Genomic DNA, 271,682 nt, shown 5'->3' with positions numbered 1-271,682 from the left:
TGGACAACAACTCAGGAATCTTTCACCATAGCTACTTCTTTGCTTTTCAGTGGGAGTCCTTGTCCCAGGACTGGGGGTGCAGTGGGAACTGGAGGAGGGGAAGGAAAGCAAGCAGGCTTAAAGCTCTCTAGCAGTGCATTGCAGACCTAACAGCTGGCTCTTCCAGTCTCAGGACTCACACCAGACCATAGGATGCAGTATAGGATGTGCACAAACACTGTCAGGAGGGAGAGATGCCAGCCCTTGGTGTAGGCTCTGCCCTAGCCTGGCTGCACAGCTCTGCTCACAATGGGGGGTGTGTATCTGCCAGGGCTTGTCACAACTCCCCCTCCTGACAAGGACTGTGAGGTCCCTCCTGCCCTTTGCTGTGGATGTGTACACACAATACAGTCTGTGAGCATCTTGTCCTCTTCCTCCCTTTGAAAGCAAAGGTCAGAGGGATCTCCACAATTTTAAAGAGAATTCAGCTTATACTTCTGAGCTCCTTACAACATGTATACCTTTCAAACCTCCTGACCACTGTGAATGCTTTCTACAGAGGCATACTGACTTCCCTGGACTCAGCTGGAGTGCCCACCTGCTCTCACTGCACTTTTGCCCTGCACAGCCCTGTGCCACCAGCTCTGCCTACAAAGCCCAGATCGGTTCCTGGTCCATAGCAAAACAGTCATACAAGTAAAACAACAATTTCCAGATAAAAAGGTAGCCCAATAGTAGCTCATGCAGTCTGTGGGTCACATCATCCCAGCAGCATGGCCCTTTCACACCCCTAGGAACCAGTGAAGCAACATTCTTGAGCAACAAAGGGAAGCATAACACAGTGGCACATAAAATGAACTTGTTAAACTTCTTCCACTGCCATATTCTTTCTGCTGGGCTCTGATTTAGCCTTATCTCCAATGCCAGTACCTTGTCTTTACCTTCATCCCCATTCATTTTTACAGTGTCATTTTCTTTTGCATGAAGCACAATTAAAGAAGCTTAGGGAAAAGAAAGATTTCCTTTGTTTTGATGCCAAAGCTAAATGTTTTTCTTTTTTTCCCTTTTCAGTTTTCTAGTCTAAACAAGAGATGACATACCTTTTGAAAAGCAGCTTTCCTGAGGTGGCTTGTGCCCTGAAAGCATACACAACTGGAAGTTCCAGTGCTCCAGAGCAGCTGGAGGTGTTTCTACTGCCCTTGGGTGGTTAGAAGAAGGGCTGGATTCCATGCTCTATGGCTTCAGTCTTCCCTAGAAATGGCAATACATGAAAGCATCAGCATCTTGCACAGCATTCCTTGACATCTCAAGAGAGTTTACTGAGATATTCAGAAAGGTGGTGCTTTGGAAAGCTGATCTCAAATCATACAGTATAGCAGTAAAGGTAAGAGATCTCTTAATACTGCAAGAAGTACAAAGCAAAGCACCAAGTTTCTCCAGGCCTTCTGAACAAACAGACCTATTTCTAAAAGTTTCTGTAGTGGCTGGTTCTCCCACCCCCATTAAGCCTGGAGAAAGGACAGCATTAAAGTGTATTTCTTTTATATGAAGCAAAACAAGGCACTGTCAGCTGCTGGAAAGCACTGAGTTCTTCAGACAGCCTTGAGATGCTTGAAGGGAGCATCTGTGAACAAATATAAAATATTTGTGATCAAACTATGAAGCCTGTTACAAAACTAGAGAGGTTTAAGTTGCACTGCCCTTCAAAGAAAGCCTCTTCTGAGCAAAATTAAGTAGCATCCCATCTAAACCATGACTGCCTGTGTCACTTTAAGCTGATGGAATCAAATACAGGAGAGAAACCATGCAGTGGGAGAGAGCCTCTGATCATTCATTTAGCCTATTGTTCTTTGGTACCTGTTAGAGCCAAAGCACTCCATCAGGCAGCCAAAGGGATGGCTGTTTCAGAAGTGTGCATAGCACTAAGGAGAGGTAGCAAAGCTATGTTGGGTAGCTCTAGTCCTCATCCAATTGAGTTCTGAAAATCTGCAAAGATGGAGCTTTCATACACTTGCTACCCTACCTGTTTAACCCACTCTACTGTCAAGTCCTTTTCTGTAGGTTGAGGAGTTTGTCTAGAATGCCACCATTACATTTTTCTCCCTAACATGATGTGTGGAGGCTCCAGACCATCAGGAAAATCTCCCAGTCACAGCACTACAAAGGGAGTCTGCACTGCAATTATGCATGGGCATGCAGGCTGCAGGGGCCCAGGGGTCTGGAGATGACGAAAAGGCAGGGGAACTGCCTGGGCCTTGGCTTTGTCTCTCAAAGCCTGTGCCCAGTGTGCTGCCAACCATGTTTGCCACACATGTTTTTATCAGCTTCTTTCCCCTCCTTTCAGACATTAGATAACGGTCTGAAAAAGCCTTCCCTCTAGAGTATCCTGCTCACTGCTGCTATGCAGATAGTCTCCTCTTCCTTAGCTTTGTCAGCCTGGGACTGTGAACAAGCCCCCTGTAAGAGCTGCAAGGAGCAATCATGCTCTTGTTCAGGTCTCCAGCTTTGTGGAGCTATGGACTGGCTTTGTGCAATGCTGAAGGCAAAAGCAGGGCATGGGTGCTGAGCAGCAGGCATGGAGTGGCACAGAGTGAGAGAGGGCCTGAGGAGAGTCCTAACGCTGAAGGAAAGGGTTGCCCCTCTTTGCCTGGTGGGCAAAATGAATCTTAATAACTTCATGTGCTTTTATAATTTCAGGTACAGGGAAATACATATTTAGAAAGTGGCAATAGGAAGAATTCAGCTAATGCCATCATATCTGCTTCCACTCTGCCTTAAAGAGTACAGGGGGCCTTGCTTTCCTCTGACAAAAGGGACTGGACTTGTATTAAGTTTATTCTCCTGGCTTTGAAAGGCTTAGTTATAGTAGGGCTGAGAGCCAAATGCAACTCTGTCTTGAGCTGTTCCTTCTCCTCCCCCACTAAAGAATGATCTTTAAGCTCTGGACCCTCATCTCCACCCAAAATGACTGCCCTGATTTATTTTATGCTTTTTTGTTGTTTCCTTTTAAATCACTCCTAAGCTAAGCTTTTGTTTGCCAAGTTTTCAGCCTGGAGCAAATTTTTGCAGTCAAATTATAACCTCCTCTGCTTCCATTTGAAAAAGAGGTGTTTTTCTGGATATGCTGCTGTCCCACCCATTACTCACCTTGCTGCTGGCAGGCAGGGGAGATGGAAATCTTTTTAAATACCAGCATCTGAAAGTTCAGCATCACAGGCATGGGCACACATCTGGTTAAAGCATTTCCTTCGTATCTTGGCTCCAAATGCTTGGCTGAGACATCTCATGGCAGTAGATGTGTCCAGGGAGCTGAGAGGGAGGGAACAAAGGACACAGAGTGGTTAGGTTTCTCAGAAAGGGAATGGCTGTGGGCTGGAATATAAAGAAATGCCAGGAGCAGAGAGTCTGCTCCCTCTGCACGTTACAGGGTTTGGCTCTCCAGGGCAGTGTGAGGCTCACCCACACTTGAGAAGGCGCCTCTAAAGCACAGGCTGCAGAAAGCAGAGACTGCTGAGGCCAGTGCCTTCCTCTGAAGGAGCAATGAGAGATGGGCTGAAAAGGTGCTGTGACCTGGAGGCTGAGGGAGACTTGCAAACTCCTTCTTCTCCTCAGGGATTTTGGTTTCACAACTAAGGACTCAGTGAAAGCCTAAAAATCCCCGCTCAGCTGCTAGCCAGTTCCCAAAGCTGATTTTGAAGCCAGAAAGGTTCTGGAGAAGATGTTTTAAAACAAGAAACTTCATCTGCCCAGCTGCCTGATTTACCAGTAGGATCTATTCCCTCTTGCTTACTCAGAGCATGCCTAAAAATGTTATCTGTGGTCTGGGATAGCGTGTGGGAGGGTGCAAGTAGGAAGGGAACAAGACATATTTGGTGGGGAATTCCCTATGGATGTGTCGGATCAGGATTTAAAGTCTTTCATGGATTATAAAGGTTTCTTGTACAGGAATTGATTCCCAAATTATTCTGCATTATGACCTTTTATTATTTTTATCATCTTATTTCCCTTCCTGCCACAAGATCAGTTAACAAGCAGGGGTTGCCTCTCTCACTCCAGGGAGGTTGCTTGCCTTTCCACCACACCCCCTCTCCTAAGGAATTGCTCCACGTTAGGAGCCACTGTAGAATGCAATGACATTTTTACAGATGTTGATGTTGGCAGCAAGTTATATGATTGCAGGGCACAGGTCTTCTAGACAGGCTATTGACAAGGGAAAAGAACAACCACAAATAAAATAACAACAAAAAGGCCAATTCTGGTATTGAGCTTCACTGCAAAGGGCAGGGCTGGACCCAGGACTAACTCTGAACTTGCTGACATCATCAGATGCATCTTAGCTTCTGAGACAGTCCAAGGGTCAGAAAACCACAAGGTAAAATGAATTTCTCTTGCTTTCTAAGAGTCAGAAACTAGAGTGGGGAGCATTAAGAGAAACCTCTTCCTGCAGGCAAGCTCTCTGCTGCATATGAACTCCCACTGTTTAGGGAGTGACAGAAGCTGAGGACAGAGGGACTTTCTGGTCTATCCATCTGCTTACCCCAGGGCAGGTCAGCTCAGTCTGCCATCCTTGACTGAAATTTTTATACTGTGTTTTAAATATTTCCTTCATAGACCCCCACAGCCATCTTTGCACTGTATTCCTGGGCTTCAGTAGATTTACTGCTATAAAGGTGGGGTTTTTTTCCTGAAAGCCTTGCTGTAGTTAAAAATACCAAAATTTTGTCCTATATGCCCTGGACATGGAGAACAAATGATACAAATTCCCCTTGTATTATCTGTATTGTCTCTCCAGCCCTTTACTGCTCCATGATGTTATCACATTTCTCCTTCTGTTCTTCTTGTTTGAGAGCCTCAGGCTCTCTCAGTTCTCCCCTTCTAAACCTCCTAGATTCTCTTCTCATATCTTCAGGCAAATGCCAAGCTTGCTGTGTGAGGGAGAATGGCACAGCCCCATACTTTGGGGCAGGGGCTGAAGTGTAGCTACATGCAAAATTGTCTGAAATAACTGAGGCAGTTTAAAAATTTCTTCTCTCCAAACACTTTGCTGCAGTACTACAGTTCACTCCTCTCCCCAGATGAGATTATCAATTAGTCTGCAGGCTGTGTTTCACATGGCCTGGAGAAAAACCCAAAATATGGAAAGCTGCTTTCAACTGTGCTATTTCCAGGGATCTGTGAGAACTTCCAAAGCTAACTTCACCTCCCAAGTCAGCTTGTCCCAGCTACCCTCTGACATGTATTTTGCAAGTGTGCTTACAGGATCACAGAATTGCTGAGACTGGGGGCAGCTCTGGGACCATCTTGTCCACCCCCTTTGCTCATGACAGGCTCAGCTACAGCGTGTTGAGAACAGTCCAGTTGGACTTTGGATTATCCCTGAGGAGGGAGACTCCACAGCCTCTCTGGCAACCAGTTCCTATGTTCAAACACCTTACAGTAGAAATCACTAAGAGTCTGTCTCTGTCCTCTTTATTCCTCCTATCAACTATTTATACACATCAGCTAATCATATCCAACTCCAAAAACCTTTTTGTCTTTTATCTCCTCTCCATGTCTTTTTCCCATTAATGCCTGCTCTGATCAGCAAAGCAGATTCCAGTTTTAGAGAGCTGCCAGGGAAACACACAGCAAACAACCACTCAGGTGTGTCCAAGTATTTGCTCCTGTTCTGATCATATCTACATGACCAAACCTTGTTGTACTTCCCAGTAACAAAAAGCAAGGATGCAGGCAGCAGAGCAATCAAAGGCAGCATTAGAAAAGAGGGATGATACTCATTTTCTGTATCCCAATTTTGACATCCATTTACAAAGACACACCCTCCTCCCACCATTTCTAGAAGCCTGCAGGATGATAAATACTTAAAAGCCCATGTGTAAGGAATCTTGTGATGCCTGTCTGAATCTGCAGGTGGTTTGAGAATTGTCACTAGCTGACATCTCAACAGAAGATAACTAAGAACCACAGTTCTGGACAGGGTGGGAAAGGGTAAAAGGGCAGCAGCCCAGGATCTTTCCCAAAATACTGTATTTCTTACCCAGCCTCCATACTACTGCCAGCTTTTCCAGGGAAGGACTATGTAGGGACAGGATGGAAAAAAACCTCCTCTGCCCCTACCTGCATGCTCAGTTCTGTGCTAAGAGCCCAAAAATTGCACTAATTTGACCTTGCCAGACCTTTCAAGGGAACAATTATGTGGGTGTCTGCCATTATGCCTTTACATTTACAGTCTGCAGCCCTTCAAGGATGCAGGCACTTGCCTGGCTTACACTGCTCACATCAACGTGATACAAATGAGCTGCAGGCAAAGCAGGGCTGGGACAGGCATCCTTTGCAAGGGTTCTTGGGGAGCAGAAAATAATCACAAACCTCTCTCTCCCCACAAGGTGAAAAGCTTTACAAACCATGGACACTCTGGACTTTCCCCTTGTCTAAAGCCTCATTTTTCCTTGGAATATTTATCTTTCCTACATTTCCCCTCAGTAATAATCTAATCAAGTAGAATTCTTCTGGTATTAATCAGATGAGCAAGGGAGCACTTTGTGGTTAATATTATCAATTGAGGATGTCAGGGAGGCTTTGACAGGATCACCCTTGGAATTTGCCATTTATTAACTAGGCCATTAGCTAAAATGGCATGGCTGGGGTGGGGCTGGTATTGCTTTGCACAAGGGAGATGTCCTGGTTGAGGGTGGGGAAGCTGAGGGTGGCGGAGTTCTGTCTCCCTCTGATTCAGAGATCTCAAACAGCTGCCCTGGCAGCCTTGAGATATCTTTCTCCATCTGTGCACCTCTCTTTGATTTCATAATCTCTTCCCATTATTGGGAAACCATCACAAATCAAGCTGGAGACTGAGCCAGGGGAGCTTGCACCACCACCTTGCGTAGGCTTGTGGTGCTGACCTGGGAGGACAGGAATGGAACCCCGCTGTTCCAGGCTGCTCTGCCAGGGGAGGAGACAGAAATGCTCCGAGCCCCGAGCCCAGGGCACCAGGAAGGAGAAGCTGGGTTTACAAACAGTCATATTAGACTTGCAGAAATAGCTGGGATACAAAGTAGGCACATGCAAAAATTTTGGGCAAGTGAGGAAAACAAATTGAAAAATTTGTTAAAAAAATTGTTTTCTCTCCTTGAAGTTTAGCACTGACAGATGAATACCCCATGGTCAGGTAATGGAAGAATACAGGCAAACACTAAACAGGAAGCAATTTTAAAAACATAGCTGCAACATTCTTTCCCTTCAAGCAGGTTTCTATCCCAGATGCCAGAAGTTCTAAGCATCATTTACTGTATGCTCCAGACAACTTCACATGGGTTATTGCTAGAGGGAGCTTTCACAAACCTCAGTCTCAAAGATCACTGCACAGAACAGAGATAGAGGCACTCAGCACTAGAATTCACTGGGCCATGATGCAAAGGGCTGAAGAGTGAAGAAAACTCCCCTAATATATCATAGGGTATGTCTTTATTCATTCCTCATTCAGGCAGGAGCAAGGAAAGAAAATAAGACCTCTATTCAGGGCCCTTTTTTTTGTAGTACACCTCAGGAAAGACAGCAGGGACTCCCTCTGACTGCTATCCCACATGATGGCATAAAAGGAGTCTCTAATCCTCAGGGGCAATTGGAACACAAAGCTCCAGAACAGAGATTCTGGGAAGAGGACAACAGGAGCTCCTCTGGACAGACACAAATCAGCACCTGAGGAGTGTGAGTGCAGCCCACACAGGGGCCAGGTTTGAAAGCTGCCTCTAAATAGCATCTCCTGCTACCCTTTAAATGGAAGCAGCCCAGTGGTGTGGCCCAGCAGGGCAATTTTTAGATTCTTATAAACCCCAGAATCACAAAGGCATTGATTTAGAGCTTGCAGCAGCTCTGGCAGTCTGTGCACTGTAGTACCTGTCACTGCATCCAGACACCCCACAGCATTTGTCATGACTCACTGGAGTAACTGGACTCAGCAAGGAGCAGAACTGGACTCCCACAGAGCATTTACACATTGTCCTTTTGGACAGAGCTTTGAATACAGAAAGACAAAAACCAGCATTGGTATCTAAATTTTGTCCTTCCTGGCCAGCTAAAGAAAGAATTAGCACCAGAATCCAAATTGTTGCAGGAATAAAAGCACATCTAATCTACGCAGTCGCCTCTTTATGATGCACACAGAGAACATATTTATGTACTTTCATTCACTCCCCCTTGAAATGTGGCAATTATGCATAGAAAGGCCTGAAAAAGGAGGGTCTTGAAGTCTCTGTACAGTTTGTAATTTATATATTTCCTAAATCACAAACCAAGATCTTGAGTTAGCCCTTTACCATTCATTCAGCACAAATAGAATTAACTGAAAATTTAACAGCTACTCCATAACTTCTCACATTGCCTATGGAAAAACCTATCAACTTATGTCTCAAAGTGCAGGTGTAAAATTCCTACTTCTCAATGTGTTCCAGCAACTGCTCTGATGAGGGAACATCCCAGAAAAAGTATTTCTTCACCAGGTACTTTGCAAAAGTATGGCTCTGAACCCAAATTCCCTATACCAAAGTAATCTTCTTCACCTTACACAGATCACTTAGTCTTCATTTAGAAATAAGGTTATGGGTTCTCCTTGAGGCAGTTTGCTCCAAAAAGGTCCACCCAAAAGATAAATGAAAAGCCAAAAAAATGTCAACAAAAAATAGAGACTGAACCTAGCAAAACTGCTGCTGATATTCAGGAGCAGAAACCACATGCCTCTTGCCTGAACAATTTCCAAACCATAAATGATGTTTAATGTGGAAAAAGTCATAAATGTACAAAAGTTACTTCTAAAACCAAAAACACAGAATTCCTTACTTATGGCTTTGATGAATGAAGTGTTTTGTATTCTGGCGTCATGCTTGGCACTCTAAAGAACTTTTCTGCTCGCTGGAAATTAATGGCACTGCATGTTGGCATGTCCACTGGCCTGCAGCAGACTGGAGAGTGCCCGGCAGGATCCCAACACAGGCTGTCTCTGTTGACTGCTCAGCAAGGTGGAGCAAGTTCTCCTTGCACCAGTCATATATCACAAAAAAGGGTTAAATAATACTGAAAAGACTTTAAATGGTTCTGTGCATTATGTTCTTCAGTGCTGTTGGCTCCTACCTGTCTTTCAGCCACTGTCCAATTCAGAAGGAAACAATGTGTGAATAAATCACGCACAAACCAGAAGCGGCTCACACAAAGCAAAGCAGATTAAGGTATTTCAAAGGACACAGGAATTAAGGAAACAGTGCTTTAGTCTCCTGTCTGGTACTGTTGATTTGCAGACATTTCCAAGTGTGTTCCAAAACTACATTTAAAATTAAGCTTTTAAAGTAAACAGTTTCCACTGGGTGCCAAGATTGCTTTAATGCCAGAACAGAAAGCTCTGTCTGACACATGCATAATTTCCCAAGCCGGAAATATAACAAAGCATTTAATACAACAGACATCATTTGATAGTCTCAGCTCAGACTCCCACCTGGCAGTGGCAGTAACCAGTCTTCCATCAACTGCATCCAAAAATGATGCTTGCCTAACTTGTTATCATGCAAAACATTAATGGGAGTATCTTCCTCTTTTGAAGTCCCTTAGAAATGGAAACATAGGCTGAAACTGCCTGGTACACAACCAGGCAGAACATCTGAGAACCCTTCCCAGGTGGAAGCAGATGGAAAAACATAGGGAAGCAGCTTTTTCTGTCCTGTGAGTCTCATCATGTACACACAGGGGATCCATGGGAGCACAAGGAAGCAGAGCCAGTAACTATTTTATGGAAGAGCCATGCTGGAAGAAGTCAGCAAGCCTGGAGCTGCCTGGTCAGCTCTCTGAAGGCAGCACATGCTGTTCTGAGAGCTATCTGCTTTCTTTTCTCCCCTACCACTGGTTACTTTTTGCATTATGCAATCCCAAACTTTAGTACAAGGATCTTATCTTCCTGGATCAGTGAGTGGCACAGGTTCTTCACTTCTTCACCTGGTATGAAAGAGAGCTATTTTAACTCCTTCACTTCCAAAAATGCACATATTTTTGGTTCTAAACACATGTATGACACCAGATCCTCAGGATAAACAACATTTGAGTGATAGTTTTCCTAGGCTTAAGTGGTCTGTTGGAAGAAAATCATAGCTGAAAATAAGTGAAAATATTTTAAAAAAACCAAAAAAGCCAACAAATCACAGTATGATTTGTTTAATGACACTTGGTGATGATCTGTAGCCTTGCCCCTACACAGAGAAAAGGCTCATTACCTACCAATGGATCTTTGTGAGCAGGTCCTGGTAGTTGTTTTCATCATTTCTAACAACCAGTGACTCAGTTTTCCTTTTCTCTTCCTGCACCTCACTGAGTGAATTAAACAGGCTGTCAGTGGCTCAAGGCCAAGTCCAGCCCTCTCTCTCTGACAGCACACTTCAATTTTGCTGTTCCAGCACTTCTTGTGGGACAGGTGCCCAGTAAGTGCTTTAGAAACCAGTGTTTACTATTCACAAGAGGAAGAATTTCAGGAAAAATACTATCCTAACATCCATGACAGGAGTTTTTTATAACCCTCTTGTTAAAGTCATGCTTTTGGTATGGCAGCCTTCTGAAATGCATCTCTTTTGGGGTTCAACCCATTCTAGAGCTGCAATTTTCTGTGTGCCTGGAGTGAACATTCCCTCAGGTCTGGTAGGATCCAGATCCATGGCAATGTTCTCCCTGGGAAGCAGTGACTAACGTGCTCCTTAAAAACAAGTTGTTAGTTCTGAAGTATGTCAGAGGAAATATATTCCTGAACCTGCCCACTGCAGCACAGCTGGTCTTTCCTTAAGGCTGCAACTGAAAAGACCCAAATCCTTTGTGTCTCAGCAGACTCTCAATTCCTGAACAGGCAACAAAATTGAGTGTCCCCCCTAACAGCTGATGAAGTTCTCTCTCTGTATTTTGCTGTCAGTGTATTTTGCTATTTGACTTCTAACAAGTTTTCTTTTCAACAGAAGCAACTTCTACATCACCTTAGAGCTCGTGCAGGTGGATCAGAGGCTGTACACACAGTGACACGTCATGCATCAATTGCAGAGGGAATTAGCTCGAGTTCCATGGGACTGATGAGGCATTTTTCAGCATTTTCAGTTTTGTTTTACTTTCTTGCTCATTATTGAATGCTGCTCCTGCTTCTTATCCATTTGCAATGCGCCTGTGTCTTTAGTGCTTCTGTATAGCCCTCAGCAACCCACATGTTGTTCCCCTGCTCCAACCTGATGCTTGGTGGAAATTCTCCTATGCTTTTCCCAAAGACTGGGGCACTTTTTGCTCTTTGCTTTTTCTCAGCTATCATATGTGTTTTCCCTCACACCTTTTAAAAATTTGCCACCAAAACAGTCCAGTGTGCAACATAACAACAATCTTTGAGCAGTCATTCCTGGAGCTGCTATGGAAACAGAAGAATTGCTGGAAAAGAGTTTTCTGGCAACTCAGGCTCCCCACCTGCAGCCTGGGGCACACCACCTGAAGCTGCTATCATAATGCCTTGTCTCCTATCTCATTAGGGCAGAAGGTAAATTGTGATTCTTTATTCCTCAGCACAGATCAGAGAAGCATCCTGAATAAATTCCCCTTTTCTCTTTTTATATGATAATTTTATTTGGAGACTGCTTCCAATCTCGGTTCAAGAAATGCTTTGGAATGAAGAATACAGTAGTATACATTATGCAAATGGATAAAGATCCTCACCACTGTAATGCTGCACCCCCGTTCTTTAAAAGTTGCTGTTAACCACTGAATGTTAACATTCTTTTTCTGCCCTAGCTGGACAACTCCATGATCAAAACTACACTCATTAAACATGTACCAAGAGACCACAAAAAGACCCCCCCTTATTTTCAGTAAATTAAACATAGTGTTAAACAGAGTGCTGCGATTGAGTCTGAGTTATCAAATGCAGAAGCTCCCAGCTTCAAACACATAGATCAAGGGACAAAAGCTATTGGTAGAGCTTTGAGTCAATGGAAACATTGGCATTATTTCTACCAGCATTGGTGAGAGCACAGACAGGTTACAATACAATAGACATTCCTGAACCCCAAATTTCCTAAAAGAAGGAAATGGTCCTTGGACCAGGCCTGAAGCTTTCCAGGGAAGAGACATAAAAGTTTGTCCTGCTGCCACACAGACTTTGTTTGGTGACTAAGTATGCCTGAGTATCTTGTTAACATGCCCTACAATCTTGAAAGCTGACCCTTTGCAATAAGAAGTGTGACAAAGAAACAAGCTCTTGAATGGGGAAAAAAGGCTCTATGCCCCAAGCACTGTAACCCGAATAAGGGCCTTTCTGAAGGAACAAAGCTGCTTGTACACAGGTGCCTGCTCCTTCAGTCAGCGGGTAAAGTGCAAGCCAGCAACACTGTTGGGAATTGGGCAGCTCCGGAGTTTGAAGCAGAGGCTGGTCTGCTTTGTCTCTCGATGTCACAACAGTTCCTGAAAATTTCAGAGTTCCAGGAGAGCTGCCCGACTTCCTCTGAGCCGCTGCCTCCAAGCTGCATTCGCAACACTGGCGGCCTGTGTATTTCAGGAATGCAAAAAACTGGCACAGTGAGGTCTATGATTCAGCCAAGATGATGTGTTGAGACATGACTGAAGTTAATTAAAAGGAGCTTAAGACAGACAGACAAAAAAAAGAGTTTGCAAGACTTCTTAAAGAGCCAATTAATTATTATTTGTGGCTGCACACGCCAGCTGGGCCACAACATGGAATCTCCCCAGCCCTTACCACTCACCTCAGAGTCTTTATACAATGCCAAAGAAAACCCATATGCAGGTCAGCCTTTGGGAGCTCTGGGCCAAACTCCCTCCTCTAAAGCTGAGCAGAACTTTACATTCAGCAGAACAGACTTGTTTACACCCACAGATATATGCTTGGTCTAAATCGTGGACACAGAGTAAGAAATGAATGATATCTTGGTTGACACGTAAAAAAGCACGGGATCTGCAGAGCAGTATGACCTAGTGCGAATTGTCTTTGTAAACATGAACTGGAAAAGGAAGGACTGGCTCCACCTGGAGTCAGGGTGGGGGAAGAAAGAATAAATGTGAATAATTTCAGCCCCTCTACTCCATGATAGTGATCATTTTCACTGCTGCACAAGGCACCCATACTTAAAGAAGCATAATTTCCCTGAACACATTTCCAGACTAGTTTCCTATAAGAAATTAATTGCCTCATTAGCAATTCCCTAAGACTCTGAATTCCTTTAAATTCCCAAAGACTAAATTCCAAGTCCCAAGTCTATGGACCTAAACCCTTCATTACTTCCCTGAGGACAGCTAAGCAATATTCACATGTGTGAGCAACCTCCTTGCTTTCAGTTCTCCGTACATTCAGCCAGCGCTGTCCCAGAGGCACGGCTGAGCAAAGACAGGAGTGGGCCTTGCCCAGCCTTGGGAACTCAGAGCCACACTCAGAGCTCCCACGGACTGAGCAGGCTGCCTGACGCACGCTGACCAAAACCTGCGCTTTCCCTGCTCAAAAGGCCAGACGGTGCTGAGGTCTGTCAATAGCTGGTGTGTGTGTTTGACAGGAGGTTACAAACTTCAGGTGGCTGCGGGTGATTGCAGCTCCGAGGCTGCCGTGTGCGTGTGACTGGCACGGCCGGGCTGCTCCCGCGGCAGGGCCGGGAGCCTCCCAGCGCTGCAGGCCCCACACCTGCTCGCACAGCCCTGCCTGCACGTAGACCTTGGCAGCCCCTGTGGCATTTGCTGGGGTGGGGGTGGGAAGACCACGGTGTCATTTACACACAGGTTGAGCAAACCAGGTGCAATCAGTTTGGGTTTGGCTGAAGAATCCTCCACCCTTCTCGAGCTATTTAACCCCTGCAGTGCCAAACCTTTATGCACGACCAGGACAATAACAGCATTAGTCTGCAGAGGAGGCATTTGTAGATCAGTCATCATTCTCATATTGCCAAAGGCAATGCAGGAGGGATAGGTCATATTGAGAGAAAGATAGCCAGCCCTCCAGCTACTGTACTCTTAAAATTATTTTAATCAAAGCAATAAATATACACAGTAAATATAAACTCAGCTGTTATCTGAAAATTGTTTCATTGTCCTGTCACCAGGCTTTGGACAAGCTAAAATGATGCATGATAACCCTTTGAACAGCACAGTATAGGGATAAATATGCTGCAGATGCAATGGGCAAGAAGGTGGCAAACAGACAGAGGCCAAGCCTTCAGGACAGGGAAGTGATGCAGCACTGCCAGCGCTGTCCTGGGACACAGCTGCACGCTCAGGCCAGGTCTGTCCCATGGTAGAGAGACAGGAGCCCTGGGATCCATGGTCTGAAAACTGCTCTCTGGAACACCCACTTTTGCCTTCACACCCATTGAGCTCTGGTTTGTGGGGTATACAGCTTGCAGCTCTCCCATACAGGAAGATTTGAGTGTGCAGTTTGTAGGGGGTGGACAATTACCAGACCCTGACATCAGGGGTTCATAAAGTCAACCAAGGGGTGTTTACTCCCAGTCTGTTATGTTCCTCAGAATTAATACCATAATAACAAAGGCTTAATTTCCCTATGGGAAATCACTGAGTGCAGATTGCTCAGTCTGTGGGGGACATGTCTGCAGAAAGGCCTGGAAGAACAGATTTTATTTGAGTTTCTGTTTCCAGGTGTTCTAAACCTTTCACAAAGGGTTGAAGAAACAGGGGAGGGTCCTGGGGGGAAAGTCCCGATTTAAAGTAGCTTAACAGCTTGCTGGATCCTCGCTGAATGCAGTTTCAAATTAGCAACTCCAGCAGGAAAAATGCTTCTCTCGACCCCTGGGGGGTCAGTGCAACACCCAAGCACTGGCACAAGGCAGAGCTCAGATTTGACACAAAGGACTGGGTTGCTCACCTCTCTCGGGGGCTGAAGCCCGGAGAAAGGGGCACTGCTTCCAGAAAGGGACAAAGCCAGCCAACCCCTCAACAAAGGACACTTTTCAGCAGCACATAAAAAGAGGATCTGGCTCTGCCCCTCCGGCCAGACCCCACCCCTCGCGGCGTGCAGGCCTTGCCCCAGCCAAATCTAATCAAGTCTGACACACAAGACAACACGGACGGACACTTGCCTTAGGCAGCCCCCTCATCTGCTCCTCACCCACACATCTCCCCCCGACGCACAGGGCGCTTCCTTGCTTGAAGAGCTGAGGCCAGCCCAGGCCCCATCCCTGCCGCCATCGCCCCCTCCGCTCGGGCAGGCACCACCCCACAGCCCCGCGCCCCCGGAGGGTGAGGTGAGCGCCTCGCAGCACCGGCCTGGTGGAGCGGCTCTGCCCATGTGTGGGGAAAGGCAGCCCCGACCCTGCTGTAGTGGGGCACGAGCATCGCCTGCTTGCAGCCACTGCTGAGGTTCCCTTTGCCTTAGAACCTCCTTAACTGCCCCCACGTACCTGGAGGAGTCTTTGCCTCCCAGCCCTTACAGCTTAAAGCACAGCTGAGTGTTGATTAAAGTACACAGGAACTGGGCCAGATCCTCAATAATACAAGTGTTCCTTCAGATAGGTGAAAAAAACTCCAAAGCTTCATAATAATGCATTTAAGCATTGCTGGGACAATCAAGTAACTGCTGAAGGTAGAAAGCAGCTCAAAGCAGCCAGACCTGTCTCCTAATAGCAGAGAAGGCTGAATATTTCCTAAAATTGTCCCTCCTGCATTATCTACACCATTCCTCAGGTCAGGACTCAGTATGCTCCAGAGTGGGCGAGAGTCTAGCAAGGAAAGCTGAATAAGCATTGCTTGAAAGGGAGGAGGCAGGAATTCACCAAAGTGAAGAGGAGGAGAGAGCAGAGGCTGTTTTTAGAAGTACTGGCACCACCTTTGTCTGCAGTGGCCAGGAAAATGGTTGGAAGCCCCATGACTTGAGCAAGAGACCCAGACCTGGGAGCCAGAAGAGGAAGGGACTTGGCAGAAATTCCCCCGCAGAGCGAGGAATCATTTATGCAGCAGAATATTCAGCTTGGCCTCACTGCAAAGAAAAGCTGCCAGATACCTGATCGTGCCACCAGTATATTAGCACTCCACTCCCCTGCTCTAATATAGTCATGAATCTTCTTCATGCACTTCTATCTTCCATTTGATCAGTTTTACACAGCTTCTCTCCAGCCCTTCTTCCTTCACTGCCCTGGGGCCATCCCAGCATTCTCCCAGAGCCATGGGTGTCCCATCCCCCTGGCTCCCAGCTACCCAGCCTCATTCCTTCCTCACTTGCCCTTTGGGCACTGTTGTCCCACCCTCTCCTTTGAGAGTCTCATAGCACATGGAAGGGTGAAAAGCACCACTCTGGCCTCCCTAGGGTTAAAGACAAAGAGGCCAAGTATCAAAGAGCCAACTCAGGGAACTTTTGGCACCTGCAGGAAGCTGAGATAACCTGGCTGATGCATTGCTAAACTCACTGCTTCAGTTTATCTTTACCCTTCTTCTCTGAACTAGCTGCATGTAGCTCACTGCATGGTGCAGTGTGGCATAAAGCCCTGGGTAGCCAGAATGTCTGCAGGAGACAGAGCAGATAGAGGAATATTCTGTCACTGCATTTATTTTCTTGCTTGCACCACAAAAAGAGAGTGAGAGGCTCAATATTAGGCAGCTGTAGCACCTGACACAGTATCACAATTAAAAATGCACCTTTCCACGGTGCAGAAAGTTGTCTGCAAGGGTTGGTGCTGCCAGCTTACACTGATGGGCAAAGTCTGAGAGGTTTACACCCATGCCAGCCAGAACTTTGAAACAGCAGTGCCACTTCAAATACATACAGACATCTAAAAGCTTCACTAGCAACTGATAGTCATGTCCTTGGTTTCTGAGCATGTTTGCCCCTTTTCTACTTTAAAAAATGAAGCAGAACAGTTTTAACTGTTAGAGACTTTTCAGGGCATAGCCATACACCAAATAATTTCCCTTTGCTATAATCCATAGAAACAAAAATGACCCTTTTAGAAAGGCTATAATCAGCTGGTTAGAATGTGCATATCTCTCTTCCCAACAAACACAGAAACATAAATCTACACTTGAGTTGTAGTCCTGTTTTAACATGTCATCTACTAAGACTGTCAATTTCTAGCTATGAAAATCTGTTGCTGGGGAAATAAAATCCTAGCTGAAAGTCTTGAGCTAAAACAATAACTATCCTGGAAACATTTGTTAATGAACAAATGACTGTGTAAAACATTGCATTGACAATTGTATTTTGTACAATTGTATTTTAATTATCCTCTGTGTTGACAAGAAACATAAACATATCCAAATCCACTTGGTCAGTGCTAAAAACTGAGACAGAAGAAAATTCACTTTGGACCTGATACTTACCACACTGGGTTTGAAGTCACACAGAACTGGTTCCAGACCTTGTGTCCAATGAATCCTGCTGCAGACAGGACCTGCATTCTTTCCCTTTTAGAATAAATGCTTGCACAGGGAAGGCCTTGTGCCCACATAGCAAAGTAGGTGACAGCAGCAGGTATGGAGGGAAGCACAGGAATGGATTTTTAATCATAGCTAAAGAGGATGACTGCTAAGCATAAAGTACAAACTTTGTTCTTGGATACTTCAAATTACAAAAAGTTTGGTCCCTGCCTAGTTTTTGCAAGTTAGCTGGATTGCCATCCTGCCTTTCTTTCCACTCACTCATTCAGGCCATGAGTTTAAGGCTCCTGAAAGGCACCAGATATTGGGGTAGGTAGGGTGTATTTGTTTGTTTGACCTCACCTTGCAAAAACAACAATAAAAGAAGGGAAAAACATTGGATGGCTTGAGATTTACTTTCCAGCAGAGTATGACTAAGGCAGGGAGGCAGCCTGGTAAATAGACTCAGGACTTTGGGGTGGGACAAAAACATACAGAGAAACTCAATAGAAAATAAACAAGATAGATAGAAGTTTCCAGTCATTAGTAGAGTGAAGAAAATGGAGACCAAACAGGTGATTGGGAGGCAGTTTTTGTGGACACAGCCTAGAAGGGAGGAGAGCCAGGAGTTTAATCTCCAGGCATCTCCAGGCACAGCCTTTTAATATGGAGCCAGCAGACTGACAGACTGAAGTAATAGGTGAGAAAAGCAAGGGCAGAGAGACAGACCAGAGAATAAAGCTCACATGGAGGTGAGTGGTCCAAATGCTGTGCTGGACCCTGTTTTGGTTAGTTGCTGTTGTGTAACTGGAGATTTCACATTGGCTTCCTGGAAGTCTATGGTATTCAGGAATCTCCCCCAGGGAACTTGCTGAATGGAAGAGCACAGTGAGCAAGGTGAGCCACAGGCAGTTAGTGGGAGGTAGAACAGAAAAGGTGTGAGGGTGAGGATGAGGAGAGAAAGTATCTAAGAAATACAAATTGATGCTGGTTTGTGGGACAGGGAAAATCCGAAGAGGAAATGATACCAGACAAAAGGAAGGTCCTAGGAGAGAACACAAGTTCTTTGAACTGAAATTCTGCTTTACTTTAAAACACACACATTGCAACAGAGATGTGCATACACACACACAAACAAGTCAAGTATCCACATGAACACAGTTGGTTCTGGATATCCCTTCTTTCTTTAATTGGTCCCAGGTGAGGCATCAACAATCACATCTGGAAATTTTTATACAAATGGCAGGAAAGCCAATGACTCGGGTCACAAATATTTCACGCTCTCTCTTTGCCAGAAACACAGGACAAATGTGGTTTACATCTGCCTCCCTATAAATACACACACACTTGCAAGATTCTCTGCTATGGCAAATACTTGTGCATGTAAAAGCAGAGCTGGTCAGTGTTCCTCCCATCCACCCAAAGGAGATTTGGTCAGAACTAAGAAACTGGATGCTGGGTGACACCTGCAGTCCAGGTCAGGCCTATTGTCAGTATCAGGATCAAGAGATGGCAAAGACATCCTTCCTTGCTGGCTGTAGAAGCAAAACACAGAATCAAATTACATGGATGAGCACTTTCAAAAGCTGCTGCAGCCCCTGCCTTCCAGACCCATACTCTCTGTGAGACCACAGTGTCAGGCACACCCAGTTTCTGTCTGATATGCAAACTCAGCTTAACTTTCAAAAGCTCACCTTTCAAGAAAAAAAAGCCACTGGGTCCTCCCTTAATCCCCTACTCTTCCTGCCTCAGGTGCCAGCTGCCACCTGAGTTTATCCACAGGGAGTCAACAAGAAACTGTAATAGTTTCTTGTCTGTGATGCACAAATTCAAGCAAAGCACTGCCTGACTTAATTAGTTCTACCCAGAGTGCACTGGTGCTGCAAAATGCTCTACAAATACAACTCATCTCAGCAGTAAGGACCAACCTCTTGGGCATCAGAGGGTGAACTCAGATCAGGTTCTAACAGTAGCACGGTTTCCTAGCAGAAGCACTGTGTTCAGCTTCTGCACAACTACTCTATGAACATTATAATTGCAAGAGATGGACACTGTGTCAACAGTTCTCAAAACTGCAGAGAAGCTGTATTTCTCTTCAGTGCTAGCTAATTCTTAGAAGAACCACAATATCTTTGCTCTTCTGAGATGTCCTGCTAGTGTAGGTGATGCTGTTGGTAGGTGGCAGTGGACACTGGATGAGGAGAGCTGAGAGGGATGCTGGGTGCAAGAGTGTGCACAGCAGGCAGAGCCGGGCAGGGACAGCTTCCACACCCCGAATGAGCCAACTCTGATCCTATCTGTGGCAGCTTTGTGTTGCTCCAGGGGTAAAGAGACTGCAGAGGTGACTTACCTAGATGTCAGAGGGAATCTCCTAATGCCACCTAAGCAATCCAAGTCCGTATTTTTTCATTCCCTCTGCCTGCCCTTGGCATAGTGGATGTTCCAGTAGTGGTTTACAGAGCTCTGCCAACTTCTGGGTAGCAGGGTATGACATGGCTCACTGCACCCCTAGAACAGCCTGGAGTCTGCAGCTCTGAACTCCAGGATGATGAAGCTGCTTCACAGACTTTGATCAAAAATAATTTTCCGCACTGAGGAGATTGCCTAAAGCTAAAGACACAACTTTACCTACCTCTGAATGTCCACTGTTAAGCTTCCCACCATCAGAATTTGTAATGGACAAGAGTCAACAGCACCCAGCTACTGTATCTCTTGGGTTTGATCTTTTCCCTTAATCTGTGGCATTTAACTAGAGCACCTGACCATATTTTCTCTCATCTAAAGCTTTAAAACAAATTGGAAAGTTCCATGTATGTTCAAGTAGAAGCTGATCACTCAAGCAGAACAGGACAGCAAGAAACACATTCTCTTAAAGTCAGTGGAATTCCAGAAGCAAAGCACTTAAAATTGACAAAACGTCATCATTTTTCATTCAATGTTTAATTAACACATTCAATTTACCTCTACTCCCACTGTTGCAAGAGAGATTAATAGCTTACTAATTTTAGGTGTTTTTTTAAGGATTAAAGAAATTTGATTAAACATTTCATCTCTTGACTGTTAGATCTTTAGAGCACTCCATCAGCCAGGCTCAAATCTGTGATGCTGCTGGTTCCTGTCTGAGCCTCACAAGTCCAGAACAGGTGCTCCCCTACCAGGTGCCTCATTTGCCTCATTCTCTTTGGACCCTTACAAGAGACACTGCTGGAAACAGAATCACTGAACTGATCAATGAGTTTGTCATGGATGGCTCACACCAATTCCTGGAGCTTTTCAGAAGCCCACACCAGGCTAGCCAGCATGGCAGGACCAAGGAAAACTGAACCAAGTAGAAGCAGCAATGTTGGGAGTCCTGGCTCCAAGTGCTGACAGACAGTGCCGTGCTCTGATTTATTCTCTGGAGCCTTTCTAAGGGCACACATTGAAATGACCTCCCCACGTGTCTCATCTGGTATGCCACAGGTGTGAGGCTGTTGCTGCTCTTAACATCTTTTAAGTGTTCCACCAGATGAAAAGATGAATTCCCTTTGTTCCTTGGAGATGGAGTTTCTTTCATTTCCTGCATAAGGATGCAGTCCACACCTCCAGTAGAGGGAACAGATGATGTAGCCTGGAGGGCAGGGGTGCATTTGCATGGGGTGGGCTATCAGGTGGGTTTGCACAATTAATCACTTGCACCCATTGGGCTGCACAGGGCTGGCAACAGCACAACTGTTCTGAGGGGTTGCTCTGTATCACAGGAGCTCCAGAGAAGAAAACCATCATTTCAAACCTTTTTGCTCTCAACCCATGGAAAGAGTCCCCTTAAAACCAAAGCTGAATGAAAGGACCATGATTTAGCTGATTTGCATATGTGATTATGTAAATCAACCCACTGCTTCTTATCCCATGGCAGCAGAGCTGCCTGCAGAAGAGCCTCCAGTGGAGAAGATTGGATTATGGAAAGGGACATATGCGTGAAAACAGGTCCTGGCTGCATATTTAGAGTTCATCAGCAGGCACGTGGAAAGAAGGGGGATTTAACCCTTCCCTGTCAGAGAGAGAGGACAGAGAAAAACAGAAAAACAGTGCAATAACCATGGAGAATGCTTAGATACAATGCAGCAGCCTTTACTGGAACATGTTTAATGAAGTATTTTGTGATCACTTGGACAGCTCTGTGCAAAAGGGTTAATGATCACAAGCCAACAGAAATCAAAATGGTGAAACAGTTCTAGCTGCAGAATCATCACAAGAAGAGCCACCTCATTCACATGTCATTGTCACCTTGTGATGTGCACAGTTCCTGCTTGTTGGTCAGCAGCATGCCCAGTACCCACCTCCTGGATGCATGTTCAGCATTCCCATGCAGCTCTCCTGTATCCCACTGCTGGCTGCACTGTCATCTGCTCCAGCCTTCAGCTGCCACCCCACAGGTGCAGCATCCAAGCCTGTGCTAGCTGCACTGCCCAGGACATGCCATGGCCCTATAACTCCTTACCCTTCATTATGGATCTGCCTGCCTGGCACCCCACTACCTCCCAGGGGTGCCCAGGGCAGTAACAAAGCAGCTTTTTATCCCTGAGAGGCTCATCAGGCTCCATCGATGGAGCAGCACTGCTGGGGTTAACACAACCCCTGTCCAGCATATCTAAGCATCTGTAGGACAGGAACAGTTTTAATCCTGTGAAGAAGCAAACAGACCAGGCCATCTCCATCTAGAGGAAACAGGAGCAGCATTCCGGGATGCACAAAAACTGCTACATAGTATTTTTCAATCTCTAAATAATCTCTTACTAGGGCTAATAGGGCATCTCTCACAGGAAAAAAAAAAAAAAAAAAAAAAAAAAAAAAAAAAAAAAAAAAAAACAAAACAAAACAAAAAAACCCAAAAACCAAACCCAAACAAACAAACAAAAAACCAAAAACCAACAACAACCAAAAAAAAAAATCATTAACAGTAACAAAATGAAAAAGAACTGGCACTTCTAAAGAACATGGCTAATATGAATCAGCCATCTTACAAGTACTAATTTTAAACTGACTACAGGAGTAAGTGACAATAACTTTAGGATTCCAAGAAATGTCCCAAAGCAAAACTAAATATGTTTCTGGATTTCTCTTTGTTCTAAAATTTAAATCAGGATTATTTGAGCCAAGAGTCACTCAGCTTTTAAAGCAAACTTTGACCAATTTAAAGTTTCTAAACCAAGGGAAATAAAGTAGATTCTTTGGAGGAATTTTGCATGCATGACACAAATTCAAAGCAAAAGGTGTTGTGTGGGGGGGAGGGTGGGTTTTGTTTTGTTAATCCCAACAAGACTGGCAAAACAAGGGGGGATTGTAGCAAAACTTTGGGTTGACCCAGACCAGTAACATCTCTTCAAGTTATTCTGTTGTTACCTACCCTGGGTCAGCCACCCTAACCCATCCTTTGTGAATATATGGGAAAGCACATACAGCAGCTGACACTGGCTAACTCTGGCTCATTTTTCTACTGTAAGCAGGACTAAGGTGAGATCAAACAGTGCTGAGTCAAACCCAGACTTTGTAAAATGGTAGAATTATGAACAGCCTTGATAGTCCCAGAGGACCCACTTCAAATATCTGCAGTTTGAAGTGTAAATGAATAAAAGAAAATTCCTTCACTTACAGGATTCCTCATTCTCCTAGCTTCCTCAGGATCATCAGATTTGATGCCCTCAAGGACAAGATCAAATTCAAGATGATGGAGCATGTGGAATGTATCTGTGCTTGAATCCTGCAGTTTAGATGTCAGCTTCCTCTTCTGTGGTGCCAGTGCCTCTGCAAATCATGCTCAGAATCAGGGAACAACCTAATGTGTGTTTGTTTTCACGATCTTCAGAATTAAGAGAGGGGATTAGCTGTGGGGTTTCTTGCATGCCAGCTGCACTGCTTTAGCCATAGCACTGTCCTGATTCTATGGTAGAAAGGATGACACCAGAGGAACAACATCCATCTAGCTCCAGCAAAAGTATTCTGGCAACTTGCAAGATAATTACTAAACTTCCACTCATTTTTGGTTTTTTCCTCACAGTGGAATTCAGGGTATGTGGTGGTTGGAGTCCAAACAGCCCTAGAGGCTTGTATGGGAGGGACTGCCAGTCATGGTCACTCCAGAGAGGAGGGAGAAGGCAACAGAAAGGAAGGAATCCAGCTGAGGGAAGGAACATGCATGCAGACAAACCCATCCCACTGAGGATTGCAAGGAGGAGCAGCATGCTGAGTTCAACACATCCTGAGGGACAGAGCTTGGAAGCAATGAGAAGGTCTCTTGGATGCAGTCAACAACAGCAGTATGAGCTGGCTGCTGGCAAGGGCTGTCGATGGCAGCGTTCACATGATGCTGCTTTTTCCCATTTTGAATGCCCCCTATCAGGCTTGTACCACTCCAAAATACCAAGACCCCATGTATGCTGAACCTCTTCTCTTCAGCCTCCTCAAGGCTGGCCATGGACCTGTGCTGTTGCCTGTATTTGGGAAGGCCTGGGAGCAGCTGCTGACAACCCCTGATCTCTGCAGTCAGGAACTGACAAAGACGTGGCAAATGTACCCTGCAGAGACAGGCTGGCACGTTTAACCTACACCAGCTGGAGAAGTGACTGCTGAATACTGGAAAGTGCTTTATCCACGGGGTTGGTCTAAGGCAGCTCTTGCCAAACTGACCAAGAGCTTTGTGCCCCAACAGCAGGGTATTCTGTACCCACAGCAGGTTAAACAGCCCGGGTCAGGGTGTGCTCTCAGTGCAGCTGCTGGAGCACTGGCAGTGCCCTGGCCCCAGCCTCAGTGCCAACATCACTGCCATGAGGCAGCAGGCCCAGCCTCAGAGGTTCACTCCAGCAATGCCTTCCCGTTCCCGGCTGGCTGTCTCCCATGTGGCGACGCATAGCACTATTCACCCGACCATTGGCCCAGCCCAGAACTGTTTTTATTAGAAAACACTAAGGCAAGCCTTTCCAAGCCTCAGAAGAATCATCTTGTAAAGATCTGGGCTTGAGATGCCAAATGATTGCTGCTTTGGCGGAGTCTGCACATTCATTTTTTATTGGTCACAAACGCTTTCCAGATGCTGGCATGCTGGCTGCAGATTGCAACTCTGGGGACTTGGCTCCCAGCCCCAGTCACTTTGTTAAACTCTTGACCTGCTGTGGGTTAAAAGAAGCAGGGAATGGGACTGAGTCACCATGAGGGCATTGCTAAGAGAGAGTGCGCACTACACAGCAGAGACCCATTTCAGCAGCTTTCTGTGCTCAGCTGGCATGGAAAACATTTAAGGTGGTCCACAGCAATCCAGTTCAGCTGCCAAAGCTGGTGAGAACTGCAGCACAGCACCAGCCTGGGCTTTAGGAGCAGGAGCAGAGAGCCTGCCCTGCAGCTGGATTTTCCACATTGCAGCCCATCCACTTTCCATCTTCTTTTCCTCTGCACAAGTGGATTTCCCATCCCTGCTGCAATACTAAAGCAATCCTCTGAGCCAGGGCCATGTGCAAGATCAGACTGAAAGCTGAAGCCAGGAAACCTTCCTTGGGTTCAGGTTTCATGACAAGCCTGAAGCTTGTTCATCAAGAAGGTTTGCAAACCAATGGGGAAAAAAAGGCTTTCTGGATTCTCAGTTGTTGGTGTCCCAAGTAAGAGGGAAAAAATAAAATAAAAAAAAGAAAGGGAGATGTGAACAAACAGAAGGAAATGCAATTTTGATGGAGCTGTTTGATATTTTTCTGAATGGAAAAAAATTCCTTTTGAAAAACATAGCTGTTACAAATCATTGGGTTTTTTCTCTCCCTCAATAGGGCAGTTAAAAAAACCCTAGTATTTTGCACTTTTGGATAGATTTCCTAACTGAAATTCTGCAGCCGATGACTTTCTTTAATCTCAGTTTTCAAGAAGAAAAACTTCTCTCAAAACCTCAATTTGAAGAGAACACTTTTAGCTGAAATGAAAATTTTGATGCTGCTTTGAAATATGCAGCCAAAAGCAGTATTTCAGAAAATGCATTTCCATTCAGAACTTCTGGACAGGAAGGAAAATAGTTCTTGATAAGATCAACTCTGGACAGGAAGGAAAACAGCTCTTGATAAGATCAACAGACCTGAGCTTTGGTGCAGTTCCCCCTTCTGCTCCTGGGGCAGGGGGTGCTCAGGGAACAGAGCCCCTGCAGAGGTCCTCTGCCCAGGACATCACCTCAAGGCTCTCATCCTGCTCTCCCACCCACTCCTTTTACAAAGTGCTGCCTAAAGCACAGCCCTGAGGAGCTCCTGGGCTCTGTGCTTGGGCAGATGATGAGCTGTGCTGGATGCCAGGCAGGACACAGACAGGATGGGAGGCTGCTGCTGGGAATGGCTGGTTACCCTTCAGCTGGGGGACACTGCCAGCAGAGCTCTGCTTGCTCCCCTCCACCCTCCAGCTGGGGATGGAGACTTTCCAAGATGCTGAGGGACATCTGGGTGAATCACACTGCTCTGGGTGTTCACTTCTAAGCTTTCTTCAGACCTTTGTGGGAGCTCAGTGTCACCCACAGGCTGTTCATTAGAGCAGGCAGGGCCACAGGGGCTTGAGCAAAAAGGAGAGAGTGAATGAGCCATTCCTTCTGCTTAAGCCTTCAACAGCCACACAGGGGAGAGGCTTCAGTGGGAGCTGGGATCTCTTTGTGCTCATCCTCCTCAAGAGAGGCCTGCCCACAGCTCTCCTGGCCACGTGTGCAAGCAATGCGTGATCCCCTCAGCAATACTTGTGCAAACAGAAAGCTCTGCAGTCCAGAGGGAGCACTGGGGGAAGGTTTTATCCAATGGATCTGGTCCAGTGATGCTAATTAAATCATCACATTAGAGCTGCGGGCTTTCTTGAGTAAGTGTTAGCACTTGAGCTGAATTGGAGCTCAGATCACAGCCAGGTGTGCTCCCTGGATCCAGAGAGCCCTGCCAATCTCATTTCACTTGTGATGCTCAGGCCAGCTCCAGCACAGTCTCCAGAGATGAATAAAACAGGGGAACAACCCAGTGTAAACCTGAAATCTTTTAGATTCAGCCAAGTGGAAATCCAGCCTGACTCCCCACCCAAAACCAAACAAGTGAGAAAAAAAGAGAAAGTTTTACATAATAATCTCTCCAATGTTACAGCAGACAGTGTTTCTCCAAGGACATTATGTAATGTCTCGTAAGGGCTTTTAGCTGAATTATCAGGTGACTTGCACAATTACTGAAGAGAAAAACAGAATCACAGGTGAGCAGTAGGTGTGAGAATACACATCTGCCTGTTATACATTAGCAGCTGGAGAAATGATTCAGATTCAATGAGATGTCACTGGAGATAGGCTCATACAGGTTCAGAGGACCTGGAGCTGTTTCAGTCTGACTTTCTGGCCCATGCCTCTCTCATCCAGCATGAGGGAGGACCTCTCCACAATCCTTTTTAGAGGCACAGACTCTCCAGGGTGATTTTGCTGCCACCTCAGATCTTCAGGCCTTTACAACAGGAATTCCTGTTCTGAGACTGACTGGTTGTGTCACAGTGACAAAAAAGAGAGCTCTTGGCAATTTCTTCTCCCACAGTCCAAGGATGGGAAGGATGAAAATATTCCAGTTTAATTCCTACTATTTAGATGCTGATGTTTACTTCCAGGCTGTTCTCTCCCTTGCCTCTTCTGCTCACTGAGAGCTGTAGGGGTACAGGAGGAAGAACATATGCAAGCAGAGCCAGTACATCAGAAAATATAACCCCTCATGCCAGCTTACTGACTTCTACCTCACAGCAAGAAGTAGGGGAAAAAAGCCCCAATAGCAAATTTGCTCCAAATCTCTCCCTTCTGAGGTTAGGAACCTTCTAATTACCAGCTAAAGTTACTACTGGCTTGATGATGCCCATCTGTTCATGTGCCAATATTGCCTTTAGTCTAAGCAGTTGTCCTCCTCCCTGGCATTTACCTCTCCTTTTTCTCCTTTTCTGTGTATTTATAGAATTTCTCTCAGCCTTCACTGCACCAGATTAAAGTTTTATTGAGGGCAGATTAATGCAATGGGTTTTACATTTGCTTTTGCCATACATTGGTCTGTATTTGTCCAGCTTCAATATTTGAATGAGGCAACTTTGTTTTCAGATCAGCATTGTCCTTTTAGCACACTGCTGAAGAGGTACCTTACAGCTTCATGAAAGCAATGAATCCTCTATTGCTGTGCAGAGTGCTTTGCAACAGAATAAATATCCACATGAAGACAAATCTACAAAGTGCTATCAACATGGTAATTATTGAAGCAAGGGGTAGATATTAGCACACTGAAGGCAAGAGAAGAATAAGGTGGATGGTACTGTCTCAGCTACCGTTGTTTGAAAAAGGCACTTGGCAGAATGAAGAATTAACTTCCAAAGAAATTGAGACATTGAGTACTGCTCTTCAGCAAGCCCCTAGGCAACAAATTGATGAACTTCTCCTACAGAAGAGGAAAAAATAAGTGTTGCCAAATTTTTAATATTTCAGTGTATTTTCTGTAGATGGTTCTAGTAATAGCAGAATAATAACGCAATTGGAGTAATAGAATTTTACCACAGGAAACATAAACCCTTAATAATCCCCCACTTGCACCATAATCAAATTGCTGGTACCATAACCTTTTGTGGTAAAACCAGACAGACCAGCAAAGGCAAATGCCTCTTGGGTGAGTACATGCCAGTCTCACATGATGTTGGGATGAGATAGGAAGGCTTTGTCCTTCTGGTTTTGTGTTCCATAATGCTTTCCAGTGTAGTAATATAGCTTACATGCATACTATCCTCTATCCTGTGAGTGCAACACAGAGATGTATATGTGATATGTGATGCATTTAAGCCAGTATGCAGCTGGTTTAAATACATCTGTGACCTGCATTCCCAGCAGAAATCGCCTTAGTTTCCATTTTCTGGCCAAATTGTTGCTAATATTTTAAAATTGCTAAAATGTCTCTAGTTTCTGCTAGAGACGTTTTAGAGAATAGATTTTGTACAGGGGTATAAACCATTCCATTGACAGCTGACAGAATTATTTCAGATTTCACTAGAACAACCAATATAAAATCTCAGCATTTTTTATCCCTCTCAAACTCTGCTGTGAAGTCTTAGTGGTTAACTAACTTTTGTATTTCATCCCCGAGGCAGCTGAATTAGTCTAGGGAGTGAATAACTGAGTTAACCCATTACACTGCGTGGCTTCCTACAGAGAGAGCAGCGCTGCACAAGAACGTTGCCTCAAATAATTGAAGGTAAGTGCAGCTCATTAGGTGGGATTCCAGGAGATATGGTCAATCACCCAGGAAGCTGTAAAACACATTAATGTCAGTTTAAAATGCATTTGGTTGTACATTGTATGAACTGCAGGACTGTTCCAGGTACCTCCGGGCTGGGGATGGGAGCGCTACCAGCGGCTCTCCCGCGCCCCCTGCCACCCGTTCCCGTTATTGCAGAGCGTTCCTGGGATTGCCGATTGCCACTGACGGGACACGGGCTGATTGCGGAGAACGTGGAATCTGTGGGAGGGGAGGATGCGTGAAAGGAGAGTCGTGAGAAGATTCCTTTGAATCGATCTGGGAAGAGCTGGTTCCAGCTCACCCTGCTCATACGCCCATCACTACTCCTGCATCAAAGAGTTGAAGTCGATCACGGTCCACTTGCAGGCCAGAAAGCTCCTTCATTTTGCTTCCATTCTGGAACCTCATCCTTGTTGTGTTCCACTTTGGAGGGGGGGAAAAGTATGACTCTATTGTTTGTGCCTGGATTTGCTCTCTAGGCTAATCCACACCTTCATGTCAACACACAGACACAACATATAGCAAGAGTAAGAGATTCATAGCTCATCTCCCTGAAATTCTCCCACTTTGAACTCTGCCAGGTATCACCATCATCTGTATTATTATTACCACAACTATCTTAGCAGGTTTGCAGGACACACCACTGCTGACTCATGGATCCAGTGGATCCCAACCCTCAGCTCTGGTGCCTCTGCACAAATGGACAGTAGCTCCCTTTAGCACCTCCCTGGAGCAGCAGAACCTTCCAGCAGGAGCTCCTTGGTGTGTGCAGCACTCTGCCTTTGGTCCAGCATCAGCACCTTGCATCTCACTGCTCACTCCTGTCCTTTGTGACTCACCATCTCTTCTTGCATTCACATCTGGTTCTTTGCAAGCATTTCATCAGGAATAAATAAATCTATATCTGCATCCATAGGCAAATACCCAAACCTGTATCTGATACTATCATGCCAACAAGGATTAAGAAAACAACGGTGGGTTTGGAGCCCCTTATGAAGAGGTGAAGATTGATGTTGATATAGACAATGTGTCATCCTGAACTGAAACGGGAACAGGCAAGAAGGAGGAGAAAGAGCCCCTACATAGATCCTGGGGGGCAGCATTTATAAAGAAATCTCAAAATTCCCCTCCAGACATCCCATTTAGGATTCCTTGGGTTATGGAGAGAGAAGGCAGCCTAGAACACCCCCATAGATTAGAGAAATAATTGAAGTATGACTAATTCCAGTCCATCATACCTCCCTACCTCTGGAAAATAAAGAATAAACACTGACTGTCAGGGAGCAGCTAGCAGCCTGGGACTGAGACTTCATCTCCAGGATGTTTCTTCTCTCATCTCTTTGCTGAGAAAGAAACAAATTTCTCTCTTAAGCATTTCTTGCTTGCTTTCTCTATCACTCCCTTCCTCTGAAAGTGTAAAATGAGTCAATTGCATAGCAAATCAAGAAAGAAAAAGATGAAACATTCATTAGAAGCTGGAGAGAGTAGCTATCTACCTTCAGTTGTGGGGATTGGCACGGATTCCTGCCCATAAAGATAAGCCTCCACAGCTGTAGTTCTGGGAGGTTAGATCTTTCTCCAAGCATGATAAGCCTCAATCCAGTGGATAGTACAAAGGGAACAGGGATTTCCCCAATACTGGTACATATTCCACCTTCAGGAAATATATAATGGATGAATTATAAACCCTTGAAATCCAGTTTTCTAGTACAAACATGGTAGATCCTTGAAACGGCTGTATTGATGTAGTAATTACACCAGACAGTGTTGTTTACTAACTGCAATAATGCACCATAATAAATTATAACCTACCTTTATATTAGAATACTCTACTATGATTACAGCTAAATAAAATATTTTGCTGAGCTAATGTAACTAATTTAGCACATATAAAAATCTTAGCCTAATTTCAGGTTTCACAATCGCAGAAGGTGCCAAACCAATTTGCAATCCACAGGCAAAACAAAAGGAACCAGCAGGTTATGCAACCAGCAGTCTTGAAAGAGGAAAAAAAAAAAAAAAAAAGATGAGCAATGGGAATGACCTAGCAGAATCTGAAGGAAAATAATGTTACAAGTGTTATAAAACAATGTGGTTGAAATGGTCACAAGAATGTTTGAATTGCCTTTCCTGTATAGGATCAGCAAACTGCACATGTGCAGTGACAAGGTCTTTGGTCACTCTTGTTTAATTCACACACACCTGAAGAACACTCTAACTAAATAAACCTCTGAGAGGGAACCTCACTGCTGTCCCTGCTGTAAGAGCAAGAACTATTGGAGCCATGCTGTGATCTGCTGTGTCCTGCAGAGAAACATTCTGGCCATTCTACACCTCCTCTAATGCCCTTTGGAGCTTTTAGGAACAGTGAGAAAACTGACAGAACCATGACAAAGCTGTTCACACCTGGATCATCACTCAGGTGCTCTGGTTAACAGTCATTGCTAGCAGTGCTTCATAACCCTCACGAGTTGTGTAGTTTTTAAACAGGTGGTAGGTGTGTTAAAGCAGGAGGATAAATTTGTATTCAGGTAGAAATGAAAACATTTCCATTTGCTCACCCTAAAGCACACGTGTGTGTACAAACACACTCATACACCCCCTCCCCCCTTTATCATAATGCTTTCCAAACACAAACTTGCTGCACAGTGCATCACAGCTTAGGGGTAACTACTCTGAATGCTTTAGGACAAGGATTGGTTTTTCCACTCTCCAGTTTAAGATTAACAATATTTTGCTCCTGCCTGATTTTGTTCAATGACAGTCAATTCTAATATTTGCAGTTAGATGTAAATCAGACTTTTTAAAATGGTGCTGAGTTCTTCTAGTTATCCAATAATTGCAGTGAGCAGGCTGGACAGGTCTTCCTGGACTTCAGAAAGAACTAAATATTCCATCTCTGAGTTCCACTCCTAACCCTTCCTTCAGCAGCCTTTTCATTTGCTTATTTCAGTGCTGGATCCACCCTATACATAAAAAGCTTAGCAAGCCATCATGCAAACCAGCAGAGGTTTTCAAAAAAAACCTTATATGCAGGCAGAGCTACAGTTAACATGGTTTGGGGTGACCCCACAAAATCAAGAGCAATGACTCTTCCTGTACCACTCCACACTGTCATAGCTGAAATGAAGACATGAACAATTTTCATCCATCCCAGCCCCACCCCATTCAGCACAGACGTATGAGAAACACCAATGGTTCGAGCCATAGGACTGAAATTGGGATGTTCATTCTCGACCTGGTGGGCACAATACACACTTAGCCTGGAATATCATAAGCACAGTTTGCCCTGAAATCACCTTGTAAGTGACCCTGCCATTGATTTCCACTCAAAGCACTGTATTACAGGTGGACCATGGGCTCTGCATCCTTCCTTTGGAGTGAGTGGAGCAAGCTAGGGTCTACCAGTGCTGAGCTTCAAGCTGCTGCAGGTATATTTCTACCATCAAAGTGGATCCTCTATCTCTGCATTACATTGCAGTCATTCTAAATTAAGAAGAGAGGAAGAAAAAAACCATGATTGGAGACTGAAGTTTTATGAAAGCTGAGATTCTCCCCTTCTGCATGATACCATCTCCCACATCAGAGGAAGCCCAATAGCCGTGGGCTTCCCATCCATCTCTGGCTCCTAAATGGCAAAGCTGCAAACAAACTCTAAATTAGGCAATGACTTCAGGTAAAAGCAGAATTACCACACACTTGTCAAGCAGCCAATTCAAAGCAGCAAGACCTGAGGAGGAGGCTGAATGTTTGATGGATTTGCTGGCTTGATTGGCTGCCACAATGCCCAAGATGACCGATGACACTTTCTTGGGCAGGAGCCATCTCCTGCAGGGCCCACACCCTGAGCAGAGGCTGCTCTCCATCACAGCAGCTGGCTCCTGCTATGGGTTTACTGGCTGGATGTTTGCTCCTTCCCAACTTCTAAAACAGGTCCTACTTGTAGGGGGGTGGTGTGGGGCTTGATGTGTCTCTGGTATTTATAATTACACATTTATTGAGCTTGTGCAATCTTAACTCCAGCTTCAGGCCAAAAGTTCATTGCTAGAGGGGTTCAATAAAGAATTTCCTCCTGAGAATGGAGAATTACATCACTTGCCAAGTGTGTCAGGCGGTTTTCCAGCCTCCTGCTGGGTCACACCCATTTTGACTACTCTAGTGGATGGATACTGTACATGCCTGGCTGCATCCCTGAACTCCATTGGATTAATTGTGTCTGTGTGCTCCACACATCGGAAAAACAAGTAAGGTTTTCATGAAGCCCTTATTATCATGGGCCTCAGGACCCTGAAAAACTGAAGCAAGTCAATGCATAAGGACCAAAATGGGTTTCCAAGCAGCAGACAGCCAACTGTTGGATATTTTGCATGTATAATCCTAAAAAATCAGACTTTTCTTTGCAAATCTCATCACAAGGCCTTGGTGATGATAATTACATATTTCTAATGGAATGCTTAATAATCTCAGGGACACATCACTTACCATGCTGGAGACAGTATCTGCATTTAAAGAGTGATGGTTCCTGCCCCAAAGACTTCAATCTCTGTTCAGCATGATGCCCTGTTTCTTTCATATTGTTCCTGTGGCATCACGACAAGCTGAATACATGATAATGTATTATCATCTTTCACTCAAGGAAACACAAATCCTGTTCCTTCCATATGCCACTAAAAGATCACTGCCTGTCTCTCCATACACAAAACACATGCCTGAAACCTCAAAGAGAAAAACCCATTTCACCTGTAATGCTCTTAGATGATATTGCACCATGCTGGCATGATGATTAACAGAATAATCCCAGTGCAAACAGATAAACCAGAACTCTTGCAGACAGCTTTAGTTTATGATGGAGTCTGATACTACTGTTGGTAGCAAACCAAGGGAGTGAGGCTAATTTTGTTGGCACTATCAAAGTTCATGTGAGTATAAAGGCTCTTCCTTAGCCTTTCTATATCAGCTCTCTTGATGGCCTTACTGCATTAAACCTTGCAATGCAATAAACAATTACTCAGATGGGAAACTGAGACAAAAGCCATATGTCTCTCAGGGGATCACATAGTGAGTGAAAAGGAAGGCATGAACACCTACCTGTTTCTAGTCTATAAACTCCATTTACTGACCACCAGCCTAAATGTTTTCCACCTCACGGGTGTATGGGCTGATTATGAGAAGCAAGTTACAAGAAGACATGGATTTTAGTAGAAGAACAGACTGGAGTGGAGGGATGAACATGATTTAATGGGTCACTTGGGGAGGAGAATTGGCAAACATAAAAACAATCCAATTCAAAGAAATTTAGCAGATGAACTAGGCCCTAATTGCAGACAGACAGCTACACTGCTGCAGATGCCAGGTGCCTTTTCTCCCAAGGAAACAGCTCAGTGCTCACAAGCCTCAGAGCTCCTGCACTCAAAAAGGAGCAAGAAACACACAAATATTATATTTGGGAATATAAAAGCAGCACAGTCTGGTGATTTCTTTTATAGCCAAGTCTGCCAGTATCCACATAACCTTCCCAGCTTAAATCCTGATGAAAGAGCACCCTCAGCTCCCACTGCCCAGAGGGAAAACTGCACATACTAAGAGCCCTGCAGTACAAGGCATATGAGTATGGGTATGTTAAGGATTACTCTGACACCAGGACCTTCTGTCAATTCAAGGATCTCGTGCAGTTTCAAAGTTCCTGGAGCCAAAAGCCCAAAATAACACAGTTTTTTCATTCCCCATGTTGCACAGCCTGGAGCCAGTCTGGTGTCTGGGATAATGGCCAGTAATGTTTCTGAATGTTTTTCAGGTCCTGACAGAGGTTTTGAGCTCAGCAGATCCTCATGACATCTTCTTGTGACTTGAGACTGGCTTACTGCAGCTGAGGCAGGCAGCAGTATCTGCCGTGTCAGCCCCTAACACAGGGCACATCAGCCATGTCAGGCACCCATCTGGTCTCCAGAAATGGTCACTGAAACGTTCTGTCAATCTTTTAAACATACTAACTGGCACAGCTTAGCTGCTGAACCCCCTGAAATCCATGGTAATGTTTTCAGAGACAGACACATATGCAAACTCAAAAACAGGGGCTGGAATGAGCCTCCAAATGTAAATCATTGTTGCTGACCAACTGTGCCAGACCACCTTAAATGGACACTGTGCCCATCTGCTCTTCCCCCCTCCTCCCCCACACCTCCTCCCTCAGGGTTGTAAACCATCCTGCAATATTTAAAGTAGCATTGTTCACCTCCCTTCTGAAGCCCCTGGACCATCTGAGCGGCTATATATTCTCTTTGTGCTGTTTGTTATTCCTGAGGACATGCACATTGCTGAACATACTAATAAAAATTTCATAAAAGAGGTTGCCAAAGGGGTGTCTATGAGGGGATTTGTAAAGCTTGCTCACACACATGCACACCCACACTCACTCGCTCTCCATTCACCATTAAGAAAGGACTGCAGCAGGCAAAAGCAAGTACCTCTGTACAACAAAAAGAAACATCTCTGCTCCTGAATGGGACCAGGCAGGCTTAGGTAACAAAGATCTATATCATGCAGTGATTCAATATAAGCAAACACAGAAGCGTGTTCCTTTGCAATCTCCAGCAACTGAAGTGAAAAGCAAGAGGAACTAGCAAGAAAATGCCTGCACAAGGCATGGCAGCATAATAGTGCTGTGTGTGCACGTTGGTGTGCTGCCCGCTCACTCATCCCCAGCTGCCTCTTGTACCTTTCTGAGCAGACTGGAAGGACAAGGAATAGCACTGACTGGAAATGTATTCCAGAAGAGTGCACTCTCCCCCCACGATGTTGTCTGCATCCCCGGACTCAGCAGAGTAGCACTGAAGCTGGTACCTGAGTCTGAGCATATACAGATTTTAATACTTTGAAGCACTGAGCAAATCCACTAGGCACAGGCTGTCCTGCCTCAAAGCTAAGCAGAATGATGTCTCATGGGGTGGAAGGCATCTAGGAAAGCTGGAAGTGCTCAGGGATGGGTTTTGGTGATTTGATTTCTTCTCCTCTTTGCATCTTTCCCTAGATGACCAAGCCTCTGCTTAGTGGACTTAATATTTCACAGCTTTCAACAGCCCTTGATTGTTTGCTCAGATTTTCTGTGCAGGGCATGGGGTTAAAACATCTCTTAAAATTCTTTGAACTGGTATGTGTGCAGTATTCATCAGATGCTCTGCTCCACTTCTGTGTTGATGGTGAAGTCATATACATTTTTATCTGAGCCGTATCTCTGTCTCCTGGACGGAAAATGCAGTATAAATCTGTGTCATTATAATCAAATACAACAAGAAAAGAAACAAAACCCCAATAACATAAACCAGTGCATGTTTTGACTGTACTAAAAAGGTAGAGCATCTATAGAATTATAAATAAATGACCTAGAGAAGTCAGGGCCCTTATTAAGGCAGACATTAAGAAATTATTACAACACAGGTTGCTGCCCTCTCAGTGACTAACAGCCCATGTGGAATTGTTATGGCAGAGCATTCAGTAACATTAGGGGTGTTTTTATTGTAACACATATTTACAGGCTTCATGATCTCTCTTGTAAATTCATATTAAGGAGATGTACGTAGTGAGCTTTCAGAGCTGGGCTTGAATATTTTGTGAGTTTTACCTTGGATGCACAGGGACAGTCTCAGAGGATGGAGAGCTTTCTTTGTAGCTGTCACAATGGGAAACACTCAGAAAGGAAAACACCCAGCAAGTATATAAGCAAGCAGCAAGTTTCAAGGAACCAACTCTCTTAACACTTAGGAAAGAGGACTTAAAGCACAAAAAGAGAGATGTCCCAGTGATGAGGCCTACTCCACTGATATACAGCTATACAGACATGGACATTTGGGTGGGCTGGTGCTCAGGTGCCTGAATCTCCAAGGATAGATATTACCTTAGGTAACACCAGGATGCTATTGCTTCAGTTTTCAACCCAAGAAGCCTCATGCAAATCTATTGCTGTACCATTGCAAGCATAAATAATTATGACAAAGCAAATAGATTCACACTGTGTGAGGTGCTTTGGCCACAATTTTACTCATGTACAAGAATATATTCACTAAGAAGAATGATTCTTTTCTAGATTAGAATCTGTATGTGCTGAATAATCCATATCCATTCATCAGCTCAGCAAGCTCCACGTGTGTAGATTTAAACACAAAATGTACAGATGTTCACTGTAATTTGCCTTGCTGAACATCATGCCTATTTCATCAATTTTGAAGGTCAAATATATTTTAATATTTTGGCAAATGCCTTTGGAACCAACTTAATTGAACACAGTTAAATTGGGCAGTAAGTTTTCCCCAAAAATGCTTACAAGAACTCGTCTGAACAATTAGCTGCAGGCTGTGATGGATGCAGCTGGAGATGTGGATCTGGGCTGGCTGTGCTGTGCCAGACCTGCGCTGGCTCTGAGCGAGATCCGTGTGGGTGCTTGCACTGCACTCCTGGCAGCACACCACACACTGGGGACAAGGAGAGCAGCACAAGGCACCAAGGCAGGGCACAGCAAAAGAAGTAAAAACTGCAGATTTTAAAAAGTGCACAAGCAAGGAAACTCAGCTATGCTCTAAACCTAATGGAAGCTCATCTACAAAACCTCTGAGGATCCCTGTCAAGAGCATCACACATGAAGGTAAATGAACTATTAGTGCTTCCAGGAAGGGAGCCAAGGACTGGGACTGGAGCTCAGTTGTTCCACTTAGAAGAAACCACCTTCATGTGAGATAGATACCTAGAAAATGTATGCTCATCTCATGGCATACATATGTAACAGTGCAGATGCTCTGCTTTGCTACACGAGTGCTCAGGCAGACACCTTTTGCATGTCAGCAGGAGCCTATGCAGCTTTTCACATGGAATGTACATCTTATTTTCACACGTCAGCTCAACAGCATGCATGAACACCAGATTGCAGGCACATGTGCGTATGCATGCGTTCTTGTGAAATACTCTGGCAAGTATGCAAGCTTTAGGAAAATGTTCTGTCAGACATTATGTTGACAGATGTAGATGCAATGCATCTTCCAGTTTACAGAAACCAATCCAGACATCATCTTTCCATACACAAAGCCAAAACTAGAGTGCTAAAATTCAGCATTGACATCATATCCAATATTTTAATTGTTATCACTTGACCCTTTGGTCCATGCTTGTTCAAGGCAGCTTCCTTTTTATTAATATCTCAGCACACTGTGTGACACAACTTGAGTGTGTCCTAATTTAATTTTAATTAGTGCAGACTTTTGCTTTCCTCACTAATGAAACAGTGCTCATTACGAAGTGTAATTGAAGACCCCTAGAGGGAGGGGTGCCTGGAGACCTCATTGTGTTGGTACCCGGCATCCTGCCCAATAAAATTCCCTTCTGAACGAAAGCAGTTTTATCATTAATTCATTCTGCAGGGGGGCTAACTCGCTGCCAGCCACTGAGCTCGTTCTGCTCTTAGGAAGAGCCCAGAGCCTGTTTGTTTTCTCCAAAGAAACAATTCCAATTTTCTAATGACTAAAACACTTACATCGTAAATCCTTCTGTCTCGTTGTTAAAAGTATCTTTGAAAAGCGGCTGGTATGAAAGTAAGCCTCTCCATTAGAAGCAGACTATTCACAAACTTTTTGTGTGTGCTTTTAATTGAGCTTGAATGATACAAATATTGAGCTGTGGTTAACTCCATTTAAAAAAAAAAGAAAAAAAAGAGAGAGAGAGAGTAAGAGAGAGAGAGGGAAACATGCTCTGTTTACAAGCACTCCAAGATGACCCGGGCAATCACAGTAAGAAGTAAATGAGCTCAGAAGAGCCGGCCAAGCAAGTGGTTAAGTGACCACCTTTGGATGCACACATGTCACAACAAAGGAGGTGCGCATGCCTGGAGTACCGCCAGACTCTCAGCTTCTTTGCTCCTCAGGTGTGAAATCATGGTAACTGCAGAGAAGAGTTCTTCAGATGACTGCACTTACATTTGTTTATGGCAGACTCAGGGCTTTTTGTAATTTTGACATTAAAAGTTTCCCCTCTCAGTTACCAGACAGAACATCGAACTGCCATTGCATTCTCTGGGTAAACACAGGATATTGACTACAGGGATTTGTTCTGAAATAATAACTGCACTTCAAATTCACCTTCTGCATCATTCCAAGCCAAGGCTGGAGCATGCCAAGCCTCTACACCAGGATAGGAGAGAGCAAACTGGGGCCTCCAAGTTTATCAGAGGTATCACCATACCAAACACTGGAATTGGTAGACTTTTTTCTGGCATCATTGAGGGTCTTGAGTCTGGGCAGTCAGCAACATGTCCTGTGAGAGCTGAGGGAGCTCTGCTAACAGACACACAAATCTGTCCAGCAAAGGGAAAGGATTAACATATGAAGGGGAAGGAGATTCAGATTAACATACAAAACTGATCTGATGTTGCACTAAAACCTTCACTTCACCAGTCTGGGATTAGGTTTTATCAAACATGCTCTGGGGTTAGAGATTTATCTAGTGTTAACCCAAACAGTATTTGTCTGAAAAAGGCACCTCCCCCAAACAGGGCATCTGAAAAATGCACAGCCTTTTTGCCAGCACAGATCATAAAAAGTTGCTGATTTTGATTTTCCTCAAAACCAGCAGCAAAAGGCATATATTTCACCTAGAGCAGTGGGGACTTAAAGGTCTTTTCCCTCTCTGGTTGTAAACAACACCATAGCTTGTATTCTAATAAATATCTGAAATGACAGCAAAGTGACCTCTTTTGGTTTCTAACCCTACAGTGCCTCTCAGAGCAAAAGCCTCCCCCTCCCAATCAAGTCTGGTGTGTACATGTAACACTCTCTGCCATCCCATTCCAGGTCAATAATTGCCAGCAAAGGGGACTGTTTTCCAAATTTGTGCTGCCCAAGTTTCTAGGCTGAGGTGCAGTTTAATATCATCAAGAACCTTGCCAGTATATAGTGTGCTCAAAATATGAAAGAAAAATTGCATGTTTACATAAATCTAGTCCACCTCCTCAACCTCAAATTAATGACTCTTCATTAACATTCCTGATATGACCTTTTATAAAGCAGCAGCAGAATTAAAAGATCCATGGACAATTGTGCATTCAGATTACTCCATTTCCTGTGTAGTTTGGAAGGTGAACCACAATTTAATTGCATCGCCTAACAGCAAAATCTCTGTGTTCCTGTGTCCATTATAATCTTAGGCTTTGGTGATAAGAAAGTTAAGGGAGACACAGGGAAGGGATTTTGCCCACTGACTCACAGCAGCCATCACCAGCACAATACCATTAGTGAAACCCAGTTCCTTTAATAATGAAGTGTCTGATAGACACCGCTGCTCTGGTTCTGCTATTAATCTTGTCCTGATGCTGTTACATTAGGGGATGTAAACTATCTTTTCTGTCTACTCATTATGGAAACTGCAATTCACATCCTCCCAGGAGTGCTCCAATTAGCCAAGCCTGCATCACGCTCAGCTTTCCATCAACTTGCTGCATTATGCTGTGCTGGAAAAGCGAACCTCCTACCACAGGCATGCACAGAAACAGCCTGCGGTAGCACATCACTGCTGACTCTTCAGATACATTCTCTCTAAAGCTGCAGGTTTTGGTCTCATCAGCAATTCCTGGATCTTTAGACAGGAAAAGCAAATCCCACAATACAGTATTTTTAAGTAGCAAAAAGACACATATGATTCTTGATCATAGCAGATCTAGCGGAGAAGGGAAAGGCTGTGTGTGATCTTAACCAAGCTACTTTTACCTATCAAGTAAGATTTTGTACTGTCCAGTACTGCTACTGAAAGAGATACTCTACAGTCTGAGTAATCCTCTCTTCCTTTCTTGGCACAGTCAATTATCAAATAGTTAACTTGTGCCTCTGTTATACTTTGGTAGGTTTTTAGTTTATCTCTTTAATTTTCCTAAATTGCACTTGTATGTACACATACCCCAGCCCTGGTTTATATGAAAGAGTGGGTTCTGAAATTAGACTTGCTTTTGCATCTTCCAGTTTAAAAGCAAACTATTTCCTCAATGTCTCCACAGTTAATGTCATTTTGGACAGCAAGTACAAAATTCTTGCGGCTGTCTTAGGTGGCATCAAGTAGAGGTTATGGATTTTGCTTCACAAGTGAGCTACCTTCTCCATGGGAACTAAAACTGCTTCACCAGAGGCTGGTTACAGCGGCAAGAAACGTCTCCACTCCTCTCTGCTCACAGCTCTTGCTCTGTTCCAAGGGTGATGCTTATCCTCTCGCCCAGACCCTGCCACTGCCTTTCTGATCTGTAAGCCTGACTGCAGCTGCTCCCTAGCTCGGTGCTGCTTGTTGAGGAGCCGGTCTGGGGACAGCAGAGGCTCCACTGCAGCTTCCAGGGGCTTACCAACAGCTACAGCAAGACATGCAAATGTAACCCACAGCTCCTGCCTGCTTTTGCTCGTTGCCATCGCTTTAAGCTGTTTGGGGGACAGCAAAATGAAGTACGTATAGTATTTAAGATTTCAATCTTCAGAATTTAGTTTCAAGCTATCCTGAAAGTAGGAAGAAGCAACTCTTCATGCAAAGCGATGCAGAGCTGTTGATTGCAGAGCCCGCAGCCGCTGGGCACGGAGCGCGGGGCTGGCTCCGTGTGAGCCGCCCTGCCCGGCTCAGCAGCGCACGCTGCAGCAGCGGGGAGGCAGAAAGGCGCTGCAGAGGGTGCTGCAGAGACCGAGCAGCTCACAGACATTACTGAACGTGCATCCTCTGGTGCACTCCAGAAAGAGCTAGAGGGTTATTTTGTTTGTTTTTCAATAAAATATCCTCCCAGCAACTTGAAATTTTTAAAGCAAGTTTTCATCCTGCTGCCACTTCATATAACCCAGCATGTAGAGCCCAGACCGGAAACACTTTTTTCGGAGAACAGTTATTGTTGGCATTTTCTAAGCTCTCAGCTTTCCTTAGTTTGTAATGCAAACTCTGCGTATGTGCATTAGCAAAATGGCACATTGCAGTGCCTGGGAGTGAACCACTGTGGAGGTGACATTGGGCAGGGGTTATGTGTGTATGGAGCAGCCAGCTGATGTGTGAATCCATTACTGTTATCAGCAATGCATTCAAATGACCTACTTTTAACACTGTCACAACTGCCCGGCAGAAGAATTCAGTTAACTGCTGGCATGCAACTCTCCCTTTGGAGTGATGGAAGACTAACACGTGCAGATACATAGCAGCTAATCCTCCTCAGCTATACCTACATTTTTCTAGGCAAAGCTAGCAAAGAAAGGTACAAAGAAGACCTTTAAAATCCTCTGAGTGCTTTTTTCCAGCATGGAGTCACCAGGTCACCACACAAGATGGTGCTGAAAAATGCAAGTGCCAGAGATCCCAGGCGCTCAGATCAGCAGAGGATGCAGAAACTCACTCAGCATCACCTAAGAGGGACAGAGAGTTTATCACTGGTCTTCTCCTTTGCTATTCATTGTGTGTTTCCATGAATGAACTTTCTGTATAAACAGCAACTGTCTTGGTTCTCAGTGAGCACAGCCTGCTGAAAAACATCCTACAGAGCTCCATTCTTACAAGGGGATGTTATTGTTCATTATATTCCTTACACATCCCTATTTGAAAGAATGAAGTTCCATTTCATCTGTAGAAATGTTTAAATGCAACCACCTGCTTTTAAGCATACCTAGCATTAGACATAATGCCAATATTGTGACTCTCCCATTTTAATTGAATCAATTAAAAAGTATTCAAAAATTTAAAGTGTTATATCATTACATTGTGTTATCTTAAAAGTGGAATAATTGCACTGACCATAGACAGTCAATAATGAAACAGTAGTCATATTAGAAGTGTGTTGCAAATGCATTAAGAATATTCTGAAAAACTATAAATCTTCAGAATTTGGCAGAGTTGAGTTTAAGAAATGAACTCAAATAAAGCACTCCCACTGATTTCAACAGCGTCAAATTTTGATCCAGATCTTATCAAGATTGGTTCCTGTACACATCACACACATCTGAGCCAGAGACACAGACAATCCTGGTCATCTTCCAGCCACATCTGAGGAAACATGACTCCTGCTTCTACAGAACAACAGGCACTCACAACAGCTTGCCTTGACTTGGTTATCTGAGTGAAAGACCTGGTTGCTACTGCTGCAGTAGGAAAGCAAACTTTGAGAATACAGTTTACTCCAAGTTTAGGAACAGCCACATAAAGGGCCTGCTTTGGAGGCTGTTTGTTATCCTGTCCTTCAGACAGCTGTTCATGAACCAAAATTTGGGAGCCTGCCTTACCATGCTGATCAGATCTGAATTAGCAACCTAAGGTTGCAAGGCCACATACAAAGGGATTTTTTCCACAAGGATTCTTAAAATTAGATCACAAGAAAAAAATGCAGCTTAGTGCTTCAAAAGCTGCAATTTGCTAAGGCCCTGAGGGTATTTTGGCAACTTCATTCAAATACTATCTACCTCTCTGTGCTGCCAAATTGGAAGATAAACTTTTTTTCCATGGGCTCCTTAATTTCAGTACAAGCTTGGTAGTAAATGTGCAGTGTGCAAAGCAGGTCAGATAGCTCAGGTTCTCCTATGAAGGAACCACTCAGGTCAGGGCTCAGAAGAAGACAGAGACTTCTGGTGATTCCATAGAGGCTACAGAGCTGGGGTATGTAGATGTCCAGAGTTCAGCATTCAGGTGTCAGGAAGCTTGGTTGCCTCTCAGAGCTCTGCTATTTCACCAGGCAGTTCTTGTCCTTTCACTAGTGCTGGTTTCAAATTCAAGAGCATTTTGTTGTGTTCTGTACAATGAAGAGCTCCCTTTATCAGAGGGATAAACAGGGGGATATGCCCTTCTACTTTACTCAGGTTTTCCACACAACCCCATTACACCTGTGATTTAGTGCTTGTTTATGGCAGGAGCTTAGGTGTTCTCTACACATCTGTTCATCGCTCTGGGACCCTGGAAATGCCCAGGAACTAAGAAAACTCTGGAAACATAATTCCTTGCTGTATGAATCTCAACTTTCACAAACTTTCCAGTTTCATGCTACTTCTCCTCAGGTTCTATTGTGAACCTCCAATTTTTGTAGGTAATTAGGATTAACATGAAATTCATTAAGACTTTCACTATAATAAATATGTAATACAGAATGGTTCTCTTTTCCTTTCCAAATCTCTCATTTGAAAATGAATCATTCAAATCCAATTTCTGCAAGCTGCATTCCAAGTTCCTCATGCCTCTAGTATTGTTATCTAATAAAACTGCATTGGTTATGCACCAAACCCAGACAGAAATATGTTAATAAATTTCACACACAAGAATTTCAGTTCTTAAATTGCCCTTTTTTGTTCCTTTTAGCTTTTATAGTGACTATAATTCACTCTACATGAAAAGAAGATTAAAATGGCCAGTTCACACAGTGGGACTTGCTCTGGCATGAGACAGCTTTGGAAATTATATGAGCACAGAGCAAGAGTCAGCTGTGAAGATAACAAAAAAGTGAGGCTGTATTAGAAATGGCTGTAGCTTCTTATTGGTAAATCCCACTCCTTTTTTCTTGATAAATGAAGGCTGCTTCTTTCTATCAAATTGTCACTGCACAACCAAACAGTGACAGAGCAGCTCTGAAGCTTCCTCTGGTTCCCCCGACTTGTCTGAAGGTTTTTTTGAAGCAAAGGGGGAGGAGATAAACATATCCAGATCTTTACATCTTCCCTAAACACGTGTGTAATGTGCAACCCCAAGACATGTGCATGCTCTCACCTAATCCACAACATCCAGAGAATGTGTTTTTATTTTCTCCACAACCTATTTTCCAAATGATGGAAAATTTAAAGTTTCTAATTTTTTCCTTTTCCTCAATGAAGGATTTTCCCTTTCTTAACCTCCTGGGAAGGCAGAGTCACAGAAACAGCAGCAGGGCACTGTAAATCTTTGAAACTAATAATTATTAAACACATAAATCTATTTAATACATAGACCTTCCAAACACACTGACTGGATAATATGAGAGAGAGAGAGATCCACATGTAGCAAAAGGGCCTTACCAGCTTTCCAGACACCAGGCTGGAACTGTATTTCTGTGACAAGGCTTCATTTGCCAGAACAGCTACTGGGCAGGAGCCTTGGGAAACCTTGAGCTTCCAGCTTTTCATTCCACACTACCAGCAGCTCAGCTGGAGTCCCTAGCAGGGAGCTGCAAGCAGAAAGTGGGAACCAAACCTCCTGAGTTGTTCCAATGACCACAGCTCCCCCTTCCCTTGCCAAGCCATGGGGCCCCTGAATGGCAATGCCATACCCAAGGCAACAGAGACACTCAGCCCAGGGCTCTACACCAACTGCCTGCTGGAAGCTTGGGTCAGATCTCTGTGATAGGAACAAATCTGTATCTCTACAAAGCAGATTTAGGTATTTTTGGATGGTTTTCTGTTCCTTTCTTTATCTGTGTTCCTTTAGAGTTTCTCCTCAATTCTGAATTCCCTTGATATATTAAGGCACATTTCTGGGATGATATACATTGCAGTATTTTAAATTACTGACATACAATGTGAACTTTGGCTCCATCTTAGCACAGACCTGTCCTGTGATTATGATTCTGAATGTAGATTCATATTTTGCATTTGAAGGCTATATCTTACTATATGCAATAAAGAGAAATGTCAAGAATGTGAGACTCTCTAAGCAGAACTGCACTTAGAAAGAAGAAAAGAAGAAAGCTACCCATGGGATTTTGGTAAATGTTGACAAAAAAAAGAAGTATAGAAATGTGACAGGGAGGTCTAGGATATCAAAATTCAAATACATTTGATGAGGAATTTGAGGACAAAACTGGACAAACCACCTTCATGGTTTCCTCTAACTCAAAGTATTCAATGATTAATGAGAATATCTTTTATTTTGGCCATTAAATAATTCTGATTTATGTATTTCTCTGCCTATCAGTCCTGTTACCTCAGCAGATGGAAACCAATCAAATGTCCCATGTTGCTCAGAATGGCAGCACTGGAGAAGCTGTAGATGGTGTGGCCTGGGCACTTGTCCTGTCTGTGATGGAAACATGCTGCACATGCTGCAACTGCTGCACTGTGAGCGTGCACATCAAACACAGTGAGTGACAGGTTGAGCAAATGGAACAATCATCTCCATATTTTGTTGTAGGATTCTTTTTCTAAGAAAATATGAAAGGGAAATGTGGTGGACAGGTCCAAGGAGATTGAATTTAATCTGCTTTTGAAGTTTTTTTGTGGATAACAAGAAAAAATGTGAAGGGGATTTTTGGATGGATCTCCTTCCATTTTGCAGGCTAATGGAATTTGCTGAAACAAGACCACCAGCTGCTTTGCTTATAATAGTTTGCACTAGATTTCAATATATTCATTTCCTTTTAATAGGTGCTGACACGAATCCATACTGAAGATGGGCCTTTTCCAGTGCTCCAGATGCAAACAACCCTTTACCCTAATGGTACTCCAAATTAGAAGTTACATTTTTCAATATGGAAAGTTTGATGAATCAAATAATTCTTCAAATCAATGACTGCTGCCTTCTAAGTGAGTATAATGAAATCTTGATTAGAATTGTGTGACCTGGAATCCTGAAGAATAAATAATGAATTTCCTGTGTAGGAAGGGCAAGATAAGAAAGATATTTGATTTTTATTTTTTTAAACCATTTCTAGTGTCTAGCTTTAAGCAAACATTTCTTGGAAGTTTGAGAATGTTCAGTTCCTTCTTTCCAAACTATCCATTACTTATCAGCTGGTTTCCTGAGAAAACAAATCTTACACAATCTTGCTGTATGTTTAAGTATGTGTTTGTCCATGTCTCCCCATTAATAATTGTGTGATTTATTAATATTTAGCATGATATCATACCCAACACTTTGTTGAGTAGTTATAAGTCATTGGCCAATGTCAACTAAATTTGACAGATATGGAGATCTCAAACATACTTACATTTGGTTTTAGCAAAAACTGGTTTTGCCAATTCTGCATAGTTTTGCACATAATTACTTAGCATTGTTCATACATTTCTCTTTTCTGATTCAAGACCATATTGTCCATGAAAATACCAAGGGATGGGTCTGTCCCCAGGCTGTTTTCCCAGTGAGCTATGAGCAAACCCCCCCAGAGTGTGTGACTGGAGCATCCAGTTTAGTTTTCATTTCTGCTACATTTCACTTGCAGCACCACAGATGCACAGAATCATTTAGGTTGGAAAAGATCTTTAAGCCCAACCATTAGCAGAGCACTGCCAAGTCCACCACTAAACCACATCCCCAAGTCCTGATCTTCAAATCTTTAAATACCTCTGGGGACGGTGATTCCACCACTGCCCTGGGAAGCCTGTTCCAGAGTATGACAACCCTTACAATAAAGAAATTTACGCTGATATCCAATCGAAACCTACCCTGGCACAACCTGAGGCCAGAACCGCGCTGTAACGGGAACAGTGGGCCCCGTGTTTCTTGCTGCGATGGGAGTGAGCCCGAACTCTCAACCCTCCGCGGGTACCTCTGAGGCTCCGGCAGCGAGGGCGCTGCAGATTCTCATTTTGCACATCGAGATGCTGCCACCCCCCGGCCAGAGAGGGCGAGCGGCGCCCGCCTGAATCGCCGACTGCCATTTGCAGGCTGGCAAAGGCTCTCCGGGCTTCTCTTCGCACACGCAGAAGATGCCTTCAGTGTACCCAAACACTTTTACCCCACTGCTGCGCCTTCTAGCGAGCACAAGGATCTTTGAATACCGGCCTTCCAACACTGTTACTTATTTATCACACAGTAAGTTCCTGCCTCCAGCTCTGTCCCTTCCATGCATCCTGGCCAGTAAAACTTCCTCTGCCATGTCACACACACATTAAATATCCATCCCTGTGATCCACACATGATCGATCTCCCCATCCCACATTACAGTCATGATTAACCTTCTCCCACTACGTCACAGATTCAATACACCTCCTTTGCCTCCTTCACTCAGACAAAATGAATCTCCTTAGTATTGTCAATAATAATTTTCTTTATATCTTGCATAACAAGGCAAGGCAATCTGACAGAGCACTCGGGCAATAATTCAATCTTAGCTTCCCACCGACATTCATTAAACTGAATATAACTTCACCAGAGCTGCCATTGAATTGTACCCTCATATCCTTGTGGGAATTGTATATTATTCCTTGGGGAATAGCAGCAACGCAGTTGAAGATGAAATAATTTGTTTTTTAAACCCCAGGACAGTATCTGATAGCACATTATTTCTTCATCTTGTTACTCACTCTGCATATCAATAATTAGTAGAAGTTATTTCCTCCATTCCCCCCACCTTTTTGTTTCATTTCATGTCTGGTAACATTAATCCACGTGAGATAAGATGCAGCAAGATTTTAATACAACTGAAATGACTGAGATCTTCACTGGAGGCAGGCAAACCCTAAGAAATTCAAATTCATTTTGGCAAACAACAAAACACTCTTCACCACTCCCTCCTGTATTTCAGCATCTGTCCTTTCCACTTGAGAACAAGCCTCCCCTGGCCCTGCTGTGCAGTTGGATGGAGCAAAGCTCAGGTGGTCTCTCTGCAAACATTGTGGCTGCTGCTCCTACTGCTGCATCTCCAGTTCAAGTTTCTCATTTGTTTTTGAAGAGAGGTCATATAATTCACCCAACCCTAATGATAAGCACAAGATTCTTCCCAGTCCATGGTGGCTCCTTATGATGGCTTTGGAAGCTATTCTGTAATGCTGCTGTGCTGGGGATGGGGAGAGTTGTGATGTGCCTCAGAGGTTGTACCAGTACACAGAGAAGAGAAAACCAAGAAATGCAACTGCAGTTTTCTTCTTGTGCTGCTTCCTCTGATCTCCCTGGCCTTTGAGGAGTTTCCTTTAGCCAGCACAGAGGACCCCATTTTCTGCAGTGGTTCTATGTTGCCTTCAACAAGATGGCCACTGGTCACAGAGCAAGTGAGAGCCACTCTGGGACATGAGAGCTGGCCTGAGCTCTGATCACAGAGCTGCCTCCCAGTCCCACCAGAGCACACAGGCTAAAGAGCCGTCAGTGCCTGTGCTGGGCCATGAGCAGCAACTGCCAGGCTCTGCCTTTCACTTCTTTTTCACGGGCTGTCTATTCCTGTCATGTTTGGGGACAGAGCCCAAACATTCTCCCCCCACGTCACTCTCCCGCTCCTGCACAAGTTGCCTGCTGTTAAACCTTATCCTGCTGAATACCATGTGTTTGATATTAATTACATGTCCGAGCCCCATGAAAGTCATTGAAATTTAATGAGATGCAGGGATGGAACCACTGAGCCAATGGCATTCATTAAGGGTTGCCATGGAGATCAGTTTGCCAGGCTTGACCCACATTAAGTGCCACTGGTCACCTCCCAAACAGACAAAAACATGAAATTAAAAAAAAATTGCAGCCAATTCCTGAGGGGTATGAGCACTATGGGGCTCTGACGGCCTTTAACCAGAGCAGCTGGGGCTCAGCTGAGTTCAGCACATGGCCCGTGGCCCTGCCAGGGAATGGGGCTCTAACAGAAGTCAGGAGGTGCTCGCTCCTGTGTGGCATCTACAGAGAGGAGAAATGACCCCACCAACCCACTGACACAAAGAGGCCAGGGAGCTCTTTCCAATTCCCTTCCACTCCTTAGAAATGGTGCAGCTGAACAGAGCTATCATTCTGTTCAGCTGCACCAAAATCTATTTTGTGCTGTTTCCAAAATGATGCTGCTCGCAGCAAATACCAGAATTGTGACTCTGAGTCTAAGGAGATGGGGTGAGAGAGTGAGAGAGCAGGAAAGGTGTGGACATGGGTGGAGAAAAGAGGTTGTAATTCAGCATGGAAACACTAAGATAGAGAAAATTTAAAATCAAAAGCTTCAATGAGAGCCAAGGATGGCCTGCACAGGGGTAGGGAAAAGCTGGTATTACATCCTGGCTCAGCCAGAGTCACTGCACAGCCTTGGCCAAATTGCTTACTTTCCATCTGCCTCATTCCCTCTCTGCAAAATCAGGGTCACAATATGCCCTTCTTCCCTACCCTGGTCTAGCGAGATAGAAACCAAATCAAAGTCCTGCCCAAGTGCTTTTCTAGAGCCTAGTGAATGGGGCAGCGTGACCTCTGACAGCTCTTTGTAGTCTCTCAGTATAAATAATAATATTAAACAGAATTCATTAACCAGCTCACCAATCTGCCTACTTTCCAGCCCACCAGTAATCTGTAAGAATCTGCCTATGATGCAGCTGCAGGAGTGGCTGGGTGGCAGTGGGGGCCCAGGGGGAGGCAAAGCCTGGCTGTGCAGAGGTACACACACAGCTCTGACACCCAGGCAGTGTCTTTATCTCCCAAGTAAACTAGGTCCCGTTACAGGGCAGACCCTTACAGCAGGAAATACAGTACAGCAGCAGCAGAGCTGCCTCTGATTTCCAAAATATTTTAATATTTTCTTTTTCATCCTCAGTCCAAGTACATACCAGCAAACACATGCAACTATTACATCCCAAGTTCTAAAAAGGAATCTACAAGAACATGATAGATTAAGCCAGGTTTCAATGAAATGAAAAGTACCTTCATCACAAAGGCAAAAATGTAAGTTACAATTTATAAGGCAACTAACCCCTAAGCTCAGAGGCCATCCTTTGAAGCACAACTCAAAAACCAGAAAGAAATTGCAACAAACTTATCTGAGTACATCTGGTTCACCTAACCCATCTGCAGCCCTGGGAAAGAACCCCATTGCCAAAAATGGCTGAAACCTTATCCCCACAGCCTACGGGGGTTCAGATAATTATATCTGACATGAAAACTTGTAGCACATACAGAAAACTGGAGGGGGAAGAAAAGGTCAACTGTATAAAGATGCAATCACTGTGGAAGGGGCCAAGTTACAGCATGGTGAGCTGTTTAAACAGCCAAGATAAATAAGATACAATTAGGGTTACATTGGCTCACCCTTTTGAGATCCCATATGTGGGTGTATGAACCTTGGAGAAAAAGGGCCAAGTTATCAGGACTTGCTGTTTATTTAACTTGGCCCATTTCAAGGCTCAGTCGGTTCTAACTTCATCCCATTTTTTGCAGCAAACATCCCATTTCCAGTATTTTTGTACTTGTAAAGTGCTTTCTGATCACATCTCTCTTCTTTTTATTGTTTTCTTTGAAAAGAGAAAAGTGCTGAGAAAGGGATGAGAAGCTGAACTCAGGGCCTCCTACACCAAAGTCAGCAAACCTTATCCCTTTGTGCCAGCCAGCCTAGGGTCTTTGGTCAAAAATGAAAGCACAAGAGTTTCCAGCATGTTTAGTTACCAACCACAGGGAGCCTGGTACAGCCTCACAAATGGAATAACACATTGAAACTAGCAAAGAAAAGTCAACTGAAAATACTTTGTAGAAGGGCCACAGAGTTGAAGCCCACTTCTGGAGGATGCAGAATTTCATGGGAACATGAAGTTGGCAATCAAAGACTGACTCCTGCAGAGTTCCTCAGACTCAAGCCTTGGGATCAGCAATCCCCAGCCTCTGCAGAGGTTTAGAGACTAATCTAGTATTTTACACAGCTACCACACTGAAAGGGGCTTGTGTGCAGCAGTAAGGTTAATTCAGAACACTTGTTACAGGTCTGCCCTCCTCAGTACATGTTAGAAACTGTTAGAAACTCTGGTTATAAATTTATGTAGTTGTTACTAATCTAATCTGTGTATTTGAGATGTTTCCTGCTATCACAGTGTTACCTATACCATCTCTGAAACAGACAGGAGGCTGACCCCATCACCTGCTTTAGCCCCTACATGCCACTCCTGTGATGCATTTCTGTAAATATTCAAAGTGTTCTCATACCCATGTGAAAGAGTACCTGGTTACATGATGGTGGGAGGAGCAGCAGGGTTAATTAATTTATACAGAGAGCTGTGTTTCATTGCAGAGCAGGTCTGCCTCCTTCTCCAGCATCCACTGGCACCTGTTCCACTCCATGGAAACTTGCTCCTTTACCAGGTTTGTGTCTCTGCACCTGATTTTAAGATGCTGCCTGGTGATTGAGCACTTTCTCCTGCCTATAAAAATGTGTTGGCTTAACACAGTGGTGTCTCTTCTGGGTGAAGGGGAAAATTCTCATTGCTTGTGCACCAATGCAATCCTGTGGGAGTCTGTGCTCACTGAAGCACAGACAGAGGACAGGCAAACTGGGGAAAGCTCCTGGAGCTCTTCAGAGGGCACTGGCTGTCCTACTCTCTGAGCTCCAAGGGGCCTCAGCCTGGGACTGCAGCTAGGTACACACCCCCATGAGACTCCTCTGTACATGGCACATCTGGGCTCACCCAGTTCATCCCACAGACCATCCCACCTGGCAGGTCCAGGTTCAAGTGGTCCTTGATAAATCAGATATTGGCCATTTGCTGGGAGCAGAAAAACAGAGATAAAGGAGCTGAAAGGGTCTGTGGCAGAGGGTAGTGTAGGGTGAGGGCCATCTGGCCCTAACAGCAGCACCAACCTCCCCCCATACACCCCCCCCTCCTCCTCTGGTAATAAGGCCTGCTCCTTGCAGTTGTGGGGAGGGGGAAATGCCATATGGGCTTGTGGCTGGGAGACTGGAGGGACATTCAATACAGCAGAGATGAAGGTGGAGATAAAGCCAAGTATGCTGGGGAAAATTTATATATCCTCCCCACCTCCCTGCCTCCTCTGCCAGATATTTAGGAACCAACATCTCTGCTCTGTTTTACTGAACAGAAGAGACCTATCCTATTGCCAGCTGGCCCTGCCCCATGCCAGACAGGCATTTTTCTTCTGTTACGTTCCCCTCTTGTGCCCAGCACTCCCCAGAGCCATTGGCACAGGGGTGCAGCTCAGACCAAGCAGAACAGAAGTACCCAGAGGATGAACCCAGCCATGCAGCCCCTCTTCCCTTCTCCATTTATCACTGTCAAGCTGCAATAATTGAACATTTGCATCCCCAATTTCCCACAGCCATCTCCCCATGTCCCTGCAAATTAGTCCACCCATATTTACAGACACATGTGTCTGCTGGATATCTGCCTGTGCTGAGGGCTGCAGAGATGGGGGAGCAGAAGAATGAGAGTTTTCTATCCTGCTGGTGCATAACAAAATGCTCTGGCTCTGAGGCTGGCCAGCAATACTGTGCTTTATTCCTTATGTTCTTCCATCCCATCTCACAGTATAACACATCCACATGGTACTACTGCTGTTGTTTGGAGTTTCTTCTGTTTGTTTGCATCATTTACACTTTTATCTCCTTCCCCTGTGAGCCCTCATGGAGGTGTTTTCCTTTAGTATGCAGGCCTGGTTGGCCAGTTGCCATAGCAATCCATTGCAGGCCTCATAATATTGCAGGAGGCAAGATCAAAAAGGCAGGATTGTAATATAGAAAAAAAAGAAAAAAAAAGAGAGAAAGGGAAAGAAGACAACGGTATCTTTCCACTCTTCTTCTGCTCTACCACACACAGGGGCACTTTGCAAGAGTCCATCATTTTAGGACTAGAGAGAAAGATGAATACAGTTTCAACAGCCACACTGCCAAAAAGCCAGATACTGACAGGGGAGAAGCCATTTAGAAGGTTGGCAGAATGCTCAGCATGCACACAGCCTCCATTCCCTACAACATTTTGTATACCACTTTTTCTCTCTCTGCTAAATTCTGCACTATTTGCCTAAGTGACACAACTCCTTGCTCTAATAACAGCTAATGCCTGACCCTAGAGTTTGCAAAGGCTGACACTGTTCCTCAGTGACTGGAGGCCAAGCTAAGCAACATTTTCCCTTTATCTGACTACAGTAATCTCATTTGTTGTTTTTTCTGGATGTGTTTGAGATGCCCATTTGAATCCAGTGTATTCTATTGTACAAATAACAATCTGAACTAATCCAGACCTTTACACCTTTAGCCACCTCCAAAGAGGTCCACAGACACAGCAGCCAAATCACCATCATGAACAGCTGAGTCCCAGACAAACAAGCCTGTGCAATGAAGGAGTTCAGCACAGGAATGCAACATAAAGGCACCAAAACATCCAATTTGACAATAGTCCCAAAACAAATATTAGTGTGCCTGGCCTTGGGGTTGCTGCAGCTCATGGCCATGTGAGCACAAAAGCTGTATTAGTGTTGTTTAGTGTCTGTTCCAACATTTGCTCCTAACCACACTTGTGCCATGGATTTGTGAGGCTATAGGTACCTAAGAGAAAGGAGAATACAGCCAGTGCTACCTGAAAAACAGTCCTGGACTCATCACCAAGACCTGGACTAATCTCAGCCCTGCCTCCTGTGAGCCCAAAGCTGCCACCCATGTCTTCTCTCACATTTCTGCTCCATTTTGAACATTTTGATTTACTTAAAAAAATATTAAAAGGAGATTTTTTTTTTAATTTCACATTTTACGAGCAGCTCTAGGAGGCAAGGAGATGAAGAATCCATCCCCAGTGGAAAACACGTGGCTAACGGGCAGATTTAATTTATATGAAGCACACCACTCTCTCATAAGCTCTGCTTGGCATATTAAACTGGTGTCTACATCTCCTTCCAGTGCCAGAAATATTCATTTCCCACATCATAAAGACCCATCCATGAATAATAATATTAATAATTAAGCACCTGACTCTAGGGCTATACTTAGAGCATCATAACACTCTAATCATTTGCTTATCCCATGATAATTACACTCCTCCATCCTATTTCTATGCTTTGCCTTATTGGTTAACCATTTATTTGCTAGGGTGTTTCTTGAGACCCCACCCAAGTTTTCAGAGCCCAAGTCTCACCTTCCTAGCAAGCGGATGAGGTATGTGCTCAGTATTAGCAGCAGTGCTCCCTAAGACATGCTGCAGCCCCAAGGTTCTGACTGTCATTGTCACCAGGCTCACAAACAGGGGTGGCTCAGCAATGCAGAGCAGTATGGATGTCCCAGCAACCTGTGCTGGCACAAAGCCACACTCATTTCATCTCTTCCTGAAAGGAGGAGTAACCAAAGCAGTGGGAAGTGAGGAGGATGAATCTCTGCCCCACAGAGCCAGGCAGATCATTCTGGCCAAGCTTGCTCAGCACTAGCAGGGAGCTAGGAGCAATACAGCTGTGTTAGCATGGCATTCTGCCTGGGCCAATTAGCTTTTCTGAGAAGTGTGGTCTCTCCTGCACAGGCTCACCTGATGTGGCCATTAGGGCCTGTTTGGCTCAGTGCTGTTTTTTTTGAGCCCATTACTGTCAAAATTATGGTGCCAGTTCTGCCATCTTTCCCATGCCATGTATAAATTCACTTGCTACTGCACTGATTTCTACTAGAAATACTGTTACATGCAACTCAAGACAAGAAAAACCCTACTGCCTGCTTTGACACACACACTCCTTTGCCATGGTACTCACCTTTCATGATTTCCCCACCAAAGCCTGCAACTGCAGCACAAACATCCAGGATTCTTGACTACCTCCTTATCCATAACATTCCTGCAAACCCCAGCCACAAATTTCTCCCATGGAGATAGAAACCTGGGCAGGCAAAGGTTCCTCATTACATGCAATCTCACAATATATAATGCATCATTTCTGAAGGAGCTTCAGAAAGAGAGAAGGTTCATAAAAAGCCAGTGGACCGAAGTCTGTGAGACCATCAATAAGAAAACAACAAGCAGAGAAGCCAAAACAAAGTGGGAAAGAATAGCTAGTACTTCAAGAGCTGAATATATAAAAAAGTTTAGGGTCAGCAAAGAGGGCTTATGAAAATAACATGAAAGCAGCAAGATCACAAAAAAGTCTGTTAATACAAAAAGGCTGGTGTGTCAGAAAAGATCTCTAATATTGGAGAAAACTACTTTTGTGATTGTTTCCAACTCCGCACAACAAACACAAAACTCACAAACACTTTTATGGCTAAGTTAAATCAGAGACTGGTGCTGTGGCTTGTTTCCTTTGTCTGTTAAATAAAGTACCAATAAAACCCTGTTTCTTGCTGATATCTCAAAGCCAGGGAGCAGGAACACATACTCCAAATGTGATGGGATTCTATATACTTACTTGGGTAGAACTTTATTTATCAAAGAGTAACCAGTTACATATGGATGAAGACAAGTCAGATCCTGCAAACTTCAGCGATACAAAGAACGTCTTCTTCAAAGTCTGTTGAAATCAAGAACAGCCAAAAACACTGGATGCAGTGTAGGATGATGCATTTGAAGAGACCATGCTTTCATCAGCAATGAAACAAAGCAACAAAGGGAAGAAAAACTGATTTTTCATGAAGTCATGAAAATAAGAGAGGCCAGTTTATAAAACCGTGACATGCTGGACTCCAGCACTGGTACTAACACCAGCATCAGAGCTTGGTACTGGTACTAACACTTCTCACCAGATTTTAGTGCCTTGAGGTACTGATATACATGGAAATGATGAACCATGTTCATTGGTGTCATGCAGAGCACATCAGGTATCATGAAGGAAGCAAATGCCCCAGCAGCTTGTGGTTCCCATATCTCTAAAGCAAGTGACACCACGTCAAACAGGAACACGACAGCTCCTGTCTGGAGCTGTGCCTGGGGCTCAGTCTGTGCTGCAGAGCTGCAGCTTTGTTCTACCAAGGTACACACAAACCTCCCCAGCCAAGCAGACCTTGGCTAAAGGCATTCTATGCAGATTTCCCTATTCCTTTAGGGAACATGGGGCAGTCACCTCTTGCAGCACTGCCTAAAGCACAGCAATATGCAGAGGCAGGTTCCCCTTCCTTTTTCCCCCTTTGCAACACTGCTGTGCCATCCCTCTCCTCTTTTTAGTCAGACAGCTGCACGTGAAATGCCTGGAAGGACCTCACAGGGGCTGCAGTTTCACACAGAAGCAAAGCACCACCCATCAGCTGCAGGAAGTGAAAGCCCAGAGGCAGGAGCTGAGCATTGGAAGCAGCTGATGGCAAAATCCTGCCTCCCTGCAGGGCAATTCTTCCTGGCTCTTCTTGAGCTCGGGCAGGATCCTCCCCTCCTTCTGCCTGGCTTGGAATACATCCTGTTATTAACCATTGTAACAATCACTGCACCTGCTTTTGTGCTGTGACTTCTTAGCACTGCAGTTGTACCAACTAAAAGTCATATTGCCTAACCACAATTAGTTAAATCATTAAAACTGCAAGCCCTTCAAGTCAAAACCATTTTAAAAACCCCAAAAAACAACCAGAAACAGATACTTCCAATCATCATTTTAACAGTGTAATATACCCTTATCAGATAGATGATTTATGCAAACACAATTCACACCAGAATACTTGCAATACTTCCTGAAATGCCTTACTTATCTGGAATATTTGCCAACAACTTGCCACAACTTTGAGTGGTTTTTGTTGAATTTATTATCTGCCCAGTGTGACTAATCTGTACACCATGTTTCTGGAGTTCCTGCTTGACTAGTAACCTCCCAGAAACAAAATCAGTTTTCATAGTAGCTCTTCACCAGTTCAGTGTGAATATTTCTGTATGTCTATAACTCTTGGAAGCACCTGCAAGAGTCTCCTTTTCCCAGCATCTCCATGAACTGAACTATGTTGGTCAGAATAACCACAGAAAGCCAGCAGAGGAAGCCAGCAATATCACAGGGATGATATTGTGATAATTCATACCAGATTATGTAATGAATCTGGGTCAGGGCAGTGAAAACCATCAATTAGCCATCAGTGGCTACTGTCAGCAGCCATTTAAGCTCTATCTGGCACAGGGCAGTGTCCCACCAGTTATCTTAGGCTCCTTGTCTGATTCAAGCTCTGCACTAAAACTATGTTTTACATTGTTTAAACACAAACCAACATTTATACACTTGTATAAGTGATACAAAAGCAGCTCTGCCCCTGCATCCTGGAGAAGGCAAGCCTGAACATAACCACAAGACTTGAGAGCTGTGAGGACCTGAGGCTAAAACCCAGCTCTTGCTTTATACTTTTAATTGTCCAACAATATGCATTCATTGCAACAGTCTGCTGTCTCATGTATGCAAGACTGCAAGAGCTTCAGGGCAGAGGCCATCATCACTTTTTGTATGTTTATACAGTGCCTACAACAACACAGTAGCAACCGGAAATCTAATAATTAAGTTATTATAGTAACAATGACAGGGCTGAGCAGCAGTCATTCTGGCTGTGTCAAAGCTGCATAAATCCATTTAATGCTCACACAGATATTCTAACCTCCCTGGCCTGTTACAGAGCCCAGCTCTTGAGAGCAGAAAATCGGGAGAGAAACGAATGCACTGAAGGTTAGCAGTCCTAGTGCACAGCTGCTAGTCAGGGTGAAACAACGGGTCAGTCAAGGGAGAAAACGAGTCTGCTTCCAAATCCCCACTCTGAATGCTGTGGGTTAAATTCCTGTGGCCTACAGAGTGTAGAAATGAGAATGAGTAAGATGAATGTGATTTTCTTTTCATGAATGCAGAATCTGGTAACAGAAACTTCTCAGATCAGCAAGCAAAGTCAGCCTTGGTACCCTCACCACTGCCATTGCACAACAGCTTTCCTCTCTATGATGTTAAAGCCTTTACAGTTCCTTGGGGGCTCCTTCTTTTCAGTTTAAATCAATAGCATTGGGCTCCACATTGCTGTCCTCCAGAACCAGAGTGTGAACACAATTAGTTTGCAGACCAAGTCAGTGAGGCAAACTCAGCCACATGGACATCTCTGAGTCTGACTGGTGCTTTAACTGCATTAATAAAAGATCCTTCAGTCTAAGGTACCACAAATGTGTGACCCCATCACTCTCAGTGGGACTCAGGCCAGAGAGCACAGACCCTATAATCTATCTGCTCATAATTTTAAAGCAGAGCACAGCCCAGTTTCATAGATAATGCAGAGATGAGAAGAGTAAAAAACTTCTGTTGCCTCTTTTAGCTGGTATTGTCAATAAAAGTAGTAATATGCTGTCTGTTATGCCAGAAATTCTATGAACATTTATGTCTGCTTTTTAAACAACAACTGCTCTGAAGTACTCTCAGTTAATGACAGGCACAACAGGTGGGTGGAACAGAAGGAGACAAACAATGAATAAAATAAGAACATTTTGCATTCTAAGCAGTTACCACATTTCTCTACATCTCAAGAGTTAAGGCATCCTTTCTGCAGTGCTCCTCTGAGACCTGTTCATCATTTGTATGGCAACACCTGCAGACATGTTAGAGAACTGCTTGCTGCAACATTTGGCACTGTAAGAGATATGGATTCACAGGATATGGTATTTTAAAACAAACCAGAGAGGGCACCAAACACTGGTCCCATTTGCACCTGACCTAAAAAGTCCCAAGACTAAAGCCCTACCTACCCTATTAGATGTCACACTATCCTGTTACTGCCTTTGGCTCTGAAATCTTAAAATTTCACCAGACAGGTAGGGAACAAGGCATTCAATTGAGGAGTTAAGGCAATAGAACAGATAAAATATGTCTGGGAAAGAGCTTGAGACTTCTGTGTTCAAGCTCAGGGTTTTGCCAAGACACCACACAAGGGGAAGATCATACTGTGCTTGCCTGCACTGCTTTCTCCAATCAGTCCAGTGTTTTGGCATTGAGTGCCTCTAGCAAATGGAAAAGGAGGCAAGTCCTGTCCTTTATGAAGCACCAGGGAACATTAAGCATTAATTATCAGGTCTGTGACTGTTGTTTCAATAGCTGGTCACCTATGGGAGGACCAAGTTCTCAGGATGAATCAGCAACTTATACAACAATGAAATTCAAAGACCAAAAGATCACAAGGCTCAAAGAAAGACTGTCTCCTGAAGGGGTCAGATACAGGGCCCAGTAGCCATCCAAGTAAATTCTGGTACATTCATTATGGAATCATTAGTCAGTGGCTGTTGGCCAACCTGGCCTACCACAGTGCAAAAAGCCCAAGGCCGGATGAGCCAGAGGTACAAAATCCATGTGCAAAAGTGCTTCTGGGGAGGTGACAGGACCCTGGACCCAGGTTTAGACCCTGGACACAGGTTTAGCAGGGCCTTTACTTGTCCCTCTGTGAGCCCCAGCTTCCCACACTGCCACCCACGCTGCCAGGGGGTGCCAAGAGAGGCACTCGTTCCTGGCTCCTTCCACTCAGGGAGGCAAAGCACTTAGCAGAGCTGGAGGACAACAGGGCAAAGGTTGCTCCCCCTTGCAATGAGACATCTGTCTGTTCCACATCCTTACCAGGAGCCTCTCTGCAACATTTGCTATGCAAGAGAACTGCAAGGTCAGGTGGAAGGTGTGAGAAGAAAATTGGCATTCCTCTTTGAATGAACAAGCATGAAATTCCTGCAGCCATCCAGAGTGGCTGCAGGTGAAGCTGGCATACCCCTGTCACTCAGAGCTGCTTTAGCAGCTGCAAATTTAACAAGAGTAGTATTAAAATAACCTCACTTATTTATCAAAGCAGGCAGGCTGAGTGACATTTCTATTGCAGAGCACACACCACCGGGAGATTCCCTGACGCTGCAGCACAGCAGTGTAATGTGCATTCCAATGCACTGCTCTCTCTGCAGCACACACAGCCTGGCTGTGCTCTCCCAGCAATCAGCTCTCCTCCCCTAGAGCTGGGGGAAGATTTGTTACAGGCTTTGGTGGTAGTAAGATCAAGTACTAAATCCATGAGTAACAACTGATGTTAGTTGTATTCACTACAGCCTATTCGTCTTGAATAATCAGCATTATATATCTTGTGCATCATTCTGTCTCTGCAATCCTGCATCATGTTCACACCCCAGTCAGAAATGGGGGCATTATCTTTCAATTGTTGGATAAAACTGAATTATAACATCATTTTTACTTTATGGCTGAGATGTTCAGACACTTTAACATGGGATAAGTAAAGTGAAGGAAAGGCTCACATTGGTTATTTGGACTCCTGCAAAAATCTTAGCAATGTATTGGAATCTCTTTTATAGATTCCTGTCCTACCCACTACAAAGACTTCAGCTGTAAAGTATCATGTATATTAACAAACACAACAAAACAACGAGGTCAGATGCCCTTAATTACACCAGTTTAAATCCAGAGTTACTTTGATAAAATCAATTGGATTATTGATGTTTACAACGCTATACTGGGGAGCAGAATTTGACACTTAATCTCTCTCACATGGGTTGCTGCCCTGCAGCAAACTGCAGGTCCTAGTAATCTGTTCAGATGCCCTCAATGTAATCTGTAGCAACTGCTCTGCATCCAGCAAATTAGGATAATGATCTAACACTGAGCACTAACAACAATTAAGCCAAGGCATGCACTGTTCTCTAGAGCAGTAGAACACGCCCAGATCCTCTGCAGTACATTGCACAAACCAGCTGTATATCAATAGAAGCATCAAAAGCAAGATCCTGTCCCTGCAATACCACTGGCTTTATTCTGCCTCCCAGCATTCACTGGGCCTGATTCTGCCTGTCTCATCTAAGGTATGGGCGTGATGATGCACTCACTTCTCTCCAGCTGGACAATCAGAGCTGGCCTGGAACACACTGCTACCCACGGCTGTGGAATCATGCACACAAATGAAAATTGTGAAATGCATTCATCCACCTTTTGTGTCCCTTTCTAGTAATGTCATTTACCAAACTTTCTGAAATGTTCCTTGAATGTACATAGGCTTCATCTGTACCAAAACTTCTTTTTTTCACAATGACTATAGATTTTGAAACATAACACTTTCTTGCCTTTTTCTAAAAACAAATTATCAAAAACTCCAGTCTTTTCACTGTGACTCTAGAGAGAAAAAATTGTAAATCAAAGCCACAAAGAAAAAAAGTACATTCTAATAAAGACACTAAGTTCTACTTTAGATGCCTATGGCTTCTGATTGTCCCCATACCAGTACAAAGATGGCAGCAACACGTGTTCAACCAGAGCATACTTTAAAGCCATTCTGTGCCACAGTAAAAAGGAATACATGGTGTAAATCATAATCCCAAAGACTGATGCTGAAATTGCCTCAGATGTCTCACAACTGGATATAGCTCAGCTATTACATATTAATTTGGCTAAAACCCTTGCTTTCCTAGGATTCAAACTGCAGGCAAAATGCAGGGGGATGACTTTTATGCAGGTAGGTGGGCTCCTTTTTCATCCTGGACCTCTGCTGAGTTAAAGGTTTATAAGCCACAGCAAGCTTGCCACTATCACTATTCAAAACTGATGCCATCTTAAAATAGCACAAAGGCAGATCTCAAAGAAAATAGCACTGTTTCCTTTCCTGCAGTCAGCTGTGTATATGCCATTCTCATGTTACACAGATGGACTGAACAATGCTCTTGTCATTTATCTACAGATACCACTGCTGTACCTAAATGCTGTCACTACTTGGTTGCAGTGCCTCCATTGTAGCAGTTACCTTTTCAGCCCTTACTCATCATAAATTACTCCCTAAATGAGAATATGTTTGTTTAGTTTGTATGCAAGAGACTTGTGCTTTGAAAGAATCCTTCTCTAAGATATTTAGGTACTGGAAAAGGCTGCTCTGGGTCAGTGCAGATCTGTTTCGCTAATTATTGGAGAAGAAAAGCTTCCAGATATTCAAGTATTTACCACAAAACATAAAAAATTAACATCAACATTCTAACAAGTTCAGAAAAATAATTTCTCCTTCAAGTACTCTCAGCTTTCCTTCCCATTCCAAATCCAAGTCAGAGTGCCACAGACAGTGCAGCACAGCTCCACCTGTGTGCACAGTGGTGCCTTTGCCACACTTCTGAGCGAGTGAAGTTCTGCTCAGCAGCTCAGGATTTCATTCATTCCGAGATTTCAGTGCCTCATAAACTGCATTTTTGTTTGTTTGTTTGTTTTCCTTTTTGCTAAACAATCCCTTGCAAAGATGTAGATGTGTGGAGCTTCACAGTGGGCAAATTACAAACTCCTTCCTAGCAGGCACAAGGCAGAGGTTGATGACTTGACATACACGGTTCTTGTAGCTTTATCATTATATTTCACTTCATCCTTTTTTATCCAGCTCTTGATGTTCCCAGCATTTAAAGACAATGAGCAGGTATCAAGTACTGCAGCTTCAACATTCAATTGACTTACACAGGGAATTTGATGCCCACCTTGGTTTTCCTGCCTTAGAAACTTCTCTTTACTTTGGATCCTGCTGAATTCCTTGCCAAGTGCTACATTTTGTCAAGATGTTCTGCAACACATGACTCTGGAATATTTTCTTTAGCTGTTTTAAAGATGTTACCTATCAAATATAGGTTTATAATCAGCATTTAAAATCCATTATCTCCTTCCTCTTCTACTGTAAAATGCAGAGAGGGGGGTTCCTTACCATCATCATGCTAGTCCTTCATTTCACATGCTTCTGGATTTTTTTTAATATTCTCTGCAATTGAAATAATTCTCCATTATTGCCCCCCTCTCCAACTTAAATAATCGTTTTTTGTGTAAGCTGCCTCATGTTTCTAAGAATAATCATTTCTCCCTGAACATTTTTATTTTTATAATGTTTTGTGAACACAGAATGCCTGAGAACAGACCCAGAACCCCCCGTGAAGGCTGGAGAGGAAATGTCCAGACCTTAACCAGGAGCAGCTCTGGCTGCTGAGACTGCTGACACTCTAAATCAGCAGTTATCAACCTTTTCCAGGTTGCAGATGCAAAAAAATTCCCACTGGCCATCCCAGGCTTTTTTAGCAAATCTAAGCACACTGTCAACAGGCTCACTTTCCTTTTGGCGCTTTCAGAACCTCTGGGAGCCTCCAGACCGCAGATTAAAAAACATTAAATCAATTGTCTTAAAAAGAGGTGCAAATTTCTCATTCAGCTCAACAAGGTGTTAACAGCACGGTGCAGCAACAGCAACGCAGGTGTCAGCACTCCCAAACTGCCTGACACAATGATCACCAACAGAGACATTAGATAATTTTGCCATTGTGCAAGGATTTGAGGATCACAGCTGGTATCAACATCTGTATTTTTCAGCCCAACCTCTGACACTGGTGTCCTAATTCAAAGCAAAAAGTTTAGCGAAATTCTGTTTCTCTTCCTATGTCCCTGATTAGCATTAATATATGTAAATTTTTATGCAAATACATGACATTTAAAGGTAAAAAACTCTGCTCTATATAATAATTACATACACTTTTAAAAGAGGTTTTTAAAGACCTATAATTATGAGATAGAAGAGAGAGCATATAACTGTTATATTTACACGTCCTACATAAGTTCAAATGGATATTGTAGCTAAGATAGATAAGAAAAGATTTATCTTCTTAAGTTCTGATTGAGCAAGACACTTTAATATGTAAGTAATTTTAAACATATAAATAAAACTGAGAAATACTGGTTCCTTTTCTAAAGAAAATTTTGGGGAAGTTTTTAATTTCCAAGAAAAAACTTCATTTCACTAATGATAAATCAGATATTTAAACAAAGAATTTTCAAAACGATCAAATTTCTTTCCCACAAAAGGAAATTTTCTTTTCATTTTTTGCCTTCAAAAGGGAAGAGACAGATCAGAAAGTTTCAGCTAATAAAAATACACTACAAAATTATACTTTTTCCATTTTCCCTCTGCAAGCACAGCAGTAAACGTGAAGCTTAACCATGCTGAAATGCTGTGCTGAAACAAAGGCTGGATGGGTTTCCTCAGACGGGCGCGTTCGGGCAGCTCCCCGCGGTCCGGGCTCTGCAGCCCAGCATCCCCGGGGCACTCGGGCCTTGCCGGGAGCTGCAGCCCGGCCGCTGCGCGGGGTCCCAGCTGCTGCTCCGATTCATTCGTGCCTGACCTAACCCGCGCTGGGCTCGGGGCTCGCTCCCTTCACCGGGCTGTGCCGGAGCCAATGCCCCGTGCTGGGTATCACACGGATAACGGGGGCAGACACGGGGGCACACCAGGCCCAGCCCAGCTGCGGATAACTTCGATTTGCCTAAAAGGATCAGTAAATCCATGGACAAATCACCAAGTAATATCCTAACAAGAAGACAATGATGATGAGATGGATGTGCTAAAGGCAGTGGAGAGTGTGACCAGCCTTGCCCCCATCGGCCCCAAGGAGCCTCTGTGTTTATCGGGGCAGCACAGCTGGGGCACCAGGCAGCCACAGAGCCGGCAGGCTGCAGAGGCTTCAGCCAGGTCACTCATCTTCCCTTCCTGGTTTAACACCGACCAGGCTGCTCAGTTTTGCTTTAAACTTGAGCAGAGAATTAGGCCATGCCCTCCTCAAGAAACAGCACGGGAAAGAATATGAAAAACGTACACAAAATTAATCCAGGCCAGTGACAACCTGAGGATGGGGGGGAGGGAGAAGGATTTATTCATTTTCATGACAATAGCCATAGAGAAAAGAAATGCTCTCTTGCCTCTCCCCAGGGACTTGAATTGAATTCCCAGGGCTGCCAATCAGATCAAGAATTTAACACGATTTATTCTGTGGGGAGCCTGTCTGGAGCCAGTGTGTCAGCATCTGGATGATGCCCTGAGCCTGCACAAGCAGAGCAGCCAGAATCATGGATCTGCCTGGCTTGACATGCAGAGAGAGATTCTGGACACATGCACAGAGAAACAGCTTCTCCCTCATTTATGGCAACATAAAGCTGGAGAGTCAGAGAAGCCTGTATTATTTAATTAAAACTCAAACGGTAGAACACAAATTTCAGACCAGAAATCATTGGTAATGCTGTAGATGACACTCCCACAACCCAGGATCTTGGCTCAGGCTCAATGACTGGCAATAGACTGGTCAAAGTGGTTCCCATTTGGAATAGTGTTTTGGTACCAAAGAGGGCAGGAGAAGAGACCCAGCACATGATGAGGCTGACTTTTCTTCTGGGACAGTTTGCAAAGAGTTAAACTGCAGCTTATGTGACTTTTAGCCACAGCTTGCAAAATTAATTCATGTTTCAGGCTGCAGAGCACCATGAACCACTCAGAGTGCCATGGGGATGATAAGCTCTTAGGTCAATTACTGCACAGATGTGCCCCAGTTTGGCTGTCTCTCATTTTAGTAATAATGCTACATATATATTCCTATATATTTAGCCTATACAGATTCATTGCAGAGAAAGCTGTAATCTATGACCCAAATATTCCCAAGTTTGTATATTTATTATACAAAGTTTGCATGGCTGTTTCTACAGAAACAAACAGGACCATATGGGTATTTCTGTCACTAGCAGTTCAATCTTTCCCTCACTGCAGTTTCATTTCTTCTACTGTGGTTAAATGCTCAACAAGAAAACATAACACTGCAAAGAATGCCAAGTCCCCTTTTGTTCTTTCCTTGGGCATTTCTAACTGTGGCGTTTTCATATGTTGCTTAAAGCATGGCACAGCAAATGCAAGACAGTATATTCTACCAAAAGTCCTGGAAAGACTTTCTGCCAGTCAGAGACTGTTCCGAATTTCCTCAGAAACTGAAGAGCTGAGGGAAAGGATCTCCCACTGCAAACATGAAACCCAGTCTTGGACTGCAAAACACTCAGCAGAATTTCAGAGACAACTGGTTATCAAGAACTGGCTACTACAGCACACAGTGAATGATAGATGCATCATGTGCAAAAGTACCATTGGTGCTGCCTCATCTTTCCAGTGCATCAGCAAGAATACAAGAAGAATTCATATTCCATCTGTGCAGGAAACATTTCAGCTACTACCAAGGACTGCAATGAGTAGTACCAGTGATGAGAAGAGATGCCATCACTTATGTTGCTTATTTGCCTACATTGAGCTCGAATTATTTTGATAACATCTATAAATGGATGCATACCATCCATTGGGAAATCCTCATCTTTCTTTTTTAAGGGAAGAATGTTTCTCTATAGAAATTAAGAGTTGGAGGGGCAATGTTTCATTGAAAGCACCATGGAAAAGATTATGCAAATAACTGCCAGAAAGGCAGGCTGTATTTTCCTGCAACTTACAGAGTGATCCAAACTGAGAACTCTGTATTATTGTTATTCACCCATTTAAGGTCCTATTTTCACTTCAGTTTCCATAGAAACCTGTTGTCCTAAATCTGCAGCACTTATAGCCTTTTAGTGTCATGGGTTCTTTCTTTACAGCTCTAATTACACCATCATCCACAAGGGGAAATGGCTGGGATGCTTTTCCCACCACAGAAACATTCAGGAAGTGCTGCTCTGTAGATAGAGGGAATATAAAACCTAATCATAAACCTTCAGACATCGTCCTTTTTGGACAATTCCCCTATGTCACAGCTGTATGTTTTATTGTTTGGGTTTTGAACACGGGCCATGGCAGAAATAAGAATTGAATTGGCAGAGAAAAAAAAAGATTTGGGTTTTTGCCTTTTTTCTGTCTTTTCTGGTCTATATTAAAGAGCAATTATATACAACTGAAGAAAATGAAAAAAAAAAAACTTGTAAATTAACTACACTGGTGTCACATGGATGTTAAATACATAAGGTTGAACAAAGCTGTCAAGGCATATGGTCCAGAAAGACCTCCCACTGCCAAAGGAATGAAGCTCTGCCCTTTTAATTTACTTCAGCTCTCAGGTCTGCATATAATTTTCTTCTCAGCATATGAGGGGTTAAGGTTCCCACCTATGCATTCCAGATAGACTCAATAAGAGTTTTTCACTGTGCTAATATAAAACACACAGAGACCTTTGTCTTCCTGCATGCTGGTAAAATACCCGTTGTGCTATGCAGATTATTATTGTTATTATTATTTCTGGCACTGTCACTTCCAGCTATGGTGCTTCAAAGCAATGATATTAAAAACATAAAGGCAGGCAGCCCTTTGGAAATAAGGAATTGCAGCAGCAACGCAAAGAACTTTTTATAGCACCCATTATTGAAACATCTGGAGGAAGTATCATCTAATGGCTAGTGAAGAGAGCTAAAGAGCCAGGACTCCTATGCTCTGTTTCTAGGTCTGTCACTGTCACTGATTTCCCATAGCCCCGGGCAGGTACCTTAAAAAGTTCCATAAAAGTGGCATCTACCCAACCTTTCTCCTTTATGAGAGGTAAAGAAGTAATCCAAGATCTGCTGAAACTTTCCTTTATTAGCAATGACAAAAGATGTGTGTACCCGCAGTCAGTTTTCTGCTGTCACTGCAGAGGTACTGCAGAGGACACAGTGGCCATTATCACCCAGAGGCAGCACTCACCTCCCACACCTGCTACTGACTCCTCCCATCTCTTCTGTCTTTACTGGGGCTGTGTTTCCATCAGTTTGCAAAAGGAACGCTTCTTGTGAGCATTTCCCAGTTTTCTCCAACACCAACAATTTTGCTGTGGCCAACAACTGAAACTGTTTAAACAGACACTCAGCTTAGCCTGGGGCTCTTCCAGTGGCCAGTGTAGGGAGTAACATCAGTGGGTGAGGTATTATCTTTTACTAGAACAGCTCAGTTTGGAGTTTTTTTGTATTTAGGAGGTGCTCAATGCTCAGAGTGTGCCTGCTTCAGGTGAAAAGCAGGACAGAAAACAGAAGACAAAAAAAAAAAAAGACATCTGTGGCATTATCTGTGGCATTCCTGACATCAAAAATAGTAGCATCGTGTATAGGGCAATTGCAGTTCTGTTTACTGGCTCCATAGCAATCAGAAAACTGCCTAGATTTCCAAATCTTGTTCACCTGGCATCTCAAAATTGTTTTAAAATAGAAGCTGTTGAGACAAAGGTAATCCTAAGGTGGCAGGTGGAGAGGATACAAAACACAACCCTGTTTTTTTGCTCTATTCATAACACAGTGTGGTCCTCACTTACAGTTTATCACTGTACAGACCTCAAGGCAAAAGAGCAGAAACACAAAAACCATGACATCCTGGCCATACACACACTGCTCCAAGCAAATGCAGCAAAAGAAACATCAGGAATATTTATTTGGCTCCTTTTGTCATTGCTGTGCTTTTGCCATAATTTCTGTGAATAATGAAGCTTCATGCTTTCCATGCTTGTCTACATCAGCAAAAAGCCACTTGCCTAAGATTTTTACAGAAACAGAACAACAAAACTAATCCCAGCAAAATCTGCACCACAACTATTTTCAGTGTTAGGGAATGTACAACATTAGTCATTTCACCACAGTGACTGCAGTTTACCAAGTGCAGGCAGCTGTTTAAAAGACAACCTACAACAAAACAAAAAAATCATTCCCTACCCTTCAAAATGGTATAGAAATTCAGCTTTTGAAAAATGAGCAGATTCAAGAAATTTACATGGATGGAGTAGAGCTACATTTGTCAGGTAAATTATCTTTTTGTTTGGTATTCTACATCCTGACACTCTCCAGAAGCAAGGAGCTGCCATGTTTTACCAATATTTCCTGAACAAAAGGAGCTTCCAAGCCAAACCAGAGGTCATGCTGACCCCACTAGCTAAGGCTTTTAATCCTCACAAGCCGTGTGCAGTCTGATACAACTTTGCCCTCATCAAACTGTTACCTGTTCCAAGTGTTTGCAGATGTTTTCCAGCTGTGTCAGAGGCTACCATTATGACTTTGTTGTTAATGACACTTGAATGGTTTCCTTTAAAAATAGTTCAGGCCCACTTACACGCCAGCTCTGGGGGTGAAGCAGAATGCAGGCTCAGTGTTCCAAGCCTGCTCTGCCAATTGTTGCCATGCAAAACAAAAGCAGCTCTCACATAGGATGAGCAGGATGTGGGAACCAAATCACTGCTTGGGCACTGGCAGCCCTTGCAAAGATATTTCCAAGCTATGCCTGGCGAGAAGAAGAGGCCACCAAATAGCTTGTTTCCAATCAGCTTATGCTTCACCATTGAAGCACTGTGCTGTGGGGTACATGAGGATACATCTACAGGGATAAAATACTGGCTGGAAAGCACTCAGGAACAAAAGAACAAAACATGCCTGTTTTCTCTTGGGAAAAGCAAGAATATGGTAGTAACATTTAATGCAGAAGAGGTGATAGATAAACCAGGTACTACAGGTATAGGCAATAGCTCATCCTATAGAGAGAGTGTGGGGGAACCCCTTGTCTCTTGTTGCTGGAGGGACAATTAACAAAACTGTTCTCCTTGGGGTCAATAAGTTCTGGTTTTACCCATGCTGGGTGGGGACATTAATCCCAGAATTAACATAAGCATGGGAGAGTTCTCTCCGCTTCCTTGGTCAACAAGTCAGCCTGAGCCTGAGCTCTGCACTGCACTGATCTTAGTACTGCATTCAGTGTTTGTGCCCAGGCAATAGACAAAAGACCAGTCACAGAGACTCAGTCTTCTTTCATTTGGTCCCGTTTCCTGACATGACACACTGTGGAGAACACGGCCATGGACAGGGGTTAGAGCATGCAGGAGGAGCTGTGCTGTGGGTTAGAAGTGTATGTGAAAACATCTAAGACATGAGAGTTTCTCACAAGAGAAACTCAGCAGCTCCAATATGGAGTTTCTCCTTCAGAATTCAAGTTAATTATGGCTTACCTCACTTCTCCCCTCAGAAATCCCCTTTGTCCTTTCCACTGCCATGCTATTAAGTGTATCGTGCTCAGCAGTGACAGGTGACAAATGAAGCTTAAGTTGGTTCACCACACTGACCCTTCTTGGCAGCGTTTACCCAGCTGGGCCTGACCTTTTCCTGCCAGCTAAGCAAATTTCCCTTCTCTGAAATTCTGCTCACAGGGTGCTGCTTTGTGGCAAAGAACCAGAGTATAAGCTACTCACTTCCCACTGCGGGGTTCAGAGGAGTCCTCTTCTAGCACCTCAGTTAAAATCATCAAGAAAGCAGATACAGCAGAATGTGAAGAATATTCTTTTGATAAATGAATTATAATGATAAGATTTTTTTTCCAGGAGAAAGGGCCTGAGGGGAAAATGGACAATTGCTGCAATGCCATCCATCCCTCCAAGCAAAGGTAGTATGTCTCTCATTAAAATACTGAATTTTCTGTACAGCTGTCAGCAAGCACAAGTTTTCCAAATGAACTGGTCAGCAATAATCTGCTTTCATGAAAATGTGCAAAGAAGGGAGCAGGAGGGGTGATTTGTGCCCAGTACAAAAATAAACCACAAAGACATCCCATGCAGCAGACACACAAAGCTGAGCTCTGCACATCAGAACGCTCCCCAGAGAAGGAGTCAAAGAATCAAAGCAAAGAAGCAGTGATACAAATAGCCTGACTTTTTCAAACAAATCAAAGGCCAGAAAACAAGCCCCTCTCAACCCCAGGGACCAAGACAGAAAAGATCTAATAAAGAATTCAAATGCTATAATCACATAATCCAATAAGCTACAGTTAAACCAAAACACCTCTTTAGCAAACGTCTGTAAGTGGGACAGGAAAGGCTCCGAAATGCTCGGCATGGATGGCTCCCTTCACTTCTCCCTGTTAACACATCACCTCCTGTCACTGAGACAGATGAGAAAGGTTCATTCTTGGTTTCAAATCCCTGCACAGGAAAATGGGAAAAGGGAGAAGAGCATCTCAACAAAAACAGCCAGCACAGACTGACCAGTCACTGTGAGCTGAGCAGTGTAGAATGTGTGCTGGACTGACTTGCCACAGTGAAAGATGGTTAAGGTATCTGTGTGGGAAGGATGAGAAGGGGTAGAGGTTGAGACAGACAAAGAGAAAAAACCACCATGCCCTCCAGATTTCTGGGGACGTGAGTCCCTTTCTCTATCTTCCAACAATATTCCACCCCTTGTTTTCATTTTATTCTGGATATGTTCCCTCCTCTCTTCCAGTCCCACACAGTATTTTCCTCCTTGTAATCTCTGAATCTCTCCCTCTTGTATTATCTAGGACTCCATCAGTCATTCAGCCCAAGTACCTGCTTCCCCAGGTGTGTCTCTTCCATTACCTCCCTGCCAAGTCTGGCAAACAGGGAAATGGCTCACTTCACCATTGTACAGCAGTGGCAGCTGCACTGATTATTGTGAGTCTGAGGCAGGCTGACTCTGATGCTTTCATACAGCAATCACACATGTCACAGAAAGAAGCTTTCCATTCCACTTTGGCATCAGTCAGGAACTCTGTCCCTCCTTTGACATGCTGGGTAGGTCTATCCCCTTCTCCTTCCATGCTCAGACATGTGGGCAGGAGTAGACTTAGGGGACAATTCTGACCTCATCTGAATAAGCAGATCCAGACTCACAAACCTTTCTTTAACAGAAGGGCCATCCTTGGCCTGACTGGAGTAATAAGGAAGAACAAGTTTTGCTGACGTATGCATCCCTTAGGTATTTGCTCTTATACCAGCCCCTGAGTACAGTTAGTGAGCAGAGAGCAGTAAATCTCTCTGAAACACAGCAGGGGATGGCAGCACCAGAAAGGGTCATTTCCTCTTGCAGAGACTAGAGCAGGCAAGTGCTGTTCAGTGGGGATAAAGGCAAAGGAAAGGGGCCCCCGGCTCCTCTGATACACTTGTACGTACAGATGCTTCTGCAGAATCCCAATATTGCCCGGTGAACCTGTACTTTAGTAGAACTAACATTTGCAAATACATCAACCTTTTACTGGAAGAATTCCACTCTCAGGACTTTCTTTCCTGTGCAGCCTCCTGTCATTAGCCTCTCTTCTACAGCACAAGCCTTGTGCTAATCCCTGTTTTTTCTGAGCACAGTATTCCTATGTGATACCTTACAAAGTGCTTTGCTAAAATCTAGCTAGATGATGTCTGCTGATAAATCAAGACAGTTTAGTTTTCTTATTAAAGAAATACATTAAATCAATTGTAGACCTGTGAACAGTATAGAACTGGTAGACTCAAATGTTGCTGTAGAGTCTTAGAACACAACATGTATGCTCATGCCAGCAGCAGTTTTGGATATGATGCCTCAGTTTTCACAGCAAGTATAAAGTGTAGGCACCTACACAAAATTCTGGCAAGGCATGAGGAAGAATGCTGGAGTTCAGTGAAAAAGCACTTTTTCTTTTCTGTAAGTAATCATTATGGAGAGGAGCACAACTCACTGTAGCCATTACAATTTGAAGAGTGGGAATCAACTTACTGGAAAAGGTTGGGCACTAACCCAGACACGACTCCCATCTGGAACTAGGCCAAAAAGGGTCATCAGCTCTTTTGAACTCCTTGCTTTATGCTATATGAAATCACTTTTTGTTGATGCAAAACATGACAGTACTTGCTAGGGTATTCAAGAAAAATCCATTACCTTGATGTGCCACATACACATCTCTGCCACAGAGCAGAATGTGTGAGCACGCTCGCAGCAATTGTACAGTGAATTTCAGAAAGAGGGTTATAGCAGAAATGGGAGGGAAGTGCTGAATAGTTGTACATGATCTTTTACATGGTGAGTTATCAGTTGATTTATATAGCAAGTGCAACAGAATTAGTTCATGATAAATTCATGAGGCATGTGCTTTTGATCATGCCATGCTCTTCTCACTGCCATTTTCAGCTCCCTCTGTATTCACCTTCTGGAGACATTATTCTACCTCATGTGGTGAACTAGTGCTATGGACAATAAGGACTAGTCTGCATTGGTTGCCTCTGCTGAAATGTCACATTCTGGAAGGGAAGAGGTACTTTAAGAAGTCAGAAGTCCAGGAGATGTAAGTGCAAGTAGGCTGCTTGGAGGGGCTAAATCTCTCCTAACATGCTCAAGCATGCACATTCATATAAGGAAAAAAGAGCTGATGTGGACAAGTTTTCAATCAGCTGGCTTTAGTCAAAGGTGCTCTGTACTCGACATGCACAAAAGTACTCCCAGCTTCACAAGGCACTTCATGGGCAGATGACCTTCCCTGCTAAACTGGGAGAGATGAACTCTTTACTGAAAGAGAGAAGTCGATAGAAGTCTATAGATTTAAAAGCTCTTGTTTAAGCCTTAGATGTCATAAATTCCTCAGTCTACATTCATTCCCAGTTCATGATTACTCTGAATAAATATGACTACACCTAAGGCACTGCAGCCATGGCGTCCTGCACAGGTGGGCCATCAGATACCAACCAGACTTTGGAAAGGTTGTGCAGCCCACATAGTGGTACTGTACTGCTTTGAATAGACACCTTTGGATCAACATTAAAGATGATTAAGAGCACACTGGGGCATTCCCCATTCTCAGCCTTAGATCTGCTCCCATTGAAGCCAGCAGTAATTCTGGTGAACATTACATGTGAGCTCCATGGAAGCAGGGAAGATAACTCTATTCAAGCCAAATACTGCTTTAGAGTTTGGAATTGCTCAGTATCCAGAAATAATGTTCCATAGCTGGTTTTAGGGCACAAACGCATCCCTGGGTTATTTTTACTGGGACAACTGCACAGTAGGAATAGTCAGGATGGCATTACTACAGTGGCATGACAGTAACAGTTGCATGACAAAGTGATGCAACCTAGAGAGCAGCCCAAACCAGCATATCTAGAAATCACAGTCTGCTTCTTCACCTCAGCAAATAGTGACCTCTGGGAAGATTGCTGCTTTTCAGCACAAACAGAACTTGATAGGAAGAACAGAGTCATGGAAAGATCTCTGGCATCTGAACCAACTGCTGTGGTTTGAAGAACTGTCATGAGAGCACGTTTCAGAATCAAAAGGCTGTGTCCACTATGGAGTAAGGAGCACTGGCTTGGAGCAAGCAACCACACTGGAGCATGCATGCTTTAGTGAGAGAGTACCCAGATCTGATATGTCACAGAAAGGTCTATGTCTCATTTTCCCCATCTGTAAAACTAAACAGCCCAGACACGTAGTCAGGCAAGGAATTGCATGAGCTAAGGATTGTGTGTTAAGCTTGCACATTCTTGCTGGAAGGGATAGGCCAACCAGGAGGCGTTTCCTGATATCAAATATATGGAACACCTCCGTTGGTAAAGTGAGTCCAGGTACTCAGGTTTGATTTAGTGTGTACAGTATAAGAATCCCTGTACTTTTAAACATCCTCAGTAACAAAGACACAATAATTAGCATAATTGTCAATTCAGCCTCTAATAATGTACAATGTGCTCATTAACCCAATTAACCCCACACAGCACAACAACCATCACAAACAACACAACTGATGCAGTGAAGGGGAATGGCTGCTTGACAGCCCTGCCACATCCCAGCACGATGAGATGACACTGGCAAGGGCTGAAGGCAACTCCCAGAGGCAGGACCCCCAGCCAGCCTGGAGATGGGGCACGCTGCCACCTGAGCTGGTGCGTCAGCCATGTGCTCTGCTCCCTTCAGCCCTGTCCCAGGGCAATTGAGGAGTTTCTACTCCCACAAGGTTTTTCCTGATACATTTAATTAAGCAACACCCACATATGCACACCCCACTTCTCAACCCCCCCTCTTGCTGAAAGAGTCTCGGGTGGGATTCACTCGCCTGCTTTTGCTGCTGCTTAATTCAGTCAGGTTGGTAAATAATTCAGCAAGCACTCAGCCAACAAACAAACAGGCAGGCAGCACAAATGGCCAGACAGGGAGATGAAAGAATGAGAGACAGAAAGAAAAACCAAATGGGAGAGTGACAGCTTTTGCTGGAGCTCTTTTTCTACAGGCAGTACTTCAAGTTTTGCCTACTTCTTCATCCTCTGTGCTTACACTCTCATCCCATGAAGAATCAGGCAAGTTTGTGCAACTGACACTGCCATTACCTACTGACTGCTCACTGGTTGGGGCCCCACTGAATGACCACACAACCTTGTGATTAAAGTTTAGGAAAAGCTTCAGTAGTACCTTGCTTATGCTCTTCAGCTTTGAAACCTTTCAAGAAGGGGACCAGCAGCTCTTGGGCTACAGCTGGGCATGTAGGAATCTGCATCACTGACTCAAGTCTTTTTAGGCCTCTGTTTTTCCAGCTGTAGAAGAGAAGATGAAAATCGTTCCCTACTGGCATCCCAGCAGGCCTAACAAACAGAAGCAATGCTAGGGGTCTGAGAGTCCTTCAGATGAAATGCCAAGGCTTAGCAAAACCTTTAGAATTCTCTGACTGCATCAGTGAATATATCAAAAGACAGTATTATCAAGCACCAAAAATATTAATTCCAGCCTTCCATAAAAACTGATAACCATAAAAAATATATCCCAATCACAGCAAAGGTTTGGGATGATTCAAGGTAAACACTCCACTATCTGTCTATAAAAAACAAACAGTAAACCAAAACATGTGGAGTAGAATTTTCTGTGGTGCTTAACCTTACAATAATAAGGAAGCTTTAACAAATGGTATTTTGAAAATGTTTTCTACACACATAATAAATTAGCATAAGACAACCTTATTAACACAGCTAGTTTGTTTGAGCTAGATATGTGAGCACTCTGTGAGAAAATAATTTTATGAAGTGAATAAGGAAACGTCTATGCACCACAAGTTCACTAAAACAGAATCCAAATCACAAGCACTATTGGGAGCCACAGTTATAACAAGACCACCCATCTCTCAAACTGCTGGGACACCTCTAGGCCAGGACTAGTGAGAGACACAATGACAACCAGATTTAGGGTAGCTTGCACACAATGTGCTCATTAGGTAAATGTCCTGAGTCTTGCTGACTCCTTCCTATAAGGTATTTAACAGCTTTGCATGTGAGGATTGTCCTGAAGTGGTAGTGGAAAGACGTGAATTTCAAAGGAGACAAAGCATTGTACAAACATCTCTTAGATTATCAATTCTCTCAATCTATGCTCGGAGCCACATAATTACATGATAGTTGCCATGTTTCAGTATGCAGAAATGCCCTTGCAAGAGCATAAGACAAGCAGGTTGGTTTATTAACATGCTTCATGTGAACATACTCTGAGTCTCATGGAAAGGGACAAAAAAGAGCAACAGAAGGATAACCTCAGTAGGTGTGCATAGAAAGTAATTACAGCAGAATGAAATGTTTTCAGGCTGTGGAATAAAAAAGCATTTCCTCTACCAAAATAGAGAATGAGGTAGCAAGCAAGAGCCACAGCTCAATGACCAGCTGCAGACATTTACCTGCTAGACCCTGTGCAATTTAGGGTGAGAGCCCAGAAAGATGACCCAGGGAGAAACAGGTCCCTTCTGCTGGTGGGTAAGAGCAGTCAGTCAATGGTTAGAAAGCCACATGCTCCTGGAAAGAAGGCTGCCCAAATAGTGGCTGAGCCACCATTACACTGTGGTGACTGTTAAGCCAGGTATGACAGCAGCATGGCAATGTGTGCCAGCCAACTCCCTGGCAGCTCTTTAGTTACCTACCAGCCACAGAGAAAATGGGTTAAAAGAGAAGTGGGGCTGCTGCTGACCAGGTCTGGATACTGTTCTGGAGTTCATGCCCAGATCCACTTGGTGTAAGCTCTCAAGTCATGTGAAACCTTCTTATAGCAGTTCTGCACAGGGTTAGGCAAACCCCTTCTGGTTTTGACTCAAGGAGGCTCCTACTGCCCAAATCTTGCTCTGAGATTTTGTTTCAAATACACACAGGTGCACCAAGTGTAACTATGGCCAAAATCAGCCTGGTTGCAAGTCAAATGTTTAGATGGTTTCCACCCCAAATCATAAATCCCACTCTGTCATCTGGAAATGAGCCCATTCCGCTCAAACCTCAGCTTGCAGGGAAAAGCTGACTCCAGTTCACAGAAAGGGTCGCAAATCCAGTCCGTGTTCTGGGTTTGTAACCCCCAAAATAAGCAAAATCGCCTTGGCTTTGGGTTCATCTGGACCTTGTTGCCAGCGTCATGGTGTCATCTAGTGGTGACAGCTTGTACGGGCACACACACTGTACCCACCTCCACAAACATCCCCACGGAGAGTAGTGCAGTTGCAGTCCGGTAAATGTCTTCCAAAGTACACCACCTTTTCCAAAGGCAGAACAGCTCCATCATTTCAGTAAAAGCACCTCGAGGAGAGCTTTTTCGCAAAGGCTCCCAAATAAAGTGAAGGGCAAACTTTGCATCAGTTCTACACAACTAGAAGACAATCTCCTGGGGAAAGGTCAAGCCACAGTAACTTTAAGGGACAACAGCCAGAAGCAAATTCAGTTGTGAATATGTTTGATATTCAAAAGTAATTTTCAGTATAGAACTTGCATCTCTTGAAATGTCCCTTTTACCTACATTGTAATAATGCTCAAAAATCATAGTAATAGATACAAGAGGAAAAAAGGCTCCAATTTCAATTTGTACTTTGAGAGCTCTCTTGCACAGGCAGCCATACCCAGGTATCAAGAAAGGGCAGCTGATTTTTGGGCTCCAAGTTTATGTCATACAGGGGGCAAGCTCAAGAACAGTGCAGCTGAAGCAGCTCCCAAAGTCACAGAACATCTTTTTCAAGAGGTCAAGTGCCTTAGGTCTCACTTCAAGCATTTCTAGAGGGATTTGACCCACCATATATTCTGTGTCAGAGTTCTGGCAACATGAGTTCCTTCTCCTCGGTGAAGCTTGAAACTGATGTACCTGCTCTTAAACCTTGTCTCGTTTTAATTCAATGAAATTTAAGCCTAGGAGTTTTACCTTTCAGCTAAAACAAAGTAGGAACACAAACATGATTGGTTTTCCAGGCTCAGCTGATGAGTAGGAACAGAGACACCATGAGCCCCTGAGTTCCCATAACCTCAGGCACTGCACTGAGTCACTTGTCCCACAAGCTGATAAGAGCTGCATCTCAAAGGAAAGAAAGCTCTGTTCAAATTGGAAGAAGGATCACAGTGTCAGCAGAGAGGCAAGAAAAAATTGCCAATTTCAGCACTATCCTGGAAATGAAGTGGGTTTTCAGGTTCCTGAGGTCTATCTGAGGTTTCATCATGGATCCAGCTCAAGTGCTTCCTTGGCATGTTTGTCTTCTTACCTCGAGCTTAATCCTTCCCTCTGATCTGTTCTTTCTGTCTGCAAGCTAATGGGCTTGAAATTACTGTATATTCATGTGTCCCTCTGAGCTCTGATCTGTGACACAACCATAGCTACAGCTGGATTTGCTTCTTTCTTTGTTGTCTAGAGTTGCAGCCTAAAGGACAGGCTTGATGCAAAAAACAATGACATTCAAATGGCAGTTCACATGTGGGCTAAGAGGGAGAAAGCACTTTTCAGAACCCTGGTTTCTTTTGAGATCTATCCTGAGACACTGAATTTTAAGCTTGGTACCAGCACAGATGAGGGCTATCCTCATGGCAGAGGACTCCACACACCCCATTCCACCTTGGTCACAGACAGCACTGGGAAGAGATTTAACTACTACATGCCTGGACTCAAAATGACCACAGGAATTATCCAAAACCAATGAACTTTTTATAGCTGCACCAAAGTGCTTTCTTCTCTTGGATCGGTTTTCTTCCCCCATCCTATTACCTGCGTTCCACTTAATCTATGAAGCTGGAAGACTTCATTATGCCATCTACCCACTAGGTCTAACATGAAGGTGAAGCCCAAGGCAAGTTTCTCAAAGGTAAGAGAGAATGCTCAGCTACTGTTATGTGTGGCAGGTTTTAATTTTTAGTAAGTACACCAACCTAGAAATAACAGATAACTTACATCAGAGCCTGCATATAGAGTACCTTTCACTCCAGAGCTTTCCAAAATTGTGCATGCACAGCAACACAGAAATGCAGCCACCTCTGGAGCTGATTACAGCTGCTGCTTGTCCAATACAGTGTGGTAGCAACAAGGAGAGCCACCACAATAAACCTCTGGGTTTTTGGTAAATGCACTATGGATTTCTGCACATTTGTTATACCAGAGGACACCCATATATTTAAAGGCTTCACCTGACAGAGCCAGCAAAACACATTTCCTTTTTGTCCCTTGGAAGGTCAAAAACCTCCCCAGCAGAATACGCTGGAATACAAACAGCGAGGCTCTTGAGCAATTTCATATCTGATATTCAGGCACTCGCTAGCTCTACCACTCAGTGCGTGCCGTGACAGATGTGTCACAAGGAAAGGTCACGGCAAGGTTTTTCCTGCCAGACTTGCCCGCTTTACAGGAGCGGCAGCTTTGTGCCTGCTCGGTTGCTCTGTCCTGTGCTCCAGGCACGGTGCCTTGTTTGGGAGCGCCCTCTGCCGCCCGGCCCGCAGCCCTGCGAGCCTGCAGGGGGCGAGGCCGGGCCCGTGAGCGCGATCTCGGCTACGGACGGGCAGCAGCCGGCGCCATTCAGCTTCACGCGCCTGTCAGAGGCCCTCGCTAGAGCCGGGCCCTGCGTTCAGCACCTGGGTCTGACTGCCTGAGCTCTACAAGTTTGCAAAGCACTGCCACCCACCCGGGCTGCGGAGACAATTGATTTTTTCAGGTCAACTTTACTTCAGCTCATCTCCCACACTTCACAAAGCTCTTGCCCAGTCCTTCTCATCTGGGATGTGAGGCAGAAAAAGCAGCATATGCCCCTTGCACTGGAACTGCTGGGACTCTTCCTTTGCAGCCATGGGAGGCAGCTTACTCTTCACTTCCACCCAGCCCACCTCATCTAAGTGATGGGTAACTCCTGTCTCCAAAGGAAAATAGGAAAGCTGACTAGTCCAAGATCTGGGGAGCCAGAAATGCATTTGGGGGTCAGCAGGCCTCTGAAAACTGCACCCAAGGAGTTTCTATTTAGGTGGTAAGATATCAGGTATTCTAGAAGGTTCTATTAACTTACAATCAATATACCAGGCAAATTTCTTTAGTCACTCCATCATCTTCACAACTGCAAAAATCCTGATCCTACTCTTACCCCTTTCTGTTCAAGCTGGTGTAGGCAGCCAAACCTGACACCAAGACTGAAGTTTCTGACTCCCAATGCCAGAACATAATGTGATTTTCTACTTACCTAGGTTAATACAGTTCTTCCAATAAAGTTCTTTTAAGCACAACACCCCTAAGTATCTTTATTAGATCACTCACTCATGTCCAATCAGCTCCCACACAGGCTCAAGGAATAACTTTGCAGCATGTACAGGATGCTCTGTGCAGTGAGCTCAGGTACTGCAAAGCTGTTTGGTCTGTGCTCCAGAGTCCTGTGAAGCTCTCAGCAAGGAAATGGTTTGCAGGTGTGCATGCCAGGATGCACACATACAGCCTTCACCTGTGTGCTAACAGCAAGCATCTTAAAACTTTTGAGATGTTGCATCAAAATGTAACTTGCACTGGGGAAGAGAACTACATGAGAGTAATATATGATTTTACCTCTTCTTTTTGTCATCCAGACTCAGATTCTTCTGTGAGATGCTGCTCATATACAAGAGTAGAATTCCATGACTCTTCCCTTCTTACATCTGGACAGAAGTTACCACTTCAAGTGCTCATTCCTAATCAATACATACAGCTAGAATTGTCTCCTAGATTTGCTACAATTCAGACATTTTCTCCTCTCTAAGGCAGAGCACAATTTATTTTGTCAGGCTTGTCACTGCAAAGCTGGGACTACTTGCTTAAGAACTGACTAAGACACAATCCTAGCTCTGCCAGGAAGGGTTTTTAATTCCAAAATATGTATATGGAGCATCAGGGTATGTAGCAGTCTTTGTATGGGCACTTATTATTCTAACTTCCAATTCTCTTCCCCTTTTGGCTGCCATGCTTTCCTTGAGAAGAGATACCTGAATACAGTCAGGTAACCTCTCCCTTCAGTGAACTGCCAGCCTTTGTTGTTTGCCTGTGTGATTACTCATCTGTGTCACTGTGTCACCCTCCTGTTCTGCTCTCCTGTCAGACAGCAGACGAGGAACATTTCTCAGTGCCACAGTAAGCACTGAGGCTCCCATGGCTCTGCTGACCCTGGAGATGTCTGTGTTAGAGTAACATAACTCCCAGCAACACTATCACTGCTGTTAGGCCACTGATATTGTACCAGAAATAAACACAAAGGCATCACCTACAACTACAAAGCTTTAGACACAGGGCTGCTGCAGTGGCAAGGGCCCAGCAGAAACCCAGTTCTTCTAGGGAAGCTGTACTAGCTACTAAACCAGCTGTGCCAGGGCTGCAGGTTACCAGAGCTCATCTGCTCCTGCCAGCTAAGCAGCTTATCTAATAATTACACCATGTCACCCTACCCATCTTGCTTCTTTGGGAGCAGAACCCCTGTGGCCTCCCAAATGCAGAATCCTCACAGAAACAGATGAGGCACCAAAAAACTCAAAAAAACCAACCCACAAACTCTAGGTAACAGTGTGAGGCAGAGATCCTTTGCATCCTTTGCACATGTCAGTAACAAGGTTCTATCAGAGAGCCTTCAATTAGAAAGGGTATCTGTGCATGCTCTTATTTCAGCAGATTTTAGTCCTTGTTACATGAAACAAGCAAAACTGCCAGGTCTTAACACCAAACAGCACAGGCAAAATATTTTTCAAAAACTCAAAAAATTAGTCATGCTTGAATCTGTATGTACATTCAGGACAAATTGTTTTGTTTGCTGCCGTGTTTTTTTGTTTGATTGTTTGGTTTCTGTTGGGTTTTTTGTTTGTTTGTTTTTTGGTGGGGTTTGGTTTTTTTGGTTTTTGTTTCTTTGTTTGTTTTGGATAGCATTCATGTGGAAGCAAAGGGAAAAGATGGACATATTTATGATACAAAGGGAAAAAAAAGAAAAGTGTCATGCAAACCATTCCATTGGCCACAATCCCTTCCCCCTTCTCCAGCATTTTCCAAAAGGAACTGTGGCTTCTCTTCCTCTGTTGACTCATTGCATTGGCTCCTCCACTGGGCTCCCATCCCTGCCCACATGAGCCCTGATGCTTTGCAGCATGCGCTGGGTGCCTGCAGGGGGTACCGCGACCCCGCTACCAGCCAGATCACACAGGCACGTTGTGCTAACGGAGGTGCATTGCTGCGCTTCTGTCTCTCACACACATAATGAGATTAGCATTTGAATAGTGCTGATCAAGTTACCAGTGGCTCTGAACCCCGGCTCTGAACATCAGATGCAAATGTATCACTATAAATTTTGCTCCTTTCCTAAAAGCTCTTTATATGTGTAGCCAATGCAGAAAGAACTGCAGCGGGCATTGGCCCAGGAAATGTCTCTCACCATGACTGGGAATTTCTGAGAGTGGACAAACCACAGGAGCATCTTTCCCTAGATTTTTAATTTTTTTTATTTTTTTTTTTAATGAGCAGTTCCCCCCCCCCCCCCTTTTTTAATATGTCTTTTCTCCCAAGGTTGCACAGGCATCAGGACATATTCTGGCATAAAGTTCAGAGACAAAATCCTTCACAGTACCTTCATGTAGGTCTTAATGCTATCTGGTTTAATTACCTGAGTAACTTCTGAAAGTCCTGGCAGCCTGGGGAGTCTCCAACTGCACTGATTCAGTGTCTCAGAAGCACTTGCAGTATTGGGGGGGGTCTCAGTATTCTCGCCTCCTCAGTCTCCCTGGAGGAAAATACAGCACACAACCCACTTAGGAGGAATCTTCAGGGTACTGCCTTGCATGATTAAATGTATACAGCCAAAACTCCTCCTCAGTGGACACTCAATTACAGGGAGTTCTCCCATGTCTGTGCTGCAGGAAGGAACCCTGAGGGGAAGGGAAGAAGGTGCAGTCAACTTGAGAAAATGAAATCTATGGATGTCAGGTGTGCACCTGACACTGCAGTGAGAACAGACATCACAGGAGCCTATAATTTCTGCTAACATGGAGATTTAACACATTCACAACATTCTGCAAGATTCATAGCAGTACAAAATGATGCATCCAGATCTCAAATGCAGCCATTTGAGTATTTAGGACCATACTGCAAACAAGTTTGCTCTTAAGAGTAACTATACTCAATTGTCTTCAGCAGCTTTCATTTCTCTGAACAAACTTAAAAGAAACTAAGATCACATCAGCTCTCCAAACAGCCTGACTGAAGCAAGCAAGCACTGTGAAGAACACTCAAACTCATTCACTTCCTGATCCAAAACCCTGGATGGCCTTAATTGCATTCTGGCAAATTCTGGGCATTCTATGCTAGAATACACACAAATTGCTATGTGGTTTGAGATTTGCAACTAGGAGTGACTTTCTGATAACCAAAGGTCCATTTATTATTTCTAATGTTATTATTCACCAGCTAACTACTCACTTCTAGCCCTAGATATTTTTAACATGGTACATTGATTTGGAGGTACAGGAAAGCACATGCACATAAGCACTGACTTGAATTAACAAAATATTAGAACTCCTCACCACCTCCCCTGAGAAGAAGCCTTCACATCTCCTCACTCCACCTGTTCCTCGTTAAAGGAAAGGTGTGAGGAAGTTTACCACATTTGTAGTGTCAATCAGCTCCTTTCCTATGGAGCATAAATAGGTTCAAGTAGCTGCAGGCACAGAGCACCAAAATTACTCCATGTCCCAGTTGGTTATATAATAAATCTGAATTAAATCAATAATTAAAGCAGTCCTTGCATGCTACTTCTCCCTGATGAGCCTCCAAACCTTTTTAGAAAGCCAGTGGCACTTCCCCATAATGAGAAAAGGGGCTCAGAGCCTGCTTCACTGTGAGCCGCCCACTGCACGGGCAAGAGACAAGACCCACTTTAACACCCATGGCAAAAGCAGGTGTAAATTCTGAATGCAGCCCACAATGGAAAAGGGACAGGCCCTCCACTGCACCATGCACAGGACACACCCTGAAGGCAGAGCCAAAACACGCTGCCCTGGCTGCCCCTCTGAGGCTCCCTAAGCTGTGAGCTCAGTGACGCTCCCTTCTCTGCAGGGACCTCCTCAGTCACCCTGGCTTCGGACTGAGGAGTTCCCCCTGAGCAACTCCTGCTGCCTGGGCCCCAGGGACACACCGGGGGACTAAAACCTCACTTAAGAGGTGCTCAGAAATGCACACTCCCAAGGGGAAGCCGAGGACACAGCCATATCATCAACCTACCATCCCCTCAGACAGAGACCACCGTGATCTGCCGCAACAGCCCAGCTTCTGAGGAACCCCCCGGACTGGGCAACTACAGCCCCAAACCATGCTCCTCGAGGTCACAGCGCTGTCCCAGAAGCGTGACCCTCAGACGAATGGAGCTGGGCGTTCCTCACACCACAGAGCCCCACCTCAGGGCTACAGAGCCCCGCCTCAGGGCCGGGCCCACCCCACGGCAAGGCCCCGCCTCAGGGCTGGGTCTCCCTCACGATACCTCCGCCCCTCAGCGCTGAGCCGTCTTCGGGGCGCTGCCCATGACCCGCTCACCCTTTATGCTTCGGGACCGTGTGTTGCGTCCCCTTCAGCCCTCGGGGCTCGTTCTCCCTCGCGACGTCTTCATCCTTCACCCCTGGAGGCTGTGTCTCCCTCAGCCGTCGGGGCCATAACCCCGTGTCGCCCTCGCCCCTCAGGGCTGGGTGCTCCTCAGGGATGAGTGCCCATAAGGGCGAGTGCCCCTCAGGGCTGGCTGTCCCTCAGGGCCGGGTACCCCTCAGGGCTGGGTGCTCCTCAGGGCTGGCTGTCCCTCAGGGCCGAGTACCCCTCAGGGCTGGCTGTCCCTCAGGGCCGAGTACCCCTCAGGGCTGGCTGTCCCTCAGGACCGTGTACCCCTCAGGGCGGGTGCCCCTCATGGCTGAAAGCCCCTCAGGGATGAGTGCCCATTAGGGCGGGCGGTTCCTCAGGGCTGGCTGCCCCTCGGGGCTGCGTACCCCTCTAGGCTGGCTGTCCCTCAGGGCTGTGCGCTCCGCAGGGCGGGTGTCCCTCCGGGCTGGGAGTCCCTCAGGGCTGTGTCCCTCCGGGCTGGCTCTCCCTCAGAGCTGTGCGCTCCTCAGGGCGGGTGTCCTTCAGGGCTGTGTCCCGCTCAGGGCTGTGTCCCGCTCAGGGCTGAGGCCGGCCCCCGTGCCCCGCGCGCCGGTGCTCGCACTCGCGCAGCAGCCGCCAGGGGGCGCGCCGGGGCCCTGCCTAGGCAGGCACCCCCTTCCCTCCCTGAGGGCACGATCCGGACACGCGGGAAAAGCACCCAAAAGGGAAAAAATCCCCCTAAAGAGGGGAAAAAAATCCCCTAAAGAGGGGACAGCCCCTGTGTTGAAGAGCCCATGTAGAAGGACAAGCATGTAGATAAGGAAAAAAACCCCAAAAGACCTATGTCCCAGCCCAGGATAGAGGCCCTTAGCAACACTGGGGAGCTTTACCTTGATCCTACATTCCAGCTCTTGCACCAAACATTTATTTTACGAATAAAAAAATGTCACTTGAGACTGAAAAACAGCTGAAGAATAAATCAGATTTCTCTATTAGAAAGAAAAGGCATAATATAATGAACAGTACACAAGTGTGCAGAGTGATGTATATACAATAAAAACAGCACAGGGTGAAACATTTGCAACAGACACGAAGTCTAAGGTATTTTATTATATTTTATAGATTAAATATATCTTCAGTAGAGTCTCTTTTTAAAACACACAAAAGGAAAAAATACATTCTTCATGTACATATGAAATACTGACCATGTAGCAGGGACCATGTACAGTGCAAAATATGAATACAGCTACACAGACATCACCACCCTGGATGATTATCAAGCTCTTTCTACAGTAAAATTGGAACAAGTTAACATTTCTGTTTCCAAAGAGAAATCCATACCCTTCCCTTCCATGGCATTTTGTGCGATTGTGCAGGAAAGGGTTTAATTTACTTTTTAAAGACATTATAAAATCCTTGCATTGCATGAAAAATTATCGAACTCCTCAAGCTTTACCACTTTCACACATTCACAACTGCAATACAATTTTTATTGTGATTGCAACCCAACTCCAAAAATCCAGGGAATAACAGTAATATATATAACCTGGTATAGAGAAAGGAATGAATCAGAACTGATTGTTGCAATGGTCAGGATGTACCCAACATGTACACACACATACACAGAGGGTAGAGAGCCAGATGTGACGAGCATCTGGAGTTTGGAGTGAGGGCACAGGGTTGCACATTTCACTTGGGCAGTGGATCTCTAGTGTCTAGTAGGGGATGTCATTCTGGTAGTACTGGATCATGTCATATGTTCTACTCCTAAAGAAGAAAAGCAAACCAGAGGTAAGGAAAAGTTTAAAAAAACACTGCACCGATTGTCAAGAAACATTCATCAGGATCCCACAGAGACAAAACATGGGTGAAGGAAATCAGCTGCTAATCAAAACTAGCCCTCCATCCTTTGAAGGCATTGTGAAGGCCTAGTTACTGTTATGGACAGGACAAAACATCCTGCTCTTGTTTAAACTACTTTAAAAAAGTATTTCCACACTTCCCACTGTGGCAACAGCATCAGCAGTTTGGATCCTGTGTTTGGATAAGCCACAAGCACATCACACAGCATTTGCAGTTTGTTTTAGGAGAAGGAAATGCATAATGAATGAATCAAGATCATCAGGGATGCATGGAGACAGCATTATATGGAAATAAAAGTCATCTTAATTAAGGGGAATGCCAATAAATGAAAACAAAAGTGCAGGGGAAATAAGAGCATTAATAGCAGCATCTCTGATGAGTGACTGAGCGAACAAATCCCAGCTTGTTACAGATAACTCAATTATCCACGGGTAGAGCTTATTCAGGTCACAGATTAACCATGCCACAGGTAGAAAAGCTCAAGCTTGTCAGAACTAAGCTGGTTCTGGCCATTCACACAGCAGTGTCACTGCCTTCACCCCCCAGTATCAATCTGAGATTCTGAGCAGGTGCACTAGGGAGCACTGGAACCTCCACTCTAGTGGGGCTGTATCTGAGGCAGTGAGTGGCACTGGTCTCAAGCTGACCCCACAGGGAACTACACAAGAGTTTGTATTAGACTCTCCAATATATCCCACAAAGTCTGTATTATCTAGCATAATAAAAGATGCCCTTAAGATATTTAACTATTACATTTATTTAGCCTAACCAGTCTTGCTATTTTACCATCCTGGACTTAAGTCTTCCTTCCCAGCACAAAACAGAGGAGATGCTGCACATTCAGAAACAAAGCTGCTGTCCTGCACTATCAATGACTCAAATATTTTTGGCACCTGACTGATAGAACTCTACTTTTCAGCTCTGCTCAAAGCCTGATGGTCTTCCTTTAGCCATAGGGAGAAAACATGCATAGAAGCCAAACCTGTTGCTGAGGAAACAATTCTGGATGATCTTGATGATGAAAGTTGCAGCCTCCCTTTCAGTCATGTTGGGACTGAACCTGTGTCTATATGCAGAAAATCACAATCAAATAAGAGAAAATTAGTGAGGTTTCCTTTGAACGTGGTACAAATGTGTCTTTGCACAAGCTCAGCCAGGTGTGATTTCACTTCCTGCAAGTAGCTACTTCTTGTGAAACCACTTGGTACAAATGACATAACATTCTAATAAGAAACATTTTCCAGTTCACCCATATTGCTGACTTACTTCAACAGCTTGATTGTCTGCCCTCGGAAACAGGGCAGCCCTGTGTCCAACATCAGGGTAACCAGTGAGACCACAGCATCCATGTAAGGCCTAGAGAAAAAGAGGACAAAACCAGAACATTCAGACTCCTGCAGCCTTAGCAGGCAAAGCAGACAAGCTGAGGAGTTCAACGAGGTGGATCCCACCTTTTCCTGTAATTAAATCAACACAATAATCCTCTTACATTTGCTGGTGAAGCTACACCATTGCTTGCAATCTGTCACTTTAATTAAATGTCACTCCTTTATGCTGGACTGTCAGACACTGAGAATGCTGCAAGATGAAGTCTCAAGAAGGATTATGCACAGTAATGCTTTAGCAAACAACATTTCTTTGGCATCAGAATGGTGAAGCAGTGCACCAAAATAGTACAAAAGGCTGAAACCAGCAACACCACACAGGAATATAGTGTCTTGTAATCTTAATTACTCTGGGTAATTCTTTGCTACATCAGCCCAATTTTCCTTCTCCTTCCTGTCCTGTTGCTCAGAACATTTATTATCTACCAGGCTATTACTCTGCTACTTGAGTGACACATTTGCTTTGCCACAAGAACTTGTCCAGACTGCTTCCCCTCAAGGAACCAAAATGATCTTGATTCCAAGACAGTAATTTCTTATTGTATTAACAGTGCACTAAATTGTGTGATGAAATGTGTGAAACAACACATTTATATATTGACTATATAAAATATTAAAATATAACATAAGGACAGAAAAAATACAACAAAGATAAGATGTAAAATAGCATTATTATTACATTGTTTCAAAGTTTGCAAGACTATTGGGCACAGATTCCCTACAAATCAACATTTGTTATAAATTTCTTCTCATCTGGCTTTGGGCATGCAAGAACTTCCACTTTGAGCAGCTAAGAACACCTTACCTGACTGCCAGATAGCCTCTGACACACATCTCCATAAACCATTTGAATGGTGTTGCCTCCATTTTCCCTCCCATTATCATCACCATCTCATCAGTCAGTTTAATGTCAGGCTCCCAGCCCAGGTTTCCACCAGGTGAGCTCTCAAACATGAATCCAAAATCTGTGCACAAAAGATAAACTGCCTCATAAGCTTTGTTGGTTAATTTTGTGCTGTTAAAGCTGACAGAAGCAAGAGATGTGGATTGCATGTATTAATGTAAATATTTTAACTCCAACTGGAAAATAGATTTGGTGAAGTGTAAGAATACCAACAAAAGCATCATCCCCATGACATGAGAATACATGTAAGAATGGTGATATCAAATAAACTGCTGAAATATTTGTGCAGTTCCAGAAAAGTAAAGCTAAAGCAGAGGTTACAGCCTCACACAACTATATAAATTTACTTGTCGAGTTTAATTCATACCCTTGCAGTGATGAAGGGAATCCCAAGACACATTTCTATAATTAAACACATACACACAAGTATCCATGCATGAGTACATAAACATGTGACACCCATACATATGTGTGTATATACTTTCCTGAACCTGACAAAACCTTGCAGAGCTAAATTGACACAGAAGCAGCCAACACAAACACACAACACTTGGCATGAAGGCATGAAAACCTTCCATGAATGTTTACAAACAGTGAAACCAGTATACAGATGGATCTCAAAGGGAAATGGGTTATTGTCTGTTATCAGCAACACTTAAGAGCAGAAAGCAAAGGTAATACTGACATTCAGATGTGCATATGACTGACCAATATGAATGATGTGTCCCTGTTTGTCCAGCATGATGTTGCCATTGTGCCTGTCTTTAATCTGGAGCAGGAACAGGAGCAGACTATAGGCAGCCATGCTGCGGATGAAATTATAGCGGGCCTGTACAAACAGCAAGTTAAAACAAATCAGAACAACTGACAGAATTTAATAACTGTCCATCAGGAGATGAGACAAAGCTTTTTTTCTTCCATTCATGATTAATTTGAAGCAATGTCCAATGACATTCTCCATACATGTATAGCTGCAATTACTTCTTTAGCTAACTCACTAATAGCTAAAAATGGATTATCAGCATCAGGAACTAGATACGGCATTATAGTAGTCATTATGCAATTATTTGTCATTATTTCTTATAGGTAGAATGTTTCTCAGTTGATATTTTGCTATGCTTGCCCACTGATATTTTACCTTCTGGAATGCAAGGGTAGACTCATCTCCATATTGCCTTGTAAAATAATCATACATGCCAAAGTCTGTCTGCCTGCCCAGCTGGTCACGGGATGTGCAGTCAGGAATGCACTCAATAACACCACACTGCAGGGCAAGAAAAGGAAGAGGTTTGTAAAGCATGCTCCCAAATATACTTTGTTCATGGCTCTTGGCAGTCATACAGGTTCTCTGGGAAATGTGGGGAAGCCTACAGATCACCAAATACAGAATTTCTAGTTTATTAGTTAAAAAAAAAGTATATCCTCTCTTTTAGGATTTCCATGCAACTAAAACAAACTCTGTGACTTTCCACTGCTTTGGACAACATAGTCTCAGAAATCAAACAACTAACATTTGCAAGCAGCACTGTTGCTTGCAAACTAAATTTTGCAAGCAGCAAAATTTCAGAGCCAAAAGTTTTAGAAAAGCAGGAAGCAGGAGAGGAAAGACATTTTCAGTTGCTGGTACTCCAAATATTTGGCATAAGTGATGTGAGCAGTACTTCCTTGTAGAATGGAATTTTTATGTGTGCTGGAAGAAAGTATTTTTGAATTTTCTACAGCACTACAGTTAATTGCTCACTTACCCCAGGAGCTGTGGCCACCACTCTGTATGGAAACACAAAAAGATCCAGGCCTACCAGCTGAAATATGTTCTTGAAGAGATCGATGATTTGTAAAGCTAACATGTCCTGTCAGACAAGAAAAAAATTGCATAAACATTACAGGGGTTACAGGTCATAAACTGGATTATAAACATGCTCTGAAGAACTCTGAAGTGCACATTAAGTTAAGCAGGTGTGCAGATGTGAGCTTGTGTATGCACTAGGGGGGAAATCAAAAAGGGAACTGATAAATGCTGTGTGAGTGGGCAGCAAGCAACACTGATGATTTAACTGCTGACCTAAGAATGAACTGCCTATCACCCTTTGATAAAAGGGCTATTAATAATTCCAGGGATAATAACCAGCATTCCCTCTTAATCAAACTTCAATGTACAAGATCCCACCTCAGGAACTAAAGCTATATTACCAATAGCTCAATTGAAAAATAAATTCTGTGAAAAATTTTTAAGGCTTGGTAAACCTGTGTTGACAGAATGGCCTTTACTTCCAAACCAGAATTTCTCTAGGGGTACCACACAGTTCTCCCTCTCAGTACATAACTGAGATTACCAAAGTTCCAAAGGAAAATACTTCTATATTAAAATTATTTCCTTCTTATGCATTATCACCTACAAATCTGTCCCCTCTAAGTGCAAACCCCAAGAGCTTTGTACCTGTCTGCAGTCATCGCCCACTTTAAAGATTGCAGCCTGCCAGCAAACCTTCTGAGTGTCCTCATCCTCCTCTTCACTCTCATTGATGGAGTCAGAGCGACAACGCAGACCTGCAACAAGGGAACCAAGCCAAACCCAAACATGCACTTGAATTAGTCCAGGAATTTAATTTAAACCTTCTGTCACGACAAGCCCTCTGCACTCAAACCCACAGCATTCCACTGCAGGTGCAACACAGATATTTCTGCCTTACAAAGCAATTATCATAAGATAGTTCCCTTTGTCTACTGGAATTAGAACATCTCAAACCACTGTTTGTGATTTATCTAATAAATGTCTGCAATGCCTGAGAGAAAATATGCAAAAATCTGGATTTTGCTACTGTCTAAAAACCCAGAAAATGCCAGTGATTTCTATTTTAGTCTAAAGTAAATGTTATAATTTCTTCAAGAGCCCTATGTGGCTTGCTTCTTGGGACTTTAAAAAAAATTAAGTTTTCAGCATTTTCTTCTCTCTTCCTTTGATCCAGTTTAATTTCTCAGCTGAATCATGGCAGACAAAGTTCAACACAGAAGTACTTTTTGTGCAGTGGTAGAGGTCACTAAAAGCAGGCAGTTTTAAAGGCATTGCTGACTATTAATTAGTAGTATCAATGATTAAGTTGCAGTTACCTTCTTTTTCAAGCTCACTGACTCCACATCGTTTCACTTTGAATCTGGCCAGATAGGGTGCTTTTGCTGCACTAAATTACAGAAGAAACAAGATGATGATGATGAGTGCAATTAGCCAAACAAAAATTTACAGAAAAATACTTGAATGTCATTAATTAACTTAAAATATATACATATATATATATATATATATATGTAAATAAATATAACAAGAGCATAGTACCTCTGCATAGGAGTTCCTGATTTGTAATCAATATCCAGAACGATTGCTTCAGGATTGCTGGGCAAGTAACAGCCTGCAAAACAGCAGACAGCTGAGGACAAATCCACTGTGAGACAATCAAGTTGGACAATAACTGATGTTAGTGCCCACAACTTCAGTACATAGTTTTGAATTTATGTTAGAGAGAAACTGGAGATTACAGTCTCCAGTTAATGTCAGAGAGAAACTGGAGATTACAGTGAGCCATGAAGGATGTGGCATCCTTTGCATTAGTGAGAGATTTCCAGAAATTAATAAAATACGGTTTTGAGCTAATACTGCAGAACCTGTACCACAGAAAGGTCCAGAGAGGACATCTCTTACAACAGTCCTGAATTAGATGTGGCAGCAGCCCCAGCGGGCTGTGCCCTCAGCCACCAAGACATGAGACCTGTTAGAGGTCAGGAAAAGCCTCCATTAAACTCCATTTTAAAGAAAAGATTCAGGCTGGGAAAATGCATGTTCAAGATTTGTGAGTACCCTCAGACAATGACATTTCAAGGGAATGGGAGAAAGGGGAGAATTAAAGGAACTGGACGTGCTTCATTCTTGAGATAACAAGACTTCTCAAAAACACCACGTCTCTTTAAAAAAGAAGGTGGTAGAAAGCAAAAGAGTTTATTTATCCTTCCTCTTCAGACACACACTTCTACTTTTATCCACTACATGCATTACCTAACTTGCTTTTGGGTAAGTTTTGATGCACCATATAGAAATTATTGGATGGACAAAAATATTTGAATTTTTTTCAAGAAAGAAATAATCACACAACAACAGCCACCAGCACCAAAACTGAAATCTCTACAAACAGCCTCTCATAGGGATTTCAAGATCTGCTTGCAGAAAATAAATAACCATGTTGAATGCAAAAGCCCACAATTTTATATGACTAAATGACATCTTACCAGGCTGCACTTTCACCTCAGACAGAGCACTCAAACAAGCTTTTTTTCTTTCATCTCCTTTAGGGAATGGCCTAGAAAGATGAATTACCTTTTAATTACCTGCATATTATACATTACTCTACACACTAGCCTCAAGTTTGTTTCAAACTTACACAAACAGAGCACAATTTCTGAAGTACAATTCTTACTTGATAATGGCTGAAACATTGGTGATTTTATTGAAGAAATCAAACTCCCGTTGGTAGAACTCCTTGGCTGGGCCAGACAATGAGCCAGTTATCTCCTCCACTAACTGCTCCAGAAGTTCCCCAATGTCAGCTGCATATGAAAAAAAGGAAGCATCTGTGTCAGAAGCTTATTTCAGAAAGGAAAATTACATGGCTGATGGAAATCAGCACCTTTGGATAGTATTCAGAAAAAGGTACTGAGGGAAGCAGCACCCTGTCTCTCTTGGCAGACTCTATCAGGCACTGATGCAGAATGGGCCCTACCTCTATAAGTAAAAGAGAATTTCCCAGCTAAAAGAATTCTTCCTGACAAGCAAGAAGCAGGAAGAAGATTTAGATTGCACTGGGGAAAGGAAAGGAGTCAAGTCAAATTACATTTTAAAGCACTCACGATCTTTTTGATGTCCTTCCTCATCCAGGTAGATGTTGGTTTTCATGTTCCAGATGAACTGGTGAGCCAGGAGCTGAGATTTGGAAGCTGCCCACAGGATGTATTCCCTAACATAACCCATCTGCAACCACAGGCAGACCAGTAAGGATCAAAGTTCTACAACTCTCAGACTCAATATTACTGCTTCTAACAGCTATTCTTCAAACACAGAAAGTGTTAAATGGATGAAAACAAGACCTCTGCACCCTCTCATTTTGCTAAAAAGACATGAATGACAGTGTATTTTAAAAGGTAGCAAACTGATCTTAAATTGTTTTCAGCTTTGTTACTGACCTATTCTGTTATTCTAATCAGCCTTTCCCCACCACTAGGCCATTTTCCATCTGTTCTTTTTGGATTTCAAATCTCTTTGAGCTCAGAGCATCTTCTACTATGTGTACAAAGCACAGTGTAACAGGGACACAGGTGTTGCCTGGCATTGCTACATGCTCCTGTAATACCAGAAATCTACACAGTGTCACAGGGACTGTACAGTCACCTACACCATGGGATGGGAACATATTCACCTGAAAATAAAACACTGAGCAGAGTTCACTGCCTCGCTGGCAGGTAGAATGATCTCACATTAATGAACTCTGAACTTGGCTGTCAAGCTTTACTTTGGCTTCTGCAAGATAAGGCTGAGATCTGATTTCATACATGTGATAGAGCACAAGACACCCCTGGATGTCTTCTCTGGTTAACTCTACAGCAAAATGATTAAGGGTAATGATTTAACTTCATTTCTGGTAGTCTCATGCAGACCTCCAAAAGCTCTATTCAGAGTCCTCACCTGGGGTTTCCCGTAACAAAACCTCTTTTCTGACAGATGAGCTACATAGCCTTTCTCAGGTTTTTGTGTTCATAAAAGAGGTGTATCCAAAACCAGCCAGCCTCTAGAGACAATAATTTTTCTTCTATGTATTAAAGATAGGATAATAATAAGCAGCATTAGATTACACCTAATTTTTGATTTACTGTTTTAAATCTAAAAGCTGCATTAAAAATCTGTTTTCTTCACATGTAGCTGATTCATACTCTCACCTTGTCATACCGCAGTGCCTGAACAATCTGTGGAATGTAGAATAAAATGGCATCCTGAAAGAGAAGGGATGGCAGGGTTTTACTGTTTTGTCAGAAGGGAAGATGAGTCACATACATAGAGAAAAGCTCCTTTCAGTTAAGTGATAAACAAAATCCCACTGCCTCTTCATTTTAAACTATGTATGCAACCCTCTCAAATCTAAGTATTACTCTGTATAGTTACTCCCTTCAAAAATATAATTAATAATCATGTACTTCATAATCCTAATAGAAGTCTGACAAGTGCTAAAAAACAGCTTTCTTCCGCCTTAGAAGAAACAACTTTGTCATTGAAAGAAGAGGCAAAAGAGATGATTTGAGAAGGGCAGTCTGAAGAATTCAGCTTGGTGTCATTTACAACAAAGCTGCAAATACATGAGCCAGGTTTACATGGGACAATCAGCTCCAAGTTTCTATCCCACTGTGTGCACATTCTGCAGTGTGCTATGCCCATTTAGCACATGCCTCTCCATGGCAATACAAAGAAACATTACAATGAAACTTGTGGCCACAGTGACTAGGGCCAGAACTTCCCCTGCAGTGTTGAAGCTTTCTTGGAACTCTTCTTACCGGAGGGAAAGATCTGAGGACTTTAACTCCGTACTGGGCTGTCAGAGGATGGGGTGGGTACATGCTGGAGAAGTAGGACAGGCCAGTGGGTGGATCTGTGGGTGCCCAGCACAGGACGTGGCTGAGCTCAGGTGCATCAGCATCGATGGTGTGCCAGGTAACCAGGTACTGAAAAAGCAGGTCAGACACATCAGGGGTTTGTAGCACTCACTGATGTGTGGGTACTACACATTAGACAGGGCAAGTGAAATATAGAACATTCTTTTTTACAAAACTATGGCTGTTTTATCTAATGCATTTTTTTTTGGTGGAATCACCTGTTGCTCCAGAATCACCTCACCTCCCAGAATACCAAATAAAGTTACTAAAAGCACAATCCAGGAGTTCTTGAACAGATAGAAAAAATAAAGGATGAATCATTTTGAGAGAGTCAAAAATGGTTCCATTTTCCTGCCATCTATTTTACAAGTGATGTACAGAACACAGCTCTGACAAGACTGTCCCTCACAGGGTAAAGTGCTCTACAGCAGATCAGCATGATGAGCCTTCCTCACTTCCAGACCTTGGCCTCTGGATACACAGAAAAGGTTATGCTTGAAATAACTTCAGCAGCAGCACTCATCATGGCTTGGCCCAGAGATCTTTTCACTTACTATGTCAAAGGAACAGAAATGGTGGTTGCAGTGCAAGCGATGAGTTTTGAACCCTTTTGTGTACAGTGAGAATACCCAGAAGGAAAGTGTACCACTAACTAACTGGCTACCTCCTCTTACTGCTGTGATTCTCCTCTCAGCATCCTATTTCCACAGCTGTTCTGTCATTCTCTCCTACCAGAGATATAGGCAGCACTAGCACATACACTGTGGTAAGTCAAGACGGTGTTTTCCAATATATCTGAGTGAAATGGGCCTCCTGGGGCCCTGTAACAGTAAAAATATTCACAGGTACCTTTATTGCCTCAGGAACATCACTAACAGCTCCCGGGTCCAACCGAACCAGACGGGTCACTTCTGTTCCAATAGCTTCAGTATTCTTAAACCTAGGTGTAACCAGGAACACAATAACATTATTAGAAAATGTTGATGGCTTCTTGTATTTAAGTGAAGATGAGAACAGCAGAAGGCAGAAAACTATATGCTCAATAAACAAATAGTCCAGCTATGAAGTAACATACCCCAATACGCTGTGGAAAGGGGACTCTGAAACAACTGGTCCTCATCCAGTGCTTTTGTATAAACCAGTTGTATTTCAGCCCACTTCCACTAGTGGATTCTTGGCTGAAATATTCTGTCTGGGATTCTACAGCAAGCAGTGTACAGAACTCTACTTGGCAAAAACCATCACTGTCGTAAGGGGGAAAGAATTTCCTTTCCCTTCTGGAGCCAACTATGCTAATTCTCCTATAATAGTAAAGCCAATATCTAGCAAAACCACTGCATTCCAAGATACTTTTAGCACTGCTTAAATGCTATGCTTGCTAATGGGCTGAATGGTATTAAAAAACAAACCTGATTTCTTCTGAATCAAACACTGTCTAAGCGCTGGCAAAGAGTAGATGGTAGGAAAGGCAGGTGGACTTCATTAGTGACTGAGCCAAGTGAGTCCATTAAGTAATCTACTTCTTTTCAAAGGTCTCAAACAGTTGTGACAGTATGCAAGAGGCTGCAACCAGCAGCAAGTGCTATCATTATTTACTGTAAATACACAATCAACTTCTAAGGCAGCAGTAATTGCTGCAGTTGTTTCTTTTGAAATATCTCACCTGGTAGGCAGCTGCACAGCAAGATAAGGAGAAATGCTCCAAGCCAGATTCACATTATCCTTCCACTGCTTCTCACTAAGACTGATGTATTTAGACCTCCAGTTTGCTACACTGCTCTCTCCAGTTTGATCCAACTCTAGCTCAGGGGAAGACAGTGGATTGTACCATGTGATCAAGCGTTCGATCTCAGTAGCCTGAAGGAAACAGGAAAAATAAAGGGTTTTCTGGAAGAAGCAAAACACTCCCAATCTCATCCTTTAGTTTATATATCCTGCAACAATAGGAGGGTATTAGAAATTCATGCATTAGCCCATCCTTCTGATAACTCACCAGCAATGAGAGCAGTAATGTCCTGCGCTTCATGTAGTACTTGTGCAGCTGTGTCCCCCTGTTTGTCTTCTTGGACATTCCTGCAGAAAAGGATTAAAAAGTTTTCAGTGGCTTTTGATCAGCAGGTGAAACTGTATTTTCAAACTGTCCACAGCTGGAAACATGGACACAGAAGAACTGAATAACCACAGGGCACCTGTAACTTAGATCAGAGTGGCAGCAGAAGTCAGCACTGCAGCCACTCATCATGCAGGTGTTCTTTGAATATATGAAGTACAACAGAGATATTATTGTAGCCAGCAGTGCATTCACTTTAGTCTTCTAAAAACAAGGAACACTAGCTTTAAAACTGTATGAAAATACAGTCCATGATCTAATGTCACTCTGCTGTCTCCAAAAAGCACTAGGGGCATGTTTCCATAAAGCAAACAATTTCCTTACGGGATTTCAATACAACTTGATCTCTTCCAGTCTTATTTCTCCTGCACAACAGAACTGAACATTCTATCAAAAAAATCAGGTGACATCAGAACTTTCCTGCTTATCACCAGTGAGACTTTTTCTGCCTTTGATTTTCAGAGTCTGGCACTGGTAGTTAAACAGCCTGCCAGAATATGAGCCTGATGTTTAAAATAAATATTGACTTTAAATATCTGAACATAAACTATGCTGTAAAATTGGCTGTAATGAGCTGGTTACAATCAAAAAATACCTGATTTTTTAGATATGGTTGACATGCCACTGGACAAAGGATAAGTATTTATCCATCCTTGTGTAGCTTGTTGTCGAGATCCAACATTGATATCCAGGTTGCTCCTGGTGTCTTGATTATCTAAGAAGAGAGCACAGATCTGATATAGAAACCAAAGAAATGAGACACTTTTAAAACAGCACTTAAAGGAACTCACCAGGTGGCACAAGTTGGCTGGCAGTCAGATACTTCTTGTCTGAGAACATTGCTGTCCAAAACTTGATCAATATGCTGATATCCTCACGGAGCCTCTTTTCCCCTTGTGTAGGGAACTTTGAAGGACAGCTTGAAGAAATCACACAAATAATGTAATATTGAATGCACTGGGGGGGGAAAAAAACTCTCAGCAGTCAAAACCCCTCACCAGCCTAATCAAGTTGTACTTTTTATTCTGACTGAAATCTACAAGGATGAGACCACACATCACTACATTTTATCCTCGTGGCTTTATTATGTCTGACTGAAGAGCACAAAGTTCCAATTATAACTGAAAATTAGGACAGCAGTCTGTCAGCATCCTGGAATCACTTGTATTTATTAGGATTGAGTGACCTCCTCACATTCAGACATTCCTATCACCTAAATTTTCTTTTGTGCCTGTGTCAAATGTTGAAATAATCAGATTCAGTGTGTCTGTATTTTGAAAACAATAAAACCACATTTTCAGCCACACATACTATAACAGCAGTTCTTTAAACCTAATAAATCTAGATACAATTTTGAGCATTGAATAAACTTCAAAATAAGAAAAAAGAACAGAAACATTTCTGCTTTTTAAATCACACATAAAATCTGAAACTAATATCTAAGCCTCTTTGAGATAATTCATCAATCATACTTAAGCGCAAGACAAGTTTCTGTTAAAGTGGGTAAAAAAGGAAAGGAAGAAAAATGACTAGAGGATAAAATCAGCTGCTGCTCTGAAGTATCACTGAAGGTCCAGGAAAAACACAAACACATTTTCAGTGAGTTGTTTCAAAATAAAGAGTACCTGAAATAATCAAAGGCAGTTGAATAAATCTTTTCTCTCAAAACATTTCGGATAGTTGCATTTGGAACCACATCAGCATGCAGCAAAGACAAACCCAGGGTCAGCAACCTAATAAGCAAAATAGAGAATGGAAATGTTGGCTCTCCCAAAATGGTGACCAATACCCCACCATGCAAACCACAACTACAGCTGAAAGTGAGGCCTGAGAAGTGTCTGTTTCAGAGCTCTTAGCAACCTGTTCACATTATCACCAGTCTGCTTTAAAGCTGTGACTGCAGAACCACAGAAAGTGAAAGCCTTCAAGTCACAAAAGGTGAAAATAACTGATGAAGCAAAGACTAGATTCATTACTAGATGCATGATGTGGGCTATTCACTATATTAAATCATCCCATGAAATTTCCTGAAATACCAAAAAAGTACTTTCAAGCTGAAGTGATCAACTTCTGCTTTGAAAACAGAGCTTATATATGGACAGAGTCCCTGTAAGATCTAATTATCAAATAAGTGGGTCCTAGTTACTCCAAATGAGCTACAGCTGCGAAGTCCTTAGTTGGGCAGCAGCTGTAGCTTGTGAAGGTAACTGGAATAAAAAGGGGTGGGTCGAGAGCCCAGGAGGAGCCCCTGAGAAGACACGAAGAACTGTGCTGCAGAGAAGAACAGCTTGGTACAGTATGGGACTTGAGAAATATGAATACAACAAGAATACAACACTTAGACTGCATCACTGCAGGCTTTTAAAGCAATTCTCAGCACCTGAAGCCAAGTTAAACATGCAGTGTTCAGCTGTTTTCTTCCATCTCCCTATAACCTTATTTCCACTTCTGTGACTGCAGGAGCAAAGCCCAGAGCACTCACTTGAATCGGGGCCCAATGGCCGCCACGTGCCGGTTCAAGCTGCCTTTGGCGCCCCCGATGTTCAGGGACAGGGAGCGCTGGAGGAGGCTGGAGAAGATCTCGATCTGGTCAGAGCTGCAGTATTTGGCTATTTCAAACCTCTGCACCAAAAACTGAGAAAAAGAGACAGACATACCATGCCTCCTTTGACCTTTCGGAATTTCAAAGCCCAGCCCTAGACTTCTCTGCTTCAAACACCTTTCTCCCCCTCAATGATAATTCCCATTTAAACAGAGTGGCTCTCCTGCCTGTGAGCACATGACTCCAGTCCTTCCCCAAATCACAGCAACAGGAAATACAGACTGCCACAGGTGGGACATTCAGAAAAAATACACACCTCTATCCAGATGTAATGTGGGGTCACCTCTGGTGGACAGGGCCTTGGCTGGCTCTCCTCTGAGGCTGCTAATGGATCTGCTTCTTTCTGCTCTGCAGAGAACAGCCCAACTTTCTGCTCCACTGTCATTTGCCAGGCTCCTGCCATTTCCCGCATGAACTGCAAAAAGGAAGGTGACAGTGCTTCTTGTTTCAAGAGCATCTTCTTACATGAAAAGCACAAACTTTCCCCACAGCACACACAAGAACTACTACATCAATTCAAATTCACTGCAGTGCTGACAGAGAGGCAGAGACAAGTCTGTACATTCCACCTGAAAGAAAATGTTTCTTTCACATACTACATTACAAAAGGAAGGGAGACTCCCCCAGAATCTCAGCTAGTAACAGAGACTAAAGGCAGCAGCAGCCAGGCACTGCATTTTGCTGAGGAGACTGAACTGTTAGATCAGCCCATGACATCCATCCTCCTGCTCCACTAAAGGTTGCTGCCTCCCAGACGAGCCCTGCAGGGACAAGCACAGACCAGGTTCCTGTGACCTGCAGGACCTGGTTTGGCCCCTGAGCACATTGAACACACTCTGGCTGATCAAGCACAACATAAAGATGGCACCTAATTCAGTTTTGCTGATCCTGCTTTCAGGAGCAGCATCCTCTGTAGTAAGAGGGCTGAGCAACCAAGGGTGCTTCTCTCTTCTCCTCACTCAGATACAAAGACATTTCCCCAAATGCCCAATGGAAAAAAATGAAACTGATGCTTAAGAAGTCAACCACTGAAACCTGCAAGCAAACTCAACTAAGTAAATTCAGATGGATGATTGTTTCCAGCGAGTGAAACACTTGGTGCTCCCTAAGCAAAGCAATTACCAGAGGCAGCTTTCTCACTGCACCATGCTGAGTTGCTTTATTACATTGATCCCATCTCACAAAATACAACTGGCTTAGCCTGTTACAGAATTAGGACATTTGCAAGCCTATGTTTTTATATAATGGTGCAATACCAGATACCAGAGGGTGATTAATGAGCGGGGACACTGATTTCTCTTTGTTTCAAAACACCATTCTATATAGTTTGTGATAGTATAGAGTCAATTAATTAACAGTTCATGCACCTGATCAGTAAAGTAAATTCTACAGCTGGGTTTCTAACAGGTTTCTTTTGCTGTAACATTTATGTTGTTGAGAAAGGTCTGCTTCCCACAGTCCACCTCGTGGGGGTGGCTCAGACTTCTACCAATACAGGAACTGAGACTTCCTGGCAGGCTAAAGTGACTAACAGTGCATTTAAACATCCTTGACACAGATTCACAATATCTGTGAATCTCCCAAAATCTTCTCTCTTCCCTCTCACAGAGGCAGAGAATGAGTAATTAAATCACTTCCTACCGGCACTTCTATTCCATTCTTGGCAGCCAGCAGCCACTCCCAGCAAGCAATTGCTGTTTCCATGCCATGCTCATTGAACATTCGCAGGGGTCCCCAACACAGATGATGAAGGAGCTGGGGATCACAGTCTGAAAACAAACATTCACTCAGATTTCTCCAACAGAAAAACTGCTTTCCACACCAGCGTGAAACTGGTGTCCATCATAAGTAATAATCAGTTCCTAATAATAAATAGCTTTTGGTTTAGGGAGACTTTTCCCCAGTATTAGCTTAATTGAGACAATTCAAAACACAGTTTTGCTGCAAGTTGATGCATACTGGGTTGGTATATGGATAGTTTTTGTAGTTTATTATTCTTGGCATTCACCATCAGAAAGCAGAACTCATTTGGTTTTCATTACCTTTGCTGCTTATTAGCAGTGCAGTCAACTTAAACATGGCCTGGGTGTAGGACTCAGTATTGCTTAATTCAAGAGCAGCATTCAGGTCTTTGACCATAAGTTTATTCAGGTCAGATGTTCGTCCTGTGGCATTTGAGAACTGAATCATTCCAGAAACCTGTAAAATTGAGGGGGGGGTTTCAACAAAGAACAATATTTTTAGGAATCCAGTTAAGTATTGGTCACATGCTGATTAGGGAACTCCACAAACAGAGCCATCTTTTGTTACTACTTTACCGAATCTTTAGCTTTAACTGCAATCTAATCTTTAGCTTTATCTAATCTTTAGCTTTATCTGCAAGACTAACACTAAAATGATCTGTTTAATAAGCTGGGAAAATTATACTCTTTATCCTGAAGGGCTTTATAGACTATGTTTCATGTAACATAGACTCATACACCAGTACAGGTTGGAAGGACATCATTCCCTGAGAAGTGATGCCAGAGCCTCTGGACACCCCACAGTCATGGAAAACCCTGTACTTACTTCTCCTGCGTAACGGTTGCGCAAGTTGAGAGAAGCCATGAAGTTGGAGTAGTCCTTCTTCACACAAGTTGGTCTTTCAGTTAGCTGGGTTGCCTATGGCCAGACCATAACAAGGTGTTTATACTGCTCACATCAAACCATTTGTCTCTTTATCTTTTTATTCCTTCACATATGTTTTAAATTTCCTTATGCTTATAATCGTAGTAGTATCACAATTGTTATATACACCAGGAGTGATCAAAACCAAGTAAGGATTATGTGTATTTCTTCCATGGATACAGGATCATAGAATATCCTGAGTTGGAAGGGACCGACAGGGATCGCTGAGCCCAGCTGCTGGTCCTGCACAGGACAAACCCAACAATCACACCACACCATTGGGAGCATTGTCCAAACACCTCCTGAACTCTGTCAGGTTTGGTGCTGTGACCACTTCCCTGGGAAGCCTGTGCCCGTGCCCAGCCACCCTCTGAATGAAAGAACCTTTTCCTAACACCCAGCCTTAAATCCCCCCTGCCACGGCTTCATGACATTGCCTCCTGTCACTGGTCCCCAGAGAGAGATCAGTGCACATAGGAACAAACAATACTCACGCCCAGAGTGGTGTTCTGCCTGTTGTAGCCTGCAAAGTGCAAAACACTTTCTGTAGCCATGGCCAGTCCAGTGTGCTGGGACAGCCCTGATACCCAGTTCTGGTGTTTGTTTAGGTACTCCTGAAAAAAAAAAAACAATCAAACTCCAAAATACTTCATTATCCTCAAAACAAGACAGATAAACAAGTGCTGCATCACTGCAAACCATAGGAAACTAGATTACACACAACTGTGACTTTTGACTGTCTCTACTCATCCCTTCCAGGCATTGTACCCCTGGCAATAAGATTTTCTGAATGCCCTCCTAAATACACAGAGTAAGACACCTTCTGTACTCAAAATAAATAAAGCTATAGAGATAAATGCTTGAAGGCCGTGATCTTCTCTTAAAAGAGTCACTTCTGACAATAAAACTCTTATGAAATGAAGTGGTTTGGACTACATGGAAGAAGGGAAAGTAATTAGTTGTCCTTTCACACAAGGATGGAAACCCTTGAGGCTCTTTTTTTAGGGAAGGAAATATAAACCTCAGGTAGATTTGCAGTGTCCAAGATGTGCAAAAATCAAATTTTTACAGAAGCAGGCCCATTACCTGTAGATGAGATTTTGTAACAGAGGGAGCCCATTTCATTGCCTCTTGCAGAATCATCCCACAGCGTGCAGCAAAGTCCTTGACTATACTCTAGAATAAAAAGCATCAACACAATCAGTAAAATACAGGATATTTAACAAGAGGAACTGGTCTTAAGGGTGTAATAAGTAACATAGGGAGCAAGACAGTTGTAGCAACATGACACAGTTAAAATTTTCTGTAACAGTTGAATGTGCCCTTGATTAGCAAAGAACTGTCACGCTTTAGGTAAAGTAAAATAATTTAAATTCAGAAAAACATAAATACTGTGTCATATCCTATTATAAAAATCTTACCTAGTGAAGTACTTTTAAAAAATGACCATTCAGAGTCGCTCACCAATTTATCTCCAAGCTATGAAAGAAGGCATTATTTCATTCTTTGATAAATCAAGGAGGGCCACTCACCTCTCTGGCTTCATGTGTGTCAGGGACTGTTATTCTGTAGGGAGCATCAGGAATGTCATAGTATGGTTGGTCCTTGTGAATGTCCTAAATAGAAACAATTATGAACTCTCAGTAAGTCAGAATTCATCACCACCTGCCATTAACACTACAGGTAGCAAACAAGAAGCCTGATTACCAAACCTTTTTTGCTGACACTTGGTCTCAATTGGAACACCTCTAAAAGAAACTGTTTACATTCCAGTTTGATTTTTAGAATATATAATTTCAAAAATCCAAAGCACTTTCCTCAACATTTAGTATTAAAATAAAATTCTATAAAAGCATTTCCATCTTCAAAAATTCTAGTATGTAACAGATTCAGGAAATATGGATACACACACACAGACTGGAGAGAATATAATCTGAATTCCATAATTCACAGAAGGCCAAACAAACCACAAACCAGAAAAACACCATCGAAATTTTATTTCAAATGAGACATTTCAACAATTGCAAACCACATCTGGCAACTTCTTAGCAGTAGTTTTACTACTTATGAAATAGGGTTGCAAAGATAATTCTTGCTTCACAGAATTTAAAATTAAGATTTTATCAATCTTAGTAAAAGGAAAACCATATTACAAACTCAATTAAGTATCAAATAAATGCAGAACAAAGCAAAAAAAAATTCTAGGAAAGAAAAGCACTTACTGCACTAAGAGACAGAGACAATGTCTGCAGAATATCTAACATAGTCTTCAGCACAGTTCCACTCCACAGCAAGTGAGGAAATCTAGAGCAAGACAGAATTCAGAAATACAACAACCATGGAGAGCTGAGGAAGGCCCTTACTGCATCAAGGGAGCTGCTCAAAGAGCCAGGTTATACATCCCTAGGTGAGCTCATACTCAACAGAAGCCACAAAGCCTCACAACAGCCTGGCTTTATCCAGAGCCAAAAGCTGAGGAGAGCCATTGCACAGGAGCTCAGACTGCATTTCTATCATGGGCACTTTGCTTTGCTCCACCCATGGCAACACTGAGCAGACACACATTTTAACCAGGGGTTTCTGAGCTCAGGCTAAAAACACCACTGAATGTAATTTTTCAAGGAGACAGCATGGTTTCAGCAGAAGTAGCAGCCAAGAAATCCACTTGACCAGTGTCACCAAGTGCCTAAGCAACCGCTGAACAGTCATTGTGAAAAGAGAAACGTGAAATCTGTACTCACTTGTCTACCAGCCCAGATAAGTATTTGTCTGCAACTCTCCTGATCCTCTTGTGAATGTGGTTGAAATTCACCAGCAAGAACTGAGCATGTCTCTCCAGCTCTTCCTCATTCTCCTTAGTTTTAGGCTAAAAAACATGCCAAAGAGAAGTATGAAGCTCCTAAAGGAACAGACAAAATCACTTTCATAAACTGAAATGAGAACATTTATACAAATTCAAAATTTTAGTTGCCAGATAACCTACTTTATCAGCCATCATTGTCAGGAAAGCTTCAAACACCTTATCAGCAACAGCTATCACACACTGCATCATGCCTGAGGAATGGAGAGAAGTGACAGGTTTCATTGTAAAAATTACATTTGTTTTATAAACCAGGCTTAACAGTTAAAAGTGTTTATGTTTACTCAGCCAATATTGAACTTGTTTCAAAACAAAACCAGTGTTCTTGGCAAGAATGAAGCAGCAGCAATCTGGTGAACATGATTCATTTTGTTATATAGCTGCTTGATTTGTTTCTGCTTTGCAGGCCTGGAGATAATTGCCTCATACCTCAAGTTGAGAGGAAACCTAGACAAATCTTACCAGATTTGTCCTTCTGAATTGCTTTATCTTCAAAATAGCAAAACATGACTTGGAAGCGATCTTGGTCAGTTGAATGCAGCACCCTAGGGAAGGAGAGTTTTTTTAAGTTGGCATGTTTGGGGCTTTGTTTATTTGTTTCAGGTTTTGTTTATTTCCGATTTTATTTGTTTCAGGAACTTACTGATTGTTTTGTTTTAGGGTTTTTTTTGCTGTTTCATAAGTGAAAAAATGAAATATAGATAAACACAAACCTCATATACTCCAGGCGGTAAACAGAGAGGAGATAGGTGGACATGGCAAAATCCAACTTATTGATCAGTGCTGACACCTCTGGAGGAGGATCCAAGAGATTGATGATGGTGCTTCGTAGTTCATTTAATTCAGCCTAGAGATGAATACATGAACTTATCTGAAGTGGGAGTCCTGTATCAGTTTGTGTCCTCAAACATTCATCCACCTGTTCATTAATATTTCAACCTTCACAAACAATATGGCAGGATGCTTCTGCCTGCAGACTCAGACCAAACTCCCCTGACTCAGCAAGTTACAATGCTTCAAAACCAGAACAGAATTAAATCTGGAATCAAGCTTCTGGCAGAAATAATTGGTACTTCCCATGCAGTTATTCCAATGAAAAAATACAATTCCTACACTAAATGCATGAAGTTTGACCAACATCAGCACTGTCCAGCTCCTGAGACCTCATGGACTAGTGCCAGTCTTTGGTGTCACAGAACTATGTATCCAGGCACAATGCAGATTTCTGTATTATTTGGGAGCCAAAGAGATTTCATCAGCCAAAAAGAGCCCTTGGGCAAAATCTGTCCTGCAAAATCTGCCCTACAAATTCTAGGGAGAGAGAAGAATACCAGTATCAAGCCAGAGCAGATGTAACATTTCTTTGAAAGCCTGAATGTGCTGTTTTCTTTCAAACTTTGTTGATTTTCTTTTTTCAATCAGTGCAAGTTTTGTCAGGTACAAAATGGATGAAAAAGCACTAAGAGACTTCCATCTCCACAAAGACTTGGTTTCTACACCTAATCAAGGTGGTGTTGCTACTCTCCCTAAACATTTGTATTAACACTCCATAAAACTGACCCCAAGTCACTTATGCACCCTGATGTGAGAAGAATAGTGTAACATAGCTGCTTTTCACTAATAGGATGCAGGTTGAAGGGGTGTGCTATTTCAATATATCACAGGTACCATGTCATTTAACACTGGCAGACACTATGGAAGGAGGTAATAGAAGAAATGAATTCCTACAGAAGTCACGGTGTCATTCTTCATGGCAGAATTGTACTGCAGAACAGATCGGAGTGGCTCTTTGCTGGGAAAGGTGAGTAATGGAGACTTGGTGGCAATTTCACACACACCTTCATACCACTCTTCTGGCCAAAGACCTGGAACAGAAGTAGAAAGAGGAAGGTAGAATGAGGGATTAAAAAAAAAATCAAGTTTCACAAAGTTACCTGCATTATCAAGTTTTGCACTACTTCTAGGGCAGATTTTTCATGCTCTTAAGCACAGACACTCAACATGCATGATCCACGTTCCAAACTTAGTAAGTGTACTTAGGTGAAGCTTCTACTTAGTTACCATTGTACCCCATGTGTCTTATCTTCCATTTCAGGAATCTGGCTATCAAAACCCATAACTAAAGCTATTAGGAAAAAAACTAAGTACAAATTGTATTGTGCTGAATCTGACAAGAAAACTGCAAAGATTTAAAGAAATCCCACCAGAGAACTGTCACGTAAGCTGTTTCTTTTGAAGTCTCTATATGCCTGTAATTTTTCTTCCAGCTACTGGGAATGGTTTGCAGAGAGTTGTATTTAGATTCATCAGAAGTTGAAATGTGAGCAGCAATGCAGGGTACCTGAGCCTTCCACAGCAAACCCCATCAGCACCGAATACAACCAGAAATCGCGGAACAGCTTCTGCAGCCTGGGCTTGGCCTCCTTGATGGGCGGCAAGCGTCTAGTGAGCTACCAAAGAAATAAAAATTAACATCAGAAAATGGTGGGAGTCAGAATAAATTAATTCCACACTAAGGAATCAACTCATGTACCTTCTTTACTATGATTTACAAAGGTAATATTCTTTGTCACCTATGAAAACTAGCATTATATTACTATTGTTATATTATAGAAATTAAGTTCTTTTTGGAGAGCGGAAAGGCTAACTTTGAGATGCCTGAAGTAAGAATTTCCTTTGTTTTACACAGGAATAACACCATGCTGATACAGTAACCTCTGAGGAGAATACATAATATTAGTATACTATGCACTGCAGGGAGGAAGAGACCACATGGTCCTTTAAACTGTCCTGAAGACAATGCCATGCAGCTTTGCTTCACTGTAAAGGAACTCCAAACCAAATAAATATTAGTCAAAACCACTTCTGGTTGCTATTGTTTATCAGTTTTGTGGAAATACATTGAGGCACCAATTGGGGATCTTTCATTGTTTGCACCCACGCACAGAATTACATCAGTTCTGAAGAATTTTTTATCTAAACAAGCAAGTAAAAGAGCATTTTCAACACACTTACTAAAATTCTCTGGTTCTTTTTGCACAAACAGCTGCTACCATTGGAGGAGCAGTATATCCTCTCAGCCAACATGACTTACAATTTTAGATAAATTTATATAACAAAGACCATAGTGTGTTATCCTAAAAAGAGTTAAAGCACAAGCAGTATATAAAAAGTAAGAGAAACTGTCCATTAAACCACAAGCTTTATTCAATATGACTGTATTTTACTACTGTAAACTTTATTAACAAAATGTTACATTCTAACCTAGCTTGAAGAAGTTTTCTCTAACCACAATAATTCTCTCCAGATATGAGTGCCAGCAGTACTTCAGTGAAACCTTACATGAAGCCAACTTCGGATGCATTTGTAAATCATGAGGGAGATTAGTCATTTAAAAAGAAAAAGCATGAAAAAATCTCTCTATTATAATAAAATCAGTCTGAGTTTAAGCTGGTGGACAACACTATGGGGTAAATAGCTGTTTGTGCAATGGAAATCTTTGCACCAATACAACACCAGCTGAAGAAACCCCACCACAACCACAGAGGCCTCAAACACATTTGCACGAAGATGCTCCCCCGTCCCCCATTTCAGCACAAACAGCACCTACATGGCTTTTCCTGTCATTAACAGTCAAGTTTATGTGCGTGCTTGACTTTGAAACTTTACATACACACTGATTTTTGCTCAAAGACCTTCCTCAAAAGGGAACAAGTACCTGCAAAGCTATAAAAGTAGTTCAACAAACAACAGAGAATTCAGCAGAGATCACTAGGCAAGGGAGGGAATTTGGCTGACGAAGTAGGTTTAGCAGTGTTTGGTTTAGAGAATGTTTACTTTGGGAGATACACAAAAAAGCAGCGTCAAAGTTCAGATTTAAACCCTGCTGTTCCCTTTACTTCAGCTTTTCAACACATCCTTCCCTACAGTGGCATAAAGGTAAGCTTCATTTACCTCTTCTATAATTTTGGGAAGATCTCAGCAAAGACCTATATATTGCAGAGAAGGGAGAAGTTTTGCCTGTGTAAGTGCAGCTGAGCAATAACTGCAGTTTGGTGAAGATGAGAATGTAAAGTTGGGAATACAGACAGCAAATTCTGCTGTGCCAAGAGAGAAAATGTTTATCAATGGTTACTGGACAGAGTATCTCAGCCCTAAGGGCCTGACTTCTGGGGGCGGGGAAAAAACAAATGAATTTATGGAGAAACAATAAGAAAAACACTGACTCGAGATGCTCAGTCACAGTGTACAACAAATTCTTATTTGGATATTTATTTGGATACTTTCTGCAAAACAATGTATTCTTTTATATGGGAGGATCATCCTTAAATGGTTTTAGGATTTAAAGCAAATTAGTCTGGAGGAGAGTTTCAAAAACTCATCTGTCAGCTCAGTTATTTCAATCCTGTTACAACATGTTTGAAAATATTTTCTTTCAAGGTTTTATTCACTGATATACAGGTCAGTGAACAGGTACAGGTATGTGAACGTTTATACTTGCCACAACAACTCTCTTTCCTCATTTAAAAAGCATTTTAATCAACACCTTAGTGAGATTTTTGTTTTAATTGTATTCAGCATTTTGTCCTGTACTATATTGTAAATAACTGTCTTTTACTCAAGGAAGTGTATCAATTGAGATTAACGTTATAAATTTGTGAAATAACTTTACAGTTAAGTCTGAGTTAAACCCCAGGCCTGGCATTCAGACACCCATTCAGTTTCAGGTAACAGATCTATTGAACACCTACATTTTGATCTCTGACAGTCACAGAAGGCAACTATACTTTTCCATATATTTTTAAGAACACTTTACTGCACTCAATATTATGGTGAAAAGTCTCTCAGATCTACTTCTTGGTGGAGGGTTTTACAGCTGAGTAAGTCTGATGGATTCTCTTAAAATATATACTGAAGAAAATTCTTGATTTAAAAATAATTTTAAAATGCAGTAGTCCAGTACTCTGTAGATGAAGAGATTGATTAAGCTTTCCTTAGAAAAATGCAGGTTCTACTTAAATGTAATCTCAAACAAAAAAGGTGAGGTTACAAATCTAGAACTGGGATCACAGAAACCCTAGAGAAACAAAGCTCTGAAGGGAGCCCACAGAGACTTCACACCACAAAGAAAATAGAGAGCACTACGACTTCTGCAGAAAAGTGAAACAAAACATAACTAAGCCAAGAGCAGAATCAAGCCAATCCATTACAAAAGTAGCAGATGAGGACACAGGGCTGCAGAAAGGGTGCACAGACATTGAGAAACACACCCAAGTAAGGCCATGAGCAGGCCAGGAGAGACGTTTATGCCCAACTGCAGTCCCACTAATGGGGCTCAGTGCAAATACACATATTTCTACATGCCCAGATCACCCTTATTCACCAGACTGCTGCCTTGCTTTTCCAAAATACTCCCACAAAACTTCCATTTTTGTTGTAGCTACAGGATGTTTGTTTTTCAAATTTTTCAGTACATCTCAGCTTTCTGGTATGTTTCTGCAGGGGATTGCATCAGGAGTCCCTGTTCTTCCTACCAAGCTCAAATCTTCAAACTTAACTTCACATTGTATTTTCAGCACACACTACTCACATAGTTAGTGTACAGTTTAAGTGTAACAGTTTAAAATAAAGGGTCCCACATATTCTGGGTAATGAGATTGTAACTGTTGAAATATGCCAGTAATGACTATTTGTATGGGAGGAGGTCAACCAACTCTTTGGCAGGCTGGAGGCATTGTGTAAGCAAAACCAATTACCAGTAAAACAGACTTACCCATCTAACTGACATCTGTTCCACTAAAATACAGTGCTGTCAAATAAGGTTAACTATAGATCTGCTGCTGCCACAGAAATCAGCATGAACCTAAAATCAGGGAACAGATAACTAAAATTCAATTACCCTTGACTCTCTCAACTGTTATGTTGTTTTCCAGGCTTTCACCAGTCAGAATGAAGTTCCTATTTCAATTGCTTGCCTTTGCTGTCATCATAACCTCCACATTTTGTGGAGTCAAGGATGTCACTGAGCATTTTGAAAGCCTTAAAGGTGCACAGCCACACGAAAATGGGACTTACATGCCCAACCTACCACTCGAGTTTCACAAAGAAAACACCATCACTAATGACTTGATTCCTGAAGAGGAGGAGGAAGAGGACTACCTAGACATTGATAAGATACTGGGTGAAGATGACTACAGTGATGTTATTGATGCTGCCCCACACATGGTTTCTGAAGTTCAACAAGGAAATATGCTTGAGCTATTCCAAGGCAAAACCAGAATCCAGCGCCTCAATATCCTCAATGCAAACTTTGGCTTCAACCTTTACCGCAGCGTGGCAGACAAGGCCAGCTCCTCAGACAACATTATCATGGCTCCTGTTGGTATTTCCACTGCAATGGCTATGATTTCCCTGGGTCTGAAGGATCAAACCCAGCAGGAAGTGCTATCAGTTCTTGGCTTTGAAGACTTCATTAATGCCAGCAGCAAATACGAGCTCATGACCGTTCACAACCTCTTCCGCAAGCTCACCCATCGGCTCTTCAGGCGCAACTTCGGCTTCACGCTGAGGTCTGTCAACGACCTTTACATCCATAAAGACTTTTCTGTCCTCAATGATTTCAAAACCAACATGAAAACATACTACTTTGCTGATGCCCAAGCAGCTGATTTCTCAGATCCCAGCTTCATAGCCAAAACCAATGAACGCATCTTAAAGCTGACCAAGGGATTAATAAAGGAAGCTCTTGTGAATATCAACCCTACAACACTGATGATGATTCTTAATTGTCTTTACTTTAAAGGTAAGACTCTATTATTTCAATCTTAGTGATGGATTTTCTCAGTTTGCAATGCACTGCCATATGTCATTAGAAATCCCAGACAGAATTAAAGTCTAATGTACACTACAAAAAAACTACTGACTCCCTCATTAGGAATCTGTATTATTAGCCCATTTTTGCCTGTTTCTGTAGCACAACAATGCTCTGAAGTTATTGTATATATAGAGCAAATGCTTACTACCTCCAAAACCTTCATGACTCACAGTGAGACAGAAAAACAACACATGAATGCAGAATAGCCCCAGAAAGCATAAGCTTGGTAGAAGTATCAGATGAGGAGGTATAGATGCACATGCAAGTCATTAGTCACATTCAGTCTTGGTGTCACCAAAATGCTACAGGTCGATTTCAGTTAAAGCACTTAACATCTCTGAAGTATTTAGGACTCATACAAATGACTGCAAAGAATTTCAGCTTGAAGGAAGAAATTTTTTAACATGATCAGAGCGTGATCCTTGTCATCAAGTCCATATAGGGAACCTAAGAGAATAACCAAAACACTGCTCTTCTACAAGTAAAACCAAATACATTCACTACATGGAATATCACAGTGAATTCAGCATGAATGGTCTGCTGATATGGGCTCCTTCATGCATTAGTAAAGGCTGAACAGTTAAAGAGGCTTGAAGTAAAGACTCTACAATATATTGTTATTATAAACACTTATTTTCAATGTCTTTACATTTACACTAAGTTATCTGCCTCAGGTTGAAAGTTTGTTAGTTTTTGAACAAGTTTTTAAAATTACATTAAATGAGCAGAGGTGGGAGGTGCCAATGAAAAAAGAAATGAGGAAAAAGGAAATCTGTTTCTGACTGTTTAAGATGAAAATCAAGTGATTAAAAACACAGGTAAGGAAAGAAAAATCAGCCCAAAAGGGTAACAGTGTTTGCAAGTACAACACACTCCTTTCCAAAATTCATAAAGGAGTTTATTTTTCCCCAGTTATGTCCCTGCTTCCAGGAAACAAAGGCCTCTCTTACAGCTGCCATCTCAGCAGGTTATAGAAGCAACACTCCTATAAATGTACCTTTTCCCACTCACTTGCAAGGAATTACATCCTTGAAAAATGCCACTTACCCCTAAAAGAATCTGAAGCAATCATTAGCATTAAATCCAATAATCTCTTATTCTCAGGTACCATCCAACAGGCCCTCACTTGTATACTTGTCTACATCCCTGGTGATCATATCATATTAAATACAGGGTTTTACTGCCTGTTAAACCATCCTAAGAAAAGGACTATACAAAGTGAAACAGATACTTTTTTTTTTCATAATTAGGTGAAATGTGAAATACCCTTTTGTTTAATTCTGAAATTTTTAAATACTTGTGCCATCTCAAAATAACAAAACCACCACAAAAATACACTGATATGGTATTGGAACTCTTGAGCCATCAAGATTAACAAAACTTCAGGGTTTTTCTTCTGTCCTCTTAGTCCAAATTATCTTGGTGCCATCTGCTGAAGGCTGTAATTTCTAACCCTCAAAACAGAGATCAATTCTCTACTGCTCTCATTCTTTTGTCTTACAGTGACAGTCACCTGGGAATTATGCTTTGAGTGGAACTGAACTTTTTAAAAGCAAGTTCTGCACCTAGGTTTCTTAGTTTCTACAATACTCCTTCTAACATGCCAAATTTTGTCCACATCTTTCCATTTGCACTGTTTGTGCCACTGCAGAAAAGCTCTGTTAAGCCCTCTGAACTAAGAAACCTGTAAGCATTTCCAGATATACAGAGATGCTCAGTACAAGTGAGACTGAGTAGTGGGATACTTGACAAACACTGTGAGGTTTCAAACTCCTTTTATATTAAAGACCATCAAGAAACTATTTATGTTGGTAAGAAGCACATTTTATCTTGTACAGATGTCCAGCCTACTCCCCATTCTGCACAGCTCTGAGTAATCATTTTTGAGCTTTCTACCAAGCAGGATCTGGTTATTTTAGCCATGACAGTTCTGGTAACTGACAAATGGAGACAACAATGGACACAACATCTCAATGGAGACATCTGCCACCACAGATGGATCCAAAAGACGTCTTGGGGGAAGATTCAAAACAGAAAGTCACAGAAGTCAAAGCACGAGCTGGTTTCAGCTGGCCACACAGCTTCTGCTGGGGATCAGTATTCTGCCCCAAGAAAAACACATTTGCAAAAGTGAATCCAAGAAAGATGTTCCCCAGCTCCTCTCTTTCACTAGGAAGAGCTGATAATGTCTCTCACCCCTCAGTGGATGGCAGAGCTACTGAAGCTCCCCTGGCCCACAGCAGCCCCATGTCATTGGACAGCTGAAGTCCTGCATCTGTAAATTCTGCTCCCTGAAAAACAGCCAGATACTGGGTATTCCTTGGAAGTGACACTATTTGTTTGGGAATAGCATAATCCATTTTATACCCCATACCTTTCAGACTACTAACCACAGTCTGATCACTTCTCAAACTGGTCCCCATCAGCCTGACCTGTGCAGGAACTTTTAGAATGAAAGATGGACTTGAGGCCTTTCTTTTCTTATTCACAGTAAATCTGGTAAAGTCAGACTAAGGAACCAATTAAGGTTATATTGTAGGCTCTCCACACAGTCACAGTCACATTGCTCACATACTTGCTTGCCAATGATGACATAAATTCCTGAGTTTTTACAGGAAATACTGGTAACCCGACTTCCACTATAATCTTCCAGCATTGTCTGCCCTTTAAGAAATGATGTTTATTCCAGAGCTACAGCTCTATAAAAAGACCAATAGAACATTGCATTTAAAAAACCTTCTTTCCAACAGTTAATAAATACTTCTGGTATCCAGAGTATCTCCACATAAAAAGCTTCAAACCTGGAGGGCAAAGTTTTCTGGGCTGCAAAATGTGTTGGACTGCATTATTTGGGGATAAACTTGTCAGATTTCAGCACATCTACAGAAGCCTGTTATCCCATCAAACTGGACCACAGAATTAAGCAGTCAACACCCCAATTCTTCAGGTTATGACAGAAAATGAATCATTCTGACAGGACTAAGGTAATATAATGCCTTCAGCATAGCATCTGCATGCAAAACAAATACAGCCCTTGCTTAGCTTGATACACCACTAACATTCTCCAAAGAGGTGCCTTCAGAAATGGATTCAAGCATCACAACTCAGAAAACTCAACCATCAGGTCAGCTGTTCTTCTAAAGGCAAACCCATCTGTTTAAATTTTGAGGTTCCTCACAGGGAAAAATAATACACACCAATCAAATTCTTATTTCTGGTTTGTGTTCACCTGCTTTTGTAATTCAGAACACTCAAATCAGACCCATGGTAGGTTGAAAGCCAGGAATTTCAAAGTCACTTTAAAACTTGTCTTCTAATTCAGGCTTCACTGAAATCAACAATCTCCTACAATAAATCCCAATCCAGCTGACTTAAAGCTTAGTGTAAACCTATTCTGGGAACATTTCATTAAACAGCCACCTAGGGGTTTATCTGTCTTGTGCCTTGCATGAACAGGAACCTGGGAGAACAAGTTTCCAGTGGAGATGACCACGAAGCGAAGTTTCCGGCTGAACGAGAAGCAGACGGTGAAGGTGCCCATGATGCAGACCAAGGGCACCTTCCTGGCTGCTGCTGACCCTGAGCTGGACTGCAGCATCATCCAGCTGCCCTTCGTGGGCAACATCAGCATGCTCGTGGTGCTCCCACACAAACTGGCTGGCATGAAAGCCCTCGAGAAGCAGATCACACCTCAAGTGGTGGAAAAGTGGCAGAAGAGCATGACAAACAGGTATCTGCTGAAAAGCACATCTTGGTAAAGTCTTTATGTATTTTCTTGATGAGACTGATGAGGGTAAGTAAAGCATGCAGAGGATAATATATTTTAGTAAAAAATATGGTAAAAAAACTCCAAAAATGGATTTATTGAATTAAAAATCAAGACTGGTGATCTCTCAAAATTTAAATACTGACAAGAAATCAAGGATGGTTGAGGTAGAAAATTGTAATAAAGCCTCAAAATTCTTTCTATTGAGTACTTAATGATGTAGATTTAAAGAAAACGTTCTTACTGATAAAGTTTACAATAAGAAGGAAAAACAAGACTGTGAAAATAACATTCTGCACCAATAATCTTGGTCACATCAGTCTATGTTCTCTTCAGCACTGAGCATTTCAACAGAGCTGGGTGTAAAGGAACACATTCCAAAATCAAAGGACATCACAATTATGGGAGAGGAAAAATAATAAAGCCTCCCTTAAGAAAGATGACAACTTAGGTGTATCTGTCTTCAGACTTGATAAAAGGAGATGGTTTGATGTGCTATCCAGGAATTCAACCTATTTCTGTTGTACACAGTAAGTGACAAATCTCCAGTTTAGTACTTCAGAAAATCTGACAGCTCGACACTTGTTACAAGCATGCACTGAACTGCTCAAAGTCACACACCTTATAAATAATGCAAATCATTATAAATGAAGTATCAAATTGGGAAACAAACAGTTTTCACAGGGGAATTAATTTGTTAAAGCACAGTTTTAAAAGCTCAAGTTTTCAAAGCAAAAGTACAGTCCTGTATATCTGTATATCCTTTTGCTGAAAACAGCAAAAAATCCAAACCATACCAGGTCATACCAGTCATGCACATAAATATCTGCTCAATGATTTTTCCTTTTTGTGTTTATTTTTACTAGAACAAGAGAAGTGGTTCTGCCTAAATTTAAGCTGGAGAAGACTTATAACTTGATTGATTATCTGAGATCCATGGGAATAGAAGAACTGTTCAATGGAAACGGAGACTACTCTGGTATATCAGATGAGAAGATCACCATTGACAGGGTATTTACTCCTCATTTCACCTCCTCTCTGATTAAACTCTATCACCCAAAAACATGGCAGCTCAGTAATGATAGTACACAGTAAGCTAAAACAAGATTTTTTCCTCATCTTTTCTGGAGGACATAGGAGGGAGGATTGTGGGTTTGTCCTTACCTCCTTGCATAATGAAGCACATGTTTAATCAGATGCAAAGGCACTAAGAGTGTTGTGGTCAGTCAGGAACAGGCTTCTCCACAGAACAAACGCCAAAGGTTTTTGGTGCTGTGTAGGGTGACTAGAAGGGGTGTGGGATATGGGGCAGGGAAGGTTGTGAGCAGATCATTCATTTACTTAGGAGAGCCTCAATTTCTCTGATTTGTTTTCCTGTTTTGTTTGTCTGACCAGTTCAATCACCAAGGCACAATCACAGTGAATGAGGAGGGCACAGAGGCTGCAGCAATAACCACGGTGGGGTTCATGCCTCTCTCCACCCAGATCCGCTTCGTGGTGGATCGTCCATTCCTGTTCCTGATCTACGAGCACCGCACCAGCTGCCTCCTCTTCATGGGCAGAGTGGCCAACCCAGCCACATCTTAAAAACAGAGAACACCCTCCAACACTCTGTTACACATGGGCTGTGTAATTATATGTTAAAATACCAGTATCATAAAGGAAAATTTATTGTTGTATTAGCCAATACAAAAGCCACTGGTATAAAAAAGAAAATGTATTATCTACAGGTAGTTTCTCATGAGTGGACTCACAGCAGCAGATAATTTGTCTGCAATTAGTGCCATGTACTGATACAAGTGTATTACTAGAAAAAAAAATAAATCACAAAGTACCTTACACTTTGTGTTTTGCAACAGTGTGTAAAATGTAATCAATAAAGTATTTAGACTATCTGGAGTCTTGAAATCTAGCCCTAAATTTGTGCTAGGGTGTCTGTTAATAAATAGAAGTAAGGAAATCCTGAATACCTGACCAGCCATAGACACCTAAGTCTCCCCTGGGCATTTTACACAATCTAACTTGAAACGGATCAAATGTCTCCATTCTTTCTTTTGCTGGCATCATTTAATGTTCAGTGAATACACAATGTGTGTTACTGCACACAATGATCCTCATGGACCAGTATGAGGAGTATGAGGAGACAGAAATGTCTTGGAGGAATGAAATACTAAGGGACTCACTTCTTCTCCCTGATCTAACTTGTATCACTTCAATACTTCCTCTGATCTTCATTGGTACAAGAGGTATCAGAATTATGCCAGCCTAGTAAATGATATAAATATCCTCAGAATACCCTTTAGAGTGACAGCAGTCAGCAAAATGCTCTTTTTGCTAGCTCAGTGTCACCTAATCGTCTCTAGAAAAAAAAGTCATTTATAGCAATTACTCTATTAATATTCCAGTGCACTCTCCATGCTTGATTCAATGGATGAAACCTTTCAAGTCACTGCAAACTTTCTGAATTGTTCTGGTAACAACACAAATTCTGCTCAAATGTGCCACATTTGAAAATGAGAAGATTTACCCACACTTTGTAGAATGTCACTGCCTCCCTAATACAAGGAACAGAGCTGCACCATACATTCAAATTATTAAAGATAATGAACATACTCACCTTACTTTACATCATACCTTTTAAAAAAATGTGCCTCATAATCCAGTGAGAGTATTTTTATGACTTTCTCTAGTATCAAATACTGTATCAATCTATGTAGTACATTATAAGTTTGTCTTATGTTAGCAAAAACAAACAAGTAACCTTTAAACAAACCATTATTTTAAGAATTATGAATTTTCTTAAAAAGGTGTTTTTCTAATATTAAGTTTAACTTGTTGATTTAATTTCGACACTATATACTGCTGTTTGTAATTTTGCATCTACTCCAGTTATATGCTCCATACACAAAGCTTTTCAAGCTGCCAGCCAGGGAAATACTGGTATTAGCTGATGATGAATGATGAAGAGCTGACATTGAAGAGGAAACTCAGATGTTTTCCCCTATTCCTGTCTTTTAAGTCCATCAGGTGATAGACAATTTTCAGCACTGGAAGTGCACAACAGAAATTAACATTCATATACACATTCTATTGTTTTATCTGTATTCAAAAAGGAAAGCATATACAAAAAAGAAAAGCATATGCAAAAGCTTAAATATTCATGCCCTAGGTTTAATTAGTCTCTCAATGATTAAATGAGCTGGAGCATCTGCAATATGGGTTTTGGGGGACTTAAGTAAAGACAATTATTCAAGGCAAAGAGGTCAAGCAGAAAAGTAAATCAGCTACTGCTCAAAACTCATGATCTTCATACATTGTGCAAGAAAGTCAAATATTTGCTTCAACAACCATAATGTAACCATTAACTCTTGCTTCAGATTCTGGCACTCTCTGACTGCATTTAAAGGTCACATTGGTAAAGAAAAATGCAGTTACCCACAGCTATTCAGAACAAATATACCATCAATAAAAACAGAAAAGTACTTCCATAACTTATACATGAAGTCTCTAATAAGCACTAATCTTCTTTCAATATGCAAGGAATGGTCCTGCTTGCACTCAAATCTGACAGCTGAAAAATGCCACCCATGAGAACATCTCAATGCAGGACCAGCCGGCTTGTGCAAAACCTGAGCAACTATTGAATAAGAGTGACCCAAGACATTTATAAACACATTTCTTTGAAATTAGGAACTGGTCCTTGTGATCACTGCTGAATTTGGGGAGGGCTGATGTACAAACCAGTGGAGAGGAATGGGAAAGAAAGGAACAGTGCTCTGATCTTTAACTAGTGCTAATTTTAGACTCATCTCTGACAAACTTCACTGAAGGGGTTTGAGGGGCAGAGTATAAAATGAATGCTTTTTTCCCGCCTGTTAATGGATAAGCAGTATGAACAAACTACAAGCAGACATCCCTACTGCAAGCATGGGATACGTTTTTCCCTTTTGTCCCAGCAGCTGTGCAGGAAAAGTTCCAGAGAATAATTCAGCTTCAGAAGGGAAACAAGCAGCATGATGCCTTTTGTCCTCCAGGAAGTTTGTCTATGAATCTTTCAGATGCGACTCTTTTTTGTAAAAGCTACAGCAGTTAGGCAAATAGACCTACTGACCTGGTAATGAGCCTTGGACATATTGAATTTTCCACTGGAGATCTAGATCTACAATTTTTTCCTGAATTAGCACTTGTACTTTGTTAAAAGAAATGTTTTTTTCCCCAGAAAAAAATGACATCCAAGAGTGAACACAGATATGCTTCAGAATAAATGAGTCTGGCACGGACATCAGTGTCCTTGCACATTTCCTAAAATGCTTTCAGCCTGACAGTCAATTCTCATTTTCAAGAGATTTGTCATTATTAAATGAATGCTTCCCTCCCTTAGAGCTAGGTGTATTACTTTAAAGTAGTACTACATTTCTCCTGGATGGTAACCTCTGCACTACAGTCAATCAAAGCATTTTGCTTGAAATAGCAGCAGTATTTGATAAATGCAAGAAAAATTATTGTTTGCAGCAACTGATCCATTGGATACTCACCACAGCAATGACAGGAATGAGCACACCCAGGTTCCCTGCACTACTGGAGGCCTGAGAAGAAAAAGGAAATGCTCAAAACATCTACAAAAGCATTTCTAAAGAATTTGCTAAAAGACTTATTTCAAGCATCAAACACTGCAATCACAACTCTGTATCTTGCAAAGAGATGTGCACCAGGTGGTCAGGAGATGTCTCTCCACAGGACTGAACACATCCTGGAATCTTTTAACAAAGCTTTTCAGGTTTTTCTCATGCACTACTGAAGGGATTTTTTCCCCTGTTAGCACACAGTCTACAGATATTCAATAACTGCTAGGAAAATGATCTCATTAAATGGGTGGCCACAAACAAGTATCAAATGTTTACCAGAAGTTTCATTTTACTATCAAAATGAAGCCAAAAATAACAAGCCTGTAAAAAGACAGAATCTCCAAGAATTTATTTAAGCAGGAGGAGCAGCCTTTTCCATTGAAATATAAGAAGCATAAGGAAAACACCTATTTCCTTTGGCTTTTTAGGACTTTTTAAACAGCAGCTATACATGTGTGTTTGCTCTTGGCAAGTAGAGTATTAAAAAACTGAAAACATTCACTGAGCACAGCACATCATTTCTCACCTTTTCTGATCAGGCAAACAGTGGTGGCACAGACACCACACTGAGACATCTCTCTGGAGTATTTCCCACTCCCATGTCCCTCCACACTAGATTTGGGAAAGGGGGAATGCTCCAGTTCCCTCCTTACAAGAGGGAGTGCTGGCCCCACAGGGATGAGGCAGGGAAGATGTGCTAACAGGGCACAGCTTTGCATGAAGTGGAATAAACCAAGAGGAAACAATTTAAAAAAGCAAAAACAAAGAAGGAAAGAAGAGAGCAATAGAGAAACAAAGCCAAATAGTCTTCAGATGAAACATTAATGGTACAACCCAACTAAAACAAATTTCAGTTATCTTTCCTGGAGAGTCAAGATAATACAAACAAAAGATTGGTCTTAAAATATTTTTGAAGGGAAGAAAATAATAGCACAGAAGATACTCTAAGGGGTAGGGACAACTGGGAAAAGTCACCATGGTTTTTTGTTAACTTCAGGACAATCCACTGCACCTGACTCACTGCCTCAGGACACTCAGAGTCAGAGCAGAGACACAAACTAACTGCAATAGCCAGAACCCAGCAGAACTACACAGTTTCTGTAGAAAATTAATTTTTCCAGTAGCCTTTTTTGTTTAAAAACTGAAAATATCAGCATATCAGCCTCTTTATGATAATACATGGCACTAAGGGTGAAAAAGATGGACTGATTTCCAATCTTGGGCATACTCAGAGAGCATCCATGTCAACTATCAGCAATAGCAAAAGAAAGATATTTTTTCTTCTCCTCACAGAAATCACTTTTGAATGGTTGAAAATAGAACAAAAAAGTCACTGAACATTTTAATGGTTATCAAGCAAATTTTAGTGTGTTGAGAAGAGACACAGGCAAAGTAATGAAGAAAAACTTGCTTTTGTTTGGGGACCACAGCATGTGCAGTGCTTTACCCTCTTTATCTCTTCTTGAAATGAAGTCTTCTGAAAAGCTTTCATAACTTGTACTCTGCATTGAGTGGAATGTTCTAGTGAGAACAGCTCTCAGGATCTTCACACTAAAGAAACACTGCCTCCTAGCTCAATCCATCTGCATTCTGTCATTTCTTCATGTGCAGAGTTGCACAGCTTTCAGTCAGTGCAGCAGTTTGTCTCTCTCACTGGTTCCAGAGCATCCCTTTGCAGCTCTGACACTGTGGGCAGTCTCAGCTGAACTGCAGCTATTCCCTGTTTTATCTGGGACACTCCACAGTCAGTCAGGCACCCCAGACCTGCACTCACACCCCACCACCAGAATACACTCTCAGGCTTAGCACAGCAAGGGTGTGTTCAGCAGTGCCACCCACATAAAGCACAGCTGCACAAAATTAAAAACCAGTGCATTTCTGACCTTCAATGCTGGTCCTTTTTCACTTGCTCTCTCACTAGCTCTCTTTCCTTCGAGCCCCAGCTGAACAAAGAGCTCCAGCAAGTTCATCAGCAGCTCATCCACAAGGTGCTCCACCTGGATGTTGGCAGCGATGTTGGCCAGGGCGTTAATGACTGCTAAGGAGCAGTGCCTGGGGAGAAAGAACAGCTATGAACAAGCAATCCCTCAGGTTTTATACTGGCAGTGTTTTCTTCATAATACTGACAGTAACTGTTGTAATATGGCTACTGACATATTCCCACCCAGTTTTTTTCCTTGCTTTTTTTTATGAGCAGCACATCACTTTACTAACAATTGAAATGCAATTGGTATTTAAGTGAAAAACTATTTTTAAGCTGTGCCTTTGGAGGATGTTCCATTTATGATGCTGTCATGGCCACAAGGAAAGGACTTTTAAGTACTTTCCTGTAGCAGACTAAAAGCAGCCAAAGGCAGTGTTTCTGTTTTGGGAAAGCTCTTGAGCAGAAGAATCACAACTCAGATCGGTTCTGAAGCTGAGACTGCATTGTTAAAACACACTGACAGGAACAGTCCTCTCAGCTGCTCCCATTCTGCATTGAAAGGTATCCAGCCCACCCCAAGTACCAACAGAGTCGGTGACCATCTTTACTTCTAGTGGGGACAACAATGCATAACTTACATACAAAGAATTAAATTGTTAATGGTTTGCATTTAATCCCTAAAAAGTACTAGCATCACATTAAAAACAAAACAAACAACACTCTCAGCTTTTCTGGTAGATGTAGTAATTAATTACTATAATTACTAATTATAGTAGTAATTACTAATTAATTACTACTAAGAGATGTAGTAATTAATTACTATAATTTAGTAATTAATTACTGTAATTACAGATAACATAAGTCATCAATGCCAATTATCTTTCACAAACACTGACTCCTTACAGAGGTAAAAATTACCAATGCTACCTGTAGTGAAAAGCATTTTCAGGAATCTCTGCATTTTGAAGGGCTATTATTTCTAAATTAACATATTTCTTTTTAACATCAAAGAACAGTATAATTCCAACCTTGTAAAAAAAACTTGATAATGGGAAAAAGTGAAAAACCCCAAAGCAGCCCAAAGGGTATTTGATATAGGTTTCACACATTAAGAGACACAGCTAAGTGTTACCTGTATCCATGGTCCTTATAGTCTTTTGTGGCAGAGTAAACAACTGAGCTTGCTTTAACACTGATTTGCTGAAATAGATTCCACACCTCACCATAAATGTATTGCTGCAAAACAAAACAAAAAAAAAAATCCCTAAGTAAAGCTTACTGAATACAATCTCTCTAAAGATCAGCCCTGTAAAATACTCCAAGTATTACCAAGCTCTTCAAATAGATGTGCAGCCACAGCCTGAGCAATGGTTTCAGCTTCCATGAAGCAAACAGCATAAGTGCTTTTGTGAATGCATTTAATGGATCAAATTTTACCAAATTTATGATGTTTTTTAATTCTGCCTTCCTGATGGAAACCATTTTTTCAGGCTTCTGAGTTCTGGCAATTAATTGCTTTTTCAGATGCACAAATAACATTTGGGAAAAGTCAGTTAATCTTTATATGACTAAAGAAGACAATCTTCCATTCTTTTAAATGTATGAACCTACAAGACTTTGAAAGTTAATTACCAATACAAAAAGAAAATACCCTCCACTTATTTGTGATAGGCCAAGTTTAAAAACTTAGTAACTTTTGAAAACATTGAGCTTGGTAGGCTTTATAGTCTTTTTTTTTAAAAAGACTCTTATTTTCTGCGGGGATTCATCTTCTTTACAGGAACAGCACTTTACACATTATCACAGCTTTTGTTGTCTAATATCACAAAGTCTGTACAAGTGTCTGTCTACCTGTAGTGCAGAAAAGAGAAGCCTTAAAAGCCTACTGCAAATGCACCTCTAAAATATATTTCCATTTAACTAAAGGAAGGAATCATCAACTGGCATTCTCTTGGCCCTTTCTTTCCTTACATTTCCAGTGATGACCAAACAGCCAAGTTGATCGATGATGAGTACATCAAGATGAGAAGGTGGCTGGCAAAACTTCTGCTGTAAGATCTGCAGGATGGGTTCCATCATTTTGGGGGTGTCCCTCAGTGCCACTGCAATGTGCCCTAGAGCACGAATTGTGTGGTCAGGAATCAAATGAGCTTCCCTGTTAAGGAAAACAAACAAAAATCCCAACTTGATAAATGGAACTGTTCAACAAGTTATCAAGACCTCAGTTACATTTCAGGTAAGTAACAGTTCCTATACTAAATTTAAACATCACCAGCAGCTTTTATACTGCCACTCTATACATCCCCAACATTAGAGGATATACTTGCACAAGCTGATTTTCAAAATAAAAAATAACCTCTCCCAAACTCATTCTTGAGGAAGTCCACACTAACACATGAACAAGCTGTTCTAAAAACAACATTATAAAAGGCAAAAATGATGGACAAAATACTAAGACAGTCAGACCAGCTACTACAGAACCTCCCCCATGAGACTTCTTGGTTAGTAAGGCTCTTAAAAGCAGAGCAAAATACCAAAATGACAAGATGTGTCTAGCAAAAAGAAGACAGCTGAAGCCTGAAGAGAAAGCATCACTCAGCTGAGGACTCAAAATTGGCTAACATTCACCAAAGACTTGCTGATCCAATCAGCTAAAACTGAGTCCATACATCTCAGTATGAAAATGGGCTCAGCTCTGCAAAGACTTGGCATGGGAAGATCTTGACCCCATGCACAAGCCCATTCATCTCAGAGACATTTAGTTCTAAAATAATGCTGCCAGTACTTGTATCTTAGAATAAGTCTCAGATTCACTGAGTGAAGGAAAAATTGGTTTTATGATTGACTGACCACTTACTTATCATTCTCCTGAGAGATGTACAGACGGTTGGATAGACTGGCAAGAAAGGCCTCAACAATCACTGAATCTATGGTCAGGCCAGCTTTCAAGCACCTGCATTAACAATGGACAGAAAAAACACAATGCATCAATAAATCCTATCACTTTCAACTACTGTGAACTCATGCTATCTATATATTAGGGAAGCAGGTTTATACTGAAGAATAAGAATTGATTGCCAAGGAACACTGTAGATACATTTTGAAAAATGAGCTGAGTTTCTACTTCTGCTTTCTCCAAAAACAATAATGATGGGAATATACAATAAGGAAAATTCAGAATCCACTGGTTTGAAACTTTAATTTCTTGTCTCTAGAAACCAACTATGTCTTCCCTCCAGCTCTCTGCAGCTCTCTAAAAGGGAAGAATAATCACTGCCCACACGGGTGTGTGACAATCCTTCTGTTACATGAGGCTCAGTCAATGCGACAACCCAAGCTAAAAACAAAAAAAAACCAACCTATTGAATATCTGCAAAAACACCTACCTACTGAAAATGGTGACTAGCAGACATGGGAAGCAAAACAGTAAGACTGAATAATTTTACAGTTAGGACATAAACAGAACCAAGAGATGCCTGAAGGAAAACAAAGTCCCGACCAAAGAAGGCACAAAGACTTCATGGCAGCACAGAGCAGAACCTTCTAAATGGACACTGTGCCTTTCTGCCAGGGAAGCAGCACATGTCCAGCATGGTGCCAGGGAAGCAGCACATGTCCAGCATGGCACCAGCCCCCTCTTACCTGCAGATGTTGTCTATGGCAATGTCACGCAGCTGCTCATACATGGATGGCTGACCCTTCTTGCAAGACATTACATTTAGAGTGGACTCTGAATGCTCGTTGGTGACACTGATCTTAATGTCATTCCCACCTACTGAGAACACAGGAGTACAGAAATCAACACCACTTGATGAGCTAGACAAGCCATTATTGCATTTGACTGTTCCTAAATTATTATTCCTAAATTTAGCCACTTACTAATTTACTGTTTTGCTCTAGCATTACAATACTGCTTTTGCATCAGCAAGTGATTTGAATTGAACATTTTTATTCAGGAAATCATCACTCAATATTAAAATCTAAAAACAACAACAAAAACCTGCCAAATGCCAAGACAGTCACGTGGCTGGAGCAGAGGATGGGTATGGGGAGTGTGAGGAACGTGACCTCGTTCACTCTGCAGAAGCAGCAGCTTTGGACAGAGCCAGTGGCTGCCTCCCAAGCTGCAAAGTAGGCTACAGGGCAGACAAGCAGCCTTTGTAGGAGAACTGGACACAACAGCCTCAACTCCAAACAAGGGAGGTTCCAACTGGGTATGTGATTCTTTTTCCTCATTATGAGGATAATTATGCACTCAAGACACAAGTGCTCAGTGTCAGCAGAAGAGACACAGCAGTCCTGCTGCTCACCCTTAGATACACTTCTACCAGAATTTCATTGGTTTCCCTCCTCCCCATCTCCAAAAAAAATTACACAATTCCATCTCCATTTCCACCTCCAGCTGTAACACCACAAAATACCAAAAAGTATGAAAAAGCCACAAAAGTTGGAAAACAATGATTCTGGACATAGGTTTTTTCCCTTTACCTGAATGATACTGGCTGTGATATTTGTAAAGTTTCACAAGAACTGGGGAAGGTATCACAAGAAAGTCTCTCAGTGATGGATTGACAGAATGAACCACAACAGGGAACCTCTCACACAGACGACCCAGACCCTAAAAGGGGAAAGAGAAAAACAAAAACTAAGACAAAACAAACAAAACATAGCTTTAGAATAAAACAGCACTATTTTTATTTCAGCTGCAAGCTTGCAACTTCAGCTCAATACAAACAAACAGAAAACAAAACAAATCCTACACAGTTTTGAGAGGTTCATTTTTTAGCAGAAGATTTAGATACTTTAAGGCTCTAACTGTTTTGGGTTATTCCAGAGTGTGTCATATACCACTCAAGCCTTGCTGCTCTCTTCCTGGGCATTTTCACAGGAGTTCCATGAAATGAACTGCATTCTCCAAAAATAAAGGTACTGTACAAGTGCCAACATTTAGAGGAACCTGATAACTTACAACTTATGTGGTGAGAAACACCACATTTGTAAGACTGGATAAGTGCCCAATAAGAAGACAAAAATTATAATAACCAAGGCTTAATCTAAAACCTCAGTGTTCTGCCAGTCCCAGTATTTTAATTATTTATGTAATGGACTAAGACGCTAAATAGTTCAAAAATTAAATCCTGGCTAAAAACCCCTCATGAATATTATTCTTCAAGAAGTAGATGAGCTAAGAAAATTCTAAAAGCAGTTCCCAGTTCTCACAGCAGATCTCTGAAAAGCAAATATAGAACACAGTGATGGAAAGTAATGAAAAGAGCAGATCAAGTGTTCTAGCAACCTGTAAAAATCCCCCAATTCTCATTCACTGACACAGTGACTAACTGCAGTAATTAATGACAAATACTGTAAAGACAGACCTGCAAACAGCAAATCAGCAATGGCAAGTGAGCAATTATGACTTTGCTTGAGGTTTTTGACTGCAGCTTCTCTGATAACTTGATGCACAGGTTTTCTGCACCTTAAAAAAAAAATCCAACAGAAAAAAAATTTTTTTTTATTTGTTATTAGGCCACACACAACCCAAGCCTTACTAGAATTTCTAAAATAATGGAGATGATTTATAAGCTTCAATCTTGTACTGTAAGATTTAGTGCTGCTTCTGCAAAAACAGTTTTAGAAACTTAGCACCTGCACCAAACAGCTCTGTCAAATACTGTGACTGAAAGAATGACAGCATTTAAAGCTGATTTTGAGCATACTTCATACTGAACAGAAATCAAATATTGCAATGTCCAAAGAGAAAAAATCCTCCACATATTCAGCAGATATAAGATTTAGACAAGAAAGAAAATAGAGGAAAAGTAAGAAAGAGTCTCCCAGTCCTGCTAGCAATGAAGAAAAAACATTTTCTTTAAAAGAACCACTGAGAAATACTCATAACTGGGTAAGAGGAATAAATAAAACAGAAACTAGAAAACAAATAGCTGCATGCAATCAAGCATTTATAGCATCCCCTGGAGATAAGTAATGGAAGTTTCTGCTTCATTTCTATAAAGAGATGTCTAACTACGCAGCCAACTAATCTGACAACCTTTCGATGGAAGTTTTACCCTTGTATTTCACTGAAATTTAATATTTCTCTGAGCACCATCTACTCCATAAGTATTTCTACAACTTAGAACACAACAAACAGACACTGCAGAGACCAAGGAGCATTTTTTTACTTTGCTCATCCTTCACAGCCCACACCATGAGATCCACACAGGCAGCGTTGGCCTGGCAGCGCAGTTTTAACGGGCTCAGCTCGTTGTGCAGGCGATCCACATCGTGGAGGATTTTCTGGAGTTCTGACTGGCTGCTGTTGAATTGCTCCAGCACAAAATCATGGATTTCCTTCACAAATGAGGTGGGAAGGTCTAAAAAAAGAAAAGGAAACAATATTATACTGGAAGGATGAAAGTCAGTGTTATCAGAATAACAGCATATATAACAGTCATTGCTACATTATAAATTATATTATTTAATCAAGTTTATGTCCTGTCTAAAAGATAAATATCATAACAAAGTCCACCACTGAACAGACAATTTAAATGCCACCTATTAATCCTTTTAATGGTGGCCAAAATATTTTTTCTACTTCCATAGTACCTTTTTAAATTGGAAATATTTCAAAATTTATTACCCTAAGCAGAGTTCCCCGGAAATGCAAACCCAATGCTCAAGCACTCAACACAAAGCAGATGATGCTTGGGATCCTAAATATAATGAAGGATAAATAAAAATAAATAAATACCTTTCATATAGTATAGTGTGTCTCTCAGCATTTTAAACTGAGCAAGGTAAAGAGGGTCACTGAAGGTTTTGTAATAGAGCTCTGAACTACAACAGGTCTGAAAGACAAAAGAAGCAATTTCCCAGATTCAAAAGGAAGCCTTTCCATTATACAAATAAGTAAATCTCACTCCACCTCCACAAAGTAAACAAGCATATAAAACAAGCATATAAAAGAAATAACCTCACAGCTTTTGCCCTCTCTACTTTTTATTAAAAGTACAGCCATTCAATGCATTTAACAAAATTCAGGTGCTGTTTGATTTGAAGAGTGTGTCTGTTTCTGTAACAATGGGGCTAAAAACAGAAAAGGGAGGACTCAAAGCTCTCACTTTACTGAGATGGCAAAAAGAAAGAGAGGCTGAAGTTGTCTCCACTCAGGCCTACATTTTGAACAGGGCAGTGCTTGGTGGGAGGCTGAGAGCAAAGCAGAGTCATTTCTGCACACATTTCAGCACACACCCCTCTCACCACAGCTTTATGCTCTGAGGAAATGAGGCAAACTCCAGAAAATGTGTGGAGGCTGTGACAGAAGTGCACCCAGGGGAGGGGAGAAGAAGAAACAATCCTTGTTCTGAAATGAGGACTCACAGGCCTAAAGAACCAAATCTGCCACCTCTGAGAGTCCATGAGCTGCAGCACTGACAAACTCATAGAAATGGCACCTAACAGAGCAGCAGTGATTTCCAAGCCACAAACTGAAAATAAAAAATTCATTTCATAGATGTGAAAAAGACAGTGTCACTGCAATATGCAAGACCTTTGTCTACAATAAACCAGCTTTGGGCAGCCAGTGCTGTAATTTATTAGGATAACAGAGCCAATGTAGGAAAATAACTACTTCCTCCTATGTTAGTGAAAAATATCACCACTCTTCACCCTTTTTACACAGTCCAAGGCTAGATTTAAACCACTGAAAGAACTGTTCAGAAAGGAAATTAGTACCATTTTGCAAAGAGAAGGCATACCTTACATAGGTAAAATATTAATTTTGCAAGTAATAGGGCAAAAAATGAAGTATTAAAGTCATTAAAGGAAGAAGGTAAAACCATACCTCTGCAACTTCAGCTAGAACTGCATCTAAGGTCTTCAGAAGAGAATCCTCAACTATCTGCTTTACCTAGGGAGGGAAAAAACCAAATTAAAACAGGATGTTTCCTGTTAGTGACTCTAGATAGGAGCAGAATATAATTTAATAAAATTTTGCTTATGCACAGAAAACAAGTCACTTCACTATGAAGCCTCTGATGAAATTAAGGCTGCAACAAGAATGTTTGAGCCTCTCTGCTGTTCCAGAATAGCTGATGCCAGAAGCAGACAGGGCCTGCAGCTTCTGTCACTTGTGTGAATTCCCAGCAAACCCTTCAGGAAGTCTCACAGCAAAAGCCAATCTTCTATTTCAGCCACTAGCAGTATGCAGGTTACACCAGAACCAGTGGTCTGCAAGGCTAAGCAGGAATAAATTGACATAAACTTATTTAAGTTTACAAATTCTGCATGGTTATTATGAGAGTTTTCCAGAATGCTATTCAAGCATGACATTAAATGTCATAAAAATAAAATTACACAAAGCTTGAGAGACAAAGGCTGTTGTTTTACTTGCAATTCCAAAAGCTTAAACTGCATCTATTTCTAGCAAATATCTAGAGCACAGTGTCACTGCAATCTTCATAAGGAGCCACCACCTACCATGTCCAACAGCTGTCGGAGCATTTCCAGTGGGATGCTAAACTCTTTATTGTTAATACCATTGAAGAGAGGAGAAACTGAAAAGCTGGAGCTGACTCTGGAGAAGTAATAATCAGGATCCAGTGCACTCCCATCAGGAAGATATGAACCTGATCAGAAAAAAAAATAATGGAAATACAAGTTTTAAGAGAGAAAGGATATTAACTGTCTTTAATGGAAACATTTAGACACTACAAGAGTTCTTTCTAACACAGTCTTTACCTTGCCAGAGGTGCATTTCAGCTCATCTACTGGTAAATTAGGACAGAAAACTATGAAACAATTGTCATTAGATGTTTACTATCACAACAGAGAATTCATTACAATAACTTGTGATACTTCTGAGAAACCTTTCCACACTACTGATGTGCATCTACCTGAAAACATTTGTAAATGCCCCTTAAATCAGAAGCACAGAGATGCAAAGAACAGGTTAAATCAAAACTATCTTGCAAGGTTTTCCCTTGTATGAGATGAAATGAACACATGGCACAGTGTTCATCTTAGGTTAGGCACCAGTTCACCACAGCAATTTGAAAGCAAAGAGAATCAAATTATTTTTCAGATTCAAGTACTCTATTAAGCAAACAACTTGCTCAGCAAACTGCTCTTGGCTCTGTTTCCTCTTGAGAAATTACATCTCATGCCTTTCTGAAGTGCTCAGCTGGCTGTGCTAGAGCAATGCTCTTGTGATTAACAGGCTTTTAAGCAAGACTATTTATTGACAACAAAAAAAGAGGTCCTCAGTTCTTTTTTTTTAAGCTGTTAGCCTTGGCCAGAATAAAACCAAGGTCACTACTCATCTTCTTCAGAAGGCAAGACTATCATAAACTATATCAACAGAAGTAATACAAGAACTGACTGCAGCTGAAATATTTGTTAGATGTTAGTACTGAGAATAAAATCCTGATTAATAATCCTGGAATAATCATAACTCTACCAGAGACAACTAAAATAATCCAAAAGATTTTACAAAGTTGTCCACCTAAAGATTTAAGATTATTTCTGTTCTACTACAATAGTAACTCTCTAACCCACAACCTTTGGGTTTTATTTTTTTTAATTCAAACCATGCAGACCACAACATTAAAGAATACATTGCTTCAACACAGTAGACAGAAGATAAACAGGTCTGCTCCTACTTGGCAATTTAAGAATTACTCTGTATGATTGAGGAAGAGATGTCTCTAGAAACAGCAATATGAAGAAAAAAGAAAAGCAATGTGGAAGAAATTCATTTAAGCCAGGGCTTGAGAGAGGAGAATGGCCCAGAAACAGAGAAAGCCCAAATTGTTAAAAATGTGAAAGGGTCAGACAAAACCAGCGACACAAAACAGCTCAGATGCAGAGCTAGTCCTCCACATGGTTCATGAAGGAGAGTTTATTTTTAAGCCCTCCTTTGACTTAGAACTCACAGATGGAGCACTACCACAGCTCAGGAGTTTAGAGTTTGCATGTTAATTCATGAAACTTTCTCAGGTTTTGGCCTTTTATGATACAGTAACCAATGCACATCAGTGAACACTCCAGTGTCTTCTTTACTATTTCTGGCTTCAGAAAATGACTGGGTCTTCCACAATGGCCCACATCACACTCACTCCAAATGGGGAAGTGGGTTTGGGTTTATACAATGTGCCACAAGCCTCAAAATTCCAGACCCTAGATCAACAATGTAGTTGTCTACTGCAGCACAATATTAACTCTTGTTCCTCAAAGTTACTCAGCCTAATCTCCTGAAATCTTTCTGGCCTAGTTGAATTAAGCTCTTCAGTACTAGGCACTGCCTAGCAGGAAGGGAATCAAGAAACAAGTGAAAAACAACTGAGCCTGGAAATTACTGCTGGTAATAATTACTTCCTACTGTCTTTAAACCATAATTTTTTAAAAAGTCCTACCCAGCACATGCCACTGAATTCCTGTAAGAATTCTAAAAGGCAGAGGAAGGGGTCAAAAGGTTTTTTGTTTTAAATTTTCTATAAATAGCAACAAAAACCCCAAATCACAGACTGTTCCTTAAGGTAATCTACCTTCACAGTAATGAATTCCAGCAGGTCCTCCAGGAGAGCTGGGAGCGGGAAGCCCACGTTCAGGACTAACCTGAAACATTGCATAAAAGCTGTATTTTAGGAAATATTTATAAAACATTTAAAAACCTGTCAGGGAATAGACTGTACATTTTAAAATTAAACACAGCTTCAAGAAAAACTAACAGGAACTACATATTGCTGGGTCTAACAGCTCAATTCCAGCCAAATAAGGGAAGTTAAAAAATGCCAGTTCAGTGCTTTTGGCTAAAGGGGAGAGATCAGTGATGACTCCTCTACTGTATGAAACTATGCCAGTAACAAACTGTAGTTTCAAACCACAATCTGAATTCAGTCTTCCCCCAAGACAATGAGCATCTACAGTTCCTGGTGAAACCAGGAAGAGCTCCTGTACCCTCTTTGAAAGCTTCAGCCATTAAGTGCAGCTTCCCAATTTTACAGATATACATTACAATGCCTTTTAATGATAATAACACAAGGAATGTCATTTGCCAAATGCTCCATGTAAAGATTTACTAGTACAGTTTCTACTTCATCTGTCACTGCTTGTTCTGTAATTCTAGAAACTACAAAACTATTTTGAAACTTAGCTGTAGAACCACAATAAAGACATTTGTATCTGCTCAAACAATGTGTTAAGAGACTCTCTGGACATCCAGGCTTAAGTGTTAACTCCAGTGAGCCCAAGAAATCATCTCAGTGCTGACTCCAACACAGAGCAAGTCATACAAACCTGGGTGATGCTGCACACACTGCCGGCCTTTTTCTTCAGCGTTCCCTCCTGGCAAACAGTGAGCAGAGAACTGGGAAGAATTGATCTGAAATCATTAAAGGATCGACGGCGAATTCCTTCGAGCTCTTCTGGAACTCTCAGGGAATGTGGGGGAATTTTAGGAAAAAGCTTTGAAAGGAGAGCCTCCTCTGAATTGCTGTAGCGACCAAAGGCTCGAGAAATTCCTATCAGGCAGGGCACTGCATACTTGCATAAATATTCTGGGAAAGGAAAACACATATAACAGCAATTAACAGTAGAACTTCCTCTTCACACTTTTGCTACTACTTCACTAAACTGTTTTACAACTACTGATTTGTACAAGCAGAGGAAAAACGATGAAAGCATCACAAATGACTAAAATCCTGCTTCTGTATTTTCCAGTCAGCAACAAACAAAACAGAGAAGTGCTAAGGGAAGCTGAAAGACAAAACTCACTTTTCAGGATTGATCCTGATAACCAGCAAACACACACAGGAGAAGTTCAGAGGACAGGAGTTACAAATACAGTAACAATTTTATCACTACCTTTATCATGCATTTGTGGTGTCTGGCACATTCCCAACAGGAACTGCATTACTTGTAGGACTGTATCCACGATCTAAAGTCATCAAAACAGACATACAAAAATATCTTTGGGTAAAGAGATATCATTATCTTACACCAGATCATTATAATAAATGAAACTTGTAAACATTAACGTAAGCACCTCTGTGAAGATTTCTTAATGTTGTGTTACTAAAAGATTACCTTGCCCTCACTCGGGCCACAGAGTTTCTCCTGTAAAGTCTGCAGTGAGCTGCAAGTACTACACAATGGAACTGCAGCACTCCCAACCTCAGTATCAAAACTGGAATTTTAAAACTCTGGGCTCAGCAACTGACACCCAAAAGTAACTGCAGACCTATGAATATCCTCTAGGCACTTGACTATTAACACAAGCAAATTAAAGCATCAGTGCACACACTAAAGCAATCAGTCCCTTGCTGACAGGGAGCAGCTGTGCTCTTCTCCAGACATTTGCCAGGATTGCAGTGTTGGAGATCTGGGTAATACAACAGCACAAACTCAAACCCCACCTGCTCTCGGAAAGATGCATCCCTGTAAGCCACGTCAGATAACAAGGTCACTAAGCAGAAGCTGAAGTTTTCTGCCACTGGAAGCAAACCTGCAAAGTAATGGAGAGAAAATCAGCCACTTAAGCCTTGTTAGAGAGAACCAACATAGAAAGAGCAAACTATAATAAAGCAAGAAGACACAAGTGACTCCCATGTCATAAAGTTCTGAGGCAGATTGTAGACAAAAATGGTATTACATACAAAATTTAGAAGCACTCTAACCACCATAATTTCAGCATAAATGTTAAAACAAAAGTCAGAATTAAAAACCTTCCCAGGTTTTCAACTTATCAGAAATAAACCTTAATTATGTAATACTGTATGAAAGTATTCTTACATTAAGGGAGCAAAGAATGAAGTGGTTTAAACAGCAACTAAGCATCAAAGCTAAAAGCAGAGCAACAAATCTCATGTTCCACTCTCCTACTCTAGCTACTACACAATCTTCTCCAGTTTAGTAACAAAATAAATCGAACACAGAACTATTTGGAAACTGCAATTCATCAAAAGCAGCAAAGCAGGAAAACAGGGATCTATTCAACTTCCTTTGGCTTCTTAAGAAAATCCATATTAAAAGCTGTCAAGCCAGGAGCTAAGTAAGAACATAGCAGGACTTCTCCCCTCCCCTTGAGTCATGTCCTGAACAACCTTTGCTATGTCTATCTCCTGGCTGGCATTCCATGACAAAGATCAAAACCTCCAAACATCACCTCTGCCTTTCCGTGCATTGCTTTCTTCTATCCACTGCACTTTGGGAAGGCCCTTCAGGAGTCGCAGCAGGTAAGGAACCACATGATCCTTGTGCTAAAGAAAAAATATTCTATTTAAAAAGGGGAAAACAGCTGAACCACATAATGTCAAGATACTTTAGAGATATGGTAAAATTTCATTAGCACACACAGAACTTGCTTCTAATGATTACTCCACAGGCTTCTTGACTATTGCAAAACTGATTTCAAAACAAGCAAATTAAAGTAACTCAATTCAGTGTCTTAAATCCAAGCCTTTCACTCCAGGCAACAGTTCATTCTCTGTCAAAGCTGGAGAAGAAAGTTCCAGAACAGTACCTAACCCTAAACACTTTATTAACTGACAGTAAGCTCCCAAATTAAATTTAAGACAGCTAGAAATTCAGAGTGCCAGTGCCAATTCAGTACATGTGATGCATCCCAGGGCCTTACACAAGCCACTTAACACATCCATGTAACACTTCAGCTCCCTCACCTGCAAATCAAAGCACAGCACAGCTGCCTTATATAAAAAAACCCAACCAAATGCAAAAATAAAAAAGAACAAGGTCAATAATATCCATGCAAGCTGTACCATAGCACATGGGTACTAAACAGGAGGCAATTCAGGCCTGATGCAAACCTTAGCAATATGAAAGAATTTAAAGTGAGGTCTAAGAGCATTGGACCTGGGACTCTGTGAATGCCTCCCCTCCTGTACACAGAACAATACCAGGCCCAGCAGTCAAAGGGAAGAGAAGCAGCTTGTGCTGGCCCTGCTGGCAGACACAGAAGGGATGCTTGTGTACAATGCAGCCTGTGTGCCCTGTCTGTCTGTCTGTTTATCCTGCCATGAAAGGGCCTATTGCAAACCTGGCCTTCAGGAGTGCATCCCTGTCAGTCAGGAGCATGTGGGGAAGAACATGCCATGACACACCTGGTTTGAGTAAATCCTGCTGGATACTCTTTCCTTTCTCTGCTTTAGCCCATGATGACCAGAAAACACAGCAGCAGTCTGGCTGTGGCAGTGCCATGGCTACTGCCTATCACACCTACCAGTATTGCCTTGCTCTCCTGACAGCATCCATCTCTTATCTCTTATCTTTTTATCTACTTTTATGAAGAGCAAATACCAACTTTTCATTAATTGAACAACTAAATTTAAATTAATCCAGGATCTTTGAAAGTAAATAGGTAGCCTAAGTGGGAAAAATACCTGAAGATCAGATTCAACTAGAAAGATCCCTAAAGCAATAACAGCATCCCTACGACGTTCATCCAACTGGAAAATCCCATGGAAATCCACTGGACACATACAGAGCAGCTTTTGTACCTGAAAAACAGCAGAGGGAAAGAACAGTGGAACAAGATTGGAAACCAAACTGAAGCTTGTTTGAAGTGCACAGCGGTATCTCCACCTTCTGGAATACATTTGGCAACATTACCCTCCTTCAGTCATCAATCTCACTAAGAACATCCAAGGGCCAGGAAAGAGTGAGGAAAGACAGAAACCAGAAAAATACAGAAAATCTCAAATAGATGTCAAGCATTTTTACTATAACGTGTGTCAATTTAAAGGTTTTCTTCAACACTTGAGCAAAGTACTGAGAATTATAAAGCCTTCATTCCACTACTTCACTTACAGATGTGCAGGAAATGTGCAGCAGGCACTTTTATTCTATTTACTCAATTCTTGTAAACAAAAAATAAGTGGATGGAGCTTTAATTACAGCTGTAACAATGCCTCCTACATATACACCACTGAACAATTAACTGTTACCAACCTGTGTATGACTCTTGCTCAAATCCTTTTAACATAACAGATTAAGTATTCAGAATTAATATTTTCACACTATTCACCTATTACTTTACTCCATATTTAACAAACACACATTTAAGGAATACATCAAACTTTGCAAATACTTTGCTCTTCAACAGAATTGCTAACAAATGGGAATGCAACAAGCTTGTTGTCTTTTTACAAATTTCCTTGATGTTAATATTCCTTAATGTTAATAAATGCTATCTAGAAAGGCCCTTCATAATAAATATGATTGACTCACCTATGTTTGAATGCCAAGTCACTTCCTATTTAGATAACTCTCTGAACATCCCACCTCAAAACTTCTAAAGCAAGAAACAAAGTCCCTAGAGGATTAGAAAAAATTGACTGGATGCTCAGTGGAATTCAAGGTTCTGGAGCTTTAACCGCCAGACCTTCTAATTTCAAGACCTGTAGTACAACACAGATAATCCTCTTGCTCACTTTAAAATACAGTGGAGGAAATATGAACTTTGGAAGATGACTGCTGATGCATGTGTTCCACATCAGGTTACGTTTACAATAACAGGAGTGAGCAACTCTGGCTAGATATGAGCTGTTACTATAATTGAACTGCTGTATTGTCAAATTGGAAAAAAAAATAAAATCCCCGGATATTTGTGAACCAAGAGCAGGGCACAGAAAAATTATTCAGCATTGGCTGCCACCCCAGTGGAACATTTCCAAAACAAGAAATAAGAAGGCTGCAACAGCTGGCCCAGAACAAGCACTATAGTTTTCATCAGCACAGAGCGGTGATTTTTTCAGCTATTTAGTCACGACTGCTGCCTGAAGCAATTCAGAGAGGCTGTCACTTGGTGCTGTCACAACAGCAATTTGGACATGCTGTCACTTGGTGCTGTCACGACAGCAATTTGGACATGCTGCCACTTGGTGCCAAACCCAGCACAGCCGAGTGTGCATCCCTGCCCGGGAGCGGGGGAGCCCCTCGGGGGGAGGGCACTGCCCTCACACGGATGGATCCCCACAGTTCTCCCCTCAGCAGAGCTTCATCTCACCCACATTTCACCCGGCACTGATTGCGTCGTCTGGATTTAACCAGATACGTGGAGGAAAGCCAGCTCTAATTAGGTTGAGACTAATTATTCCCACAAGACTATATTCTACAGATTTGGGGGACACGCAGCAAGATCCAGTTCCTTGCCCCGAGGGTGCGCCGCTGACCCGAATTTTTGGGTCAAGCTGGCCCACAGGAGCATCCCTGAGGCCCGGCTGCCCCGAAGGCAGGGACAGACAAAGCGGGGCTGACAGAATCCCCCAGAGCCCACAGACAGCCCCGCCCAGGCAGGGCACAGCCCCCGGAGCATCTCCCGGCCCGCGGGCACGCACACCGCCCCCAGCCCGCTCCCCACGCGTGACAGCTCCAAGGGGCGGCCGGACAGCCCTCACGGCACGAACAGTGCCCAGAAGGGGCCACGAACGGCACCGGCCGGGCTCCTCGGGACTCCTGTGCACACAGGGGCCACTCCTCCCGCGGCACGGCCCCCCCGCCACACGCGGCTCCCACGCGTGACAGCCCTGCAGCCGGCACACACGCAGCGCCCCACGCGTGACGGCCGCTCCCCACAAACGCCCCTCACCTTCTCCAGAGGCGCCGGGTTCTGCACCGCCAGCGACCGCGCCAGCGACAGCACCGTGTTGAAGTAGAAGCCGCGCGCGGTGGCCGCGCTGCTCCCGCGCCCCGCAGGCCCCGCGGAGGGAGCCGCGGCGGTCCCGGCCGTGGCGGTCCCGGCCGTGGCAGCCGCCGTCCCGGCCGCCGCCGCCGTGGCCGCCGTGGCCGCAGCCGCCGCTGCCGCCGCCACCGCGGCCGCCATGTTGTGCGGGAACGGCGCCGGCCAGCTCGTTCCGCCCCGTCCGCGAGATCAGCGGCTCCCGCGAGAGCACGGCGCACCAATCACGCCACAAAGATGGCAGCGCCCAGCGCGGCTTCACTTCCGCCCGGTGGCCCGCCCTCCCCGCGCGCGCCCCTCCCTGCGCAGCCATCTCTCCGCATATTTCCCCCCTCCCCGCCGCAGTGGTTCCGCCCAGCAGCCGCCTGTCCACCAGCGGCGCTGCGGCGCGCTCACCCCGCCCCGCGGGGGGAAGGCGCTCAGTGGCTGCCCCCAGCGCTTCCGCCCGGTGTTCGGTGCCGTGGGCGGAAGCAGCGGCGCGGCCACGGCCGGGGGCGGGGATTCGGGGGGTTCCGTGAGGGGCGAGCGCTGCCCGCGGACACTCTCGCGATCGGCGGCGCCATGTCGGCGCTCCCGAGGAGCTACAACCCGTTCGCGGAGGACGAGGAGGAGGATGTGGCGCCGGCGGGCCCCGGCGGGGCGGGCGGCGCGGAGCGGCAGCGGTACCTGCAGCAGGAGGTGCTGCGCCGCACGGCCGCCACCGCCGACAGCACCACCCGCTCCTTGTCGCTGCTCTACGAGTCCGAGCGCATCGGCGTGGCCGCCTCCGAGGTGGGTCGGGCCGGGAGCAGCCGCGGGGCCCGCGCGCTGCCCTGCGCTCCCCGCTCCGGGAGGGGAGTCTTGTTCTCCCTGCATATCTCCCTAGATAGTTTCCTGAAATGCCTCTTTAGTCGGGGTTTTCCAGCCAACCTGCCCCTGTGTGTTCAGGGTTTTGAGGGAAAGATCCCGGTTACAGCCGGTGTGTCTGGGCACTGCTGAGGCTGGGACTGGGCCGTGTTTTCAGCTGCTTTCAGCAGTTCTTACTGATTTTTAGCTGACTAAAAAGTTTTTAGCAGTTCCTTTGGTTAGATGAAGGGCCTTCCCTGTTAGTTGTTTGTGATGTGCTTCAGTTCACCCTGATTAATCATTTCCTTCATTCCTCAGGCCCTGTTTCAGCACTTTATGCTCGGGCTCAGCTCCTGTCCATTGTGTCACCTGCTATAATGGGGTGTTCCTGGGGTGATGTGGTTGACTGTATTAACCCCAGAGCATCCCCGAGCTGCAGCCAGGCCTTATGCTCAGAGGGCTCTTGGTGGGACTTCTGTGAACTTTCAGACTCGTGATTGGTTTGCCCAGGAAATCACAAGTGAGGAATCAAGAATTCAGGCTTGACACAGGGCCTGTGGTAAAACTTAAAGTCTATGTTTGTGCTTTATTGAGAGGGGGGAAAAAGAGAATATTCAACTAAAATTTCCCAGACTTTAGCAAGAATATGAACACAAGTTCTTTGTTTTGCACTGGTGGTGGCTACAGGCAACTTTTCTGCCAGCATTAATCTTTGGATTACTTTGGAATAGTGCTTGTGCTGCTGAATTAGAAAATAATGTAGTTCTGTATAGGAAAATTCCTAAATCCTACTCTGCTCAAATTAACTAAAATATTCCTGAAGTCCGAAGAAATTCTGTTTGTGTTTATTTCCTTTGGTTATTCTATTTCTAAATTATCAGAAACATCTTAGTAAGGTGAAAATACAATCCTTCCCAGTTAAGGTGTCATTCATTAAAAATTTTCCTGCTTGCTCATTCCCCTGCCATAAACCTGTGCATTTTCACCACATCACCCACCTGGTGGTCAGCCACAGATGAAAATGGCAGCTTGATAAGAGGCTAGTAGAGAAAACTCCTGGACTGTTGGGATAGGTGCTAAGAACCCAGCATGTCACAGGGATGAGGATTTTACAGCTGCCTAATGCTGTGGCTGACAAGCAACTGTTGAGTGAAATCCCTGGAGGAAGGGGAATGAGGGAAAAAGCTGTTTGCCCTCAGAAATAACCTGCACAGGTGAAGGAATGCTGTTATTTTTGTTCAGTGTTAGTTGTTTGGTGTCTCAGCTTATCCTGGCTCTATGATCTGTTTCTCTGTCAATGTCCAATGTCAAATCTGTTCCCTCTGTCACTGCCCCCAGGAGCTCGTCCGGCAGGGAGAGGCTCTGAAGCGCACGGAGCAGATGGTGGATAAAATGGACCAGGACTTGAAAACGAGTCAAAGGCACATCAACAGCATCAAGAGTGTCTGGGGGGGCTTGGTAAACTACTTCAAAGCCAAACCCCCAGAGAGCAAGCCAGAGCAGAATGGAGCCCCTGAATACTATGCTAACAGCAGGTAAGTGACATAAATTTTTTATTTGGGACTTGTCTCTCACAGCATCTCTGAAATGTCACCAGAAAATCAGAAAATAAAACATCTGGTGGTTCTTTCAAACTCCTGACAAATCTCCTGAAGATTTGTATCCCACCCTTCATGTTTTGAATTCTAGGAAATTGTTTCCATTTTTTCCTGAGGTGGTCTAGCTGCCTTTTTTCTTTAATGCCAAGGTCAATAGTAATGCTTTCTTTTTTTATTCCTAGGTTAAAAGAAGCAATGATGTCTAGTAAAGAACAAGAGTCAAAATACCAGGAAAGCCATCCAAATTTAAGGAAGCTAGATAATTCAGGTTTGTTAACTTTATTTTACACTGAATGCCTGTCATCTATGTGGGGCAAATTTGCAGGGATAAAGGCAGAGACCCTTCAGCCTGCCCAGCTGCTGACTTACCTTGCTACCTAACATCTGGAGATTGTATCCCAGCCTTCATCCTTTGAATTGTAGGGAATTGTTTCCATTAAAATTTTTATCTCCAAAGTGAAGATGTTATACCTGCTAGAGACTAAAAGGACCCAGTGCTTGTATTTGGAGAGAATGCACAGGGTGTACAGACAGGGTTTCCCTAAGTTTGCCAAAATTTTGCACGCTCAGAGGTTCTCCTTTTAACCATTATTTGTCACAGTTTTCAGATACGGTGTCCTTGTTATTTCAGACATGGATTCTAACCCTTCATGCAGAAGCTATTTCTTGATTCTCAGAGGGTGGTGTGTGGAGTTTGGCCCCATTCCTCCTCCTCTCAAATTGTTAACTTCTGTGAGGGCTTTTCCCTACTAAATAACTGCTTGTTTATCGAGTGAGCCTGGGTTATTTCACACAGTAAGAGTGGGAAAGCAGCAGGATATCGATGATGGTGTGTGAATAAGGGAATGAAGGCTTTGGGAGCTCGGGGTCCGTGCAGTGCCGAGCTCTGTCCAGCAGAGGGCAGAGCGGCTCCGGTCACGGTCCCAGCCCTTGGTCCCGCTCGGGTGGGCGCTGGGGCTCGGTTTGCTTTTCTCTCCCAGCTCCCTGCCAGAGCTACAGGTGGCAGCCCGAAAGAGAGTAATTGTAGCTTAAGTGTTCATCTTGGCCTACAGACAATGGTCTCGCACTACTCCTGGTACTCTGGTTCTGTGATTTCCTGGCAGCTGTGTGCAAACTAATTTTTCACAGCCTTACTAAAACTTCAAAACCTCTTCTCACATGCTTTATTATATAATATTCTGTACTCTGTACTTTTAACAGACAATGACTTCAACAAAGCAGAGTTAGTTTCTTCAGTGCAAAGTGATGCCTACCCAAAGAACCAACAACTGCGAGCTTACCACCAGAAAATTGATACCAACTTAGGTGAGTGAGGAAACTGAAGCTGTTTGATGTCCTACAGCTGGGAATTTTTGACTCCTAAGCCAGATAGAATTAATAAGTGATATATTGCCAACACTTTTTTGTTTAGTTAACATGTAAAATTTGATGACAATTTAAAAAATCATTTGCTTGTACTTGCATTTCAAAACTATCTGCATGGTACATCAGTTTAGACTCAATTTAAAGCAATGCACGGCTTTTGAAGTACATGTTTTGTTAAACGTTGCTAGGAATTGAAAGGCACTAAATATTTGTGGATTTGCTGCAATTTTTTTATTACTTCTCAAAGCCATTCAGCTGAGTTTGCCTTCCTTTGTTCTGTAGCACGTAGACAAAGCGCCTGTTTGCTTACATGTTGCTGTGTAGTTGACCTAGAAAGAAGAGGTTGGGAAAAAATCAGAAAGGAATAAATCAAAGAAAAATAGTTGGTCATAAGAGCTAGTGGAAGCCCATTTCTTATGTTCACAAGCTGTTGAAAACTTATTGACTTCAATTAGTATTTATACCAATCAATCATGCAACGAAATTGTCACCTTTTGGTCACTTAGAAAATCTAGAAATGGGAGTTTTTCCATCTGTGATAAACAACTGCTTAAATTTTCAGTGCACTGGTATCATCTCTGCATGAAGTTTAAAGAAAAACAGTTGAGGTGTAGTGAGCATACTGTGTATGCTGAGCAGAGAATATATGTACCAAATTTTCTATGAGATACATTTTTTTAAAAAGGTAAAAACTACATTACAGGCTATGTCATGTGATAAAGATCCAGTCTGGTGTTAAACATTTGCTTAACACCAAATGTAAAGTGTAAAAAAGGAGGAAGTGACCATTTCTGGTCGTAACAGTACAACTATGAACATGCCAGTGCTTCCTCTATTTCAGAGGAACACTCACACTTGAGGAATTGTATCTAACGTTTTCTAACCCAGGCTTTTGGAGAAGAAGGAATGCTGATAGTATCCATGTAGATAATCTGTGTTTCAGCACTTTGATTCCTGATGGTCCCTCCCTCCCCTGACAGATGAGATGTCCTCTGGGCTGAGTCGCCTGAAGAGCCTTGCTCTCGGCCTGCAGACTGAGATAGAGGAGCAGGATGACATGTTGGATCGACTCACAAAGAAAGTAGAGACACTGGATGTCAACATTAAAAACACTGATAGGAAAGTCCGACAGCTTTAAAGGATTTTTAGAATTTCTTTTGTTCAGTGTTGGTTCATCCTGAATGCCTCATCTCAACCCAATCTCTTAAAAACCATCTTGGGCAGTATCTGTTTCTCCTTTTTTTCTGCTCTGTTACTGGTTCTGTTGTCATTAAAATTACATAGCCTTAAGTCAGCACAATACTTTACATTTCCTCTTAGTCTACGTGGAAAAAATGCATGTCAAGTGGAATCCCCCAGCACTGGGTCAGGGAGCCCCCTCAGTTGTGTAACCACGTTGTGTGTGTGGAGGGATTCACACTCCATGGACCTGCAGTGTCCTTGGCTGGGAGTGTGATGAGAAAAGGAACTGCACTTTTGCCTCTGTTTTGGGGAGGGGGCAGGGGGAACAGAATGTGCTGCTTTGTTCAGAAGAAATGTTGCTAATTCTGTTTACCTACAGATATGTTAAATTCAGAAAAAAAATGCTGATTTCCAGCTGCAAAAATATTTTTAAGTGACTGTTCTGCAGCATTTCTGGGGCTTAAGGAATGGACTGTTCTGTGGAAGTTGTAAAATATCAAGGGTGTCATGCAGCAATGGTAATATCCTGTGTGTGTTCCCTTTCCTAAGATGATTTTGCCCAAATGGTGCATCCACAAATTGTGGTTTTTATGTTTGGGTAACTAAATGCTTTTGCTTTTACAGTCTTGTCAGTAAAATCTCTAAGGGTATCTTCTGGTCTGCAAGAAATGTTTATTGACAGTGACCCAAAATGTTTGGGTAACAAAATCAGGACTTAAATGTGTGTGCTCTCAAAGATTCTTTTGCAGAAATGGTCACCATCTGTTTTTAATTTTCTGCTGTTTCTCACGTTATTCATTTAGGTGGTTATTTGAAAAATCAGCTTCCATTTCAGAAATGGAGAGTTGATCTGATAGCACAAGCAGATTGTAGAAAACTATTCTTTAGCATTTATTACAGCTGTGATTACAGCTGGAGCAGATGCTGAGCTTTGCTAATTAATGTGATTGTTAAGAAACTCCACTATGGTTCACGTGCATCTGCATTGGCTCAGCAGGTATGAATAATTCCTGCAAATGAAGAAAAACCCAAAACCATTTTTTGAGTCTTCCAGATAGAATTTGGGCTTTCACTTTGTTTTGTCCTTTTGTCAGGGTCACTTAGAACAAAATCACAATTCTGCTCCAGCCTGAAGACATGACAGCGTGAACTTGCTGTCTGCCAAGGGACCTGTGTCAGTATTGGAACATCACAGGTGACAGCGTGTGGCCAGTAAGAGATTGTTACTTCTTTTGAACTAGTGCCACATTGCCTTATGAATTACAGAAAGATTTTGGTGTTCAGGGCTGTCAAGCTTGTCCCCCTCACAGATGTCACATTCACATCCCACTCATTCCTTTTTCAAGGGATGTGTTTCCTTGAGCTCACTTGCCACAAGGTGCATCCAGTTAAGGAGATAAGAGAAACTGAGCCTTTCTTGTTTTACTGTGTCTCCAGAAAGTTCACTGGTAGAAAAATAAATCACTAAAAAAGCTACACTTATTGGACATAGTATTATGGGAAAAATACTATTTCTGGCATAAAGTTGTGAATTAGATTTAAGGTGAGCGTCTGTTCCCTTTGTTACTGATGACATTTATTTCAGTCCCCCCCACAAAACATCTCTTTTGGAGGGTCATAAAACTTCAAGAGCAATTGAGTACCTTTAATTGCTTTTTAATTTTTCAGTTTGTATCATTAATGCACATAAATAATTATAAATACCCTATTAATATTAATATATAATTTTACTGTTTGGGTTTATACCGTGATTAATTATCTTACTCTGTTAGAATATTTATTAATTATATAATTTGATGTCTCAAGATAGCTGATACATTTATTTTGTAAATTATATAGTTGCTAGTGTTCATATGTTCAGTACCTCAGTGAAGGAAGATCAAAATTTTGATTACACCTGGTTTAGTTTATTTGTTTAATTAACACTCCTTTTCGTGTGAAATCTGCCTTCACCTGTAAGCAACTGGGTCACAACTCAGTGTTTGCTCTGATAACAAGGGTGGACACTGAGTGAGACTTTCTTGACTAAGTTATGGCACATGAAGGAAAAATGTCACTGGAGGATCTGGTTGTGTTATGTGTAGTGAGAAGTCTGGAGCTTGAATCCAAGCAAAAATCTTTGATGTAAGGGTGAACTGTGCTGCCTTTCTCATGTAAGCTATTCCATTTTTAGTCTAAGTTACTTCACAGAATTAACTCAAGTTTTTGAGCAAATGTTAATTGTACTGGCCTTATGAAATAATCAATGCATCCTGGATATCTCTGATGCCTTTAAAAACACAGGCAGGGAAGGGAAATAAAAAATAAATCCCTGTTTGTGCTTTGAGAATGCCCTGATCCCAGCAGAGTAGAAACCCAGGATCTCAGCCATGTGGAGTCTATACAGAGGTGTAACTCCTCCTAACAACCCCATCCACTGCTCAGTAATGTATGCCTGCCTTTCCTTAGGTTTTCTTGCTCTATTGATTATTTTGGTTTGGTTTTAATGGCCTTGTTTTAAAGAATCATTTCCCACACTGGGTTTCTTTTGCAGGAGGAAAAAATGGTGCATGGATATAAAAGAATTTCTGCTACAAACTGAATTGCTTGTCTCTGCTTTCATATTGATTTTTGCTGATAACAAACTTAAGTCCAACTGACATGAGGAGACACCACTATTTTATAGTAGTGAAGATGTTTTTTATCTCTTGGAATAATTTTCCATCCTACAGGAGAAAGAAGTTTAAAGGAAAATAACCACATGATTTTTGCTTTTCCAGGAAATGCCATTTTGCATGTATAGTGAAGGATTTACTTCAGTAGCTTTTCTTACTGTTTCCTCAGATGGACTTTTATTTCTTCTTGGATACTGTTGAAAAACTTTAACTGTGTAGAGTACAGGACTTTCAGAAGAAGTTTTATTTGCACTCATGTGCTAATTTTTGATAAAATAAATTATTTTGCCTGCATATTCATGTTGGCATATAAGCTGGTGTTCTTGCAGCAAAATAGCTCTGGTAAATTTTATTGGCTTGGGTAGAAGTTTAATAAGGTCAGAAGAAGATGGCAAAAAAACCAAAACATTTTAAGTATTCTTTATGAAAAGCAAATTTCCAGTTTCTCAAAAAGTTTGCTAATTAATTTTGAAGAGATCTAAAACACTGGGAAGCAGCACATGCCCTTCATAACTCAGATATAAAATTCTAAAAGCAGCAAGGAAAAGGAATGGGAATAACCAGTATCTTGATTACTGGACTCCTAGGTGTATTTGATTTTTAAATTTCCTGAGCATTGAATTAAATCTTGTAACAAATGATATGTAGCTGAATTTTAGACTGTACTACACAGATTTTTTTTTTTCTGTGCTGAGCTGTATGGGCCCTACCAAAATCATTGGGACATGATGATGTCAGGGATTCTTCTAATGTGTGAAATTCACCTGAAATATTTTGCTGCTTAGTAGTCCTTGTGAAGTGATGTCATTTGTTAAATGGTGAAATAGAAAATACTTTCCAACCAGTCTGCCTTCTGAACAAACATTTTTGTAGGCATTTTTACAAGCATAACATCATATGGAGGATATGTGTTAATTTTTACTTTGAAACACATAGGACTTAATTTTCAAATCACAGGTAGTGATTATTTGTGTCTATGGCTTTTTTAACTAGAACTTTAATTCTGTGCCACCCAGGTATAACACTTTTTGTACAAGTCAAATTGCATTATCTTTTATTTAAATGCTAAACTGGACTGGAGTTCAGCAGTTGAAGAGATTGAGTGGAATGAGTGTTGAATGGCAAGACAGTCAATAAAGGTGCTTATTGTTCATGAAGAGTTGTTGCATTTATTTCCCAAATTTTTTTATTACAACTTCATTGATGCTATTCCCCCTTAATATCTATTAAAACACAGGACCTACTCTATTAAATTTGTACCAGCATGGACATAATTTTGCAGCTGGTGGGTTTTGTTTTCTGAGAATAAAAGAGGGTATGACATTTCTATGTTGTTCTTGAGTAGACTCTCTTAGATCCTGAGAGAGGAATGTAAACAAGCATTTATTTTTGCAAAAGAATTTGTGATGATAAAATCATTCCAGATGTTGCTTAAAAAGTAACCTTGCAACAGTATTTGGTATTATCAGGAATATCAGTAAGTGGATGTATGTGTGAACATGGGACAGGTGAAACAGGAGTAAGGCAAAAAAAGATACAAACCTTTTTGAAAACTTGTGGTATTTGTGTGGTCCCAAACTTGGTGATGGTAGAAAACTTGTGAATGTCTTGACCTTCAGGTAGGTTCTTACTTGTATGTGAAGGGAGGAACTTGGCTTCTGAATTTTTTGCAGTCGAGTTTAATTTTACCAGTACTAATTCAGTACCATACCAGTTCTATTTTCAGAAGTCCATATAAGCTGTGGTCCTGCTCATCTCTCTGATCTTTTGTCACTAACTTTGGAAAGTTATTTTCCTTAAGCCATATCCCTCAGCAATTTTCCATGCCATTCAAGCAATACATTCATTACTGAAACTTGTGTGATTTAATAATTTCCTGGCACAATAATTTCAAAACATGTGGGAGGAAAAACGGAGAAAGATTTTTCCATCTCCAGGTATTTATTTTACTGCATGAATCCTTGCTCTGACCCTTTTGAATGGCTTTCTGTTGAGCTGGATTTCAGCTGCTTGTTGAGCACTTGTCTGAGAGACTTTCATCCTTGCAGCCCAGGTGGAGGGAGGGAAGCTCATTCAGAGGAATCCCATGTACCCAACTGCTGTAGCATTTCCAGCTTTGGATTCCTGGAGCTGTTTTCTTTTCCAATCCCCATAAGCTAAACAAACACCTTTTTTTCCAGTCACCTCCTTTACTAATCAGTGTTTGAAATGCAATATTGAGGCCTTCCTCTCCACTCAAGCCAGCTGTGCTGGGTTTACAGTGGCAGCCTGCCAGGAGTCCGAGGGCTTCACCTGTGCCCAAGTGAGGCAGCGTGAAGAGCACAACCACAGCAGCTCTTCTGTGGGACACAGCCCCACACTGCTGGTTTCCATGTGTTACTGGACACCAGCAGCTACTGGGAATCACAGAGCAGTGGGGTCTGGGTGCATTAAACAGCAAGACACTGGAGCCTTAAATTAGGAATGTACTTATTTAGGAAATAGGTGTGTATTTGTGTTGAGCACCACATTAAAACCATGAAGCTTCCTTATATCTTTGCAGTTGGGCACATGCAGATGCACTGCTGAGTCAGCCTGGCTGTGCTGATGACCCCAGGAGATCTCCAGGGAATGTCTCTGCTTCCCCACATGTCTCAAGTGTCAGGGTTATGAAGCTGATTCCTGTGAGAACAATTTTCGTTTGTTATTTGAGAGAATCATTAATTCCAACATACTCTTCCCTGGAGTAGTGATAAATAAAGGCATTAGATAACATTTCAAGATACATTTGTTAAGCTTCTACCACCTTTTTTTTTTTGTACCTGCCCAAAAGTATAAAATGAGAAATCAAGAGAAGGAAGAGAACTTCTGCAGAGTCTCGGAGGCTCTGTTGCCCAATTGCTCAGTCAGCTGTAGGCCCTGTAGTACCACATAATGCAGTTTTATTTTAACTCTCATCAACTGCTCTGCTGTTTTAGTACCTCTGTAGTACGGAATGACTGGAAGGTTGCCAAGTAAGGGGAAGTCTGTGTGTGAACAGCCGGGAGGGATAATACATAAATCTGCTGGAAAGAGGCAATTAAAGGCAGCATTGAGATAGAATGAAAAATAGACAATATTGAGCCTCATCAGAAATAGCAACATAAACAGCAGCTACTGTACTGTGAAGTGAACTTTGCTGTAAATAACTGCATTTTACAGAAAACAGATGGATTATGAAGTCTGTGAGCAGATGAACAGAAAGCAGTTTGGTCTTCAGGAACACACCCACATTGATGTTTGGCATGTCCTCCTGGCCCAAAGGGACAAAAGGTGACTTCTTCCTGCTGCTGTATCTACAGAGTCCAGAGGAGAGCTGCAAAGTTGGATTACATGCAAGCCAAGTAGAGCTGAAAATAATTCTGCATGTCATATGTAACTATGAATGGAGATGACAGAGGAAGCGATATCTGAGATCAGCAGTGAAATAGAGGCTGCCTTGTTTTGTAACCCAGCAGCTGAGGAGGTAACACACTTGTGAAAAGGTCTAACACACAGGTCTCTGCTTAGGCAGGACTTCAGAAAGCCCTGCCTAACCGGACCTTGCCCACAGCTGACCATGACCTTGGCATCATCAGCACATCCAACCACATCATTTTTTGACATGAGTGGGTGGACTGGGAAAGGACAAACCATTCCAAAATGTTTATGTCACAAATGAGAGTGGATTCGGGCTGTGTTTTAATCCTATGGCCTAGATTTGACTACTCTTGTTCTAGAATAATTGATCAAAAAGCTTGTTTCCTGTATTCTACTATGTATTCTGCTATTTTGCAGTCTTTGTGAAGGAGTAAGACCAGTCACAGCCCAGACATAGCAAATCAAGTCCCTGTTTGCAGACACAGACTTGGCAATATGCATTAACTGAACATAGTTCTTGCATCAGGCAACATATCATGTGCTGTCTCAGCCACATTCTGAGCTAGAAGAGAAATATGCACATATTTAAAGATCTTTGGGGCCCATGACAGTGCTTATTTCTTAACACTAAACTTATTTCTTTCAATTCTTTAGTCTGTCTCTTCCAGCATGACCAAAGAAACAGAAGAAGAGCTGCTTATTATTAACATGTTTCAGTCTTCATTATATGGGTAGAAACACACAAAGGTTACTCACTTTTGGTGTGCTGTAGCTCCAGCCTTACTCCATCCAGAATTTTGAGCACTGGACTCTGGTTGAGTTGGAGCAAATGACTTGTGGAGAGCTAAGATGAAAGAGGGAAAATTCTGGCACTGGGGCTAGAAATCATCCCTTTGCTTCCTGGATGCAGTATGACTTGGTACAGAAAGGAGGAGGCAACTAAAAGCTACTCCATAACAACCTTCATATATTATTTTTGAAATTAGTACTTAATTAGATCACATTTTTTCCATTATAAGAACCAAAAATCTGCAAAGAAACATGACAACAAAATGCTAAATAAATGATTTAGCTAGCAGTTCATATGCTTCCCCTTTCATTTTTTGTGTTAGCTTAAGATACACTACATATCTGGAACAGCACAGTTTGCCAAAAATATGATGTAATTTTTTATGTTTCAGGGCATCCCTCGGGCCTTTAGAAAAGTAGAAAGTACCAAATACCCTTTAAATTCAGGAAGATCTTTCTAAAAAGATTAATTATACTCTAAAAAGACAGCATTGTAAATTCCCTCTGGTGCTTGTTAAGGCCTCTGCACAGGTTTTCTCCCTTTTTTCAACATCCCTCTCACAAGTAGCATCAGTTACAGTGAAAGCTCTGGCAGAAAGGGGCACGGCTGCCTTCATCTTGTGTCATCTAAATTCATGCTAGTGACAGGGCTGCAAAGTGCTTATGTATTGCTCCTGCCTTTTAGGCACTGAGCACTAGTAGGATTTTTTTTTAGCTAGACATTTCATTATGAGGACTTTCAGCTTGTAAGCCTGTGCTTGCCTACATTTCATCCCAGCTCAGCCATCTTGTTTGCTGTCAATAATCTAAAAGGTAGTAAGTGTGTGATTTTCCAACCTCTCTGGGAAATATCTTTGTGTTATGTTTGTATCTTGAATGTTCTAGTTAAGACTGAAGTTCCAGAAAAGCCAGTTTGTTACATTCAGGTTGTACATGTCATTAAGAAGCAAGAAATGCAGAGAATGTCCATTAAAACCTGTTCCAGAAACAACTCCAGGCAAAGAAAGCCAGGAGTGAATAAAAAAACGAGTGACTTTTATCTTCAGCATCCTGAAGTCCTATAAGCTGATAGAAAGAAAGCCTTTGTGTTACATAAACCAGCATTACATGGTCTAACAAAAACCTGTTTTTGAAGGGGAGAACGCAGTTCAGAAAATAATGGTGGTTTTGGGAGAGGATTTTTGAACCTATATTTAAAGCTAATGCAAAGGTACAGATTCATATAAAAGCAGGAATTTGGGCATAAGGAAAGGGAACAAAAATATTTCATGAACAATAAAACTAATTCAAGAAGGTACTGTCCTTGGTCAAAGATTTTTTTTTCATGATTTGCACCAACTGCTTCATAAATTTGCAAATAAAAGCTGAATTCCCACTTCAGCCATTCCTTCTAAATAAAAGTGTCTCCATTCTGGCTGCCTGTTTTCATGAAACTTGCTGAAATCTGGTATCTTTGAGCTCATTCCTCTCTATCACATATGGTTGAATTTAGCCAATGGTCTCCAAACTAACTGTGGTGGGGAAAGGACACAGATAAACACAGCAAAAGCACACTCATAAAGACTTCTTCCTTCTGAGGATGGGGGAAATTCACAGATGATGAATTTATAAAGTACTTCTTTCCAGAAGTAGGAGAATGGGAAATATACTGTAAATACCCTTTAGATAAAAGGTCTGCTTACCATCCCTATGGTTTACCAGTACATTCTCAAATGTAACTCAGTTTCTGCTTTTCTTGGCTTCATTCTCTTTCTTGGATAATATAATAATGTTAAGAAAATGAACACTGAGGTTTTCCCTCTCAAGGGTCTATTTCAAAGGAAATAGCCAAAAGGCCCTAAGAGCCAATATATTCAGCATTTCTCAAACACCCTATTAATCTGCAATTGGACAATACTGCCCTGGCTGTAGGACACTTATGATAACCAGAAGACCCCTCCAGGTCCTTTGCAGCCCCTTCTCATCCCCTGTTTATGCACACTAACTGCTCCTAAATGTTAATTAAGGATCAGATCCTTTAGGCTAAAATTTTACTTGGTCTATATACAAACATAGCTTGGTTTCTGTTGTTCCAAACCTAGTGAAATTACCAAGAGATGCACGCTGGATTTATATGGGCCACCTCCTCTCTTGCCATTGCTCATACTTCCAAAGAACACATTCACTCTCTACCTGCTTGATGAATGAGCTGCCAGAGAAAACACTCTGGGGGAATTCAGCTTTTAAAAGGTTGATGTAGGATGCAGCCCTGATGCATTTGTCAGGATTTTGAAGACAGATGTTGACTCCCCTGCCCTTTATCCAGCTTTGCATCACTGACCACTGCACCCCTGGTTTTACAAGGCTGGGCTGGAGGAGTTGCAATTTCAGCCAAGAAACTGCCATGCAAGGAATTCAGCACCTGTGCTGCAAAGCCTGAAGAACAACAGTGCCCAGGGAGGAGCAAACAACTCCACAAATGCACAGAGAACACCAATGCTGGTGCTCTGTTCATGAACAGAAATGGCTCCTTCAAATGGAAATGCTCCTGGAAGGCAAGAGAAGCATTTTGTTTGCACATTGCAGGTAAATTGTGTATCACCATGGCATTCCCTGTGGGGAACCTGAAGACCTCCAGCCTGCACTGCTTTAGACACTCCTGTTCATTCTGACATTAACTGCTATCAGATTCTGCTGATGGAGAGATGGAGAAGACAATCTCCAGCAGAGCTTTCATGTGCAGGGAATACAGGATGGAGTCTCACATACTGAAGTAAATTCATAAAGTGATACATCAAGAGTAAAATCCACCAAAACAGGACTGTCTTGAAATGCTAAGCATGTATGACACCATTCTCTTGTCAAAGAATGAATTAGACATTAAATAATTACATATTAAACAACTCTACAACATAATCTTTACATTTCAAATAACTACTTCAAAAACATCACAATTTTTACCAGCTTGCTCTCAGGAGCTTGCACAATGACTTACAAAAACCACCAAAGAAACTCATCCAGAGCCTCAGAGTGCTTGGTATGACCCAGAGTTATGCATTCAGTAAGAACAGATGCAAAAGGATAATTGAATTCCAGGCCAAAAGAGCATGATTTGAATGGAGCTTTGCAGTAAAGTGAAGGACTGTGGGACATGTACAGGAGTCAGTTGTGGAAGGGAGACAGTGATAGAAGACAGTTCTTGACTCAGCAGCAAGAGTGCTGGAAGGAGAGAGGAGACAGAGGGAAGGAAAGGGGCAGGCTCCGCCGTCTCCAGGAGACAGCTGGAAAGGAGTCCAAGGAGCAAGGGTGTGGTTTGAAAAACAAGGAGTACAATTTCAAACTGATCCTCAAGCAAACAGGGCAGTCAGTGAGAGCCTTGAGATGCATGGAATGCAAATTTTCTCCACGAGAGACCAAATCAGAACTTTATGAGTTGTGACACGCTACCACTGCTGCACCAAAACATCTTTGTGCTGACCCAGCATTCCCAAGGTTTGCATTTATCTGTTAGGCAAAACATTGATACTCTGACAGTGCCAGGCAGCACTCAGCAGCTGAGAACAGATGTGGATCAGCATCCTGTGTTCAGTGCTTTGCCACATGCAGCAGCTCTCCAGCAGTTTGCAGTGATCATGCACAAGGATGTGCAAGTCCAACCCACAGATTCCTTGTTTCTTGGAGCTCCAATCTGAGGAACACTCCAAGTGTTTGGGTGTTCCCACTCATGCAGGTTTCTAGTAGTGGATGCTTTCTCATACAGGCCAGAAGATATGCCAGTGACTTTTTTTACCTTCTTGAATCAAAACAGGAAAGTGGCCAAACATTTGGAAATTGAACACTTGTGTAGTTAAGCAGTGATTTGAACGGATGTTGTTGAGCAAGAACCTGAGAGAAACATTTAAGAGAAATGCACATTGCTTTTTCAATGAGACTTCCTTGGCTGATTCTGTGGGAAGGAGACTGGGAACATGCATACAACATTTTTCCATGTAAATAACAGCCCCTCCAAGACAAGAATGTAGCTCTTCTCAAACACTGGAAAAAGAGCATCAGGCTGCCATCCATAGGATGAGCCAGAAACCCAAATATTTGGATGAGAGCAACTTCTGAAAAAAGTAGAGAAACATTTACCAGGAGCTTTTCCATTTGCATTGTTAAAGGATTGCTAGGGATTACACCCTTCTCAGCTGCTGAGTGCCGTGGCTCTGCCTTGTGTAAAAGAGCAGGGGAGTAGCAGTCAGCTAATCACAGGGGCACCAACACAGCAAACCATTAGAGACCTTTTACATTCCCTTTTAACAGGCTATAGACGGTAGGAAAAATACCTTAAATAAGGCCAGTAGTGCCTTCTCATTGAGAGACCCCAAACTAAATATAGAACACAAGGTTAAAAGGCTCAGTTAAAACATCCATGCACACAGCTGACAGTACAGAGGTCAGTTTCTTTAGCTGTGGAATCTCAGCAGGCTGCAGAGTGGAGAAAAGATGGCAAAATACTTTTCCTGGTTTTTTGATTTGTGCTAAAATGTCCAATGCGTTCAGCTCACTCTTCAGAGCCAATCACACTTGCAAAGAATCCAACCCTTGGGATCAGCAAAGCCAGGTCTTATCAAGGACAGATATTTAAACACAGCAGGGCAAAGAAAGTACAAATGAGAAAGACATCAGCAGACAGAAGTGTGGCAAAGCACTTTTACATAAAGTGAGATACTTTTTTTACTACAGAAATTATGGGATGTTGTAATTAGGATTTGGCCAGCTGGGAGTGGGCATGAAAGATTATATTATTAAAATTGGAGTGAAGAAATATATCAGACCTTTAATTTTAATTATACTTTAAAAGAGCCTCAGTTTCCTTAGCCAGTGATCTTTCCAGTTCATGGCAGCAGCCTAGTGCCAGACAAAGACTGCACACAGTACACAGTGACTTTTGTGCATCTAATAAAAATATTTCAGTGAAAAATATGTTGCTTCTTTGTCATAATTTTCTTTAAAATATTAATGATATAAAAATATATCTCTTATAACTATGTACACTACTTAAGAGGTACTACTTAATTTGTGCAATAAATGATGAAAATATGTGGTTTGGTTTTTTGGGGTTTTTTTAAGAAATAGATATAAATTAGCAAAAATAGGAGCTCTAGATGTAATTAATTAGCATCCATAAAGTGAATGTGAGGGAGGGAAGCTGACAGACACACTCACTGTACCAAAATGGGCTGGTGACAGTCCTGATGCCCCACTGGTAGTCTGTCTCTGCAGCACTCCTCACTTGCCCTCATTTACAAACTCATAACCCACCAAAATTAAACTGCAACTCACAAACCTACAGAGCAGATGCTACTCAAACCCCTTTGGACCACATAAAGGTTGTCTCCACTTTACCTCCAGTTTTTTTTCCTTCTTTCGAGACCAGACTGTGATGTATAACCCCAGTCCTGAGTCCTCTGGAGAGAGCTACAGATCCCAGATTTCTGCAGGGCTGAAAGGCTTTAGCAGCATCTCATTCCTACCTACCTGTTCAATGGGCTGCTCAGTGTTTCCTCAGACCCACTGTAGACCATTCTTCACCAAGGGATTCCCATGGCTGCAGGCTGTGACTGTGTGTGCCAGTAGGAACCCAGGTGTCTCAGCAAGCCATGCCTATTATCCCTTTGGAAACTTAACCCAGTTTTGGTAATTCCCATGTATTAAAAATGAATGAGGTTAAGTGAAAATAATGAGGTTTTAAATTGTAATGTATATGAAATTGTTTTAATCTGCCTCTGGTTTTGAGTCTTCAGGGGTCCTTTGTTCAGCTTTATATTAGAGATCCTCCTATAATCTTGTGTTTCCCAGAGCTGAGCTCTCTGGGAAAATGTGAACAATACAATGCTCTGGATAAAAGTGCTGGAGCCAGTACACTGCAGCTGTTTCCACCTCAAAGGATTACTGTAATTTAGGAGAAGTATAATAGCACTAACATTAACTTCACTTCCTTCATCTAATGCTAATGGGCTGACTAGGAGGCAGAGTTAAAAAAAAAAAGTGTTGATGAATCTCTTACATGTTGGACCCTTCGCTTCTCGGTTATTGAAGAGCTTCCAGTTCACAACATCAACTCTTGGGGAAGGAGCCCTATTTCTATTTAAAAATTGAACAAGGCAGAACAGTTGGATGGTTTTCAGGGCTGGTAACTGGCCATAAACCCCCTCACCCACCTTTGGGCATGTTTGCAGGGAGTAAAGCCCACATGGTGCTGGGATAAGTCGGTGGGTGGTGGGCCAAGAGCAACCATCTGACCTAGTCAGAACCCAGTGCCTTTGGAGTTCTGGGGCTGCCAAGGAGGACAAGTGCCACACTTTGGGAGAGCCAGCCATGACGGCAGGTGCCAGGCAGGCGGCTACTGGCTTCCAGTGCCAACCAGGCAGGTCCTGGGTGTTCCCCGTCTTCCTCACCTCCGGCGAGAGCTGAGGGGAGCATCGCCCCGGCACCGCCGCGCGGCTGCGGGGAAAGGAAGGGAGAAGCCCTGAGGGCCGGTGTGAGGGTGGGTCGGGAGGGACCCCGGGGGCTGGTGTGAGGGTGGGTCGGAAAGAGCCCCGGGGGATCGTGGTGAGGAGGGGCCAGGAGGAGCCCCGGGGGATCGGGGTGCGGATGGGTCAGAAGGAGCCCCGGCCCGGGGTGAGGGTTGGCCGGGGGCAGCGCCCGAGGGGGCCGGGGAGGGGGCCGCGTCACGTGAGCGTGTGTGGCAGCAGCAGCGGAGGGATACCTGCACTCTGACAACCCCTCCCGCCCCTCTCCGCTGGCCGTAGCCGCGGCGGGGACCACCCGCTCCTCACAGCCCGTACCCTCAGCGGGAGTGAGAGATAGCGGGGCAGAGTCAGGCAGGAGGGTGAGGGCGGGCGGGAGGCGGCGGCGATGGGCGGAGGAAGAAGCGCGGCAGGGAGGGACTATTTGAGGAGACCCTGGCAGGCTGAGGTGCGGAGTGATTTCGGCGAGTGAGCGGCCCCGCACTGAGGCCGAGGATAGCGGCGGGCGCGCCGGGCGCCATCCCAGGGAGGGCTCCGCGCCTGCGCCGCCTCCGCCGCCGTGAGGGGAGCACCGGCGGCTGCCCCGTTTCACCGCCCGCCCCTGCCCCGCGCCCCTGCCCCGGGGAGCTCGCCCCCAGCCATGGCCCAGATACTGCCCATTCGCTTCCAGGAGCACTTCCAGGTGAGCGCAGGGGGGCAGCAGAAAAGGCACGGGGTTGGGGTCCCCCTCTTCTGCCTCACCCCGTCTTTAGGAGAGGGGGGGCCGCGGCCTAGGCGGGCCGGGGGCGCGCTGAGGGCGGGGAGAGGGGGCCAGGCCGCGGGGGGATCTCCTCCGTCCCCTCCTTCCTTCCCTGCGGAGCGCGGCCGCCGTCCCGCTGCGCGCCGCGGGAAGGCGTGCGGGGCCGAGCCCGCCCCAGGTGCGGACTCTGAGCCGCCGCTTCTGCTCATCCATCCGTCCGTCCGTCCATCCTTCTATCCCCGGAGCTGCGTCCCCGCGGCGTGCAGAGCGGCCGCGATTTGTGCAGAGTCACTCGTCGCCTGAGGGACCTCCCGCTCCGGGGAGGGGGCGGCGCCGCGCCGGAGCCGCGCTGCTCGCCCCGGGCACCGCGGGCGCTCCCCCGCCTCGGCTTGGACGGACGCCGCAGTCTTGCAGGCGGATTGTGGTTTTTCTCTTTCACCTAAACGACCATCAACCTCTGGATCGCGAAGGTTCCTGGGAACCTCTTTTTGTGCAGCTGTGAGGAAATTGGTGAGATGAAGTGCAAGAAACCGTTTGGACTTGGAAGCTGCACAGCCGCTGTCCCTCCTTCCAGACATAACAATATTAAAAAAATCCTCCCCCAGAATGACATGGTTCTGTTCTTAATATCCTGTGAAAACCGTAACGCCAGCATTGGAAAAGATCCATAGCTTATGGATGCAGCACAGACAAACCGGTTTATGTGTTTCCTTGTGACCTGGTGGTGAGGGAGGCTTGTAAATGGAGTGAGAGAACAGCAGTCTCTGAACGTGCAGTTTGAGGCAGGAATTAAAGGAATTTGCTAAATGAATGAGAGAACAGGAAGTGGACTTGGCAAGTCATCCTTCTGTCGCTGTACCGCCCCTTTCTGTCAAGTCAGGCATCCATTTCAAAATACGAACTAGGTATCATCCCCCAGTGTGGACTGCGTGCCACTCTGGGCATTTCAGCTTGGGAAATGGTTATGGCCACTTCTAGCTCCCTTTGGTATGTATTTTTTTGCTTAACTGGAAGAACTGCCCTGGTGACCCTAGAAGGAGCTCTAACTGGAAAAAATCCAGTAATTAGAGTGAATTCCAGAAATATCTAATCTCTGTCCAAGGGAAGAGACAAACCTGTGTCCTCTTAGTTTTCATGGGTTAGGAGAGTTTAACATGGTGAAGAATTCTACCACCCCTCCCTGGTCACTATAGCAGTGAATATAGTAATCTCAGATAGGTTTGTAGGAGCTGCAGAACAGCTGTCTGAGTGAGAAACTTGGGATCAAAGTGATTTTGTTGTCAGACTCTTTTTAGAGAGCATATAGTTCTTGCCATTTAAAACTGGCAAGCATAACCAATCCTGCTGATTGTGCTTGATCTATACAATAGCAGTGTGAGGACATCCCACTTAATATGCAGGAGGTGTCCTGTGCTGCTTTGCATGTTAAGTGACTGTTTCTGTGATTACCAGTGTTGTGTGTCTTGCAGCACTGCCAATATCAGCATTGTGCTACCTCAGGTTTGGGTGAGGGGCCTGCCCACCTGCTTTTCAAGGGTTTTGTACTGAAGTCATACTCTATTTTTGCCCTTAAGCAATTTGATCTTATTGAAAAGGCTAAACCTGTGCTTGAGTTACTTTTTCTCAGCATGAAAGCTGCATGGAGGAGCAGGGAGAACCCTGGGGTGTCCATTGCTAGCATGTAGGAACAAACTTCTTCAGCATTCACTCTTTGCTGTATATTCCTTTGCCTCTTGCCCAGGCTGAGTGCAGAAGCCCCAAAGCAGTGCTCTGCTGAAGTCAGACTGAAATCAGTGGGAGCTGGGAGGAGGCATGCAGGAGCCTCCTCATGCTGCTTCTGCAGTTGTCCCTACATGGTGGGATAAATAGGGAGGGAAAATGGAAGGAATGTAGGAACTCTTGTGTTTGCTCTGGCTGGATATCTGCAGTACAGTTCTATCAGCTTTAACTCACTGGATGTTGTAAACTAGAATCAAAAGTCATGAATTAATGTTACATGGTGCTTGTTGTCTGGTAGAGAATTTGTGAAAACATTAAGCCTTCTTTTCATAATACTACACTGTCACACATATTTAGCCTTATCAGATTAATCTCTCTCCCCCCCCCACATTCCTTTCAAGTAATTGTCTTGACTATGGTTAAATTATCATATTTAAAATTGATATGATAAATCTACTGTGCTGCTTTATGATAAAGCCAAAAAGTTAAAATTCCATGTAATTGTTGTGTGTTCCAGTGATTCAGAGTTATAAAATCTTTCTGTGCCTTAATTCAATCTGTGTACTGTTTCTACCTGTAGCCTTTTTAATTAATACAGCTGTAAGTGATTAGAATATCAGTTAGTGCTATAATTAATTCCAAGTTCAGCCTGTTGCTGATGAAACATTATTTCCCTTAAGTTCAGTGTCTTCCCGAGGTAGTTGTATGTATGTAAAGCAGAACTGAACCGTGCAGAAAGTGCTCTCCAGAGGAGCTAAACATAAGCTGCAGTGCTAAATCCTGAATGCTTCTCTCCCACTCTCTCTTGCTGGAAGTGGGTAACTGGCAGTGTGAAGTGAAACAGGCATCCTGGTCCATGTAGAATTGGAGGAGTGCTGGGGATCAGGCAGACTGTTTACATTCTTTGTGCAGCTCATTTTGTCTTACATTGATCATCCTTCTAACTGTAGTAGCTCCAAGCCTGTGCAGGGGGAGTGACTGCCAGTCACAGGGCACGTTGAATTTGAAGTTGTTACAGCTTGTGTGTTCAAGTCGTGTGTGAGCTGAAGGATAGAGAATGGTTGCAGTGAAAAAAAGATATGCAGGTCTTGATGTGGTAGAAGGAATTCAGTGTTTGTTTAGCTCCATTTGATGCAATTGAACAGTTATTTTTAGATATGAACTCTGTCACTACAAGTCTTCACAAATTTATTAAGAGCTTTCATCTTGCTCATTTTTTCCCCAGAGGATATTGGAGTTTTAGGTTCCATAGCAAGGGAGGGGAATAAGACAAGGACTCAGTTTTTATCTGTCTGGTGGCTGCCCAGCTGCAGCAGTGCAAACTATGCCAAGTCCTGCTGCACTGAGTTACTCATGCATACTACTTAAGCTAATGTGATTTAATCAGGTTCTTAACTCCAGCATTTCTGTTGGAGCAGTGAATTATGAATTATTTGCCAGATTGACCTCTTCCAAGGGAATTGTACTTTACAATGGAAGTGCAGTAAAAGACCAAATATACTGGTAGATAGACTGGAAGCAGTACTACTGGAATCCAGTGTACAAAGTGTTCCTGATCTAAAATTAAACTTTTCCTTCACTTAGTCATTGCTTTTGTCTCTTTGTGCCTCTGAGTTTTTTTCTCACTAGCAAAAATCTTTGCTTGTCTATGGGGAAAACTGTTGCTTAAGCAAGATCTCGGGTTCCAAGATTGGAACCTTTGATGCACAGACACAAAGTTCTGCTGCCTGTTCAGTAACTGATCCAGCCTCTTGAGCACAGGCAGCTACTGTGAGAAAACTGGTGTGCATGGCATGCTCTCAGTGTGGAAGTGCTGCACATCTTGGTGCAGCACTGACAAGCTAAAATATCCTGGTTTAAGCATAAAGGATGTAGATTGATTTCCATCATTTTCAAGACAAAACCACTTTCTGTTTGGATAGTCTGACTTGTCTTATTAAGAATTACTATCTGTTGTGCAATAGGCATGACTGAGCTGGATGGTTTTCGTAAGTTGGCTTTGGTTGGACGTGTGCACTTAAGAAGCACTCAGGAATATTTGCAAGCTGTAAGTGACTTTTTAGATTTGTTTTCAAAAGGTAGGGCTAAATATTATGACTTGATTCAGCTATTCAGTGATGAAGAGCCTCAGTTTGCTCATTGGATTCAGAAGTGTCCTTCACATGGTAGTGATAACTCATTTGATAGATGATTCAATCCTCATCACAAACATACAGAAATAGATTTTTGTGTAGGGAGTAAATGTCACTGTAGATGAAAGCCTGATTGCAGCTGCAGCTCAGATCAGTGGTCTTGCAGGTTTTAGGTCTTCCATACTTCCTTGGTGTCCCTCAGCTGTCAGAATGGGAACTACAGCAGGAGGTGAGGTGAGGGTGAGCAGTTGAGCAGGAATGTCCAACAATTACATGCACATCCTTACTGGGGATGATCAGAGCTTTATGTAGTTACATGAGTAAGAGTTATGGGAAGCTATTACTGCATTCCTGGTTTGTATTAAGTTTAAAAAGATGTCTGCTCACAGAGCTTTTAACAGGCAGTTTTTATTTGGGTGCATACAGCCTTTGTCCAAGCCTTACTCTTTTCTAATGGCCTTAGAAGCAATAGTTGATCACCTCTAACAAGCATTTATGCTAGAATTATGTGGCATGAAACTGAAAAGGGATACTCACACTAAACTCTGAAGAGATACTAAATTCACAGAGTTCTGACTCCATTTAACTGATGGTAGGTCCCAATTACTGGAGTGGCAGTATTAGACAGTAAGGGTTAATTATTTCTCAGTAGAGAAATAGGCTTAGTTTGAAGACTGGAGGTGTCAGTATCTGAGTTGGTCTGTGCTGGCTCAGACCAACTGTGCAGCTGGCCTGGGTTGCTGCACTCCACATAAGGGAAATGCATTAGAATGCTCAATATTTAGTAAAGCTCTTGTGTAAGAGACATCTTGAGTTAATTTCTTAGCAAATGGTACAGTGCTGGTAAAGAACAGAGAAAGACTAAATATCATATTAATAATGGTCTTTCATCCTGAATATCTTTGTGTCTTCATTCATGTTGAGAAACAAATAATACATCTTAGTTTAATCTTTACCATGTCAGTAAGTTCTCAATATCCATAAAATGCTTGAAGGTTTTATGGTATCTAATCCACTCTGTTGTAGTACTAGATATCTATGAAGCAAAAATCCCTGTCTATCTGGTTCATTCAGCCTGATAATGAGAATGGTTCTGTGCTCTGTGTGTAGCTAATGGGTGTTAGGGCGGGAGAGGCATTAGGGTGTTACCTGTGGAACAGAATGTTGCCCTTTCCCCTACAGCAGGGCTTGCTGTAACCTACATGGGGCTGCTTGGTAGGGCTTAACTGGATTACCCAAAAGTAAAGTGTGGGTGAAATAATGGAAATTATGGTAAATGGAATAATGGAAATTGTAATAAATAACTCGGGAATGACTGTGTAGTGGTGAATCTTTATTTTCAGAAGAAAACAGCCTTAGTTTGAGAGAGGGTACTGCTTGACTAAGAAGCATAATAAAAAATGAAAATTCAGTAGTAGTTGAGAGGCCTGTTGTTCACTCCTTTATGAAAATAAACTGAAAATTCGCTAATTAATATATATAAGCCTCAGTAATGATCTGTAGCATCTTTACCTGAGGCCTTTTAATATACATAGCTAAGTGCTTGCTACCTCCTGTAATAAAGTTATACTCATTTTATTCTTGAGGAAGGGAGGGAAGGTGCTTTAGAACAACGTTGTTCAGATCATCATGGAAGATTTGTCCCATCCAGGGTAAGAGTGATGCTGGCTGATGCACGTTATTTGATGGTGGAGGGATTCTGCTCATGTTCTTCTGTATAGTCAGTAAGAAATAGGCTCTTACAGTGCCTCACATATCTCAGGGGGACACATACCATTCCCCTGATGGTAGGAACAGTCTTCAGTGTTTTCAGACTGTTAAACTGTGAAGTGCTGTCATCATTGACTGAGGCTTGCAGTACTCACATGACCGTCCTTTAGGGAGTACTGGCATTTAGCCTTTAAAAGATGTGATGGGTTTCCCTAATAATAACGATGGCAGTGATACTCAAGCAGAATTTAGCATTACCTTTTCTGAAGTCTCTGCTAGATTTTATCATATGTTAAAGCAGGAAATTTTAATACCAGAGTGTGTTGCAAAATCATACTTGCCTTAGTAAAGATACTCAAAATGTTTTCTTAAACAGGGAGCAGACTTTGAAGTGAGTAATGGTGGGTTTAAAGCTGAACTTCAAGGAAATGCCTCAAGGTTCTCACTTTGCAAAATGAGTGTTCAGGGGCTGTCTCTTGAAGAGTAAGTCAGACTGAAGCACACTAATTGAGAAGAGACCTTGAAAAAGCTGTGTTTCTGCTTCAATACTCTGGAAATACATCTGAATTTGGATTAATTAAATCAAGTTAGGAACTTAGTTGTGCTGCAGTTAAATCTCTTGACTACTCTTGTGACTCTTAATGAGTCTCTTATAATGGACTGTACTCTGTTGGCAGATGGACTCGGAACAAACTCAGCATCAAAGTGCTTAAGTGTCAAATATGTGAGCGTGTAATTTGTGGCAATATGTGGACATTGTCTGGTGTAGAGCAAGTGAGCAAGAACAGAGGAATTAAGAGCCTGTTATTTATTCTTCTGTTGTCCAAAGTCACAGAAGTTGGTGGAGCTAAAACTTGCATGTTTATTGGGTGCTAAAACATTGTGTGTTACATATGAAAGGTACACAGGTTATCTTGGTATGAAAACTTCTTTCCTTCCTGACACAGAAGCATGTATTAGCCACCTACCTGCTAGATTTGTTTTCAGAACTCTGGGTGCAAGCATGATCTGATAACCTTGTGCCTCAACTTTGATTCTCTTTTGGAATGAATGGCGCCTGCTGAAGTTTACTATTGTGTGTGAAGTATTTACCCCTGAAGTGAGGAGTTAGCTGAATGGCTCACAGTTCTGCTGAGAAACACTTATGGGAGTGAGTAAATGTCTTTTTATGCATTCGTACATTTGGCTTATATTACATTACTGAAAGTTGAGTCTGTTGAGATTAGCAATTACTGAGCTGAATAGCTCTTCATTAGTCAGCTCAACAGAAAACAAACAATTCCTGAGGCATTCTTGGGCACAGTCCCAACACATCACACTTTGAGGTATCTCTGTTACATACCCAGTTTACATTTTAGTGAGGAGCATTACAGAACCTGTAACAAGCCATGATCAGCCAGCTCAAACACACTGAAACAGTGTTTGTGATGCCATCATGGGACTTCTTGCCCAAGGGATTTAGTCTATTGTGTGAGGCTCCTGGTGGTGTGTATCAAAGGAGTGTAATGACTCAGTGATGCTGGTGGTAGACTGTGTTCTGTCTCCTTGAGGGCAATAATTTTTCACTTGCAGTGCCCTGAGAAGCAGTATAGGTTAATCCTTTGAGAAGCTTCAGTGAAGCTGATGCAGTTCCTGTGCTTGAAAAGCATTGCTTTGGGGCATAAAGCAGGTGCTCGGGCTTGTTACAGTTGTAGAAGATGCAGCTTACTCATGTACTAAACCAGGTTGTGCTGCACAGGTAAATCTGATTTACTGTGGACCAATGGAACAGTGACATTTGTTCACTACCACCTCCTCCTGTTAACTGAAATTGAGAGTGAATGGAAATAAAGTTAACACAAAAGGATGAAAATTATATATATACATAGGTGTCTTGTTGGGTAGTCTGTTTGGCAGCTCAGAATGACTCCAGGTGACATTTAGAGTACCTACTTTGGTTTTACTGTTGTGTGGTTGAGCACAAGTTATGTTTTTAGAGCTGGATGTATGGCTGGAAGGGGCCTGCATCACAACCCTTGCCTTTGTTGTTGGGCCTCATGGCATGACATCTTGGGCAAGGAGAGATGAAATGATTGTTTATTTTAACACATCTTTCTTACCTTTCACTGGTGAGAATTAGGTGTGAAGCAAGATGAACAAGTCCACTTGCAGGCCAACTGAGACCTGCTGTGTAGACTTCCTTCTACACTGTTGCTAGGAGGGGGTTGCATTTGGGTAATTGATTCTTTCTGTACTGCCCTCTGATGCTGAACATTGTCATTCTGCCACTTAAGTTTTGTACATCAAATTTACTAGCCTTGATAAAACTGGAGTAGTGGTGCTACTGCTGGTGTAGTCTTTATCACATACTAGAACCATGTTAAGTAATAAACACATAAGTTAAAACTCCTTTTAGTTTGCATCAATAATGCAACTTCAGAATGTTTTTAGGACCTGAATGCTGACAATTGTGTAGTTCTTTGCCTGTGGAACAAAGAGACTCAGAGTTCAGTAGTGTACACTTTAATCAGAGAAATTCATCAGTCTTGCATTTCCTTCTGGAGGAGATTTTAGACGTAGAGGCTTGAGTTAGACCTTCAACATGGGAAGGATAATAAAGTACTCTTCTTTTGTCTTTCTAGCTCCAAAATTTGGGCATTAATCCAGCAAACATTGGATTCAGCACCCTAACAATGGAGTCTGACAAGTTCATCTGCATAAGGGAGAAAGTAGGAGAGCAGGCACAAGTAGTGATAATTGACATGAGTGATCCAACAACACCCATCAGACGTCCAATTTCTGCAGAAAGTGCCATCATGAATCCAGCCTCTAAAGTAATAGCACTCAAAGGTGAGTCACCCTTTATGACTGCAGTATGAAAACTGCTATTTAGCTCTACTACTTATTAGTGCTCTTAAATTCTATATAAACTTTCTAAGAAGAATGTATATGAGGACAAGAATTCTTGCCTGAACTTGCATGCTGTATTTTTGGTAGTAGATCTTTCAGTAATCTATGGATGATTTGCCTCCAAGTGGATGTGAGTTGCTTGGACCTGGCACTGCAGCCTCCTATCCTCACTGAGGACCAGGTCAGCCTCTTGTATACTTTCCCCTTAAACAGGTATTGTAAACATAATGGACACTAGTATAGATGAATAGGGGTGTAAAGCCACGTTTTCTGCCCTGTCCTGGTCCTTTCTTGCAGCTCTGAAGTTTTTACTACATAGTGACAAAAATGTCATAAGGATGGCCAGTAAGTGTAAAAGTCTGAACATAACAAACATGTTAAATTTGACAGTTATGAGGTCTTGCAGCTGGAAGACCTCTGCTTACTGCTACCTGTGGTTTTGTTACTGCTTTTAAGTAGCACTCTGAGATCAAAGTAGTAATTTTTAATTCATGTCTGGCTCTTTTCTCAAATGACCAACATCTGGTATTTAATGGCAATAACTGTTACTGACTATGTACTTTTCTTCCTGCATCTTATCTAAACAGATGGTGAGTGAACTCTGTCCTGACACTGTATGTTTGGTAGTACAGAATGGTCCCATCTCATAAAAAGTACTGAACTTTAAGGTAGCCATTTGACAGTTCACTTCATGGCCAGGTGGGGGAATCTTAATCCCCAACTGGTATTGCAGTGATCATGTTCTCCATTGGCTTGTTTCTAACCATTTGGCTCTTTTGACTATTGACTGTACCGAGTGAAGGAGAAGAGTGTGCTTCTCATGTTTGTGTGTATATGTGATGGAAGTACAGTTGATAGACAAAATGAAGTTGCAATATTTTTATGAGAGACCTGCTAGCATGTCCTGTGTGCTGTTCATTTCTGCTTAAGTGTGGTTTTTATTGTGAAAAATCATGGTGAAATTACTTGGGGGTCCAAGAAACCATCCTTAGAACTGGTGCAAAACCTGCAACTTCTCTTTGATCTCAGACTTATACTGACATAAGGTGAGAACTAAAGTGAATATTGACTTCACTTGTAGTGATAGTTATGCATCTTCCAAAGGACTGCCTTACCCTGGGTATGGGTAAAGGTAATAATAATAAAAAAAATCAGATCTGTTGTGAGTTTACTGTCCTTTATCTTGGACCCCTTTAAGCAAACTGTATTGGCAAGGAAAGTGCCTTCTCTACACTAGCAGAGCTTCATCTACCTCTTAAAAGGAAACTACATAATCAGGTTTGAAAACTAATATACTAACTAAATGGATTATCATCAGCTTCAAAGAATATAACTTTACTCTTGCCAGTTAAGACTTGTTCAAAAGGAGCATTATTCTGTCCATTCAGAGTGAGTAAATCTCTCCTCTGAACCAACAAGGTTGAGTTAATGATGTTGACATGCAGAGTTGTGTTGTCAAGTGTTGCAAACTTAATGATCTCTTCTGTAAATAATCTAGTGGTCAGAAGGTTGGGTAGAAAGAGGGTTCATAGAGCTACCTAACCAATATGTTATCCATGATAACCTGAAGACGTGGATTAAGTCAGTCTGTCTCTGCAGACTTCTCCCTGCTGTTTGACTGAGGCTTCAATAGTCAAAATGGTTACATATTGTGACTCTGTGTGCCATGATGGGCAGTTGCTCGTAATCCCAGGATTACTGAGCAATAAATGTAGCAACTCACCCTCAGAAAAAGAAATGAAATGGGTCTTGATTTTAGCTGATGTACAGTATGCACAATTTCATTTCTGGATTGCATGTGGCATTCTCGTGGTGTACCAAGATTTATGCATCGTCCTTGTGTTCTTGGTCCTCTTGCACTGCTCTGTACTGGGAGTGCTCAGCAGTGGCTGTAAGTGGAGAATGCAGCATTTGAGGGTGCTTCCATTCTTTGTGTAATGGAGAAATGTCATGCTCCAGTCAACTGTAATGTAAGTTCTTGTGCTGATGTTCAGAAATCTAATCTGCTTACTTGATTACACCTGTGTAGTCTAAATAGATTCACCAGTTTGGTAGTTTGATCAGAAAAACCTTAAGTCTTTTTGTCTAGAATCTTGACCTATTAAAGTGTTCAAGTAGACATAAGACTCAAATTCACACTTGGCCTCACTATGACTGTATAGCAGATCCTGCTTCTCAATCCAAATAACAGAATTTTCAATAGTTTAGTTACTGTGAAGTTTGAATATATGTTGCCACATTTAGGGAGATGTAAAGCAGTGTTTTCTGCAGCTCCCAACATCCAGGGCTAAACTGCCTAGTGAAGCTTGTTGAAGCCATTTTCATCTGTGATATAGCAGTCAAATTTAGTCTAGAAAAGAGGCAACCATGAGCTCTTAGTTGTTTGTCAGTTTCTCCTATGTTCTTAAACCTAGGAAAGGCATACTGTTTCCTGTTCAGGAAGTCTGTCCTTAAGAGCAGTTCTTCTGGGATTGTTGTTTAGATGGTGACCAGAGCCCTTCCAGAACTCATGTGTCCTGGCTGCATGTGAGGCTGCACACTGTGGCAGTTGAAAATCCATCTTTTGATAGCACCAGGCCACTGCTGAACAAAGTGTTGTCCAAGAGAGTAAATACACTGTTTCCAGCTATCAGTTTACTGGGCTTAGTGCATCTGTCTAACACAGAAAGTGCATGTGCAGAGCACAGTGTTCATTAGCAGGCTGCTTTTGGTCCCAGGGAAGCTAGCAAGCTCTCCTGGGATGCTGTTGATCAGGTTGACAGTTCTCAATGCTGTTAAACCAGGCAGCAAATGCTGCATGTGATAGCTCTTAAGTCTTGCATTGTCTCTTGGCACTGCATTCAAGTAACATGATCAATTTATGTATAAATTATGCTAAAACATTATAGAACAGTTCAAGATACGTATTAACTTGGGATTAGTAACTCCTGAATACGATTTCTCCATGGCCAGCAGCCTTTATCTATCAGCGAACATCTCCCAGTTTGGCAGTCACAAGTGTTACTAGCAGGAAACACTTCTGAAATGGGAATAGAAATAATGGCATTACAAGCCAATATTTCAGCAGTCTGAGTGGGTGTCTTGTGAACAGAAAAGAATATTCCTGGAGCTGAGTTGTCTCATCTGCAGTAAAATAAAACATCACTTTGACTTCATGAAAGGAGTGGATTCCCTTATTCTTTATAATTTGGTTCAGTTAGCATTGGTTTTATGTCTGCTTAGCAGGGTAGAGTTCTGGTTGTTTAAAAGGACTACTGAAATCAAGCTTAAACCTGCAGTATAGTTTCCTAAATCATGAAGAGGTAATCTTAACTGGACCTAAACCTCCAAACCTTCCTATAGCTTTTCTGAGCTTTTGACTGCCCTCTCTAGTAGATACTTGTTGTATGAAGCCCACCTAGTCCAGTGTGCAGTTCATCCAACAGGAAAACAAAATGGGAGCTGTGATCTTTGGCTGTCTGAAGCCATTTCAAGTCTCATGCTGTTTGACTCGGTCCAAGTCATCTACAGCAGCTACTAAATTGACATAAAGTGGAGCCATTCTTTCTATTAATTATACTGAGTGACATCTACTAGGCATCTGTAACTTGGCATAGCAGTGCTGCCAGCTGGCAGCACAAGAGTTTACACAAGCTCTGTAGCTTAGACTGTTTTTTACTGCAGCTTACAGTAAATTGAAGTGTCTGTGCTTGTCAGTTGTTGGAATGTCTGTGTGAGTGTCCGTAAGGAGATTGTGTTTGGTTTTGGGATGGTACAAGTGTTGGGGGTGGAGAGGGGATTCTGTTCAGAGTCAGGTGTCTAAGGAGACTGAGATGTGACAGGACACTAACCCTGTCTGTAGCACCACTGCAACAGTGGCTTAAACTGGGTGCTTGTAAATGGGCACTACAGGATGGCCATTGTGGTAATTGATCTGTGATGTTTCTTGGATTTTGTCATACTAGCTGGGAAAACACTTCAGATCTTTAACATTGAGATGAAAAGTAAAATGAAAGCCCACACAATGGCTGAGGAAGTGATCTTCTGGAAATGGATATCTGTGAATACAGTTGCCTTGGTGACAGAGACAGCAGTGTACCACTGGAGCATGGAGGGAGAATCACAACCCCAAAAGATGTTTGATAGACATGCTAGTCTTGCAGGCTGCCAAATCATCAATTACAGAACAGATGAACACCAAAAATGGCTGCTGCTGATAGGAATTTCAGCACAGGTAAGTTCCCTGGCAGCAATATGTTATGAAGGTAATTGGGAGAGACCTGGCCCCACTTCACTTAATAGCTGCTGTAGTTTAACCTTGGTTTCTGTAAATAAAAAATTCAAAGCTATCTTTTGTGTAGAAATAGCCTGACTTCTAGTTTGGTTCAAGTGTTGGAGGAGGGGATGAGAGGCATTTGCTGCTTTTTAGTTTACTGTCCCAAGGATCTTGCTACTAACATTTGAAGTCTTCTCTAAAAGCTAACCTTTTCTTTTTTCTAGCAAAATCGTGTGGTTGGTGCAATGCAGCTGTACTCAGTTGATAGAAAAGTCTCCCAACCTATAGAAGGCCATGCAGCAGCATTTGCAGAATTCAAAATAGAGGGAAATGCCAAACCTTCTACCCTCTTCTGTTTTGCTGTGAGGAGTCCTGCAGGAGGCAAGGTAAATTCTACAGCTATGTTCCTGTAGTGCCATAGGTAGGTTGTTTGCATCAAACTGAATGTGAAATTCATTAGCATTGGATATGCTTACAACTGCTGAGCAGTCTGTGCTGGGCTGAGGTAACACCACAGTAAATGCCTTGTCTTTACTAGTCTTGTCCTCCAAAACTGATGAATTGACAAGTGTGACTCAAAATATCTTGAATGGGTTGGCTTGAATAGGAATAGTCACTTTCATAAAAAGAGGGGTTGTTTTGGGGTTTTTTTTTTGTTCTCCTCCCAGGTTTTAATTTATCAGGTTCCAGAAAATTTAACATTCTGAATATGTGGAGCACAGCTCCCCAGACTGTGTTGGCCAAATGTGGCAGATGACTTCAGTAGCATATCTGAGGAAAGGAACTCCTTTCATGTGGCTGCACTTGCAGGCAATCTTGTGACATGAGCTCTTTTCTTCCTAGCTGCACATAATCGAAGTAGGTCAGCCAGCTACTGGAAATCAGCCATTTGTTAAGAAAGCTGTTGATGTGTTTTTCCCACCTGAGGCACAGACAGACTTTCCTGTGGCAATGCAGGTAAATGTTTGACCCCCCAAAAAATGAGCTTTATAGCCTGGCAAGGAGCTGACATCTGCTGCAAAGATTGCTTTCTATAGTGCTTTGCTGTCATTCTTCCTAGTTCTGGGGAGGGGGTGTAATGGGTTTGTGGGAGGTAGCATGGACATTAAAACAGTAACTTAAATATTTAAACTGCTCCTATATTTTAAAAAATAATAAACAAAAAGCCCCCACAAAACTTCTACAAAAAAAACCCCACCAAACCAATTAAACAGACAACAGAAAAAAACCCATGAGAGTGTGTTCAGGGAGAGTGTATCCAACATCACTTCGGCTATTCAGCTTCCTACTAATGTTCCAAGTTCTGGATAAGAATATTAGCATACCTCCTGTAGTAGCAGCACAGAAAAGGCAGTTTGGGGCATAAGTGTGAGATTTTTTAGGAAAGAATAGAGCTAGTTGCTATCACAGACCAAATTTACCAAGCATGTCTCTAGGACTAGAAATGTGTCATAAAATCAGACTATCTTGGAGCCTAAGACTGCTGATAAGTCTGATAGACCAGCTTTGGAAATAGACCAAGAGATGCCCATAACTAAGGTGCATCTGTGGCTCTATACTTCAGCTTAAGGTTTAATTAACAAAACATCCAGAGACTTGTTCCAAGGGGAGAGTACTTTTATGTCTGAGGACCCTTTTGGCTTGAAAGCCTCCCCAGTTTCAGTGACTTGACAGATAAACTGGAGTACTCAGTAGATGAGCTTGGTTTAGATTCTGCTGGTGCTTTGGGTAGGCTTTGCTGGAAGAGAATGGGATTATCTCATTAATATTTCTGAACATATCTAGACTAGAATGCTAATTATGCCCAAACTTTTCTCCTCAGCTTGGCTTATTAGGATGAGGAGTATGTTCTTTGCTGCAGATGAATTTTAATTTCCCTTCAACCTCTGGAGCTATGGCTGCAAATGGCCAGCAAAGCTGTTCATTGCTTTTGAGTCTTGAAAGGAAGAAGCCTGAAGCTATATTTGTTCTTAGTGTCAGTACAAAGGCATGTCTCTGCAGTGCTTTCTTGTGACTAGGATAAAGGCAGCTGTGTTAAGTGTTACAATCTTACTAGTTTTTACTAATGGAAACCTGTTTTTTGGCAGATTGGAATTAAGCATGGTGTGATTTATCTGATCACGAAGTATGGCTATATCCACATGTATGACTTGGAGTCTGGAGTGTGCATCTACATGAACCGTATTAGTGCTGACACTATCTTTGTCACAGCTCCTCATGAACCTACCTCAGGCATTATTGGTGTGAACAAAAAAGGACAGGTAACAAATCCACCATTCTGTTTCTGAGCCTTCTAAAGTTCAAATGGAATGTAACAAACCTAAGGAGTGACTTGATGCAACAAATGTCATGGAAGACAGCAAGTGACTATTTGATTAATCAGTTTTTATGTCTAATCGTGCAGAGCTACTTGAGGAAGAACTTGGTTTTTTACTAATCTGCTCCTTCACAGATGAGCTGCATAGCTATTTTGTTGTTATATTTCATAGTAGTTGTGGAAAGGACAGTACTCCTCAATATGCCTCTTGTCCTTTGCAGGTGCTTTCTGTATGTGTTGAGGAAGACAACATTGTGAACTACGCTACGAATGTTCTCCAGAATCCTGACTTGGGACTGCGAATGGCTATACGGAGTAACCTGGCAGGGGCAGAGGAGTTATTTGCCAGAAAGTTCAACACGCTGTTTGCTCAAGGAAACTATGCAGATGCTGCTAAAGTAGCTGCATCTGCACCAAAGGTAAGTAACTCCAAAGGTAAAGCTTAGAAACTTGCCTAAGCTTAGTGGATTGCTTAGGTCACTTACATTTCAGAGCTTGACATTCAAAACATAAAGAAGCCGTAAGGAGTGGCTGCTATGCATTTCTAACCAGACTGGACTTTCTGTGGCCACTGACTTCCTGCTAGAAAGTCATTGATTTGATGGTCTCTATCCTGAAGGTTTAACAGTAGATGCTTCAGTTTATTCTTCAACCTGCTTTTTTTGCTAATGCTATTCAGTCTCCACTAGTTAAACACTGCTTCTCTCTATCTTGTGCCTGTTCAGGGAATTCTACGTACCAGTGATACAATTAGGAAGTTCCAGAGTGTACCAGCTCAGCCTGGGCAGGCCTCTCCCCTGCTCCAGTACTTTGGAATATTGCTTGACCAGGGCCAGCTGAACAAGTTTGAATCTCTGGAGCTCTGTCGCCCCGTCCTGCAGCAGGGCCGCAAACAGCTTCTGGAGAAGTGGCTGAAGGAAGACAAGGTAGGCTCGATCGTGACATTAGCCTACTTCTGTTGCCTTTAACAGTTGAGTGTGAACAACACTTTGTTGATGCTACAACTCTGAATTGTTCTGCTTGACCAAATACCACTTCTGACTTCAGCTGGAGTGCTCGGAGGAGCTGGGAGACTTGGTGAAGACGGCTGACCCAACCCTTGCACTCAGCGTCTACCTTCGAGCTAATGTGCCAAACAAAGTGATCCAGTGCTTTGCTGAAACTGGCCAATTCCAGAAAATAGTGCTGTATGCTAAGAAGGTAAATCATTTATTACAAACTGCAGGCTCTGTCTTATGTTTAATGTGTCCATTGTGCAAATCATGGTGTATTACTATGGTCTAAAAAATCTAAAAAATAAACTTCAAAGCATCCAGAATTTTATGAAGTATTAATTTAATGGACTGGCTTAAGCTTATTTGACAGAATAAAAATAAGATTCTTCCAGACTTCCTCAGACTTTGTTTTGTAATTCATAAAAAAAGAAAAATTGCTTAATGCCTACTTTTAAGTTTAGGACTTGATAAATAGGCCTGTAGGACTGTTGAAAAATTTATTCCAGGCAGTTTTCATACATAGCCAGAGAATTGCCCTGGCACAAGTTCAGTTACTAAGTAGGTGAATACTGAATTTCTGTGTCAACAGACTAGAAATGCTTTTGTCTGAGAATTCCTGGAAGGTGGGGGATGGGCACTGCAAGCTCACAACAGTTTATAGTCCCTATGCTAAAGAATCTGAGGGCTTAACAGAAGTGTAAAGCTTCCTAAATATGCATGACTGCTTCTGAAATCTCTAGGTTGGCTATACCCCTGACTGGATCTTCCTACTGAGAAGTGTGATGAGAGTCAGTCCAGAACAAGGCCTGCAGTTCTCTCAGATGCTGGTGCAGGATGAGGAGCCACTGGCAAACATTAACCAGGTGATGCCTACAACAAGAATACTGGTCTCTTTCTAGGCAGAGGGAATAGTGTAGTACCGTCCTGGGGACTGGTAAGGCTGGTTCACATCTCTTGTCATCTTTATTAGAGGAGTGACTAAATAGTCTAGTTAAGTTTGGTTGTCATTGAGTCTTTAGAGGCTAGTATGTTTTCAAGTTGTTGGTTTATTGATAGTAAACCTACCACAATCTTAGTCTAAGCAATAAAGTATTACTATCCTAGTGTTGACTTTAATGGAGCATATATCTCCTCATGCAGAGAATTTACAGGAAGATGAGCAAATAAACCTAAGTTCAGTTCTGGCTGCCATTGACCACTCTTGGTAAATGGATGAAGAAATAAGGGAAGATTGTGCATTATTAAAGAATGAAGCTACTTGGAAAAAGTCCTGGCTTTATTTCTAGCAACTATCCCAGCAGGAGAAGGGATGAGCTTTCCGTGTTTTCTTAGAACTAAGTAAGAGTGGGTGGTAAAGTCTGGCATAATAGCTCAGAGTAATGCACTTCTTCCATTCTAGAGAAAAGGGAAACGTGAAACTTGTCTCTCTGTTGCCATGATAGTAAGACTATGAAAGCAAGGCAATGCAGCATGGTAGGTGCTGTGATAGCCTGTTCTCTCAGTTTGAGACAAGCTAGAATCTTGTCATAAAGCAGAAAATAGGGGATGCAGTATCATAACATCACCCCAGGACACCTCTAGCCAGGCTTTTTGTATACACAGAAAAATCTACATGTGTGTATATAGACCTCTCTTCTGTAACTTGTGCAATCTCAACAGATTGTGGATGTGTTCATGGAGCACAGCCTGCTGCAGCAGTGCACATCCTTTTTGTTGGATGCCCTGAAAAATAACCGCCCTGCAGAAGGCCACCTTCAGACCCGTCTCCTGGAAATGAATTTGATTCATGCCCCGCAGGTACAACCCAGTTCCTCCAAAAAGGGAGAGAGAGTACTGGACTAGCATAAGAATAGGATGTCTGATACTGTTATCTACAAGTTGTTTAGTAACATGAAAGTTTACTAAGTCACTGCTGTGACTTCTCAACAACTTGTAGGCTAAGCTGCTGTGATTCTCTTGGCAGTTTTGATTTTTTGACAGTGAATATGAAATGTAACCTCCTAGGTTGCAGATGCCATCCTTGGAAACCAAATGTTTACACACTATGATCGTGCTCATGTTGCCCAGCTGTGTGAAAAGGCAGGCTTGCTCCAGCGAGCTTTGGAACACTACACAGATCTCTATGATATTAAACGTGCAGTTGTACATACTCACCTCTTGAATCCTGAGGTAAGTGTTGTCCAGAGTAAGAAAGTGATGTGAACTGTCTTTAGCACTGGAGCTGCTGTAAAATGGGTTGTAGGTACTGAAGTAGCATGAGTAACTGTGATTCAAGAACATTTGTCCGGTTAATGATCAAATTGTAATCTGTACATTCAGTGGCTTAAATCTTACTTCAGTTCCCCAGGTGGGCGTTTCAAATATAGTTTCCAAATGCATTTTTGTGATTGTAAATACAGTGAGTGTTTTTATATCTTTGGTCTTAGTTCATGGAAGACTTCCCTCTAGTGGCTGGGGTAGTAACTGTTTAGTTGGCCCATCTTAGACGTCAGTCAAATCCTGTGTGAGTTACTGAGTAAAACTTCTGTCTCTTTGCAGTGGCTCGTGAACTTCTTTGGCTCTCTCTCAGTTGAGGACTCTGTGGAGTGTTTGCGTGCCATGCTGTCAGCCAACATTCGGCAAAACCTACAGCTCTGTGTGCAGGTTGCTTCTAAATACCATGAACAGCTTGGCACCCAGTCTCTTGTGGAGCTTTTTGAATCTTTCAAAAGCTATGAAGGTACAGTATTAGTGGGAAGCAGCTTACTTGGAAGCTGACTGATTAAAGCGAATAGTAAGGATTGTAGCTTTTATGGGAAAGGTACTTTTCACATGGCTGGATCTTAGGATACTTTTATAAAAGTGAGCTCATCACAGTGAGTTCTAGGGGTAGTTTTGTTATAGATGGTCTCTTAACTTTCTTGAGTAAAGACCAGAAAGAAAGATGAAATCTGAAAGAAGGGAAAAAGAGTCTTTCTGGTACTCCCTGTAGTTGACTGAAAGCTACTCTGTCAGCAAGGCTGAACTCTAAGTCACAATCTGAGGCCCATACAGCCTTCACTTTCTTCACTTCTAACAATGTTAAACACATGTGACTCTTTCCAGGACTGTTCTATTTCTTGGGTTCCATTGTAAACTTTAGCCAGGATCCAGATGTTCACTTCAAGTACATCCAGGCAGCTTGCAAGACTGGTCAGATAAAGGAAGTGGAAAGAATCTGTCGTGAAAGTAACTGCTATAACCCAGAACGAGTGAAGAACTTCCTGAAGGTAAATATTCTGCCCAGGAATTGAAGAGTCTTCTGTATGTTTTGCTTAGCAGCAGAGCTACAGCTTTCTAGTGGAGGGAAACACCAAGAAAGTTTAGTTGGCATGGCTGTGAATAATCTTTTGTTGTTTTTTCTCTTTCACACAAAATACAGGAGGCAAAGCTCACAGATCAGCTTCCTCTGATCATTGTCTGCGATCGGTTTGACTTTGTTCATGACCTGGTGCTCTATTTGTATCGCAATAATCTGCAGAAGTATATTGAGATCTATGTACAGAAGGTAAGGGCTTGTTCTTTACTTCATTATAAGGAACTACAGCATGGTCTGCTGCCTCTTTTTTCTCACTCTCCCAGTGCAGAGATGGCTTCATTAAGCCTTTTGTCTATCACAGAAACATTATTCCTGGAATGTATATATGAATGTTAGTTACTCAAAGTTCTCTGCTTTGAAGTATAATTGAAATTGTTAACTAGAACTTCCCCATATGGAAGACTGGGGGTGCATTATTAGTAATGCTAATAACTAATTTCAATGATGGTGGCTTATTCTAGGTGAATCCTAGCCGTATACCAGCAGTGGTTGGAGGGCTTCTTGATGTAGATTGTTCTGAAGATGTCATCAAGAACTTGATCATGGTGGTGAGAGGGCAGTTCTCCACAGACGAGCTGGTGGCTGAAGTGGAAAAAAGAAATCGGTAATGAAAATGCATCTGTAGGCACCAATGTGGGGCTTCCCTGACCCTGCTACACACAAATTGAATTGCATGCAGTTTTGTTAAATGATGAAGTACTGATATTGTTTTGTGTTTCTCTGTAGAAAAGCAGTTCAAATTTGCTGGTCAGTCTTTTGATTGATTGGGTCATGTAGAAATGCCTGACAGCAGTGCATCATGTATAACCTGGCTTTTGAACACTGCCATACAGCCAGCCATGGGATGTGCCTTCGGAGTAAATTTGGATCAAACTGTCCTGACAGTCTTGCTGCAGGCCCACAGCAATTCTGTAATTAGTTTCTAACTAACCTGTAAAACGAACAAATGGCTTTAGACCTGAACTGCATAATAAAATAGGAGTTGAAAGATTGTAAAACTAGGAGTATCTGCAGATCTGTCTTCCACTCATTTAAGACTCATTAAAAAATAACTGTCTGGTCTGTGTTTGCTTTTAAGTTTGACCAGCAGACTTGTTTGAAGAGAAGGCCAGGCACTGAGTGGTAGCTGTAAAACATACCTCAGTCTGACTTATAAACCTAAAATGTTTGCTTCTTCAAAGGCTTAAGTTGCTGTTGCCATGGCTTGAATCAAGGATTCATGAAGGCTGTGAAGAACCTGCAACTCATAATGCTTTGGCCAAAATCTACATTGACAGTAATAATAATCCAGAGCGCTTCCTTCGTGAGAATCCTTACTATGACAGCCGTGTAGTTGGCAAATATTGTGAAAAGAGGGACCCTCATCTGGCCTGCGTTGCTTATGAGAGGGGGCAGTGTGATCTGGAACTCATAAAGGTTAGCAAAACTGCATTTATAAGCATGCTTTAAAGAACTGCTTGCTGCCTGAAGTGGAAGCCTGTCTGGCTATTAGTCTAACACTTGCAGAATCCTGTCTTGCAGTCTCACTCAGGAGTTGAGGCAGGTGGGATTCTTCTATGTGGAGACAGTAATTTTTATGTTGATGAGAAGAACTTATGCTATATGTCCAAACTGGAATTGTATAACTGGAACTGTGAAGTACAATCCATGTCTTTCATCCACTGATTCTGCTTGAAATTCATTTGTTTATTAGGCCCAGGTAATGACTAGGCCTACCATTAAAGCTTTGGTAATTTGGTTTTTTTGAGCCTTGAAGGCTCAGCAAGAGGAGCAGGCTGTCATCTACCCTGGCCCTACCATGAAAGAAAAGTTTTCCCTGAAACTAAAACAGGCTTTGTAGTTTTCCTTTGTTGTGATTGACCCGTAGACTTGCTCCAATACTTAACCAGAAATGAGGAAAATAAATGTTGACACTTTAACTACAAGGACTTACTCCAATAGCATTCCTCTCCTATCTTTAAGCTTGTTGTTCTTAGAACATCCGTCAGAATTTCAAGGGCAGGTGAAATTCTCAGGGTTCTCAGATAGTTTCTGGTCTCAGTGGGAACACCAGAGCTTAATGTCAGATGAAGCCAGTAGTGCTTGTGGTTGCTGAGAAAAACATTCTCCTCCTACCTGCACTTCCATATTGGTATATGCAGAGAATGTCAGCTATGAGCATTAGAATGGTAGCATACTTGCTACTGGATTAAAGTGAATGACTTTCCAGCCTGAAGTGTTTAATTTTTAAGTAATAGTTCCACTGTAGCTGTTAGAAAAGGGCTGGCTACGTTTGTCTCCTTTATTTCAGGATATGAAGGTGGCTTTGAGTTGTTGTTTGCTAGAAGGCTTCTAGGATAAACTTTACCATTGGAGTTAGCCATTAAAACCTGTCTGTACCAGTTTCTTCCCTGAACTGATGTTCTGAGAAGGTGTTTCTGGTTGTGGAATAAAAGATCTTCCTGTAAGAATTACTCTTGAGACGTTGTTGTCTCCTGGAAGAAGGGTCAACTCCTGCAACTGATAAATGAAAAGCATAAAGCAAAATTGTGTTAGTACTGATTTGCTCACAGCACAGTAATTGAAATTCCACAGGCTTATTTGGATACTAGCAATGTGAGCTGTTGCTGTAAGATGACTTAGGCCTTCAGCTTTCTACTCTTCTAGCTGGAAGTTGAAGCTAGTGGTACGAATAGGATCACAACTTGTAACTCTCCCATAGTGCACTTCTATAAGGAATTTCACACTTATTCTGTACCCTTAACACCTTAACAAGAGAATCCAAGCCACTTGCTATTCTGAACACTCGTAAGCACATAAAGCTAATGACACCAAACACATAACCTACTTCTAGCTTTAAACAACTGCACCATTCCTCAGTTCACTACTTAGCACTGCCCAGGCAAGTGGCTCCCCTTTCTAGATTTAAAACTTAAGTTCTTCAGGCTTCTGCAGGTCTTCACTTCAACCAGAAGCAAATAGTTACTGTGAAGCCACAGTCAGAGTGTTTGTGTTGGGCAAAACCAAGAGAAGCTCTAGAAATTCTGCTGGAGACCTTCTCCATGAGCCTTCCAGATCAGAGGTTGGGTAAGAACTTGTCTGTGGCATTTAGCATTGGTCAAAAATTAGTTCTAGTCAGTCTTCTAGACTGTCTGGTTCATAGCTAGCTAAACTTGTCTTGTGGTACTGACCCTTAACAGTAATGCCAATAATTGTAACTTCTCCTTCAGGTGTGCAACGAGAACTCCCTGTTTAAGAGCGAGGCTCGCTACCTGGTGCGCAGGAAGGACCCTGAGCTCTGGGCAAATGTACTGGAAGAAAACAACCCATTCAGGCGGCAGCTTATTGACCAGGTACAGCAAAAAGGCTCAGCTTCCATCCTGAAGACCTCAGGATGTCTCAGAAACATTATGGAGCATTAAAGTATCATTCTTCCCCCACAAGGTTCCTTAAAGCCCCATCTCACCATATGAAAGTTTGTAAGAGTTGGAGTGGCAGGTATTAATTCTGACCTTCATGGTCAGAAGATCTAGCTACCAGTAAGATAATTTTTCTGTCCTGGAGAATGACATTTTTCTAGGGAATTTGTTTCCCATATAGATGTAAGATGTGATTTTACTTCTGTATAAAATACAGCTAATAGCAGTTTCTTGCTGTCTTTATCAAAATACTCTCAAAACTCTGAAGCTTTAATTTGTAGTTCACTGGACAAATAACTTGACAAATGGACAAATACTTAATTCGGGGAAAACACTTAATAGTTTCCTGCCTTTGAATCTAGGTTGTCCAAACAGCTTTATCAGAGACACAGGATCCAGAGGAAGTTTCTGTAACTGTGAAAGCTTTCATGACTGCTGATCTGCCAAATGAACTGATTGAATTATTGGAAAAAATTGTCTTGGATAATTCTGTATTCAGTGAACACAGGTAAGAGGAGAGCTTTGTCCTCAAGTTTAGCCTATTCAGTACCTTTGTTTAGGTTGTGAATGATCCAGATTATCATGGGCCTCTTGGTTGCAAGACCTAAACACTCTTCAGTGTTTATAATAAGGTGAAAAGCTAGAATTTGGAGTGCTTTGTACTTGAAGAACAGAGCTAGTTCACACTGTGCAATTTGCAGTGATGTGTTGAGGCCAGAGAACACTAATACTGGTAAGCAAATTCTTTTTGAAGCTAAATGTCAGTGGTTCTCAATCTGGCGATGAAATGTTGTTTCTAGTGACAGTAAGTTGTTTCTAGTGACAGTTTATTTTTTCATGTGTGCAATCCATGATACTTAAGCAGGTGTTGCTGTGCACTGCTTATAGTCTATGCCTTCTGTTAACCAAAGGAATCTGCAGAACCTGCTGATCCTGACTGCCATTAAGGCCGACCGCACCCGAGTGATGGAGTACATCAATCGGCTGGATAACTATGATGCCCCAGATATTGCCAACATTGCCATCAGTAATGAGCTGTATGAGGAGGCCTTTGCTATATTCAGAAAATTTGATGTCAATACTTCAGCAATTCAGGTGAGGTGTGGTTCCTGCATGGTGGTGTAGAATGCTTCCCTGGACAGAAATGGCTGTTCTAAGAGCAGTTAGCTTCATATTGCTTACACAGAGCAGTGTATACACTTGAAGAAATAGTTCTGTTAGAAGGGACAGTGTTACAAAATTTAGATTTTTAACTTGGAACTTCAATTTCAAACAGGTGCTGATTGAGCACATTGGCAACTTAGACCGTGCTTATGAATTTGCAGAGAGATGTAATGAACCAGCAGTGTGGAGCCAGCTGGCCAGAGCCCAGCTCCAGAAGGACTTGGTGAAGGAAGCCATTGACTCCTATATAAAGGCAGATGATCCATCTGCTTACATGGAAGTTGTTCAGGCAGCTAATAGAAATGGTAAGGCAAAGCATCTTCAACTTCAGATTGCTTGGATGTGAGCTAGGTTATTGCATTTACATCAGGAGCTATTGAGACTTAAGAATTCTGTTTCAGAGAAAATGGGAACAGTCAGTTCCCATTTAATCATGTTGAGATTCCTGTCACCAAGATTGTCTGTCTTGCTACACCAAACATAGACCTCTCAGTAGAGATAATTTGGACTGTTATCTAAAGTATCACTAAGTATAATGTATTTATTTGTATGTGGCAGAATTGCTTGCCAGTTGGATTGCAGAATGGTAGCAAGAAGTCCAGTCTTACCTGAAGGTGACTTGATGTTGACAGGGAATTCCATAACTCAAGTACAAATGGCTTATTATCGTGGTAGAGGAGAGATTTGAGCCTGCTTGTGAAAACTGTCCCTAAGGTGGGCAAGGTAAACAATACAGAATGACTAAATAAAGGATCTTACATATCTCTGCTCTCTTCCAGATAATTGGGAGGACCTAGTCAAGTTCTTACAGATGGCCAGGAAGAAGGCCAGAGAGTCTTATGTAGAGACAGAACTTATTTTTGCTTTGGCAAAAACGAATCGTCTGTCAGAACTGGAGGAGTTTATTAGTGGCCCTAATAATGCCCATATACAACAGGTATGTCTTGCTCCGCAGTTTCCAGCTGTAACTTTCTGCTTTGCTGACCCCTCATTCTTACTGCTACCTTTGTTTACCTTGGACTCCTCTTTCAGGTCGGTGATCGCTGTTATGAAGAGGGGATGTACGAAGCAGCAAAACTTCTCTATAACAACGTGTCCAACTTTGCTCGCCTGGCATCTACCCTGGTGCACCTGGGGGAGTATCAGGCAGCAGTGGACAGTGGCCGCAAAGCCAATAGCACAAGGACTTGGAAAGAGGTAACTTAAAACTTGTGGGTTTTAATAGATTTTAATTCTAGAACAAGTATTATGGAAATACCTATTTGGAACGCTTAGTAAACCTCAAATTTGGTAAAGCTTTGTTCTGTTAACTATTTGCTGACTGTCATGACAGGTCTGTTTTGCCTGTGTGGATGGAAAAGAATTTCGCTTGGCACAGATCTGTGGCTTGCACATAGTCATCCATGCTGATGAACTTGAGGAGCTGATCAGTTACTATCAGGTAACTGTTAATATTCTAGAAGACTTGTACAACATACTTGTATCTGCTAATAAAGTGGTCACAGGAAAAAAAAGATACTCTAGGAGCTAATATTTAAATTCAGTTTTCCTCTATCTTCATTTCTTAGTGGCAACGCACATTTTTTCTGTAGTAAATGGAGAGGTAATAGTTCCCATTGTGCCTTCTTTTATAATTCTCTCACCTCACTGGAGTAAAAAATCTAAGCACTTTCAATGGAGAGAAAGTGAAAGCATGTTGTATTTAGGTAAATATGCATTTTAGCAAGCTTTATTAATCCTTATTTTCCTAACATCCAGGATCGTGGCTACTTTGAAGACCTCATTGCCCTTTTGGAAGCTGCTCTGGGCCTAGAGCGTGCTCACATGGGGATGTTTACTGAACTTGCCATCTTATACTCCAAATTCAAGCCTCAGAAAATGAGAGAACATCTGGAACTTTTCTGGTCTAGAGTTAATATTCCAAAGGTATGCAGTAAGGTAGCTGCAAGTGAAGGTGGGAAGCTGCCAGTGAATCAAACATGGTGCATTTTTTTGTTTTTCTTATTAGGTTCTCAGAGCTGCAGAACAGGCTCATCTCTGGGCAGAACTTGTATTCCTGTATGACAAGTATGAGGAGTATGACAATGCAATAATTACTATGATGAATCATCCCACTGATGCCTGGAAAGAAGGCCAGTTTAAAGACATAATTGCCAAGGTAAGTAACTTGGTAACTGAAGCAAAGAGCTGAAGGCTTCTTTCACGACAGAGGCAAAAACGCACAAGAGAATTGCTGTTTAGAAAACAGTTTGGTTAAGTTACTACTCAGTTTTTCTGCTGTACTTAAAACAACTTCCAATCAGTTTAGCACAAAGAATTAATCTGATCTTGCACTATTTCTTTTATGCTGTGCAGCACATTCTGTTGAGTGGCAGCACCTAGCACAGAATGTTTTCAGAGGCTGCGCAGGATCATAGGTCACAAGCAAGAGGCCTAACCTTCTTAATACCTTTGAGCTGACTGCTGGTTTATAGTGAGGATGTTGCTGTTCTTGGAAGACTTCTGCATATGTTTCCAGCTGTTTTGGTGTGAGAAGAGTGGTGGGCAGTCCCATGAGTACAGCAGAGAATAGTGAATTGAGAAGTAGTTTAAATGAAATATAAGACTGAGTACACTTCTACCGTTCTTGGGGGTTTCAGGGAAACAATTTAAGGACTTTTTAAGGCTACAGTCTTCACTGACTGCAGAAGTGGACAAATGGTCATATTAGCTGTAATGGCTGCCTGTGCCAGGACCTCTTCAGTGGATGGATTAGAATTGGTTTGTAATGCCCCTGGTAGCCTGTGATTTCACTGTCTGGAAGCAGATGGCACAAGAAGCAATCATAAGATTGACCAAGAATTCTGCATCAGTTTAAAACTTCCTACCTCTGGAAGGAAACTTAAGCTGTTGTTTAGTAGGAGTCAAACAAACTTTGTACTGAGTTAGTGGTCTGAACTAAGCACCTTAGGCTTACTTCTGTTTAAAGTACTAACTAGTGTCTGATCATGCAGGTGGCCAATGTAGAGCTGTACTACAAAGCCTTGCAGTTCTACTTAGACTACAAACCTCTGCTGATCAATGATCTTCTGCTTGTATTATCTCCACGACTGGATCACACCAGGACAGTCAATTTTTTCTCAAAGGTGAGTTTGGGAGCGTGTAGGTCAACAAAAAGTCCTCTTGCTCAAGTTAAGATACTCTAGGCTCTGGCTGGAAAAGAGTTGACATCTGTTGAGTAGCTTTGCCACCGTTATGAAGGACTGAGAAGCAGCCCAGTCCTGGCTTGATAGGGGAAATGCAGAAGAGTTGCATAACTGGCCTTGGAGACTGTTTTATTTTACTGCTGGCAATACAGGATACCTTGTCTGAAGAGTTTTAACAATAACCACAAATTCTTGTAATAAAAAATGGGAACCTGTTTCAGGAGGATGCAGTGTCAGGATTGCTATACATAATCTTTTATTGGAAACATCTTCTTTCCAGGTTAATCAGCTATTTCTAGTAAAGCCTTACCTGCGTTCAGTCCAGAACCACAACAACAAAGGAGTTAACGAAGCTCTAAACAACCTTTTAACAGAAGAGGAAGATTTCCAGGTGAGCCCCTGAAAACAGATTGCTAAGCCTGAGGGATGGTTCTCTGGCAAAAATGCTGCTGACACAGTAATGTCCTTGAGTAGAAGATAACACTTCTCCAGTGCAGCAAAGAGAGGGCATGCAGTCAGGTCTTTAGCAGGCAGGAGTCTTGAGATGTCAATGATTTGCAAAAAAGCAGGTGCCACAGGTGTTTTTCTCAGAGCAGACCTCTCAAAGGTCAGTATCAGGTATGTACTCAGTGGGACAGCACTTCAGTAAATAAATTTGCTTCTGGCCGGCTGCCATTTGAAGACATGCTTTGTCTTTTTATGGTAACGAGCTCTTCTAGTCTGGAGTGGGTATGACCAAGTTAGCATCTTGCTTTGTTAGAAAGTATCCTTTGGAGAGGTGCATGAAATGCTCAGGTAAATCAGTAGTAGCCATGGTATCAACATCCAGCTGGCAGAACTGAAGCACTTGTGCACTAGGAATAGATGCTTCTTTACTCTAGTTTCACCTACTGCCATCTGGAAGCACGTGTAACAACTCTCTCTCAAACAGGGTTTGAGAGCTTCCATTGATGCCTATGACAACTTTGATAACATAACATTGGCTCAGCGTCTGGAAAAGCATGAACTAATTGAATTTAGGCGTATTGCAGCGTACTTGTACAAGGGTAACAACCGCTGGAAACAGAGCGTGGAGCTGTGCAAGAAAGACCGTCTGTATAAGGTGAGTTAATGACACTGCATAAAGCTCCTGGGTACTGAATGGTAGTTTCAAATCTGGAGTTTTAATCAGTAGTCCTTCACTTGAAGGAAAGACTCTTAAAGCAGAAGTGGTTGGAGTTTCAAATGCATGTCTTAAATCTAATTTCATAATGTTGTCCTGTGGGATGTGTCTTTTCAATCATTGGCATCTCTACAGTTACCTGTATCAGTATGGAGCATTCTCCATAGGCCTCAAGTCACAGGCTCTTGTAAGGGTACAGATGAAATGCAATTATAGTGGTATGCTCTTCAAACCTGTGGTGAGTTCTCACAGGCCAATTTGTATGTAGTCTGTAGGAAGCTTGTTGGATGATGTTAATAAAGTATTTGGCTTACCTCAGAGTTGTTGTGTGTGTATCTGGTCTCCTACAGAACATGCCTGGTGTTAAAGACTAACTTCATGGTATGCCAAGTACTCAGCTTATCTGGCTCACAATAACATGGATTTAAGGTGTAGGGCAAGATGTTGACAGGCAAGGGTCAAGTTTAACTGTTCTTTTCTGTAGGATGCTATGCAGTATGCTGCAGAGTCCAAAGATGCAGAGCTGGCTGAGAAGCTGCTCCAGTGGTTCTTGGAAGAAGGCAAGCAGGAGTGCTTTGCAGCCTGCCTTTTCACATGCTATGACTTGCTGCACCCAGATGTAGTCCTTGAGTTGGCATGGAGACATAACATCATGGACTTTGCAATGCCTTATTTCATCCAAGTGATGAGAGAGTATCTTACCAAAGTGAGTATTGCATAGGCTAAAAAGCTAAGACTTTAGTCTGCTGTATGATTAGCATTATGTAAACCAGAGCTCTTTGCATATATTTGGAATATTACCATTCCTCATGGAGGAAGTCTTCTTGAAGTTCTGTAGGTTTCATCACTCCAGGCTAGCTAGCAGAGTTAATGAATAGATGCCTTGGCACTTGAAGAGGTCTAGTTGAACTTCTGCTTTTAGCAGTAGACATAAGCAACTGTGCTTCTCACAGCAGCTCCATAGCTGATGAACTGAAAACTTGGTGAGGACAACACATATATCACTTTTATCTTTGTGTAACTATGAAAGTAAAGTCCCCATATTTCCTAGAGTAAAAAGAGCATAGGGCTTTTGAGTGCAGATTTTTCCTATATCAGCCATAGGAGTAGACTGCTCAAGGTGTTTGGTTTTTGAAATGGAAAACAGAACTTGAGATTCATAGTCTGGTTGCACAATACTGATACTAAGAGCTGGTTCTCAACTGAGGGAAAAGAGGTTCTGATCATGTGTGGTCCTGAAATGCTTGTCTCAAACAGCTCTAAGATACTAAGCTAAGATCCTACCTTGGAAGGCTGTAGGATTGCATAGGGCATCACAGTAAAGAACTTCATTAAAATGAGGAATGTAGAAGTGAGTGCTTCAGGTTGCTGCTAATAAGTCATGTTAAGTATTCCCCTCTGAATTTTCTTGCAGGTTGATGGACTATTCTATAAGGTGACACTCTGATTTCAAACTCTTTGTGTTTATTTGTGTCCCTCAATATCCTAGGTTTCTTTTACAGGAATCTAGCTGTAGCTTCTGCCAGAAGAGCAGTGTAATTTAGCTCTAACTCATTTCCTGTTCACTTTCTAATGCTAAAAGGATAACTATTCACAAACAACTTGAAAATCCAACCAGACTCTTCTCCTCTTCATGGGACACAAAAACAAGTGCTTGAGGAGGGCTTTACTTTGGGCTCCTTTTCACTGTATTACATATTTTGTGGCAGGGAGGATGCTGTTCATAAACAAAGAAAAGCAATTGCCATGTAACAGGATGTGTTCCAAGGGCAAATTGCTTTTTACACTGTAAATTACCAAAGTGTGGAATAATTCAGGCATGATGGTGAGTTTGTATAGTGCCATGAAACTTCTCTAAACTTCTTGCCTGTTGGTGTGATGAAAGTACTTGCACAGATCTGAAGCATCTCCTACTCCTGTTTCACTCTGGAGAAACTTGCCACACAAGTTTACCTGAACTCCTCCATGTGAGGTTTAGGTCTAAAATCATTAATCTTAAACTGCTGGTTGGATTTACAAGTAATCATGTGTACTAAATATGGGATAACTTGCCAGAAGGAAAAGCTGCATGGTGAAAGTGGTTTACAGTGAAACTAATTTAGTCTGTTGAATTAACTGCAAAACATGAAATTGGAGAATGGGCTTTATAAATGTGGTATGTCTAAAATTGTCGTCATGTAACTAACTTCAAAAGCACAAAAGAACAGACTAGTTTTGGTGGAGTGTGTACATATTCCAGAACTTACCTGTCTTTTCTGCATAAAAAAATGTTAAAGCACAGAATAGCCTGTCCCAGGAGTCAGGCACATGGAGTATAATGACACCTTGGAAACCTTTTGAACCAGTTCCAGGCAGCAGAGCCAGTGTGATCTGGTTTTCCTAGGGCTGCTCAACCCTTGTTGGGGATGGCTGCTATCGGCATTCCTGCTGTGCCCAGCTGAGGGCAGGACTGTGCTTCTGGCCAGAGCCACTGTAGCTCAGCCCCAGGGAAAGGCAAACCCAAGAGAGCTGAGGCTGGGGATAAATAGAGCAGGACAGGTAGTTGGAAATGGGTATCTGTCAGTTGCTTTGATCCTTAGTAAATTGGATAGCATTTTTAACAGCAATATTTGGTGTTATGCTGGAGAGCTCTTAGGCTGACAGCTATAAATGAACCAGTAAAAGACCTGCTGCCACTCAGGTTGTCAATTTGAGTTGCAAACTTCAAAATGTTGAGGAAACTGTTAAACACCATATCTGTATAACATCTCTAAAGTTTAACAGAGATCCCTCTTGAAGCAGTTCTTAGACCAGACGTGATCCTTGCAGTGGGAAAGGAAGATGAGGAACAGCTGAAATACAGCAGTGGGCCAAATGTAGGTTTGCCCACAATGTTAGTACTGCCTGTACCAGGATGTGAAGTTGTGTGACTTTCATGCCTTGTAGTCTTCAGTCTCAGTGGTTCTCTTCTGGAAGGTACAACTTGTTAAACCTGAGAAGGAAGGTGCTGTTGCTCTTCAGATTGCCCTCCACACCCACAATCTAAAGTTGTGTTTAGGGCTCTCCTGCATTGCTGTAGTGCTTACACAAATTTGTTTAGCATGAACAGAGCTTTATGTGGCACAGCACTAAGATCTGTATAAAGTTGATACTACTAGGCCACTTTCCATGATGGTTCTAGAGTTTCCCCTAGAATAAGTCTCTTGTGAATATCATTAAACCAGTACCTTGCAGCCAGGTTAGACTGTAGTCCTAGATTAGATCAAACTTCATGGGCTTGGAATATTTGCAAATATCTGTGAGTTGTCACTGAAGGGGAGAGGAATTGCAGGTTAATAGGTAAATGCACATTAGGCCTATTTGAGATGATGGATGCTCTGTTGGGTTTGAGTTCTGGATCATAGTTAGCAGTGACTAGAATAAGACCCCAGAAAATGCTTCCTTTGAAGGTAATGAGTTCCTCATCTGCATTTGAGATCTGCTGCTTATTGCAGTACACCCAAAAGAATTGGGAAGTCAGTTTTACAACAAAGCTTGCTGGGAATAGGCAGACTTCAGTATTTCCAACTTGGACTAAAAAGGAGCACTTGATAGCTGAAGTAGCAGGCATGAAAAGCTTCACACAATGGTGCAATTCCTAGACAAGGCCTTCATAAATCTCCTGTTCACTTCAATGTAGGTGGATAAACTTGATGCTTCTGAAAGCCTAAGAAAAGAAGAGGAACAAGTAGCTGAACCCACTCCAATAGTATTTGGTAGGTTTTAATTGATTACCTGTTGTCACTCTGGTCTCTCTTTGTGGAGGCAGCTTACATGATTACATTGTATCCAAGAATACTGGTTTCAACTGGATAGTAATTGAAATGGTTGTCTCTGCTCAATGAACTGTGTAAGTTGTTGAAGTGACATCTCACTCTTACAGTACTTCTGCTCTTCAGATTAAAGTATTGCTCCTCTTACATGGCTCAGATCTCTACTTTAGGAATCATGTTTCAGTATGGTAATAGGACAGGTGATACCAGGATGTTTCCAACCCCAGTAATAACTTACAGAGCATGAAAATTCCTCTTCTAATTCCTGTCTGAGGAATGTGTCTGCTTTCTGCTCTTCCAAGTAGAAAGGCCGACTGTCTTTTTAGCTCACGCATTTTAAGACATGTGCAGCCACCATGGCTGTCTTCAAGTGTGGTGCTATTATAGAAGCCCTTCTGAAGAGGCATTCTGCTAACAAGCACCTAGAAGTGGCTGGTAAGGGAAGGATGTGACTGGTTCACTGTCTGATATAAATGTTAACCTGAATTTAACAGATGCATGAGGCATGTGTGGGACTAGTGATGAAAACAAATCTGTCAAGGTGTGTTCAGACCCTTTGCAGCACCCTCCAGACTGTGAGACCTAACAGACCTAACAATTTGCTTGACTTGCTTTATTCTCTAGATCTGACCATGCATGGGTTAAATAGTACCAGTTTGGCTTTCAGTATGGTCTCTTCAAAACAAGCCATGTTTATTATGACCTCAAGATCAGTGGATATTCATCTTCCCTCTGCATCCTGCCTTGCTCTTTTGTAGCTTCCTGGTAGCAAGAGCAGATGGCATGGGTGCCTTATCCATGGCACATGTTGGATAGTGTGACTTGCTGGTGTGTGCTTGCACAGGGGCTGATTTTTAGCTAAAGCCTAATAGTCCTATCACACTGTACAGCTAGCATTGGGGAAGGTTGGGATCTTAAACTAACTTTCTTTTTGTCTCACACTTTCCTAGGCCAGCAGTTGATGTTAACAGCAGGCCCCAGTGCAGTACCTCCCCAGGCAAACTTCCCATATGGATACACAGCACCAGGATTCACCCAGCCGCCTGTTTATGGTTTCAATATGTAACTAGCTCTCTGACAGACCTTCACTGTCTCTGTTCTCTTCCTTCCCGTCCCTTTTTAACTTCTCCAAGAAGTGTACAAGGCACAGATGACCTTCTGTTGGCTGAACACACTTGCTGCCCAGCTCAGTGAGGAGACTTCAGCAGGATGCCTGTTACTGTTATTTATTGATTATTGTCCGGTTACATTTCAACCTCTGAAAGGCAGCTTTTGTTAATGACATTGTGAGACTTGTCTGAAGTTAAGGCACTATTTCACTAACTCATATAGCAATAACTACTTGAGGCCAGGGGGGAAGAGAGCATAATTTTCTTTCTTTGGAAAAGCCCATTGAAGGCAGCTGGGAAATTGCCTGGCACCAAGTTGTTAAAGCTTTAGCTGAAGCTACTGATGTAGCAGGGTTGTTAACAATTCAATGAAACATCTCTTTACTAGTGAATTGTTGAAAGCTTGTGTACATCCGACCACCCCATTTTATTTGCATTCTTATGTGCAAAAGAAAATGGGCTTTTCTAATATTTGTGCTCTGAACGTTTAGAGGAATATTGGGAAAGTTTCCTTTTCTGGACAATAATGCTGTTGGAGTTCAATACTGTTGGGGTTCAATACTGTTGGAGTCTGTTCTCTATTTTCTGGAGTAGATCTGAGACTTGAAGAAAATAAATCTTCTCATGCCAGAGAGCAAACACTTCCCAGATGCTTTTTGTTTAACAAGAAGAGAGAGCATGTTACTTATTGACGTTAAATGGTACTAAAACAAACCTCAGCTGTGTGTGGCAAGAGAACATGGGAGTGTGCATGGGCTGCCAAAGCACTGGAGATGCAAGAGCACAGCGTCAGGGTTGGGGATGGGGACGTACTGCTACCATCTTGAGGCAGCAGGGAGGGCCATAATCCTGACTTTTTATTTGCACCTTTAACTGATTCTGGCATTGGCTTCCTGCCACACCATGTTCTAACCCTGTCTGGTGGGCAGAGTCGGCACCACCTGAGTGACCAGGCTGCACTGACTCGGTTCTGCTATGCTGCAGTGGATCAACAGCGTGTCCATCGCCCACCTCTTCCTTTGAGAATGCCAACAGGGATATATTATTATTTTGTGCCACTTCAAATACATGTATCATTAACGTTTTATGTACTTAGATAACAATGTATAATTTATGGTTATGAATCTTGTGCTAATCTTGAATATTATAAAAGTTCAATTATAAATGTAAAACTGCAGTATCCACCGTGTGGTTCTAGTCTTACTATCTTGGGTGTGGGGACTGGCTGGTAGTAACACACTGCCACTCATAGCATCAGGTTTCTTAAGCTGACAACTGAGGATGCCAGGCAGGAAAAGGGAGATTTGTGTCAAGGCACGGAACAGGGAAGGCCTAGTAAGGAACTTAGGGGAGTTGTGGTCTCTTCATTAGACACATCAGCACAGGCTGTCACATGGGGAGGGCATGCTGCAGGAGGCAGTCACATGTTCTCATGCTTTCATTCATGGGCCTGGGAAAGCTTCAGTCCTGTGTGGAGGGAGGTGCTGCAATGAGTCTTCTCTGCTGAGATACATCAGCATAGCAGTGGTTTTGGTAAGCTGAACCCTTTCATACTGAGTCCCACTTTGAACAGGGCAAAACAGCTTTTAATGCAAACCAATGGAGATTGTCAGGGCTGTGGAATCAGTAACAGCAGACTCTGCTTTGGCACAATTTTAATTGTGTGTGTTTAATTTTAATTGAGTGTATTGTCTCCTTGGTCACCACACCATGACAGCATTGGTAAGGGGATGCAGCCTTCCTTCCTGATGGATGCCAGAATACCCCAAGTGTTGCTTTGTACGATCAGCACTCACAGCTCGGCTTGAAATGCTGAGCAGATAATGAGTTCAGGAACATCTCCACTCTGTCCAGACTTACTCACTGCAGGAATTAGCCAGGTAGCTTGCCATTTTCCAGGAAAATGGTACTTCTGTTTTGTAACCACTTCCTTGTCAGTTGAAATAAATTGGGGTAAGTCAGCTGGAACTGAAGACCAGCTCTAGGATTAGTATGACTGTTGGACTTTCCAGAATCCCAACTTAAAAATGGGCTCTGACTTTATAGCAGCAAGTGCAAGCCAGTGGTGGAACACAGTGAACAGCTAGATCAAATACTGGAACAGCTCCTGACTGTAAGAGAATTGAGGTAGCCTGGGGATCCTTAATAGCCTCAGTCTAGAAATCTAATTACAGGAGTGACTGAGCTCTCAAGGAAAGCAAAGCTGCCAGCTCTGATCAACAGTCTTGCTTTAGTTACTCTCCTGGTATTTAAGCTCTTGCTAAGTAAAATGGTTTTTATGAATTTTGTGATCTTGCATTCTGACATGCATTCAAAACAGACTCCCTGCCAATACAGTGCAGCTGTACCTAAAATGTGGAACAAACTCTTGTTTGTTACTAAGGTATTTCACTGCTTCCCTGAAAGTAAAGTCATTCACAGCAGGAAATAACTCCTCTTTTAGGGATTAGGTGAAGAATTTACTTCATTCCATGAATTTGTGATGTCCAAGTTTTTGAAAACTTGGATAAGATTGTTTTGCTGAGAATCTGCTTTAAAGCTAAGCTTCTTGCTGATTCCCACCCCAGTGACACAGGGCTGGTGCTGTCCTGTAGAATGATGTGCTCATGCAGAACCTGCTGCAGCCTGCAGCATCTGGAGAACAACTTCCAGACTTAGGTCAGAGGGTAAGTTGCTTGAGACTACCTACAGGCTTTTACTGCCTCTTGCTTTCACTGTGAGAAACAGAGTATGGATCTCCTGTGTAATGGTTCTTGCTGTTTGTCAGACCTTAGGGGAATCTTCCCTGGTCTGTCCAACTCTGGGCATTTACAGATCTGGCATCAGAGAAGACAAGCAATTCACAAGGAGAATTCAGGAGGAATGCATTTCTGGGGGTAAGTCCTGTTTCTTATTTCATGTCATGGTGTGGTATTTTACAAGACTTCATTTCCTTTCCCTGCTTTTTAGGACTCTCTAATTAAATGGTAGCATAGCAGAAGGAAATGATCTGGAGTAACTTAGCTCCTTAAAAAATAAAAATTCTAGGCAGATGAAGTCTGTTGAAGTTTGTGCAAATAATAGGCATGATACAGTAAAGACAGTAGTAACTGTAGGGTCAAAAACTTAATTCTGATTTAACAGGCTTTTAGCAGCTGCAGTGCTGAGAGCTGGCACTTCCAGCACAACATGGATCCTTAATTGGGCTGTGAGAAACAAGGAACAACCTTTTTTTTTTTCCTAGCAAATCCAGCAGCAGTTACTCAAAAGCCCAAGCAATTTCCTTGATTTATTGAACTCTGAAACTGAAAAACAAACCTCAGATGCCTACTTAAATGAGTGTGAGTAACTTTAGTACTTTGGCAAAGCTGACTGTCAACTGCTTGTAATTAATGCTTATGCTTGGATGTGTGATACCCTAATTGGCAGGCTAGGACTTGGCCTCTGAGAAATTCTTAGTGTGACTAAATCAGCATGACAGTTTTTCAGTCAGCTGGAAAAAAATGAGGTGAGAACTCTTGCAAATCTTGGTACAGGTAGCACTGTATGTACCAGGTTCTCATAAAGCAGTTTATCAAGTGTATGCATTACCTTATGACAGTGTTATTTCTCATCTGTAAAGCTTCTTGCAGTCTTTCTGGGTCCCTTCTGTTGTACTGTAAATAGTTTGGTTTTGCACTTGGTTCCAAGCTGACTGTATTTCCTTTTTTGCTTTGCAGAGTACCCCAAGACTGCTTCAATCTCATTTGTTTCCAGATAAGGACATAAGGCTGGAAAATGCTTGACGACACCAAAGTGCTTTGTGACACTGGTGTGTAATTAGGCTGGGGTTTGCCAACTGAATGAGCCTTGCTATAGCAACCTACAGGTGCACCAGTCCACTTTAATGGACCTGGAGCCATTATTGTGCACCTTCAGCAGGTGTCCAGCCTCCAGAGAGTTTGTCACTAGTCTAGCTTTCTCCTTTTTCAATATTGTGCATTTTCTGTGGGCACCTTTCCAAAGGTACTGACAGATCCTGACTCATGTTTTACTAATACAACACTGCAAAATTCTTAGCATAGATGTGTGTTTCAGTCTGGAGCCTTTGCAATCTTTCAAAAAGGCAACAACATCCATCTGTTTTCTTCCAAGCTAATATAAAGTTGACAGCTTTTAAGCTTAAGATGAATTTGAAATACAGTCAGTGAAGTCCTGTCTTCTATGTATCAGAATTTAAAAGTCCTGAGTCAGGTTCTGAGCTTATTCAGTTATGCATTTCCTGTGTGGTTCAATGACTCATGATTTTTTTTTTGTCTGTTGTTTTTAATCAAGATTGTAAAATTTATTTGCCTAAAAATCTCCATTTCTCCTTTCCCCCAGTGGTTATGAAAGGAAGGAATTGCAAAGTCTTCTGGTATGTTGTTTTCCACAGCACTAAGTTCTCCAGTATTATGCAGAGCACAAATTCCCCAAGCAGTGGTTATCCAGATGGGAAGCTAGGAGTGAGTTTGGGTGGGAAACTAATAAATCTTTGAATTGCTCTCCTTTTGTAATGTACTTTTTTTTCTCCACTTAGGGGGTGGGGAAACAGCTTCATGAACTGCTAATAGAGTTTGTCAACTGGAGTTGCTTTGTTGAGTTATACATCCTGCTGTGAGGGATTCACACCATGGCAGGGTAGCAGAATGATAATCAGTACATGCTGTACATGGGCTTACTCCCTTCTGAGCTGAGTCAGGCCCACACAGATGTGAACATAACAAGGACTTCTGTGGTGCTTATGAGAGGCTCAGTCCTGGTAATCTCAGTGAATAATCTTGTGTAGCAACAGGAGCTCTTTCTGCATGTGTGCTCTGCTCAAGTGGGGATCGTGTTCGTTGTTTGGAATAGCATCATCTTGCTTATAATCACAGCAGCTCCTGCAGCACACACTTCAAAGCTGGGGAAATGTTGACTCAAATCTGCAGTATTTCCATTTCTTGAAGCCAGTTATATGCAGGATCTGTTTTGCATAAAGGAAATGTTTTGTCTTGATAGGGAATCTGAGAGAAAATGAGTCTTCTTATTTTATCATATGACTGCAAGTGATGGGGATTAATAATGCATGGAAAGGTTTGTAGTAGTTGATGAGTTGTGTCAATTGTGATAATACATCTTTTAATTCAGTGAAATGTTGAGGTTCTCTGATCCCAGGATATATAATAGGAAGTTATGTGCCCCATACTGATCACTCGTGGTCTCTGAAACCATGGTGTGCTGTCTAGTGCAATTCAAATAAAAGTAATAATTTTAGGGAGGGGCAAGGGAGGAATAATTGTCAACATGTAAGCATGTGCTTCTGAGGATCCAGAAAACTCTGTCTGCAATTGCTGTTTGTGTTTGAAAAAATAAACTGTGAAAGTTGTTTCGTTTTCAGTAGCTCTTTTAAATTCTGATTATTAGGGCTTGGAGAGGTGCCATGAGGCACACAAGCTGCAGCAGCACCTGACTAAGTATTTCACAAGTCTTTGTGTGCCAGCAGAAACAAGCACCAGCCACCAGCAAGGGAAATGAGTTCAGATTGTCAGAGGGTTGTTTCCATGAAAATTCCTGAAGTGAGAGCAGTAACATGGTGGGTTTGATGTTGCTCTTCTATGCTTTGACCATGCATTTCTTTGGAGATGCTCTTGACTATGTAAGCCTGGTTAAGTATTTACTTTCACACAACTGATGGGATTTAAAACATCCTCTTGCAGCCCCTGGTATTTCAGGGATTGTTTATCTTGTTTCACTGTTTCTCCTTCAGGCTTTCTGCTGACAAGTGGTGTTAGCAGCTTCTTGGAGGTCAGGTCCTTGCAGGAGATGGCTTGCAATCTGCATGTGATTAAATATGAATAATCCTTTCCCTGTTCAGCAAGGTAAGCACTGCTGAGAATCCCATTGAGTCTGATGTGAATTAAGCATGTGGTGTGGTATTTTCTTAGACAGGATGAGGTTGTGCACTGGCCTTGGTGATTGGGGAATCTGTAAGAGCCAGTGTTTGTTGTGAAGGTAATCATGGCCTCACACCACAGGGCGTACGTGTCTGCAGGCAAATGTGAAAGCCATGATGATTTGATGGAAAGGTATGAGGAGTTGCAGAGGTTAATCAGAAATCCAAATGCATTTGTTTGTTTGCCGTGTTTGAAAGAATTTATCTTATCTTTACCATTCTAATAATGCTAATCTGAACATGAGTAGCTGCTCTGCAGTTGTGACCAGACTATGACTGTTCCTTCTCTTCATGTGGTAATTCCTCCCCCTCCTTTACTGCCCTGTGTTAAAGGAGAGGGGGCCTTAGACTTGGCATGAGACCACTCCATGCCTATTTTAACTCTGTTGTGAAACCACATACAGTTCTGATCTCACCTGGGGGTGAGTTTTGCAATGCAAGTATGTTTGCTTTTAACCCTGGCAGAATAAAGATGCTTCAGTTTCCCAAAGGCTTCTTCTGCCAGCAGTTCAGCCACGAAGCCAGGGCTGTGTAGCTGCAGAGTGAGCCTTTGGATGGGGCTGGCAGCTGCCAGATTGCTGAGTCTCATTAAGCAAAAACCATGTCACAAAGCACACAGAGAGCAAGTCTGGACAGGAGCATGTTTTATGCATAGCTGGAGGTGACTTCTTGCACAAAATGTTCGCTCTTTTGAGTAATGTGGCTGCACCAGGTGTAAGGGAGAGCACAGCTCTGGAGTACAGCTCCAGTGCTCCCTGCTTTCTGCGAAATTCTGGATGGAAATGAAAACAGTATTGGTTTCTTTCCCTGCATCCTGTAAATACAGCTCTTGGACATAAACTAGAGCAGGGAAGTCTTCCTCTGTCTCTAGATAAAGCAAAAAAAAATCCTAGTGCAATATGCACAGCCCAGTCATTGAGGAGCAATAGGTAATACACCCACCCCTCCCCCCAAAAAACCAACACAAACAAACAAACAAAAACACAAAAAAAAACCCAAAAGCACCAACCAACCCCGTCTAAGCCCGGAGTGTCACTGCACTCAGAGCAGCCTTTTAATTTGAGAATGTTTTTGTTTCTCTTCCGCCTGCGCTGGGCGTTCACATGCGCTTCCTACCCCGGGAGTTCCTGGTCTCCTTTCCTCACTGAAACAGAAAGGATTCAAGCCAAGGGCCTGAGATGAGCAAACCCTCCCCCTTCCCTCCCCTCGGACGGTCGCCACGCTGTGTGTCCTCCCTGACCGAGGGCTTTGGGCTGGTTCGGAGCTAGTCCTGGCCTAGGCGTGTCCGGAGGTGCTGATGCTACTCAGGAGCGGGGGCATTGCCCACGTCCCTGCGGCCGGGCCGGCATCTCTCCGTACGCACACGGAGGCGTTTCCCGTGGATTCCCGGGAGCTGAGCAGCCCCCATTCCCGCCGCAGCGAGGGCCGGGCGGGGTCACGCTGCCATTCACCCGCCGCTCCGCTGTCGTTCACCCGCTGCCCCGCGCCCCGCAGAGCCGCTCCCCGCGTCCCCAGGGGCCGCCCCCGCCCCGCCCCGCGAGGATGTGACGCCGCCGGGGCCGCCCCTCGCGGGCGCGGCTCTGAAATAGGGCTCGGCCGCCGCCGCCGGGCAGCCGGAGCCGCGGAGCAGCGCGGCCATGCCCGCCCCCGCCGCGCCCCGCAGCCTGGCCGCTGCCGCCGCCCCCGCCGGCAAGGCCAAGCTCACGCACCCCGGCAAGGCCATCCTGGCAGGTAAGGGGCTCCGGGGCTCTCCTGGGGACGGGGCTCGCCCCGCCGCTGCCAGCGTGGGCATCCGGCTGGGCGGAGGCTGCCGGGCCCGCCCCGGGGCGGTGGCGCTCCCGCAGGTGCTGCTCCATCCCGGGACTGCCGCCCCTCTACCGCTGCCCGCGGAAGGCGACCCCGCTGGACCGGGGTTTCCCTTCAGCCACAGCCGGGGAGCTCCCGCAGCTGCATTCCGAGCCTGGACACTGGCTGCGGGCTCCCGCTGTCCGCGGAGCCTCCAGCGTCTTGCTAGGCTGTTTGTGCACCCGATGGTCCGGCCGGGAAGCTGCTGGCGGGCTCAGACATGACGCGGGTCGAGAGGCACTCGGGGGTTCAGCAGGAGGGAGCGGAACTGATGGGAGAGGCTGGTGGCAGCAAGGGCCCCACATGCTCCCCTGAGGGTGTTGAGGGACAGGGCTGGAGCAGCAGCAGTCGTTTGTCCCTGCCCCAGCTGTGTCCCACAGGCTGCGCTGAAACAGCTCCTCTAAAGGCTGCTGGGTCCCTCCTTTGTGCCTGAGCATCAGTCTCTTGGATCAGGGCGTGTTTTCCCGTCCAGTTCTGACCACTTCCATGGGATCAGAGCAGTAAGTGCGCCGAGGGCAGCAGTAACTGCAGAGTTAACGCTCTGCCTCCTGCTTGTGGCTCTTTCGAGCTCTGAGCTGAATGGAGTCCAAGACAGTCGCAGGCTTGTTAAACTCCTTTGTAGCTGTTCATTAGCTCCCTGGTTTCTCCTGCCAGTGGCAGGACAATTCCCAGAGTGGAGATTAGCGTCTTTGTTTTGAAATGAGCCATCGTAGCCTCGACATGATTGGCATGTTTAGAGCTTTTGTGTTTTCCAGCCAATTCCCCCTCCTACGATTGTGCCTTTGTTTGTCTGTCCAACTCCCTGCTCCCCTCAAAGGACAGAGCTCCAGCCCCCGGTAGCGGCACGGGGGAGCAGCGGGGCCGTGCCCGCACGGGGAGCGGAGCCGCGGCCGCTCCGGCTCTGCCGCCGCCCCGCCGGGCGGCCTCCCTCGCAGCCCCGGGAGAACTGGCGGAGGTGGATGCGGCCGCTGGAGCGTGCAAAGGGTGCCGAAGCCTCCCGGTGTCACGTCTCCGGGAAGGGACTTTGCCATCACTGGCCAAAGGGATGGGGCACAAGGAGGAGGCAGCCTCCAACGAGAGGGTGACTTCTCACTCAAGTGAGCCCTTCCGTGAGACCAGGCTCCTCCGGAGCTCTGTGCCCCTCTCTGCTGCCCCATCTCAAAATGGGTTGGTTTTTTTCAGGCCTCTTGACTTTAAAGGCCTTTTAAATAGGATTTAATCCAATTTTAGGATGGGAAGGACAGGATGTTTCCTTTTTCCCCACCCTCACAGTCTTTCCCAGCTTGCTGTCCATGTGCGATGAAAGCATCAGGTTGTCACTGCCTGGACCAATGTACCGGGATACTTTAATAGATCTTGTGTAGATCTGTAATCGGGATCATCAGCTTACCAGAATCAGCCTCCTGCGAGAGAGGTTGCAGCAGACTTGCAGAGGTAGAAGAAGGACTCTATTGAGATGCTGGTCTTCTCCTCACAGGCTGTAATCAGAGTAATTGGTTAATGGGCAGAAGTCCAGCCAAGCCTCTGTGGCATCTAATTGTATTAGAGAACCACAGAAATGGGAGAAAGCTGCTGTTAACTCCCTGTGCCCTGGTCTGCTCAGCCCTCCAGCCCCTGGCTGGGGGATGCAGTGCTGTTTGTGGCTGTCTCTGCTGACTTTAAGGGGTCTGCTGATGCTCTCAGAGTTTCTCATCTGACATCTGTCTGCACAACAGGGATGTGTGCTCCATGTTCTGGTGAGCTGGAGGTGTTAAGATGGAACATTCCTGCTGTGCTTCATCAGCGTGTGCTGGTGGAGCTAAATAAGCCATCATCCCTCCCTGGGTGCGTATCTGCTCCCAGACCCTGTGGGTAATTGGGATCCTCTGCCAGGGAGGCACAGCTCCCTTGGCTGCCCAGACCTCAACTGGCTGGGGTTGACTCTTTTCTGAAGAGATGCAAGTAAAGCTCTGTCTGCCAAGAGCTCTTCTCCTTCAATTGTCGCAACAGACAAAACGCAAGGTTAAAAATTAATTTGCTAATGGGCCCTCCTTTGTCCAAGCAGCTGTTGTGTGCCAAGGCAGCCCTTCACCTTGCAGTGACAGTGCTGCTGTGGCCACGTGTGGCCTGAGCACATGAAGGCAGCTCGGGCTCTTCTGCTGGATAACAACCTGTTAGCAGGTGGGCCAGGAGCCCAGCTCTGTCTCTGGCCTCCCACAGCCAGCCTTCCTGTTTTGTGCTGTGGTTTCCAAACAGCCCACCAGACTCCTGTCCCTCCCACCAGCATCCTGAAGGGCTGGGTGCTGCTGGTCTGCTGTACTCCCAGCACAGGGCCACACTGCAGTGGGGAACTTGAAATAAAGGCAGTTAAGTGGTGAGACAGGAATGCTGGTGGCAGAGCTGGTGCCGGAGTCATCAGTCACCGCTGGGAATCCTGAGTGCTCCTTCACTGGGTTTTTGGATGCCGCGTTGGCAGCTCATTTTCGTGCTGTTGGGTCAGCTCAAGTCAGCCTGCAGCGTGGGCTATTTTCCTGCCCGGCACAAATGATCTTTGCCTTGCACTCCTGCCCTCCTCTTGAGAACTTTGCTCATGGTTATTAGTGCTCATTTGATGAAAGGCTCTGCCTGCCCTCGCCAGAGTTAAGTACAGCCTTACTCTGTTTCTAGCCACCTTTGAAGCCTGGGGTCTGCTCCCTCCCACGGAGAAGCTCCCAGCTGCTCTCTGCATGGTATCTCTGCTCACCCGGGGGCTGTTGCACAGTTGCCGTTTCTACCTACACCTAATCCTGCCTGGCCAGGGAGGCAGAATGCCTGGATGTGTCCTACATGGTGCTGGATTTGGAAAGAGCTCACAGGGGTTGTACCTGCTGCCCTGGTGTTGAGTATCACTGGCCAATAACAGGGATGTGCACCAGGGTCCTAGGGGGGAGCATGGGCAGGGGAGGGGGAAGGCAGGGAGAGGGTAGGACATGAAGCAGGGTTCAGCAAGGGAGCCTAGGCTCCAGAACAAAGCAGTAATTGGAGCTTCAGTTTCCTCTTCTTTGTTAATCCTTGATATTATCTTTCTTAGGAAATGCTGTACCTGCAGAGGAGAGGAGTCAGGGACTGGGTGTGAAAGCTGAGACTTGCCTTTTGCAGAGCAAGTCTTCTTCCCCAAAAGTCCTAAGTCCATCTGGATTTCCAGGGTCATTGCTCTCAGGAGAGGGTGTGAGGGAGGTTGTGCTGCTGTGAATGGCTGTGGTCCAGCACACTCCCTGGTTTTGAGATAGATGCCTGGTGCTCAGCTGAGCCGGGTGGAGGCCAAGCACAGGCGGGGGGAAAGATTGGAGAGTGTGGAGGGAGCCAGTCCTGCCAGGTCTGCTGCCCCTCAGTGCATCCTCCTGGCTGTGGCTTCTCCCTGCAGTTGCCTCCTGTGGCTGTCATCTGTTTAGGGAGTGGGGCACAAGGACCATGCTAGCCTTGAGTGAGTCCCTGCCTGCCTGGGAGCCCTCATGGGCTGCAGTGGAAACCTGTAAGAGCCCCAAGGCTCCTGATGGGAGGAGGATGTCAGCCCCAGGGCCAGGAAATCATCTTGGGGTGTCCCTTCAGTCTGAATAGATTCTGTTTGAGCTGAAGTTAACCCTGGGCTCTGAAATGTGAGTTTCTGAGATTTTCACATGCCTGATGTTCTGCTTGACATTCTGCAGGCAACCATTTTCTCTGGGTTGATGTAAATGATCGGAAGGAGTCGTCCGTCTTCCTGAGACGATGAGCACCATGAGCTGACAGCTTGGGGATGTTGCAGCATCTCATGGTGCTGTGTGGTGCATGGCAATGCAGCCTCCCTGCTCCTGCTTGTGCCCTGAGGTCTCAGGTCATCTCTTGACAGCAGGGATTGTTTTTTTTCGGCCATCTCTTCTCCCTCTGTGCTCCAGTGCTTGGTACAGCGGTCACTCCCCCATGCTGGGGGCTGGGAGATCAAAGCCTGTCCCCAGGGAAGTCTCAATCCTGGCAGTGGCTTCTTTGTCCAGCTATGGGGCTGTACCGGGGGAGTCATCCGACAGCCCTGGGCTCTGACATCGGCTCCCTGTTGCATGTCTTAGGAGAGTTTTTGACACTTGAAGAGTTGGTATCTGAAGTGCTGGGATGGCCAGGAGGCAGCTCATGGTGACAAACCTGGGGCCTTGAGGTGTGCAGGGCAATGGGGAGAAGGTGACTTAAGCAGGATGAAGAACCTGACAGTCCCCAAAGGTGGAATCAGCACCAAAGGCAGAGGATGCTTTAACTGTGAGCATGGGGAAATGGCTTCTGTCATTATACTCGCAGCTGAGAAGTTTAAATTGCAATAATGATTGTCATATTGAGAAGTAAATGCAAAGAGTGATGAATGAGTGAGTTGTGAAAGGACAACCTGTTCAAACAGGACAGTTCCAGTAAGATTCAGGACAAATGGTTTCATCCCATCCATAGCATTATCTGCAGGACTGTTTGCACGGGGCTGTTTACCCTCAGTGGCACAGGGTACAGAGGGGCACCTCTCATGTTTGCCATTCTGTTTCACTGGGGGTTCAGACTGTCACCAGCCTGTCTGTAGCATGCTCCCATGACCAAACCAGCTGTGAATGTCTGCTTACTGCTGGGCATGCTGAACCCCTGTGCTCCCCACTGGCCTTGCCCCTGTCAGATGGGAGGGAGACCTTCCTAACCCAGCATGGGGACAGTCACTCTCTGAGCCTGCTGACCTGTTGCATGCAGGACATGTTTTTTCCCTTCTAACCAAAACACAGTTAAACTTCTGGCAGTCTGGTTTGGGGAGGCAGCCTTCCCCATCTCAGCACTGGGTCAGACTTTTGGTGGCAGAGCTGCCCCCGTGGTGGTTTTCCTCAAGGATGTGGCTGTGGATGGGTGGTGAAGGACTGTCCGTGGCCAGAGGAGGTGCCTGGGTGAGGACAGCAGTGCTGGAGCTCTGCTGAGAGCCAACTGTGCTGGAGAGTTGCAGCCCCAGCGAGGCTCCTGCCTGCTCCTGAGCCCCCAGTTTCACAAGATGGCCCGTGGTGGGAAGTGCTGGGAGTGTGGAGCTGTCGAACCCGTTTCACCGCTGCAGGCAGGCAGGGCAGGATTGCTCCACGGCAATGGATGGGTGAAGAGCAGCCTGGATGGCTGCCAGGGGGGGTTGGTCCCTCCGTGAGGGGAGCAGGCGGCAGTCTGGGCTGCAGAGACCTGTCACAAGCTGCTGGTGCTATTTCTGCCTTCCTGGTTCATAGCAGCCTGATGGTCTTTGGTTCTTGGGTTTTTTCTTCCTTATTTCCCCAGATCCAAAAGCTATATTAGCTAATTAAAAGGGCACCAAGTCCCCTTGTGAGAGTGCTGAAACTCTCAGCACTGCATCCAGGAGTTGGGCAGGATTGCACCCTGTGCCTGTAGTGGTCTGTGTCAGCTGCTCAGCTCACCCCATCCAGCTGCACCTGCTGCACGTGGGCTGGGAGCCCCCAAAATGGGGAACTCAGGGCTCAGCCTACACTGGAGCCTGTTTGTTCCTTCCCACCATCCTCAGACACCCAGCTGACAGAATGGAGAAGCTCCAGGCACAGGCCCTGGGAGAGCTCTGCTGCTTTGCTTCCAGACCCTTAGGAATAATTTCCTCTGGCCTGAAAGGATCCTAATGAATCTGAAGTTAAAAGGTGCTTTTAATGTGGAAGTCAGGTGCTGATATGTCAGCATGTGAAATTGCTCTTAAAATGGAGAGACTGAAATTGCTCCCCAGGTGCTCACTTCTCATCAGAGCTGCACAGAGACCTGCTGCTCCATCACTCTGCAGGAGCAGGATGCTTTTGCAGGCACAGCCACTTGCAGGAGTGGCAGAGAGGGCAGTGCCACCCCCTGCCTCCTAATGGCTCCCAGACAGGGCAGTGGGTGTTCACTGGGGCATTTGCCTCTGGGTAGGAGTTTGCAGAGGGTGACAGTGCCAGTCCTGGCTGTGCAGCCTTGGTTTGTGTCAGTCCTGGGGCTCCGCTTGTCTTCCCCATCACAGCTGCATCCTCCTGCCTTCAGCACTGCCCTGGTCTGGAGCTGGGTCCCTGGGTCGGGGTGGCCAGAAGCTGCTCATGGACAGTGTGTGGAGCTGAACCTGTGTGTGCTGATGCCATCACGTGTTGTGTGAGCATTGCAGGGGCAGCACCCTCCCACTGTCCCCAAAAAACCCTCTTTTCCCTCCTGCCAGCTCTCCCCAGCCGTGCCCAGGGCTGCAGGCCTGTCCTCAAAGCACGGCCTCCCCGGGCCTCTCTGCCGGGGAAAGCTGAACTTTTACTAGGAAAATTCTTCCAGGGTATTTTTCCCTTCTCTCCGTCCCTGCTGAGCCTGCAACGTCAGGATAGCTGGCAGCTGGAGCCCTTGCAGGCTTGCTGCAGGCAGGGAGCCATTCCTGGTGCAGGGAGAGGGATCCCCCCTCCGGGGGCACCTTCCCTGGGGCCGGGCAGAGCGACCTTCCCTGAAGGACGTTCCCTGTGCTCTGGCTCCTGCATCCAGCCAGCAGCCAGAGCCTTGGCCCGGCATCTCAGCTGCCCCGAGTGCTCTTTCACCTCCTGAGTGCTGCTGTTCCTGCTGACTCCGTGGTGTTGCAAGAGCTGGAGCTGCTGTGTAAAGTCCGGGTAAACAGGTTGCAAAGTCCCTGAAGCTCTGGAGAGGAAGGGGATTGGACAAAGCTGCTGCTCGTGGGCAGTGGGGTGATTTATTTGCATAGAATGAGGTGTCTGCTGGGGTAAAACTGTATGGAGAGGAGATTACAGCAGAGCAGGACCTCTGATGGGTCTTGCTTCCAGGGGGCTGCAGGGCAGGTGGCCTGTGCCACCCTCTCTCTCTGTGGCCAAAAGAAAATGGAATAAAATTGCCACAAGTCCTGGAGTGTGTCCAGAGTCCCTGCTCTCTGTGCACCTTCCCATGGGATTTTAGGCCAGAACAACACTGGGGAACAGGGAGGGGACCTGGCAGCTCGAGTGCCCTGTTCCTTCATCCTTGGCTCATTGCAGCCTCATTGCCCCAGAGACTGCCAGTTCCCAGGAACAGTGTGCTTTGCTGGGCTCCTGGGAATGGCTTTGCCTGTGGGATGCTGAGCAGAGCCTCTGCCTCCCCTGCATGCAAGTGTGACCACTGAGGCTGTAGCAGGCTGCAGGAGGTGCAGCATCTCTCCCTGTAGCATTTGGTGTGGCTGCCATGAGCTGAGGTTCTGGTTGTCCCTGGATTGCTGCTTGTCCTGGGTGCTTCCCTGCTCTCTGGCTTCTGGGTGTGCTGGGGGAGGAGCTGGTGCTGGGGGACCGAGAGAGAACAAATATTTATGGTGCTTTAAACATCCAGCACTTCAACTCTGCAGTGTGGGAGGGAGGGAAGTGGCCTTGGCAGCACTCGGGGTGTTTGTGTGGCTGTGGTGGCGCAAGGCTGGTGGCACCGTGGTGTGTGACGGAGTGGAGAGGGGCCAGCTGGTGCTCAGCTTTTTGGGGACTGGACCCAGCTGGAGCACATTGCTCCTCATTGAGCTGCTCTCTGGGGCCTGCCAGCTGCTCCTGCAGGAGCTGTTTGTCTTTGCAGGAGAAATGAGTGTTCAGCCAGCCCCCTGCCACGGGACCAGCAGTGTCTGCCTCTCTGACAGACGTGCCAAGGGCAGGAGAGGGCTGAGGGGGCAGCAGGGGTGTGCTGGGGACCCTGGGGATGGTGGCTGTCCTCCTGTGCTGCCCCAGGGGAGCTGCTGGCTGGCTGCAGTGCTGTGGGCTGGCTCTGTGTTTCCTGCCATGCCCCCAGAGCAGCGGGTGCATGGAGGCGTCAGGGCTGGCAGTGGTCACCCTGCACCGCCTCCTGAGGGGAGCCTGCCTGGGCTGGGCTGGGCTGGGCAGCTCCAGCCCCCTGAGAACACAGTGGGGAAGAAACAAGGAGCCTTTGTTTGCTGTGGCAGAGCTGGGCTGGCCTCACGCCCCATCCCCAGGGGCCGGGATGCAGCCCAGCTGGGCTGGCGTGTCCTTCCTCGGGCACTCAGTGCCACGGTGTCCCCATCCCTGCCGTGCCTGTGGGAGGAGTGGGATGCTCTGTGAGCAGAGCTGAGCTTTGCCTTGCCCCAGCTGTGTTGAGGCTGGCCTGGCTTCTTGGCTCCCTGGGTAAGAAGTGCAGCCTGGTGCTTTTTGTGCTTGGGGGGAAAACCAACATAAGGCTGTTTAAAGATGTGTGCTGCTCTGCTGCTGGGGACAGGGCTGAGAGGAGGCAGCAGTGCTCCTGAGGATGCCAATTGCCAGTGGCACAGACAGAGGGGAGCTGGCAACACCAGAGAGATCTCTTGCATGTGTGAGGACCATGCAGAAGAAATATGACTTTGTGAGAAAGTCTGCTGGTCCAAGGAGTTGGTGCTGCTTGCTGTTGTCACAGGGAGCAGCCATGGGCCGTGGTGTCCCCTATCAGCATCCCTTCATGAGGGTACTTGGGGGGCTGCTGATAAGCAGAACTGTGCCACGTGGCACCAGCCTGTGCTTCACTGCAGAGCAGGATAACAACCACTGCACCCAGTCCCAGCCTCTCCTGCAGAGGCAGTGTGTTCCCTGCTGGGGTGTTGCTGGGGTGTCCCCTGGGCCCTGATGGGCCCCAAGCCTGGCAGTGGGGGCACAGGCCTGCTGAGTCACACCAAGGACATGGCCAGGCTGGAGGAACCAGGAGGCTGTATAGGAGACTGGGAGCCCCAGCTGGGAGCTGACCACACACTGCAGCCCAGCCTGTGGGCTGGAGCGTGGTTCACCTTCCCTGGGCAAAGAGCAGGGACATCCTCAGGATGATGCTGACCCCAGTGGCAGCACCCTGTGCCCTGTCCTAGGCGGAGCAGGGTGTGCCCTGTGAGACCTGAGGGAGCTCAGGGTTGGCCCTGTGAGACCTGAGGGAGCTCAGCCCGGTGGTTCCCCCCAGTGCTGCCGGCACAAAGGGCTCCTGCTGCTTGGCGGGACCTGGCCACACTTTGATGCTCTGTGATCCATCGTGGCCGGATGGGCCAAGCCCAGCTCCCCCAGCACAGCTGGGTCCAGCTGCAGTGGCTCCAGCCATGCTGAGGGGAGCCCCAGAGCTGAGAGCCAGCATCCCTTGCTGCCCAGGCCATCAGGAAAGGCTGCAGCCATTGTAATCAGTGCCCAGCAGCCACCACTGTGGGAGCCCAGGGCAGCCAGACAGGTTTGATGATAATTGTGCTTCCTGCCAGCACAGCCAGGTCTGCAAATGAGCTCCTGCTGGTGTGGGCAGTGGTGCTGTGCCTGCCTCAGCACCGCTGGGTTTGTACATCCCAGTGCTGGCAGCTCACCTGGAGGTGCGAGGCTCCAGAGAGGGAGAGGTGCCTTTGAGGGGCAGCACACCAAATAGGCAGCCATGGGTGTGGTGTTTTGCCCTGCTTTCCCACCCCTTTGCCCAGTGTCCTTGACAGCTCTTGCCATGGCAGGGCAACGATGCCCATTCAAGGCACCAGGTTGGCACAGGGCCCTGCTGCTGCGTGCAGTCCTCAGGGTTTTGGTGAGGACAGGGATATCGTGTCCCAGCCCAGACCTGGCTGCCAGAGGTGCCAGGCTCAGCTGTCATGGAGCTGGGAGCAGCCATGTGGCCGTGAATGGGCACAATGCTGCTCCTGCCTTAGTGTCCCTTCCTCTCCCATGCAGGTGGCCTGGCTGGAGGGATCGAGATCTGCATCACATTCCCCACCGAGTATGTGAAGACGCAGCTGCAGCTGGACGAGAAGGCAAACCCTCCCCGCTACAAGGGCATTGGTGAGCAGCCCCTCTCTGGGTTTGGGGCTCCTGGGGAGCCTGGCTGGTGCTGGAGGTGTGGCAGGGTGTTGCTGGGTTGTCCTCGGCGTGGTGGTGACAGCAGCACCGCTGTGCTCTGCCGCAGGGGACTGTGTGAAGCAGACTGTCCGTGACCATGGCGTCCGGGGGCTCTACCGGGGGCTCAGCTCGCTGTTGTACGGCTCCATCCCCAAGGCTGCTGTCAGGTACGTGCCTCCATGGCAAGGGGTGAGTGGGGGGGGACCCCCAACAGCAGCAAACAAGGGGGTGGCTTTGCCCTTGGTGTCTTCGTTGGTGTTTTACCAAAGCCATGTGGTCTCCCAGGCAGGGAGGGTCCTCTCAGAGGGTGTGCAGCTGCTCCTGGACCCAGAGCAGGGGGGTGCAGGCCCCTGTCTGGGTGCCCAGGGGTTGGCACAGTGGCTCCTTTGCAGGTTCGGGACGTTTGAGTTCCTCAGCAACCGGATGAGAGACGAGCAGGGGCGGCTGGACAGCACACGGGGCTTCTTCTGTGGGCTGGGGGCTGGCATGGCTGAGGCTGTGGCCGTGGTCTGCCCCATGGAGACTGTGAAGGTGGGTGGCTGTGCCTGCCACTGTCCCCTGCCTTGGCACCCCTCACTGGGCTGGGCTGGGAGGGGACAAAACCCAGGGATGCCCTACTTTTGGGGACCCGAGGGCTGTGTGCGTTTGCCCAAGACAGTTTTGTAGGGGCAGGTCTGATGCTGGAAAGCCCTGTGGAGATCAAGTCAGGTGGCCCTGGCCCCTTCTCCACTCCAGGGAGGAGCCCCCCACCCAGGAACCATCTTGTCACCCATTTTATGAGTGTAAGGCCCACATGGCTGCTTGCAGGAGCAGTTTCCCATGTTTTCCTCTGCAAAATGCACGGATGGCCACGGGCACAGCCTTCCCAGAGCTGTATGGGTTGGCTCTGGTCTTGGGACTGTCCCTGGAACAAGGCAGGAGGTGGCTGCCAGCCCATGGGGCCATCACATCTGCATTACCTCAGCCAGGACAAGCACATCATCTCCTTGTAGGTGAAGTTTATCCATGACCAGAGCTCTCCCAACCCCAAATACCGTGGTTTCTTCCATGGCGTCCGGGAGATCGTTCGGGAACAGGGTGAGTCCCAGGAAAGTGGCACCCTGACTCCCTGAGTACTGCCATGCTGTGGGGATAGGGTGGGAGGTGGTGGATGGGCACAGGCTGGGACAGGTGGCTTGGGGAGAATTTTCTCTGCCACTTGAGGCTGGTCTCCCCTCCAACACCCTCTCCTTGCAGGACTGAAGGGGACCTACCAGGGCCTAACTGCAACCATCCTCAAGCAAGGATCAAACCAGGCCATCCGCTTCTTTGTCATGACCTCCCTCAGGAACTGGTACAAAGGTATGGTGCCCTTGGCCCCCCAGGCCACCCTGGCTGTGCCTCTGGCTCCCCAGCCACCCCTGGGAGCTGGGATGGTCTTACCTTCCACACACCCCCTATTTCTCATGGCTCAGTCACCTGGAATGGAGGAAAATGAATACTGGGGTGGGGTGGCACCAGCTTGTGGGGCTGATGGGTCCTAGTGCTGGAGCATCACTTTCACACCCACCCTGAGCCCCACAGTGTGGTGTGGGCTCTGTGGGGCAGGTGCTGCTGGACAGTCCCCAGCTCAGCACTGCCTCCTGACCACAAACAGCCAGACCTGGGACCTTCCTTCCATGCTCCCTCAGGAATGTACGTGGGAATCCCACCACTACTCTGCCCTGACCCTCTCTTCCTTCCTAGGGGACAATCCCAACAAGGCCATTAACCCCTTCATAACAGGGGTGTTTGGAGCCATTGCTGGAGCTGCCAGTGTCTTTGGCAACACTCCCTTGGATGTAGTGAAGACCAGGATGCAGGTACAGTGCCAGGGCCTGGTGTGGGACTGCTCTGCCTGCAGCAGGCTGGGGGCACCCCCTGCCTGGGAGCTGTTTGCTGCAGTCCCTGGGGCAGGCACACAGTGCCATGAGATTTGGTTTGGGAGATGTCTGGGATTGCTCCTGAGCCATGGGGAGAGTTTGCACGGAGGTGAGGACATCCCTGTGGCGACTGATGTCCTGCAGCAGTGGAGAGAGATCAATTCCTCATGGCACACCTCTGCCTCTCCCCAGAAATCCCCCAGATGCATCCCTGGCTCTGGTCTCTGATCCTGCTTTTCCCTTCCCACAGGGGCTGGAAGCGCACAAGTACAAGAACACCTGGGACTGCGCCTACCAGATCATGAAACACGAAGGGCCCCTGGCGTAAGCTCTGCCCGGGGGGGTGGCTGGTGGGGAGGATGGGCAGGGAAGGGGCTGTGAGGGGACCCAGCCCCACGGCCCCCCTCTCTATTCCTGGCAGGTTTTACAAGGGTACAGTGCCTCGCTTGGGCCGTGTGTGTCTTGACGTGGCCATCGTCTTCATCATCTACGATGAGGTGGTCAAACTCCTTGACAAGGTGTGGAAAACGGACTGAGGGGCCGGGCCAGGCAGCCCCCACCTCCTGTGCCCCGCAGGGCTTCAGCTGGAGAGCAGAGACCAAACCCACACCCACCTGAGGCACTGCTGGGGCCAGGTCTGCCCTGCACACCCCAAACCTGGCCACCTTTATCTTTAGGAACAGGCTCTGGAGCAGGTTAAATTACTAGTTGTGTGCTGAAAGGAGCAGGGAGGAAGCTGCATCCCACCATCCCAACCCCTAGCATCCCTGTCATGCCCATCCCAATCTCCTGGTGACACTTTCCCCCAGCCCCACATGAGCTATGTGTACTGATTAACCAAACTGAGATGTCCCCTTAACAGTGGCCTTGGGGCTCCCAGCAGCCAGGAACTCCTGACTGCCTCAGGAGCAGCTCTTTTGGGGGTGCTGAGAGCCCCCTCAAGCCATGTGGGTGCAATGCCAAACTGTACATCACAAGCTGACAATGGGGCTGATATCATGGCAGGGTCACAGCTGCTCTTGGAGGGGGCCCAGCAGCCCTGCACCCCCTGGGATGGGAGAGCAGTGACCCCAAGCTCCCTCCTCCCTCCCTGCCAGCACCAAGACCACCGGTGTGCAACATCCCATCCCATCCCATCCCGGGGATCCTGCTCAGCCCCGGGCTGCTGAGCAGCAGTTGCCCAAAATTGCACATGCACCAGGCCTTTAGTTTTGCTCACTGTGGGGTGGGCTTGGGGTGAGCCGGGTGCCCCCTCAGCTGCCGTTTACAGCCGAGCCGTGCATGCGAGCCGGGGCAGGAGGTGCAGCCCCAGCCGCAGCCTTGGCCCCTCGGCCAGGGGTGCAAACCCCTTTCTTCTGCCACATTCCCCGCATCCGCCCTCCCGCCGCGTTTCTGTGGTGCCGTAGGTGATCCCGTAGCTTTTGGAGCTTTAGAGCTTCACGCTGACTCACTAACACCCATGGCCGTGGGGCTGGAGCCCTGCCCTGCCCGTGCCAGGCTGGCCCCACTGGATTTGTGCCAAATTTCTCCCTGAGGGAGCTGGGGGTGCCAGAGCCAGGGCTCAACCCATCCCTCCGCCCCCTTGTAGCCAGCGATGAGCTCAGCCTTAACACTGGAGGGTGAAGGAGGAAAGCCTGGGCACGGTTTACCTGCGGCTTTTGGCTCTGAAGCCAGTGAGGGTTGCATTAGTTTTTTTTTTTATTGTTATTCTGTTTTACATTCGCAGTTTGAATAAAATCAGTCTGGCTTTAGCGGCTGCGTTGGCGTCCGGGCTGTGCTGAATGGGCAGCGAGTGGGGGACGGGGCTCTCCTTCATGCCAAGATGGTGCTCCTGGGGGAGCATCAGCTCCAGCCCAGCGGTGCCCAGTCACAGATGCTCCCAGGCAGGGTTGTGTTGTCCCGTTCACGGTGCTTTATTAATAATCCTGGTTAATTGTATGAAGTCCTTGCCCTGCCATGGAGCCGAGGGGCGGTGGAGCAGAAGGGAACGGGCTTTGTCCCCCCGCCCAGCCCGGGGGCGGTGCGGCAGGGCCGAGCTCCCACCCGCACAGCCCTCGCTCCTCAGCCAGTGTCGGCTGGAGCGGGGCAGAGCCCTCGTCCCGCGGGGCTCGCAGGCTGCCGGTGCCATGCGGGGCCCGCTGCTCTGGGTGGGCTGGCTGCTGGCCACCGGCTGCCTGCTGGGCGCCACGGGCAGCTGCCGGCACCGCTGCTGCCCCGGCAGGAACAACGCGTGCTGGGCCCCCGGCGCCCGCCGGGCTCGCTGCTACTGCGACTCGTACTGCCAGCGGACCGGAGACTGCTGTCAGGACTACCCCACCTCGTGCCGCCGTGCCGGTGAGTGCCCAAGGGGATGGATGGCACCGGCCCGACCGCGGCTGGGGACACCGGCCTGTGCTGCCGTGCTCGGCAAGTGTTTGCTGGTACCTGGTAGCCCCCTACTTTGAGTGATAACAGGATGTGTGTGGGGATGCTGGCTGCGCTGGATTTGTAGCAATGTCCCAGTTGTCCCCTTTTTGCCGCGCTGACTGTCTGGCTGTCCCCAGTGCAATGAAAGCTCGAAGGAGTGGCCTCTGCTCTGCAGCTGATGGTAGTGCTGTCTCTGCAAGCCTGAGTGGTCAGTGTGGGACCCAGCAGGACAAACCCCGGTGTCACCTCTGCTACTGTCACAAGCAGTGCCTTGCACAGGGACGAGGGAACGGGGGGCTGCACTGAGGGTGCCAAATATGGCTTGGGGAGTGCAGAACCAGCTTGCCCGGGGGACCCAAATCTGGGTAGGCAGGCTCCGGCCACGGCCCCCTGGACAATTGCAGCAGTCAGCCCTTCCTAATCTCCGCGGAGATTAGCAGGGTCCCAGCTCAGCGCGATGCACACAGCGATAAAGTCCTGCAGAAGCAGCTCACAAAGCCCTGCACCGGCAGGGGTCAGGGGAGAGGGGCTGCTGGCCCTTGTACTTCTTCCCCTCTCCCCATCCCCTGTGCTGCATCTCCCCTGCTCTGCTCTTTCCGTTGTTCATGACACTGAAACTCTTTGTTTTGCCTCTCCTCGGTCCCTGGCAGCGGTGGGCTGTGCCGTGGGGCCCTGGGGGCCGTGGAGCGGGTGCAGCTCCCCGTGCGGGGCTGGCAGCAGGGCCCGCAGCCGCCAGGTCACGGTGCCGCCCCGGCACGGCGGGGATCCCTGTCCGGACCTCAAGCAGCGCCGCGGCTGCCTGGGGCAGCACCCGACCTGCGGCACGGCCCAAGGTAACGGGGTGCCTGCTGCCCTCCTGCTGCTGTCCCCGAGTGCTGCCGCCCCGGGGCGTCTTTAATCACCCCCCTGCCCCTCACAGCTGCTCTTGTGCCAGAGGTAGCCAAGATTCTCCCCAACTCCTTCAGCCAGAACTTCAGAGATCCCTGGCGAAGAGCTGGGCTGCCACTGCCGGAGAAGCCCTCTGGGTACGTGTGGGGTCGGGGCCCCTCTGTAACCCCCGTCCCCTAAGCCGGGACCCCTCCTGCACCCTCTGCAGCCATGGCCTCTTTGCACCTCCAGACCCAGGGCCTTTTTGCTTCCCCCAGCCATTGCTTTTCTCCCTGCCCCAAACCACGGCCCCGTTGCACCCCCATACAAAACCATTGCCCTCTGCACGCCCCACAGAACCACCATCCTCCTGCCCTCCAAACCCGGATCCCTCTGTACCCCCCAGAGCCATCACCCTTCCCACCTCCCCAACCGAGCCCCCTCTGCCACCCCCCAAACCCACATCCTCTTTATACCCCAATCCATCAAGAACCCACCCCAATCTCTGCCCTACCTCCCGACCACCATTTTCCCTCTTTTCTCCTCCCCAGCTCCCCCCTGCCCAGCTCCTGCGGCTTTTTCCGCCTGACCCAGGTGGGGCTCCCGTGCCGCGGGCGCGCCTGGAGCCGCCGGCTGCAGCGGGACAGGCAGGTCTGTGTGGAATGCCGGGGGAATCTGCCCCACCGCCGTCCCCACTGCACCGGACACGGCCTGCAGGGAGCCAGGTATGTGCTAATCTGTGCCTCCCCACCGTGGGATCTCTCCTGGAACATCTCTCCCTGTCTCTAAGGCATTATCCCTTCATATTCTAATTATAATATTTGTACACAAGGCTGTAATTATATTAAAATATGCCACAATGTTATAGTATACCATTATATTACTAAATGAATCAATAATATGTCCTATAAACAGAGATTATAATATAAAATTAAACATATTTAAATAGAATAGAATATCTCTGTTAGAAGGGACAGACAATGATAATCTAGACCAACTGCCGTTATTATATATGTAATATAAACCCATATATAAAACTATATTTGATTTTTTAAAATTGTATTTATTAATGGCACACCCTAGTTCTGACTGCTTTTCCCTTCCAGGACATTTTGGGTGGCTGCTTCTGTGGTGGGGTGCCAGGGCTCATGGGTGCAGGAGGGCCTGCAGGAGGGCTGTGTCTGCTCCCCCCCAGCTCTCATCTTTGTGTAGGGAAGGTGAGCTGACCCTCCCCATGGCACCACTCCTTGCTGGGGAGGTGAGGGATTAAATAAAAATGTGCTCTGTTTCATAATTTCACCTTCCTGCAGGTTTGCTGTTCACCCTCGGTGCCAGCTCCCTCTGTTTTCCATTAAATATTTTGCTGAAGAATGGAAAAACCCTTCTTATAAAGACTAAAAATAAGGGAATTGCTGAAGTGTGGTGATAAATGGTAGGAGGACAGCATGATGAGGTAAAGTCTGGGTGAGAAGACGATGTGGCAGTGACATGGTGTGATGATGTCACACTCAGCCATGACATCATACTTTACAAGCTGCAACTGGCAAGCAACGTGAGGATGGAGGCAGCATCCATCCTTTGTCTGAGCTCACTCACTGCAGTCTCAGGTGAGCCATGCAGGACAGTTCAGCCCTGCTGGGCTTTGCAGAATTAAACAGACACCCAAAGTCCGCACACAGGCGATGGTGCCGGTGCCCAGTTCCAGCCATGGGGCTCAGCAGCCCCCACTGGAAGGAGTGAGGCTGGGCTGGGTGCTGCTGCTGCCCTTCCCCATTCCTCACCCAGCACAACACGACCTTGCTGGTGGGGTCCCTGCTCCAGCTCTGGGTGGTGCCACCACAGCCTGTGGTAGGAGCATGTGCCATGCTAGGGCTGGATCCTGCTCCACTGCAGCCAGAGGCTGTTGTCTGTTTGCTGCCCCAGGACATGTCTGGCTCCTGCAGCCTGTTCTCACACCACCCTCCTGGGCAGGGGAATTAAAAGGCTCCAACACTGGGAATGTTCTTGGCCTCTTTATTTGGGATAAAAGCCCAGGTCGGCCAAAGACCAAAGTGCTGGTTAAAAAAACAGGTGGTGGGAGTTGAGCATGAGGGGGTGTGAGAGTTCTGGAGCACAGGTCCCCTCCTGCCAGCCAGAGCTGAGGGCAAGGAAGCCATGGACATGGGCCAAGGCAATGCTGTACTGGAGTCCTCAGCTGCAGAGTTAGAAACTGGGAACAAAAGCGAGTGTGTCCCACACTGTGAGTGGGGTTCCCCTGAGTTACACCACCAAACCTGCAGGCCTGGCTGCTGGTCAGAGAGAGCATCCAGGAAATAGAGGGAGATGGCTGCAGGATTTTGTGTCACACTGCTGCATGCCTGGAGCTGTCAGTCCCTGACAGTGGTCCTAGCTCTCCTGGTGCATTGTCCTGCCTTGGCACAGGAGCCAGCCCATGCTGCACCAGCAGCCCCTGTACCAGCTCCAGCTCCTGCTCCAACTCCTGGGAGCCACAGCCCAGGCCTGGCATGGCGGTGGCACCTTCCCCCAGCACCCGCAGCACCTGTGCCACCAGCTGGGCCCTCACCAGCAGCATGGCCAGGGCTGTGTGGAGTTTGGCACAGCCCAGCGCCTTCATCCCCCAGCGGGCAGCAGGACCTGTGCGAGAGCAGGGAAGGAGCTGTGAGTGTGGCAGGGTGCCCCTGGGCAGAGCTGGCCTGGGGAACAAGGACACCGCTTGCTTGTCCCAGGTAGTCCATGCTCGCCATACCTTGGCTCCAGCAGTGTCTGCAGTACTGCAGGTCCCTCAGCACACCGGGGCCTGTGGCTTCCAGCCACTGCAGAGCTGAGGCATGGACTGGGCTGCCAGTGGGAGCCTTCTCCAGGAGCTGCACCAGGACAGGGAGCAGCTGCTGTGCCAGGACAGCTGGCTCTGCAAAAACGTTGGGTTCATCCTCTTTGTACAGGCTGACAGCTCTAGGGGGAAAGCAGAGGTGTGAGTGAAGCCAAGAGCTGGCCCCATGGTACCCCAGACTCCCTCATGCCAGTCCACAGCTCCAGCAACTCACTTGTTGGCCTCCAGCTCCTCCACAACACTCCTGACATCTAAGACAGGGATGTGCTGAAGTAGTGAGTTGAAGGTCTCAGGGTGCTCCCCGAACTCTCCCAGAAGGAGCTCTAGGAGGCTCTGGAGCCCCACATTGTCCTGCACAAAGATGCAGCCATCTTGGAGCAGCTCCCCCGGGCTCTGCCGCAGGAGGCTGGCGAATCCTGAGGCCTCATGCCGAACCTCCCGCTCCTCATCTTGCAGAAGGTGAATGGCCATGTTTATCAGCCTGAGAAAAGGGAAGAGAAGGAAAGGGAAGCATACTGCATGCCCCAAAGCATCCCAGTCTGCTTGGAGGGGAGGATGAGACCTCAGAAGAACGCTTCTCTGAGGGACTTTTTCCCTGGACTGTGAAAGACACAGCCACCACCCAAGAGCTTGGGAGGGTAGGGGCTGTGCTGGGGATTGAGGACTCAGCAATGCCATCTGGTGCTCATAATGGACTGGCTGCTAGTACTAAAATGCCACCCACAGGTCTTTTTGTAGGCTGTGAGCTCTTGAGTGACACTGATTTTTGAATGAGCGGGGTTTTCTTCAACACCCTTGAGTTTTTGCAGAGGACACCTTTTGCAGAGTCCATCAACCTGCAGCGGGCTGGGGCTCCAGGGAGCAGTGCTGCAAGCACAGCCACCCCCAGAGATGGGCTCAGTGACCTACCTCAGGGCCACAGGGACGAGTGAGGGACGGGCAGCACACAGGGATGGCTGCAGCACGCTGGGCCCTGCCAGCTGCAGGGAGCGGGCGGCCGCCAGCCGCAGCAGCTCGGAGCAGGCGGAGCGGCTGCACTCCTCCAGGGCCGCACACCAGCGCTCCACCAGCGCAGCGTCCTCGTCCCCACACCTGCCAAGACCAGGGAAGGAGAGCGAATTCAAGCACACCTTGCTGCTCCAAAGGTCACCGGCTGGCCTGAGATTGCAGGAGCCAGGTGCAATGCTGTGATTTCTGGGAGGGAAGTCAGGGCTCTGTTTCTAGTAAGGACTAAGGAAGAATCTGCTGGAAGAGTTGGGCAGTTCCCCAGCAACAGCAAGGACCTACTGGTGGGCAAGCAGCAGGCTGGCAGCACACAGTGCCTGGAAGAGGAGATCAGGACCAGGACACTCAGCCTCCACCATGTGCAGCAGCATCTCCGGGCATGATCTTGAGGAGCCCTGGAGCTTACTGGAAGCTTCCTGGGACCATGATGAGGGATCTCTGTAAAGATGCAGCAAAGCCTCAAGGTACAATCTCAGGAACTCTTTGTCCCTTCTCTCTTGCAGCACCGACTGCAAGCTCTCCTAGTTGACAATGGGAAAGAAGGTACATGGTTAGTGGTCCTAGCACTGCAGGACCAGGCAAATGCACTGCACCCATGCACCCTCAGCCTGGGGAGCACCAAGCTTTCAGCAATGGGATCTCAGGGGTCCCATCTGCATGGTGCACTGGGCCCCCCTGCTTTACTTGGTGACTTTTGAGCCCCATCATACCAGCAATGTCAGCCCAAGAGCGTTCTCCACCTCCTTGCACGATCCTCCCTCCCCAGCAATCACCCAGCTCAGGATGGCAAGCTGGATGTCGGGGTTGGGCTGCTGGAGGAGTGAGCAGACAGCAGCAATGCGCTCGCTGTCCGCCAGCCGGGCTGCCTCGCTGCACATGAAGTGGGCCATGGTTTGGTGGAGGATGGCTGAGCCCACCTGCAGGGAAAACAGGATTCCCCTTTGAGTGCTCAGCCTGGAGCGATGGCTCCCCCTGCCCAGGCTCACTGCCAGTCAGGCATGGCCATGTGCAGTACCTGTGGCTGGGCACAGCCTGACTTTCCCCCCTGCAGGAGGCTGCCCAGCTCGGCGCTGATGGTGCCATGGATGTACTGGGCGAAGCCAGGGCTGAAGGATGTGGGCAGGAGGGCGAGGACCTGGAGGAAGGCAGCGCGGACGAGGGGGCAGCGCTGGGCAGGGGTGAGCAGCCAGCCCCGCGCCTCCAGCTGCAGAGCCACGGGGTGCAGCGCCTCAGCCGACAGCCTGCAGGGAGACACAGCCTCACCAGTGGGCAAGCGCTCAGATGGGCACTCCTGCGGCCAAAGGGCTGTGTTTGGCACAGGGTGAGCCCAGCTGGGGAGGCAGCATGGAACACTCACCCCCCGGTGCCCGTGGCACAGCCCAGCAGTGCCTGCATCTGCAGCAGCTGCCCGTGGACAGCGTTGTGCGAGCGGATCTGCCCGGGCGCTGCAGGGAGCTGCCGGGCCAGCTGCAGGAGGAGCCTGCAGCGCTGGGGAGGGGCCACAACGGGCACCAGAGCCTTGGCAGCCATTGCTCGTACGGCGTAGATGGGGCTCTCTGCCAGCCCCAGCAGTGGCTCCAGGAAGGGAGCAGAGGGACTGTGGAGCAAAAAGGGCACCATGTGGTGATGCTCTGGCTGGAGTAAAGTCACACAAGAGCCAGGGTCAGCCTCAGCACCAGAAGGGCTGGAGCCCTTCTGACTGCAGGAGCCCTGGGCTGAGGCACAGCATCCCCAATGCCCCCATACCTGCCGGCAATGTCAGCGCCAGGCTGCAGCTGGGCCAAGAGGGTGAGGATGGCATGGAGTGCAGGGTGCAGGCGGGGCCCCCCTGATGTGGGTGCTGTGGCCACCTTGAGCTCTCCAAGCAGCACAGCGCCCAGCTTTGGGTGCTGCCCGAGGAAGGCGTGCAGGCTCAGCCCCTCTGATGGGCAGCCATCCCTGTGGCTCCACGGCTGTCCCAGCAGCCGGGATGTGAGGGCACCTGCAGGGACAGAGAAGGCAGTGTCAGGTCCCATCCAACCCTGCCAAGCCCCTGCACTTCACTGCACACAGGCTCCGAGCCCTGGGGGCTGTGGGGGTCTCTGTCAGTACTCACTGAAGAGCTGGATGGCTGCGTTCCTCATGGCCCAGCAGGGCGAGCCCAGGCCGCGCAGTGCCAGGGCCATCATGGGTGTGGCGTGGCACAGCACTGCCCCGCCCAGCCCCGCCCCGCGGACCAGCGTCTGCAGCACGTGGAGGGCACACACCTGGGGAGAGCACAGGGGCTCAGGGGCACCGTGTCACAAGGGGGCTCATGCTACCATGTCAGGGGAAGGGGGAGGAAAAGATAGGGGAGCCAAAAGGCCATCAGCTCCCAGGCTGCCAGGCTGGACTGCGTGACCAGGGCTGGGGGTTTTTGCTCACTCTGAGTTCTCAGGGTTCCACACCGGGTACGTGGCACAGCTCAGGGGACCCAGCACAGGTCACCCTGTCCCCAAAGGGGCTCCAGCAGCCAGGAACACCACACTGACCTGTGGGAGGTCGAGGGTCTGGTCCCAGTCCTGTGGCAGTGCCATGGCAGCCAAGCTCAGCAGGGTCTGAATGCAGCGGGTCAGGAGGGGCCGTGCCTGCGCCGGGGCCTCCCCGCTGACGATGCACAGGAAGAGCATGGGGAAGCCGGCAGCACGGCGCGTGATCGAGCTGCTCCGGGGCCCACCCAGGGCCTCCAAGCCCTGACAGAGAAACAAAATCCACCTGAGGTGTGGCTGGAAACCTGCAGCTGCCCTGCCAGGAGGGCACCAGCATCTCAGCTGCCAGGAGGGTGCTTGTCCCAGGGAGTGCAGAAATGCCTCTGGTGCTCCCTGGGGAAACAAGAGGCACAATGAGCACTGTACCTGCTCCAGCACGGCCCGTGGGATGGCCTGCAGCTCCGGATCTGGGTGGTTCAGCAGTGCAGCACAGAATTTGGTGAAGCCCATGCTGCAGCCCTCCACTGCTCCCTGGGACAGAGCAGTGTCAGGACAAGCACCCCAAAGGCTGCACCCATGAAACCCCCATGCCCCCAGACAACTCTTTGAAGGGGAAGAACAAGTGAGAAGACCTTATGGTGTGGGATGTGATAGGGTCTGGCACAGGGATCCCAGCCAGGGGACTTCCAGCCATCCCCATGTCCTGTCCCCAAGCAGACCCTGCCCCACTGCACTCACCCTCCCTCCCCCCAGCATGCCAGGGCAGGGACAGGGCTGCAGGGATGGCCAAGGGCCCAGATCTGCCCTTACCCAGTGCCGGCATCGCAGCAGGATCTCCTGGAACACCCTGGTGGCCGTCTGCAGGGTGGGGAGGGGCAGCAGGGGCCCCACTTCAGCAGGCAGTGCTGGGGATAGCAGCAGCTCAGCCAGGCCCCCCAGGAGCAGCCCAATCTCCTGGGAAGAAGAGGAAGGTCAGCAAGTCTGGCAGGGAGGAAGAGAAGCTGGGATGGGTGGCGGCAGGGCTGTGCCACAGCAGGGGACTGTCACTGTCTGGGAAGAAGCTGGGCTCCATAAGGGCAGGGAGGGGGCTGCTTTTGGGAGCCTGCTAGCTGCATCCTTCCTGGAAGGGGGTGAGGACATCTGTGAGAGCACTGAAGTAAGGACAGAAATTCTCCCCTGTTCATCCCCAGGGAATGCCCCAGGGGAAGGTGAAGCTGGGGAAGGCTGGATGATGGTGCCATGCTGGGCTGTCCCTGTCCCAGTGACATGAGGAGGAGTCCCCACCTTCACTGACACCCAGCAGCACGTCAGGATCAGGCTGTGCTCCTCTGACAGCAGGACTGAGTCACCCTCCTCTTCCTCTTGCCCCTGGCCCTTCCCCAGCATGATGAGGGAGCCAATGGCATTGCCCATCTCTGCAAATGATGGGGCAGCAGCTGCAAAAGGAAAAGCCAGGTCTTAGCACGGTGTAGGGCAGTGTGAGGGGGATGCTGCTGGGGTTTGGGAGGACCTGCTGTCCTGTCAGAATGTACACAAATGCAATGGCTCCTGCCCTGCCACATGCCCCAGTCAGGAATGCAGCTGCATTTTTCCCACTGCTCTTTCCAAGGCCTGTAAAGTCTCTGCCAGCTCCTTCTTTCCCAACTGTTTCCATCTGGCAGGTGCCTCACTGCTCCTGGAAGGCTTTTGCTTCCAGTGCTCTTTTTCTCCCATGGAGTTGAGAAAGGGACCCAAAGCCAGGCCCAGCCCCACAAGGGTCCCCTGCTAGAGGAACTGAGCCCAAAGTAAGTGCATTCCCCTGGGGCTGGCTGCTGGGCCAGGAATGACTGTGATGGAGTAGTCAGAATCCCAGGGATGGATCCCAGTGCTGGTTCTGCTGCCATGGGGACACACTCACCTTGCTCATCAGCACCAGGGCCTTGCTGGCTCTGCAGAGCCCCCAGGAGGAGGGAGGTGATGTCTCTCACTGTGGTCACGAGGCAGGTGAGGAGCTCCTGCCAGCTGTGCACCAGCTCTGCTGCCTGCATGGAGACGGCCACCTCTGGCACCTGGAGCAGGCACCTGCGCAGGGCAGCGATGGCTCCTGCAGAACAAACACCTCTGTTCGTGTGCTGTCAGCACAGCCCTGCCTCTCCTGCCTGAGCTGTGGCTAACGTGGCTCAGGGGCAGGGAAGACAACAGGGCCCTGGGTGAGGAGTGTGCAAGGCAGGGGCAGTGCCAAAACAGGCAAACCAAGGCAAGGATGTGGCACCAGCAACGAGCTGTGGCCAGAGTCCTGCCATGATTCTGGGCTGCTCCAGGTCCCAGGCAGCTGCTGCAGGAGCTGCTCCCTGCCCTGCCCTGCCCAGCTGGGGCCGTACCGTGCATCGGTGCCGTGGCTGCTGCCCGCAGCAGGTCCTGGCGTGCCACCTTGTACTGGGCCTGCAGCACGTGCAGAAGGTGCTGGGCAAAGCACAGCCCTCGGCTGGGCAGTGTCAGGGCTGCCTCAGCCTGCAGGGACAGGCTCTTCATGGTGCCACTGTCTGACCTGGGGAAACAGGCAGATCCTGCTGTGAGTACCAGGGAATTTCCTGCCCATCTTGTGCCACACAGCTCCTGCCTCCCCCAGTGCAGACTCCTGAACCTCAACCCTCCCCAGCTTCCCGTTGCAAGGCCACTGCAAAACCCATCTGTAACCACAGACTGGTAAAGCACCAGTGCTGCCAACACACTCTTGGAGGGTCCTGTGCCACCACAGGGAAAGGGAGGGGCATGCCAGGAGCTCATACTTCTGCAGGATGGTCTTCATCAGCACAGCTCCAGCCTCAGCCTCCTGCACTCGGGGGCTGCCCAGGGTGTCCTGGGCCAGCTGGAAGAGATCCTGGGCAATGGGCTCAGGGAATGTGGTAGGGAAGTAGCGGACAAGCAGCTCCGAGGCCAAGTCTCTGATCTGCCAGAACAGAGAAGACATGGGGAAAAGTGGGACATGGGAGAATGGGAACCATGGTGAGCTCCTCTAAGCCTGCTTTAGGCCAAGGCAGGCATCTTCATGACCTCCCTTTGGTTTTACAAGGCTCACCTCATTAGTGCTGTCCTGCAGGCAGCTCATCAGTGCCAACAAATTGGGCTGGGAGAAGAAGTCCCAGCAGCCTCTCTGCCTGGCGTAGCTCAGCAGCGTGGCCATGGTCCCTGTGATGGGGACATGGGGCAGTGGGGTGGGATTGGCTGGGAGGATCCCCACAGCTACAGATGATACTCCAGGTAGCTTGCCTGTACTCACGTGGGGGCTGGCCCTTCTTCCTGTCAGGGCTCCAGGTGTCTGTGCAGGTCTCCAAAACAGCGGCCAGGAGGAGCAGAGCCGTCTTCTTCCTCTGGTAGTTGGAGCCTGGGCTGAGTGAGGCGATGCTGAGCTGCAGCAGCCATTCCACAAAGCCTGTGGGCAGAGAGCATGGCTGAAAGGGATGCCGGGCACACGAGAATCTCCCAGGGCTGTGGTGCAGTTGCTCAGTGCCCGCCTCACCTACGGCCTGGGCGAGCTGCTCTGCTCCCTCTGCCGGCCCGGAGCGCCGCGGCGCCTTCCCCCGCAGCTGGGCCAGCGAGCTGTCCCTGAGCCGCACCAGCGCCTTCCTCACGGCTGCCTGCAGCAGCTGCCGGAACGAGGAGGAGTCGCAGTTGAGGTTGAGGGGCAGGAAGTGCCGCAGCAGCCGCACCTCGGTGCCCGAGAGGGGCTGGTTGGTGTTGGGGCTGCAGCAGAGCAGGCCCAGCGCCGCCAACCGAATGCCCTCCTCACGGGTGCCCAGGCAGCGGGAGAGCCGCTCCAGAGCCGCCTCCCGCAGCGGCAGGGCCCCTGCCACACTCTTCTGTGCCTTCAGCACGGACACCCAGGCCCGCAGTGACATCGTGTCCTGGCCGCCAAACTGGGCTGCCAGCAGTGCCTGGGTGGCCGGGAGCTGCCGCAGGGTCCAGGTGAGAAGGTGGTTGGCACTGTTGCTCTGCAGGATGGGCAGGGGAGAGCAGAGGCCCTGGGAGAGCAGGGGGAGCCAGCGCAGTGCCCACTGCTCTGCCAGGGCCTCCTCTGTGCCCCGCTGCCCATCTCGCCACTCGCGGCACTGCTGCCGCACCAGCGCCTTGTAGGCCTCGGCCGCGGCGGGACACAGGTGGTTGGTGGAGAGGCAGCTCAGGAGATGCTGTGGCAGGTCCGGGTAGGCATCCAGCACCTGGGGGAAAGGCAGGTCACCCTCATCTCCCTGTCAGGTTGAAAGCTGCATGTGGGGGAAAGACACATGGGTACAGGCCACACTGCAGTCACTCCGGGCACTGAGTATCTCTGGTACCTCAAAGCTGCTTTTTGTGGGCACTGACAGGCAAAGCTTCCTTCCCACTGGCACTCCCCAGGGATGCACTGCTGAAGCTCACTACCCCAGGGATGCTAAAATAGCTCCTCTGGGTGGGAAGGCTCCCAGCCCACACAGCTGAGCTGGGTAGAAGGTGACAGGCAGTGGACTGAGGCTGTGCCACCTCAGCAGCAGAGGCAGCTGGCACCAGACTCCCATACCCCTGCCTTCCCTACCTGCTGGCTGCCCATGTAGGGGACGATGGCACACAGGGGCACGTATCTTGCTTTGATCTGCCAAGGCATTGAGACCACCCTCTGCAGCATCTGTTGGTAGAGGGGTCTCTCCTGGTCCTGGAAGTGCTGGCACTCCAGGTGGTAGATCTCCAGCAGCAATCGGAAGGAGCTGTGGATGAACTCAGACACACCTTCCACCTGTGGGAGAAGGACAACAAACAGGGGGGTTAGGGTGACCTCCCTCTCGTGTCTTGCTGTCCTGTGGCAGGTGAAGCACTGGGACATGGCCCTTTAGAGCCTGTGTGTGACAAATGCCACGACCCCAGCAGTGTGACTGCCCCTGCCCTGGCACCTGCAGGCAAGGGAGTCTCTTTGGCTGATGGAGCTGAACAGCAGGGATGTGTTATGGGCTAGGGACAGCAGCTGAGCCAGGAGAAGGAAGAGCTGCTCCTGGCTGCCACATTTGGTGCTCTTTGGCACTGTGTCCTTACCGGGATCTCTGCATTGCTCCACAGCAGCTGGGTGAGCTCCTGGAGGAGCTCAGAGTCCTGGGCCAGGACGTGGGTCCCCATCAGGTGCCAGAGAGCAGCCAGGCCCTCCCGCAGGCGCTGCAGCCACAGCGCACAGGCTGCCAAAACAGAGAGTTCTGCTGCAGCCCTCCCCAGACTCACCTGCACCAGGGCCAGCACAGGCTGTGGCCTAGAGGACCCTGTGTGCAGGGGCAGCAGTTCCCCCGTTAAGTACACAAGACCCCAAGAGGGCAAGTGTCCATTGGGCAGGAACAGAAATTAATAGCATTTTCCAAACCAGCTACCAAGACCCAGCACCTTCCCTGGCAAGCACCTTCCCAGCCCTCCCCACATGGCAGGGTCACTGCCCCTACCTTGGAAGCAGTAGTAGTGGCAGTCCTTCTGCTCCCTGCTCAGGGCACACACAGCAGGAAAGACCACGTCCAGCAGCAGGCAGGCCTGCAGGGGCACAGCAGCTCAGGGAGAAGGCAGGCACAGAATTTCCAGGGAGAAAACCCTGCCATGAGACAGGCAAGGAGAGTGCTGCCTGGTCCTCCTGCTCTCACAGAGCACACCTCTGCTCCCTGCCTGGCAGTGCTCAGCCCGTGAGGACCTGGGAGAGGCTAGAGCTGGGAAGAGATGAGGCTGTGCTCTGCAGGGACAGCCCCAAGTTCATGCAATGGGAACACAGGGTGAACACTGCTTTGCTTGTGTAGGGACTTTTGGCATCACTTTGTTTCCCACCTCCCCAGGAAAGAGAAATCCCTGCTGGGATGTCTTTGGAAAAAGCTCTTTGGCCAATGCCTGTGCTCAGTGGGATGCATGGAGCTGCTGGTGTGGAGGGGTGCAGCCTGGCTTCATCCCCCAAGGATCTGCAGGCACCACAGGCAGCTGCCAGCCCTCTCAAGCCCTGTCCACCAGGTTGGAGCTCTCCTACCTTGTTGGGAAGGCCCTCCAGCTGGCAGCTGAGGATGTCCATCTTGCAGCACGTCAGCACACCTCTGGTAAGCACCAGCTTCTCCAGCCCGTCTGGTTCCAGGACAGGGGGCACTTCCACCACCAGCTCCCCAAACTTCAGCTCCCCAGTGCCTGCTGGAAAATGGCTGCACTGGATGGAAGGAAGGTGGCAAACCCAAATGCTGCTCTGAGAGCAACTGCCATGGCTCATTCCAGAGCATCCATGGGAGGTGGCCAGAGACAGCTGGAGCTCCCAGACCCCAAGAGAGGCACAGCAGCAGAGTCCAGCCTCTGTCCCCTCACACCCAGACACTCCTGTCACCCTTTGCCAGAGGCCCTCCTCAGCTCAGGATGGAGCACACACCTTGGCTGGGCAGCTGGAACAGGGTCAGCACTGCACTGGCCCCGTGCTGGGGCTGGGGGGCCGTGTTCACCAACATGCTCAGGGCTGTGCCTGCCAGCAGCCTCGTGTCCTTGTTCAGGGCCTGGACTCACAGAGAGGCAAAGGCACAACTCAAAACACCATTGAAACCCCAGCCACATTTAACTGCCCCTGCAAACAGCTACATGGGGTGCCTCAGACATGTCAGACACTGAGCTGTCTCTGCAGGCTTGCCCTGGGGAGGAATATGGGGAAAGCATCTGGGAAGGACAGCACTGCTGTGCTCCCTGGGACAGGCAGTCCCACCCCTCCCAGGGCTGTACCCACCTTCTCCCAGGCCACCTCCAGCAGCAGTCCCAGGAGGCTCTGCAGGGTCTCACTCTTTCCTGATGTGCTCCACACCAGGAGAGCCACATCCTTTGGCAGCACCTGGAAGACCTGGAGGCAGGCCTGGAGGAGCAGGAGGTGCCACAGGGATGATCAGTATTCCTTACCTCTGAAAAAGCAGCAATGCCCCAGGAAGGGCCATTCAAAGCAGCATTACATCCCTCTGGACACTGCTGCCGGTGCCCAGCCTGTCCCTGCAGGCACCAATCCCTGCCCCCTGCCCAGGGTGGCTCTTACCTTGATGACCAGGTAGCCCCAGGTGCTGCCAGGTGTGGGCTGGCCCTGCAGCACCCAGTGCAGGGTGCTGGCCAGGCGCTGCAGCAGCAGGGGCAGGTTCTGCTGCCAGTGCTGCCGACCCAGGCTGCTCTCCTCCAGGAACATGGACACTGCAGGCAAGGGGAGAGCATCAGCCCCCGGCCCTCCCGCTACCAGCTCAGCCAAGGGCATTGGTGAGTGAAGTAAGAAGGGGCTGGGATGCAGGGGATGCTTTGGTTTGTCTGGGACCTTGCAGAGATCACACGGATCTGGCTGATCCCTGCTCCCCTCCCATGAGCACAGAAGACCCAGTCTGGGTTGGCAGGAAATGTTCTTGCCCTTGTGGTGTGAGCTGGGAGAAAACCCCGGAAGGTAAAGAAGAGAGGCTGACCTGACTGAAGGTCCTCAGGAGACAGCACCTGCAGGGACAGAAGGATAGTTTGTCCTGTGTGACAACACGCTGGGGCTCAGTGCCTTGGGCAGGAGGGTTCTGCCAGTGCCAAAAGCTGCCCCAGGGATGAGCAAAGGTGATAGGCAGCCACATGTTGCCAGCTGCAAGCAAGGGCAAATCCCCCGAATCATGGGAAGTGAAGTGAAGGACTGGAGGCAGCCAAACCAGATCTCTGTGACACATGGTCTCCAGATAAGTCCCCACGTAAGCCAGTGACACTGCACAGCTGGGGCTCTCTCACCTCTCCCTGCAGAGCCAGGCCACTCAGCAGTGTGTCCACCTCCTGGGCCAGCAGGGCTTCCTTCCCCACTGCCAGCTGGGTCACCATCTGCCAAGAGACACCCCAAGTCAGCTGCTCTGCCCAGACCCCTTGGAGACACCACTGCCAAGTGCTACTGGGGGAGCCTGCACCGCCTCTGAGCCCCTTTGCTGCTAAGGATGGCAGAAAGCTCCAGGGCTGTGCCACGAGTGGGCAAAGCCAGCCCAGCCTTACAGACCTGTTCCAGTTTCTGGAAGGAGCTGCAGCTGCTGGTTGCCTCCATCTGGAAAGCCAGGACACAGCGGAGCAGGGGTCGTGCCTCTGCCTCGCCCAGCGCCTGCAGACCCTCGCTCAGCGCCCGTGTCAGCTGGAGAGCCTCCTCCAGGTGCTTCTCCTTGCATCTCTTGGCAGTGCTCCTGGAACAGGACAAGGGCAGGGGTGAGGATACCTCGGCTCGGTGAAGTTTGTAGCGGGGGAATACCCCGACTCAGTGGGATCTGGGCTTGGGATGCCCCAGCCGGCGGTGCTGCGCTCAGCATTGCCCCGGAGCGAGGACAGAGGGGCGGCAGCAGGGGGGCAGCTACACGGAATCCTCAAAGCGCATTGCAAACCCTTGGTGGGCAGAAGGGCACGAAAATCCTAAACCATGCAGCCCTGCTGCTGCTGAGCAGGCTGGAAGGGAATGGGGAGCACCGTGAACGTGGCTCGGAACCCCTTGCCGGGTATCGATCTGCCCTCCCTCCCTTCCTCCCTCCGGACCCGCTCCCGCGGCATGCACGGCCGCTACACGCCGGGGGTTTCCCGAGGCAGCCGCCACCGGGGGATACCGGGAGCTCCCTGCCCGTGGCCCGCCCTCTTACCCCGCGAAGTGCCGCAGGCAGCGCAGGCAGGAGAGCACCGTGGGGGCGAGGCCCCGTGAGCTGTAGAAGGCGGCGCAGGCCCGCGCCTCCCGCTCGGCGCCCATGGCGGCCGCACCACAGAGCCGGGCCCGCTGCGGCGCTCGGCGGCGCCCCCTGGCGCTGTCCCGGCGCAGCACGGCCCGCAGCGCCGCCCGGGACCCGCCGTGCTTCCCTCACCCTGCCCGGGACCCGCCGTGCTTCCCTCATTCCTTCACCCCGGCCGGGACCCGCCGTGCTTCCCTCATTCCTTCCTTCCTTCACCCCGGCCGGGACCCGCGCCGGCTCCAAGGCAGGAGTTACGAGGCATCATCATCCCAAACTGTTTCTGTAGTCGGGGAAAAGCGAGACAACCCAGAACTTCCGAAACCCGGGTGCTGCCTGCCGAGCACAGAGGGATTTGGGCAGCACGAGGCGGTGTAGGATCTCTGAAATGCCAACTGGAATGCTCCAGTATTACAGCGACCTGAGTGGGCCGCTGCTGGTGAGAGAGAGACGGTGAATCTTGTATCTTGATCAGAAGGCTGAATTTATTAATATATGATATAATACATTATAATTATACTAAAAAGAATATAGAGAGAGGTTTGCAGAGCAGCTAGCTAAGCTAAGAATAGATAGAAAAGAATCCACAACAAAGTTGTGTCCAGGGACTCAGTCCCCTGGCTTGCACTGATGATTGGCCCTTAATTATAAACATAGAAAATGAGCCAATCAAGGTGAATCCTATTGCATTCCACAGCAGCTGATAATAATTGTTTACCTTCTCTTCGGGGGCCTCTGGCTCCCGAAGACACAGAAATATGAAAGAAAAGGATTTCTGTGGAGAAATGTCTGCGACACTCCAGGGTGAAGCAGTTGTCTGATCCCATCGTGGTTCATTGCGGAACAGGAGGTTTGGCACCCCAGGTGCTCCATCACGGACACCATCTCTGATAACCAGCCACCACCACTGACACCATCCACTAGCAGTACCACTAATAACACTACTACCCAGTGGAGAGATCCCACTTCTTCCATGGAATAAAATGGCCTTTGGGGAGAGAGACATGTTTATTGTAATTATCGTCAAATCAAAATGAGTTTATTGGAGCTCTTAATCTTTGCTGGCACAGGGTTGAACAATTTTAATTGGCACAATCTTAAGATCATCTTCAAAAGCCCCTTTCAATCCTAACCATCCAATGATTTTACGACTTCTGGTTTTTTATTAAACATAGTTTTAACACCTGACTAGCACATCCCACTGAATTTCAGCTACACAGAAAATGCTTTTTGTTTTTGATCTTGAAGGATTGTTTTTACCCCGGGTTGTTTCTCACAGTGGTTTGGAGTGAGTGATGTGCATCCTTTGCTTGGATGAGTCGTGGCACGGGCAGCCCAGGAAAGCAGAGCTGAGCTGGCATGTGCCAGTGGCTCCCCTGGCTGGCCAGGAGGGTACTGAGATGTGGATCCCGGGCTGAGCACTTCCCTCGAGGAAGGAAAGCCCCCAGACTGTTGTTTTTGGCAACATTTGTGAGCAGCCTCCATCTCTGTTCTGCTTTAGAAACCAGCCCGGAAGCCCAAATCCAGCCAGGGGTCCGGGTTTGCCCTGACTGCTGTCAATACCAATGAGTGAAAGAGCCCAGGATTTGTCCCAGGTAAGGCAGAGTGCAGGAGGATGGTTACATCCCTCAGATCTGATGCTCCATTTCCTCAGCATCACAGCCACCCCACACTGGTGATAGGGAGTGGGGAGAAGTGCTGCCCAACGAGAGCTCCCACAGGTGCCAGCACACAGGCAAGGCAGAGGAGGGTGCTGCCATGCTGTAGGGTTTCCAGTGTTCCCATCACCTTGTGCTGCCTGCAGGAGGGAGGGGCAGAGGAGGGAAAGGGGGATTTTTTTCTTGTTTCACCATAGGAAGGATTTTCAAACCCTATAAATTCACTTTTGACAAGTGAACAGCTAAAGCAGATTAACCTTTTTGCTAATCCTCTATAATGGCTTTGGAATCTCCTTAACCAATAAGAAAATTATAAGAACCTGTTTCTTTTCTTTTTATCTATATCTGTATTGTCCTCTCTTGTCTGCATGTTTTTTCTTTCTTGTTTTATTTTCCTTTCCTTTTCTAATATGAAATAGCCCAGTGATCCTATCTCCCAGAGGCTCGGTAAACAGCACATCAGAAATCCCTTTCCTTTATTCCCCTCTGGTAACAGGGTGCAGAGAAGTGTCTGCCGATTGGGATTTGATTACCAGCGGCTATCAAAAGTCTCTTTGTACAATCTGGGTCCTAAATCCCATAATTCTTTGATAAAAGAAGTATTACCAGTCCATTTTCTGTAGTGAAAGGTATGGGAGGAATGAAAGAAAGCAATCAGCAGAGATCCTAATAGGCTAAGTGCATGTGTGGTGGGAAGGCAGGGCTGGGACAGGATGCCCAGGGAAAGGCATCCTTTGTTAAGGATGGGGAAGGAGAATTAATCCTCTTCAGGCATCTGAACAGAGCTGGTCAGATCCTGCCCCTGCCCATGGCACATCCCAGCTCACCGGCCCTGTGGCCCCTCTGGACCAGCACAGAATGGGGAGCAGAACCCTGCCCCACATCCACCCCTTGTGTCAGTGTTTGGGTACATGCATAAAAGCTGGGAGCAGTTTCAGTGACCTCTGGGATGAGGGCATCCCCAGTGCCTCTCTGGAGAACTGACACCTTGGCAGGGCACAGTGAACATGTCCAGACTGAGCAGCTACAAAGGTCCCTTTGTCCAAAAATGTAAAGATTTGCAGAGCTCAGTTATAACCCAAGTTACACCATTGGAACAGCTGAAGGAGAGGCAAATAAAGGGGTGGAAGGAAAAGCAGCAGTTTGGTTTGAAGTGAGTCACAAGTAGAGCAGCTATGGGGCATCTCTTCCCAGCACCGAGGGGCCTGCAGGTGAGGAAGGCAGGCAGTGAGCAGGGGTGAGGGGAGAAGGGAGCTGAGAGGGGCTCTCCTGGGGAGTGGCTGTAGGTTTTGCAGGGTGCTGGAGGCATTGCTGGGCTGTCCAGGGTCTTTGGTGTGCAGGGGTTTCACAGCACCCACCCGTGTGTCTCCCTGGGGTACCATGGGTGGGACTCAAGGAAACACCAGGTGTGAGCTCCAGGGCCTCGCTTCTCACCTGGGCTTAAACTGCACTGAGGGTGAGGGAGCTTGGGCTTAAACTTTGTTAAACAACCTGATCTCAGCCACACCTTCTCTATTTTATTCCCAGCTACTCAGTCAGTTACAAACACAGCATCCAAGATGTTCTCTCTCCTCCTGTGGGTTGCAGCTGCCAGGCCTTGCTGTTTGTCCTCAGGAGGGGCAGAGCCAGGCTTCCCTTCCCCTCCTGAATCTTGGCCATGGCCTCTCCCCAGCTTCTCTGGCTGGGCAGGAGCTGGGAATTGAACTGGCTGTGGGAAAGTTGGCTGTGGTACTGAGTCCACACTCCTGCCTGGATGGCTGTGGGACATCACTGAGAGCACACAGAGGCACCAGCAGCAACAATCCTCCCCTTCCCTTCCCCACACAGAGCACGGCTCAGCTGCATGGGAGATAGTTCCATGCCACTAAACTGTGGTGCAGAGATGCTGCAAGCAGTTTGTAATCTAATTTATTAAGGGCTTTGAATCCTTACAAAGAGTATGTTGGATACATGCAAAGCATCTGCATTATTACAGTGATTAGGGCCGCAGAGATGGGGGAAAGGGGAAGGAGGGAAAATACAATTTCTCTGCTTTCAGCAGAAAATAAATCAACTTTCACAGAGAATTCTGGCAAAGCCAAAGGCTGTGCTGTCATTAAAAATGATTTTTTATTAAGCTGAACTCTCTCTTCTCTCATATTGTATGATATGACAGCTCTCTTTTGATGGGAAAGCTTTCATTTGGCCAGAGAAAGGGATAATTTGCTTCTTTTAAGGAGTTAATCCTCTGGTCCATTTCCGGGCTGGGAACAGCCATCCTCCCCCTTCCTTGGATGGGAGCTGCAGCACAATGGAGATCATAACCACCTCAAATCTACACCCGAGATGGAGAAATCAGATTTCCTTCTCCAGTCATTTTTGTGGGATTAGCTAAATCTTAGATCCACACTAACCCTTCACAAAGCTGCCAAGATTAGTTAGAATTTATTTTACTTGCAGGGGGGTTTACGGTTTTCTTTCCAAAGGGATTATATCTCTCTCACTATATATATATATTTAGAGTGGCTTCAGTCATAACACAGCTAGGTCAGAGGGAGGAAAAGGGTGTGTGTGCGTATAAAATAAAAACTCAGCTGCGAGAATGACAGTCACTTGAAACGCCAAGACAAAGCCATGGTTCTGGATGGCTTTGCCAGTCCATTTCAAAAGCCACATGAGCTGTCCTTTCCCTAGCAAAACCCCGCTAGGGAGCCAGTGAAGGGAGAGCAAGGCCCCCCAGCTGGGCTGCCTGCTGGCCCAGGATGTCTGCAGAGCCAGTGCCAGGGGCTGAGGCTGCCAGGAGAGGCCTGAAGAAGCCACGTCCGTTCAGCATCGAGCACATCCTCTCTAGCCCCTCGGAGAAGAGCCCCCAGGTCTTGGTGCCCCTGTGCCTGCAGAGCATCCTGGACTGCACACCCCAGAGGCCCTGTGAGCTGGAGACCATCCCAGCCAGCTCCCTGCAGGAGGAGGAGGAGGAGGAAGAGGAGGAAGAGCTGGAAGGCGCAGGCTGCAGCTGCTGCTGCTGTTCTCACACAAGTGCCCGTTCCCTGCAGGAGCTGCCGGCGTGGCTGGGTGAGTGCTGGGCTGGGTGAGTGCTGGGCTGGGTGAGTTTGGGTTTGGTTCAGGTGTGGGGCTCCCTGAAGGGCTGGTGCCCGTGCTGGGGGCAGGGGAAAACCTGGCTGTTAATGGTAATATGGCATCTGGCACAGTGGTCTTGGGGCCGACGCCCAGCAATCTGAGCTGTTCCTAGCAGGGCTCCTAAGAGTGCAACTTTCACCTGAAATGCTACCAGGGCTTGAAAAGCAGAGGGTGCTGACTGTTAGTGGATATTACTGATTCGTGTGAAACTCTTGTGAGAATGATGCTTCTAGGGGTGTAGGCTCCCTGTGGAGTGTGGGGCCCCATGGCCATGCTGCCCACGTGCACAGCTGTGCCTGTGCTTCCTGACATCACCAGCCCTGGGGAATCTCACCCATCCTTTAAGGAAAAGAGTTTTGGCTACATCTAGCAAAATTACTGTGGAAAATAAAAAATAGCAAACCCTTAAAATGCAGTTCGAGAGCATCCTGAAAGTTCAGAATTCCCTTGTGTCAGGGCTAAAGCACAGATCTTTGCTGGGCTGTGAGTTTGAAGTTATTTTTTGGAGCTGGCCATAGTGCAACTGGTAAGCAAACAAAGAAAACCCAGCCAGTGCTCACCACGTGCATCCTTCTCCCAGAGTCATGCCCTAAGCTCTTCTTCCACTTGCACAGTGACCACTCAGCTTGGCACCCACTCCAGGTGCCCGGCTGCCACCTTCCCAACAGCAGCAGGGATACAGCTGATGCCTGAGCTGCCTTGAGCATGGCGAGTGTTTGAGCCCCACCCCTGTAGCCCTGCTGCTGTCCCTGTCCCCTGGCAGATGCGCGGCTGCCCTGGCCCATGCGGCTCCTGCAGCCGGCGCTCAGGGCGTGCAGGAGCTCCCAGGAGAAGGCAGAGCTGCAGGGCCTGCAGCAGCAGCTGCAGCGCCGCACGCGCCGGCACCGCACCATCTTCAGCGAGGAGCAGCTGCAGGCGCTGGAGACGCTGTTCCACCAGAACCAGTACCCGGACGTGGTGACCCGCGAGCACCTGGCAAACCGCATCCACCTCAAGGAGGAGCGCGTGGAGGTGAGATCCTGCTGAGGGCAGAGCTTGTGTGTTCCTGCAGCCCCCCAGGAGCACACACTGGGCATTGTGCTGTCTTTTTTCCTCGTTTTAAAATCCGTCCTTGTGCGTTGGACAAAAGAGAGTTTAAGTCTGGTGAGCAATGGAAGAACATAAACCATTTCAGCTGGGCTAATTTGTGCTGGCACCCAGTCCCACACACTCACATGATGCCTCTCTCCCAGAATCACCCACAGACATGCCCAGCTCTGCTGCTCATCCCCTGCACCCAAGGGTGTATTCCTTTACCTAAGTGATCTGCCTGACTTCTGAACTTGTCCCAGCTCCCTTGTGCCCCTCACATGTACTTGAGCACGACAGCAGCAGAGGCACTGATTACATTTTGTATCAAGCCTTTCCATCACAGTACCTTACAGCCCAGGAGGGCCACTGCCTGTCCCCCTCCCAGTAACACCTGACATGCTAGAGCCCTTTTCCTGTTCTGCACTTTCCAGGTTTGGTTTAAAAATCGTCGGGCGAAGTGGCGACACCAGAAGAGGGCGACTGCCTCGGTGGTGACCCTGCAGGCCAAGCAGCCCCCCAAGGAGGGCTGTTAGTGCCCACAGGCAGCACCAAGCACCCCCTGCCCGGGCTGGCAGGCTCAGGGGTGACCCGAGGGGCTGATGCAGCAAAAGGAACCTCTGTGGTTCACAGGAGGAGGAGGACAGGTAAAAGCAGACATGGCACTGCCACATGCCTCTTCCAAACCCAGTTCACATGGCAAATGACTGAGCAGGCAGGACCTGCAGGGCACAGAGCTGTACCGGTGTTAAATCTGTGTGCTTTAAGAGAAAGAGAAACTCCCCTTCTTGTCTTTGCTCTGTGCACGTAGTATTTGTGCTTGTTTTATTGATGTAGATTTACAAAATATTCTGCAAATGAATGTTTCCTGTTTGCAGCATCTCAGCGGCATCTAAAGTTGCTTTTGGGGTTGAACTCGCTGGACAAGCGATTTGTTTCAAAACAAAGGAACGCGTGTTTCCCCCCATAGCCCTGGGGAGAGGCGATGACCCTGCTGTGCTGAGAGGACTGGCACGGGCAGGTTCGCCTCCACCCCTCTGCCAGCCAGCCCCGGGCACGAGGAGCCGTGTCCGTGCTCCCGACGGGGCCGAGGAGAAGCCGCGAGCTGGAAAGCAACGAGATCAATAAAAGTGCCCGGGCAGCGGGGCAGCCAGCCGGGGTCCGCTCCCCGCAGCCCGAGCGTTTCTGAGGAGCTGGGGGCGTGGGGGGACCCGCCCGGCGCCCATCCCGTGTCCCGTCCCAGTTCCCATCTCGCCTCCCATCCTGTCTGTATCCTGGCTCCCATCCCGGCTCCCATTTCTGTTCCCACCCCGGTTCCCATCCCTATTCCCACCCCGGTTCCCGATCCGGCTCCGCCGCTGTCACGGCCCGGGCCCGCCCGGCTCCTCCACACCGACAGGGGGCGCGCGCGCTCCTCCCGGGGCGGGGCGCGCATTCCGATCCTGCGGCGCGGGAATGTGACGTCACTGCCCGTCGCGTTGGCGGCGGCGGAGGAGGAGGAGCAGGAGCGGAGCGGTTCCGACGCCATGGAGGCGATGCCGGTGCCCCCCGCCTCTCCCGCCGCTCTGGGGCCGGCTCCCGCCGCGGGCCCCGTCGCCGTGACGGGGAAGGAGGTGGTGTCGCCGGCCGCGAGGCATCCGAAGAAGATCCTGGATGAGGAGGCCTATATCGAGGTAAGGCGGTGGGCCGGGAGCCTCCGCCCGCCGGTGCTTGGACCGAGCGCTTCCAGCGCGGCGGAGCTCGGCTGGGCTCGGCGGGGCTCCGCGGGAAAGGGACGGCCCGTGCCCGCTGCAACCGCGGCTGCGGGTGGAAATCCCGCCGGGGCCGCCCCTCGGGCTCCCGCCCGTCCTGAGGCGGCACCGCCCGCGCTCTGCCACCGGCCCGGGGCTGCCCGGCCTGCCCGGGCTTGGCACCGCTCGCCCCGAGCTGGGCCGGCGCTCCGGGTGTCCCAGCGCGGCACTGCAGCTGTCTCTGTCTTTGCAGAGCTTGGAGAAAATCATCCAGCGGGACTTTTTTCCTGATGTGGAGAAGCTGCGAGCACAGAAGGACTATCTGGAGGCTGAGGAAAATGGAGACTTGGAGAAAATGAGACAAATTGCTATCAAGTTTGGCTCTTCCTTGAACAAATCGTCAAGGGACACACCTGCACCCTGTAAGAACTGGCTCTGTGGGGCATGAGGGGATTGTATCTGATATTGCTGCTCTTTATCTAACTTTGTGCAGGCAGTGCTTATCTTATAGATTCAAGGTTGAGATTGCATGAGACCTAAGTGTACCTGTTTGGGCAGCAGCCAGTGTCTGGTGGCTCATGCTGAATTTCTCTTTGATGGTGTCTAAAAACTCCTTGAGGGAAGGGTTTTGGGAAAAGCAGCCTTTTAATAAGCATTCCTTATAGGCATCTTTTGCCAAGTTCCTGCTCCCTAGGGAATGTTATGTGCTCTCTACTATGAGAAATCCTAATATTTTGAATCCTTATTTTAGTTTGTAGTTTTATGGGTTCTTGTTGTGTCTACAGTCATTTGAGATTTTTGGGTATCAGGGACAAAAGGTGTGGTAAGCTTGTGGTTATCAGAGCTTCCCACAGCATATACTGGGCTGTGGCTCTCCTGGGGGTTTCTCCCAGCAGGAGAAAAATGTCTTAGATGAGGCCAAAATCTTGTTTGGAGGTTGAGAGAATTGAACAGAGCACTGTGGAGTTCTTTTCACAAGTTTTTTATTTAATTTTTATTCTCTTGATATGCCTTCTGTGACTTGTTTGGTACATCATCCTTAGAGCTAATCCTGTTGTGTGCTTCAGTAACCAGGTGAATTTTTATTTTGTTTGTGGCAGATGTTACCCCAGCCACGTTTGAAACCCCAGAAGTGCATCCAGGTGGTCTTCCAGTGGGAAATAAATCTAAAGCTGGCATCAAGACTGCAGAGGAAGGTAGGAGAATTATCTAGCTGAATTCTTCCAAAAATAAATTGTCTACCAGCAGCTGGCCACTTGTACATTTCACCTTTAAAATAAATTGCTATAAATGCCATAAAAGGGTTTATATGTGTTCCAAACCTGATTTATTACTGCACCACTCTGTGTGGATCCATGGCTTTGACCCAGGTTGATGGTAATTATTGGTGTGTCTGTGGAGGAAGGTCAAGAGCACACACAGTGCTCCCCTGGAAAGGGAGGCATTAACCTTCCTCAGGCTTCTTCCCTTCTCTTGGTAGGAGAAGCAGAGAAGGATGATAAGGATGCTCTTCCCAGCCTGGACACGTTCCTGGCCAAGCACACGAGCGAGGACAACGCCTCCTTTGAGCAGATCATGGAGGTGGCCAAGGAGAAGGAGAAGGTCAAGCACGCCTGGCTGTACAGTGCAGAGGAGGAGTACACCCGGGTAGGCATGGCTCTGCTCTGCCACAGGGACTCAGCAGGGAAACCATTTCACTCTGCTTCTGCTAAGGCTCAGCTCCCTGGGTCCTCTGACTGCTCTTGGCTTCCTTGTGCAGTCCTGTTTTTCTGTCACACAGAAAGAACAGTGCTGACTTAGTTGCCAAGGCCTTGTCTCTTCTGTAAGCAGCAACACCAGGGAGAGCAGCTGAGCACAGTTCCTGCTGTTTGTCCGTCAGCCTCTCATTATTTGCTGTTTGTCTGTCTTATTTCAGTTTCTGTTATCAGTGGTAACCCACTCAGCTGCTGAGGCACAGAACTGCATGAGCATGGCTGGCTGTGCTGCCTTCCTCAGCCCCCTGCAGGGGAGCTCCAAGTGCTGCTCTGGGCCTGCCTTGTCAGTCTGAGCAGCTGGCACACTGATGATGTGGGATGCAGTGCCCTTTCATGGAGTTTGGCACTGACATGTGGGTGTTTGCTGCTGTTTCTTGAGGCAGTGTTATTTTTGTTATCCCAACTATCCCTCACAGTCTGTTACATACCTTATGCAAAGTGTTCTAGGGCAGGTGGCTGAGCTTGTGACTGAGCTCTCCAAGTTGTGTTTGCCTGAATAAAAGATTGCAGGAGGCTGCTTCAGACTTTTTTTTTTCACATTTTAAAGTTTTTTTCCATTGCCGTTTCAGCGACAAAATGAAAACCTGGCACTTCCTTCAGCTGAGCAGCAAGCTCTGGAGAATGTGAAAGCTGGGCTGGATACCTGGGAATACACAGCTCGAAACACCCTCATGTATTATCCCACAGGTGAGGCATTGGCTCCTCAGTGCTTACAGCATTTCTGTATGTGACTGAGCAGCTGTTACAGGCAATGCTGTGCTTTTTCTTCTGTAAAGTTGTTTTTTCTTTTTTTCTTGGTCTCTGATTCCAAACTTTGATCATGTTCTATTTGCCATTGAAAAGCTCATCTGTATTACAGCAGTACTTGTTTTCAGCAGCCAAAGTTCTTTCCTGGCCTGTCTTTATGAGCACTTGTTGTCATCTTCATTAATTGTTTGCTTCTGCTCAAAGAGTCCTCCTTGGACTTGTTAGTCTGTGTTGCTATAGAAAAATACATATTTTTGTAAATGTACTTTCTTTTTTGGCTGTAAATGTACAGTTGATAATTTCTGTGAACCAGTGCAGCAAAGAGCTCTTTTTTAAAAGGCATTTTGCTTTTCTAGGTGTGCCTGATGAGAGTGAAGTTTTTAAGAAGCCCAGGGAAGTTGTGCACCGAAACACACGTTTTGTGAAGGACCCTTTTAGCCAAGCTGTGAGCAAATCACAGCTCCAACAAGCTGCAGCCCTCAATGCTCAGGTTGGATAATTTTACTTCTGACTCAAATTTAGTTAGGCTTTGCTCTCTGGTGTGGTTCATCCCCCAGAATTGTGTCTGTGTGTGTGTGTGTGTGGATGCAGCTGACTCTCACCTTTCTCCACATGAACAACATTGTCTTTTTTATTTCAGTACAAACAGGGCAAAGTGGGACCTGATGGGAAAGAACTGATACCCCAAGATTCTCCAAAAGTGAATGGGTATGGATTTGTGGCTACCCCCTCTCCTGCCCCAGGTAAGAGGGTTTTCTTATTTCTTCTGCTTTAACAGGAGTATTACTGCACTTTGATGCTCTGTTCAACACTAGGGTGTCATTACAGGGTAGATGAGGAGTATAACCTCGTGCTGTGTAAGCCAGCTGCATACAGGGCTTAAATCCTGGTCCAGTACACTGGTAGAAGTCACACTGCACCAAGAGGCTCTGAAGTTGCTGTGCCATTGCTCAGGAATCATCTAGGTGTGGGGGGTACTTTCAGTTAGAACAAACTGATTATTTTTCTTCGAGTTGAAACGTGGTATCTGAATTTGTAGCTGTTCTGCAGCAGCCATGCTGTTTCTCTGTGCTTTTTGTGGTTATGCCAAAACCTGAACAAACTGGGGCTTTCCCTCTGGGAAACCTGCAGGTGGCGTTTGGGGCACCTCCTTCCTCCATCGGAAATGCATTCTCCAAACCCTGGGCATGGGGATTTTCCAGCCAGAGACTTAAATGGCTGGAAAATCCATTCTACACCTGTTAGACAAAATGCAGTCAGTGTTTGGTGCAGGCTGCCCCTGAGATGATTGGAGGGAACATTTGGCTATTACATGTCCTTAAATCCTCTGCCTGTTTTCTGACTTTTCAAGAGTTTCCTGTGTCCAAGGAGTTTCCATACAGCAGCAGAGGGGAGGACTAGTACTGTAGAGGGAAAAATGAAAGTGTCACTAATCAAAAGTTAGCAAATGGAAAAATGAAGGCATGGAATGGGTGGTGCTTGGTTGTTGTAACTGAGAGGGTGACACAGCTACAGGCAGTCCCTTTTAATGGGAACCACATGTTGTGGTGTGATTTCCTCTGCAGTGTAGGGGGCTCCTTTCTTGATGAATTTGCTGCATTTTCTAATTTGCTTTGCTTCTCTCTCTCTTTTTTTTTTTTTTTTTTTTTTTTTTTTTTTTTTTGTGAATGAATAGTCAAATGTCTCGCATGGGCATAACTTGTTGAATTTGTTTTAGGTGTGAATGAGTCACCTTTTATGACATGGGGTGAAATTGAAAGCACCCCTTTACGTCTGGAAGGGTCAGAAAGACCTTACGTGGACAGAACACCTGGCCCAGCTTTCAAGGTATTTCATGTCAGCATGACATTCTTTTCTGGGGGGGGAAGAACTAAGAAGGGAAAGGCAATGAGTAAGTAATAGATTAACATGGAGTGTGACACATCTCTGGGTGATGTTCCCAGTCCTTGAAACTAATAATCTAGTTTGTGCTTGGAGGGTGGAGGCGAGCATGGATCCACATGAAATCTTGGTGGAGCTACCTGAGGTGGAGCACTGGCTGGCAGGAGAATGAGATTCTGCATTTGGGGGTGGGCCCAGGCAGAGGAGCTTTCAGAAGAAGCTGAGGACATGCTCAATTTTTCTGATTTTAATGTGTGGATAGGTGGAAATTTAGCATTTCCCTCTGTCTTTATCTTCTGGCTGTTGCAGCCTGAGGCAGATGTATCAGTTGAGAGTAGAAAAGACACTCTGGCTTTGCTAATGGCACCTAACCCTGCATGCTGCTTGTCTCCTGCTGGTGTCTTTGAATGTGAGATGTCTGAGACTCTTAGTTTAAGAGGGGTGTAATTTGCTGTATGTGCCACTGTTTTGTCAGACTCCAAAGGCCTTGACTGGTTCTCCTGCTGTTTAACAATGTCTGTGTATGGCTGAGCGCTGGCTGGCTACAGGCCAGGCAAGACACAGGTGACATTGTTTGTGTAGAAGAAACAGCAGGAGGAAATGCCAGAGGTAATGGCTGCTTCCTTGACTGGACTGGTTTTACAGTTTTTGTTACTTGCTAAGGCAGGTTGAAGGTCTCTGTGTCCTCTCTGGCTTTTATACAGCAGCAAAGAGGTGTGGGCTGACCCCACTTCTCCCTGCTTTAGATGCCTGTGCATTGGAATCCAGCTTTGAAGGTGCTTTGACTCATTTTTTCAGCACTCTTGAGTGAGCTGTGTGTGATACATTTTTAGATCCTGGAGCCCGGACGCCGTGAGAGGTTGGGACTGAAGATGGCCAATGAAGTGGCAGCTAAAAACCGAGCAAAGAAGCAGGAGGCACTTCGAAAAGTGACAGAAAACCTGGCCAGGTGAGACTTCTGTTTGGACAGCAGAACTGGGGGTGGCTGTTATCTGATGAGATGTAAATCAGCACATGTAGAAAGGGAGGAGTTATGGTAAGGAAGGATAGGAAGAGGTACATTTGGACTGAAAGTTTTTAGAAATTAAAAATTCAGAAACTAAAAAACTTAATTCCTGAGGGAAGCTGGCTGGTGGCTGTTCCTGACACTCTTTGTCAGCATTACTGCTCTGCCCTACAGCCACCCAGTGATGCCTCTGGATCAGTGCCTTGCCTCATTGCAAAGAGGAGACATGATAAGAGTTGCTTGGGGGGGTCACAGGAAGGACAGAATGGGCTCAAAGGAAAAGTCAGGCAGTGCCACTCAGGTTTGGGAGGGATGTTTGAGGTTTTTCTGTCACTTGTTTCTCTAGAGAGATAGGCTGCATTTACCTGCAGGCAGTGGGTCTACTCTGGGGGAACTCATGTTGGGAGGCAATGTTGCTTTTCCTGATAAAGGCAGATTTTTTTACTGTAAAATCTCTTAAAGCCGTTTATTCTGTTTCAGCCTTACTCCAAAAGGACTGAGCCCAGCAATGTCACCAGCTTTGCAAAGACTTGTAAACAGGACTGCAAGTAAATACACGGACAAAGCCCTGCGAGCCAGCTACACCCCCTCGCCAGCCCACACAGGAACTCCTGGGTACAAGACCCCAGCCAGTGGGCCTCAAACCCCCCAGAGCACCCCACAGTCTAGGACAGTATCTCAGACACCAGTATCTCAGGATACCACATCCATCACGGACAATTTGCTGCAGCTTCCCAAAAGAAGAAAGGCATCTGAATTCTTCTGAACATTCCAATCACCACCAAGGTGATGGTGATCTGGCTGTGCTCAGTGAACTGTGGACTGGATACTGGAAACTGGGAAAATGGACATCATTTCTTAAAGATATATTTCTGTTTTTAAGAGGGCTTGCATTTAAATTAATTTCTGTACAGCTATGTCTGTTTGTTAAGTGGGGTCAGCCTTTCTTAAAGGCTGAACTGGACTTGGCTCCAGCTTGTCAAACTTGAGTTTGCAGAAGAGGGGACACGACTATGTGTATACTGAGGCATGACACAGAATTTTAGAGAGATTCTCTTTAACTTTAAACTGATGCACTTCACAAGTTTGACTAACTTGGTGATCTTGTTAAAACCAGCATTCCTTAAGAGGACCCCATTTCCTCCTCCACTGCTTACACTTTGCAGAATGGGATTTGCCTTCCTGCTTTTGCTCAGACTTCTGCAGGTTTTGGGCTTGCCCTGTTCTGCAGCTGGCAGAGGGAAGGGATTTGTTTTGTAGCTGCTCTGCGTGTGACTCCAGAGAGTTGATGATCACAATCAGGGGCCAGAGACAGTCCTGTGTCACCCACCAGGATGGCAGTGCCATTCTGAAGGACAGAAATTATACTTCTGATAGCCCTAGTGGAGCTTTTGTTTGGTGTTCTCCTCCCATTCTTTGGAACTTTTGGCTTTAGTTTTTATAATTGGCCAAAAAAAGGAAAAGCAATTTTAACCATCCATAGGCTGCACTCAGTGCTGTGGTTGCTGCACATGAGCTGATGTTTGTGTGTGGATGAGCCCTTGTGTGGTGTGATCCAGCCTGGAGAAGCACTGGGCACCCTTTAGGAGGAAGCAGGTGTAGCCAGATGTTTTCATTTCTTGCACCACACCTGAGTACAAGACAGTGTGTGTAACACTTGGCAGTGTTGGCAGTTGCTGTAGTCAGGTGATGTTTTCCTGAGGGAACATCCATGGAAAGTCTTACCCAGCAACTTGAGGAGTGTCTGCAGTGTTCTCTGAGGTCTGGGGCATTGGGTGCTGTGTTTGTCTTGGTGGAGAGCTTCCTTTTGTGTGGTTTCCTCTGCCTCTTCCAAAACTCGTGTCCCTGACTTTGAAAAACCCTTCTGAGAGACTCAGTTTTTATAGTGCACCTTGTAAAAATAAATGTATCAACATGGCATTGCTAGGACTCAAAAATTAGTAATTGTTACCTTTTTAGACCAGAAATACTTGAAGGCTATGTTTTTTCTTTAAGCAAAAAAGTTATTTTCAGGTACGCATGAATGAATGTAAAAGGAGTGTGTTTGCTAAAGTTTTCATGCTTTCAGAATTGTTCTTTAAGGACTGAACTGTCTAAATATGAACCAAGTTCTTAGATAACTTCAAATAATCATTATTTATTTCATAGTGAAGTGCTTGTCTCCAGCGAGGCACAGGACCTCTCTGTTAGGTGCACAGGCAGGAGATCAGACCCTGCTCTGCAGTTCGGGTCGCTGAGCAGACCAGGAATGTGGGATTCCGCCCATTGGTGGGTGCAGAAGCTCCTCTGAGTGTGGGATGCACAGAAAGGCTGAGCAGCATTCGAGGGGCTGCAGATGGGACTCCTGACACGTGGATCAGGAGTGGGATGTGGCATCTCTGCCACAGCATTTCAAACTGGCTGTGCTCATACCAAGGAGCAGCTGGAATAATAGGGAAATGTGATATCTGAGCGTGGTTAGCTCCACATTGTGCAGTTCATGCTTAAAAGCAGATTGCATTAAATATTCTGTGGATGGTGTTGGTTTTGTGTTTGCCCTCAAGTGAAATAACCTGGACAGCCACACTAAAATCACAGTCTTGATTCTGCCACTGATGGCCCTTCACATGTTTGTTGGAAATGGAACTTATTTTCAGTTACATGCTGTAAAACTGGGTCTGTTGAAAGGGCTGGAGTGCTCTTCAGATTGGCTGTTCCTCTAATGCCTGCTGTAATATCTGTTTTCTGCTTCCTGCTGCAGTTCAGCCCCTGCTAGCTGTAATTAGCAAATCACTAAATTCTTCATTGCCAGATATTTTTGCTGCTGTAGCAGTGGCAGATCAAGTTCCTTACAGGGCCAAATCCAGTGTGAAAGAACCTCTTGGTTCTTGATGACTGATGATTTCTTTTTCTCCCATTTTCAGCACATTATTTTTCTTTTGCTGTTGCAATATATCTCCATTTTCCTATGTGCAAGACCCAAGCACACTTGCTGCCTCAGCCATAAGAGCATGTGGAGCTCTCTTGATGCTGCAGAAGGAGCTGGCAGTGAGCAGTGGTGGCCCCAGGGTGGCCAGGCTGGCTGTGGTGAGTTACTGGATGCTTGGAAGTCCTGGTAAACCTATGTCCATGTGGTGTGAACACCATCACATCCAAGGGCTGCTGGGGCTTGCTCTGTGCAGCCTGGGCCTTGGCTCCTTCCCCCAGGCAGGAAAGACAATGGGAGACCACAGGAGATTGTTGTAAATCTAATCCCTGAGCCCCAAGCTGCTTCTCTGAGCTCTTCACCTTCAGGGCCAGGAGCGTCTCCCTGGCCCAGGGGTAACCTGCTCTGCCCTGGTGCAGGGGCTGCAGCTTCTCACCCTTCCAAAAGCAGGTTCCAGTAAGTGAACTGATTCTTTAGGTCAAAAGGGAAGCTGTGGTTGGAGATTATTTGTTGTTTTGGAGGATTGGGCTATTTCTCTGCAAAAATAAAGGAAATGGGTCCAGTCACTCAGGGGAGAGGGAAATGGAGCAATTCTCAGTTCCTCATACTTGCACGTGTTGCCTCAATCCCAGGTCACGGCTGCTGGATTACAGCAGCTGGTTATGGGCCCCGGGTCAGGGTCAGGCCAGGGCCAGGGATGGGTTCAACACCCCTGAGCCCCTTTCCCCACCTCTCCCTGCCCCAGCAGCTGCCCTGGCACAATCTGGGGCACTGGGCACCTCTCACCCTTCACTTTGGTGCTGCTAGACCATTGCCTGTTTGCTCAGGGGTGTTGAGGGCTGCTGGGCACAGGGGTGTGCTCTGGGCCCCCCCTCTTCAGAGCTGGGGTGCTGTGGGACATGACAAGGGGAAACGAGGCCTGCCTTGCCTTGGGACAAAAGCCAGGGGTCAGCACTCTGCTCTCATGGTGGAGGCATCAAAATATATTTATTTATGCATCGCCCTGTGTGGTGTAATGCTCTGGCCCTGGGGTGGATAAGGATACCCTGATCAGGCCTGTGAGGCTGTGCTGCACAAACCAGGCTCAGAACAGTCTGTGCCCACAGCATCCCATGGCAGGGGCAAAGCTGGGCAGTTTGATGCTCACACTTTGTGCTGGAGGATGTTGTCATGCTTCAGGTCCCCACAGGCTCTTGGGTCATGGCATATTTGGCAGCACATGAGAGCTGGGAAAGTGGGTTTTGGCCTGAATGTTCAGGCAGTGCCCTGCTGCTTGTGTCGCACTCCAGCGGGTCCCCAGGCACGTTCCTGGGCACTCAGTGCTCCTGAGCCCCAGGGCTCACAGCTCCAGGCTCCTGCTTGCTGCTCCCCAGCTCTGAGGAGCTCTTGACAGGCACCAATTTCCCCTCCCATGTTAAACTGCACGTTTAGGTTTGAAGGAAGCACCTCCCTGGAGCTACAGACCTGAGCACAGCAACAGCTCCTGGGGGGACAGAGGCAGGGAATGCTCGAGAAATCCCACAGAAACCCCCATTCCCTGCCTGCAGGCTGGCAGCTGGCCCGTGGGGCAGTCAGTGACTGAGGGGGAGCAGGAGCCATGGATGTGGAGCAGGTAGCTCCACATCCATCTGGAAAACACTTGAGAAAAGTTTGCTGCTGGGTATAGTGAGTAATTGGTATTAACTGGGAAACGGGGAGTGGGTAAATTGGGTCAAAATGCACCTTATTGGAATTGCAATGTTTTGTTTGAGAACTATTAGTTGTAGCAAAAGAGTAGAAAACACTTCACTGTAAATATTAAAAATATATAAACATTTCCAAGGCAGCTCCCCAGGTTTTGACTTTGAATAGGTTGTACTAAAAAGCTGGAATTCCCTGCAGAGGAACATGACAGCTCTCTGCTGACCGTGGGCCAGCCATTGTGTCTGGCCCCTGGCTGAGCCTATGTCCTAGTCAGTGAAAATTTCAGATCAATTTGGAAAGTGGATGTTATCTAAAATTGGCTTTTGATCCCAAATGCCACATGGGCTGACCTCCATGCCAGAGAGTTGTGGCATCGGGCCACTGTCTGCGGCCAGGGACAGCCACCACCCTGCCCGGCTGGCAACACCCAGGGTCAAATTCCTACAGGCACCTGTCACTTGTAGGGCCACCAGCAATGACCTGAGCACACGATTAGTTCTCTTTATGCATTTCCTCTCTGACTGGGCCGGGAACTGGGAAGGCAATGTTTCCAGGAGCTGTGGAAACACCTGGCGGGCTGTGGCAATGTCCAGCCCCGGGTGCTGCTTGTCCTTGTCACCCTGCAGACATGAGAACAGGGACTGTCTCATCCACTGTGGGCAGGGGTGACCAGAGTAATGAAGAAGCAAAAGCTGATCAACCTGGGAGCGCGCTGGGCTGGGAAAGGCCAGAGCTCTTTCTGTGCCTCTGCTGCGGGCAGGCACGGTGGTGGCACTGGGGAGTCCCTGCAGGGGCAGGGAAAGGCCATGGCAGCAGAGACGGAGGGGACCTGGAAAGGCTGTCCCGGGGTACAGGGGACACTGGTTGGGGCTGTTCCAGCAGGAATGGGAAAGGCTGTGAGGGAGTGACGGATATGAGCAGGAAAGGACAGGGAAATGCTGTTCTGGAGAGAAGAGGGGACTGACAGAGGCTGCCCGGGGGAGATAGAGCCAACTGAGCAAGACCATCCTGTGGGTAATGGGGTTTCCATTCTGGTGAGGGCGGAGGGGCTGACAGAGGCGGTGCTGGGGGACTGTGGTGCCATCAGCGCCATCCCGGGCACTGAGGGCTCGGGGCGCACTCCGGGGGCCGCCCCGCCACCGCCCCCTGCCGGCTGCCCCGCCCACCGCCGTAAATGGGCGGGGCGTGCACTGATCCGCGCGCTCGGCCCCGCCCCCCTGGGCGCCGATTGGGCGGGCGGCGCGCGGCGGGAGGGGGCGTGGCGGCGCGGGCACGGCGGCGGGGAGGTGCGGCCGCCATCTTGTGCGCCGGCGGAGCCCTGCGAGCCGCCCCAGCGCGGCCGCCCGACCCGCGCCGCTCCCGCCGCTCCCGCCGCAGCCTGGGCCGCCGGCTCCGCCCGGGGCGGCGGCGAACGGCGGAGGGAGGGCAGGGGAAAAGCTCCGTGCGGACCGGGGCCCCCCGCGGGCCCGGCGGCGGCCCCTCCTCCCGCCGCTCCGCGCGTCCCTCCCCGCGGGTTTGTGGCGCTGTGCCGGGGGAGGATGAACGGAGGATAAATGGTGCCCAAGGCGGACAGCGGCACCTTCCTCCTCCTCTTCCTCCTGGTGCTGAGCATCACCGAGCCGCTGCGGCCAGGTAGGGGCGGCGGCGGGGCCGAGGGTGCCGGGCCCGGGCACACGGCAGGGAGAGCCCCGGGGTCAGCCCGGACCGGGGGCCGGAGCGGCCGGAGCCGGGTCCGGGCTGTGCCGCTGCTTTGTGCCTTTGAACAGAGCCGGGACGCGGCCGAGCATCGGTCCCCTGTGCCGGCTGCCGGGATCCGAGAGAGCCTGGATTTACCCTGGGGCTCGGGGTAAAACCTTGGTGCCAAAGTGTGAAAGCTTGGCTAGAAATCTGCAGAACCCTGCGGGTCATGAGCGCAGAAAATGTGGTGCCGAAGTTTTCAGGTGCTTGTTGCTTACCTGTTCCTATGTTGTGGGCCTTGGATGCCTACGCGGCCAGACAAAATGCTTGCTTCGAAGTGCCGTTTAATCCTGCCAGGAAGAGAGAAAAAAAACCTGCCGCACCTGGTCCATCTGTCTGGTTCTGTTTGTGCTTCTTTTAGGGAGATAATTCAGGGATGGAGTTTGTGTGCTAGCTGCTAGGCATGGTGCTTAAAATCCTAAGATGATTAACTTAGGAGAAATGGTTGGTGTTTGCGGGGAGAAAACTACAGTTTTTCTAGGTATATCGCTCAGCTGGAGTTTGTTTTTGGGTGTTGAACTCTCTTGGAGCTTGGCAAAGCCGTCGGCTATCATGGGCACCTCTTGCCAAAGAGCATCCGTAGCAAAAGCATGAGCGTGGCTTTGCAGGTTTGGGAATCGCCCTCTCATCGCACCAGGGGACTGTTCCTGGATGATACGTGCTCTTCGTAAATAGGAGAGTAAGAATCATGGTGTTCTTTGAAACCCCCTTGTTCTGTCTCTTCGAAATAACTTTCATGACCCAGACTAATAAAACGTAACAGTATTAATGAACTGCGTCTAAGTGAGTTCCCAGCAGAGCTGAAAGACAATTGGGTCAGTGTAGGCAGAGTTATTGAAATAACTAACTTGGGTGTTGAAACGTCTCTGTGTCTGCCTTGTTTTGTTTTACCTTGTTTTTTTGGCAGTGCAGTATGTACAGGGCTTATGATATGCACTTCAGTAGCCAAAAAGTCCCCGTTGTGTTGGTAGCCTGGTATTATTACAGCTAGACAGAGGCTTTTATGGCTGAGAATGTACTATGTAAAACTGATTTCAGGCAGCTCCTTTTTGCTGGCACTAAGTGCTACAGGCTGTTGCATTGCTGGGTGAAAAGGTTCAGCTTATTCAGAGCTGTCTTTGTGCTTTTATAGGTGGGTAGACTTGACCCTGAACTCTGCTGGTGTTGAGCTTTGTAGCCTCCTAGAAATTCAAAAATGGCCTTTTTCATATTGTGTCACATTTGTCATTCCAGTTTGATAATGTACCTCTGTCAACAGCTGATGCTTGATGGATGAACACAAGTTTTTCACTTAGATTTACTTTGTTAAGATGAATGATGTTTTCCCTGGTGCTGTACCTGTAATGTGCCTGCTTTAGAGATTTGTGGTGCTGTAGCCTCACTGGCAGAAGTGTCCTTGTGAGCAAACCTTTACTAATCTACTCAGGTTCTACACCACTGGCTTTGAAACTTGGAGTGTTAGAATTCCCCTGTGGCAGCTCCATAAGCATTCCATGACTTTTGCTCAAACCATATGTATTCCTGAGCCCGAGGTGATGCATCTGGATGTGGTGTTGCAGCTGGAATTCCTTGCTGTGTGAGGAGTTTGAGTTCCATGTGGAATAGACTCATCCATCCTGTTTACGTGGTGGCTGAGCTGTCCATGGTGATGCCTCTCCCTCCTCCTCAGAGCAGAGTCCATCACTTCTGGGTGGCCTCAGCTCTCTGCCGATGTCACCTGGCTTGTTTGGTTTGCATAATTTATATCTTGAATCTGCTGTCTCTAACAAATCACCCATTTGATAGATTAGGAGCACATGGTTTGATCCTGAAACCCTGAGGTGCAAGTAGGGAAAACCTGGCTCACACAAGTACAGAGGACACACAGAACCAAATTTACCACTTTAATCACTGGTGAAGAAGTCTCCCATGTCTGCTCTGGGGAGAGACAGCAGAAAGGGAAGAGTTCTTGGACTTAGAATTTATTTCCCAGGTGGTGTTTGCTTTCCTTTTCACTTCTTTAAACCTCTGTGTTTTAGCAACTGTCTTTTTGGTTTAGGAAGGACGCCTGCAGCTTGCTTAGCTTAAATCTGTACTTGGAACTATCAGATGAGTGCTGCAGAGCCCTGGGAGGTTTTATGTACTCAGAGATGAATGCGTAGTCCCTTCACAATTCAGTCCCGGCAGATCAGGCATCTCTTTGTATTTCCATGTTAATTTGACACTAGCTTTGTATCCATGTTCTTGCTGTGCTCTTCAGATAAATAAAACCTTCTTTTAAGTCTCCTCAACTGTAGTATCTTTTCATGCAATCTGAAAGGCAGTGATTTTACATGGATCTTTTTTTTTCTGCATTTAGGGTGAGGTGGGCTTTAGTAAATTAGGAAGAAATTAATTAAAACTTACTTTTTTTTCCTTAGTTTTTTCTCTCTTGGTTACATGAGCCTGTTTTGTGCTACTGCCATCACTAACAGCACAAGGTACTTCCAACATACCATGATAGTGGCCCCAGCTGTGCAGCCTTGGGTTCCTGAAGGACTGTGGGCAGTTGGATTTTTCTGAACCTGTGAACTTGTAATGGTAATTTTGAGCCCCTGAGAATTGCCTCTTAGATTTTTTTTCCAGTGTTTCCATCTTTCCCATTCAGTTTTGACCATATCATTCTTGGTTTGACTAGTTGCTTGCTTTATAGTGCATTTTTGAAAGTGTTCTTTTTTTTCAAAGTAGGGCATTTCTCCTTGAGTTGTGTTACTCGCTGTTTTTGGAATCTGCTAATGTGAATTGAAGCTGAATGTATCCAACTCTTCCAACTGTATGGGTGTAGAGTGAAAGACTAACTTATTGTTTCCTTTAAACACTTGCTGAGTTTACTTGGTCTGTTGCTTTTTGGGGATATTTACCACACTAGGGTTGAATTTAATAAAATCTTTTCCAGGACAACTCAAACCCATCTGCTCCAGGTTATCTGACTATCTGGCTGAGATAGCTGATGTCTTTGTGTGAAGAAATATTTCGGTGGTGTGTTAAGTGAGTTGCAATAATCTGTTCTAGTGCTAGCTTGGATTTTGCCCGAGTTTCTGAACCAGTGCATTTCTGTTGGTTGTTGGAAGAGCATCAGAGGTGTAAGTTGTTATAAATTCAGTCTTCCACAGTTTGAGAATATTTGTAAGTTTCTTTTTCTGTTAACACCCCAGTGCATCCCACTGAGGAGGTTTTGGTGTCTTTCTGTAGTGTTGGGAGCTTAAGCAGTCTGGAATGACCACGCTGACACGTTTCAGAATACTATTTAGAGGATTAATTAAGATCATCATCACTAAAGACAATAACATGTTTTCATATTTCTCTAACAAGATACTGCTGCTTGCTAATGGAAAACACTTAAACATGGTCAGGCTTTATATTGGATTTTGTAATAGTGGTTTAGTGCAGAGCCTTGTGAATGTAGGTCATCGGGCTTTCTTATTAGAGCATTTGCCAGGCAGCTAAAAGCCAATTGAGTTCTTGTTCTTGCAGCGTTTCTTCTCCACTTCAAAGCCAGCTAGAGGAAGTAATTTTATTACCCAAGTTCTGTTTCAAAAAAATATTGCACAACGTACTTAATCTGCAGTGCTTAGAAAGACTTGCCAGTGCAAGTGGTCTGGTTAAAACCCCACATCCAGCTCCCAGCTGGAACATCCCATACGCTTTGGAGCCTGCTGGCAGCTGTGGTTGTGCTCTTACAGGTCAGGTGTTGGTGTTTTGACACAGTACAATTGACAAATGTGCTCAAATTGCTAACTCTTCCTTGTCTTTCAGTCAAGGGCTGTTGGTCTTGCATGCAAGGCAGAATTCATCAGAGTAGAGGTCTAAGCAAACCCACGATCATCACAGTTTCAAGGTGATCCACTGGTGTGCTGTGACTGGATGGGTCTGGTTTTGTCCAGTTGAAGTGTATTGATTAATTCAAATGGAGACCCAAATATATGAGTCATAAAATTTGAGGATTTTATGGCCATTGTTCCTCTGCTCTGGAGATGCTTTGTTGGTAGGCAAACATGAACCCTTATTTTGCTCTTTGTTCACTGTCTCCACGTCAGTGAGAGCTGTGGTGAGTGATATTTATTCAGGTTCATGTCGTTGCTAGCTGCAGTTCCTGTCTGTGTATTTAGGTGAATTCCCAAGAGGAAGGTTCTAGGAGTGAGGGGTAGAAGGGTTTTTATCACACCTCCTCAGGTAATTTTGCTAAACGTAGGGCTTGCCCTGTCTTCCAGTCTGGTGTATTTCCCCCTCATCCTTTTGCTTCTTAATCTACTGGTTTTAAGTTTTATTTTTCTTCCTACTGTTACCGTTACTGAGTTTTGTTCTGATGTTCCTTGCTCTGCTGTTTGTTGTTTTTACAGGTGCAGAGCGAGGCTGACGGATGCAAAAAATCTTTTTTGTGGCTGATCTCGGTGTAGCAGGGAGACAAAGCAGAAGGTATCAGACCTTATTAGCAGGTCTGATACTTTAAGACTGGTAATTCCTGATAAAGCAAAATTTTTGAGGTGCGAGTGGATTTGCTGCTAGCTGTGGCTACAAAGTAAAGGAGAAAAAAGGAGTCAGTAGGCAGGGCTGTTTGCACTGCTTTGGCTCTGAGAAGTGATAAACCAGAGCGGCACCTTGGGGGTTTGCAGATACATGACTCCTGTGTCTTACAGTAGGTCTGGGGGCAGGGGAAGGTTGGTCCAGAAGAGCAGAAGTAATGGAGGATGAAGCACTGTCACAGCCTCTCTCTGCAGCAGGAGAGAGCAGCTGTGCTTCTTTCTTGGTATGTGAGGGAAAAGGCACAGCTAGACTGAAGAGAGGAATTTTCAGATACCAAGTATGAAAGATGTAAAATCCCCTGGTGAATGTCAGAAAACCAGTCAAGACTTCAATGAATCATTCTGTCTCCTGGCATTACCTTTTTTAGGGCTGGTGTTGATGTTGAATTGTAATGTAAGAGTAGTAGGTACCTCTGTGGTCCATCTTTGAGTAATGCCTGGGTCTCTGGGTTTTTACCTGGTGATTTCTTGCAGCTTTTATAAGTTCTTGTTTGATGCTGTGAGGTGCATGTGATTAACTTCTTTTGTGATCAGCAGAACTTCCCATTGTGCAGTGCAGGCCTGTGTACCCTGAGTGCAGCTTCTGATACCTGAAGGTTCTGTCTGGAGCAGAGCCTGGAAGGAATTGAGTGGAATCACAGCTCCTGCCCTTCAAGCCTTAATGTGTGTGCTCAGGATTGTTCTGTATTTTGAAGTGGGGAAGTGCATTGGGTTCTTGCAGTGATAGCTGGACATGGAAGAGCTTAGATAAAAAGGGAACAGAGCACAGCTAATGAGAGGCTCTGCAGATCTTTTTGTGATCTGAAGGGTTAACCTGTGATGGGAAGAGCCTTGCTAATCTTTTATTCTGTGTAGGCTGATAGAAAGTTATGGCTGGAAGGAGTGTAAGAGATGGGGTCGTCTGTCCTGTCCCAAAAGAAAACCTGGCAAACCCAGGCAACTGCTGAAGGTGTTTGTCAAGCACATTGTTAATGATTTCCTGTGATAAACTCCAAAGCCAGATTCTTTTGGTAACTCTAGTGACCAGTTTGTTTGTCCTGCAGGTATAGCTCATTATTTGTATAAATGCAGTCTAATGCACAGGTCCCTCATAAGCTGCAGCTTTAAGGAACAGATTCACAGTTTTCCAGGACAGTTCAGGTGCCAGTTTTTCTGCAGCACTGAGTGTGGTGGGTGCCTGCAGTGCCCAGTTCTTCCTGGCTCTCCACACCCTCAAGGGTTTCTGTTTCATGCTGGATCCCTTCATGGCAGGCACAGAGGTGGTTTTGTGGAGGATCCTGAGTCCAAGAGGAAACATGGATTGGGTGGTGAAGTTGTTGATTTGCTGCAGCAGGACTCGAGCAATTTATTTGCTTAAAACCATGAGTTTGGGATTAACCTTTAATCCATATACCCTGAACTGTGAAATCCTCTGGCATCTTGTGGTTTCCTGTGAAACTTTTCCTTTGTGTTAAAGGGTCAGCCTGCTAATTCTGGGTTTCATGAACAGGGTTTACATGGTACTTGCTAAATGGATCTCCTAAGAAAGTTATTTGTAGTATTTTCCTGCCATTCACAGAATTTAGTAATATGGTTTTAAGTTTAATAGCAATTGATAGTTACTTCATTGTCTACAACTAAACTAAGTAACATTCAGCTTCTACTTAAATAAAATTAAAATTGGTTGTCTGACATTATATTTAGCTTCTGTTCTGTTTATTGATTATTGTGCTTGAGAATCATCAGCCAGCTTAGGGGGGAAATGTAGAAGTAGCTTTTGGTGGCTGCTCTTGGGATGTTCCCTGCTCTTTTGTCCTTTAACTGATTTTTCTTTGTCATATTTTCATTTGTGTAATTCTTTTTTCCTGTGTTGTCTTTTCTTTCATACACTGCTTCTGTTGTGCTCCCTCATGCCTTTCCCACTATAGGACCAGTTACTTGGGGTGCCCAGTGGATTTATTTGAAAGTCAAAGCTAATAGAAAAATGGGATTAAGTGCCATTTGTAGTAGAATGATGCTGAGTGTTCTGGGCTGGCTGCAGAACTGGGTTGGTGTTGTCCCTTAGCACTTCTGTGTTTGGTTTGTGTTAATATTTCTTTAGCAACATAAATAAAAAGATTTATTCTGACTTAAAAGTAATTTACCATCTTTTATACACTTTAGAAGAAAACAAATAACCCTGCTTCTAACACCTGCTGGGTTTGAGTTTGTGCATGAGTAGTATTTTGCTTTTTTAAGCCTTTAAAACTTACTGGAGCTTGTTTCAATCTAGGGATGGTTAAAACTGCATTTGTGTTTTGTCTCTGTTGGATTTGTGGGAATTTGATACACTTAAATGACCCTTCACTGGTTAAAATCTGTGACATAAGAGTAGTCTATTAATGAGTTCTGGGAAAATCTGCATGAAATGTTGGGAATCTTGCAGGAGGGAGCTCAGAGATTTAAGTAGGAGCATCATGCCACCTCAATTCTGGCAGTAAGCAGGTTGGAGGAAATGATTCAAGAATGCTGTAGTGCCCATCTTTGTCTTTCTGAGCACTGATGGAATTGAATGTAGTTTTTCTATTGAGGTGGCAGCTAAAAAATGACAAAGATGAAGTTTTGTAGCATAGTACCTGGCACGTGGGCATAACAGATACTGAAGAGTGCTGGCAGTACTTGAGTTGTTAGAAGGTGTGGGGGGTGAGGAAACTGCTCTGAGAGAGTTCTGTGCCTTTTTGCAGCTGGGTTGGATCTGTATTTGCTGACTTCTGGTGGAACTGTTAAACTTAGGAGTTCAATGCGTGGAATTTCTCCTCAGGTGTTTGTTTTGCTGGAGAAGAGGCAAGCACAGGATCTCATCCAGTGTGGACAGACAGAGCTGTGGCTGACACTGGCCACATTCCTGCTGTGTTGGGCTTCAGTGGAGCAGGGGAATGCTATTCAAAGCATGAGCCATTTGCTCCAGCACAGACAGCCACTGCACCAGCTCCTGTGCAAGGATAGAACTGGGTTTCTGTATTTGAGGTCATAATATTTCTGTGTATTGAATTTTTGCTCTAGGTGCTGGCTCATCGAGTCTTGTACAAGATGTGAACAAAAGTGAAACAGGAGCAAAAGCTTTTTTTAGTGTGACCTGCATTTGAATAGTGCTCAGGCACAGCTTTCCTGTCTCCCTGAATTGCTAGATTCTTGTTTAAGACCTTTAACTTTCTTAGGGCTCTGTAGAGAACGTCTTCCATGTTCATTTGGTTTTCAAATTAAAAAATTATGTTAGTTTTTGGAGAGTGGTGTAGTTAAAAATACCTGACTTCATAGGTAGAACTTTGTCAGCTATTTGCTTTCAAGACTACTGCAATTCCTCATGTTTTAGTTCAGGAAAGTTTTTAAAGTACATACTTAGCTTTAAGTTGTATATTTTCATTTGATTTGTTAGGATTGCTCACGTGCTGAAAGTTTAAGGAATATGCTTAAATACTGCTGAATCGTGTACTAAAAAAGAAAAAGATGAGATAGGAACTTTTTTTGTTTTCCTGCAAAGACGGAACATGTGTTGTCTTGCTGAAAGTAAATGGGCTTGCTAAGTAATACTGCTGAAATCTGGCAATTCCTACTTTCAGGCTACAAATTAGCCTTGATTGCTCTGACAGTTCCTGAATTGCTGTTATCATGTTTCATCTGGGTCCTCTTCTTGTTGAAATGTGATCTAAAGGCAGTACTAATTCAGTTCATGTAAAATTTTGGATTTAAATTTTTCCTCTGAGGAAAATGTTTCTGTAGAGTATTTGCTAGCTTTTAGTTGTTTGGTTTTTTTTTTTTTTTTTTTTTTTTTTTTTTTTTTTTTTTTTTTTTTTTTTTTTTTGTGGGCTTGGGGTTCATGTTAGTTTTGTTTATTTGTTTGGGGATTTTTTGTTTTTTTTTTTTTTGGTACACCTATAGTTTATTTGGTCAAAGGGAATACAGCCTCCTCCTCTGCTGATTCTTGGTGAAACTGTTTTGTATATGAACAAATACTGATCCAAACTGACTTGGTGAGATGTATTAATCTTGAGAATACAGGGAGAGGAGAGGAACCATCTCGCATGCCTGGATTTTTTTGGGAATAGTTCTGGGTGGGCAGCTACCAGGTAACAGCTTCAGATACAGAAGTACTTTGAGCTGTGGAACCCAGGTAGCTGAAGGATTTGTGGTGTGTGTGGGATAATCCATCTGCCCTGACCTGGTGTTTGGATTCTAGGGAGAAAGCACTGCTGTTGTTGGTGCCCTTTTCTGGACACAGCTGATGACTTGCTGAGTATATCAGTGCTGATGTTGTTCTTAATGGACTTTTTCTTTGTTCCTTCATTTCTTGGGAGAATTGGTGTGTTGTGTGTGTGGCTGTATTTAAATTCTGTGTAAGGAATAAAGCTGTTTACCTAGCACTATTTCCTGTGAGCGTGTTTCATAGGCAGTGGGGCTTAATGAAACCTGGACTCCAGTGGGCTTCTCTCTGTCCCTGTGTCCCTCCTGTGCTGCAGCACCCTTGCTTGGCACTGATTTCATAAGGCCTGTGTCCCTCTGCCTGCCCACAGTGTGCTCTCTGGCATGAACAAGCTGGGGTCCTGCAGGGTCTCTTGCAAAGGTTCAGTTACCCCAACTCACCACTTCCTCTGCTGCCAGCTGGGAAACCACCCTGGTGGTGACAGTGTGACACCAGGTGTGCTGGCAGGCTGGCACCTGCTGAGCAGTGCAGCCAGCTGGGGGTTTCCTGCCCTCTGAAGCTCAGGAAGGTCAGAATTTGCTTCTCTTGTGCAAGCTTTCGAAAGACATATGCTGTTTTCCTGGTTTTGACTTCTCTCAAGCTTGCTTGAAATTGTTGAGTGAATTTGTGAGGTGTGATTGGAACTTTCACTGATCAGCTTTCTTTAGGGAAAGGGTTAAAAGTTTGGTGCTGCACAGGTGTAAGTCACTTGTCACTGTTGTACTAAAACACTGAAATCCTGCCTGAGGCTGTACAAAACACTGGAGGTCCTGAACAAGGTTGTTAGACAGTGGGCTTGAATTTTGAGCCATATTAGAGGCTTCTGGAGTACCAATGGCTTGGGTTTTGTTTGTACTGACTGCTCTTTGTGCCTGTGCTGTATTTTGCTTTTCCCTTCTGCCTCTTTACTTATTATCATAATATAACAGTTTCTTGGGGGGAGAAGTGCAAGGCTGTTGCTTAGCCTGGTATTCTCACTATGAAAATAAACTGGTTTTCAGTCTGGAATGCTTCATTGCCTAATTCACAGTATTCTTTCAGCCTAGTCCAAGTAGCAAGTTTTGTTTTCTCTTTGGTATTAGCAGTGCTGGAGAATTGGGAAATACTTTTTTTCTGTTTCAGTCTTAGGAATAAGTGCCCACTTTCACGGAGCTCAGTCTGTATTTTCTGTCTTAAAAAATTATAGCCAGGATTCCCATTCAAGAAGCTCTAATGTTGTTGCTTTGGCTGAATGCTGTGTCTGTTCCCTGCCTGTGCTTTTTAATTTTTTTGTAGTTATTTTGATTTCTCTTTCTCTTTTCCTTCCTTCCTGGCCTTGAGTTTGCCCTCCAGGCAAAGAGCAGACAATGAATTGCAGTGAATGACACTTGTGAGCAAGGAAAAACTGGGTCAGTTCCAAGCTCGTGCAGGGTGTAGGTATAATAAATACAGAATCATAGGATCACTTCAGTTGGAAAAGACCTTTGAGACTATCTAGTCCAACCATTAACCCAGCACTGCCAAGTCCACTAGCAAAACATGTCCCAAAGTCACATCAACACCTCTTTTACATTCCTCTAGGGATCCTGACTCTCTTTCTATGGACAGCCTGTTCCAATGCTTGGCAACCTTCTTGGTAATGTCCAGTCTAAACCTCCTCTGATGCAATTTAAGCCCAATTGCTCTTGTCCAGCTGCTTCTTACTTGGGAGAAGAGGCTGAGCCCACCTTGCTGTCACCTTCCAGATGGTTCTAGAGGATGGTGAGGTCTCCCTTGGCCTCACTGTCTGAAGGTTTTTTACTGAGTCAAGAGTTTACCCTCTGAACCAGGAGCAGCCAGTGAGAATGCTGCAGCAAGTGCTGTTAAAGATTTACTAAAATCTACCAGGGAAATGAGATCCACAGCCTTTCCCTGGACCACTAAGTGGGTCACCTTGTCCTAGGAGGAGATCAGGTTAGTCAGGCAGGACTTGCCTTTCACAAACCCACGCTGGCTGGGCCGAGCACCTGCCTGTCCTGTGCGTGCCATTCATGGAGGATGATCTGCTCCTCAACCTTCCCTGGCACTGAGGTCAGGCTGACCAGCCTGAAATTCCCCATATCCACCTTATGACCCTTCTTACAGCAGCTGGCTGTCATTCTTGCTGATTTGCAGGCAGCTGGGACCAGCTGAGCTGGCCAGGACTGCTGTAAATGATAGAAGTGGCTCAGTGAGTGCTTCAGCAGCTCCCTCAGGATCCTTGGGTGGATCCTGTCCAGCCCCATAGCCCTGTGTGTGTCTGAGTGGCCATAGCAGGTCACTGAACGTCTCCCCTTGGATTGTGGGGGCCTCATTCTGCTCCCTGTCCCCAGCTCTGGGGAGTGGGTACCTGCAGAACAAACGAGGGGAAGGGGACTGCTACCATTCCTTACTGTGCTGTAAAGTCTTGTGATGGATGTTGAGGTGATGTAGCATAACTTACTATGACAGAACACTGAGTAATACTGAATGTTGATGAGTGTTACTCATTAAGGATTTACAGTTTTCAGCTGGAATGCTGTCACAATTTTAATTACTCCATGGAACAGCATGCTGAGGTTATGAAGAAAATGCCAGTGCCTCTAACATGTATTATTTATTTATTTTTGGAACTGATGCATTCCTATTAGATGGGATTTTAGCTTCAGGATCTCCAATTTTCGGAGCTGGAATTAGATTTGAGAATAAGTGTGGGCTGTGTTTTGGCTATGACATATCCCATGGCCTTTTTTTCCCTCCAGGCTTTGTGCTGTTAGGTGCTGTTGTGCTTTCATACTCTCCTGCACATACGCAGGCCATGATGAACCCACATGCTCTAAGGGTACTTCCTAAGCATGTTTGCAGTATCATGGGTGAATCACCAAGCATTTTATCTTCTGTGGAATTGGACATGAAAATGGAATGCTGTTTTTCTTTAGCTTTTATTTCTTCTGAAGGTTTTTAATTTTAATTATTCTGTAGGCTTTTAATTTGAAGAACAGTAAGTAGAACCAGAAATGAATAAACTATCTATGAAATGGGTAACTGATGGTGACACATGAGCTTCATAAATTGTTTTATTCTCTGGAAAAGATCAGTGTTGTAGTCTGCTTTCCTCCTACCGTGACTTTGTTATAAAGTGCTGTATTTATTTATTCTGCTACACTGAATGCAGCAGTGGGGGGTGTAATGATAAACTCAAAAATACGGAATTGGTGTGAGATTCACCCAGTGACACAAGGACCTGCTGGGAAATGAGTGGTTAGTGGGGACTTCTCTGGAGCTGAGGGAAATACCATTTATGTATGGCTTCTCTTCCCTGAGAGCAGAGCCCTTGTAAGGACTGGGGGTACCTCAGAGACAGGTTAAAGACAAGAGAGCCTCTTTAGGACTGAGTCAGAGCATCCTCAGGTGTGGTTTGCTGTGAGCTGCTCTGTCCCCAAGAGCCAGCAGCTGGCATTGGCCACTGAGAGCAGAGTGGGGCAGCACAGCCCTGCTCCTTCAGGCTGGCAGGGATTTTGTGAGATGTACGCTGTACCTGCTCCAGTGACCTTCACCTGTGGGCTTGGGACACATCCAGGTTAGGGAAACTGCTTTTTAAATACAGATGATTACCTTAAGGACAGTTTTTTCACATATCTGCTGAAGACTACATTATGATAACCATCATTATGTTGTGTTGGAAGTATTAAGAGTATTTTAAAGTTTATGTTACTGCAGTAAATACCAGTGTAGAGCAATATTGATTGTGTTGTGCTTCCTCTTGAACATAAATATTAGATATAGAGTGGTGTGTGTTTGTTTGATGGTGGTGGGTGTGGTGTTCCTTCTGCTGTTTTGTCTCTGGTGCTTGTTTGTTGGCATTTGGTGAGCACTGGTGTTCAACACAATCTCCAGGAGTGAAGGACTTATTGAATTGGGCTTTTTGCTGGCAGAGACTGGGATCTGACCATACTCATGCAGTGTAGCATGGCTCAGGTTATATAGAAACAGTGATTTAAGAAAAAAAAATAATTTTAGTAAACTTATTCCTAAATGTGTTAAAATATGAAAGGATAATGCAACATGTAGGTACAGGTCTTAAGTATGTAGGTTGAGTATTACAAAACATAAGAAAGACCTGTTGGACAAGTTAAAATCTGAATAAGAAGAGTTACTGGTCTAAGCACTTGTAGTTAGAGTTTTTGTTAATGCTTAATCAGCTTTTGATGGCTGTAATTGCCTCTTGAAATCTGAACAGAATATTCCCTTACAGGTTGGTTCAGCTGCTCTGGGACAATGAGTGACTTACACTGGGAAAGGAGGAAGTATTTTTGTCCTTTGTTTTCCTTTGATCTGTAAATAAAAATGATGCCAGAGGATCTACCATGCCCAACCTTGAGAAATGTGATCAAAATAAGCAAAGCAAGTTTGATGTACACAGAAACCTGCCATTGTTCATTGAAAGCTTACGTATAAAACCAACCCATGTACTTCAAGCTTATCTCTTCCAGTACATGAATTTCAGAGTAATAGCTTATAATTGAAATAACATTAAATGCTGGGTGTACATTTAATCAAATCTCAATTTTCATACAAGTGAAGCTCAGCAGACAAGAACAATTAGTGTAGCAAATAAAAAATTACATTTCTTTGTGTTAAAAACTGAAGTAGATTAAAATCTATATTTGCTGTGTAAACAGGAACACCTAGTGCATCTCTAGTCAGCTACTAAAAGACTATCTTATAATGTATCAGACTTTACTAACTTGTGAATCCTTTAATAAAGAAAAGTTCAGTAATTGCAGCCAGAAGTACCCAAACTTCTATAATCAGTGATTGTAGTCACTGAGTTTAATTTCTGTATCAAAGCACTTTGCTGAATTGAGAGTAATATTCTGGAGGTTTTAGTTTCAGCCTCTGGTTTCTCATCTGTACTTCTGAATTTGTGAATTGCTGTGATATCAAGGTTTTTATACTGCAGGAGAGTTTATATTTTAGGGCTAGGAACATAGGTGAGGGGAGTGTTCTGTTTGTCAGGGATGCATTTCTACTTTAGGATCTATTGCTCCTTTTTCCGCAGGTTTCTGTAGTGTTAATCTTTGTTGTCTTGAAAATACAAGGTTGAAATTTAGATTTTGAGAACTTGGATGTGTTCACCTAATGCTTTTCAGCAGCTGTTTATTACACGTGCCTGAGATAGGGCCTCATCATTTTTATTGCATCTAACATTTCTTCCAGCTGAATTTCTCCTGTATCTCTGTCTTCAATTGAAGCAGGATAGATAATCCTGCTAAAACAGTATCAAAGTTTGCCCATTTGCCCAGCAGTTTATCTTTGCAGGAAATGTTTCCAGCTGCTGGCTTTTGCTCATTGCCAGGGGCTGTTTGCACCCCTGCTCCTTGTGTCACCCCAGTGGTGTGGCCTGGGACCAGCCTTTCGTGCCTCAGAGCTGTGACCCTGCTCCTTACCCCAGGCTTTTCTGCTGCTGTGGAGGTGAAGGTCCCAACTGTTTCAGTGTTTGTTGTTAGAACAAATATTTAAAACAACAGACACATTGGGAGATGTTCTGTCTTTGGTGGCAGACAACTGTTATGGTGCCCCAATTCCACATGAATGTTACTGGATTTGTACAGCCTTATTTCTGCTGAGTTAGCTGGAGCATGGAATCTTTCTGATTGCAAGGGGACAAACCAGAGCTGATCTGACTTAATGTGGACAGACAGTAGCTAATTTGATCTAAAGCTTGCTGTTTCAAAGCCAACTGATCACATTCATTCAGGAAACTGAACCAGCAAGGTGAACTTGTTTAGAATCAACATTTTGTCTCATGTGTCTGTTACAGCCTTGCTTTGGTGTTGGAAGCTCTAAAATGAGTTGTACTGTGTTGAAAAAGTAGTTTCACATACTAGATATGGATCCTCGCTACCTGTCTTTAAAATAAAACAATTGTTTTGAGTAACCATTTATCCCTTAGGTCTTGCATAAAAACAGGGAAGATTAATAAAAAATTAGTTGCAGTTTAGATGTGAGCAGGAGGTGTCTTAGTCCAAATGAACTTCAAAAGTCTTTAAAAATTATGCAGAAAATTCAAGTTTCAGGACGTGTAATGCTCAGGGCAGCTCAGTGACCAGAGTGCATCTGCTCAGGAAGGATGCGCTGCAGCTCTCAGTGCTTGGGCTCCAGGAGGAAAATGTTCTCAATTACACAGAGGGAGTGCATGAGGTTGTTAAACCTAAAAGGGCTTCCTGGATCATTCTCTAGTGGTCAAAATCTGTTTGTTTTGTGAAACAGATGAAGCTGGCTGGAAATTAGAGGGAGCATGTGTGTGTGTGTGTTTTATTATCTATCATGAAGTCCTTCCTGTGGATAATGCTTCTTGTAAATGTGTTTGGTTTTTGTTTTTTTTTTTTGAGTACTTTGCAGAAAATCAGGAAACTATCCTGCTGTAAAGAAAATTCAAAAGCTAGTTGACCCCTGTGTTGAAATACACAATGAGTTCTGTGAAACACCTAGCATTCATGCAGTGGGCAAAATCTTCAGAACAAAAGCTCTCTGTGAGCATGTAAGCAACCAAAAGATGAGGTTTTTCCTGTATGAAACCTCAGTTTTTCTGTTAGTCAAAAATCTTGTTGGTTTTGCTGCTGGCTAACTTAGAAAAATATGTGACAGCTAAAGCAGATGAAGGCCTCTTGTTTGTATGGCAGTGTTTAAATTGATTTATAATCTTGTCATTTCTGGTTTGATGAAATAAATTTCCAACTGTTTTGTAAGTTTTCTTTTAAATTTTGAATTATAAGTCCACAACTAGCCTTGGTAAGACTTCTTTCAGATGAGTGACTTGTGGAGTTATATTATCTAATAACACGTCCAAGCAAGTTGGTATACGTTTTTTTTGGCCATCATTTGACAGTAAGTTTTATCTTGGGTTATATATTTAGCTTGTAGAATTGATGGTCTGAATCTGATTTTCAGTTTTTCTTCTCTTTTTATATCAAGTTAAGGAATTTCTTGTTTTCTGTATCCAGTTTATAGTAGAGAAACAGGTGAAGTGTTACCAGAGAACACACTGTTGTTACTTAATATTTCTGGCAGACATTTGTTCAGGTGCAGGTTGCTTGGGGTCCAGGGAATAAACCCAGTGTCATCATGAAAGCACAGAGGCAGCAGTCAGGACAGCTGGCTTCCTGCAGCTTCATCTTGTCTGGAGCCTTTGGCAAACCCTTGAATTGTTCTGTGCTTTGTTGTAACTGTGCCATGAGGATGCACTGGTTGGTTGAGGGTTAATGTTGTAGGAGTGCTCTGAGGTAGTGAAATGAAGAGACTATCATGACACCTCACTGCTTCAAGTGCTTTCATGTTCTCACACTGCCTGAACTTTGTGATGTTTTGTAAGTTTATAATCTGTATAGTGCAAAAACTACAATTGCTGCTATTTTCAGTGTTGTAGTTGTCTCCTTTCTTCCCAGCAGATGCCAGATAAATTTAATTGTTCTGCAGTAAGGTTTCAGTGTACTAAATTTCATCTTGTAACATAGCAAAGACTGCATTTGATACTGAAAAGAAAAAGAAGCCTTTTATGTTAGAATTGCACATGTGAATCATTATAGTGCTGATGTCACTCATCACATCATATGTGAGTGCTGGGGGAGGTTGCATTTCCACATTTTCACCTCGAGGCAATTGTTGATGCCCTTGGCTTAATGTTGTTTTGTGCTTCTGCTCCAACAGCTGCTTGCTCTTAGCTGAACTTGTGCCATTGCATATTTACTAATGATTTTGAAAATATGAAATGTTCCTGCATTTTACAGCTGTTAGAAAGTATGGTTTTAGTGCTGTGTGGAGGTGATAGTTTAAGGTACATTCTTCATCCTTTCTTGCTGTGAGTTACCATCAACAGCGGTGAACTGTGAGGGATATCTGGCTTTAAGGACAGAAATGTACTGATATTTTTGAAATCTTTGCTGTTCTTCAAAAGAACTGAAAATATATGGGTGAAAAAACAGTTTTTATTTACCACACTCCTGGAAAGTACAGAGTCTGACCATGTGTTAAGTGATTACTTGCATTCCAGGAAAGATGGATGGTCACATAATGTTGTACTATTCAGTACTGCTCATCCATCTTCCTGACTCTTGTCCTGCTGCTGGCAGTGTGACTTCCCTTTTCTGTGGTGGAGATGGGCTTGAGATGTTTTCATTTATCTGCTGTTTTAACTGAAAAATAGGCTCCTAACATGAAATGTTTCACAGGGTTCTGGAGACCAGCACGTACCCTGTGCATCCTTGCCTCTCCCAAATATCTCCATTCCTGGGCTAAGTATCTTACAGCTTGGTTGTAGACTTCCATCTATTTTTATGTCTGTATCTTACTGCTGATGACTATTGGTTGGGATGGCTTAGGAGGGCTTATTGACAGAGATTTTAATTTCACAGTGTTTCTTTGTGTCACATTTCCCCCCTCTGCAGCAGAACTGCTTAGCAGTTCATGTTCCTTGGTCTGAAATAATTAGTGCATCTGACAGCGTGATCTCCATTGGGAACAATGGTACAGCTGGTCTGAAAGGTGCTTTACTAGAAATGTTTTGTACTCTTCCATGTATCCACATTCTTCAGAGAGGAGTGTCTCTAGCACAGGAAGTCATGACATTACAGCATGTAGCTGGCATTTTTTTAATGCCCATAATGCTGAGATGGAGTCATCCTTTTATCTGAACCAGTCATATGTAATTGTACATAAAATACTATGTATGAAATTGCAGACAGACAGAAGTATTCTTGACTGTTTCTCCCTTGTGCAGGTTAGCATTCCTGGTGGATGCTGCCTGTGAAGCCAGAAGGCTGCAGAATAACTTTGTTCACAGGGTGTATGTGTGAATTCCATTGAAAATAAGCAGTAAAAGAAAAAGGTTTATTTTAAAGTACTGAATTTTGTCATAACTATGGGTGGATGCAGTGCAAACCTGGAGCTGGGCTGAGAATGGTCTTTGATGTGTTAAAAGATCTCCCACAGGCCCTGGTGTAAATTCTGTACTTGAAACTGTAGTAGCAAGACTTTCTAAGGAACCTCCCACTGTGTGCTGACCTTGTGCAAAAGTGGTGAAAGAAGCTGCAATCATTTACCAAATGGTGTTTTCTGTGGGCTTGGAATCTGAGTGCTTTCCATTTCAGCTTGAGGTTTTGTATTTGTTTGATTTGGTGGTTTCTGTGTTGTGGGGTTTTCCCTCTAAGTTTAGAAGGAGATTTAATTAACTCATAGATATTAGATTTGAAATTATTTAGCTTAAAGATAGATTTTAAATTTTCTCTCTTGCTATATTGGGTGAGTGAAGCTTTTCCTGTTATTTTTTACACAGCTCCCCCCCGCCCCCAACCATTTAATTCCTCTTTCTCTCGTCAGGCTAAATAAATTATGCAATTTTTTTGTCTGAGGGGGAAGTCATTACGACTGGTTATTTTGTTTTTTCTGTTTGGGCTGAGTAAAGCTCTAAATGGGTGAGAACACTCGTTTTGCTGTCAGGTCTGTTGTTGCCCTCGGTAGTCTGGCAGGTCCGTGTGAGTTCTTAGCATCTTGTGACCTGAATGTTTGCTCTGAGTAGGTGGTTGCTAAGAGGATGTGCCTGCTTTTATTTTTCTAGAAGAGCAGGTCTGTGCTTTACAGAGGAACCAGTGGTGGGACTGGATTTTAGTCTAGCATGGAATTAGAAGCCTGTTATCAATATGTTATACCAATTACCAGGTGTATGTGAACAGCTTTTATTCAGAGTGCCTGGTGACTGGGTTATTACACCCAGTCATGTTGTTTGAACATTAGATGTGACCTCTGTCTTGATTTAGCTTAGGCATGTGTTTCAAGAAGAAACAATTGCAATTACAGTCTGCTCTTATGTTGTAAACTGTGGATGAGAGAATGCACACCTGTAGTTTAAATTCTCTTTTAGTGATTTCCTTCTGCAAGACAGTTGCCTACTAGATCCATTCAAAATCAGTGTGTTTTGCATATAAACATTTTTTTTTCTGTTTAAAAAGCTACTTATTCTCTAGACATAAATTACCTGGGATTAGTGCAGCTCACTGAGAGGAAAATGTGCTAAATTGCTCAAAAACAATGGTTGGTAAATTGACAATCACTGTGGAGAAGAAAGATGGACAATGATGGTTAGGTGCAAAAGTGAGCCTATGCATGGTGCTGGCACTGACAGAATGGCTGTGAACAAGTTTAGAATTGTTCAGTTTTGCAGACAGACCTTTTTATTCCCTGCAAAATGTTTTGAGGGACATAAAATGAAGTTGAGTTATTAGGTTCTGGCATTTGATAGATGAAATTGAAAAGAAAAGGTTTTAAAAAAGTTGTACTTTTTATAATGCTAATTAGGTGTGACAGTGTAGTGATGGCAAGTAGGCAGTGAACTCACAGAAGCAGGAGCGACATGTTTGCAGATAGTGACAGTTTCTAGTAAAGGATATATTCACATGGAGAAATTCTACAAAAGAGCCGAAGCTAGAAAGTGAAAACAGGTTCATGGATATAGATATTGTGTTACAAGTAGTTCTGTGAAATGTCTCTAAATCAGATTGGGCATTTGTGCAAGTCTGGTGGGTTCTGGCATACACAGTGATTGGAATGGAAATAGGATTCTGAGGCTGTTGCATAATGCAGTGCTCACCTATCGAAGCATATTTGTGTTGAACTTCAGCTCTGGGAAAATGGAGCAGGCACTCCTCAGTGCCACACAAGAAGCAAATGGGTAATGCTATGGTAATAGCTGCTCACAGGCTATCTTTATCAGGAAGGTTTTACCACAGATGTCTTGAGAGAATGATTTCCCATCCCCTCCTGTCTGTTAAAACCACAAACATGCAGTTTAAGGCATGAAGTGATCTGAGCTGAAGGAGTTTTTAACAGGCTGAGTTAACCAGAGATTTTATCTGTTATGCTTCAGTGATCCATGACATGACAGATGATTAGTATATGTATAAATTTGCAAGAATAGATAGCATTTCAAACACAGCACCATTTTTTCTCTCCTTGCCAGAGCTGCGCTGCACCCCGGGGCAGTTTGCGTGTCGGAGTGGGACCATTCAGTGCATCCCCTCAGACTGGAAGTGTGATGGGCGCCCCACCTGCGAGGATGAGAGTGATGAAGTGGACTGTACAGGTAGGTAAATCTAAGAGACTGCTCAGCCCCGTACCAGCTTACTGTGCAGCAGTACTTTGCCTCTTTCAGGTTGAGAGGAGTAGTGGATTTGTCTTTACAAACAAGCTGTGGGTCTGCTGGTAGATAAAACTAGCACTGGGAGATAAAAGAAATATTGAGAAGGATTCCACTGATTGATGAATGGAAAAAGATATTTGCTTTTGCAAATCAACTTTAGGTTTGCTGATAAATGAAATAAGACATTGAAAGATGAAAGAAACAACGGGGAAGAAAAACCCCTAAATTGAGTAAGAATTAAAAATTAAAAGGAAGGGGTATACATTAGAGGGAAATCTTCTGTATCAGGTGTATTGGGAAGCATGTACCTCTCAAGTACCTCAGCCAATGGGGAAGGAGAGAAGGGAAATGTGGCTGGGAAATTTGGATAAAAAGGAGGCTGCATCCTCCAAAAATACGAGAGATCCCAGGGGAATGCCCCGTGGCCTCTCCTTTTATTCGAATAAAGCCCGAAAGGACTCCTCTGTCTTCTTTTTGGACATAAACCTCTGGTGTTTGTGGATTAATTTTCCTAACAAGGTTGTTTGGTTCTTTTTATTTGAAACTGGTGATTGCTGGGTAGAACTGTACCCATTATTAACAAAGACTGAGTTGGCTTCTCTTCATCTTGAGCAGCTAATACTGCAAACAGTTTTTTGCTTGTCTGAATTATCCTTCCATTCTTATGGTCAGAGCAGGTATCCTGAAGATGAGGAGAGTTTGTGGTCTAAAAAGAGACTCTCCTGACAAGGAAAAAATGTTGCAGTTAAACTGAAATGACACATAAGCCTGTGGTTAAATTTGGAATTACTGATTTGGTTGTGTATCACTCAGACAGTGCTGGGTGACATTGCTGGACTTGGGTAGAGAGTTGTTTTATTGCTCCCTGTTCTGATTATGCTTCTTGTGCTTAAGTGGAGAACTTTGTTCTGCCAGACAAGCTGGTGTATTTGCACTTCATAAGCTCCTATGACTGGATGCTTTGAGGAGCCTGTCACCAGCAGTGGATCTCTGCTAAAGCTACTGGATACTGAGCTGTGCTGAAAAAGAAGCAAAGAAATATTGTGACTGTACAATCACAATTTGGAATGTTTGCTGTTGTTCTTGAAAAACAGGCTAGTGCAGCTCTTTCTGTGCATGTTAAAAGTGAATTGACCTGTAATTTTTTTTTCGGTTAAGAACAATGAGACAGGTATCTGAAAGCATGAATTCAACTGTGGCATGATTGAAAATTTTTTATCTTTACAGCGTGACTAAATTACATTCAAAAACTGTTTTAAGAAGTTCTTTTCCAGTGAACTACTATGTTTTCTTGGCAGAGAATCATGTGAACTCTGTGGCATTGCCATAACAGCATTCATCATTCTGAGTTCTCAGCTGTTTCAGAGTGGTGCTACAAAATAGTAACATTGATGTTTTACAGCAACAAACTGTTTTAAATATCCATATTATTTAAAGGAATTAGAGAAATAAATCTAACATTCAAACTTTGAAACTGTGCTAGAGTTAGCCATCTCCCCAGTGTGTACTATGGACAAATAATTGAAAGAATGTCGGTGCTCTTTCCAGAAAACTTTTTGTGTAAAGGGGAAAAACAGTTGGTAGTTTGTTCTGACACTGAAAATTAAGCTCTGCCATTGATAGTCTATTTAAGGATATTCTTTACAATGTGGATGTCCTAAAGAAAATTGCTTTTATAGCTGTGCTGTTATTCTTCCTTTTTAGCTAACTTTGGCCAAATGTTAAAAAGCTATGGACCTAATGAAATTCTGGAGTATAATGGAATTCAGTGGCTAAGGGAGGACAGAGTCATGTTAGTGTTTGGATTTACTCAAAAAGCACTGAAGACTTTGCTTGTGGGAACATCTGAACTTCCACATTAATAGAAAACTATTTTTATCTTCTCCTGTTCCTAATGTATTAGTCAGCAACTTAAGTTATTGCCTGGAGTATGCACCAGGATGGTGTTGACTAAGGACTGGAGTTCCAAAGAATGTTTGGTATATTGATGGGAGGAGGATTTTATGGGAGTAACACTTCTCAATACGTGGGTTCTGGTGTTGTGTTTGGGGTGTAGACTGTCTAGCCTGACATGATAAGAAGAACTTGAAGGTTAAAGAAATGAAATGTGGGAAAGTCTTGATTTACCACCATGTCTGTGTGCATGAAGAGAAGAATAATGTCTGTAAATACCAGAGGGGAAAATGCTGGACAGCAGAGAGAGGAAAGTATTCCACTTGATGAGAGGAATAATTAGATAAGTAATTGGTGAAAAGGCTGTGCTCAGTAAAACAGCCAGAAAGCAGGTGTGGTGTTTGTGAAAGAACTGAGATATTTGCACAGTAATGTGAGGAGTGCAGCCAGCAAACCAGAGGAACAAGAACTACTTGTGTAGGATGTAGAAACTATTATACCTGTAACAATGAACTTGGTGGGATTGCATGGTGACCTGCAATGGGTGTTGAAGGGCAGGGGTCATTCAGACCTGTCAGCAATAGAAGAGGTTGGTGTACATGGGAGTGCTGTGCTGGAACATAAAGAGGAGTAGCATCAATGAAAGTAAACCTGAGGGCAGAATCGGTTTGGAAGAGCAGTGAGTTTGTGTTGAGGAAAGCAGTACAGATGTGACAGTCACAGGAGAGACTGTCTTGGGACATTGATGGGGAGCTGATGCTCCTAATAATAGTAACACAGTCATACTCAGGAGTGGCAACTTTCTGCTTTGGCCCCTGAATTAACAAGAAATGATGCAGCTTTAAGTGTAGAAAATGCCTTTGGATTAGATGAGCAGTTGTGTGATGATTCAGCTAAATGTAAATACTTTAATTAAAATGTTCTTCCCTTCAATAAAGGCGGTCTGAAGACTAAAAGAACTAGTTATAATTCTCCAAGTTTCACAAGTCCAGGTGGCTTCACTAACATCTTTAAATTAAAAGGCATGAAAACTCTCTGAAGCATGAAAAGAAAGCATACAAGAAAGGGCCCTGAATCTGGTTGTGAAGCTTATTAATCTTCAGCCTTTGAGCCACTAATGGCACACTCCAACATGAACAACTCAGAACAGATCAATGGCAGTGAATTAGGGTTTTGTGGTGGTGTTAAAAGTGTGTTTCAGTGACTCCTTAGTCATGTTGGTGTTTT

General features: G+C 45.1%; 10 protein-coding genes across 14 annotated transcripts in view; 8 read left to right on the top strand and 2 right to left on the bottom strand.

Moving 5' to 3' along the window:
• Window positions 1-85,523: 85,523 nt before the first annotated feature.
• On the bottom strand, window positions 85,524-139,613 carry PI4KA (phosphatidylinositol 4-kinase alpha). 2 transcript variants are annotated; one of them, XM_058816878.1, is made up of 55 exons: window positions 139,380-139,613; window positions 137,173-137,289; window positions 135,939-136,032; window positions 135,190-135,278; window positions 134,639-134,711; window positions 134,072-134,331; window positions 133,321-133,390; window positions 131,255-131,403; window positions 130,620-130,685; window positions 129,528-129,624; window positions 128,959-129,150; window positions 128,152-128,252; window positions 127,265-127,394; window positions 126,419-126,551; window positions 125,634-125,729; window positions 124,748-124,931; window positions 123,909-124,012; window positions 122,736-122,904; window positions 120,763-120,813; window positions 107,929-108,037; window positions 107,316-107,452; window positions 106,301-106,434; window positions 106,050-106,132; window positions 105,711-105,781; window positions 105,469-105,593; window positions 104,950-105,031; window positions 104,260-104,343; window positions 103,814-103,903; window positions 103,222-103,341; window positions 102,629-102,721; window positions 102,103-102,259; window positions 101,702-101,829; window positions 100,317-100,475; window positions 99,941-100,092; window positions 99,084-99,191; window positions 98,250-98,377; window positions 98,054-98,173; window positions 97,342-97,421; window positions 97,012-97,205; window positions 96,198-96,288; window positions 95,250-95,417; window positions 94,641-94,694; window positions 93,558-93,678; window positions 93,128-93,257; window positions 92,940-93,010; window positions 91,996-92,068; window positions 91,773-91,843; window positions 91,102-91,211; window positions 90,410-90,514; window positions 89,803-89,928; window positions 89,373-89,493; window positions 88,566-88,725; window positions 87,642-87,731; window positions 87,358-87,441; window positions 85,524-86,279 (listed from the first exon to the last, which is right to left on the bottom strand). In XM_058816878.1, the coding sequence occupies exons 1-55, from the start codon at window positions 139,611-139,613 to the stop codon at window positions 86,228-86,230; spliced, it is 6,390 nt and encodes a 2,129-aa protein (XP_058672861.1). In that variant the 3' UTR covers window positions 85,524-86,227. The 2 variants fall into 2 exon arrangements, with proteins under 2 accessions (XP_058672861.1, XP_058672863.1); XM_058816880.1 differs by having other exon boundaries at window positions 126,419-126,548; window positions 139,380-139,571.
• Window positions 109,371-118,132, top strand: SERPIND1 (serpin family D member 1). The gene is made up of 5 exons (XM_058816881.1): window positions 109,371-109,526; window positions 111,521-112,389; window positions 115,918-116,191; window positions 117,094-117,238; window positions 117,623-118,132. The coding sequence occupies exons 2-5, from the start codon at window positions 111,537-111,539 to the stop codon at window positions 117,812-117,814; spliced, it is 1,464 nt and encodes a 487-aa protein (XP_058672864.1). The 5' UTR covers window positions 109,371-109,526; window positions 111,521-111,536; the 3' UTR covers window positions 117,815-118,132.
• A 378-nt stretch (window positions 139,614-139,991) lies between the features above and the next one.
• SNAP29 (synaptosome associated protein 29) lies at window positions 139,992-148,250 on the top strand. The gene is made up of 5 exons (XM_058816653.1): window positions 139,992-140,240; window positions 141,633-141,829; window positions 142,075-142,160; window positions 143,093-143,197; window positions 144,238-148,250. The coding sequence occupies exons 1-5, from the start codon at window positions 140,031-140,033 to the stop codon at window positions 144,393-144,395; spliced, it is 756 nt and encodes a 251-aa protein (XP_058672636.1). The 5' UTR covers window positions 139,992-140,030; the 3' UTR covers window positions 144,396-148,250.
• A 9,958-nt stretch (window positions 148,251-158,208) lies between these two features.
• CLTCL1 (clathrin heavy chain like 1) lies at window positions 158,209-192,823 on the top strand. 4 transcript variants are annotated; one of them, XM_058816832.1, is made up of 34 exons: window positions 158,209-158,433; window positions 166,673-166,880; window positions 170,885-171,153; window positions 171,420-171,581; window positions 172,039-172,152; window positions 173,283-173,456; window positions 173,734-173,931; window positions 174,238-174,438; window positions 174,560-174,712; window positions 175,248-175,370; window positions 176,167-176,304; window positions 176,512-176,676; window positions 177,046-177,226; window positions 177,592-177,755; window positions 177,908-178,033; window positions 178,306-178,448; window positions 179,026-179,260; window positions 181,054-181,176; window positions 181,605-181,750; window positions 182,154-182,337; window positions 182,519-182,711; window positions 183,186-183,343; window positions 183,439-183,603; window positions 183,740-183,847; window positions 184,165-184,332; window positions 184,415-184,564; window positions 185,400-185,531; window positions 185,872-185,982; window positions 186,523-186,693; window positions 187,238-187,459; window positions 188,168-188,188; window positions 190,412-190,487; window positions 190,896-190,979; window positions 191,495-192,823. In XM_058816832.1, the coding sequence occupies exons 1-34, from the start codon at window positions 158,392-158,394 to the stop codon at window positions 191,608-191,610; spliced, it is 5,124 nt and encodes a 1,707-aa protein (XP_058672815.1). In that variant the 5' UTR covers window positions 158,209-158,391; the 3' UTR covers window positions 191,611-192,823. The 4 variants fall into 4 exon arrangements, with proteins under 4 accessions (XP_058672815.1, XP_058672812.1, XP_058672813.1 ...); XM_058816829.1 differs by lacking the exon at window positions 190,896-190,979; XM_058816830.1 differs by lacking the exons at window positions 188,168-188,188; window positions 190,896-190,979.
• A 6,324-nt stretch (window positions 192,824-199,147) lies between these two features.
• SLC25A1 (solute carrier family 25 member 1) lies at window positions 199,148-212,873 on the top strand. Its single transcript, XM_058816667.1, has 9 exons — window positions 199,148-199,316; window positions 209,057-209,164; window positions 209,289-209,388; window positions 209,614-209,752; window positions 210,214-210,298; window positions 210,458-210,562; window positions 210,947-211,062; window positions 211,373-211,446; window positions 211,544-212,873. Exons 1-9 carry the CDS (start codon window positions 199,223-199,225, stop codon window positions 211,656-211,658), a joined length of 936 nt encoding a protein of 311 aa, XP_058672650.1. The 5' UTR covers window positions 199,148-199,222; the 3' UTR covers window positions 211,659-212,873.
• Window positions 212,874-213,248: 375 nt separating this feature from the next.
• LOC131565814 (somatomedin-B and thrombospondin type-1 domain-containing protein-like) lies at window positions 213,249-216,252 on the top strand. Its single transcript, XM_058816884.1, has 6 exons — window positions 213,249-213,456; window positions 214,179-214,361; window positions 214,448-214,553; window positions 214,947-215,120; window positions 215,502-215,612; window positions 215,706-216,252. Exons 1-5 carry the CDS (start codon window positions 213,249-213,251, stop codon window positions 215,605-215,607), a joined length of 777 nt encoding a protein of 258 aa, XP_058672867.1. The 3' UTR covers window positions 215,608-215,612; window positions 215,706-216,252.
• Window positions 216,253-216,543: 291 nt separating this feature from the next.
• LOC131565813 (thyroid adenoma-associated protein homolog) lies at window positions 216,544-229,390 on the bottom strand. The gene is made up of 31 exons (XM_058816883.1): window positions 229,287-229,390; window positions 228,665-228,842; window positions 228,409-228,495; window positions 228,108-228,135; window positions 227,699-227,847; window positions 227,402-227,524; window positions 227,057-227,177; window positions 226,673-226,827; window positions 226,110-226,194; window positions 225,718-225,854; window positions 225,227-225,424; window positions 224,177-224,873; window positions 223,937-224,089; window positions 223,736-223,845; window positions 223,446-223,606; window positions 223,038-223,204; window positions 222,575-222,760; window positions 221,962-222,113; window positions 221,488-221,631; window positions 221,104-221,208; window positions 220,741-220,941; window positions 220,326-220,476; window positions 219,977-220,211; window positions 219,588-219,827; window positions 219,246-219,471; window positions 218,941-219,147; window positions 218,513-218,751; window positions 218,135-218,317; window positions 217,440-217,706; window positions 217,142-217,347; window positions 216,544-217,029 (listed from the first exon to the last, which is right to left on the bottom strand). Exons 1-31 carry the CDS (start codon window positions 229,388-229,390, stop codon window positions 216,737-216,739), a joined length of 5,688 nt encoding a protein of 1,895 aa, XP_058672866.1. The 3' UTR covers window positions 216,544-216,736.
• A 4,376-nt stretch (window positions 229,391-233,766) lies between these two features.
• GSC2 (goosecoid homeobox 2) lies at window positions 233,767-235,746 on the top strand. The gene is made up of 3 exons (XM_058816966.1): window positions 233,767-234,076; window positions 234,906-235,153; window positions 235,645-235,746. The coding sequence occupies exons 1-3, from the start codon at window positions 233,767-233,769 to the stop codon at window positions 235,744-235,746; spliced, it is 660 nt and encodes a 219-aa protein (XP_058672949.1).
• A 965-nt stretch (window positions 235,747-236,711) lies between these two features.
• On the top strand, window positions 236,712-244,602 carry ESS2 (ess-2 splicing factor homolog). The gene is made up of 10 exons (XM_058816722.1): window positions 236,712-236,883; window positions 237,194-237,362; window positions 238,041-238,136; window positions 238,421-238,587; window positions 239,264-239,381; window positions 239,798-239,931; window positions 240,082-240,184; window positions 241,159-241,268; window positions 242,156-242,271; window positions 242,809-244,602. Exons 1-10 carry the CDS (start codon window positions 236,737-236,739, stop codon window positions 243,092-243,094), a joined length of 1,446 nt encoding a protein of 481 aa, XP_058672705.1. The 5' UTR covers window positions 236,712-236,736; the 3' UTR covers window positions 243,095-244,602.
• A 3,690-nt stretch (window positions 244,603-248,292) lies between these two features.
• The window catches only part of DGCR2 (DiGeorge syndrome critical region gene 2), a 45,600-nt gene continuing 22,210 nt past the window's right edge, over window positions 248,293-271,682 (top strand). The window contains exons 1-2 of the mRNA XM_058816442.1: window positions 248,293-248,548; window positions 268,383-268,505. Coding sequence (XP_058672425.1) covers window positions 248,470-248,548; window positions 268,383-268,505 — 202 coding nt within the window. The 5' untranslated portion in view covers window positions 248,293-248,469. The remainder of the gene's footprint in view (window positions 248,549-268,382; window positions 268,506-271,682) is intronic.

This window comes from Ammospiza caudacuta, chromosome 18 (assembly GCF_027887145.1).
Source record: "Ammospiza caudacuta isolate bAmmCau1 chromosome 18, bAmmCau1.pri, whole genome shotgun sequence".
Lineage (NCBI taxonomy): Eukaryota > Metazoa > Chordata > Aves > Passeriformes > Passerellidae > Ammospiza > Ammospiza caudacuta.
The sequence above is the reverse complement of the archived record's forward strand: the minus strand, read 5'-3'. Positions and strand labels throughout refer to the sequence as shown.

Coding starts and splice junctions, on each gene's coding strand:
- SERPIND1 (XM_058816881.1), top strand. CDS start 111,537: ATGAAGTTCCTATTTCAATTGCTTGCCTTTGCTGTCATCATAACCTCC. Junction 116,192..117,093: donor CAGAAGAGCATGACAAACAG/GTATCTGCTGAA, acceptor TATTTTTACTAG/AACAAGAGAAGTGGTTCTGC. Junction 117,239..117,622: donor AGAAGATCACCATTGACAGG/GTATTTACTCCT, acceptor TTGTCTGACCAG/TTCAATCACCAAGGCACAAT.
- PI4KA (XM_058816878.1), bottom strand. CDS start 139,613: ATGGCGGCCGCGGTGGCGGCGGCAGCGGCGGCTGCGGCCACGGCGGCC. Junction 129,625..130,619: donor TTCTAGCTGAAGTTGCAGAG/GTATGGTTTTAC, acceptor TTTGTCTTTCAG/ACCTGTTGTAGTTCAGAGCT. Junction 87,442..87,641: donor CAGACAATCAAGCTGTTGAA/GTAAGTCAGCAA, acceptor TTCTGCATATAG/ACACAGGTTCAGTCCCAACA.
- SNAP29 (XM_058816653.1), top strand. CDS start 140,031: ATGTCGGCGCTCCCGAGGAGCTACAACCCGTTCGCGGAGGACGAGGAG. Junction 140,241..141,632: donor TCGGCGTGGCCGCCTCCGAG/GTGGGTCGGGCC, acceptor CACTGCCCCCAG/GAGCTCGTCCGGCAGGGAGA. Junction 143,198..144,237: donor GAAAATTGATACCAACTTAG/GTGAGTGAGGAA, acceptor CTCCCCTGACAG/ATGAGATGTCCTCTGGGCTG.
- CLTCL1 (XM_058816832.1), top strand. CDS start 158,392: ATGGCCCAGATACTGCCCATTCGCTTCCAGGAGCACTTCCAG. Junction 158,434..166,672: donor GCTTCCAGGAGCACTTCCAG/GTGAGCGCAGGG, acceptor TTGTCTTTCTAG/CTCCAAAATTTGGGCATTAA. Junction 171,154..171,419: donor TGATAGGAATTTCAGCACAG/GTAAGTTCCCTG, acceptor TCTTTTTTCTAG/CAAAATCGTGTGGTTGGTGC.
- SLC25A1 (XM_058816667.1), top strand. CDS start 199,223: ATGCCCGCCCCCGCCGCGCCCCGCAGCCTGGCCGCTGCCGCCGCCCCC. Junction 209,165..209,288: donor TCCCCGCTACAAGGGCATTG/GTGAGCAGCCCC, acceptor GCTCTGCCGCAG/GGGACTGTGTGAAGCAGACT. Junction 211,063..211,372: donor TAGTGAAGACCAGGATGCAG/GTACAGTGCCAG, acceptor CCCTTCCCACAG/GGGCTGGAAGCGCACAAGTA.
- LOC131565814 (XM_058816884.1), top strand. CDS start 213,249: ATGCGGGGCCCGCTGCTCTGGGTGGGCTGGCTGCTGGCCACCGGCTGC. Junction 214,362..214,447: donor GACCTGCGGCACGGCCCAAG/GTAACGGGGTGC, acceptor TGCCCCTCACAG/CTGCTCTTGTGCCAGAGGTA. Junction 214,554..214,946: donor CTGCCGGAGAAGCCCTCTGG/GTACGTGTGGGG, acceptor TCTCCTCCCCAG/CTCCCCCCTGCCCAGCTCCT.
- LOC131565813 (XM_058816883.1), bottom strand. CDS start 229,390: ATGGGCGCCGAGCGGGAGGCGCGGGCCTGCGCCGCCTTCTACAGCTCA. Junction 220,477..220,740: donor AGACCCTCGACCTCCCACAG/GTCAGTGTGGTG, acceptor TGCTCTCCCCAG/GTGTGTGCCCTCCACGTGCT. Junction 219,828..219,976: donor GGCGCTGACATTGCCGGCAG/GTATGGGGGCAT, acceptor TTTGCTCCACAG/TCCCTCTGCTCCCTTCCTGG.
- GSC2 (XM_058816966.1), top strand. CDS start 233,767: ATGTCTGCAGAGCCAGTGCCAGGGGCTGAGGCTGCCAGGAGAGGCCTG. Junction 234,077..234,905: donor GGAGCTGCCGGCGTGGCTGG/GTGAGTGCTGGG, acceptor GTCCCCTGGCAG/ATGCGCGGCTGCCCTGGCCC. Junction 235,154..235,644: donor TCAAGGAGGAGCGCGTGGAG/GTGAGATCCTGC, acceptor TGCACTTTCCAG/GTTTGGTTTAAAAATCGTCG.
- ESS2 (XM_058816722.1), top strand. CDS start 236,737: ATGGAGGCGATGCCGGTGCCCCCCGCCTCTCCCGCCGCTCTGGGGCCG. Junction 236,884..237,193: donor ATGAGGAGGCCTATATCGAG/GTAAGGCGGTGG, acceptor CTGTCTTTGCAG/AGCTTGGAGAAAATCATCCA. Junction 242,272..242,808: donor GTGACAGAAAACCTGGCCAG/GTGAGACTTCTG, acceptor ATTCTGTTTCAG/CCTTACTCCAAAAGGACTGA.